This window comes from Barbus barbus (assembly GCF_936440315.1).
Source record: "Barbus barbus genome assembly, chromosome: 47".
NCBI lineage: Eukaryota > Metazoa > Chordata > Actinopteri > Cypriniformes > Cyprinidae > Barbus > Barbus barbus.
The window spans coordinates 13,796,522-14,073,047 of NC_136725.1; the positions used below are offsets into that span (position 1 = coordinate 13,796,522).

Consider the following 276,526-nt stretch of genomic DNA (forward strand, 5'->3'; position numbering starts at 1 on the left):
AAATAGGAATAACGTGCATAAGATCCATAAAATGCAAGTGATTATGTTGGGTGTTGCTATGTCAGAGCTACATTATCGGGAGAGATAAACTGTTGCTACTCTGAAAGAAATAAGGTACGCATCTAACAAAAATGTGTAAGATTAGTTGTTATAAGCTGCAATCAGCAATATAATACAATGCGAAGGTCTCTGGAAGAGATTTGGAAGTGATATTTATGTTCTCTGTGGTTGAGTGAGCAGTTCAGTGGTGGTTACTTCTTCCACTGGTTGTGCTGGTAACAGTGCAGTAGGGAAAGGAGCAGGAATCCATTTCAACAGCCTTGAACATGAAGCACTGTAGGATGCTGATCTCCTGGAGCACCAAAGGGTCCTAAAATCTGGAGTAGGTGCAGAAAGTCCTTGCCTGGAACATACAAGCAAATGTACCTTGAAGTGAAGGTTTGCCCGCCGGAGCTTAACCTTTTTGCAAATATCTGTGTCTTCTGCCTCTCTGGTTTAGAGATTCAGAACTTTGTCTTTTGGGAAGGTACATTTATCTCTTTCTGATGAAGAGGAGATTGCAATTTGGCACTGCTCCATGTCCAGGCTGTGATTGGCTGTTTCCATCAGAGTGGGGGGACACAGCGTGGCCCACCCTTCCTCCTGTGGAACTTATTTGCATAGTCCAAACCCACATTTAGAAAAGTGTCACTAAAGCTTTGCCAATGCATTATTCCCTTACCAAACCACAATCAGAATACCTTCAGCAATGTTACTAACACATTAAGTCCAAACATAATGGAAGAAGATTAAACTGTCATGCATGCACTCATTTGTCTAATATGTTTTAATATAGGTTTTGATATATGTTTTTAATATATGTGACATATATAAAATTGGCCGTTTTCCTATAATATATGCACATATATGTACATATATGCACATATATGTACACATATATGCGTACATATATGTACACATATACGTGCATAGGTACATATATGCATGTGTATATATATGTGTGCATATATGCACCTATATGTTTACCTATATATTAGTAAAATTATTAAAATCCATAGCTGCTAGACAACATAAATAAAAGCCCAAAATGTCGAAATTTACATTTACATGTACATATAGGGCTTATATGTGGATATAAAGAAGCAATACAGGAGACCTATATGGCCTTTATATGCACATATATGCACCTCAATTTTGCCTATATGTGGCATATATACGCATATATGCAGCATATATGTTATCATATATGTGCATATATACTGAATATAGGTTTCATATATGCGCATATATCCTCATATAGGTTCTTTCCATGTGGGTTCTTTCCTCCTGTGGAACTTATTTGCATAGTCCAAACCCACATTTAGAAAAGTGTCACTAAAGCTTTGCCAATGCATTATTCCCTTACCAAACCACAATCAGAATACCTTCAGCAATGTTACTAACACATTAAGTCCAAACATAATGGAAGAAGATTAAACTGTCATGCATGCACTCATTTGTCTATTGACAAATGCACAACTGAGTTTGTGTAAGATGTTACACTACACATCACTGTCACTGAGAATACTTATTTCTCTGAATAAGTATGAGAGGTGTGTTGTAGTTTGCATCAGTTTAAGGTTTGAGAACATAGTTATGAGTGGATTTGGATGGAACTCTGTGATCTCTCTTTTTGTTTCACACACTGCTGCTGCATCCAGAGGTCCTAAGGAATTTTTATGGTGGTCACAGTCCAAAACCTGAGGAATCAGTCTGTTGGTGGGTGAAGGGCAGAAACTGCATTTTTTTCGCATTTGAATAGGAAGTCCTGTCCTTCCAGGGCTTTGTACCAAAGGTGGTCTTCTTGCCCTCTAAGAGGTGTCTGGCTGTTATCAGGTGTCTGATTTACTTGATGTCCACTATAGTAGTGATGTGCACTTAATGTACAAATCATTAATCAAAATGGTCTGAATGGTTCATGAATCAAGCCGATACAGTTCTCGACTTCCTCTGTTGAAAATAAAAACAGCATATGCTGGTTAGGTATGTTTTGAAGCATGACTGCTGGTTTGAGCTGGTTTAAGCTGGTCATGTGCTGGTCCTAAGCAACTAGCTCCTGATTAAGACCAGCTTAGGACCAGCACATGACCATCTTAAACCAGCTCAAACCAGCAGTCATGCTTCAAAACATACCTAACCAGTATGTCCTGTTTTTTTCAACAGGGTCAGCTTGATCCATATACAGTATGATATAGCTACAAAAAAAACAAAAGCCTATTAAAGCAAATGAAAAAAAGTAGTCAAAAGTTTTGGAATGGATAGGTTTCCAAACAAGAGCTTGCATTCATTTGAATGGAAAGTTTATCAGTAGTTAATCTTTCAGTGTCCTAACCACGTCTCTTCTGCATGCGACACTTTCAAAACAGCCAATAATCAATTAGAGAAAAAAATGTAAACGTCAATCTGAGATAAAACTTTAATTTTACCTTCATTTACACCTCAGTGTCAAAATGTCAAAAAGCAAATGACTGAGAGATGATGAGAACCATGTAACAGGCCAAAACGTCCGCAGCTAATACTGTTTCTCTTCACTTTGTTAGCCTTTGTTAATTGTCTGCATTCAGAGATAGGGGTTAGATACAGGGTGTGCGACTGCATGGATCCACGTGACCGTCTCAGAACTCAACACCACCTCCATGTTTAATGAGCAATTATCAAACCAAAAGCCCACTCTGTGTCTAAGCTGTCAACAACCTTCCAGCCTCTCTAATGCGAGCAGTGTAAACTTTATAATTGCTTTCAACACAGAATAATGAATCAATTTTCTGTCTGATTTCCATATGCAGGGAAAATTAACGCAGTGTAATGCGCTTTACTTGTCTAATTGACTCCTTCATTTTATGCTGTTTCTGAAGCAGGAACAAACAGCCGTAGAAGTAAGCAAGGGATCTGCATTTCCTTCTGTATCTGGAACAATAAATTATATATATCTTTTTCTCATTTCTATGAAAATACTATTGACATTCACAGAAACCAGTTTCCACCTTTGCCTTCTATTTGCATCCAAGCGGTAACCATATATCAACATCACAGAAACACATCATGAGAATAATATGAGCTATGTGAATATGAATATAAATATGTGACAGCTTCACAGAGCAGGAAATGGTCTTTTTGAAAGCGAACATTCTTGCCATAAATGTATTTATAGATTTGTGCATTTTTCTTTCTGCAGTACTCACGGCCCTGTCCGCCCGACGAGCCTCACGGGATCTTCCACCCCCTCCAAGTCTCTAAGCACTGGCAGAGGGGCACACTTAGGAAATGTGTGCATGAGAAACAATTAAAAGACCTCCTTCTGCCTGAATAAGAATCATGGGGACAGTAGCTGGAAATGGAAAGTATGTGGAATTGAGTTGATGGCCTGTGGAGGAGGACTACTATATGTTGGTCAGGCCTGCGTTCTTTGTAGGGCAAATGCCTCCATAAAACCCTAGTAAAAATCACCTACATTGTGCAATAACTGCATAGCAACACCCTGGGCTACCAATCATAGCTGCTGAGCATCGTGCAGGGGACTTGCAGGGGTGAGCATTTACATTTTATTTTATCTTTTGACTAACATCATATATATAACAAATGTGAGCAGCATTCACATGACCACTCACATTTACTTCAGAAAATGTAAAAGTCACCAATGCTAGATGAGGAGGAGTTTTTTTGTTTTTTAATTATTCATCATTATTTTAAAATTTTATTTGGTGGTGCTAATGGTGCAGGAAAATGTGATGGTGTGGTGATAGAAAAAAATTAGATGGAAAGAAAAATTATACTTCAGTGCTTAAATTAAATTCACTTGTGTTATCTTTCAAAACACTTGCAATTCTTGTGTTTGGCATTCTCCCAATAAACTTTGTGTTCACTTGCAAATGTTTTGCATTTCCTCAATAAATTTTGTGTTCATCTGTAAATCTTTTGCGTTCTCTTGAAAAACTTTTTATTCACTCACAAAATGTTGGTGTTCGCTGGCAAACATTTGCTCGCAAATCTTTTATGCACTTCCAAGAATATTTGACTTTATTTCCTGAAATTAACAAAATGCTCAATATCCAGAGGTGTATTTACGTCAAAATATGTATAAATTGAATTTTTAGTGCATTTTTTAGTAAATGAATGGAGCCAGACTGAAATCAAATGTTCTGTTACATAATATACTGCCAGAAATTTTGACAAAATGTATTTCAACAGACTGCCAGTGATCAGCATATTGTTCAGGCTGAGATATCTTTGTGAGCTCAGTATGCTGCAATGTGGTGATTATGTTAACTATATGACACTGTTTGAAACTGTGGATTTTCACTTGCAAAAAGACCTTCTTCACACACTCGAGCTCTCTGTTGTGTGTGTGCGCGTGTGTGTGTGTGTGTGTGTGCAAGTAGCAGTGTGAGGTTGTGGAAAATTGTGTATACGGATGCCTCTTTCACAAAGACCTCAGCAACTCCTTTACACTATCATCACATTTAGTATTGTCCTATCAGCTATGTCAACATATTCTCAATGTTTCTCCACATACAGCACTTCGCAGCTCTTGATGGTTACTCTCACAGGTATCTTCTGTTTTCACAGTCTCTTGTCAGCACTTAAAGTGAACTTCACAGCTGCACATACTTAGAAATGTAGTCTCGACACAAAAAAGAGCCTCCATTCACCTGTCAGTCTTGTTATTTACGTCTCTCTCCTCAACCGTAGCTGAATCGAACCCTTTCTTTTTGTTCTCTCTGTCTGACCTTCTAGTCCCATCCTTCCCTCTCTCTCTCATCTCTGTCCCGCCCTTCGCTTTGCTGTCTTTGCCTGTGACGTCTCACATCAAACCCTTTTGCACCCTCCTCTTTGTTCCTCTCTTCAATGCCAGAGCACCATTATCCCTGCAGTCTTTTTCCCACAAGACGCTCAAGGCGCTGATTCCTTTCTGTGCAGCTTTTTATGAAGAAAACATTTAAAATGTGTATGTGCTTTACTTTCTCGTGCTGTGTTTTTGATATTTTCATGCAGCACTTTGTGTCCATAAACAGTCTATAGCTTTCTATTTTGCTTTCGATTTTACACTGAACATCATGTGATGTCACAATATTAAAATAACAATTTGGCTTAATTTTTAAGTGTTTATTAATTAATTATTTATTAATTCAGGAACTTTTAAAAAAACATTTGGTAACGCTTTAGATTACAACCCGCAAAGAACATCTCGGTTACGTACGTAACCCTCGTTCCCTGATGGAGGGATGTTGTGACGACATTAGGGAATTCACCTTGGAGCCCTACTCACCTCTGATAAGAGAAAACGCCAATGAAATTGGCTAGTGGATTTTGCATACTGAGCCACTCCCCGTGCATACAGGTATAAAAGGGCGACAGGTGCATCCAATCATCAGGTTTTCCGCTGAGGAGCCGAGAACGTATCCCTGGCAACCAGCGGTGATTCAAGATTGTGGCATGGGGACATAACGTCTCCATTCCCTCCATCAGGGAACGAGGGTTACGTACGTAACCGAGACGTTCCCTATCTTTCGGACACTACGAGTTATATCGTGACGACATTAGGGGTCTATGGAAAGCGGCATAACCTGAACCCCGTCACAACCTTGTGGCATGCAGATGTTGACAAGCTAGCACGTGCCAGACAAATGCCATTCAAAAGGTCGCAACCTTCCCATCACCCCAGCGCAAATTCACTGACCACAGGTAAGTATATCGCTGCTGGAGATAGCCAAGCTGCTTTTCCTTTCCCCAAGAATTATGAAGAGATTTCGACCTTCAAGAAAGAATGCGTCAAGTCTTTCCTATTTGTTGTTACAGCTTGGCAGTAACGAAAGGGAAGTGAGCCTTCCGGAAAAGGGCGCAATGGAGGCCACATCCTGCCCGAAGGGAGGTAACATGTGGAGACACTGATATGGACTGACCCAGCTTGAGGCAGTACTACATACGAACATCCATACTACATACGAGGGAAACCTTACGTCCATGCTACATACGAGGGAAACCTTACCGTGGAAGAATACACATATGGGATTACCCGAAGGGAATCAAACCATATGGACACCTAGCCCAGTACAAGGGCTGACTGCTCCGCCCAGTCTGACTGCCGAGGGTGCTGGAGGAACTCCACCAGGGTTCGCCATCCAGGGAACTTACTGGAGGAGGAAAAAGGCACTCGCATCCCCGGGTGAGGGGAAATGGCACAGCAAGCATGACACCGGCCAGCTCTTCCCGCCACTTACCTGTTACCCAACACACGGGAAGAAACTGACTCAACGCAGAGACTGTAAAATCTTGCGAAGGTGTTCGGTGTCGCCCAGCCCGCCACTCTACAGATGTCTGCCAAAGAGTGGCAATGCATAGGAGGAGGCAACACTCCGTGTGGAGTGAGCCCTCACACTGAGGGGGCACGGCTCGCCTTGGGATTGGTACGCCAAGGTGATGGCATCCACTATCCAGTGGGCCAACCTCTGCTTGGAGATAGCCTTCCCTTTCTGCTGCCCTACATGGCAGACAAAGATCTGCTCAGAGCTTCTGAAGCTCCGGGTGCGGTCTACATATATGCGCAGCGCTCTTATGGGACACAGCAACACCAAGGCTGGGTCTGCCTCCTCCGAGGGCAGTGCTTGCAGGTTCACCACCTGATCGTGGAAGGGCGTGGTGGGAACCTTAGGCACATATCCAGGCCGGGGTCTCAGGACAACATGAGAGTAGGCCAGCCCGAACACAAGGTGCTTTTCGCTTACCGAAAATGCTTGGAGGTCCCTGACCCTCTTGATGGAAGTGAGCGCGGTCAGGAGCGCTGTCTTAGCAGACAGGAACTTTAGCTCGACTGAGTCCAGCAGCTCAAAGGGACCCCTCTGAAGTCCAGCGAGGACGATAGAGAGATCCCAGGAGGGCACCAAGGGTGACCTAGGAGGATTTAACCTCCTGGCACCCCTCAGAAACCTCACGATGAGATCGTGCTTTCCCAGGGACCGGCCGAGCCCCTGAGGAATGCGCCAAAGAGGGGCTGTTGTGAGGAACATGAGCTCCTGAAACCAGGTCCGGGTGGGCCAATACGATGCAACCAATAGGACCTGCTCCTCGTCCTCCCTGACCTTGCACAGTGTCTGTGCGATCAGGCTCACTGGGGGAAACGCATACTTGCATAGAGCCCGAGGCCAGCTGTGAGCCAGTGCATCCGTGCCGAGGGGGGCCTCGGTCAGGGAGTAGTACAGCTGGCAGTGGGAGGACTCGCGGAAAGCGAACAGGTCTACCTGAGCTTCCCCGAATGAACTCCAAATCAGCTGGATCATCTTGGGATGGAGTCGCCACTCTCCGGGGAATGTGAGCTGTCGTGAGAGCGTGTCGGCTGCACGATTGAGCTCCCCCAGAATGTGGATGGCACGCAGCGACTTGAGCTGTGTCTGACTCCAGAGGAGGAGATGGCGGGTGAGCTGTGACATGCGGCGTGATCGTAGACCTCCCTGCCGGTTGATGTACGAAACAGCCGCAGTGTTGTCCGTACGGACCAAGACGTGCTTGCCTAACAGCAGTGGCCCAAGAGCCTCTGAAACTGTTTCAGCAGAACCACCGTTTGTACTCACCGAGTCTAACTCCACACTGAGAAAAGAGATTCTCTGCACAGGGGAGAGCTTGCTCTTTTCCTAGTTAACCCAAAGCCCCAACCGGCTGAGGTGCTGGAGCACCAGGTCCCTGTGACCGCACAACTGTTCTGGAGACTGGGCCAGAATGAGCCAGTTGTCGAGATAGTTGAGGATCCTGACGCCCACTTCCCGTAGCGGAGTAAGGGCGCCCTCCACGATCTTCATGAAGACACGGGGGACAGGGAGAGCCCGAAGGGGAGGACCCTGTACTGCCATGCGACGCGAACCCGGAGGATAAGGAAATTGCTCTTTCTTTGGAAAGGTGGGACAGAAACAAAAACACTTTCTGGTGGAACAGAAACAAAAAGAAACTCAGGATTCGCCACCCGGCCCTCCTCCGGGGGAAGGAACGACGCTGTCCTCGCCGTCTCCTGGGAAAGAGCAAAATTCCACATCTCCGGGTTGCCCGCGTCAGGGCCGCCTCGTCATCTTCCTGGAGGACTTGGGGGCTGGCTGAGGCGCGGGGGACGCCGCACTCCTATGAGAGGCTCGACGCCCCGGCCTAGGTGTCGATTCAGCACGGGGCAGAACGGCTCTGGAGGACACAGGAGGGTGCCCACGGCAACGAGCAGACTGAGGCCTGGCCCTCGGGGCAGCGGTGGCTGACGGTGCATCACGCCGGGGCAGGATGTGCTGGATCACCTCAGTCTGCTTCTGCACTGCCGAGAACTGCTGGGCAAAGCCCTCGATAGTGTCGCCGAACAGCCCCGCCTGGGAGATGGGAGCATTGAGAAAGCGTGCTTTGTCGACGTCCTTCATCTCTGCCAGGTTGAGCCAGAGATGGCACTCTTGGACCACAATGGTGGACATCACCAGGTCTACTTCTGGGTTAAATGAACCCAAAATGGGTTTTTAAATTAAAATCACACACAATATGACAACAGTAACAGGCAACAGTTTATAAAAGATGAAAATTTATTGCAACCTGAAATCCGTAAATGTTGGAATGTTGTTGCTTTTTTTATTATTAAATGAAAACTATAAGACTTTCAAATCACATGAGCCAATATTTTATTCACAATAGAACATAGAGAACATAACAAATGTTTAAACAGAGAAATTGTACACTTTTATCCACTAAATTAGCTGATTTCAAATTTGATGCCTGCTACAGGTCTCAAAAAAGTTGGCACGGGGGCAAAGAGGATTTCACTGAGGGAGTTTTAAAAACAAATTGGTGTTTTTCAGTGTTGTATGAGCCAAAGACAGCATTGTGTGCTACAACACCAGTGGTTGAAATTGCTGCACACATGGTGATGTTGCCTCCTCATTGTCCAGAGACATTGACTGTGGCTCGATGGCCAATCACCTTCCTTCCTTGTCTCCTCTTTTTTGTTGAAATTAAAGCCAGCTCCATCAACATAGAGGTACTCATAATGAATTCCATTGCTATCCAACTCAAAATAGAAAAAAGAAAACAGATGTTGCTGAACACTGAGTTCTCCCACTTTGACACAGCATCCATAGTGATGACTGAATTTTTCCAGAGTGTAATAGTACAGTATATGGATATATAATATCCAGGAAATACATATCTTTGTTTTGTTTTTGTTTTGTTTGTTTTTTACAATAAAAATGCAGTAATTGTGTGGCTTTCACATACCTGAAGAAACTGGATTTGCAACTCCTTCACTCTTTCGGAGTTCCTCTCAAAGGGAACTTTGTATACCGACCTCATCCAGATGGCATTTCTTAGAACATGATCAATTGTGGCAAGACTGCATTGGTGAAATATTATGAACTAGTTGATTGTCCTCTATTATTCTTTGCTGAATTTCTTTGAGGCGAATGGTGTTGTTCTGTACCACCATGTCAATAATGGCATGTTCTTGTTCATTTGAAAATAGTCTTGTTCATTCACCTAAATGTTCTTGAAATTAAATTCTGGAGGGAAAAAATGAAAAAGTAGAAACATTTACAGTAGAGAATTAGAACTGGAAATAGACAAGACTCTAGACCAGACTAATAGAACCAGAATGGAGTTCCTTAACGGATTTCCCTCTGAAATTTGCAGATAACTGAAGCCTGTGGATGGTATGTTTGGATGAAATCGCTGGCCAGCTTCTCTCAAGGAGAGACCATGATTTATAACATGGTCATCAGGGTGGCTCTGATTTCATTTAAAACCTGTCTGAACCCTTTACCTCTCCTCGCTCCCCTTCCACACTGCAGAACCTTACACTTTGTATAACGAACTCAGCAGTTATCAATTTGAGGCTAATTGAGAACATACCAAGAGCAACTGAACATTTAACAAATGAAAGTTTTGTTTGTTGTGTTTGGAAAAATGGTACATACATTCTTGTGATTTGTTTAAAACCAATAACTAAAGTTGCAATTGTCTTTTCCTAATACATTAAAGCTTTGGTTGGCTGTATGAACCATTTTGAAAATTGTGGATGTGATTTGTAATTTATATAAAATTAGGGCTGTCAAAGTTAACGCGTTAACGTATGCGATTAATCTAAAAATGTTAATGCGTTAATATTTTTTTTTGCGCAAATTAATTGTTTGAAAAGGTTTGACCACAACTTCTTGCCGTCATCGCAGCGCGGAAGGTAATCAGTGGCTGGGTCCCAATGTGCACCCTATCCATCCTAAATTCCATGTGATTTTTGTAATTTTCAATACTATTTAGGGCAGATAGGGATGCAGGGATTGCGTGATTATGAGGCGCCGGGCTAGACGAAAGTGAAGCGAACGCGGAGAGAGAGAGAGAAAGAGCAGCATTAAAATGTTAATTCTTGATATCAACAATTCAATTTTCACTAGTAAAAATGTCTATTCTTGATATCAACAATTAAATTCACACAGGTGAACTAACTAAGGCAATAATGACTTCATGTGAAGACACAATATTAAAATTACAGATTGTATTTTTATGGGGTTTTTATGTTGTGGACGTTTTAAAATGTATTTACTAAAAAAATAAAGGCTTTTTTTTCACTGTACATCAAGTGATAACATTAACAAAATTAACATGCTTGCTTTGTTTTATCAAGTGATGACACAGTTCCAAAATTAAAAAAAAAAATTGTTTTGTTTTGTCAAGTGATGACACAGTACCAAAATGGTCATTTTTGTTTTGTTTTGTTCTGTCAAGTGATGACACAGTATCAATATACAGTATATGTGTGTGTGTGTGTGTGTGTGTGTGTGTGCGTGTGTGTATACACAGTATTTTTTTTTTCATTTCTCTGAATTTAACAAAAGTCTTGAATCTGAAGTGTTACCAAAATCTTATTTAAACTATTTAAATGTTTTAATACTAACTTCACAATTAATGTGCATATTATTAACATTGTATTTGTAATACAGTTTATATAGGGTTAGTTTATATTAAAATACTAATTTTACTGTATGTAAAACATGCTGTGTTTGATGTGGTTATCATGGTATTTTTTTAGGGCTGCCATTCTACCTTTATCTCCTTTAATATTTACCTTTCTCTCACTGGTCAGTTGAAGCCTCTTTTGTAACACAAGCAATTTATACCTCATCCTTTTGTTGATCTGCCACACTTTTGACACTCTCAAAACCATTTCATTGGTGGCTGTTTTGTTTTATTGATTTGAAGTGTGCTTTCAACATTATGAGAGTGAAGAAACTCAATGCAAAGCTCGTATGTCTTGAGTCCTCTATATGCACTTGATTATAGCCTTTCATTCAGGCCTTCATCAGCAGCGCTATTATGTGTGACCAAGTCAACACGCCACTGTATAAGGCCACGCTCTTGCTATCATTGAACATTGTTGTCAGGGCATGATGTCATATTTCTGTGTATTGTGAGATGATTGCATGTGCCGTCTGACCTAGTTTCTATTATTGCCAAGAAGTATCTACTTACTGTATGTACAATTGGAATAGCTTCTATCTGTCAAACCTAGGCAAAGCTAGATTGCCTCCCATCACCAAGAAAACTTTATTCTAAATTATAAATTTGCATGGGGCATACTTTATGCAACAAAATTTTGTGTTTTATCGGCTGAGGGGTTTGATTTGTCTAAATGTAAGACCTTTTAAATGGCTTTTTTTCCCTATCAGCAGCATAAGAAATTGCTCAACAGTGACAAAGGTTTTTGATGTATTTTTTCAAGTGTTGCTCTCTGTCCTTTGGACGTTTCCTTTCAATTTGTGAGTTTTGTTTTGTTTGTTTGTGTGTGTGTCTTGAGAATGAAGTCTGGGAAATCATAGGGCTTAAAAACACAAAATGTGTGACAATTTCAAATCTAGGCACATTTGCATTCTGCATCTTGCATCTGTGTTTCCTGCACGCAAGAACAAGCACAGCAAGTGATGTCCGATTTGTGAACAAATGCAATTGTTTTTAACAAGTCAGTCAAAAAGATTGACAAAACACCTCTAACTCACTGGGGAGTGAGCAGTTTGAATCAGACTCACTGAGTGAATCATTCAGAGCTGTCATTTTGGTGCAAAAAAATATTTGAGTGCAGTGTTTGCTTTAGTTAGAATTTAGCATTTTGTGTTTGTGGTTTTATATTTGGTATTTAGGACAATGGGCTACAGATTAGGCAAATGTGTATAAATAATTGGGAAAAACTGTAATACATTTATTTCTATAGAAATTAGGGATGCACAGATACCAATACTGGTATCAGTATCGGGCCCAATACTGAACTCCTGTACTCGCACTCGTACTCATTAAAATGCCCCGATACCAAACAGTATGTGATAAGTGCCACATTCAGACAAAGAAACACCGGCAGACAACAGAACAACAGGCCGCAGAATGGAGTTATTTGAGATTAAGGATGTCTACAAAGTATATGTATGTGACAGCCCGGTTGAAGAATACATGATTAAACTCGTGCAGTGATGTTGTACTGTCTTATTTACTGTGTTTATTGTCCTTATTGACTTCACAACACTGTAAGAGCTAGAACAGATGAATAAATAATATTGACATTTGTAATGAATTCACATTCATAAAATAAAACAAACAATCGACCTTACAGCAACAAAATTACGAAATTAATACTAACATTCATCCTAAACAACATCAAATTACTTGTAAATAAAACAAACACATAAAACAGGTGTGGAGGCATGATACGCTATATATATGCATGTATATAAGTGTGTAAATGTTCTTGACTACCTTGTTCTCCTTTCCAACCAGGTGCCAACCAACAAAGTCAAAAACAAAATACTTAAAAATAAAACAACAAACAGTGACTAAATGCCTAAGTTCACTTGAAAGTGTCCTTAATCCTTTCGTTTAACTCCGTGATCCATCTCCGTCTTCTGTGTGCTCTCTCCGGCTTTGTCCAAATACCCACACTTGCAGTCTTTGCACTTGACTACTTAAATGACGCATTTCCTGTATTTGGCCGAAGTCTTCAAGTGGGTGTGAAGATACCAAGTGTGTATGTAGAATTTCATACCTGATGGGACACACTTATAGTGTTGTAAAAATGCAAGTGTTTACATAGCTTTATTTTATTTTGATTTTAAATACTTTTGCATTTTAAAAATCAATTTCTAAATGTCTGTTCATATAACATGACATAATTTTAATTTGTGGTGCTTCTAATTAAATGATAAAAAGCAGTTACAAATGTTAAATAAAAAAAATTAAAAATAAAGAAATATCACCACTACTCATCTTTGCACCAATAAAACGTAAAAACACAGTTTTTCTACCAAATTATTTGTAATATCTAATTATTATATTAATATTTAACTTACATTGGAAAGGCTTCCGTGACCTCTCGCGAGATCTTGGGGAAAAAGTTTCACGATTTATATCCAGAACATGATGCATGATGGGATACACTTAGCCTCAAATAGCGATCTGGAGCGGTGGGTTAGCGGTGTGTTCCAAATGGGATATATCGCCCTCTGAAGGGCACTTCGGAGTGAAAACAATCATGGCCGCCATATTGAAGGGTCGTTCCAAACCGAAGTGCTCAAAACTGGCAACTTCAAAGGGCCCTTCGGAATGAAGGATTTCAAAGGGTACAACTGATGGTCACTTCGGGCCCCCATGATCCTTTGCACTGATTCTTTCCATGATGACAGCGCCTCAGTGTGGGCACGGGAGGATGAAGCAGAAGGGCTCTTCAAGAAACAGTTGTTTGGTCCTCTACACCCTTCAACCCTTTGAAGCTCTCACTGTGTGGATATTTGGACAAAGCCTAAGGCTGTGTTTGAAATTCCATACTAGCTTACTGCTTACTGCCCAGTACACAGTGCATACTGCCTACTATTTTTAAAGGAATAGTGTGTGAAACAGTATACAATAAGCAACAAATGTTTCTGAGTAGTATGCTTAACTGTCACATGACAAACACAAACATGAATTCAGCACAGCTGTCAAGGTTGTTACCTTTAGAAACAAATGTGCTAACCATTCTTTTTTACAAAGGCTTGTTAATAAGGCTTCATATTAGTAAACAATGCTATATTGCCAAATTGATCTCATTTCATAATTGAAGAACTTTACATAGGCTATTGGACAGAACTGAATCAACACTGAGCTGTCTTTAACTGAACAATGATATTTTTGGCAGTTACACTAATAGTATATGTCTTCAGATGCATACATCAAATTTCAGCAAATGTAGCAGGTAATCTGGGCATTCTATGCATACAGAAAATTCACATTATTCACACAGTATGCTGCAATATAGTAGGAGTTGTATGATAGTATGCCATTCGGAACACATCTTCTATACTGATTTCAGTGTACTTGAGTTATATTTAGCAGATTATAGCAAATATAGTAGGTCATCCAGGTATTCCATGCATACAGAAAATTTGCATACTATGCGCAGCATACATACTGGATGCTGCAGAAATAATTTTTGGTTGATTGTAATCCTACATACCTTTCTATATTCAAGCTGAATTTGTTCTGACACAGTTTAACTCGGAGTTCTTGTCATATTTTATTTCCATAAACTATTGCGAATAAACTGTGATAAATGCTGAAGGTGTCTGAATAAATTTTGGTTTGACTGTATCTATTTGATAAGTGAAGTTAACCAATTAACATTATACATACTCTTTTGGTTTCTGTTCCCAATATTTAAAAAATTACAAATTAAATGAAAATATGGATATCGGTAGTCGGTATCGATAAGTACCAAAAATATCGTATCGGGCGAGTACTGGAAAAAGTGGTATCAGTGCATCCCTAATAGAAATATAGCATCTTGTGTGCAACAGTGTTTCCTGCACGCAAAAACAAACGCAGCATCTGATGTCTGATTCGTACACAAACTGCACTCTAAAAAATATACTGTTAAATAACAAGCATGATATAAAAGGCAGTAAAATTGAAAACCACATGAGTTATGAGTTCATTATAAGTGGCATGTCCATAAAATGTGACCAAAACTGATATATAGATGGAGCACACAGGGTCATGCAATAATAGTTGATGTGTCATGCAGGGACTTCTGGGAATGTCTTTTTATTGTCTTTCACCATAAATTCTACAGCAATTTGTAGTTATTTTGTCAAGTTAAACTAAATTAAAATGAGAAATGTTGCCTGGACAACTAGCTGAAATCATTTTTAGATTTGATTTTATTTCAGTTAATGTTTATTTTATTTCAAGTAATATCTATGTTTATAATTTTTGTTTAAATTTGAATGTTGCCGCAACTAGTTATAACAGCATAAATTTTGTTGAGATAACTTCAATATCCAATTTAACTAAACTAAATTAAAACTAAATTTATTCAACTTAGAACTTTGTTAAGCACAAACACTTTAAGTTGAAACAAAATATTATTACTTAAGTTGTGATGTCTAATCACAGCAAAAATTTGTTACAGTGAACCCTGTTTATATGTAATATTATGTAAATGTTTTTCTCTGTACATGGAATAGTAACAGTTAACAATTAACAGTTTTTTATATATTAAAAAACATTCTTTACAGGTGTAAGACTGAGTTGACTTTAAGGCAACATTTTCGAATGAAAAAAACTTTTTTGGACTTCTGAAAACCATCTTTATGGAGTGATTCTATAATTTAATATTTCATTTCTCTCATCACTTTTTTTCGTCTTCATCCCTGAGTCCTTGTATGTCCTTCTCTGTGGTCCTGTCTCTCAGCACGCTTCTCAAATGGGCCGTTCAACTTCCTACTGTTTACTCTGTGTTTGGCTTTAATCTCACACATCCCATTCCTGTCTAAAGTGCCCTGAAACTCTGTAAGTTTCTTGCTTCTGAAATGACCATGGCCTTCTTTGCTGTAATTGCTGAAAATGCTAATTGGACTGCGAGCGCAATCCCCAGTGATGCATCTGGGATTTCCCAGAGTCTGGAGACCAAAATAACAAGCCAAAAAAAGCTTTTAAATTCCAATTGCCACTAGACATCTGGATGGCCTTGCCCTGAATGCATTTTCATAATTAATACAAAGTCTAGAGGAAGGTGCCTTTCCTTGATTGAAAGGTCCTTATGCATTCCCCTGGCTAAATATGCAATGGAAAGTGTAAACTTGGCATGCAAGGAAGATGACATTTGAAAAAGAGCATGCAATATTCATTTAAATTCAAAGTAAGGCCCTAACACAATTTCTCCGCAAAGCTTCCAGCTGAATATGAAGGACCCGGTGCCCTTTGGAGGCTGCGCACTTCTTGTTTGCCCGTAGGTTGCAGCGGCACCACAAATGTATGTGATATTTAGCTTTATTTTGCACGCTCAAAAATAATTTACCCTGAATTAAGCCTCCTACCTTTCAGGAATTTCAAACAAACAAATTCCTCAACAATGCTAACTACTGCATGAACAAAGCCCCATAATCCTGCCTTAGACCTTCAGGAGTCTTGGCAATAGTGGCACATGAGAGAATAAATGCAGGTCCTGACTGGAGAGAGCACAACAGATGTCTCTACGGTTAAGGCAGAGCGTGTTGGCTGTCATAAGGGGCGGTGGCGTAACAAAGTGGGACTAGAGGTAGCAGTCGGCGACACTGTCTCAGCCGTCAGAGCGCCGGTGCTGATGGAGAGCGTATCGGTCCGCTTATACGCCATCTGTCTCTTTGCACGCAGCCACTGGCAGTCTCATCTGCTGGATGGAGACCTGAGGCCCGGACGGACAGGTTCCATAGTGCCGCCCACGTACACTTCTGATTGAACTATTTAGAGCAGGAACAGGCACAGAGCCTGATGCGCAAAGCCAGATTCGGCGTGTGTTTGAGGCCCGGGCAGATCCTGGGGGAGTGCGTGCGATTTTTAGCAGGAGAGACTAAGCAGAGGTGGATGGTTTGGTGCTTTTTTTGCTTCATGGAAGAGTAGGTTTTACAGACAGTGCTTTGATTCAAGGAAGCTAGGATGTTCTTTGAAGGTTTTGAACCAGAAGTTGCACAATTGTGACTCTACAAATAGGAAACAGGGTCAATGAAATGATGCTAAATGAAATTATGTTTGTTTTGTTTTTTTTGTCCTGTCTAAAAATACTTTAAAATGCAATTCACACATACAATGGAGCAGTTGGGGGTTCGGTGCCAGATAATTTGACTTTTTAAGTCGATGTTAGTGCAAGTCAGGTTATAAATATAATGTGGTGCGGCTGAATTCATCCCTAAAATTTCTAAATATAAAAATACAAATTAATCCTTTTAATTCCAAAATTTCCAAATGATGTATTCAATTTTTATGTAAAAGTGTTTTATGGTAATGTGTATACTGCAATTAAATTATTTTGGCAGTCATCAATTTTTGTCACGGTTACAATACGTAACTGTTTGTATGTTTTAAACATTGAAATACGTCTAAATTGTACATTTTAGCATCAATAAAAACGTACAAAAATGTACGTTTTGTGCTTGTGCATCACTCAGGAGATGACCGCTTAAATGACTGGTAATATTTGAGCATACAGCACTGGCACTGAACAAAGAGTGAATGATTCAAAGACTACAGAAATGCAAAGACTCCTATACTTATGAATGGGAGAAACTTCAACGCGAAATAATGGCAAAATAGTCCCGCCTTCTAAATGAAAGTGCCAATCGCTGATTGGTAAAGCCATGGCGTCACTGCAGCTGCTGTTAGAAGTTCCGGTTCCCATAGAAACCTGAGGCTGACCTGCCTACACGCATGCGCAGTCATAAGTGCGACATAACTGCGCATGCGGATTGGCTGGTCTAACCTGAAAAATAAGCTTTTTTAACGATATTTGAGCATAAGAAACAACATTCATGGGGTAGTTCATTTCAGATTTTGTTGCTGACGTGAAATAGGCAATTTAATTGTGACTTCCACAAGCAGTTTTTGAGATTTCAGGATTCCCCCATTCATTTAGATAGACTTGGTCTTGTTTGAGCTGCCCGGAGGCATTGCAAATATGGCCATCATGATGCATTAACATTGCATCAACGACACATCAACGAAATCGGACCATGACTGCTGCTGAGGTGTGTGCTTTTGTAGCGTGGCTGATGAGTGAAACTGATGACGTGCAGGTGTGCTCAATGATTGGCTAGGTGGTGACAGGTGCATGAGTGCAACGTGACAGACAGATAGGTGACACATAGTTGATTGAGACCCTTTAATTTGGGGGGGGGGGGGGGTTACATATTTGCAGGAAATACACCAGTCAGTAACATAAATTAAAACCTTCTTTATGGTCACTATTGTGACTGATGCGGTAAATATATATTTTATATGGGTAAATATATATTTTACATAAATTTAAATGTAATTTACTGAATTAATTAATAATATTTTAATATACTACTTTAATATATATTTTTATGTATTGTTCAGTGTTCATATATTGTCATTCATTGTCATTGCTGTCATTTGAGCTTAGGTATGCTATGTTTAGGTCCATAAATCAATTCCTTTAATGTATAGTGTCATTTACCATACCTACACTCTGCGTTCATAAATAATCAGAGGTCATTTATAATGCATTATTCAGGTAAGATCAATGTGGCAGTTAATGGTCAGAGGTATAAATTATTTATTTTTGTCATGGTTCATTAGCAGGCAGTGTTCTTTTTTTTTTTTGACAGTTAATTATCGTATTCTTAAAAAATTGGAACACCAAGATCAGGATCATTATCAACATTAGTATTGCGAGCTGTTATAGTGCTAATTAACAATTTCAGCTCAGGCAAGTAAATTTGATTGTTAGAACCACTTTTGTAATGAGCCATATTAAAGGTGAAAGTGTAATTTATTTGTTAAATGTTATATAATTCTTCCTCCCATTTCAGATTTAATATGCAGAGACAAACCGTAAGTAAGCCATTGCAGGTTGATTCCCCTGGAAACTGGACATGGTGGCTTTGTGGCACTAGCAAAACTTTGCTGTGTTTTAACATCTCAACACAGCAACAATGGTTCAACCAATGGGAAACAGGCAGAATGTTCAGGAAACATGTTTATAAACAGTCAGTTCTTCTTGATAGATTTGCATGTGAGTTCCGTACAGTGGAAACATAAGCATATATAAAGTTTGGTGAGAGAAGTTTGAGATAAATAGAATTTTAAATCTTGAATCTTGAGGTAAATTGATCTTCACATATCGGATTGACCTCGTAGAGAATACAAACTTCAAGGACACATGATTGTCATTGTTGCAGGTAAGTTGAGGAGATATAGTGAAAGAAATTCCGTCGTCATTTTTATGCACCCTCATGTTGCTCCAAACCTGCATGGCTTTCTTTTTTCTGCAGAACATGAAAGAAGATGTTTTAAACAATCCCTCAGTGTTTTTGTCCAGACAATGAAAGTCAACGGAATCCAGTGTTTTGGACCCCATTGACTTGCATTGTATGAACAAAAACCTTTTAAAATAAATGACTTTATGTTCAAAAGAGGAAAGAAAGTCATACAGATTTGGAACGACAAGAGGGTGCGTAAACGATGATGGAATGTTTTTTGTTGAACTACCCCTTTTATATTTGATTTTTTTTTTTTTTATCAATGGTTATGATTATTTATTAAAAAGAGAAACCAAAACATCTTGTTATGGTGCTATAGTCATTTCGCATGTGCAAATCCAAATTTAACTTCACATGGCAGGCAGAATTAAAAAGATAAGAAAAAGGTTTTGTTGAAATTAAATACATTTGGGAGGTGACATATTTCTTGGTTTTGATTAAACCTTCATTTAAGTAGTTTTTTCATCTACTTGGAAACACTGAGTGCTTTAATTTCATGGCGTCAATATTTGCTTTTATCTTGTATTCTAATTTTGCAGACATGTACTTCAAGCACATTTCGTGTACAAATATGAGCCAGTTTCACATCCAATTTGCCCAAATGCATAATCGCTCTTTTTACTGTGTGTGAAAATTTCTACAGTCTATTTGAGATTTTTAGACACCACATTTACATGCAATGAATTTCACAGTGGGGGAAAACGCAACACAGAGACGTCTGATCATAATGTGTTGATTTTTCGACACTAGTCCCCTTCCAAACACAGTAACTCCATGAAACATTGATGTTCCCTAATTCCTTGGCAGAAAGCTTTGAGTGGTAATAACGTGTTTCTTTCTGCTCTGCCGTGCCTGACCAGTGACAGGAAGACTGCAGGCCATAATTATCCTGTTTGTTCACAGGCCGACGGTTTTTATTATTTAAATCTCTTTGGGCGAGAAAGGGAGCTGGGAGGCGTGAGTCTCTACCATTTTCTTGTCATGTTGTGTTCGTCAGCGTTAATGTCCCTCTCTGTAATTTGTTGCCGTTTTGTCCTCTTTATGCTTTTGAATGAAGGAATGCAGGCATTTCCCTGAGTGAGGGAAGCGACGCTGTGGTGTAAAAAGTTGAAATTTGAGCAAATTATTGGATCTGAGAGCCGTAGAAGACCAACAGTCAGGCTGGGGAATAAAATCTAGCATGCTTCTGAAACTAACAGGATGTTTTGCGGCACATGTCTGAACCAGAAGCTCCCATGGGGAGTAATTGTGGGAAGTCCGGCCCAATGCTCATCTATGTCTTCTGTTTCATTTCACCATGGCGTACTGATCTCACACAGTCCGTGCTTTATATATTCTGTGTGTCATTACTTTGCTCTTGAAATGAATGAAATGCTTCATATATTGAACCGTTTCATCATTTCTACACACCTCATGAACCGGTCAATAACCTCAGTGGACTAACATATCCTGCTCAATGTAGTGATGCTGTGCCGTTTTGATCATTCTTACGCCCTGCTGTGGTTGTAAATGTACTGTATATTTATGTTGACACCTATTAATATTTTTCTTGGTATATGAAACTTATCTGTATGTGTATAATATGCATACAATATGTGCCCAAAAGCAAGTGAGCAACTTACAGAGGCAGCATTTTAGACATTGTAGCCACGTTTCAGGTTGCACAAAAGGTTAATTATGCTGCCTTATTAGGTATGCAAGATTTTCAGATTCAAATTATGCTTCAAATGTATTTAAATATTTTAATATGTGTGGCCGCACAGTATGAGACCTTCTAATTGAATGGTGTAGGGTATTTACAATATATTGGCCCATATTAGAGTTTTTTTTTTTTTCTTTTTTTTTTATTTATGAAGCAGCTGGGAGATTTTTATTTTTTTTTTACTTTATTTTTTGAAGGAACTTTATTTTATTCACCAAAAAATGAGTGAATAATTATTCACCATTCATTTGACCAAAGGGGCAGTAAAGACATAATATTATAATTTTAACAAATTATAATATATTATAACATAATTATTTTTAATTTCAAACAGAAATAGGCTGAACTTTCTATTCAAAAAATGCTGAAAAAAAACAAATGTATCAGAGTTACCGCAAAAATATTAAGGAGCACAAATGTTTTCAACACTGATAATAATAAGAAATGTTTCTTTTGCAGAAAATCACATGATTTAATAATTTTTGAAAGATCATGTGACACTGAAGACTGGATTAATAATCCTGAAAATTTATTTACCATCAAAGGAATAAATTACTTTTTAAAATATATTTGTCACACTAAAGTGAGATTAAACCGACGAAGACGATGAAGAATTTTCAATAACACTTTAATAATCCAGAAGGGTAATTCACAACAGGCAGGCTGGTCACACACGTTGGGAACATTCACAATACCAGACACAGGAGTATGAACAGACTAGACTAAATAGGGGTGCTAATGTAATGAGGGTCAGACAGGTGAAGAGGATGAACTAATGGCGCTTTTCCACTGTGTGGTACGACTCGGCTCAGAACGGCACGGCACGGCTCAGTTCGGCTCGGTTTGTGTTTCCACTGTAATTTAGTACTGCTTTAGAGTGGGCGGGATTATTCACGTTTCGTTATGGTTGCGCCGCCTCTACTGCTGTGACTCCTGAAAAACGTTTTCATTTCGCGTCGCTCCATTAAGCTCTCGCTGGATCCGCTCCTCGACTATCAACGAGAGGTTCGTCTGTACTTCCTCAACAGACAACGAAACAGACATTTTTTGGTTGTTTAAAAAGGGTGCGCTCATTCAAAACCGTTGCGTTCGATCCTTCGCTGGCTGTGGCGATGTAAATCTAGCGGGTCTATTGTGTCTTGTGCCGAAAGTTCAATGACGCAGGCAGTAACGATTTTCTCTGGCCAATCAGTGATCAGCAGAGTTTACACGTCATGTTTTGGTAATGGTACGGCTCGCTTGGAACCTCGGCCGAGGTAGTACTAAAAAAAGTACCAGGTACCAGTTACTATACCCAGTGGAAAATATGCAGTATGGAAAAGCGCCATAATAATTACAAAACGTGAACAGGACCAAATATGGGCTCACGAGGGAGAACAACAGAACATCGATAACTGTGACAGTACACCCCCACTCCTGGAAGGCGCAACCTCACACCCTGGATACAAAAGGGCCCTCCGGAGGTGGACTTAGGAGGAGGACACGAGGAGTGGAGAAGGGATGGTGACAGGGGATGGCAAAGGGCTGGCAGGCAGGCAGGTGGAGGCTCTGGCAGAGGACGATCAACAGAGTCCAGGGTAGAGACAGAAGGTGCCAAGTGGATCAGACGGAGGGAGGAGCCAGGAAGGAGACAGGAGGGCCTAGGAGTATGAGGAGCCAGGCGGGACCCAGGCCACAGCCATGATGGCGACTCACGGTGGAGCCGACGGAGGGAGGAGCCTTGGTGGAGGAAAAGCTAACAACTCCAGGGAGCCGTTTAGAGCGGCCAAGAGCATCAAAAAGGTTGGTCATTCCTCGACTCTATGCAAATATCGAGCGAAAAACGCCGGGCGACAATCAATCGCTGTGAAAAGAAGATGAAATGCAAACAGGGAGTAAACATTGTTTTTAGAGGCATACTCTTCCCTAAATTTGACACGGCCCAAAGCAGTGGCGTTGTAGCGTTTCCAGCAGTACTGAGCGCAGATTTGTCGCTGTAGTGGAAACGCACCATTAGGCTTGCATTATAAAATGAGCAGAGCGTGTCGTCCGGATAGTAGTGAGCTATTTCCAGGGACAATCTTGTATGGTCCTCGAGAGATCGTTACTCCTGCTCAAGCAGGAGGAGGAATTCCAGGCGGTCCATGAATGACCTCTCTCTTTCGAGCCGCTCTCTGAAGGACTGTTGACTTTAGCCGCATTCATCATGAAACTTGCTAATTAGCACATTATAAAGAAAGGCGATTTGCAAAGATTCATTAAAAACCCTTATACTCACTTCTTCTGTAGGTGAAGCTGGATCACGAATTTAGGTAGATCAGGGGGTGCATTCCCTTCAAAAACAAACGTAATCCACTGCGTCTTCAGCGGCTCAGATGTCGGGAGTAAATGACGACTGCTTTATTCATTATTAAATCCAACAACAGAACGCCTCAATCGCTTAATATGAGACATCTTGTCTTCCCCTGCACCAGAGTCGACACAATGGTGGACAGCTCTCACAGCTCCATAGATATGTATACGTCTATGTCTCAGGTCACTCAGGACAGGTCTAAGGTTAGACGGCCTTGTCAATCAACTATCGTGGGAGCAGCCTGTACAGAACTACGTCATTCTGACAGGGCTCTCAGAACAGCCTGATTTGAGAAAGGGGATTTTAAAATAGGGAATTTAAAAAAAAAAACACTGGGTGGATTTTTATCATTATAGGATGGATTTGTACACACACTTCCGTTCAATCAACTTGTAATGTGAATTTAGCATCCGATGACCCCTTTAAATGCACGAAGAAGACTTTCCAATAACACTTTAATAATCCACAGAAGGGTAATTCACAACAGGCAGGCTGGTCACACATGTAGGGAACATTCACAATATCAGATACAGGAGGATAAACAGACTAGACTATAAGTATAGTGGTCCTAATGAGGGACAGACAGGTGAACTAATAATGACAAAATGAGAACAGGAACAACCAAATATTGGCACAAGTGGGAGGAAACACAACAGAACGTCCATAATTATGACAATATTACATTAAAAATTATTTTATATGGTAATAATATTGCATAATATTATTGTTTTACTGTGTATGTGATTAAATTAATTTAGGCTTTATAAACAGACTTATTTAAAAAATAATTATAAATGGAATTTTTGGATAGAATTTTAAAATCACAATTCCAAGATTACAGATCTATAGAGCAAAGTCAATAAACAAACATGTAAATAAATATATGTTGGAATATACCAAAATATCTTTTTACACAACATTTGTGTGTTATGTATTTTGAGGCTTGTTAGAGTATCATTAGCATGCTAATGTGAAACTCTTTTCAGATCAATGGCAATATGACTCTGCTGTGCAGCCCTCCATTTAAAATGTTCCAGATCAGCCACTTATAAAGAATGATGGTGAGGATGCCGCCTTAGAAGTCAGCTGCCTATGTAGACTAGGAAGCTCACTAAGTTTAGAGGGTTATAATATTTATATAATGAGTTGAATACGGCACAAGTTAAAACCATAAAATGTGCCATCCTTAAAAAACCTCAGTCTCTGTATATTGTTTACAGCTAAACAGTATGAAATTGCCTCTCTTATTTGTATTCAGAATAGCAACATGAAAGTGAGTGTCTTTTAGGCAAAGAGAAAGGGAAAATATACTCAAATATTTACTGCACTGCGGTTGCCATCAGCGCTTGTTGCTAGGGAACTATATGAGTGTATTTTATAAAAGAAACCGCTTTAACCAAAGCTGGTAGTATGACACCTCCAATAAATAAACACACTATATTTTGTCACACCCACACACACAAGCTCAACTTAAAAATATGATAAATTATTTTGTAAAACAAACTTCTACAAGACACTTCCCAATTTCCTCTCTAATATGGTGTTATTAATCTTTAATATTCTCATTCCTATGGTCTGCCAGAGTTCATATGGCTGTAATTCCCACTTTACCTTGTTTTCAGATGCGAAGATCACTGTTAAATAAGATTAAATGTTTGTATTAAATAAATGTTCCCCCACAGTGCACTACTACTATATGCTATAGGCTGCATCCACTGCAGATTTGTGAAGTCGGTGACCAATAGTAATTTATCTAATGCCGATAGTCGTGTAAATCTTTAAGTTGATAGATGCACCTGATGCAGTCAAAATGCTCAATGCATATGAAGATGCAACAGGGCTTCAGTTTTCACACAGTTACCCTGATTATACTGCCATCAAGTGTTTAGTAAAGGAACTGCAGGTACCTTTATAAACGTAAAATGCTGTTGATTTGTTTTTGTTGTATCTCAAAATACTCCTCAAAACAGTCGAAAATATTTAGTTTTGCTCCAAAATGCATTTTAAGTAGCTAAGTTGAAAGTATTCTTCAAAAGTCCCAGTGTCTAAGTCCCAGCCCTGGGCATGCAGATGGAGCACGGCTTTATGACAGACATGGATTTAATTAGGGAGGTCATGGCAGTGTATTAAAACCTTTAATGGTCCCTGTCCTCATATTCATCTGTCAAAGATCAAGGCGTTCTCATTCTCTGTCTAAATATCACAAAGGCCTCTATTGGAATAAGACAGCATGCACGCCTCCATCCTCTCGAACACTGGAAATGTCAGAATGGCGATGCTCCGGGGTATTAGAGAAAGGGGGAAAGGTCAGCTACTGTAGTCTGCAGCTGGCATATGATATTTGGAGATGAGCAAATGCAGTTGCAGCTCCTGACAGCAGACTGGCGATGCTGAAAGGCCTAATGAGGCTTTAGTCCTGCCTTATTCTTATTAGAATAATCTCAAGATGATCACAAGATAATTTTCTGCTGTTTGGAAAGCAGCAGTGATCGCTAATTGGAAGAATCCTGTGTTGTGTTTGATATATTGGGTCTTGTATTTAATAATATTTTGAATATTTAGCTTTTTATATATTCCCAGTTTTTATTTTAAGTTGAAGTTTTAATTGATGTGCTTTTGTCAGTTTTATTAGATTCTGTTGTTTTATTTTTTACTTCAGTTGTAGATTTAGTCCAAAATAAAAGTTGTTTACATTGTGTGTATACTGCGTATATTATTTATATAAATAAATATATCATATAAAATACTATATAAATATGTAAATGTATATAAATTTAAATATTTCTCCAAGTATTTATACACATAAGAAATATACACAAGTACACATACATATATTACGTAAACAAACTTTTATTTTGGATGTGATTAATCGTTTGACAACACTAATAAAACATGGTAACACTTTATTTTTTGTTACAGAAGAGGAACGCTTCACTGCGTGACGTATAGAAAACAGGCATTTATTGGCAGACTTTGAGCAATATGGAGTATAACAAGTGGTGATTCTTGGATTCTTCGGAGATCTGGAGGAACATTAACTTGGATATCTTTTCTTGACAAGAGACAAGGAACAGGAGCTGGACACACACCTCACCAATACGGCAGACGAGGACGGAACTCGGGAGCTAGGAATCGCTAGACAGACTAGGAATCGCTGGAAGACATACCCGGGATAAAACACAGCAGGTAAGTAGACAAGACGGTAAGGATCAGGCATAGAGATTGTGATCGCAATGGTAGTCCTCTTCGTATGACTGATACACGTAGTAAGGTAGTAACGAGACCGGACACTGGAGTGCTGTGAGGTGTGTGTATTTGTAGCCGTGTTGATGAGTGAACGGATGACGTGCAGGTGTGCTCAATCAGTGGCTAGGTGAAAACAGGTGCGTGCGTCGTGACTGGTGGAGAAAAGACAGATCCGTGACCATTTTTAGGTGTCCTTGTTACATGCACTTACTTTTATAATAACATTAAATTATGCATAATTGCATGCAAGTAACCCTAAACCAAACCCTAATCCTGACCCTAACCATACAGTATAATAAGTACATGTAGTTCATTAATAGTACTTAATTGTAATTACACTGTAGGCAGACAGACAGACAGACAGACAGATAGATAGATTTCAGAATTCATCATATAATCATACAATCATTTATAATTCTTAGCCATTTATGTAATTTTTCATTTGATTATTTACATTTAATGATTTAGTAGATTTTTTTATCTCATTAATTTATTGATTTATCCATTAATATATTTCTTATTATTTCTTCTTTATAATGATTTACTATTGTTGTTTAATCCTATGATTGAGTTTAATGAAAGGTATATGTCTTCACAAATAAGAGATGAGAGGGAATATCGCAAATTCTGGTTTTGGATCCCAGACAAGTCTTGCTGTTAACAGGTTTTGGGTACTAGACAACCCTGCTGACGGGGCTGGATCTTGCACATCTGGAGGCTCAATCTAACTCCCACATTGTTTTCAGAAAACTAGAATTCTTTTTTTAGCACCATCACATCAATACATACCAAATTCACACCTTAGTCGAGTGTGATTCTGGCCCAATATTCTGTCAAGATTTGCTCAAGGTTGTTCAGGTTAGTCAGACAACGATTGTGCAGCACACTTTCAAACAGTGCCTTGAATTCTCAATTGGGTTGAGATCAGAGCTTTGATTGGGCTTTTTGTTCTTCAGTGTTTATTCCACCTTTTGTTTAAGATCCGTGCCCTGCTGAAAGATGACCTTCCTCCCCATGTTAAACTGTTTAAGCCAACCGTTTTCATATGCGGTGCTTCCCTACAGTATATTCTGGCACATCCATACTTCATTTTGTAACTACAGAGGCATCTTCTGATGAATAGCAGATGTAAAACATGATGCTGCCACTGTATTACAATTATTATTTCACATAATTTGACATTCCTTATCTGCGATCATTACAATTTCTCCATCAACATGTCTCTCAAAATGTGTCTCAAAACATAATTTACAATTAGAAGGGCAGTTATATCTGTACAAGCAGCTGTATTGTGTTCTTTGAAAGCAGAAGTTAAATAAGTAACATCCTACATTACACTTGTGTGTGATGCATGTGAACAAGCTTAATTATGGCAAAAACTTTGCTGAGTTGCTGCTTGTAATTTGCAAATGGGTACAAGAATTGCTTCAGCCCCCTCATCCTGCTAATTGAACAAACACTGGGATGTTCAAGCACTTCAATATTGCTTTGAACCTTTTTTCTTATTCACACGTTTACTGTGCCTCAGCTTCTTTAGTCTTCATTTTCACAGCTCTCCTTAATTCTCAACGTGATTAATGAACCCATAACTGTGGGATGTTTATCCAGAAAATGCGCTAGTTATTGTTGTGATTAACAACTAAAGCCCAATTGTAAGGCTATTGTGTACTTGTTAGGGTGATTGTTTTTCATCCTTAGTTTTATAACTGAATAGCTATGCAGAACTTTGGTTTTCATGTATTTATGTACATTAGATGTGTTTAATGCAGAGAACAACTAAAATCGTGTCTTTGTTGTCAGTGTTGGTGATAGTTACGAGCAATGTTAGGTGTAAAGCATTACTAAGCAATTAACTAAATTAAGACGTGGCAACGTCTCCAAGATGCTTCAAGAGACCTCCCTGCAAAGCCTGAAAAACTATGCACAAGTGCACCTAGGGCAAAAGCTGCTTTAATCGCAAAGGATGTCACCAAATGTTGATTTAATTTAGTTAACTGAAGTTAATTGATCAGGAATATCTATTAATGACATTATTTTTGACAGCATCCTCATTTACACACGTGCCTTAAACCTTTGACAGTACTGAAGCTTTGCAGGTAGGTTTCTTGAAGCATCCAGTTCTTCTGGATTTAGTCTGTCTCAGTTTGTTTCTTCATGTCATTCCAGACAGACTGGATGACGATCAGATCAGATCTCTGTGTGGAGCACTGGCTGTTGTCAGACTCAATTATTACAATTAATGGCAAAATGAACATTTGGAAATGTAAACCAATATTTCCTACTGAAACACTACAGCAAAAGATAGAAATAACTGACTTAAAACCATTTTTAGCTGCTGAAAATACTGTTGTTCTATTAATTTTGGACTGTTAGGTCAACACAGCAGTTGGGTTTCTCTGAATAGGCAGAACTACTGATGTTTTGCACATGAACGATCAGAATGATAACAGTTATAGCATAAAATGTAAAGTTGTATATCCTAAAATACCCTGTTTTATATTGTCATAAACAATATACTGAAGTGACCTATTGAAACTAATGTAAAAATTTAACCAAGCTGCACTCAATAAACCAAAATGCTTTTGAATAGCCACCTTCAATGATTGATTCTGTAATTTGCCATGTAAAAAGTCTTCTAGCTCCTAAATGTTTATTTTAGTAACCAATTGCTTCTTAGTCATTGTATTGTCTGGAGTTTCGAAACAGTACTGCAACAAAAGAATCCCAGTCCTTACAAATGAAAATATCACAGGGAATAAAATTACACTGTATGATTTGTAATTGAGCAGAATGAGAGAAATGGTATGTATATATCTGCAAGGCACTGAAAATATAAATATATGTATCTCTTAGATATAAAACTGTCGAAAATATGCTTACACAAGGCCTTCATAATCTACTGAATCAGTGCTCGCATTGTAATTGTAAATTGCTTCGTTAATCTAATAGTAACTCATAGTCTCGGTCTCAAGAAAGACTCGTCCAGCCATATTGTTGGTCTGTTGTCATCTTGGCTAAATCATTGTGGGATGTGGTTTTGTTACTGACAGCAGGTCAGTGACCCTGACTGGATCCATAAGAGATGAGCACGGCGAGTGTGGCTGTTGCCTCAGTGGTGCTGTGCATCTCTGCATGACATTTCCTACCATTTGTTTCATCGTCACCCTGTGGGTGGGACGTCTTCTCCCTGACCCAGCCGCTTCAGGGCTCAAACAAATGTCACTGGGCTTGATTCCAGCCTCGAGCCAAGACAGTTTCAGAGGCACGGTACAGCCGGCGTCATGCTTGGGCTTCACATCAGATTCATATAGATCCTTCTAGCCAATCAAATCAAGGAGTTGTGGGTCAGGAGCCAATCATACAGTAGATGGAGTGGTGCCCGCAGCTGAAGATGATAAATGGCAATCATGTTAATGTTCTCAAGCTACTGTTACTCATGATCACTTCAGCTCCTGAAATAGAAGCTAGACTTAATTACAGCTTAATGAGCAACTGTTTAATAATATTGCAAGTGATTCTCACAACATTTAAACATTAACCTCAGTGATTATATCAGGGTGAGACCTTTTTACCTCAGATTCACCTTTTATAATGAGTTTTCACAACAAATTATAGTCTGTGAGCGAAGGTTTCATAAAAATGCAGTTTGTTTTTCCAAATGAGTAATGTGTCTGCTAATTTTATATTAATGAAATACATTACTTTTACAGCCAACAAAGTTGTTATTGCTATAGCTGTCAAATGGCAATTCCAATTATTCATCTTACTACTTATTTTAAATATTAAACTGTTTTTTAAAACCGTGACTCAGTCATGTTGCTCATTTTCTTACCAACTGTTTTTTTTTTTTTTATCTGAATTGATAAACTGCTAAGTTGAAATAAGTTATACATTAATGATATTCAGCACAATGCATTTATTACAATTTGTGTTCATTTTTAGTATACTCTCAGTGCAATCATCCTTTTGAAATCATTAGCTCTTGACGATTTATCGCGGGAGTCCAGCAGAGGGCACTGCTGCACAGATCATTATGAATTCTGAAATAAAGTCGCTTATACTTAGTTTAAAATAGAAGTGTACTTCAGCAATAAAATTTAGAAACAGACAGACAGACAGACAGACAGACAGACAGATAGATAGATAGATAGATAGATAGATAGATAGATAATCATTAAATTATATAATAAATAAAAAGAAAACAGATAGAATAGAAAAAGGATAGAGCAAGCGAGTGTAAGCGGCCTTTTTGTTTTTTATAATGATAATAATAATAATAATAAACAATTTATGGTTTTCTTATGAACCTCCATATTTGCCCAGGTCTAAAAAATGCATGTATTATTTAAATATATTAAATATGATATAAACACACTTGTTTGTGATTATTATTATTATTTAGTGAAATAAAAACAATAAAAAAAATAAAAGGACCAAATTAAACAAATAAAAAGGATTAATTTTGATAACGTAAAATTTTTTTATTGAATTAATCAGATATTTATAAATGTCCGCAGGGAAACCTTTGTCGTGGACGGATTAATTAAGTTCCAGATATTTTAATTAAAGGTTAGCATAGTGGCTTTATCATTAAAGCTTCTGGAAAATGCAGTGCTCTATATCTGCAGCTGAGGCAAAGTCTTAGCATTTGATTTTCACCCTAAAATGAGCACAGCCACACAGTGAAACAAGAGCGTTATTAGTTAACTATTTTAAGAACTTCAGTTGATAATTGTTCTAGTTTTATATCCCTTTATATATTCTCCATTTGTTGTGAAAGAGAAATTCTGGACAGTCAACAGTCATGCTCAACTACTGACTTGTTTAAACGGGTTTGAATTCTTTTTCCAAGCAGGTGGCAGGTGTTCCATTTTGACTGAATTGGAAGGTCTCCAATAAATTGGCCAAACCTTTGTACTTCACAACCATTTATTACTGACAGCACATTATGTTATGGTCTGGGATGAACAATAATTAAATAAACAACAGAGCCAAACAAAATATTATGTCTGTTTTAAGCTAAACTGAATGAAAGCACAGTGGATGTTTGGAAAGGAAGGTCTGCAGTAAATTTGATCACGTGTGTACTTCAGTGTTTGTAAGTATAAAGAGGTAATTGTGTTCTAAATAAAAATAAGCAAAAGCAGTATTGCAGCCTATGTATATATTTGTTATCTCTACAGTACATGTTTTTTGTTGTTGTTGTTGTTAACTAGTACCTCATTAACCTCTCACCACTAATTATTGAAATATGAAAATCATGATTAAAATAGATAGATAGTATATGCACAAGATTTTAATCACTACATAAATACACTCAGTTAATCTAGACCTAAGTCATTATCATTTATTCAGTCATGTTCAGTTTTTATTTAGCAGGTTGTCACAGACTGTAATTTTGTCACTGTTCTAAACAGATGTGAAATATGAGTCCCGAACATAGCTCATATTTATCAGGCTAAGTGCTGCATGAAAAATATTCTGCTTCCTGGTTGCATCTTTCTTTCACCTTTCATTCTGTCACCTTCATCATATATTTATGGATATAATCTATCTATTTGGATATTTACTTAAACTTGTATTTACAAATGACTGTAAACAGCCACAGTAACATGATAAAGCAATAAGCCACAACAAACTGTGGTTTACAGTGGTATTAGAAGAGCTAAGGGCTGTTGTTAGGCACGGAACAGAGCGAATAGAAAACAGCTACTGCATATACCTGGCAACGTTTCATAAAATAAACATGCAGCTACAAAAAATGTAGTAATTTATTGATAACAAATTATAATTCTTCCGCCAAGCAATTGAGTTCTTCAGCAGTGTTTAGCAGAATGGTTGCCAAGCAAAACACGGACACATGAAAATAGGTTGTGCAGTCCGATAGGTTGTAACATATTCTGATTTAATTACATCATTATTCACATGGTGAAGCTGATTGGTTTCTTTTCGCATCAGTTGGCAGTCAGTTTGCTGCTTAGCATTCAAATACTTGGCTAGTGCTTGCTGTAGCAGTTGCAGTGAGCTTCAGAAACCCTCCACTTCCCCAGCTCCACCTGCTACTGGGTGATTACATGTTTATTATACTCAATTATCTCATATTTCATCTCAAGCTCTTCACTGAACTTTTGAAATAAAAAAAGATAATATAAGAAAAAAGGTTGAGGTGGAAATGACTCATTAACCAAGAAACACTAATCATTTGTCAAAACTGATATCTTTTTTTTTTTTCACACAATAAATTATTATTATTTATTTATTTGTAACTATTTATTACAGATTTATTGTTTTCATTATTATTATTTTAGAATCTTTCTTTGTTCAAATGATAAGCATTTTAAAATATTACATACTGGATTGTCATAGTTTAAGACTGATGGTCTGAGTCTGAAACAAAGGAATGTAAATGGAAGGAATTTATGTATTTATTGCCTTACCCTTGTTCCAGACCCATTAAGTCAAATATAAATTATAGTACCATGTGCATTATATGGAAGCAAGTATAAATCAGTTCGTTTTAAATCAACATCCATTACTAAAAGGTTATTAACCTAATCTGATGTATTTTATGTGATGCATTCAGGTGTCAACCCTTGCTCCTCACATTTTTCTTTACAGGCCTAAATTTGCGTATCTAATATCGCTTCACCTTCCTCTAAAGATAGTGACGGGCTAGAAAGGCGCTTGGGTCCAGTTAAGCCGTACATCGATCAGACTTCAAGTAGAATTCCATCTAATGGCTTGAAACATGATCATACATAGAAAATACCAACATAAGATCTGTGACACATTGCCAAAAGCAGTTTTAGAGAATGAAAAGAGAGGACCAAGATTTCAGCTGAAGGTGAAAAATGATGATGCTAATGGTGCCGATCTGAGGGCACGCAAGTCTTCAACCCCATTATATTACCAGTACAAGGCTAATTCACCCTACCAGGCATACAAATTGAATGAGTAATTTTGTCCATAGAAGGAATTCACCTTCAAGCAAAACAAAAATAAACTAAAAAACCTAATTTATCTTCTAACTCGTACTATGGTTGTGCCGAGACTTAAGAAGGTTGCTTCTGCAGTTATGTTAAAGAACAGGGTGGTGAACTCATCTGGAAATGATTAATTAAACTTGCAAAGCACTGGGGGAATAGCATAGATAAAAGCTCTTTTGTACAATCAGGAACAGAATGAGTTTAATGAGGAGCCTTACAAAGATTGGACCTTTCTCCTCCATTGAGTTAATTATCCAATCAAATGAAGACGCCATCTACCACTTTCTTATACTCTTTTTCACCTTTTTTTTTTTACATGCATGAAAATTACTGAGCACCTGCTTACCACTAATTTAATAGACTTAATTACTATCTGTGTTTCTACTTAAAGCCAAAGCACAAGTGAAAAGGAATAAATTCAGTGGCATCAGGTGAATTTTGGGCATGGCATAAATTATCCAGAGCCCTCAAGCATTGTTTCCCAGTCCTGCTCCTGGAGTTCACCCAACTCTGCAGATTTTCCATGCCTCCCTAATCAAACACACCTGCTTCAACTCATTGACTCGTTAGCAGAGACACAAAGAGCTGAAATGGACTGGAAAACTGTCTCCGAGCAACACAGTAGAAGTGGTGTTTGTACATGAATTAGTGTGCTTGAACAAATCGGCTGAGTGAATGATTCAGTGACTCACTCGCATGTTTTAGTTATTTAAATTAATATTGTGTTAAACAAATCTATAGCAATGGGAGAAGTGAATCTTCTTGAAGCTCTGAATCAATTTAAATAATTGCTTTGTAAAATGATTCACTGTTTCAAAATATTCAGAACAGCTTTTTGCGCCTGCTGGCAAAAAAAAAAAAAAAACTGTGAGTGCAATGAAACCCAGCCCAAACATGTATAATGCCACCTTTTTCAAAACAACCGCAAATGTCTCCATGAAAGTGTAATCTATTAAATGTAATTTACAATTAAATACTAATATGAAGGTTCTGTTCAAATGTATTTTATTAATATGTAGTGTATGCTTTGTGTTTTATTAGGAACAGCATTCGGAAGCAATTAAGTATCATTATCCTTTTTGTATTATACATGCAGGACAATTCACTAAATTTATTCAATTATGAAAAATGAACCTACATTGAAAAACTGAAAAAGACTCATTCATGGATCAGACCAACGCCATCTACCGGCGAGCCCTTCGGAGCCTTACCGAGTAACGTAACAATTTTTTTGCTCATTTGCTGAAATCGCATTACTTGAACAGACTATATAACAAAGTAATGATTAAAGATTTTAATATATATTTATAAATCATTCACTATATCAAAATGCACAGTATTCTCTCCAACTGAATAACTTATTATTTTAAATAATGATAAAACTATAACACCATATGAGTCGTCATTTAAATGTGTGAATACTGAATTTCCCTAATGAGTATTCCACTACGCGCTCTCTCTCTCTCTCTCTCTGAATTTCCCTAATGAGTATTCCACTACGCGCTCTCTCTCTCTCTCTCTCTCTCTCTCTCTCTCGCTCGCGCGCGCGTCCCATCCTCTGTCACTAAAATTATCGAGCGGGATATTCTTCTGTTTTCACATCTGTATGCACAACCATCAAAGCAGACAGTAAATGAGAGCGCGCATGCACAAGGATCCCTCGACATTCATTTATTTGATCATACAGACAACCTGAACATCATGCAGGTAAGATAGCTGAGATGAATGCAAAGAAAATATTTTAATCTAGGCTATGTTAATAATCCATTATATGATCTCCAACTAAAATATGTAGTTGTTTTAGGGCTTATAAACAGAAATAACGCGTTCTGGTAAATGATTTTGAAACGCAGAGAACCTGATCTACTATCTATTTATCTTTCTGTGCCTTTCACTTAGAAATGTTTAGAAACTTGAATCCAGTCTGCGTTTTCTCAGATATAGGCAATTCTGTACGTTCGGGAATGGTTACAGAATTAGTAGCCTACCATGAATGAATTAATTATGAATTAAATATGCACAATATATAAAGTTTAACACACGTGCTTTAAATATGCATTGTGCATATTTAATTCTTCCTCTGCTTAAAATAACTTTTCTACACGCAAATGTTGGTTATCTGATAAACAGATAAGATTAGGCTGATCCCTGTTTTTAACTTTCTATTAACCTGCTTTCTAACATGGTCTTCAATCACACTTTCTAAGAATTTCTGAAGGCTGGTTATTCATACTACAAAGTGGAATCTAATGTGTGTGTGAGAGAGAGAGAGAGAGAGAGAGAGATTTAAAGTGTATTAAATTGTCTTGAGAGGAGCCCTAAGGCATTTTCATCTACAAAGTTTGTTGGATAGTGACTTTTATAACCAGTAATCTGATTATTATGTAACACTGTGCCTTCTTTAGACTACTTTAGAACAGCCTGTGTCAGGAATTTGAGATCATGCCCTTCATGTCCTTTGGCTAACGTAATATAAGATGTTTTGGAGGAAATAGGGTAAAGGGCCAGAAATAAATATTTCAATATCTGTACCAGATTACTAATGGTATTTCAGTTTGTTTCTTAGGCCAGTCAACATCAAAATGTAATGGAATTTTGGGAAATGTTATCCACGTTTTCTTTTAATATTTTACATTGTAACATTGCATATCTCCACCACACTGGTGATAGTAATAGTTGCATACACAAATACTCTCTTATCCACTTAAACACAGATGTGCCAGACATGAAAACAACATAGACACAGATGGCCTCTGACAACAGCAGTGATGGCTTATATAATCATCGGGGAAGGAACAATGTGTTCATATGTCTGTTTCTTGAGTCTGTCATTTTCGATTGACACTTTGATAGTTTAAAGCAGGGCTATTCAGTTCCATTCCTGGAGGGTCACAACTCAGAGAGTGTAGTTCCAACCCTAATTTAACACATCAGAACCATCCAATCAAGATTTTCAGAGTTACTTGACTATTGCATGGAGTTGTGTTTGATTAGGGTATCAAGGTTAGAATTAAATTCTGTGAGTTGTTGCCATCCAGGAATGGAAATGAATAGCCCTGATTTAAAGCATGCCCTCCTTTGAAGAATTTGAGTTAGCAGGGATATTTTTTTTTCTCTTGGTGTGGAATGTTGTGTAAAAATGAGAAACCCATGGATTGTTTACAGTTTGAAATAATTTTGTACTGTGTTATTTTTAAAAATCCAGGTGTACTGCACAAAAACATATTTTCGAAAATGAGTCAGATTTGTGTTTCCCATGTTTCTATTTTCACCTTTAGCCACTTATTATGAACATAACGGGGACGTCGTGGCCTAATGGTTAGAGAGTCGGACTCGTAATCGAAAGGTTGCGAGTTCGAGCCCCCGGCCTGCAGGAATTGTAGGTGGGGGGAGGGAACGTCCAGCGCTCTCTCCACCCTCAATACCACGACTGAGGTGCCCTTGAGCAAGGCACCGAACCCCCAACTGCTCCCCGGGCGCCGCAGCATGGCTGCCCACTGCTCCGGGTGTGTGTGTGGATTTGTTCACTACTCACTGCTGTGTGTGTGCACTTGGATGGGTTAAAGGCAGAGCACCAATTTCGAGTATGGGTCACCATACTTGACAATACGTCACGACGACTTTTTTTTTATTTAAAGCAAGTATTCTATTGCTGGAATTTCAAATATGACACTTGCATGACATAAGAAGTATACCATTGGCTCATCTTGGGAAACTCCATGGTATCCGTGTGTATTTGATCATTACACTTAACAGACAAAGAAAGATGAGGAAGGAAATTAGGTTCTTCTTTGGTTCCTGAAAAAATGAGATGCAGCTGGGGGGCTCTGTTTCTGAATTGATGCAATGTTGCCTCTCCATGCTGGCAGACTGATTTAAAATTCAAACACAACATAACTCAAAGTAGTATTTAATAATTCAGTGAACATTCTGTTAAATTTTAAATAGAAAAAAATCTTACTCTCTGGTCTCTGAGAATCTGTCACAAGAAACACCCAAAGTACAGCCCAAAGGCAACATCATTGGGCGGGCAGAGAACAAGAAGACTGATTGTCTGTCGGTGTTGGGATTTAGATTGTGAACATATGTGCCCTCATGGAATCATGGCATATGAGCCATGATTCCAAACTTGCAAATATGAATAAATTTTTTGGACTAATGTGCTATGTGTTTATTTGTTAAAACAGAAGCCTTGGTTTAATGAAGATGTTCGCTCCCTCCTCAAAACATGAGATGCTGCTTTCAGGGGTAACAAATTGAGGGTAAAGCATTGAGGGAAGCCAGGAAACAACCATGCTGCTGGGGTAAAATAAGCCAAGGTCACATATACCCAAAGATCCAGGAACACCTGGAGAACCACCACCTGATGACCAGATGCTTTCTGTCACAGCAGCTGAAGTATTAAAATGACTCTGTAGATAGTCCCCTGCCGGATGCTGAAAGGATGCTTGACCCGGCCAACTGTTGTCCTTACAGACATCTTTAACATCTTACTAGCACAATCTGTGGTGCCGGTGTGCTTCAAAACTGCCACATTATCCCTATGCCAAAGAAACCATAAATAACCTGCCTTAATGTCTGTCACTCTGTAGCACTCATACCCATCGCCATGAAATTGGACATTGGACCCCTTACAGTTTGCTTACAGACACAGCCACTTCATGTCATCCTGGCCCTCTCACACTTGCAGTACAAAGGCACTTGTCAAAATGGAGATCACTGACTTGAGCTCAGCTTTCAACACCATTATACAAACACACTCTGCAACTGGACCATGGATGTCTTGACTGACAGATCTAAGGCAGTAGGAGTCTATAAGAATAGATTGCACTCTTTCACTCTAAATGCTGGTGCCCCTTAGGGCTGTGTTCTCAGACACTTACTGTTTGTGTTACTTACTTATGGCTGTGTTGCCCAGCATCAGAACAACCACATCGTAAAGTTTGCTGGTGACACAACAGTTGTGGGCATACAAAACAACATGACAGTTTATAGAGAGAATGTGATAGACCTTAAAGTGTTGATGCCGTGACACAATCTCTTAACTCACAATAATCCATCTCCACCTACACATCAATGAGTACGTTTACATGGACAGCAATATTCTGATTTTAACACAATTAAGACAATACTCTGATTAAGAATCTACCATGTAAACAGATTTTTGAATACCTTAATCTGGCTAAAGTCATACTCAAAGTAAACATAAATCGAATTAAGACACGTGGAGTATTCCTATTTTAGTTGCATTATTGAAGTGCAGTATAGACGTGGAGACACCTTAATCACACTATTACGGTCGTGTAGGACTTTTTTGCTGAATCATTTCAGATAGTGTTGCTCTGAAGTCTACTCAGCTAGTGTCACTCTATATACAGTAATCTGCTCAGATAGTGCTGCTCTAGAATAATTTCAGATAGTGTTGCTCTGAAGTCTGCTCAGTGTCACTCTATAATACAGTGGCTGAGAGAGCTCAATGCAATGCAACTTCAGAAAACACATGCAAATAGAAAATGCACCAGGAAAATCAAGAAAACATCTTCATCAATTTGACAGCAGGTGCTGCAAATGCTCACAACACAACCAAATAAAGAAACGCACTGCAAATCCTCACAACACAACCAAATAAAGAATTATATTTTGTTTCTTTGTTTGGTTGTGTTGTGAGGATTTGCAGTGCGTTTCTTTATTTGGTTGTGTTGTGAGCATTTGCAGCGCATGTGTTGTCAAACTGATGAAGTTGTTTTCTTAATTTGCAGCTGTTTTTTATTTGCAGTGCGTTTCTTTGTTTGGTTGTGTTGTGAGCATTTGCAGCGCGTGCGTTGTAAAATTGACAAAGTTGTTTTCTTAATTTGCAGGTGTTTTTTCTATTTGCAGCGCGTTGAGCTCTCTATCGACCACCATACTATAAACTGTTCAGATAGTGCAGCTCTGGAATAATTTCAGATAGTGCTGCTCTGAAGTTGGCTCAGCTAGTGTTATTCTATAATCTGTTTGGTTAATGCTGCTCTAGAATAAACTAGGATAACACTGCTCGGGAGTTTTATCAGCCAGTGTTGCTTTAAATTCTTTTTTCTATAGTGCTGCACTAGAATAATTTCAGATAGCACAGTTCTGAAGTCTGCTCAGTGTTGCTCTATAATCTTTTCAGATGCTCTTAAATGACCAGAGCTGTTAAGCTTTTACTCAACTTGTGTTGGTTCTCAAGCCTACTCAATTTGTACTGCACTTGTTTCAACTCAGGTACCATTTTGACCACTTTGTATGAAATGTGCTATATAAATAAACTTGTCTTGCCTTGGTCAGGTGCTCTAGTGGGATTTTTTGTTTAGTCACATTGCTGTGTATTCACTCAACCCAAAAGCAGTTGATGTATAGAAAATTCACTCTGGTAGGGGTCAAGACAAAGGGACTGATCTGATTAAAGGTTATGAAGTTGTGGCAAGAAAGTCAGCAATAAATCTGCAGCCTTTATAAGCTAGAAAAAAACCCACCAAAATCACTTGTATATCATGCTGCTCTGTTTTCACCTGTACCAGTGCAGTGCCACTGACGCAGCTACCCTGTTATTCCTGTGGGGATATCAAGTTGAAGGTGCCATATGTGGTTGTTTGGGACAGGTTGAGCAGTCACAGTGGTCAAGCCAGAGATTAATTGGAGCCTGCTATGTTGACATTGCTTACCGTACATGATACACTCCGCTGACTCACTTTAGTCATGTCAATAATGCAGCAGGTGTCAAGGTCTGCAGGTGACAACATGACAGTCCAGCACAAATACACACATGCCCACATGACACTGAGCATTGTTATTAACCAAATCAGAGTAAAACACAAAAATACAGTGAGAAAAGAAACAGTCTTGCCCTCTGCAATGAATTTGCTAGCGTGATTATGTAATACTCCCCACTGCCTGTCAGGGCAGATGTGTAGTAAAGCAAATTAGTGCTTGTAGGTATTTACAACTCTTAAGTGCTTAAATTCTTTGCATTTTTGGAGAATTAAAAATGTACTTTGTAGTTCTTTCAATGAGTAATACAAATTCTCTTTCATGGCAATATTTAACACATACCAGCCCTGAAAAAATGGCACTGGCCCCTGATGTTTTATTGATGCTGTTTTTAAGGAGGTTGAATAATTTAGCAATGCTCTGAATGTTCAGAGCAAAGCTTACTGTCTTTTCATATTCAAATAAGAACAAGAAAAAAAGTGAGGGCCCTCACAGGATTCCTCACACCATTCAAGGTGAACAATACATTGCACACGAAAGCGAATTCTCACACGTGTGCATTTCCATGAGGACAAGTGCATTTTTGAAGGAACGTTTAATATTTTTCTTTAAAGCTGCAATTCCTTAGACACCTTCCTCCCTCTTACTTTTATAGTTTTTCTCTGTATCACTTTTAGCATGTCTCTCACCTAACTCATCTTTGATGTGTTTGTCATTTCTGTTGCTGATGGTGGAACCGTCTGTGGGTGACTGGGGAGTGTTGTAATGTGGCGAGTTGCACTGCCATCAGTTTACCAATTAAAAATGAACTACAGGGGTAAAATCCCCACAACCATCCTGATGCGATAATGGGGAATTGTTGTAGGAATCTGTGTAAAATATCAGGATTAAGTTGATGCTGTTTCAGGTAAGAAAGAAAAATGTTACAACTGGTTCATAATTTGATTCATGATCATGGTAAATTATAGGTTTTATCAGAAACATCAGCTTCTCCTTGATTTGATATGTATCTATGTTTTAATAAACTAAAAATAACATTTTTATAATAGACAGTGATGGTTGTAATAGCAGCACATTCAAAGAGATGGTTTTCTGTGCGACCACCTTGACTTGCTTTTGAGATCTGGGCTCTTTTAATGTGTTTTCTCATTGTCTTTGTCCTCCAGGCAGATGGACAGAAGGGTGTCGATGGAGGTCTGCTGCATGATGCCAACGGTCGGGACGGGGACCCCAGTGGGCAGATGGAGAGTGACGGGAAGTGGCAGAAGCCGTGCATCTCCCGCAAGTCCCTCATGAAATGCTGTCTGGTCAAATGGATCATCGCCAGTGCAGCGCCCCAGGGCTCAAGTAAAAACCTAGAAAATGTTTTGAACGCTATGTGCCAGCCTTGATCCAGATGGAGGAGGGGAGGCAACAAATTAGAGAGGAGAGGTTTAAAATAGCATTCATAAAACTGTATATAGGCCTTTTAGAAATATATGGTAGGCCTATAGTACTTGCTTCTGCTATCATATTTTAACTGACATGACCACAGGTAAAATGGCTTTGTGGTTCCATTTATGTGCACTGAGCTCATATGTAACATTATTCAAATCAAGACATGGCTTGAAAGTAGCATATGCTTTATGCTACTTTATGCTTCTATTCAGTGGTGAACAAAATGCCACTCCGAGCAACCCTGAAATGAGAAAAAAACAGACTCCTTGATCCATTCAAAATCACACAATTCCACGCTAGCTTCTGGTTGTGCTATTAACACAAGCAAGTGATACAAACCGTGAAATGTCCCCCAGCTGTTTTATTCTATATCATCCCTCTTGGACCAGTCGTATTACTTTGAATATACAGTATACTGTATATGAATTTTATTGGTCGAGCAGCATTCCAAGAGCGCTGATATAAGAGTCTAATACGGTTTTGCATTTGTCCTTTTTTATTTATTTATTTATTATCTTATTTTTTATTTACTGTCATTAATGGTGGGGGGTTTTTTTGTCATGCAATGATTCATTTAAAAATGTTTTGAATTGATTTAAACCAAATAAATTCTGCTATGATTGTCATTGACAAAATGTTATAAAACTTGCACACATTACAGGTTATTTAGTTTTCTTTTCTGAAAAAAAAAAATTACATTAATCACAAGTAATTTCATTTATTTCAGTATTCAATTTATAGGTTTAATAAGTTCAATGGAAAAACTTCTTTATTTTAATATATTTAAAAAATGTAGTTTATTACTGTGATGGCGAAGCAGAATTTTCAGCATATTCTGGTCTTCAGTGTCACATGATCCTTCAGAAATCATTCTAATATACTGATTTGCTACTTAAGAAACATTTACTATTATTATCAATGTTTAAAAACTGAGTAATATTTTTGTGGAAACCATGATGCATTTTTATAAGATGAACAGTTCTTGAAATTAGAAATCATTATAAACATCTATATTGTCATTTTTAGTTATTTAATGCATGCTTGCTGAATAAAAGCGTTGATTTAGACACTCAACCGGATGTCATGTTTTCTTCTTCTTACAGCATCGCTCTCTCCCTCCTCATCTATTTTTGCTTTCATCCTCTTTCACTGATCCTCCCCCTTCTGCCCCTCTCCCAGTTTCAATATTGTAGTTAATTATCTTTCTGTAATATCAACATACATTTTAGTCCCTGGTATATGCAGGGTTTGTGCTGTATTTAATATGTAACCTGTGTCAAACCGCTCAGGGAGCGTGTGAGGCGGGAGCGTGTGTATGAGCTGCAACATCCATGGTAAATAATTGACAAAGCACCTCTGTGTGTGCAGACAGTGAGTAATGTAGCATGTATGAGTGCCTACATCTGCAGGGCTGAGACCCCAGTTCACTTTCATCCCTCCATCCCATCAGCATTTCTTGTAGCCTGTTACAGTGTCATCTAGTTTCTTTTTCTCTATTCAGACAAGCCATTGGCCCCTGCTTGGACTCTTTATCAAAAAAATCAACAGATGTCATTTCTACAGTCTGTTTAAGTGCATTTAACATAGGCAATATGTTTTGTAAATTGATATTAAGAGCAAATTACATTTCTTGTTCATTTTTTAGAGGCTCCCTGGACCAGTGACCAAAATAACATATTGCTGAATCAGATGCAAAATATGATACTGCTTCACCTCTTGAAACAAACCATCTGGGACTCCAGACAGCCTCAAAAAGTTGTACTATGTGCAAGTGAAATGAACTGTGACTGGAGGTTGTTAAAATCAGGTTGTTTTCAAATTACATTGTCATTACTTAAGCCTCTAAATGCTTTTTTAAATGCTTTTTATGAGGACAGCATTTAGGAAGGCACAGGATTACGCGCAGTGAGGAGCTCTACTTCTCATTTGATGTAATCCACTAAATCCAATAAATTAAACAAGCACAATTATTTTCCATTTAAATGCTATGACATGGATAATAAAAAAAAAATTTAATTAGCGGTTGAACCTAGAGGCTACCCGTTTAGGTTACACTAATATTACATCATTTGAAATATTCATTCTGATTGGTTAGTTTTTACTCAAGAAAGTCCATATTATATACTTCTAAGAAGAACACTACCTGATTTTCTAGAAAAAAATAAGAGAGTTTGTTTGAAGAATGCACAAACATGAAGTTGCGATTGCAGAGGTGGCAAAAATTCAGAATAGATCAGAGAAAGAAACCAGGACAGAATCCCAAGTAGTCAAAGTCCAGCTGAACTCCTTCTGTACTTTGTAGTGTGAGCCCAACAGATGGCAGTGTGCCTTTGAAGATGGCAAAGATGGAGAGACTTCACGAATACAATTACCTTCGGCTGTGGGTGTAGTGAAATGCCATATAATCTAGTGTAACGTTTTTTTTTTTGTTCCTAGTGAAAATTCAACTTCTTTACATGATCATGTCAGGAGTTGAACAAAATTAAGTGTCATATACCTTACCAGGTTTGTCTTCAGAATAATAAGAAAATTGATCGTTTTATTCAGTGAGGATTTATTAAATTGATCAAACGTGACAGTAAAGACATATATAATGAAAAGATTTGTGTTTCTAATAAATGCTGTTCTTTTGAACTTTCTATTCATCAGTTAATCCTGAAAAAAAAAATGTATCATGGTTTTCACAAAAATATTAACATTGATAACAATAAGAAATGTTTCTGAAGCATCAAATCATAATCTTAGATAGAAAAATGTATTATGAAAGATAAACTGTGTAGTTTTGAATTTCATCAGGTTAATGTTGTGCAGGTGGAAATGTTGCTGAGATCTTTGATTGTTAGTGGGTCTGTTGGTACAGACAACTTGGATAGTAGGCTGTTGAAATTATCAGCTGGACTTATTTCTAAACCAATCTGTCACATTTTCAACAGATGTTTGATTAATGGTGTGTGTCCTATGCTTTGGAAGGAGGGCGAGATAATTCCTTTACCCAAAGACACAAAATCAACATTCTGTGGTCCAAATAGTAGGCCTATTAGCATTTTGCCTATTTTAAGTAAATTGTTGGAAAGGATTGTATTTGAGCAAGTGCAAGATTACTTTTCTAACAATGATTTGATTACGAAGTTTCAGCATGCTTATAGGTCTGGCCATTCCACCTGCACTGCAATGACACAAATGTCGGACAGCTGGCTAACATCAATTGATAATTCAATGCTAGTGGGTACACTATTACTGGACTTCAGTGCTGCTTTCGATGTGATCGACCATGAAATTTTGATTTCTAAACTTATTAGTTATGGTTTTACTTCCTCTGTAATCAAGTGGTTTAAGAGCTATTTGTCGGAGAGGTCGCAAAGAGTTTATTTTAATGGTGCATTATCTTGTAGCAAGTCCCTGGATTGTGGTGTCCCCCAAGGAAGCTGCCTTGGACCTTTGTTATTTTCAATTTTTACAAATGATATGCCATATACACTCAGTAAGGCTACATTGACTATGTTTGCCGATGATTCTACTCTTTATTATGCAGCCCCTACATGTTCAGAGCTTAATCAGGTTCTGTCTTGTGAGATCAGCAAATTGTATAACTGGATTAAAACAAATAAACTTGTTCTAAATATATCAAAAACAACGAGTATAATATTTGGGTCTAAGTATAGATTATCTGATAATCCTAAAATTAATATACAAGTAAATGGTCAAAATATACAACAAGTGAAAAAGGTGAAGCTTCTTGGACTTTGGCTTGATTGCACATTGTCATGGTCTGATGGATAGAATGGGTAGAGCTGTTGCAGTAACCCGTAAATGTGCACGGTTTCTAAATTCACAGTTGTTTTGTCGTGTTGTTTGTACATTGGTTTTATGTCATTTGGATTACTGTTCTGTTGTATGGTCTGCTGCATCAAACAGTCTTTTGAAAAAATTACAGGTGGCTCAAAACAAGGCCGCAAGACTGGTTCTTGGTTGTTCTTCTAGGACTAGTGTTGCAGAGATGCATGAACGTCTTGCGTGGCTGATGGTCAAGCATAGACTATCTGCTAATATGTTAGTATATTTTCATAGAATTATTAACACTCAGACTCCTAAATTTTTTTATGATAAAATAATTTACTGCTCAAATATGCATTCACATTACACAAGAGGGGCGAATAGTCAACAGATTTCTTTACCCCTACCTAAGTCTGACTCTATGAAAAGGACTGTGTTTTATAGGTCAATTGTGTTTTGGAACAATCTTCCAGTTGTTTTTCGTGAAATCAAGGGAAAAACTGCTTTTAAAAAGAGACTAAAATTGTATTTGTTCTCAACATCATAATATCATTTGGATTGGTTGAGTGAGGTTGTGTCGTGTGCTATGTTGCTTTTCCTTATTATATTATTATTTTAATAGGTATTTTCAGTATTGTTACTCTTTATTGTACTTTTATGTGAATAAATATGTGATATATTTGGGAGTAATTGTGAATGTAACTATTGTGTTTTGTATGTATTGTCTGGACCCCAGGAAGACTAGCTGTCGTCTTGGCGTCAGCTAATGGGGATCCTTTTTAATAAAATAAAAAATAAAAATAAATCTTAGAGTGATTTCTGAAGGATCGTGTGACACTGAAAACTGGAGTAATGATGCTGAAAATTCAGCTGTGCATGACACATATTACATTTCAAAATGGCTTAAAATAGAAAACAGTTATTTTACATTGTAATAATATTTCACAAAAATACTTTATATTTTACAATATCACAATATTGTTGTTTTACTATACTTATTGTTTTTGATCAAATAAATTCAAACTTAGTGAGACTCAAAAACAAAGAAACATTCTTACTGAACCTACATTTTTTAATTGTGTGTGTGTGTACTGTTATTAGAAATATTACATTTCTAATATTTCTAGTTTCCTATTTATCCCTCGGCAGTGAGACTTGTGTAGGTGCAACAGTCCAATATGATGTAATATGCAGGCATTTCTTAATCAATGTAGGAAATGTGATTTATTAATGCAATATTACTTGAAAACCACAGAGAAATGCTGAGAATAATTATCGGATAACTGTAGAATTCATGAAGTAATCTCGATGTTCCCATTGAGATGTTTTTCCTTAATAACAATCTGTTTCTGTATGGCTTTGGTTTTATTCGAGTCAAATTAATATGTAAATACTTCTCATATACCATAATGCTCATATACTCATAATGTTTGATGTATCATACTCGTAGACTGTAATGCTGTTTCAGCAACAAGGCCATTAAATTAAGAGCTGCGCTGAGTTTTAATCACTTATATGGAGACACTCTCCTGAGATAATAGTCACCCTCATGCATACTATAAATCTATAATGCATCGCCTATGAAAAACATGCACAGCAGTTTCCAAATTACATAAAATGCTTCATGGTTGCATGTTATATTATATATCACCTTTCAAACTTTTGGGGTGTCAGTATTTATTTCTTTGTATCAGAATTTCCACAAAGATATTAAGCAGCACAACTATAATAAAAAATATGCCCTGAGTACCAAATCAGCATATTAGAATGATTTCTGAAAGATCATGTGACACTGAAGACTGGAGTAATGATGCTGAAAATGTACCTTTGCAATGAATAAATTACATCTTAAAATGTATTAAAATAGAAAACCTTTATTTTATAGCATAATAATATTTCACAATGTTGCTGTTTTTGTTTCGAATAAATGCAGGTTTGAGCATAAGAGACTTTCAAATGCTTTTAGTGTCACACAAATGATTTTTTTCCTGATGTTTTATGGCAGTCCTTGTGCTTTTCTTGCATAAATGTCAAAGAATTCTTGTTTGTTTTGTAACTTCATGCAGATGGAGATTTAAGAGGAAGTTGAGAAAGTTTTGAAGTTAATTTCTGGCAGGCCCCAAGGCCCATGTCCTCTCCTCGTATTGATTTTCCCCAGACTCTCTGATGCCTTTGCCCAGTTTAAACTCATGCATTAATAAGTGCAAACTCATCAGCAGTCATCTTTCCTCTCCCGCACTCAGGCCTTTGATGGGTAAAGTTTTTCATGTTATCAGTGATTATTAGTATATCTTCCTTCAAAATTCTGATGCACTATTCTCTTATGAATATAAACTAGGGCTTCCAGTTGATTCAAATGAATTGCATTATACAGTGATTAATTCATTGAATTAATAAAAATTCAATATTTGCTGAAAAAAACTACCAAATTATCACTCAAAAAAATATGAGTAGGCAAAATATCGGCTTTAGAGATCAAACCATTGTTTGTTTGTTTTTCCCCTGTATAGTTAAATTAAAATATATCGCTGGCTTACATACCTCAGCAGTGCATTTCACAATCAGTCTGTCTGAGGTGGGCTTTTGCATCTCACTGCATATGTCACATTTTTTAAGAAGTTGCATCAGCTTCACAACATTCAAAGTTCCCTCTGCTCCTCAGTATGAACAGGCACGAGCTAGGCTTCGTGGATCTAGACAGCTGATGAGAAAAGAGAGCAGAAAAGTATTGATAAGATTTTCACATTATTTTTACATACGGAAGAGCCCCATAAAATAGTCATAATGTTCTTCCTCTAATGCATAAACACTTAAAAGCATGTTTGTGAGTGAAGTAGACTGAAGAGTGAAGTAGAAGTAGAGCATGTTTGTAGAGTGAGTAGAGGCACTAATGTCATGATTCGTTATGGATGTTTTAATATTTATTGTACAGTAGATGCTGAGGATAGACATTATTAGGCAAGTTTAATTTTAGATGGTCTAGCCAGTTCACCAATAGTCTGATGATTGTGACGTACTGTCATATTAAATAATTGAAATATATATATATATATATATATTTTATTAACTTACCACATTTCATTTAGCCTATCTTTTTAATTTTTTTAAATGATTTATTTTTATATACAAGTTATTTATTTTTTACATTTTACTGTATACCTATTTGCATTTTTATATTATATATTTTTATTAGCTTTTATTTATTAACATACCGCATTTTATGTACTTTTATTTTTTACTGTCTATTTATTTTTAATAAATTAATTTTTATTTTTTGTCTTTAAATTATTCACATTTGAAATATTTTCTAGATTTTTATTTGCTTTATATTTCACTAGACGTCTCCACTTTAGATAAACCATTACAACTTCATAAGAACTTTAATTAAGCCTTTAACAAATAATTTTAGATGGAGCTTTTGAGGCACTTGATTCTGTGGTCAGATATTATTTTGTAATGACAGCTAAACACTTGGTTTCTTACTAAATTGCTTCATGCAAGGTTTCCTATATATCTGTACTAGCATCATGTATCTCATATTACTGCATGGTCTTTTTCTTCTCACATAATAAAATAAGTTGAACTGAAATCAATATTTCATATCGCTTTATCACATTTCATTTATTTATTTGGCAAGTAGCCATGTAATAAGTGGGATAATGTAGAGTCAGCCTGTCATTATCACAAAAGAAACCCCTTTTACAGAGATACAAGACCCCTCTTGTATGTCCAGCTATATTAATAAAGTCTGTAGTTTTGTATCATGCAAGTAAATGAATGACGCACCAGTTCAACTGCATCTAAACATACATTATGGCTGGCTCATCATTGTGCATTATTGCTAAAGAGATGAAGAGGGAAGAGGGAGTGTCTGAGTCTAGAGATCAGACTCTTTCAGTGCTCCATAAGGAATATATAGGCTGAGGAGGACCATGACGCACTAGTCTGTGGAGACCAAAGCTGAAGGAGGTTTCCGTATGCTTGATGTTGTTATAGAGATACATGGATGAGGATGTGAAGGAATTTCTAACTTAGTGACTTTATTTTATTTTTTTATTTATTTGAAAGGATCCGTAGTGCCGGCGTTACTCTATGGTTTACATTTGTGGTTTGTTTATAGCTTAATGCATCAGGAATTCAGAATTGTTACGGGAATGGAATTTATCAAACATGTTGCTCCAGAAACATTGATGAGATGAGTTGCTTTTCCTAAAATTGTACATTTGAAATCTAGCATGACCTCTTGACCTTTTCAAATTTTCTTAAAGGAATAGCTTATCGCAGTTAGCACTCGTTGCAATGGCTATTCAGGGCATGGAGCTGTTTGCAGTTGCTGTAGTGATTCTTCTGTTTGCAATGGTGCTCAAACAGTTTGGCATCACGGAGCCACTGTCGCTGGACGGTAAGAATAAACGTATGGTTTTGATGTTGGCCCTAGTTTACTGTAAAACGGGTACTGTAAAAGCTGGTTATACCTTATCTCAAAGGCTGCATCAAAATACAGTAATATTGGAGGATATTATTACAATTTTAAATAAGTGAATGATATTTGAATATATCTTTTAAAATGTAATTTATTTCTGTGATGGCGAAGCTGAATTTTCAGCATCATTCCTCTAGTCCTCAGTGCCACATGATCTTTCAGAAATTATTCTAATATGCTGATTTCCTGCTCAAATAACGTTTTTTATAACCTTAGTATTTTTAGGATTCTTTGATAAATATAAAGTTCAAAGCAATAGCATTTTTTGAAATAGAAATCTTTTTGAGATTTAGACTAAATGTGTCTATTTGCACTATATGAACAGTTGTGCACTGGTCAGGTAACTTAAAATGTGCTGCATGTGGAAGCCAATCTAAATGAACTGAAAAATCCAAAAAGAACAAGGTGGTAACAACTGCATGTTCATAATATGAGGAAATACATTCATTTAATGTTATGCAGTTGTAGTACGGTCCAACTAATGTGTTGTTTTTCCATTGCTTCCTCTTTATTCCCCTCTTATTTCTATATTCTCTAAATCTCTTCCCTTCCCTTTTTATGTTCTCGTATGCCTCATAGATGGTGAGTAAATGTCAACTAGATCAGCACTTCTCAACTGGTTGCAAGGCATTATTAAGGTTGTTGAAAGTAAAACAATGCTAAATGCAAACAAACAAACTTATTTCAGCAAATTAATTTGTCATTTGATAGAAGCCAAATTAGGCAGATTCCAACATTACATATAAGATTCTATTACATGGCCCAATTCTCAGGAACCATGACCAAAACTACTCAAATAAAAGAAAATACTACATTAAATAAAATTAATGTAGTTAAGCAAATCACACAACTGCTGTTTGTGTTCGATTGAAAATATTTTCTTATTCAGCTTATGTCATGTTAATAATATTTTATATTGTTTGGGCCTGTCCAGTTTAAATTGGCTTTGTCATATAGTTGTGTGGTTAATTGTACTGAATGTGCACTTGTAGTGTACTTCAAATCTTAAAATAGACTTTCAAAAATACTGCTTGCACTTAATATAATATTAATGAAATAAAAGGCCTCTTCTGTAATTTAATTTAATTTCAAATAAGTTAATATATCATTATATCATTACAAATTTGTAATTACAAATATATTTAATGTTTCTATAGAATTACATTAAAGTATAATTTAGTTTACTACAAATGCTTGTCGGTACAGTACACATTAACCATTTCAAAGACAATAGAAGTAATTATAAAATTACTTATAAATATTTAAGTCCTACTCAGTTGTGTCAAAAAGCATTTTAAATTGCATTTGCATTAACATCTAATATGCAATTAAATGTCCAAAAACATTACATTCAGTAAGTTTAGGTCTTTTTTTACAAGGGTGACAGATTTCAATGGTTCATTTAAGGACATTTTTGTATGTTAACCAATTTTGGTGCTTGCTGTTGGGTCACCACTTGACGTCCAATTAAAATTCTGGGCCCTGAAGCAAAACCAGTGGAGAATCACTGATATCGATCTGTCCTGGTCTCCCGTTCCACCCCGTCTGTCTCCCCAACAGCTCCTCTTCTGTGGTTTATTCAGTGTCTATTTTTGTCTTCCTCTTTTCACCCCAAATATGTGGCTGTCCTTTCACCTGCACTCCATGCTTTATCTGTTTCCTTCTTTACTGTCCTGTCCTTAGTGCAGCCCAACTGATATCAGTCACTCCCCTCCCCTCTCCTGTCCTCCTCATCCTCATGCTCTCTCTCTGACAGACAGTGCTGACAGTGATCTGGAGTTAGCTATGGTGCGGCATCAGCCGGAGGGCCTGGAGCAACTCCAGGCTCAGACCAAGTTCACTAGGAAGGAGCTGCAGTCGCTCTACAGAGGCTTCAAAAACGTAAGACTTCATAAGAATGTGAAATTGTCACAAGTTTAAGTTTCCTTCTTATGTTAGATTAGGTTCTTAGGTCCATATTATGTTTCTCAATAGGAGTGTCCCAGCGGATTGGTGGATGAGGAGACGTTTAAATCAATCTATTCCCAGTTCTTCCCTCAAGGAGGTAGAGTGATTATCACATTTACAACTCTAATTTGGTGGCGCTTGATTAGTGTGGATATAATCTTGGTTCAAGCACATTATAGTAGTGAGACGTGCCAGGCATCTACAGGAGAATTTATGTAATATTGCTTTAAGGGAATAGCAATCATTAAAATTTGCTCAATAAGTATTTTTCAAACATTCTTATTAATGCATATATAATTTTTATATTTTTTTATGATTTTTTATAATAAAAACAAATTAAAACTAAAATTGTTTTACATGGTTTAAATAGTTTTAGATGAGTCAGTGGAGATGAATTTATATATATAAATATATATATATATGTATTACTCAGCATTTTTGTTTATTTTAGTTTTTTAAATACATTTTATATATATATATATATATATATATATATATATTCATTTAAATTAATATTAAAATTAAAAATTCATTTAAATATTAATAAAATATATATATATTTTTTTACATTATGATATATACACACACACACATACATACACATATATGCATATATATATATATATATATATATATATATATATATATATATATATATATTCAAATCCATCAAAATGTAAGTACATATATATGATTCCTTATATTATATATTACTTATTACTATTTTATAATTACTTTTATTTAACTTATTTATTTAGTTAGTTTTTTTATGACTTCACCTTTATTATAAAATCTGTAAAAGTCATAGTAAAGAAAAAGTGTGTCCAATTTTTTGTCTGGTAGGTAGGTTATAAAATCCTAATATTGAGAATCTTAAAAAAAAGTTAAGAATCAGTAAGAATAATTTCTTTTTTCCAGATGCAACCACATACGCACATTTCCTTTTCAATGCTTTTGACATGGACCGAAATGGTTCTATACGTTTTGAGGTAAGGAACATTATTCAAAAATGTAACAAACCACTTGCAAAAATTGTTATTTGAAAGATTGCAGCTCAATATTATATTACTATATTCAACTCATGTCTATATTCATGTAAATCAGAAGATTAACAATAATATCTGCCTACTAGATTTGAATTACATCAGAGGAACAAAAAAGAGGTTAATTACTACTGTTATTTTTACACCTCCATCACTGGGTTCATTATCAACAGAACATAAGTGTTAGTCCAACTGACAATCCCAAGTGAGAATATTACATTTAGTTTTGTTTTCTAATCAACTGTAATATGTGTGTTTTGGCAGGACTTTGTAATTGGCCTGTCTATTCTGCTTCGAGGTTCTGTGACAGAGAAACTGAGGTGGGCCTTTAACCTGTATGATATTAATAAAGACGGCTACATCACCAAAGAGGTACAAAACACCAGTGTCAACAAACTGACATCGTCTCATTAGTACACATATTTGGCATTGTTACCACAATTAACATTCACTTTCTTCAGGAAATGCTGGCTATCATGAAGTCCATCTATGACATGATGGGCAGGTATACCTTTCCTTGTGTAAACGACGATGCTGCATTTGAACACGTGGAGAAATTCTTCCAGGTAACAAACTTTTAACAGTCCCATGGAAATTATTATTTCAGCCTGCCATGATCATCTCTGATCTCTGTACACACCTTTGTTTCAGAAAATGGACCGAAACAGAGATGGTGTTGTGACCATAGATGAATTCATAGAGACCTGTCAGAAGGTAGGCCAGATTAAAAGAGCTCATGTCATAAGAAATCAAACTTTTCTGTATGTTTTGACATGAAAAATTCATTTTTCAGCTAATATGAAAATATACTGTAACTCAAAACTTCCTCTGGGAAGTTTATCAAAAATGAAGCTACAAAAACAACTAATTCGGAAATACTTTAGAAATAGTTAACACAGGACCAGCAAAAATTTCAATTTTATTTTATAACAGGATGGAAAATGGGCGTGAAATATTACATTCTGAATAGTTTTGGCACAAAAATCTGAACTAGCATCATACATAAGTGGATATATATGATTTGACACCTTAATCTTGTTTTCATGTTCCTCTCTATGCATAATAATAACAACAACAATAATAATTATTATTATTATTAATATTATTATTATATAAAACCATGCCACTTGGTTTGATAGTTGAATATTATTATTATTATTATCAGGGTACAAAAAACCTTGGTTTTGAAATAACAACAAAAACAATAACAATTATAATTTATTATTATTATTATTATTATTGTTGTTGTTGTTGTTGTTGTTATATAAAAGCATGCCACTTGGTTTGATAATGGAATACTACTATTATTATTATTATTATCAGGATACAAAAATCTTAACAACGACAACAATTATTATTATTATTATTATTATTATTATTATTATTATTATTATTATACAAAAGCATGCAACATGGTTTGGTAGTTATTATATCTTTGAATAATTGTTTGATAGTTTGATATTTAATTAAATTTATTAAAAATCAAGCTACAAAAAAACTTGGGTTTGAAATATCAACAATAATTATAAAAATAGCTATTATTATTATTATTGTTGTTATTATGAAAAAGCATGCCACATGGTTTGGTAGTTAAATATTGTTATAACTTTGAATAATAGTTTAGAATAATGTAGAATAATAGCTACAAATAACGGGTTTAAAATAACAACACAATTAATTATAATAATAGCTGTTGTTATTATTATTATTATTATCCAAAAGCATGCCACTTGGTTTGACAGTTAAATATAATTAGATCTTTGAATAATATTTTGATATTATTTAATGAAATTTAAAATCAAGCTGTTAACCTATAATTGTATATCAACAATGCCAGTTTGGAACTATATGAAAAGTAGGTGTGAACACATTATAAATCAGCTTGACTCATGAATATTAATTAGTGACATTTGCCAGTAGAAAATAAACAGAAATAAACAGCCTGGTTGATAAGACAATGTGAAATGGTCATGAAAAAAAGTTGTTTTGGCACAAAAATCTTGACTCACAATATACAGACAGTGCAAAAAATGACCCCTTTAAATCCTCTTGTTTTGATGTCATGTCTAGAAGTATCTGGGGTTGTTCGCCATGCATAGACAGAAGCATCAGAGTTAAATGTCAACACTGGACTGATTTATGTTGATATGAAGGCCCTCACTTGTCAGCATGTGACAGCCAGACATTTTCTAAACTCTGTCTAACGTGAAGCTGTCAGCAACAATCTGCATCTGACGCTTTTCCTGCCTCTGCTGTTTTATTAGGACGAGAACATTATGAGCTCCATGCAGCTGTTTGAGAATGTCATCTAGAGCGCAGCATGAAGTGCAGAATGATCCTGGCTATTTTTCCACATCGACTCTCTGCATCATTCCATTAGTCCTCAAGCGCTCCACAGGGACTCCCTAGAAACACTTGAGTTTTGTACGTAGGCCTTGCACATCATTTGTAGCATGTGAATGAATATTTTGATTGATTGCATTGAATGCTTTAACAAAAGGATGTGGGTCGTCTGCGAGCGTCTCAATTTAATCTTCAGCATTCAAGACAGGTTGTAAATGCTCATTTGTATATATGTAGATATATCTGTGCTCTTAAACTAATTTCTGTCTAGATAAATGAATTTTTGCATGTTTGCCTGATATTTGTCATCATCTTTTTTTTTTACAAAGAAATAAAGGCATCTGTGAATGACTCCATAATGTGCATTTGTCGGTATATATGGGATTCTGTAAAAAAAAAAATATTTATTATTTCACATATTTTAATAAGTTATGCAAAATTCAAACAAAAAGTTAAGTTTAAAAGTTCAACAGAGTGACTGTTTTTCTATGTTGAATCAGTATTAAGTAAGAGAGAGAAGCAACTTAGCATGAATCCAGTAGCAATCTATTTTACCTACTAATAGCCAACTATTTTTAGTAAATAATAAAATATTTATTAATGATATTATTCATCTCTATTATTTATTAATTTGGAAGAATAGCTTAAATTCCTCCATATATTTTCCATGACAAAAAAGGGAACAGATAAAAAAGTAATTAAATTTGCATTTTAACATAGAGTGGCATAAACATTACATGTTTGTATTAGATAGACTGATATTATTCATCTTACAAAATTAAATGTGGATTATTGTTAATTGCTATGTAACCAAGAGATCATGAATCAATTTATAATTATATTAGCATCCACAAGGTGGCGATGCTGTGCTCAAACCTGCTCATTACCAGAGAAACAGATGAAAGTTTAAGCACTGCAGGCTCAAGTGAAAGCAGTGTTTGCATCAGTTCCTTCATTCCTTCTCTCTTTTTATCTCTTTGATTGAGCTTCACTCTGGTTTATGAGTCGAAACATACAGTGTTCATACAGTACAACTGGTGCCATTCACATCACAGCCTATAAAGCTTCCTCTTTTTCTTGGTCACCTTGCTTCCTCAAACACAGAGAAACAATACGGCTCTCTATATTAAACAAGTGCCTCCTCAGAATAAAAGTATTGTGTTTTGAGAAAGAAATACACTTGGTTGAGATATCAGAAAAACAGTGCAGGAATTAGGCCTTATGACACGCCCAACACTTTCACAGTAGTGCGATTTTAAAGATACTAATATACAAAGATGTTTACATGATGCATATTTCTGTTCATTACATTTATTTGGTAAGCCCACACTTCCTTTAAATAAAGGATATTATGTGTTCACTAGGCTTGCATTCATGGGACGGTGTGTTAACATCAATCCACGGGCCTGTTTATGTGCTCACCCAAGTGTACTTCCTGTCTGGCCCAGCAAACTATCTGAACGTTGGCTATCTGTGCAAGTAATTATCTTGGCGTGCATGTTGAATTGTGGTTGGGGGCAGAGTGTGCATATCTGCAGCGAATGGGAGGAAGTCTGACCCGAGTGAAAATAGCTGCGACTTCCTGACTGAACGTTTGCAATGAGGAAGAGTCTTACAGGGAGGGGCAAAGACTCCTTTAGCTTGTCAACGGCACGCTTTCATCCACGACACAGCTGTTTTCATGCTGACCAGATGACTTCCAAGACTTCCATGTTTGCTGACTGGTACAGTCACATAATCTGATGCATGTGCCAGAGTCTGAGTTGCTTTCCCTGACTTTGCTGGATTCTCCCACGTGCTGCTTGAACAGTAAGTCACCTGCTTTGTCATCTTGACCTTTTTTCACAGTGATGCCAATGAAGAACCAATAACCAGTTCTGTGTTAGAAGAACATTTTAAATGTCTAAAGAACCTTGTATGCAATTGAATTGTTCCATGGATGTAAAGGGATATCACCCAAAAAATAAAATTCTGTCATTATTTACTCACCCTCATGATGTTCCAAACTTGTATGTAGAACATGAATGAAGATATTTTGAAGAATGAACAATGTGTAGACAAAAATACAATGGAAGTCAATGGTAACCATAACTGTTTGGTCACCAACATTCTTTAGAATATATTCTTTTATATTCCACAGAAGAAAGAACGTCATATAGGTTTGGAACAACATGAGATGATGACCGAGTTTTCATTTTTGGGTGAACTATTACTGTAAAGGAACCATATGTGACCCGGCCTGGACCAAAAAAACAGTCATTAGGGTCAATTTTTTGAAATTGAGATTTACACATCGTCTGAAAGCTGAATATGTAAGATCTTATAAATATGATCTATGGTTTGTTAGGATCGGACAATATTTGGCCAAGATACAACTATTTGAAAATCTGAGGGTGCAAAAAAATCCAAATATTTTGAAAATCACATTTAAAGTTGTCCAAATGAAGTTCTGAGCAATGCATATTACTAATCAAAAATTAAGTTTTGATATATTTACGATAGGATATTTACAAAATATCTTCATGGAACATGATCTTTACTCAATATCCTAAAGATTTTTGGATTAAAAGGAAAAATCAATCATTTTGACCCATACAATGTATTGTTGCCTATTGCTACAAAAATGCGACTTATGACTGGTTTTGTGTTTCAGGGTCACACATGCCAATGAAGAACCTACATTTTTAAGTGTGTATGAGCAAATTCTGTGATGTTATTGCTTGGTTGTGATGTACTAGTCATTTCTTTCTCATTACTTTCGCATTAGCAGTAAAAAAGGATGAACAATGTCACTCTAAATAATGGTAAAATATAAATATTAGACCTAAATGTGTGTTACAGCCTTTAATCATTTAGTAATGTGGTGTAAGACCGTTCTGTGTGTGTGTGTGTGTGTGTGTGTGTGTGCATGTGGTTTATGAGGACACAAATTTGTATAATGACATGGGTATGACAGAGGTATTACAATATGAAGGTGGTTTATGAGGACACTGCCTATGTCCCCGTAATTCAAAAGGCTTAAAAAACATACTAAATGGTGTTTTTTTGAAAATCTAAAAATGCACAAAGTCTAAGGGCTAAGTTTAGGTGTAGGGTTGGTGTAGGGCAATAGCACACACAGTTTGTTCAGTATAAAAACCATTACGCCTATGGAGAGTCCCCATAAACCACAAAAACCAACATGTGTGTGTGTGTGTGTGCGTTTCAGTGTGTGCGAATCTTGCCTGGAGTCCTTTTGCGATTATGAGGCGAAAAGTCATGAGATTCTCGTCTACTTTTCTTCTCAGAGGAGCTGTTTTAAAACATCCTTTTTCAATTCATCCTTTCATACTTTACAGGCCTTCCCAGTGTTTTTCCACTCACTCAACATGGACAGTGAGGATTCAGACAAGGTCCAGATTGGCGAAAAGAAATTTGTAAGCAAGTAAGTGTATTTTGCTTTGTTACTGCAAGGTTTCTTGTTCTTATGGTTCTCGTAAACCTGACTTTCTGTTCTTTTCTCCTTTTTGGTTGCAGGAGCACTCTTCTCTCACAGCTTAACACATACAACCTTTATTACAAAGGAGAAGCCCTCCAGTTGAGACACAGAGAGGTTAGTTGGTAAATTACACCCTGTTGTATGGATGCCATATATCCAATGACATAAATGTTATGTGATTCTCACAGGAGGAAGGAGAGTTGATCATAGAGGGCTTGCTCAATGTTTTTTGGGGCGTAAACCGGCCAATCAGACTGCAGATGCAGGATGAGAAGGAGGCAGGCAGGCCACGCTCCTCATTAACATCTCTGAGCGCCGAAACGGACATCAACACACTCAAGTCAGCTATTTATATTTAATGCAAAGAAGGATTTTTATTTTAATATTATGAATTATTTTATTATTTATATAATTTGTATTATTGTATGGGTGCTTTTGTGTTATACATGTAAATAAGTTCATATCAACAACATCTGTAAATTACCACAGAAATTAATTTCATACCTGTTTGTAAAAACAATCAAAAATGTGCTTTTTGTTTTGCCTTCACAGTGGAACTAGAATAAAAATGCACATTTATGTTTCTAGTTTAGAAAGTAAGGCCAAAATACTTTGACCTGAGACTAAATTAATAGAAATGTATATTTGATCTTGTCTGTGCAAAATTCTACACATCTTTTTTGTACACTACTTTAAGGTCAGTGAGATGTATTATGTTTTTGAAAGAAGTCTCTTTGATGCTCACAAAGGCTGCATTTATTTGATCAAAAAGGCAGTGAAAATATTGTGAAATATATTTACAATCAAATAAGTTTTAAAATATATTTCAATAAATTTTTTATTTATTACTGAGATAGCAAAGCAGCCATTGCTCTGGTCTTCAATGTTACATGATCCTTCAGAAATCATTGTAATATGATGATTTGCTGCTCAGAAGACATTCATTATCAATATTGACAACATTTGTACTGCTTGTTATATTTCCACAATAAAGGAAAATGTGGGCAATTTTACAGATAAACAACAATTCATCTAAGCAAACACTTTAGTAAAAAATATGAGCACTTGCCCTATAGGCCTACACTTCTTACAGTAGCCTATGTAAATTTGTCAAATGCAATTTTTTGTTTGTCTTTACAAACTGATGGAAGAGTTAAAATTGTTTTCTCCGGAACGTTTGTTTATAAAAGTTCTGTTTTTTTTTTAATAATGAAATAAAATATCTTTCCAGTGAGTTTGCTACAGCAGACGACCAATCAAAAGACTTCAGTGAAGATAAGGAAGAGGCAGGTAAATACTACATTCTTGACTTTTTTCTAAAAAACTTACCAGTGTTCACTGTCTACGCATAATATCTGAATGACTGTGTCTGCCTCGTTGGATTTGTTAAATCTCATCTGACAGATGAGGAGCAGCAGGAGTCGAAACACTCCGATCGTATCGCCAGGGCCAAGAGTGATGTCGGCGGAAGGAGAATTAGTGGACGACGTCTTGGAATCAGGAGAGTTAAAAGAAACCGATGCTCCTTCAACGGCCATTTTTATAACCACAAGGCAGGCGTTGTGTTTCGTGAACTGTAAGCGCGTTAGTAAACCCTTTTGCTTTTGCTAACAGTTGTTTCTGTCAAACAGACGGCAGTTTTTACTCCTAAGTTCGGCTCTGTGACCAATGTCCGCATCAACAGCTGTATGACGACAGCACAGGTCATGCGTGTGCTGCTTAACAAGTTCAAGATCGAGAACAGTCCGGATGAATTCAGCCTTTATATCGTCCACACCAGTGGAGGTACGTCTGAGCTGAAATTAAATGTGTCATAGTATTATTTTTTTGTCCCTGAGTTCATATTCCTCTCCCTGCACTCAGAGAGACATCAGCTGAAGCCTAATGACCATCCTTTGGCGCTCAGAGTTTTGCAAGGCCCTTGTGAACAGGTCAGCAAAATGTTCCTAATGGAGACCGACCAGGTGGAAGAGGTCACCCATGATGTAAGAGACCAAATATCACATCTATTTATCTAGCTGTATTTAACCTACCTACCCAAACTGCTTGTCTTATGTTGGGCCAAATCAATGAATGTTTATATATTTCGATAAATCAGTAAACACATAACTAAATTGTTAGTAATCTCCAAACAAATTAGTACATGTCAATTTTATTTAATTTTAGTATCATGTTGTGTTTATTTTAATCATTAGGCTATCTTTGAATTGATGGTTACTTTTTCTCACAATTCTTTCTCTGAACAGCAGCATTTATTTATTTATTTATTTGTTTGGTTGGAAAAGTCACAAATGCATTCAATTCAAAGATAAAACTAATTAAAAATGACTTAAAAAATAACATACAACATTTATTATTTGTTTGGCGATATAATCATATAAAAAATTTTGTGTTCATTAACTGTAACAGGTTAATTCTATATTTAATTATTGAAATATTTATAAAATTCTGTCATTTTTGAGTAATTTCGCCTCCTTAGAGGATGCTAGGATCTATCTATCTATCTATCTATCTATCTATCTATCTATCTATCTATCTATCTATCTATCTATCTATCTATCTTCCAAATTTAAAAAATATTTAGTTAGATTAATTTATATAAATTAGATTTTTGTGCAAAAAAAAACAATGTCTCTAAAATCGAATACATTTAAAATCTATAAAATATCAATTAATATTTTTATTCCAATTTTTCATTTTGTAATGGAAAATCATGCACATCGCATTTTGGGATTAAATATTCTAATCTATATAATGTCCCTGGTTGTGTATACTGCACATTTTGTCTAAAGTAGAAGGTCAGGAAAATCGCATACGGAATTCTTACCATTTATTATAGAAATAGTAAGAGTAGTATGTTAGGGCACTGAATTCAGCCAATGTGACAAGTACACAGTGCAAGTTTGTAGGTATATATTTTTGTGATACTTTGTTTTGTCCTCAAGGTGGCACAATACATCAAGTTTGAGCTTCCTGTTTTACAAAGCTTCATTGCTAAGCTGCAAGAGGAAGAAGAAAGAGAGATGCAGAAACTAAAGAAGAGGTACAGACTGAGTCACACATAATACAGTCATTTGAAATCATTATGTGCACTCATTTTTTTATTTTTTCTGTGCCCTTATTTCAGGTATGCAGATATGCGCCGTATCATCAAGAAATACATGCGGTCTTTAGCTGATTGAACTACATGATGAAGATGTGCAGGCATGTATCACTCGTGGACACCATCCTTAAAGCACCAACAGTGACAAAACAGTGCTGTCTCAGGAACAGGAATATTTTTTTAGTTAAAACTGGCTTTTATTATCTTCACGTAATATATAATACAGCAGTATCCAAAGGTACCAAGACTTTCTATAAATAATCTTCATTGGATAAACAGCAGACTGTTACTTAGCCTTCTTTTTTACAAAGGAAAGCAAATGGGTCAAAAAATATAACATTGTTTGACTTTCACTCATGCACAGTGATAATAATAATATTAATAATAATAATAAGCCGTAAGAATTGTCATTCAAAATTTAATATAATGTAGAGCCCATATTGTGAATAAACAGACAATGTGAAGAAAAATCAAATCTAATGTATTTGCTTTATTTAATTGCAGAATATTTGTAATAATGATTATTGGTATTAAAAGTATTTAATATCTTTTGTTTGTTATGTATATTACAGTGTATGTGCACATTTTTGCCCTTGATAATAAAAACACTTGAGACAATTACTGAATTTATTTTCTGTGAATTGCATGCACATTTACCTCAGTAAAAGCTCTCATAACATTGTATTGATCCCTTTAGTTGTTCCTAGTATAATGCATTTATTATTTCTGATATTTTTTAACATTTGAATGGGTCTGTATAAGCAGTAGAGATAAAAAAAAATAACAGTCCATTCAGCAAGGATACATCTTATGCCACATTACATTAACCCATTGCTCCACATTGTTAAAAAATATATATTAATTTTCCATGTGGAATAAAGACTTGTAATCTCTCCTTATGTATTTTATTAATTCCACTGATCACTGATCTGCTACTATTACAACAGAGATATGCAAACGTAATGGCCAGGGATAATAGACACTAGGGTGAAATAGAGTGTAGGTGGAATGGGATGTAAATCTTAATAGAAACTGCTTTAAAATGAGTAAAAGTCAGACTAGTACCAGGCTGTAATTCGTTCTCTGTTGTGCCTTTGTTCTTGAGTGGGCGGGGCTGTTCAGCATCCCTGACTGGTCATTCGCTGCTGTCGAGTGAGTGACGGTTCCATAAGGTGGTTGTTTACAACATAGAGCAGCTTTTCACAGTAAGGTTGAGCAGTTCAAGCGGTGAATAGAAGCCAGTGATCAGCACTATCACCAGGTAAGATGCTTGTGTTTGTAGCAACAGATGGGGCTTTGATGAGATTTGCAAAATATGGAAGAGGATAAATGTTTTTAGAACTAAATACTGAGATTTTTAGAATCGAAAATCAAATATAATATATAATGATGCATTTAGAGATAAAGTAAATGATATCCTAAAGATTTTCATTGGTTTATTTCATTTTTAAATATTAGAATATGTGAAACAAGCATTACGTGATCAACATAGATGTCTTTGTTATTCAATTCATTTATGATAATGAATATATACTTATGGCACAACAAGTGGGTCATTGTGTGTCAGAAAATGCAGATCGCAGCACTATCACATTCTAGGTGAGTCTGTCAATTGTTACATCATTCAGGACGTTTGCTTGTTGTCAGTGGTCAGCACTCGTCTTTTGATGTGCAATGGAGCGTATAATTAGATTCAGATGATTTGTGCCGCTCGCCGCACTGTGATTGTCTGAATAATTATGTTGAATAAAATAATAATAACTGTGCTGAAACAAACATTTCATTTTGATGAATAAAAGGGTATAATATTTAATATAATTAATCCAAAGTAAAATATAAAAGCATAAAACTTTCAATAAATATTACATATTAATAAAATAGATAAAGATAGATTCATAAAAATATTTTACATTTTTAGATTCATTTTGAGAAAAAGACATTTATTATTTGAGAAGGAAGCTTCTACACTGGCTGAATGTTGAATCCAAATTGTGTGAATAAATAGACTATATGAAATTAAGATAAATAATTTGTGATTCTAATGTGCCATATTTTTTGCAGATTATTTGTAATAATCCTTATTGATAATAAAAATATATATATATTTCATTTATAAAGTATCTTATCTTAAATCCTATTAAAGAAGTACTGAAATAAATAGAATAACAGGTAACAATTTCATTGTAGAACGTCCAGCGGACTTAGTAGTCCACTGAATTAGTTATAAAAATAAATACTCTAACATTTACATTGATTTAATATTATTATAGTAAACTAATTAGCAACAAAACCATTTTTGGTAAATTTCTTTAATTTCCTACACTGTAAAATCATTTTTCTAAATAAATATATGTTTTACAAGAAAAGACTGTTTCAATCTTTCCACTTCAAAATTTCACATTGAATTCAATGTGTTGCTTGCTGTATGTTTTTTTTCTAATTAGTTGTAAAATCTACTAGTTATTTCAGACCGAAAATCCTTTCTTCACCAATTTTTTGTTTGTTTTTTGAAAGGACCCCCGTCATGATGGGTAATCAGAAGGTCCTGATCATTTGGGTGTGGATGTTGCTGTTGGCGTCATTGTATCCTTGGGCACACTGCAAGCGTGGAGGAGGTTTTGGTGGCAGGGGTAAGGGAGTGGGTCTGCCAGCCAGAGCGCCTCCTTCTCAGAGCAAAGGCAAGCAGGGCCTGAAGCTGGCGGGTGCTGCAGCCGCGGGGGCTCTTGGTGGAGCGGCCATCGGCTATGGGCTGGGCTCTCTGGGCAGACCGAGGTATGGCTACGGCTATGATGGCACCTCAGAGGAGGACAGGCGCTATTACCCTGATGGACCGGGATACTACAATCGCTCGGATGGGCGGTATTACAGGAACATAGGCAGCTCAGAGCATGTGACCAGCGTCCTCATAATACTCGGAACAGTCACACACGTCTTTATGTGGGGATGAGTTACAGGGTTTGAGGCAATTCTTGTCACAGAGAGACAAGATGCAGAAAGGATTTTTTTTTAAATGCAATCATTTTCATTGATAGAGTGTTTGAAGAAGAGGAAACTAACGTATACCAGCAATATAGGCTACTTGGAGAAATATGACATTAGACCACACATACACACACTACAGGTCAAAAGTTAAAAGTAATCTTAAAAAGCAATTATTATATATATTTATTTATTATATATTATAATTAAATTAAATAATTAATTATAATAATTGCCCCTTTCCTTTAATGGTAAATTACCGGTAAATTACCGTTAAGAGATTATGTGTGAACAGGACCTTTCCAAAAATACTGGTAAATTTGTGCCAGCAATTTACCAGGAAGCGAAGTTGTAACAGGAAATTACCGGAATGATGCTGCGTGTGAATGCAGAATGAAGATTACCGGTATGCACATACGAGTTCAGAATGCACTGACATAAGATGTCTACTGGGTCAATCATAACATTCTGATGCAGATGACGCATTTACTCCATGCTGTGTAGTTCAGGGTTAAGGCTAGAAGGGAGACAGCTGTGGTTACTGGGCATGTGCACATCAATATAGCGTATTTTTTATCATACTGTACAACAATATTTTTTACATTATTGTAAGGGGTAGCTTTAGGGTTGGGGTAGGTGTAGGGGTTAATAAAACACAATCTAATAGGTAGAAAATTACATTTCATTGTTAGTTTCCGGTCGGAGCTGTATCCCTTATAGCCACAACCGTAGTTCGGTTTTTCTCTGGGCCAAAAGCGCTGCATGAATGTGAAAGTTTGACAGAAAAATGAAAATATCAACAAAAACACTGACCATGTTTACTCATCCATGTTTACAAACACAACACTGGTAGGGGCAGCTGTTTAGAACTCATTTCTGGTCTCACATAATTTACCGGTATTTTGCAAATGGTCCTTTACCGGTAAAAAGAACAGCGCATTTTTACGGTAAAGTCGTTCCGGTTTTTATAGCAATTTACTGGTATTACTGTGTGAAAGGGGCTAATTATTTATGTAATTATTTATTTTAGTCAAATGTCATTCAATACAACTGAAACAGCTTTAATTTAAGGGCTAGTATTTGCATTCTCTCATACGCCTAAAATTATTTGATGCAAACTCTTTTAACTGAAATGTCATGGGATGGACAAAATGAAAAATAACAGAAGTCCTTTTGCTGTTCCTTTCATCCCAGTGATGTCATTTAATACTCTTCTGTTGGTTTCAGGGTTTGATGTGTATTTTGGCAGGCATTTTAAAACCTGTCACTGTGTTCTCATTGTACTGTTTTCAGAGTGTAAATGAATAAATAATTGACTGCATATTCTTGTCCACTTTGTTTGCTGAACCTCCAATTGCTTCCTCCTAATCATGACGTTCTGTTTCTGAATGGCCTGGTCTCGTAGCAACGCGCTGCATGTATCATGTGAAGGCCTCAGTGTTCTCTGTGGTGTTACCATAGCAATGGTCTTCATTTTGCTAAGGGGATTTTAAACAGTCCAGCAATTGTTTGATCTATAAAATATTGAAAACATAAGTTTTCATTGTTTAAACATTGCTTTCCTACTGTAGAATTCAATGTACACCACACATTCACAAGGGAAGAACATTTAGAGAGAACTACTGAAAGATATAAAGATATGAATAAATAATACAAAATAAATAATCAATACAAATTTATCAGCTAATAAAAATTAAAAATTTATAATTTTTGTTGTTGTTGTTTTGATGTTTTTGTAAAAAAAATATATTTAAATGATAACTATAATTAAATGGGTCCATAATATTACATTTCTATATTTTTTTGTATGTTATACAAATATTTATAACAAAATGCATTCATTAAATGCAAATAGCAGTATATATTATTTGCTTTATACTGTACGTTTAAACAGCCAGTGAGAAAAAAGACTTGTGGTATTTTGAGAAGATAAGCAAAACTTGACAGATAATATACTCAACTTTTAAAATGTAACTTTACCTTTGGATTCCTAGATTGAGCGAGTGGAAAGGAAGGGCAATTGACCCTTCACAGGGAGTTTGACAGTCAATTTGACCAATCATAATGCCGAATCTGCCATTTTTGTCTGACAAACAAAGCAGACATGAGAGTAGATTAAAGTTTGTGGACTTCAACTTGAAAAATTGTGCATATTGACATCTTTCCACGGTTGAAACAAGATAACTTTTGATGTTCATTCATGTTTGTTTCAAGCTATAACTAATATAATGTAAGATATGATCGCTTCACCTGCCGCTTGAACTGAGGCGCTAAAGTGATCTGTCACAAAACATTAAAGAGCCAAAAAAAATTATTTATTGTTTGAATTTCTTACAAAATTTGAAGCTGAGACTTTGTTTCGTAACCTTCTGTGTCTTGTCTGTCAGCACTTGTCAGTTTTCTCATTGCTCTGCCATGTATTTCTCATTGCGTGAGAACATGATATTTGGTGTGAGAGTGCCATGGCTTGTTGGACATAGCTACAGTAACGAAGGGGGGTGGGTCTTTGTGAAGGATCAAATGCATTCATATATATATATATATATAGTAGTCTTTCAGAAGACTACGGAGGGTAGTCCGGACTGCTGAGCGAATCATTGGTACAACCCTCCCCACTCTCCAAGAACTGTACTTATCCAGAGTGAGCAAAAGGGCTGGCAAAATCACCCTGGACCCCTCACATCCAGCACTCTCCCTCTTTGAACTGTTACCGTCTGGTCGACGCTACAGAGCTCTGTGCACCAGAACGACCAGACACAGGAACAGTTTCTTCCCTCAGTCAATACATCTCATGAACACTCAATAATAACTAATACATTATCCATTCACCACACTCACTTATTTTATTTTTATTTTTCTCATTTCTAATTTGCACATACTTGACCTGTACATACATAGTTGTCTATATTATACATTATATATTGTGTTTGTTTGTTTTGTTTTGTTTTTTGCTGCTTTGTACATTGGTTATTGGCTATTTCTTGTTATTTTGTTTTTATTACCTGTGTCCTGTCCTGTTACTGTCTTTCTGTTGCACTGTGGAGCTTCTGTCACTGCAACAAATTCCTTGTATGTGTAAACATACTTGGCCAATAAAGCTCATTCTGATTCTGATATATTATATTGTTGACAGCACTACTAAGTGGCATTAAGAAGCATACAGAAAGTAGTGAGCAACAGAAGCACTCCAGAGACACGGTGTCCATTGTAGTTATTGGAAGGTTTGGACATTTTTTTTCCCTTTTTGTCCTTGTTATCGACTTTCTGGTTCTCCGTGAAGCTCTCAGAGTAAACCAAGTACAGCTCAACACACTTCCGAGATTTCATCTGCTCAATGAGAGCTGGGTAACCAGTCTGCATGATACTCACTGTATCATCATCATCATCATCCTCCTCACGATTTGCAGCAGCCTTTGGATAATCATTGACAGTCATAGGGTATGTGGTGTCGTTCACAGCTGCAATGTCAGTCAGTGGCTCATCTCTTTTAATGTTCTTGCGATCTGCAGAAACTGTCATATCCTGCTCTTTTAGAAGATCTTTTCTCTTCATGCATGTGTTCATGTATTGCTCATATGACTGAGCCTGGGATGGTTGCTTTGATGTATAGTTGGGTCCTCCTAGGTTATTTCTGTCTTTAGAATGAGTGCCTTGACGTGCATACATATATTGGTTGTACTGACGTTCCTCCTGAGGGCTCCTGAATTGGAAGTTGGGGCGTGGAAAGTTTCCGATTCCATAGCCAACAGCCATTCCTGCCACTGCCCCAATGCCTGCAGCTAGCATTGCCTTTTTTGCGAAACCTTTGGATTTAGTAGAGGGGCCATAGCCCATGCTTTTCACTGTATTGGAGAAAGGGGAGCCACCTGTTCCAAACCCCCCACCTCCAAAGGATCCTCCATAGCGTGGACTGAGGATCTTATTTTGGGGGTACCCACTTCTACCTGGATACTGGTTAGAGAAACCCCCTCCTGCAGGATTCTGGTTGGGATATCCTCCTGGGTTAACACCGCCTCTTCCCGGATTGGGGTAGCCACCAGCTGGATAGGTACCTGCTCCAGTATTTTGATTGGGATATCCTCCTGGGCTAGATCCCCCTCTTCCTGGATAGTGATTGGTGTTCCCACCAGCTGAAGGATAGCTACCGCCAGCAGGATAGCTACCTGCTCCAGGATTTTGATTGGGATATCCTCCTGGGCTGGATCCCCCTCTTCCTGGATAGTGATTGGTGTTCCCACCAGCTGAAGGATAGCTACCGCCAGCGGGATAGCTACCTGCTCCAGGATTTTGGTTGGGATATCCTCCTGGACTGGATCCCCCTCTTCCCGGATTCTGATTGGGGTTCCCACCAGCCGAAGGATAGCTACCGCCAGCAGGATAGCTACCTGCTCCAGGATTTTGGTTGGGATATCCTCCTGGACTGGATCCCCCTCTTCCCGGATTCTGATTGGGGTTCCCACCAGCCGAAGGATAGCTACCGCCAGCAGGATAGCTACCTGCTCCAGGATTTTGGTTGGGATATCCTCCTGGACTGGATCCCCCTCTTCCCGGATTCTGATTGGGGTTCCCACCAGCCGAAGGATAGCTACCGCCAGCAGGATAGCTACCTGCTCCAGGATTTTGGTTGGGATATCCTCCTGGACTGGATCCCCCTCTTCCCGGATTCTGAATGGGGTTCCCACCAGCCGAAGGATAGCTACCGCCAGCAGGATAGCTACCTGCTCCAGGATTTTGGTTGGGATATCCTCCTGGACTGGATCCCCCTCTTCCCGGATTCTGATTGGGGTTCCCACCAGCCGAAGGATAGCTACCGCCAGCAGGATAGCTACCTGCTCCAGGATTTTGTTTGGGATATCCTCCTGGGCTGGATCCCCCTCTTCCTGGATACCAGTTGGTGTTGCCACCAGCTGAAGGATAGCCAGTGTCTCTACCAGGATGCTGCTGGTTAGGGTAGCTTGGGTTACTTCCTGCACCAGGATTGGAAGGTTTCCTGGGATAGTTAGATTGGACCTTGGTCCCCTGTGACGGCGTATTTGATGGCTTCTTGGAAGGGGTGCTCTTGCCCCCTGTCTGTCCTCCTGATGAATTGTGTATCACTGCCATCAGAACCAAAACAAACAGTGCAAGTTTGCATAACTGCCCCATTTTGGTCCTAACAAATTGAGACACACTGAGTTAGCTTAAACATGATATGCACACAATTCAGAGAAATAAGCTTACTGAAATGCAAAGGCAATTTTACATATTACAAGACAAGAGTGTAATGGACACTGTATACAAGACAGAAAGAATGAACATTATACTTTTGAAAGTGATTGCTGGAAAACAGATGCACTTTAGGCATTTTAGCTGCATTTATTGGAGATCTAAAAGATCCATCATATTGTTTGGAAAAGAAAGTCATTAAATAAGTCATTACACAATCATGGAGGACCCTTTAGCACTCAGGAATTGCACAGAGATGAAACACAAGAGAGTAATGGACGGGAAAGCACTCCTATCAAATAATATGGCCCTACAGCACTTTCAACTTATCCATTTGGTGTCCATAACACAATTTAGGAGATTGTAAGCCCCCTAGCCCCCCCCCCAAAAAAAAGATCTTCAAATGAAAGATATTGTAAATGCCTAAAGTAAGCATACGCATCATTATATTATCTAAAATGTTGTGGTACTATACTTCAAACATAAGCACTGAGAACAAAATCAACAAGAGTTACTGTACATAAAACATCTTGAACGAATAATCATTGCTGCTATTACATATTTACAACATTTAAATATGTAATATCAATGTTGCATGTAATATCAGAAATGTCATGTTTGGAGGTTAGACCTTCTGTTAACATAGACCTTAAGCATTTTTTCTTTGGGCAGAAAGAAAACCATGTATATATCATTTTAACATTAAGACATAAGGTTAAGATTTACGTGATTTTTTAATAAAATTAAAGGTAATTTAAATGGTCCTGCAGTATGACAACATTTATCTACATTTCAAGTAGGATCTGATTTTTAAAAAGGCAGTAGATCAGTATTCAGAATTATACGAGCTTCAAGTTACATGAAAAATTACAATTTTTACCAAACTATTTCATTGTTGAGTTGTTTTTAAGTCCTTTTTGAAGTATAGTAGGGTTTACCAGTATAACATTTTAATGCATTAAACTAAAAGTATTTTCAGTATAAATGACCTTTAATATTATGCTCCTGTTTGTTTAATTCAATTCAAATGTCACATTACAAGTTTTCATACATCCAGATGTTTAGTAATATGAAAGGATTTACATTACCATAAAGAGGTTGCTATAGAAGAACACGTCTCTTCAGCAGCTCAATAGAAAACATCTTGAAAACATGGTCTGGGTGTGGCTTTATGTAATTCTTTTCTCCGCTGTCTTACAGACAGCCCAGGCTTGTGTGCTGTTTTTGTGTGCATGATCGTGACTATTCAAAAGCTTCTCACACATCTACCAGAAGAAATATAATCTGAATAGACTCTTTGTCTAAAATAGATTACATTTTTATTTACACATGAACTTTCATCTTCAGGCAACAAAATACACTTACAGAGGAATTATAACTAAGCAGATTTTAAACGTATTTACAAAAATACATAAACTCCAGACAAAACTATTCTGCAATTTAACCCAAATGTCCATATATTCTGTATATATAATGTGCATATATAAATATTTTCTGAGGCTACTTGTCTTTTTTTTTTCTTAGGGTGAATTAACTTTAAAAACTACCAAAACACTACCTTTGCAACTATATTATATAACTTGTCATGATGGGACAATTTTTGAAAAGAAAAAAAAAATCTAAACTATTTTTGAAAAATAAAAGAATCTAAAATAAATCAAATAATTGTAACTTACCAATGTGACAACTAGCCCCATACAAACATACACACACATACATACATACACTACTGCTCAAAAGTTTGGGGTCTGTAATAATGTAATAGTCATTTCTTAAAGAAAAAAAAAGCATAGTGACCCGAAACTTTCAAAAAGTAGTGTACATATACTGTTTATAAAGACATTGGGGATTAGAGTATTTCTCAACTTTGTCAGGAAAAGCTTAGATTATGGAAGAACTTTGGACGGCGAGCTGCATGCCGGTTTTCCGGCTCGCTGCCTCGTCTCCTGTTTCCGTCTTTTTCTCTACGTCTGCGAGCGAGGTCTTCCTCTAACACCTGAACATAAACATACAACAGTCGTCATGTATTTTCCCAATTAAAAAGCTTTAAACCTCTCATTTTTACTATTCCCTCCAATACCTCTTTTCTACAAGCAAGCTTATCTCTCCATTCGTTGAGCTCCAGAGTGTGTTCATCCTCCAGAGCTTTGATCTTTTTCTTCTCCATGTCCACAAGAATTTGAAGCTTCTCATTCTAAAATCCAAACACACACACACTGAGAACCACATTCCCTCAACATGAAAGCACTGCAAGGCTGTTCCCAAGTTGACGGTGATACCTGAAGCTGCTGTAGTTCAGCTGCACTGGCATCACATTGTTCCTGCACCACTTTCAATTGGTTTTCATGACTCTCTTGAAGACTCTGTCTCTCTTGCTTCTGTCTTGCCTCCTCCTCTGACAAAAACTGAGAGGGCAAACCAATTTTATTAAGTATAGGTTTAATTTACTACATGTTGTTTTGTTTCTTCTGAATCCAAACCTGTGTGAGATGTTGTCGCCGCTCAGGACCGTTCAGATCTAGCTTTCTGAGCTCCATCTTGAACTGATTCAAATGTGTCTTTGCTTCAGCTTTTTGGGTCTTCTGGAAGGACACTCTCTCCTGGGCCTGCAATGACTTCTGCTCCTCCAGTAGAGCTTGCTGGAACCGAGACGCTCTCTCCTTGTCCTACCATATAAGAGAACAGAACCACAGAAGACTGTCAGGATAACATGCAGAAAAACAAAGAAGATAATGCTTTTGGATGTTTCTGGATAATTTACCTTGTTGTGTCTCTTGGTCAGCTGCTGTCTTTGTAGGGAGTACTGCTCCTTCACCTGCTGTTTGAATAGATGGTACTTCTCCTGTAGATGGCGCTGTTCTAACTCCCAAATCACTGCCTCACGAGCTTGAGAAGGAAGGAAACAGTATGTTTAGAATCACATACTACCAAATCTTCTTCTGTATACTGTATGTGTCCAATTCACTCAATTTATTTACTATTACAGTGCACAGTACATGCAAATTTACTGTACGCATAAAATACCTGAATGACCTATGGAGGACTTGAAGTACCATATTAAAAATAAAATAATGAATCAATTATGAATTTACTCATTAAAATGTTATCCTTAAAATAATTTCTCAAACTGAGAAAAAGCAAACAGAATTAAATATTTTAATTATTTTAATTAATTCTTTTTTTATTGGTAAAAAACCCACCAACATTTCAATTCTCAAAAAAAACTTAATGTTTAAAATGTCATTAAATGTAACATCACAATAATAAATACATCGCTTTTTAAATCGACAAATCAGTGCATTTAAAAATGATTTATCAATTTGTTATTTGTTGTTACATTTTTATATTGGAATTCCAAATTTGATTACTGATTCCTTCATTTTAACAAATTAATGCAATTTCAAATTTGTATTTAAAAAATATATATCAATTTATTATTTAGTGTTACATTTAACTATATTTTTAGACATGGCTTTGTCATACATCTAAGAACATTTATTTTTAAGTTTAAGAAGCTATTTACGTTTTTATTTCTAATTTAATTAACTGATCATTTATTTCATTTTATGTGGCACTCTTGGTTCTTTATAGTGGAATAATGTTCTTCAGATTATTAAAATGTTCTTTACACTAAGAAAGAATGGTTCTTTTCATGAAAAGGTTCTTGTTTGGCAACCCAGTTTTTGCAACCTTTATTTTTAAGAGCGTATTTTAGAGAATGACCAAATGCAGCTATAAATAGTGATTTTTGTACAAATTACATAATAAATAAGTGTATTAGCAGTGGCATTACCTCGCTTCAGCTGCTGAGATTTGACTGTAATCTCCCACTCCATGGATGCCACCTTCCTCTTATGTTCCTGAACGCCCTTCTGCAGAGCTTCATTCAGCTCCTGCTGCTGCTTTTGCAGGAACCGCTGCTCCTAAAGCAGAAACAGACACACATGAGTGACTGGCCTCATGTGTTTGAGCCTAATGCAGTAAGTGTGAGTAAATGCAGCAGTCTGTACCTCTTTAGGATCTGCTTTTAGTGCGCTGCTCTTGCGGCTCAGCTCTTTCTCCTGCTGGGCCTTGAGTCTGCGTGCATCCTCCCTGAGCCGGGATGTGTGCTCAGCCTCCATCTGGCTGCTTTGCTGCTGGTACTGTTTCTCAAGCCTCTCAAGCTCACCGTCATAGTACTGCTTCTTGCTCTGCAACAGGATGGTTATGGTTATGAATATGGTTAAGAATAATCACATCATGCAGCTTATTGAGGAGACTGTGCTAATACATTGATCATACTTATAATTCAGTATTATTCCTATGCTATTATAGTCTTTTGAATTAGCTTTAATTTTTATATTTTGTTTTCATTTTAGTTTGTTTTAGTAATTTTATTATATGCTTTTGTAATTTTTATTCTTTGTTATACTTCAATACAATAATAAAAATGTATTCAAAATACACTTATTTTAGGTTTACTTTTAGTCATTTTTGTACTTCAATTTAAACCTATGTTATTACAGTAAATTGCCAAGGCAAGTTTATATATATATATATATATATATATATATATATATATATATATATATATATATCTTCAACCTAATATTTAGAATTTATTTTATTTTAGCTTTATTTAATTTTTAATAGTTTGTTTTCCCCAGTAAACAATAAAAAGGCAAAAATCCTTTTTTGAGTTGACATTTTTCCACTTGTGTTATGCTGACAATATTACATAATAACTAATTAATTGAATTATATTAAATATCATTATAATAATCAATAAAATAATTGAAAAATGTTAAAAAAATAAGAGTTCATTAAGAGTTCAACAGATAACTCTGTTTAAAACATATATATATATATTTTTGTCCTGCATTCCATTTAATATCAATCAAACTGCAGTTAGGTTGTTCTGATTAAATAATAATAACAAAAAAACAACTAATTAACAGTAAAACAATATATGATAACACAGTAAAAAATATGATTTAAGAAAATGAATAAAAACAGAGTTATCTGTTTTTGCAAATAAACTCTTCAAATAATAAAACAAATACTTTGTGTGTTACAAGTGAATTTAGGGATTATACATGTACAGTATGAAAAATTGATAAATATTCCTTTTGAATTGTGCTTTAGAAGCTGCTTTGTAAAAAAAAGTTCTTGCATTGCAAGGTCTTGTATAAAGGTCATGTTGTGTACTTCAGACAAGAACCTGAATGGAAAAATTTCTGTTTAATAGCATGTCTTAAGTTGTTAACTAAGGTCAAAGGGCTTTGGTGCTTGTGGCTTACAGTCATCTCTTGTTCTATGTGGCGGAACATCTGCTCTCGCTGCTGCTGTAGTTTCTGCTCAAGTTGGGCATGTTCTCTCTGCTCTTCTCTCTGCAAGAGTTTCAACGCATGCAGTTCTTGCCGTCTGCAAACACCCAAGAAGTTATGAATGTGACAATTCCATTTATCCATGTCCACTATAAAGCATAATGACTCATTACCTGTTGCAGCGCATTTGTTGCTCCATCTTGTCCCCCTCACTAACCACTTTGGAAGTGGTGACACTGATCTCACGACCGTCCACCATAAATTTACGCGTCCTTTTAACGGTTCTCCTGCTTGGGTGCAATTCCTGAGTTAATACAAAAAGAGAACAGTTTGTACATGTCGAATTAGCTTGGTAGTTTTTAGCTAGTCATTTGTTTCAGACTTACCCCTTCAATTCCAGGAGACAGTGGAGGCTCAGTAGGGGAAAGAGGTGCAATTATGTCTTCATTAGATTCCTTATGTGTGGATCCATTAGATTCATGAAGTGGTATTAATTCTAAAATTTTTAGGCCATTTGCAAGTGGCCTTTCTTGCTCATTTTTGTCCTCTTGACCTGCAAACATCACTTGCTTTTTCAACTCTGGTCCAGAAACATCTGTTGTATCTTCACCAAGAGATTTTGATTGCTCTTCTGTAACGTTCTGTACACTATTAGTATTCGTTTGAAGCTTTTGTTCAGGTTCCTCTGAATCTGTCTCATCTTCTTTCTTTTCAGAACAGACTTCTGTTGGACTTGCTCTGTCGTGATCACCAGCAGCATCTCTTTCATTACCAATGATGATCTTTTCTCCTTCAGAACTGGTGTCTTCTTTATTTTGACATGGTATCTCTGCCATCTGTGAATCAGTGGTCATCTCATCTTGGGTTGGTATTTCTACTTCCTCATCAGATTTTCTTGTGTTCTCGCTGTTTTCGTTTCTTGAGTCTAAATCTTCATGTTCAACCTCCACGGTAACATCTTCCTTGTTGAATGAATGCTCCTCTTCCTCTGTTTCTATACAAAGATCTTGGTCTTTTTCACAGCTTTCCTCTTCCTCAGGTTTTTCATTGCTTGAGTTGACTTCTTCATGGCCTATCTCAGTAGTAACATGCTCTTCCTCGATGGCTTCATTGACATCCTCACACTCTACCTTCATGGTAATGTCATCTTCATTGGCAGTTATATGTTCTTCTGTCACTACATTAACATCCTTGCCATTTTCACTGCTTTCCTCTTTTGGTGTATCCACCATTCCTCCATCTGTCTCCAATTCTCCTGGTTCTTCTACATCTTCCTCAGTTCTTCCTTCAACAGCATCATTTTCAGATGGTTCCGTTATCTGTTGTGCTTTTCTGAGGTCAGGAACTTCTTCAGGAACATTATTAGGAGTCATCCCTACAGTTAAGATTTTGTTTATATCTAAAAAAGGGGGAGAATTGCAAGCTTTCAAAGGGCAGGCCAAATCGAGGTACTCGTATTTATAATTTCCCTCATTCTTTTCAGTTCTTTTAGCTAATGGTGTTTCCAAACACAAAGCTATAACCGGTGTGCTCTGTGGATGTGCTGTGTCTTTGTCGATAATAGCAGGTATTTGGAGGGATTTCCAAAATGTTTGGTCATTGTTTCCTGAATCATCAGACTTCACATTTTCCTCATCAGCGTCAGTGTCCTCCTTGGTATGATCTAGTGTTTCCTTTTCAGTGGAATCTGTTGGTAACTCTGTTTGTTCTGATGTGCTTGAGTGGTTTGAGTTCTGGGCTACCTCCTTGTCAGTTTCTTCCTTAGCTTCCTTGTCTTTGATGTCAGCAGCCTCATTACTTGGAGCATCAACTAAGTCAGATGTTTGCTCCTTCAGTTTGTCAGTGCTTTCACTTTCTTTGCAATCTGAAGGGCAAGTTCCCACAGTTCCCAGAGCTGCACTTAAAATTTCGGAGTCCTTACTTCCTTGAAGAGGTGAATTGTCACCCCAGAATGCAGATTTGCGACGGGAGCCTCCAGTCAAAAACGAGAGCAGATTTCCTGGAACCGAGAGGCGTCTTGCCCTCTTCTGAGCTTTGTTTGTGGCCTGGGAAGCCCTGCGGGTTACTTTAACCTCAGCTATTGGCTCTAAGTTGGTGGGAGACTGAGGAACAGCATCTGGAACAGAGGTTTTCTGTGGGGTCTCGGGTTCTAGTGGTCCATGATCTTCAACTGCTTGTCCTGGTTGTGGCACTGTTTGCTCTGACTCTGTAGCGATCATCTCCTTGGCAGAACATTCAAGATTTAACAAAGACTGTAAATAAAAAGATGCAGAAAAAGAGGCATTACTGCTACACAAGTGGATTATGTTGGTTTGACAGGTCCAGCAAAAGGTGATAGCGACTTTTAAATGTCATGTGGTGTAACCAAAAAGTAAAAATCATGTTTTATTATTATTATTATTTTTGAATTACACCACCACTCAATGTTTGGGGTCAGTGAGAGTTTTCTGATGTTTAAGATGTTTCTGAAATAAGTCTAACCTATGCCGTATTTACTTAATAACTACATAGTAAAAACAGTAATACTGTTAAATATTATTAAAACTTAATATAACTGTTTTCTATTTTAATATATTTTAAAATGTAATTTATTCCTGTGACGCAAAGCTAAATTTTCAGCATCATTAGTCCAGTCTAAAGTGTAATCCTTCAGAAAGCATTCTAATATGCTGATTTGGTGCTCAATAAACATCTCTTACTATTAGCAATTTTGATAACAGTTGTGCTGCTTAAATAATTTTTGTGGAAAATGCAATGCATTTTTTCAGGATTCTTTGATGAATAGAAAGTTCAAAATAACAGCATGTTCTTGTCATTGACCTATGTATTTACCTCAGCCTCTATGACCTCAGTGACCTCTGCTTTGGCCTCAGCGATGAGTTCTTTAAGGGCTCGTCCAGCTCGTCCTGCATAAGAGAAAGGGTGGGCCATGAGCTGTTGGGCTCCCCAACGAGACTCTGGGTTCTTCTGCAAGGACCTCCGTAGAAAATCTTGGAAATGCGATGACCTGATGGCAAAAATCAAGATATAGTGTTAATAATGTATAATGTTAAGCCTCAACCCCAGCAGATCTAGAGAAGGGATGAAGAAGCCCTCACCATTGGCGAGGATTGGAGAGTGTGGGTGGTGGAGATTTGGTGATCTTCAGCAAGACCCTCATGGGGTTGAGAGAATGATGAGGAGGCTCCATCTCGGCGGCCTCAATTAAAGTGATGCCCAATGACCAGATGTCAGCTTTAGTCGTGTAGGGATTGTCCTTCGATGTTTCACACATTATCACCTCAGGTGCCATCCTTTAAAGACAAAATATTATGATCTAATGTTCTTTGGCAGGGGGGTTGTATTAAATAAAGGAATCGCTATAAACGTAATTTAAGTGTGTCTTTTTATGAGGTTCAATAGTTAGACTTTCCTTTAAAGGTATAGTTTACCCAAAATCAGCCTCATGTTCATTTGTACAAGTTTTTTCTTGTATGAAATAACATGAGTAAATGATGACAGCGAGAGCATTTGATCAAGCGTAAGAGAGTCTCACCAGTATGGAGTTCCAATGAAAGTTGATCGTTTTTGGAGGGTATAGTCATTTTTTGCCGACACACCAAAGTCAGCTGTATGAAAGAGAATAATAGATAAAGCACAGACTGCATTTAGACTCAAAAATGTGAGAGAACAGTATATCTGTACCTAGTTTGACTTGTCCATCCATGGTGAGCAGAATGTTGCCCGCCTTCAGGTCTCGGTGTATAATGTGATGCTGGTGCAGGTAAGACAGAGCCTGCAGAGTCTGACAGCACACCTCACTGATCTGCTGCTCTGTAAGGCCACGCTCCAGTTCTGAAACACACACAGTATGGAGAAATTATGATAATGCCATACAGATACTACCATAAATGATTGAAAAGTGCCAAGTCACCCACCCAACATGATATCATCCAGAGCGCCCCCAGGACAGTACTCAATCAGGATCTAAAAAGACAAAGCATAGATTCACAAAAAAAAAAATTAAACACTATAATAGTCAAACTATAAACGAATGTGCCTTTATTTATGCAGAAAGTAAAAAATAGTGTTGTGGGTAGCGCATATTACACAATTACATAATCAGATTACTTTTTTCAAGTAACTAGTAACTTTTGCATTTACAAGAAGTTACTTTTTCAAATAAGTACTTCAAGTTACTTTGTTATTATTTAAAAAAACGAAAAAGAAACCCCAGCCAGGTTACAAACATGATGTAAAAGTAACATAATGCTACTTTCCATGAAAATGTCATTTTTTATGGAATAACGCAATTCTGTGATGCATTAATTTTAAAAGTTACTTTCCCCAACGCTGGAAAAACAACAACAACAAAAAAAAACCTCCCAAACTTGTTAAAAATGTTGTCTTTAGAAAAGATGTCATGATGATATAAATACAAAACTGTATTGGAAGCTTAAGACATCTTTTGGGGTTTGGGGCTATGAATGTCTTCATAGACCATATAAATAAATGGGGGGGGGACTTCTGGTAAATTTTTAATAAGCATTAACTCTCAACACGTGTAGCTGTAGCTGGTGGGAAAAACACCTAGGCTATAAACAGATGTACCTTACCCACAGCCAGCCCTCAAAGAAGATGGCGTCCAGCAATGAGATGATGTTTGTATGGCGACAGGATGCTAGGATGTCTATCTCAGTGATGTAATCGTCCAGCTGCTCTTCACTGCACACTTCAATCACTTTAACAGCTCCCAGGACCCCCGTAATCTGATTCTGTGCCTGTGATCAACAGCATTTACTGTAACACTTGCCTTTGTCATTTCTGATAAAAGTGCAAGAAAGTAAGAAAAGTTATAAAAGCTAGGAAGTAGAACTTAACAGCTGTACAGATGCAGGCCATGATGCAAAAAGATATACACACTGCAAAGATGCTGAAAGTTGTACAGCAGCAAGGTGCAATTCATTTTCAGAAAGCTATGAAGAAAGATAGGTTTATATGAGCTTGAAATCGCTAACAGGAAGCCATCTTTGATCTTTCACATTTTGGTTTGACAGGAAGTTGCCTAACCACAGTGTAGCCCTGAACCCCCATTTTCTGTCACCTTAGAAACCTATAAATAAGCAATGTGCATGAATATGTTTTTCATAAAGGCTACACTGTCTTGTCAATTTTACAGGTAACTTTTTGCAAGAATTGTTACATTTCTACTTACATGTTTATTTAAAATAAAGTTTAATGAATTGTTCAAATAAAGTGTTTTCTAGATCTATACTGTAAATGGGTAGACTGTGTTAAAATAGATTATCTAAACTGCTCCATTTGTTTACACATTGTGTATAAGCTATACATGTGTTCATTGTGTAATGACATCACAACAATGATCATTTTGACAACCTAAACCACAAATTATGTATCTCATCATCCACAAACATCCGGTCCTCCCTTGCCGTTCCCTTGTGGTTACTTTTGAGAACCAAATAATAACATTCTAGGAATGTTCTCTTTAGATTCTTTTTGTAACCAAAGACTTTCAAGAATTTTCTGGGAGCCAAAAAAACAAAACCTTCAGAATTGCAGGCTACATCATTACACCAATAGTTAGTGTCAAATGACGGTACTTATGAGTTGTTAGCGTCATTTGACACTAACTATTGGTGTAATGATGTAGCCTGCAATTTTAGGCCTTTTCTTTAGGCTGCACCGCCGCAGAAGCATGGAAGTGGGTTTCCTTTTGCTACGCACTTCATTCCACACGGACCTTTATTTCTTCTTCTTGTTTATTTTATTGATAATTGACCTATATATATATATATATATATATATATATATATATATATATATATATATAGTCTACATATTAAAATAAAAATGCAAATTTTACACGCCCCTTATGAAGTTTACAATTTTCTTTCTTAATTAACAGATTGAACTCAAACAAAACACAAATGAATATTTAAACATAATAATATAAAATAAATAAACATTAATTTTCTTAAATGGTTTAAGAACCCCAAAGATTAGATCAGGCTACGCCACTTTAAAGGCCCAGACTAGTTTTATTATTTGAATTAATCTAAACCCTTAAAAATAGTTGGAATTAAATGGCCGGAGAGAAATATATTACAAGTGTGTTTTGTTATTTTTGCATTTAACAGAAAACTGAACCTCATGATTTGAACCCCTTACCTTATAGACCTTCCCAAAAGCTCCATCTCCCAGTTCTCCCATAGTCTCCCACGTCTGGTGTGGATCCACATCCCTCTTCAGGTTTTCATAGTGCCGAACTCGCTTTTTCTCCACACCCAACCGAAAGATTCGCATCAGGAGGGAGGCCATGGCTCCCTCCCTTTAAATTCACCCCAACTTCTTAAGAAATCCCAGTCCTTTTCTGTCAGTCGGTGGTCCTCAATGTCTTATTCTACTACCAGAACCCCTGCCCAAACTAAAAACAACACAAAAGACAACCGTCTGAATATCTCCAAAGCAAAGATGTTTTTGACTGTCACGTCGCTCCTCATGCGCACCTCAGAGCACGACAGGAAGCTGCAAGTAGCAACCACATCCTTTAAAAATATGGGCCACAATAATGTGTAGGACGCGTCTGTAGAGATGTACTTAGTTTGTGTCATCTATTGTAGTGTGTTTTCAGCAGCCATAGTGTCATTACTTGTGTAAGAAAGCATAATGATATAGATAAACAGATATGAATGATTTCAGGATGCATGTGTTGTGTTCTGTTTCAGAAAGGCAGATTGTTCTGTGTGAGATGTACTGTGTTCACATGGCCCCATTCTTACTAATGGTTTCAAAAACAAACTTAGTAACAGCGTTTTAACAATGTGTTAGGGGATCTCCAAATTGTACATACTGTACACCTACTGGCTTAAAATCACTCTGTCAAATTATTTGAAAAAATGAATGAAAAAAAATCCACCACGGGTCTTGAAACAGGTCATCAATAAGATTTTCCACTTTTCCACTTTAACCACTAGATGGTTCCACTTTCACATATTTAGCCTCGTAAAGTCTGACATAATATATAATAATAGTCAGATTAATTTTATTTCATTTATTTATTTATTAATGGAACACTTATTGAATCTTTTTAGAATCTCTAAAAATAAAAGTTTTTTTTTTTTTTTTGGAGTGTCATTTTTGATACATCAGGCTTTTATCAGGCATATGGTGTGAGAAAAAGGAGCTCTATTCAAGGAGGGGAAAAAAGTATAATGAAATTGTGATGGCTTGTAATGTAAATCAGATCTTTATAACATAAAAACAGACTACTTAAATTGGTTATAAATATCAATTGTCACTCTTATTATGTCTTGTGTCTTAGTAAGATGACATTTAAATGCTTAGTTTTATGATCAAAGTTCTGTAGTTTTTTTTTCTTTTTCTCAATCCAATGATTCAGATATAAAAAATATTTTTTTCTCAAAAGCCTAACACATCATATTTGATACTTATGCTTTAACATTATTTTTTTCAAAAACAATTATAATAATTATATATGGGCGTAAAACTTACATACCATTATAAGTCTTACTAGTTTGAACTAGTTATTACTAGTCTAAATTATGAACTAGTCTGGCCAATCAGTTTTTATGTAACCTATGTAACTTTATGTAAAAAAAAATTCTACAGTTATGTCATTGATTTATTTGTCACATCCTCAGTATAGAAGCACTAGGAATGGTTGTGAGAAATGATCTTAAGCATGTACACCCTCAGAATGATCAAAGCCGTCAGGTTTAAGAGTTAAGGAGTCTTGTGACCAGCCTCATGTAACTGTACCAGCACGAGCAGTGCAAGTCCTGGCCTAATGCTCCACTGAACTAATCTGAGGAATGAGAACTTGGATGACATTCCTGCTAATCAGCTTGTTTAAATAGTCAAACTAAAAAACACAGAGAAGACATCTCCAATCAACCACTGAACAGCATTCCAGAGGATCACAGGCTGTGTGTACAAAGTGCATGGTGGAGAACCGTGGCGAGGCTTGCACCTCAAATGCAAAATTTATAAAAGCACAAAATGAGAAGTAAAATAAAAGATTTTCAAACTCTTTGATGCCAAGGACCCCTGAATATCATGATTTCTTTGCATATATAAAAAACAACTAAGACAAATTTGTTGAAAATATTAAGTGTAATTTGCTTTTTTTTTTAATACAAAACTAAACGGAGACCGTAAAGGGACACAGAGATGGAAAGAAAAATTATATTCAAATGCTGTTGCTCTTCCAAAAGTTCTCTTTTCCTTGAGAAATGCTTCAGGTCAGGGGAAAAAAAGAGAGTGAATATCTTGAGGGAACGCAAAAGTTTTGCGAGTGACGTGAAGTTGCTTAAATGAAAAAGTGTTTTGAGTAAATGCAATAATTTTGCAAGCTAATGCAATGTTTCTCGGGGAAAAGCCAAAGTTTTGATATTTGTTCAGTATATTTGTTCACAATACACTTAATAAACAGGGGTAATAATTGGGATGTGTAACACATTTAAAAGAGGTATGGCCATTGAGCACCTTTACTTTTTGACTGTACAGTGGTACAAGATGGTACATTGTTTAATGCAATGAGAGGCAGTTTCAATTTTACACAGTTGATCAACAAAAAAAAGTGCACCAGGACAGATTGGGACAGGGCAGTTCAAAGATGCAACAAATTCAATGAAGTTTACAGTTGACTTAAAGGCAGGCTACGGGATAAACAAAGCAAATATCTGAGGGATTCAATGCTTTTAAACTTAAAACTTTACAGTATTGCCATACTATATTGTTTTCCCTCCCAGTGGTTTATTCAGTGTAACATGAAACGCAATAACAATCCAAACGGTATGTGAATCAAAAATAAACATTTGTCTTTAGGGGAATTTTCAATATTTTTTAACCATAAGTGAAACGTAAACTTTACGACTCCGATAGTCATTTAGATGTTGCACCAAAGAAAAATTTCAACACATGATTGAAAGGTGGAAACAGCATATTATGAACAAATTAAACACATAGTTTATTTGTGCCAAACTGCAATGTCTGCCATAGGCAGACCTAGCGTAATCGCTACACTGCTAATCGCATCTCCTGAGGGAGTGAATGTAATATTCCCTTAGAAAAGGGAATTTGAAATTTTCAAATAAAAAAAAAAATACCCACATACTTGGCCATTTACAATTCATCTGCCAACCTAAATCCAGAATGCAAGAATATCCATTCCTCATATTAAAATATGACTTCTTTCACCTTCTAGCCCACACATATGGCACAGCTGACTGTATAAAGCAGTAGCACTTATATAATATGCAGGTATTGTACAATTTATTTACACATTTACAAAATGAAGTTTAGCAAAGAGTGGCAAGTTTTGTGAGTTTCTTATTCATTTCTTGGCTGGATTGAGTTGATGGGGGGGGGGGGGGGGGGGGTTCCATTTCAAATTTACATTATGTGTCAAATATTCAGGGGATGGGAGATGTAAACATGTCAGATGTCAAGCTGGAGTGATGTATAAATTCTAAAAACAATTTCCCTCCTTTTTGAGGACCAGATTCGATGAAGGATGTGATGCAATTAGTCCATCAAGTCCGTATGAGAGGTGTGAGACGGCAAGGCCCCTGAAATCCTAGACTGTGAGAGAGACGCTCCCTCAGCAGAAGCAGCAGCAGTGGAGAGGCCAAACTCGAACCTCCACCCTCTTCTCCAACAGAATACGGTGACTGAGGAAATATGGAGCCCCTCTCACATCCCATTGGCGCTCATCTTGGACTTCTGTGACAACTCTGCCTCTTTAGCCTGATGGGACAGAACAGGTGGGTGTGACATACACACACAAAATATACTATATAATGGCGCTTTTCCACTGCATGGAACGGCACGGTACAGTTCACTTTTGAGGGGTTTTCCACTGGGTACAGTACCTGGTACTTTTTTTAATACCACATCGGTTGAGGTTCCAAGCGAACCGTACTGTTACCAAAATGTGACGTGTAAACTATCCTGATCACTGATTGGCCGGAGAAAATCGTCACTGCCTACATCATTGAACTTGCGGCACGAGACACAACAGACCCGGTAGATTTAAATCAGCTCAACAAGCGAAGGAATCGAACGCAACTGTTTTGAATGAACGCACCTTTCTTTTAACAACCAAAAAATGGCTGTTTCGTTGTCTGTTGAAGAAGTACAGACGTCCCTCTCGTTGATAGCCAAGGAGTGAATCCAGTGAGAGCGTGATGGAGCGACGTGGAATGAAAAAGTTTTTCAGGAGTCAACATGTAAATAATCCTGCCCACTCTAAAGCAGTACTAAACTGCAGTGGAAACGCAAACTGAGGCGAACCGAGCCGTACCACGCAGTGGAAAAGCACCATAAAATCTTTCAATTTAATTTGATAGAAATTCTAAATTCATGCAAAAAATAAAAAAAAATACAATATAAAATGAAACCTCTTGAATATTACAACTACTATGCAAAATCTTTCATTTTAATATTTAATAGAAATTCTACATCCATACTAAAAAATAGAAGATGTTTTCTGAATAAAAAACATTGCCAACAACATTAAAAGCAGGACAGTCCTGTAAAATGTGTGCAATGGTCAAAGTAATCCTTCCAAAACCACATACTGTTGAGTTTATCTTTCAATAAATACACATATTGAGTGACCAGGGGAAGTCGTGGCCTAATGGTTAGAGAGTCGGACTCGTAATCCAAAGGTTGCGGGTTCGAGTCTCCGGCCGGCAGGGATTGTAGGTGGGGGGAGTGAATGTCCAGCGCTCTCTCCACCCTCAATACCACGACTGAGGTGCCCTTGAGCAAGGCACCGAACCCCCAACTGCTCCCCGGGCGCCGCAGCATAAATGGCTGCCCACTGCTCCGGGTGTGTGTTCACGGTGTGTGTGTGTTCACTGCTGTGTGTGTGCACTTTGGATGGGTTAAATGCAGAGTACGAATTCCGAGTATGGGCCACCATACCTGGCTGAATGTCACTTCACTTCACAATAGAATATCTTTTTTGGCACACTTACATGTATTAACTGAGCTTCGGGTGATGGCATGTCCAACCCTCTGGGTTTCTCCAACAATTCTTCAGACTAAAATACATAATCAAAGTGTTAGCAATATCTTGAATTTAAACTATTTCTAACCATTACTTATTATACAATGACTGGCATCCTGGAGAGCCCTTGAAGACTGAGAAATTGATTGATTGATTGATTGATTGATTGATTGGTGATGTAATAACATTCCTACCTGTCTGTCTTTAATGACCGGAGCAGAGTCCACCAGCACCTCCACTGAGGAGGACAGTGGATTCCCTTTGGCTGTGGTTTCGACCTCCACAGGAGGAGGAGTGGCTTTCTGTGACACGGACATACAGAATATGAAACCATAACAACCATTAACAGAACAGTGATAACATATCAGTGGTCTCTGCGGCAGTGACGTGCCAGTCTGCATTTCTGCCACATCTAGACATCAATTGGTTAAGGTTTCAAAGGTAATCTGTTGCCAAGCACTGGGGTAAGAGTAAACAGAGCTGATAAACTTTGGTTTAATTTAAGTCTAGGTGCCTATTAGGTAAATACATTGGTATTTACAACCTGTTGCTCTTTGGCTATTTACAGAATGTGTACTGAATATATTTACATATGTAATTATGCTGTTGAAACCAATGAAATCTATTTGGTATATTTTGGATTGTCTGAGGGGATGGGCGCGATACATTGGTAACATTGGTTACTGGATGATAATAAAGTATAATTTGTTAGTATCTACTCACTTAAAGCTAAAAAAAAAAAAACTATTGATTTAAAAACACTGTTAAATGTAACCCTTAGCAAATCTCAAAATGAACATCCATTTTTCATACTGTACATTATAATGTTGTGATGCCAAATTCACTCCTAACATTTAGAGAACTGTATTTTAAAGTTTAGTATTTTTATACATTTATTTAGACAAACTAGTATAAAATTTTATTTTCACCTCCAGTTTGGGCACCGGTGGGATGACTGGAGTTTTGGGAGTGAGGTCCGTCAGGTACATTGCACGAGAGAGCAGCAACAGGGACGGTGGGACATTTTCTTTCAAGTGCAGGTCCAGCCACTGAGAGAGAAAGAACACAAATAACAATTAACAGTTCATCAATGACTCAAAGCATACAGTCACACTTAATGTCAAAACAATCAGAAATATATCTGTAACACCACAGACGCAGCATTACAGTGCCAACACCACCCTGTGACAAAAGGAAAACAATACTCAGTGGGCACAAGCTGGTAAATATAAGAGGACTGTTTAAAGTCTGTTGTATGTGTCACTTTTAATTTGTCTACAGTCTTTGGATGGAAAACAGTCATAAATATCCTCCAGTAGGCAGTTTTACAACCTAGTCAGGCTGGTCTGTGCGCACACGCACCTGCTGCAGCTGCTGTCGGAGCTGATCTGTGGTCAGACCCAAAGATCTCATGCCGCGACTCCTGCTGGCAGCCTGGAGCTCAGCTACAGTCATTGCGGCCACACCCTCCTTGGCGATCATCTAGATATGAAAAACGAAAATCATGATTATCTAACATCTGAGATCATCTCCTTAACATATCAAACCCAGAATATTACTTTAAGGTCTAAGGCCCCAATCAGACAGAACACGTTTTTTGCAGTGAGAAACACCTTTTCTTTTTTTCATTTTTTCTATTGACAGTGAGCTTTTTGCGCACTGTTTATGCACCTCGAGCGCCTTGTGTTTTAGCCGCCTGCTGCACCTCGCGCTTTTGTAGGAGCGCTCTGATTTTTTAAATTGTTTTACTTCAGCTGCTCAATTGAAAAGCACCCGAAATCATTCACGTTTTTTTCCATTGTCCAATCGAATGAATGGAGAGGCGGGCCTTCTGTTGTGGCGACGAAAGTTTACTGTTGCTTAGAAAGTCCTGAGACTTCAGTGATGGAGGAGAAACTTTTGATGTCTGTTGCAGGTTACCCGGAGCTGTATTTTTTAAGGTTTTTGCTAATATGACAGTTTACGTAAAAACCAAAAGATTTCGGCAAAAATCTAAGATTTTTAAAGCATTCGTGCTACAATCCTTTGATCAGACTGACAGGACAGATGATTTGGTGGTTGCCTAGCAACATAAAAAAACCACAGCCCAGTGCACTTCACATTTTCAGACCTAAAAAAAACGTGTTCTGTCTGATAAGGCAGCATTTACTCAGAATGAATTTGTGTGTTAAAAAAAAAAAAAAAAAAAAAAAAAAAGTACGAAGTGAGATGTGAGCACTAGAAAAAAAAAAGTTGAACTTACTTTAACTTAAAGGATTAGTTCACTTCCAGAATAAAAATTTACGGGACAATTTACTCACCCCCATATCATCTAAGATGTTCATCTTTCTTTATTCGAAAAGAAATTAAGGTTTTTGAGGAAAACATTCCAGGATTTTTCTCCATATAGTGGAATTCAATGGCGGCCAACGGGTTGAAGGTCCTAATTGCAGTTTCAAATGCAGCTTCAAAGGGCTCCACACGATCCCAGCCGAGGAATAAGGGTCTTATCTAGTGAAACGATCTGTCATTTTCTTAAAACAATAAAAAAAAATGTTTAACTACAAATGCTCACCACCCTGATGTTTACAAAGCCAACATCCAAAGAAAGTCAAACGCCCTTAACGAAGACCTAACCATGCGTGACCTTTCCAACGTGATTACGTAGTGCGTGAAGTTGCAGACGTGCATTGCAGAGCTAGTGCAACATGAGCATTTGTGGTTAAATAGTGTATACATTCTTTTTTTTTTTTTTTAGAAAACGCCTGATCATTTCGCTAAGTAACACTCTTATTCCTCAGCTGGGATTGCGTAGAGCCCTTTGAAGCTGCACTGAAACTGCTATTTGGACCTTCAACCCGTTGGCCGCCTTTGGAGTCCACTATATGGAGAAAAATACCTGGAATGTTTTCCTCAAAAAAAAAAAAAACAACAGAATTTTTTTGCAACTGAAGAAAGACAGACAAACATGAACATCTTGGATGACATGGGGGCGAGTAAATTATCAGGAAATTTTCATTCTGGAGTGAACTAATCCTTTAAGAGCTGTGTTCTTAGAACGAGTTTCATAAAAAAAGATGAAAAAGCAACAGTCCTAGATGTTTATTTAATGCATGTTTACATAGAAAAATAATAGAAAACTAACATAGTAGAATGCAAAAATGCATTCTTTGTGATCATTCCCTAATTTTAAGACGTATGGTTTAGTCACCCACAAACCTAGAGGTCACAGCAACATGTCAAGTCATAAATCCAGCTGTAAAACTACTTTAGAGGGTCAGTGGCAGTTGTCTGGTTTTGTCTCACCTCATCATCAGTCTTGATGGTGCGCAGCTGCATCATCAGCTGGAACCGCAGCAGGTTATTGGTGCCTATGGGCTGCAGCTCCAGCAGTTTGCACAAGGCCACCAGCTGTGGCCGCTCCAGATGCTCCAGCGTCAGCTCATCCTCAAAGAGCTTGGAGAACTTCACGATGTCTTTAGTGCTGGGCTGTTCACCGGTGTGCCTCACCTATAGCGAAAAATTTAGAAGCATCAGTCACAACTAGGGGTGTGCGATATGACGATTTTTGATCGTGGACGATAAAAATGTCTCCACGATCTGCTTTTGAAGAAATATCGTTGTATCGAGCTACAGCACACATTGTCAAATACAGTTCTGGCGCCGCCGTCTCTATATACTGTACAACACGACATACAGCAGTAGAGTTACTCAGACAGGACACTGCACTTATTCGCGATCGCAAAAGTACATTATTTGCACACAAGCCTTGCTGGTTAAATGTTTAATTCGCGCGCTGGTCTGACGTGCGCTTGTTCTGAGCGCATACACCTGAAGCACGCGCACTAAAAAGCCTGTCTAACAGCGCCTGATTACTCAACTAAGTTATATTTTGCGCTAATACTGTCAAAACACACAAGGTTTACATACAGACTGAGTTGGTTATCTCTAAAATGAAAGTAAATAGTTAAGAGAGAAACGGATGCGTGCCTGTACTGTATATTAGATGCGTGCAGCTCTTAAAGGGACAGGACACTAAACGTGCTGTCGACTGTCATTAAAGGGATAGTTCACCCTAAAATTTAATTTCTGTCATTATTTACTCAGTGGAAAACCAAACAGTTGCTGGTCTACATTGACTTTGATAGTAGGAAAGAAAAATCCTATGGAAGTCACTGAGGACCAGCAACTGTTTGGTTTTCCACCTTCTTCAAAATAGCATTTATGTTCAGCAGAAGAAAGAAACTCATTCAGGTTTAAAACAACTTTTGAGTAAATGATGGTATAAAAATAAAACAGTATGACAGAATTGACAGACAGATGACAGAATATTAATTTGTGGGGGAACTATTCATTTAACGTTAACAAAACAACAAAGCGCAAAGAGAAAAATCACTCACTATTCTTGACTGAAAATCTTTAATACAGTTGCTTTAGGAATCAGTCTATGTAGTGTTTTATTTTTATATTTGTTCATTCAATTTCATTGAATGCTCTGCTAAATACACCTATTGTACCTGGAAATAAAGCACTGTTTGTTTTATTTGTATATTATGTGTATTTGTAATGTGTATCTTTGTTCTTATTTTTTAATAAGAAAAATAAAATAATGACAAAGATTTTTTATCTTCACCCACTTTGGCCTAAATATCTGCCATGCATCTTTGTCTTTCTAGTTTGGCTGTAATGCTCAGACAACTTGTAAAACCAAAATAGTAAAACTAACAAAGAATCGGGATAAAAATCGTGAATCGTGATATTTCTATAAAAAATCGTGATATGATATTTTTCCCATATCGCCCACCCCTAGTCACAACAAGAACAATTTTAACTATATGTGATGTTGCAAAATGGATTTGATTATTGAACTTACCTGTTGCACGTAAGTCGAGAACTTCTGAGTCTCGTCTCCAACAGCTGCTTTGTTCCTCCTGGCCATCTCAGCAATGGTCTCCTGTAAGAACTTGGCCAGCTCTAGTTTAGCAGCAAGTCCCTTCCTCTGTTTTTCCGCCTGAGTAAAACAAACAAATTCAGATGTTACAACTTCATGAAAATTACTACTCAGATTCATTGAGAAACAGTTTTACGAATCCTTTACACAGATTTCTTATGCTTGCATTTCGTAATTTAGGCTGAACTTTTGCTGTGGTTTAAAAATGTAAGCTTATAATACCTTCTTGGACTCTGTCTCAAATGTAGAAGGCAGCATTTCTGGAAAGAGTTTGAGGAATACGGGGAGCAGAAACTCCATGAAGGGAACGATGACAAAGATTATGAAGGGCACAAGCCGGAACAAGTCGGCACATGTCCGCATCAGCTGTGGAGACAACGGGACAGGTCTTATTCATTCGTAGTCAAACACAAAAGCAATTTGGGTAGGTGAGAGTAGCATTTCTGGCCTAATCCAGCTGTACTTACTCTGAGGTGTTAAGCTTTTTGGTTATGCAATCCTGTTTGTGTCACATTACATTATAAATCCTTGACCAAGCAATGGTTTGTTCTAACAGGATTATCAAACATAATTACCTTTTTATAAAACTCAAATCCTGTACATATATTCATAACTTATGACACATTTTCCTTTGTCAAACGAATTACATCTTATATAAAGGTGTTTTTAGACTATGAATTACAATAATGCCATGGTATTACCATTATTTTGGACACTGCACCTTGGTACTATTTGGAATACTATGTGAATGAATATTGTAAACAAACAACTACATTACCCAGTTTATAAGGTTGGATAAAGGAAATACATAATCTTACCATGTTTTTTGTGTGTCGTAATACCATAATGAAATACTTTGGTAATATAACAATTTTGTATATGTACTATAGTAGTTCAAATGGCATTGTAAGAGACATAAGTTATGATTTTAAAATAGATGTGGATTTAATAATTGTGCATTTTAATTCATTGTAAAAGTGGAATATAATATTGAAATATTTCTGAAATACTAGAAATTCCATTAATAGCACTTAAACGATGATATTTTGACTTTGACATTTTTTGTTTCCAGATAATTTTGTTAATACAAATTTTTAAATATTTACTAGAATATCAAATATAACAGAATGTATAACTCGAGCTCCCATATCATGGAGATGCAAAGAAATAACAAATCAGACGTATAGCTACCACAGGTATTATTTAAATTAACCTGAAGTACCCTGTAAATACATATGCTAATGATATTTCACCATATCAAACTACCATGGAATTAATATCCAATACAACCACTCTACCGTGGTAAACCCAAAGTAACACAAAGCTCCTCGTCAAATAGATTTCCAAATCTTTCTCGACCCAAACATACCCTCCTCCTCTCCCTCCGGGTGAGCTGCTGCCCGTGCAGTAACCTCCAGGCCATCCTGGCTGCGATTTTGGTGTCGATGCCCAGAAGGCGGAAGCCATGATAGTAATGCTTGAGCTCATCCAGGACTCTCTGTCCCAGGGATTTTCTTGGCACTGCTGGTGGTGGTTGAGTGCCAGAGGCGGCAGGGACGGGCTCACCCTTGACAGGTTCAGGGGTGTCCTTCACCTCTTGAAGCCAAGCACAAGAACTGTGGAGGGGACGTGCAGCTATGCAACCAGGGCGGATGAAGCTGGATGTGTAACAGGGGTACAGTGGCCAGGGACACCTGGCTGTGACGGCAACCCGGCCGAGGAACTCTGAATGGTAGCGTGTGCATGCGGTCGACGGGAGAGAAGCACAACTGTGTCTTTTAGAAAGCAAGTAGGATCCCCTAGAAGAAAACCAGAACTTTGAGTTTTGATAAAAATACTATTTACAATGTTAAAGCACAAGGTAAAATATTCAGGTATATTCAAGTTTCTGTGCTCTAGATTACTACAGAAAATTATTTCAACTTGTTCTTCAGTTTGTAAAAAAAAAGTGATAAAATCGCTTACTATCCTTTTCTTAAAGCTAATCTTTCAATCCTATCCTGATCATGTAAAGCCTGTAAAGCCAGTGACTTATAATAATGTGCAAAGCAACATGAAAGCAACTATTTACATCAGGAATTACATTAATTAGCCTAGAAAAGTATTTCCATCACTAATAGGGCAATTTAGCCAGCTACAGCTCACATATATTTAGAATGCAAGAAGGAATTAATGTGCTTTAACAAAGATGCAAGCTTCGCGTTTCTGTTTTTGAAACCTCCATGAAGCATTGCAATTGGGGAACATTGAAAAATATTATGAAGAAATAATAATATTTTAAAATAATAGTACACTTGGAACAGGACAAAAATGTTCATTTTTGCACCAGTAACTTGGATGAGCTCACCTTGATCTTGTTACAGCAAGAAGCACCTGTGAGCTAAAAACGGCCATTTTGTTACTTTAAATCAGGTGTCCTGTAAAGAGAAATAGATGTAATGTTATGTAACTCTAATGCAATTAGATTTACACATATTAGAGACTTATAAAATCTGATTAAATGGAGCATTTTTGAGGAATAATCCTCTTTATCACTGTCCCAATATTCATGAATAAATAATGTACAATGATTTACAAACAGACGCAGATACACAAGTAACTATGGAATCAGTCCTGTTATTTTAGGGCATATCCGTTATGTTATGTACGTATGACTATAAGTAGATTTTTTGATGAATACAGCAACAATAATAACATGTGCAGAAAAGCACGCTCGTCACGGATGCGGCGGTCGCGAGCACTGCACACAAATACTGGCACGTGTTTATCTTCGCCGCTTGCGTTGCTAAAACAGAACACAAACACCTGTCAAAGTCATAGGCCATATTTAACAACAATACAAGGAACGTTTACTTTCACCCGAAAGTATGCCTCAAATTACAACAGGTAAAGTGTTTAACCGTTATATAATATTTATGACATTTATTTCAGACCCCGCAATTATTAAAGTGCTTTATTTTATGCGTACGTCAACATAAACTACAGTATCCACTTTCTATAATAACTAATCGAAGTAAATTTTTAAAAGTCTAAATTGTTGTCTAAAAGCGGTGCGAGTAAGTCAAAACAGTGAAGTTTAATGACAGGCGCAGAAGGCCACAGTAGACGCCGCAGATACACACCATCTCAAAACACACCGCATTCAGTACCAGCACAACTTTACATCTATTACAGATGCTTTTCTACGGATATAAGTTAGTTGATACGATATCGATCAAGTTTAGAGAAAAGCGATCGGACAGTTCTTTTGTTTTACTTTCGTTAATGTAGCTACAACTAATAGCGAGCGGTGGCTTAACGGTTACGAGACAATAAACTAGATGGTCTAATAAACATATCGAGCATTTAACAACTCTATTAAACATCTACCAACCTGTCGAAAAGGCCCGTGTCGTTCGGTGTGACGGATGTTAAACTGTAGTCATTGGATATGGTGTCAGATCGGATGACGGAGGAGAAAAATGTCCGGCTCGACAGCGCTCCTCCTGCAGCTGAGGGTCAAATTTCCTCGGAGGCGATGGTACGGGTGAAAACGGACCTTTTGCGGGATGAGATACTCCATTCACGATGGTATGTCGCTCCTTGAGTTTAAATCTATATGGACATATAAATTAATACATCCGTGCTGTTGTATTGTTGCGATCGGATTTAAAACGGGCTGTCAGGTTGCCTCCGGTGGCCCAGTCAAACCGACCGTCCTACCGAGGAGGATCATCAGATGAGGGGTGAGGCGTGATTGACAGCCACATAAACCAATGAGCGAGCTCTACGCACTAGTGACGCTGGCCAATCCGCTGGACGGGGCGGACAGTGGAACTTCCCATGACCTCATCCGTGACAGCTGCTGATCTCAGTTCAGTTGTAACTCATAATTGTCATGGCAACAGTCAACGTTACAGTTCTGAGAACAGTGGCTGGGTAGCAAGGCGTTTCACTTGGCTGTTATTAGGTATATGTGCAGACGATGGCGCTATTATTCAGTTTAATATCACTTGAGATCCGCAGGGAAGGAACAGTGCTAACGTTATAATGTGTATGAAATGTTGCATTTTTGCAAAACAATTGTTGTAATGTTATACTGGTAATTATTGTTTCTTTAGGCCTCGAATAAAACACATGTTAAGAGAGTATACTAAAATCATCTAGCTTTATCCATATAAAATATTGCTTTTATTTTCAATTTTACAAACATTTTACTTTTATATATGCACATACACACTTATTTATATTGTTTTTACGATATCAAGTTAAATGCATATTGTTTACTGTTGTTATTATTACGTGGCCAAAGTAGAATTTGGCTATTTTTCGAAAACACAATTTTTATTATGTTTAACAATTATTTGTTACATACGTGCATAGTTTTTTATTGTGTGTGTATGTATGTATATATATATATATATATATATATATATATATATATATATATATATATATATATATATATATATATATATAATTATTCTCTGTAATAAGTTTATCACACCTTATACTTTAATGTCAAGCAATAATATTGTAGTAATTATGTAAGAAGTAATTTTAAGAAGAAAAAAAACCTACTCGTCCCAACATGCCCCTCACATCGTGCAGCACAGCCAATAGGGGAGATTTTATTTTGGCGCTGAGACACAGGCCTTAAGATGAGGGGCTTTTGTTACAGCTAGAGGGAGGGAGACGGCTATAATAAAATATATGGGAGCCAAATTTCCCTGGGTCTGCAGGAGCATCCCGCAAAAAAAAAAAAAAAAAACGGGGCCTCTCCCGATTCCACAGCCACACATTCTATCATGGGGATCGACATACGACTGATCTAGCCCCTTTTTTTCTCCATACACCGGATTAGGTCTAAGAAACGTGGAGTCATAGGTCTTTGTGTTGATATATTTATGTTAACTGCAGCGGGAATCCAGTTTATTTGGTGTATTTGTTTAGAATGGAACACGCTGAAGGTACAGACGCTTTTATTCTACCGTTGTTTCGATGCTTCGTTTCATAATATCGCGTTGAATCCAAACAAGCGCTGCATGTATTTCTGTTTTTGATAACAATAAAGCATTTATTTTCAGCACACCTTTTCCTGATGGAAATGTAATCTGGCCAATTTGATTTAAAGGGGCACGGGCAGCCATGTTGGCATGTTCGCATTCACTTGTTCAGTTTTTATGGTTCTCCGCATGATACAGTCTACCAAGAAACATACCATTTTGAAACAAAATATGTGTTTGGACATTACGTTGCGTTGGTGTTTTCCCCATGTAAGTTACACACATGAGCACATCCGCTAACGCTGCCTTTCATATAACGTTAATGCAGCGACATTACACGGGTCCGCTTTACAAGGCTGTTGGGAAAACAGGATTTGTTTTTAACTACACGAGCTTAATTTTGTTTATTCGCGACCAATATAGCATTTTTTTAAGTTGTATGTGTTTATACATAATATGATTATATCGGATATGTTTTGTTATCCAGAAAAGGCTAGCAGGCTAATGTTAGCTAGCTGCTGGTCACTGCAGGTTTGTTTCTTTGACATGTTTTTGATTAAGTTAGTTGGTTTAGAAACGGTCGTTTGTTGTTCTGTGGCATTGAGTGATGCGGTTCATGTGCTAAATGAGAGTCTTTAACGGCTTGTTTTACATCTCTTACTGGACAGACGAAACGAGCAAAATAGACTAAATAAACACTGCTTTGATGGCAAATATTTCTTTTATTGACCAGCTGGCTTAGCCATACTTGCAATTAAAGGGAGAGAAGCTCAAAATTCATAACATTATTTAGTGAAATAGAAACTGAGATAAAGCACGCATTGTTGTCATATAAGAAGGAGAGAGGGGATGTTATATGAGGAACATGGCATTTAACAAGCTTAATTCTGACTAAATATCTTATCCAGCAAGACTGTGTAATTTAAGTCTAAATTTTGCATGAAGTTTCCTTTTAAGAATTAAGGAAAGTTGTCTTAACTTGGAGTGGAGTAAACTTAATTTATCCCCTGGGAGGGAGATTTGCAGTGTTGCAGACATACTGCAAGCCTCACAAACTCATTTGTGCATAGTATTAATCACATTTTTTACCCATTTTTTAGTACACATAAAGCTTTTGTGCACAGAGCAGTTTCTCACAAATGTGATAAAATGTGGTGATGTTTTTTGTCATAAACGCATTCTATCTCTTTTTCCTCAAAATCTCAGCAGGCCCTGTAAGAAAAAGGGAAACTTAAGGATGCTGGAGCAGAACAATGGATTTCTCCTTCTCTTTCATGCAAGGGATCATGGGAAACACAATTCAGCAACCCCCTCAGCTTATTGACTCCGCTAACATCAGACAGGAGGATGTTTATGAAGCCATCAGTGACCCAGGAGATGATGGAGGACAGCAAAACTTTGAGTCTCCTTTGGAGTCAGGCTTTCCTTACCCTGCTGAAGACCTCCCAGTCATTACAAATGGCTACCCGACAGGCGTAGGTACCTATGAGCAACAGGCCAAGTTTGCCTTGTACTCTCAGTTCCCTAACGGCTCAGCTAATGGCTACGGCGCCATACGAAACTATGGGGATCACGGTTTGCTGCTTGGTGAAGGCACTGTATTGAGACCACCAGTGGTCCAGGAGAAGCCTCCAAGCCACATCTCACCTCCACCTCATCACCACCAGCCTCATCATCCTCTTCACCATCATCATCACCACCACCACCATCAGCAGCAGCAGCAGCAACACCATCCACAAAACACACCACTGTTACCTCACCACCATCATCCACCTCCTGCTTCTCATCTAATGCCTCAAGTTTTGCCACCCCCTCCTCCATTGCTTTTGCCCTCTTCACCACCCCTCCTTTCACCTCAAGAAAGCACCGACTCCAACCCCACTGCACAATCCACCAACACTCCCAAAAAGACCAGCTCCCCAGAGATCAAAATAAAGATCATTAAGACCTACCAGAATGGCAGGGAGCTGTTCGAGTCCTCACTCTGCGGGGATCTGCTGCAAGAGTTTCAGGCCGGCGAGGCTTCCAGAAGAAGACATGAGCAGAAGAAGGAAAAGAGGAAAAAGAGAAGCAGCAGACATGGTGCTGGTCAAGAAGAGGAGAGCCAGCAGACATGCAAAGTGGATGAGCGTTTAGGGGTGGTTCAAAACTCCTCACAGCCCAACGAAGGTCATGTCGCATTCAGAGAAGAGCAACCTTCTACGACCCTCAAAAGCCCCAAAGCAGAACTGAAGGAACAGAAAGTGAGTTTTATGTTCTTCATATGTTTATAGTCCTTTTCACTTCAGAAGATGTGGGAAAGTGTTGGGAATTTCTGGTTGATGAGATCTGATCAGTTCCTGTTCATCCAAGACCATCTTGTGTTCTTGTTTAGGTTGAAAAGCATTATCCTTCGGTCATCACTAGCACCGGCTCTTGTCAAGAGTATGAGATTGGTGACTTGGTGTGGGCTAAGGTTGGGACGTATCCTTGGTGGCCGTGCATGGTGTCATCAGACCCTCAGTCAAATGTTCATATACGACTTAATAAAAGAGGTAATTCTTCTACTACAAGTGCATATTTTTATGACTGGAATACTCACCTGTTGGCTTTGAAAACATTTACAGAGGAAAAACTAGAAATCATTCACTAATGGCGCTTTTCCACTGCGTGGTACGACTCGGCACGGTTCAGAACGGCATGGCTCGGTTCGCGTTTCCACTGCAGTTAGTACCGCTTTAGAGTGGGTGGGATTATTCGCGTGTCATTATCGTTGCGCCGCCTCTACTGCCGTGACTCCTGAAAAACTTTTTCATTCCATGTCGCTCCATCACGCTCTCACTGGATTCACTCCTTGGCTATCAACGAGAGGGACGTCTGTACTTCCTCAACAGACAACGAAACAGCCATTTTTTGGTTGTTAAAAGAAAGGTGCGCTCATTCAAAACAGTTGCGTTCGATCCTTCGCTTGTTGAGCTGATTTAAATCTACCGGGTCTGTTGTGTCTCGTGCCGCAAGTTCAATGATGCAGGCAGTGACGATTTTTGTACATTTTGGTAACCGTACGGTTCGCTTGGAACCTCGGCCGAGGTGGTATTAAAAAAAAGTACCAGATACTGTACCCAGTGGAAAACCCCTCAAAAATGAGCCATACTGGACTGTACCGCACCGTACCATGCAGAGGAAAAGTCCCATAAATTACTGAGGATCAGAAAGTAACAGACTTTCTAATTGTTCCAAACACAACAAATTCATGCAGAAACACATTGCTAGTAGTCTGCCTTTCTTGTGCACAAATGAAAATGTGTTCTAAAATATTTAGAAAAATATCAGGAGTCTGATGTGCATCATCAACTTTTAATGTCTAAAATCTGTAGAATGGCTCTGATTTTCTCAATTGCTGCAATCTCTGAACTCATTCAAGTTGCAAGTCAGGCAACAATTTGGGAAAATTTGTGTATTTCAACTTTTAGCTGGTATCTCTGCTCTCTTGCTTCAAATTTATGTTTCTAATAACTTGCTACCATGATTCCTGGTAGGTGTTAAGGAATACCACGTGCAGTTCTTCGGGAGTGTCCCTGAGAGGGCTTGGATCCATGAGAAGAGAACTGTGGTGTACAAGAGTGAGAGCCAGTTTGAGGAGTTGCAAGCAGAAACACTCCGGAAAGCAACCAACCCAACTGAGAAACAAAAGGTATCCTGCTGTACTTCAAATGTGGTGACCATCTTTCTGTGTACATTTCGGGTTACTTATTCTGTGGTTTATTCATTTTAAAGTTGCTGAAGCCTCAGTCCCAGAAGGAGCGTGCCCAATGGGAAGTGGGTGTGGGTCACGCGGAAGCCGCTCTGCAGATGACACGAGAAGAACGCAACGAGAACTACACCTTCATCTACATTGACAAAGAGCCCGGTGCTGCTGCTCCTGCTCCTTCTCCTGCTCCTCCTGCCGACACTGTGATCTCACCTAGGGCGACCAGTAAAAACCGCCCCGAACGCAAGCAGAGACGCTCTAAAGGCAGTGCTGGAGCGAAAGAAGAGCACATACCTCGTCGGCAGCAGCCACGGAGGCAGTGCAGCATCAATAGTAGTGGAGAAACATCATCTCCTAATCAGGGAGAGGATGATATGGATCAAGACCAACCCCACAGCCCCGCAAAACCTGACCCCTACCCCAAGGAACCCTCCCCACCTCCAGTCAGGAAAACCTGGAAGACCGCTGCAGCCCGCAAGCTCCTCCCATACTCCATTACTATGAAGAAACTAAACGTGGAGATCATCAAATGCGACTGGCAGCTCCCAAAGCAAAAGTTGGACTTACCTAAGAAGACTGAGAGTGAGGAGAGGCCCAGCGATCAGGTTCAGTCACCTGAGGTAGAAATTAAAAAATGCTAGTGAACATAAGGAAATGTGTATATGTTTAAAGGGTTACTCCACCCCAAAAATGAAAATTTTGTCAATCACTTACCCCCATTTCGTTCTAAACCCGGTAAAAGCTTTGTTTGTCTTCGGAACACAGTTTAAGATATTATGCATGAAAACCAGATATGCTGTTTTCGTTCAAATCAAAGAGTAAATAAACGTAGAAAACACATCCGTGTGGCGCAGCTGACACAGAACAGCGTGCGCAGTTTGCGTCCAGCTGGTACTCTCCAAAATGGCGCTACGGTGATGCAGAGGAGACGAATTGTTGTATGAAGTCGTTATTTTTGTTTGATGGACTATTCTGACGATGTGTTTCATACTTTTCTGGCCCTTGACAGTGTTAATTGTTTGGCAGTCAATGGGACAGTCACAAGCCTCCCGGTTTTCATCCAAAATATCTTAAATTGTGTTCCGAAAACGAACAAAGCTTTTACGGGTTTGGAACCACATGGGGGTAAGTGATTTAATGACAAAATTTTAATTTTGGGGTGGAGTAACCCTTTAATGTAAATAATGTAATTTCAGCATCGATCACTGTCATTAGAGTTTTGAAAAGAAAAGCTTAATCAAAGAAACTCTGATACAACATCATTGAAAAAAAATGTTTTAATGGGTACAATTTCTCAGATCAAAAATGTAGTTGCCCACTAGTGACTCTCTATGCAACGTAAAATGTTTAATGAAATTGATCAAATGGAGTTTGCTTAGATTTACTACTGCTTAAATTTATATCTCATTTTTATAACAGCATATGTGTTGTTTGTGGTAACGTTCATTTTTGTTAATTAAAATAAAGCTAAAAAATAACAAAGATTAGATGAAAAACTTAAACTTGGGAAAGCTAGAAATGTACTAACTGAAATAAAACAAGTTGAATTGCATAATTGCATAAATTATTAAACTTAAACTGAAGTATAAAGAAAAACAAATGATAATGACAGATTGCTATTTGCATCCTAGTGTAAATAGTATACTAATTGTATATGAGTGTATTTACTGTTATGTTGTAAATCTAAATATGTATACTTTTACTCCCACATTTCCCATTATTATTAAGCTTTCCTGTCTGACTCATTTACACCATGGTATGCTAAACAGATAATAACTATGCTGCATAACATCTTGCAGGTTAGGTAGAATTATATGGAAGCATATGTGTAGCTAAATTCAGTTTGCAATGTAATATGCAAGATGGCAATGTATTTCTGTATTTAAATTTACATTTTCACATTCATATGTGCAACATTTAGTGCAAAATGAAAATTCAGTTATATCATTTAAATTTTCCATTTTCTACACTAGTTTTAATATGCACATTAAAAACATACTTTAAAGCTTTATAAGTTGCATAATTAAAATGAAAATGTATTACCCAAATTGATTAGATATGTTTAACATGTCCAAGCAAAAACTGTGGCAAAATTATCATTTAAATGCTGTTTTTCAAAATGCAATGAGAGTTTCAAAATGCATTCTGAGCCAAAGGTGCAGCAAAAGGGTAGCAAAACGGTGATTTTAAATGTCTTTTATTTTCTTAAATGCACTGACACTTACATATGACGTTTCAATTGCATTTTCATTAAATACCCTGCGTTGAATAAAGTTTAAGTCATTGTGGATTTGAAAATGCATTCCGAGCCGAGCACGCCCCCCCCCCCCCCCCCCCCTAGCTGTCAATCATTACATCAAGGCAGGGCTCGGCAGCAGGATGCAGGATAGGTCAATATTCACCATTAACCAAACGCTTTTCACCTGCTTGAACATCTCTCACCGTTTACACTCGGATTGATGCACATAAGCAAACAGACAGGGCTACTCTACACTTATTTACTACCTTACCTTATAGTTTATTACTCTTTTATTTTTAAACCGTAAAATAGCGCATGTTCCGTGGCACCTGAACAGGGATGTGCAGAGAGGTCCTCAGGGGCAGGGGCTCAAATGTAAAAAAAAAAAAAAAAATTATAGGTCAAAAGTTCGGATACATTACTATTTTATATTTTGCAATAAGTCACAATTTTAATATACTTTAAAATACATTTTATGCAATGCTGATTTATTAGCAATGTTGGAAACCAGCCTTTTTTCAGGATTATTTGATGAATAAAAAAATTAAATAAGAACAGCATTCATTTAAAATATAACTTTTGTAACAATATACACTACCATTCAAAAGCTTGCGGTCAGTATGTGTGTTTTTTTTTTTTTAAGAAATTAGTTTTTATTCAGCAAGGATTTGTTCAATTGATAGAAACAGTGATAATAAAGATCAATATTAGAAAACATCTCTATTTTGAATAAATCCTGTTCTTTTTAAATTTGATCAGTGAACCCCAAAAAAGTATGACAGGTTTCAAAATAAATGAAATAAAAAGCAAAAAATTAAGCAGCACAACTGTTTCCAACATTGATAATAAATCATTGAAGACTGGAGTAATGATGCTGAAAATTCAGCTTTGAATCAAAGAAATAAATGATATTTTAAAGTATATTCAAATAGAAAAACATTACTTTAAATTGTAATATTTCACATTATAGTTTTTCTGTATTTTTGTTCAAATAAATGCAGGCTTGATGAGCATAAGACACTTTCATAATGCTGCATAATTATCAAAAATGGTAATAAAATAAAGTCACCATTTCGCCAGCCTACACTTCACATAAAAGGCCTGTACACTTGGGCTTCATTAACTATGAGAGTTTCATCAAATAGTAAACGGTGTAGGATATCTTACATAAACATGAGTGAATTGAATAGCCTACCGATTACCATTACTGCGACTTTTGTTTTGTGCAGTGCTTTTGTAGTCATTCAGCATCTATTTTCTCAGCGATGTAATTTGATTTATAAAATGAGACAAACCGCAGATCCAGATCGCTCCACAAATATGCTCGTCTGTCCCATGTCACTTTCTACCGATTTATGAATAAGAACAGAAAATAACCGCTCCACGTCACATTATTGTCCAATAAAATCTGAACTTGAGCCAGATCATGATTGGTTGGTGTATTATAGGCTACATGACAAACGGGCATTGATGAATTATGTAGCCTAATATTCTAAAATATATAATATATACATGTTTAATTAAATCGACACACTAGCTTTGATTATTGATGGGAAAAAAAGTTAAAAATATTGTTTGGTTTATTTTTTTCCTTCCGTCGACCCACTCACTGAAAGAACTATATATGGCTTGAGAGCCTATGGTTTCCGAAAAGACTGGAATATCAGTCAGTCGACGCAACCCATAGCAACGCCTCAGATTGACAGATATGTTTCGACAGGACTTTTTCGACTTTTGAGCGATTAGTTACCGTTTTGTACACATTGTCATGTTAATTAGAATTCAAATGCATTTAGTTTTATTGACCACAATTTCATTGATATTTGTTTGAGAGGGGCACTTTTGAATAATTTTGAAAAAAGGAGGAATTCTGCACATCCCTGTTCAGGTGCCACAGAACATGTGCTATTTTACGGTTTAAAAATAGAGTAATAAAATATAAGGTAAGGTAGTAAATAAGTGTAGAATAGCACTGTCTGTTTGCTTATGTGCATCAATCCGAGTGTAAGCGGTGAGAGATGTTCAAGCAGGTGAAAAGCGTTTGGTTAATGGTGAATATTGACCTATCGTGCGTCCTGTTGCCGAGCCCCACCTTGATGTAATGATTGACAGCTAGGGGGGAATGAAAAGATACCATGAAAAGGAATGCCTTTTCAAATCCACAATGACTTAAACTATATTCATCACGGGGTATTTAATGAAAATGCAATTGAAACATCACAAATGTAAGTGTCAATGCATTTAAGAAAAATAGCATTTAAATGATAATTTTGCCACAGTTTTTGCTTGGACATGTTAAACATATCTAATCAATTTGGGTAATACATTTTCATTTTAATCTTATAAAGTGTTAAAATATGTTTTTAATTTGCATATTAAAACTAGTGTAGAAAATGGCAAATTTAAATGATATAAATGAATTTTCATTTTCATTTTGCACCAAATGTTGCACATATGAATGTGAAAATGTAAATTTAAATACAGAAATACATTGCCATTTTACATATTGCATTGCCATTTTGCATATTATGTTGCAAATCGAATTTAGCTACACATATGCTTCCATAGAATTAATTTCATCAAAAATGCTGTGAAACGTTATTTATTCTCTATAATGCATTTAGTTAGGTTGAGATGCTGTTAATGTACATGTTAAGCTATTATAGCTTACTGCCTGAAGTTAATTACTAAGATCAGCTGCAGCTAGCTAACCTAAAATTAGGGCTATGCTCTCTCTCTTCATGCATGCTGCTTGAGAAGAAATTGCACCTTTTCTGCCAGGCAGCTGCTGGTATGTGTTTTTTTTTTTTTTATGTTTCTCAATCTATCCCACAAAGGGCTCCAGTGATAAGGCAGAGCCAGAGACGTGTTCCAGTGAAGAAGAGCGAGCTGCATCTCCCTTAGCCTGGAGTGACCAGGAGAGTGCTGAGCAATCCACAGGTATATATAAGCACACAAACACAGAGTTAGTCACCAGAGTTAAACTCCCTTTTGCAATGGTATTCAGATGTCCTTTGCGATATAAATCTAATCTGTGAAAACCTCCTCTGTGTCTGTGTGCTATCAGAGAGAAAGCAGCAGCGCCGGTCTGTGCGAAGCCGTTCCGAGTCGGAGAAGAGTGTGGAACCAGTGCCAAAAAAGAAAGTGAAGAAAGAACAGGTAGAGCACATAAACAAAATATTAAATCATTTAACAGTGATGAATTCAACAAACCACAGAGTAGATTTCACTAAGCATTAATTGAACCCACTGCATTTTTTTGCATTCACTACCTGCATAATTTTAGCACCTGATTTGCTAAAGGAATTATCCACATCTTATTACTGTGCAAACCTGCTGTTATATATTTGTGCAAAACGTTATTTGCACAGCACAGTTTCTCATCTTAGGGGCCAGTTCTGAATGCTTACTTGGGAAGAATACAGCAGACTCGTAAGTCTGATATAATGTTCAGCATCACCACGACTGCCAACCAGGCAATAACTGGTTTTGTAGTATATTAATACTGATGCCATGATGGAAAGAAACTTTCACTTTTAAACAAATTTCGGTATGTAGGTGGTTTTGTGAATAAAACACCATTTCTGTTTTTGCACAGAAAAACCAGCAGAAAAGTGACATAGTGATTTAGTGAATTTTCCCATGTTTTTTTTTTTTTCATAATGCATCAGAGTTATTATAATTAACTAAAACCATAAAAGACATTTTCATTACTTGAAATAAAATAAAATTTAACTTTGACTTTAATTAATTAAATAATATAAAAACATCTTATAGTTACCAAAGCAACATTTGTCTCTTTTTTTTGTTTGTTTAACTTGCACTAAAATAACAAAAATCGAAATAAAAATGATCATGTATAGATACATTTGTAAATAAAAATGACACAAACAACAAAATTATCACAATATCAACTACATTTTAAATGAAAACAAAATATAAAAATCAAACCTAATCTAAAATATTAAACACTATGAGAGTATCTCAATTATACTAAAATAACACCGTAATACATCTAGTCTGTATTTAAAGTGAGTCACATAAGAAACATTATAAAATTGACACTTTTTTTTCACAGGCTGAAGCAGCACCTCAAATGGATTTCAAAACAGGATCGCAAAAAGGTGCTTGACACTGCACAATGAATTTTACATTTATTTAAATGTAAATTTTCTTATATCTAATTTTTGGTTTGTTTTAAATTAATAATAAGCCCATAAATTAATTTATAGATCAGTATCTCCCTGTTAATGCTACTCTAATCCTGTAGGTGCCAGTGAGATCTCAGATTCGTGTAAACCACTGAAGAAACGCAGCAGAGCATCTACTGATGTGGAGATGGCCAGCTCACTGTACAGAGACACTTCTGACTCTGACTCCAGAGGCCTCAATGATCCACAGGTCAGACTACACTCAAAAATATTGTTATGACAGATTTGTTTATTTTAAATATCAATCAGGTTTTGTTTTCAAATGGACTCACATTTTTGCATTAATTTGCATCCCTTGCAGACTGGATTTGGGAAGCGCTCGGACAGTCCTGCTACAGTAGATGCTGACGGATCTGATGCGCAGTCCGTGGACTCAAGCCTGTCCCGTCAAGGAGGAAGTTCCTCAAAAAAGGACACAGTCTGCCATGTAAGCTCTATAAACGCTGGGATTATGTAATATTATATATATAATGACATTAGATACACTGCTCTTCAAAGGTTTTGATAAACACGCAGTAAAATCGGTAATATTGCAAAATAACTTTGAATATATTTCAAAATGTAATTGATTCCTCTGCTGGCAAAGCTGAATTTTGTCTGCTTAAGTCTGCTTATTTGATGCTTAAATAGCATTCCTCATAATTATCAGTGTTGAAAACTTGATTAAACCAAGAATTTTCCACAAACAGAAAGTTCAAAATAACAGCATTTATTTGAAATGGAATTATATTTGACACAATGTACAGGTCTATACCGTGTCTGAGAAATGCTATGTATCTATTTAAAAGTAAATGTGTCTATTTAAAAGTGTTAATTTTGAGCTTGCGGCAGATCAGTGTTCACAGAAATGTAAAACAGTAGTTCTGATTTTGTCTGGCTCTTTCTGATATAATAGAAATCTGTTGTTGTGGTTCTTCTGTAAATCTCTTAGGTCTGTGAAACATTCGGGGATTCTTTGGTGAGCTGTGAGGGAGACTGTAACGGGCTGTTTCATCCAGAGTGTATAGGATCTAATAGTGGAACCGATGGAGAGCAACTGTGTCAGGAGTGTAAGACAGGTGAGCATTATTACATCCTATTGCTCCTAAATTGTTTGGCATAATTTGTCAATAAACTGAATTAAAAAGGTGTTCCTCTCTAATGAAGGAATTATTTTTTTACTAGCATTACATCTGATTTTTGGTAACTTTTCAAAAGTTATTACCAGTTATATAGCCCACCAGTAACACTTAAAAATGCCTATAACTTCTGTGGAAAAAAGTTTGATGGCAACACTACATTTTAGACCTAATTTGGACAGGTTGAAAGAAATAGGTTGTTTTGTTTTTTGCATTTGTTTTGTGCTAAGAATTTGAGTGGTGCATTGATAATTGTGTTTTTGAAGGATTTTTATTTCTGTTTTCAGTTCCTGTTTAATCTAATCTGTTTGTCACCATAACTTTCTCCAGGTTCCCACCCTTGTTTCTCCTGCAAGGTCGCGGAGGGTGACGTGAAGCGGTGCTCCGTGAACGCTTGTGGCCGCTATTACCACGAAACATGTGTCCGCAATCACACTGGCACCACCACCGATATTAGAGGCGTCCGCTGCCCTCAGCACAGCTGTGCAACATGCTGTCTCGACAGAGACCTTCACAAAGCTGGCAAAGGTAGATACATAGAAGATTGACTTTTGCATTGTATTTTACAGAAGCAATTTCAGAGCAGTTTCCTTTTTTTTTCCTCCCTATTTAGGGCGTATGATGCGTTGTATCCGCTGTCCGGTGGCGTATCACACAGGAGATGGCTGTGTAGCGGCTGGCAGTGTGTTGATAACGCCCCACATCATCATATGTAGCAACCACTCCAGTTCCAGGAAGAACGGACACCTTTCCTCACCTGTAAACGTAGGCTGGTGTTTCATCTGCGCTCGAGGTACGTTTGGCCTTCATGCATAGTATTCTAGCTAAAGCCATAATTACTGAGATGATAAGATTTGTATGTTCAGTGTATCGCTTTTTTTAAAAGGCATTTAAATGGATTCTTGTCAAAATTGCAAGCTGTCACTAGTGCAGTTAGTGAATGTAACACTTTCTAACAATCTTCTCACCACATCAGTATTTTAATGTTCTATGGTGTCGTCCTTTGTAATGTTTGATGTTCCTTCTCTTTAAGAGTTGGACACTTTTTAGTGCGAGCTTCTTTCTTGTCACCTAATCCTTTACTTTACGATGTACTGTGTGTTCGTGATCCATCAGATCATGTTTGTTTCCTACTAATTAGTAACATTTTAATTGTCTGTGATTCTTCTGGGGAAGGACTGACATTGAATTTAATTTCAGTTGAACTTTTAAAATGGCAAAACTTTTAAGACATTTTAACATTTAAGACATTCCAAAGAGCAATTAGATAGATAGATAGATAGATAGATAGATAGATAGATAGATAGATAGATAGATAGATAGATAGAAAGAAAGAAAGATATGGCCTTCATAATTAATTAATCTTGTTATATTGTTCAAAATTAAATTGATTTAATTACAAATAAATTTTAAAGGGGTGGTTGATTGCGATTTCACTTTTTTAACGTGTAATTTTGCTGTTTGAACATAAACAATATCTGCAAAGTTGCAGCGCTGAAAGTTCAGTGCAAATGGAGATATTGTTTTTAAAATTCTGGCAGTTTAATGCCTACAAAAACAGCTTGTACGGACTGCAACGAGTTACTTTCTGGGTCCGTTACATCACAAACCCAGATAAACCCCGCCCCAGGGAACACGCAGCAAAGGGGAAAAGGCCATGTTGTGCTGCTTTAGAGAAGAGGAAGAGAAAACTAGGGGTGCACGTAAAAATCAATTCATATATGAATCGCGATTCTGTCTTCTAACGATTCTAATGGATTCACGAGTTTCAAAATCATATGTTCTAAAGCAGCGGTTCTTAATACTGTTCCTCGCATCCACCTGCTCTGCACACGCTCTGCATCTCTCTCTCTCTCTCTCATTCAGATCGTCAGATCAGCTCCAACAAACTGTTCCAATTATACACTTATTTTCAGATAGCAATGAGAACCGTTATACATGGACGCGCGTGAACCAACAACAAACAAAAAAAACCCATACCATTAAGAGCCGTGATTGCACAGGTTCTGCGAGATCCTCTTCACTAATATTCTCTGGGTCTCAATCGGGATCAAATTGATAAGCAATATTGACGACGTCATTGTTTACAATACAACCGGACCACATGCCGCTGAGCTGAGGGGTGGGACGTTTAAACACGCACTAGAGGCGGTTTAGCCAATCACAACACACTGGACCAACTAACCAATCTGAGCCCACGCGTATTTCTGAGGGAGGGGTTTCATAAAACCAGGAAATAATCGGGGTGTTTATCAGAGAAGGGACAGAGCGGTGTAAATGATGTGAAAAATAATGAATTTTTTAAAAAACGAAGCATGAACAAATGTTTGACTGCACCCCATAAACACAGTCGAGCCTAGAAAAAAACAATCAACCACCCCTTTAAATGAATTGTTAATATTGGTTGATACCATTCTGGTCACAATATATTGTGCTCTGAATTAATGTCAATAAGTGTGTTTAGATGCAGTTGATTAATAGGCTTGTAATATGCCAAGACTTAAACCTAATAATTTTCAAGTTTCATTCACAAATGGGCACTGATTTTTGATAGCATTTTGTTGCACATGTAAACTCACTTAGTGTTAGTTTCTTACTGCCAAATGTTTTGTTCAGAATGCAAACCTTAATCAGTATTATTGATTTCATCTTTAAGTTTTGGAACAAACGCCTTCCCACTTTTGTAGAAAAACTTTTCACCTTCTGATTTCTCAAGGAACTAACTGATAATGATAAACTGAATTTAGGTAATTTCTTTAACCATCTTTGTTGTCTGCAGTAATTTGGAAAGTCTGTGTTGGCGTGGGAGCAGTTGAATAAGCTTTATAACCAATATTTGTCCTTACAGCCTTCGTCACTGACAAAGTAAAATCTTTCATTTACTCACATCATAATTGTTCCAAACTTCTATGACTGCATTTCTTCCCTGAAACACAAAATGCAAAATTTGGAAGAAAATTCTAGTTTTGACTTTTCATCCCCCATGCAGTCGCAAATACTCAGGGCTGAGGTTTCAAAGTTCAAATAAGGATGTAAAAGCGCCATAAACATATCATAAAAATGATCCATATGACTAGTGCCCAATACTTCAAATCTGGTAAAGCCATGTGATAGATTTGTCTGCGAAACAGACTAAAATTGAAGTCTTTATTCACTGAAAGACAAGTTTGGAGCAACATGAGGGTGAATAAATAACTTGATTTACATTTTTGAATGAACTATATATTTAACATTTGGCAACTATTAAAAGCAGAAAACGGTTAGAGAAGCAAATGACACAATTACTGCATATTTTACATTTTATCCAGTGATTCCCTAAAGCTCCCACTCCAACACTGCAGTATTCCTCTTAAGACTCTCGTTTTTTGTGTTCTCTTTTCAGGACTACTTTTTTAATCACGTGTCATATTTTTCCTGATGTGTGTTTTCTGGAATCATGGGTAGTTTCATTACTCATGACTTTTCCTGTTTGTCTCGTGTAGGGCTTTTAGTGCACGACCATACTGACACCATATTAAGTTCATATACCTTTAAGTCGCACTACCTTCTGACTGAGTCAAATCGTGCTGAGTTGATGAAATTACCTATGATTCCTTCTTCTTCGTCAGCTACCAAAAAGAATATTGGGAAAGGTAAAATCATGTTTTCTTGGTTTATGTAGTTTGCCATCTGTATGCTTTCACAGCTGTCTTACTGCTACTTTTTGTTTATTTGTTTATTTTTGGGGTCATTTTATTGCTTGTAATTTTACACCCTCACGCTGCTTCTAATGCACATAGTGGGCTTGAAATAACACGCAGCAACACCGCTTAAATTTTAGTTTTTTAGTTTAAATCAAATCAGCATTTTAAATTAGTTTGGGAAATTGTGTAGAGAAATAAAATAGAAGTTGGCATAATATTCAAATCTTTGTGTGCCTGTATCCGATTCCTGGGAATTTTACTAGGTTATGATAGGTCACGTAACTTGTTATTCTGAGTCCGTAACACGCTTTGGCTTAGCATTAATTGCTTGGATTGTTTCTAAATGACTTTGTCCCGTTTCTCTGTTTGCTTGAGCACAATTATACCCTACCACCCTCCAAGCATAAACATATTTTGGATGGCAATTTTAATAGCGCCAACAGCAGGGTCCTGGAAGTCAAAATCCCATTCATTTTGTCCATAGAGAATTGTTTAAAGATAACTTTTACAGCTCTGATGTATGGAAGCCCTTTTCTGTCATAAACTATAAATTCAAAATGGTAGTTGTGACTTCTCACAATTCTGACTTTTTTCCTTGCATTTCTGAGGAAAAAAAAGTCAATATTGTAAGGTATAAACACAGAATTCTGAGTTCTGAATGTATGTGAGTTTCTCACAATTTTTTTTTAAACTTCCACCATGGAATAAAAATTAAAAAGGTAATTGCAACATTTTTAATCTCACAATTTTGACTTTTTTTCTCTTGCAGTTGCAAGCTTATCTCTCACAATTTGGACTTTTCTTCTCAGAATTGCAAGTTTATATCTCTCAATTCTGAGTTTATACAATTGTTAGAAGTTGAAATTACCTTTTTTTTTTTTTTTTTTTTTTTACTCTGTAGAAAAATGGTCTTCAATACAGATGGTTAGCATTGATATGTTTGTTGAGGTTTCAGATTTAATTTTGACCTCTCAAAAATATATATATATAATTTTTGTACTTTAAATTTATTTAATTTTTATATTGTACCTTTTTTTTATATTTTATTTACGTAATTTTTAATGATTCTTGCAGTGAGTAGTTCACTGATGTGAATAATTGAATTGGTTCAGGACTAGATTTCTTTAAGAATTTTTTTTTTTAATCCTTTGGAAAAAATGAATCGGAAAAATGATTTCAGAACCAAAGTGGATAGAAAAGTGGGCACTAACTGCTGTGCTCCATCTTTTATTGTCCATCAGTGCTTATTTGCCATATTTTTCTTGTCAGTCAAACAAAGCGTTTTAAGTGACACCATCCAAAATACTTGCTCCGTGTCTGCTAGTGTACTGCAGGTGATGTTAATGCGGACAATCAGTCAGTGTGCATCACTGCATGTTTCCCATAGTGCCCCCCTCTGATCATTCAATATTGGCTGCTTATTAAATCACCCGGCACAAAAAAACACATTAACATAATGCTGAAAGGTGTTAGTCATCAAACCAGGTCTTTGAGCAAGTCAAACAGAACTTCAGATTGGCATTCAGAATCTAGACGTACATGTTAAAGCATTTCAGTGACCTATATCGATCTCAGAGGACACATAACTGTCTGATTCTGACATGCTCATGGATGAGGTTTGTGGAATACCGCCTTATTGGGAATGGAAAAGCATGTGGTGATACTGTGAGCCTGTGTATTCGATTGTGTGTTTATGTGCGTGTGTGTGCTTGTCAAAAAGGAGGAAGACTGTTGTGTTGTGAGGCCTGTCCCGCCTCGTTCCACCCTGAATGCTTGAACATGGAGATGCCAGAAGGGACATGGCTGTGTGGGGAATGCCGAGCTGGCAAGAAGCCCCACTATAAGCAGATAGTCTGGGTCAAGCTGGGCAACTACAGGTACGTCCGTTGAACTGTTAAAAGTCTCTTAGCGTCCTAATATATATTTTGCTAAACTAAAGGCATGTTCATGTCAAGTCCAATGTTAATGTATTTCTTTATGTAATGGGTCATCCTTTCTATTAAAGTGGTCATCAGATGCCCATTTTCCACAAATTGATATGATTATTTAGGGTCTTAATGAAAAGTCTATAACATACTTTGGTTAAAATTTTTCAGTGGTAGTGTAATAAACACCTTTTTTATCCTGTCAAAATCAGCTCTGTTCATGGCAAGCCGTTTCCTTGCACATTGCTTTAAATGCTAATGAGCTCTGCTCACCCTGCCCCTCTCTTCTGTGGGGTGACGAGCAGACGGTAAATTTTAGCCACGAAACTTGCTAACTAACACATTATTAGGAAATGCAGTTAGCAAAGATTCATTAAAAAAAGCCTTATACTCTCTTCTTCTGTTGGTGAGGCTGGATCACAAATTATTCTCGTGAACTTAAACGCATTTAGGTATATCGGGGACGCATTACCTTTAAAAAAAACGAAAGTAATGTTTAGGGGTGTCCTCGACTTAAGGATTTTCATAGTCGAATCAGAAGTTTCGAATCTTGCCGATATTCGACTGACAGTCGAATCATATGTTTTGGGGGCGGGGTAAAATACATTACCAAGAGTCAAGTCAGTCATAATTACCGACTTAAATGCTCAGGGAAGATGTGTATCGGAAGCCTCGCAGATACAAACGGGGTAAATAATGTTTTTAATGTTTTATCTTTTAATCAAAACATAAAACATTAATTAACATTAAACGTCAGCGAAACCCTAAGAATTCACCTTTTTTTTTTACAATAGTGCTCTCATTATAACATTATTTATATGACAGTTGTTAATAATGTTCTGCATTTCTGTTTTGAGCTGCACACGCTGAAGATGACCAGAATTAAGCTTTTGATAGCAGGTTTTTAATCAATGGGATTTAACTAGGGCTGCAACTAACGATTATTTTGATAATCGATTAGTTGGCCGATTATTCTTTCGATTAATCGATTAATCGGATTAAAAAATATTTACCAAAAAAAACACTATTCCACATTCTGCCCAATGTTCTACAAACAAACGTGACAACTGAATGCTATGAAAACATACAGTGCTTAATTTATTAGACCACTTATCATAATAAAGAGAAAACATATTTTAGAAATTTGTCAAAAATTTGTTTAAATTTAAAAATGTTATTGTCATTTATTGGACATAATAATAAAAAATGGCCTCATAACAGCTTGCATTCTTGCTGGTATTGTTTATGTACTTTTTGACTGCAATTGGGTATCACGAAAAAAAAATACTCAAATAAAAAATACAAAAAAAAAATAAGTGCTCTGGTTTTCTTTCATAGATAACAGCAATAATGATATTATAGCATTAAAAATAGCCTACTACTGTTACTAAAGAGCTTACACATATTGGAGTACTAACCAGTACAGAAAGACGAAAAATGATTTTGGTTATCACCAATACTGTTACTTTAGAGCAGCAGTGGCACAAACCTTACATAAACACATTGTTAAACTTACATACATTTGTTAAGCATTGTAAAAATTGAATATTACTTTACTTTACTTACTTTTGTCATTTAGCAGACGCTTTTGTCCAAAGCGACTTACAAATAAGAAAAAGTAACTAAAACTAAAAAGTTACAACTCTATAAATACTATCTACCCACATATTTAAGAAAATAAAGAAATTAAATAAAATTAACACATGCATATAACAACAACATTTCAATAATAAACATATCAATGAAAAAATTAAATAAAAAGCTACTACTATCCCTTGCCGGTGTCCCTGCCCGGTGGAGTCGCACGGTAGAGTCGATGGTCTTTACACTCTTTGGTCTTCACACTAAGAGGGCTTCACACGACGACTGCCGCGACCGCTGCCGCGGTATAATAACCTTTATTATACCAAACCAACAAATGATCATTTCAATTCAGCTGGACCCACTTTCCTGTTTATCAACTACAAATGGCCAAGCAAGTGCACACACTGACAAGATACACGATACAGTGAATATAGTTTAAACCTCTATTAAAAATTAAAATAATAAAGATAATAATAAAGACGAATAAAAACACAAACTCAGTGTTAACCAACAGGTAAGAGTAATGTTCTGCAGGAACTACTTTGATCACAGTCACCTCGTCATTTCTTTATCCTGTAAAAGGCCGTTATGGAGCGTCTCATGTTTATATTCAGACAGACAATTACACGCTGTTATCCCTTTAAAGTTCCTACTCTCATAAAATATTCGCACTGCATGTTGACTTTTAAACCTTAAATTAACTTTCAACAACAGATAATTCAGCACAATGGATATGTTTGCGCTGAAAAGCCTATTAATTGTCTCCCTCTCTACTGTGTTCTGTCCGTCTGACGCGCGTGCGCGCGCCCGCCGCGCCGGCGCTCATTCGGTATTTTAAACTTAACACAGACTGTCAGGACGGACCTTTATTCAAAAATGGAAATGCTCGCGTGAATTTGTGGCATTTATAGATAAGGATATGACCGTAAACTGAACGTTTTTGCGCTGAGGACGCACACGCATCTGTCAAAGCGCCTGACAGGGCAAGCCATTACTCTTATGCATTAACTTAAAGCTTAAAATAAAGAATTATCATGTTTTGGGCAGCTTGGATCACGTGCTTCTCCGGCAGAATCTCATTCTGTTTCCTCCACTATTTTTAGATGCATTTTGTCCATAGAAATGCATTATTCAGTGCCGTAATTTGACTAACCAGCTGAAGTTGGACGTGCACTGTGGGCAGACCCGATTAATCGATAATGAGAATCGTTGTCGATGATTTTCATAATCGATAATAATCGATTTTATCGATTAGTTGTTGCAGCCCTAGATTTAACTAATCATTTATGTCATATAGAGTACGCTTCGTTATTTATACAACATAACGTAAATATAACGACTTATAAGCTATCTGCACGAAATGCCCCGAAGGCACATGAATGTGTCTGCGCGGCTCTGAATGAAATCTTGTGGACGTGTTCTTCATGTAACAACGTGCAGAAACACGGCAACTAAACTCTAAAAATTCACAGCGTTTCATTATAATAGTGTTCTCATTATAATTATGTACATGACAGTCCCAGTTATTAATATTCTGTATTGTTGTTTGTCCTGTGGCTAATCACCGTAGTACTACAATGAAGCGTTTTACTGCAGCGTAACTCAACCAAATGCATCTTAAACGAGATAAATAATATATAGGCTACACAATATATATAAACAATATAAATCACTTGTACCCTAACTGATCGTAAAAACCCAGTCTTTCACTCTGTCTGTGTCAGTTTGAGTCTTGTTAAAGATCCCTGCCGTCAAAATCCTCTGTCCAAAACATTTTTATGGAAAGTGTAACTTGCATCTATAGGGGTGGTTGGATATATTCAAGCACGTTAAAATATTTATTTGAAGCTTCTTTCTTTTCAGATTGTTATTTATAGCATTATTTTAATAGGCTGTATAACACCCTGTGAATATTCGACTGTGAGATTGGGAGTTGAATCAGGCTCCTCCTATCGAAGCATCGAATCGTTGACTATTCGCGGGCACCCCTAGTAACGTTAATCTTCTGCGTCTTCAGCGGCTCAGATGTCTGGAGTAAATGACGACTGCTATGTTTATTATTACATCCAACCACAAAACACATTTCACTGCTGGTTATACCCTGTATAATTGTGTATGTGACAAATAAAACTCTTGAATCTTGAGTCTTGAAAACCTTAATCGCTTAGTCGGAGACATTCTTGTCTTCCCCTGCACCGGAGTCGACACAATGGTGGACAGCTCTCAGCACACTCAGGGTGGGTCTAAGGTAAGACAGCCTTGTCAGTCAACTATCGTGGGAGCGGCCTGCGCAGAACTACATCATTCTGTCAGGAATCTCAGAACAGCCTGATTTGAGAAAGATGACTTTAAAATAGGGATTTTATAAAAACCACTGGATGAATTTTTATCATTATAGGGTACCACATTTACACACATGTACACATTTCCAACACACATTTATGTTCAAACAACATGGAAAGTGAATTTTGCATCCGATGACCCCTTTAAAATAACCTTTTGTGTGTGTGTGTGTGTGTGTGTGTGTTGTAGTTGTGATGTTGCTATTGATTTTTGCTATTGGTAGTAAGTAGCAAATAGTACAAGCAGAGGGAAATTCAAATTTTATATAGCATTTGATTACACAAATATTTGGACACCCCCCTGCATCTTAAGTATTTTTGGTTTGTTTTCCTATAAGATGGAAGGCTAAATTTTAACTGACCAATGAATAAGCGATGAACCTAATGTTGATGTTGAACCATGTGTAGGTGGTGGCCAGCTGAGATATGCAACCCTCGCCTGGTTCCCTCCAACATCCAGACATTGAAGCATGACATTGGCGACTTTCCAGTCTTTTTCTTTGGCTCCCATGACTACTACTGGATAAACCAGGGCCGAGTTTTCCCGTATGTTGAGAGCGATAAGAACTTTGCAGAGGGACAAGTTAGCATCAATAAGACGTTTAAAAAAGGTAAGATACCAGACCAATTCAGTGGAGTCATATGTTTAATGTAAGTATCACGTCCCCAATAAAGGTTAAGCTAAATTGACTTCTAAATGTATTTTTGTGCATGTAAAGCACTTGAGGAGGCAGCAAAAAGGTTCCAGGAGTTAAAAGCACAACGAGAAACTAAGGAGGCCCTCGAACAAGAGCGCAACTCTCGCAGACCCCCACCATACAAACTTATCAAGGTACAGGAAGTAGCTTCAATCCTCTGTTCCAAAATATTTTTTTTCTGCTGGTGTGTGGTACCATAATATGACCCTTACCATTCACGTTAATCTCTCTACAATGCAACTTTGCAAAGAAAACTAAAATCATATTGAAACAAACTAAAACTCTATATTTTTGTCCATGTTTCTCACCCCAGTCCAATAAGCCAGTTGGGAAGGTGCAGGTGCATGTCGCTGACCTCTCAGAGATCCCACGCTGCAACTGCAAACCCACAGATGAGCGTCCGTGCAGCCAGGACTCTCAGTGCCTGAACCGCATGCTGCAGTATGAATGCCACCCACAGGTCTGTCCCGCAGGTGACCGCTGCCACAACCAGTGCTTCTCCAAACGCCTCTACCCCGACACTGAGGTCATTAAGACCACCGGCCGAGGATGGGGCCTAAAGACCAAGCAGGACCTCAAAAAGGTGAGCGTTGGATGTCTGAGCATGAAGTCTAATAGCACTAATAGCCTGGAGCTGTAATTGAGAAAAGTTCAAATAGACTTAGAAATGAATTACATTTTAAAGTGTTGTAAATTTCTTTGGTGACTAAATATTTGTAGTTATATTCCAGGGTTACTATTGAGATATTATTGTATCGTGCGATTTTGATATAGTTACATCCCTAATAATCAGTGAAGAACATTTGGTTGAAAAACTGCTTAGTTTAGACCTTTATTCATTATATTGCATAAAATGTTTCTTTTTTACTAATCTTGGGACATTGGTTGCGTTTAGGGTGATTTTGTCATGGAGTATGTTGGCGAATTGATCGACTCTGAAGAGTGCAAGCAAAGAATAAGACATGCCAATGAGAACCATGTGACCAACTTTTACATGCTGACCCTCACAAAGGTATCACTGTTGCATGTTGACTTTGTGTATGTAACATTATAAAGTCATCTCAGCTGTATTATAGTCACTCCTTCTGTGCTTCTCAGGACCGTGTGATTGATGCTGGACCCAAAGGGAACTTGTCACGCTTTATGAACCACAGCTGCAGTCCCAACTGCGAGACTCAGAAGTGGACCATAAATGGAGATGTGCGGATAGGGCTCTTTACCTTGTGTGATATCACTGCTGGTAAGAACAATTAGTATTTTCTTTGAAAAAAGGATAATGTTTGTTTAGAAGCTAATTAAGGTAGTTTTTTTTTTTCAGACACGGAGCTGACCTTTAATTACAACCTGGACTGTCTGGGTAATGGAAGGACATCATGCCACTGTGGATCTGAGAACTGCAGTGGTTTTCTGGGAGTCAAGCCCAAGGTAAAGCCTAATTGAATTAGACAGAAAACATGAAGTGCTGTCTGTTGAACCTTTGACAATTCTCTAGAGCAGGTATACTCAACAGGCGGGCTGCAGGCCACATCCGGCCTGTCTGCATTAATTTTGTGGTCCGCGTCATGCTGAAGATTAATGTATTTTTATTACAATTTGCCGTCCAAATATTAGACAGATTTTTTTTTATTAAATGTATACAATTGCAGTAGTAAAAGCTGCTCGATCTCTGCAAGCTCTATAACTAACCATGCGGCATGCCCCAAACAACTTAATAGGAGAAGCGTTGTCCAACCAAAGTGGACATTTCATAAGATGATTTTACTACACATCATCAGTCGAGTGTGAGTCATTTTGTGAGCTGATGTGCGGTTTTTGTCACTGAACGAGCCAGATAATATATTCTATACAGTAATGAAGGCTATGTCGATTAGCATTGGAATATAAATATACTTTATTATTATGAAAATACCAGAGATGGCTTGAAGAACACAGCGAAGCCATATATTGTCGCTTCATATGTTTATTGTCGTATATTGATGGATATTTAAATAAATAACCAGATCGCAAACAGATTCAATCACTCATGCAATCTTGTTCATAAATGACAGGATTCAGCTATATGTCTATTAAAGCCTTGAATCAAACTGAAACATTCAAATCTGTGTTCGCGCTGCTGCTGATCCAGAGAAAGCCGTTTACGTATATGAAACATCTTTACAAAGTCTTTTGTATCGTTATTTCTGTAACAAACATTCAGATAATCACAGAAGTACTGGAATAAAAGTTTATAGTTCGTATATAAACACTGCTGTCTACAGAAGCAATCAAAATAGAATAAATCACCTTTTTGAAAGTGATCATGCTTCAAATAAAGATTGTGTAAATTACAAGGTAATGCCAGCAGGTAGAGACAAGTGACTTAAAATAAGATTCGTTCAAAAAATGTTATAAGCAATTTATGAATCATTTGTTTAAATTTTTTATCAGTTCGTAGAATATTGTCTTCTATAAATAGATGGCAGCATTTTTTTTAAGAAACTCTAGTAAATTCTAGTAACTTCCAGAAAGCTGGGGTGATGCTCTGACAATCTACCATCCTCAGGAGACTTTGACACAGAATTACAGATGCTACACAGCAAGATGCAAACCTCTGACCAGCACCAAAAATAGAAAGGCAAGATTAGAGTTTGCAAAAAAGCACAAAGGTGAGCCAGAAGAGTTTTGGAACTGTGTTTAGTGACCAAAAGATGAACCTTTATCTAAGTGATGGGAAAGCAAAGATGTGGAGAAAAAAAGGGAACTGCAATGATCCCAAGCATACAGCCTCAAAAAAAGCATGGTGGAGGTGTTGTCATGGCATGGGCATGCATGGCTGCCTCTGGAACAGGCCTTCTCAACTTTACTGATGACTTAATGTATGATGACAGTAGCAGAATGAATTTGGAAGGGTACAAAACCATCTTGCCTACCAATATTCAAGAAAATGCCACCAGATTCATTGGGAAGTGCTTCATATTGCATCAGAACAAGGACCCAAAACACCCTGCCAGTTCAGTCAAGGAATTTATAAGGGCAAAGAAATGGAACGTCTTAGATTACCAAAGTCAGTAAAATCTGATTGAACATGAAGAGTGTCCTATAGCTGAGTGTACTTATGCTTTATTTAACACTAGGTTTTTGTCTTTCTATTTATTCCTTGTACTTTTATTTCATTATATATCATCGTCATATCAGTCTCTTGTCTGACACATTTTTTTCTTTCCTGCAGAGTGCAGTGGTTATGGAGAGAGAAGAGAAGGTGCGCAATGCTAAGCTCAAGCCCAAGAAGCGTAAGCTGAAGACGGAGAGCAAACAGACCCATGAGTATTACTGCTACTGCTGTGGAGAGGGAGGAGAGCTGGTCATGTGTGACAAAAAGGATTGTCCGAAGGCCTACCATCTCCTCTGCCTCAACCTGACCAAACCTCCATACGGTACGTGCTGTCTGTCACTCCTGCTCTTCCTGTCAGCTGTGGTAATTTCATAGTAATGCTTTTTTTGTTTTAATATTTAAAAATGTTTATTTTTGATTAATAAAATGTATTTATTCAGTGTTTCTGCATTTTGACAACCATGGCATGTGGTGCAACCAACACAAAGGGAAAAAAAACATGAAATGATGCAGATCCTCAATTCTGTTAAAAAATACTTATTTTCCACCCATAATTTGCAAATAAATTCTTTAAAAATCCTACAATGTGATTTCCTGGATTCTTTCCACCCATTCTGTCTCTCATAGTTGAAGGGGACCTATGATGAAAATTACAGGCCTCTCATCTTTTAAAGTGGGAGAACTTGCACAATTGGTGGCTGACTAAATACTTTTTTGCCCAACTGTGTGTATATGTGTATATGTATTGTGTGTGTGTGTGTGTGTGGGTATATATATATATATATATATATATATATATATATATATATATATATATATATATATATACCCACACACACACACGTTTTTTTCTGATATGCTGTTGACCCAGTTACCCTACATCCTATAATATGTTAATCCAACTGACAGCATGAAATGTTGCAAATCTTAATCTATTAATTAGAAAAAAATTGCCAATATTATAAGAGCAGCAGAAGTTCTCTCTTGAGCGACTTAAATGTTGTATGATTGATTTGTATTCTCTGTGTCTCAGGACGGTGGGAATGCCCCTGGCATCAGTGCAGTGTGTGCCAGCGCGCCGCTGTCTCATTCTGCCACTTCTGCCCCGCCTCCTTCTGCCGAGAGCATGAGAGAGGACGGCTGGTAGTGTCTGCCCTGGACAACCGGCCCTGCTGCTCAAACCACGACCCCCAGAGACCCTTAGGGCCTCAGGCTAGCCCTAGCCAGGTCGCTGTTAAGAAGGAACCGCTCGAAGCCGGAGAGGAGGGGGACGGCAATGAGGAGGAAGACGACGATGACGAGGGGGGAGAGGGAGAGTGATTGGGCCAAAGCACCGAGGAAGCATTGAAAACCACATCAAAGTACATGAAAGTTCAAGCTACAACAAACCATAAAGTAGATACATGCAGCTAGCTGGTTCACTTTTCAATTAAACCAAGTGGACTTGATAAACTGGTTTGATTCATTCCAAATCTACAGCAGCTGGTATGAATTTTTCGAACATATCACAATTTACGCCCTCATGTCAAATTCATACGGGCTTATATTACAATGTAAGCTACTCATTTCTGGTTTTATAAGCAAAACTTCACCGCTAGTTCTCACTGTTTTTCAGACGTGCTCTGTTTCGGCAAAAAAAAAAACCTTCTCTGTTAAAACGACGCCTTTCAGCGGCAAAGTCAGTTTCCACATCTATGGTACTTAAAAACACTCTATAAACACTTTAAACCAAGAACTTTATTTATGTACCTCATGTAAATAGCAAAGACTGTTGTAATAGGTGTCGGGCGCAACCATTCGCCCCTCGCCAGTAGGATTTCACTACATTTCTGAATATGAACCTGTCGTGGTAACATCTAAAAAAGAAAAAAAAAGAAAACAAGAGTGATTCACAAGACATAAGAAGTTTGTTCAACTGCCGCCCCATTCCAGTGAGTTTGTGATTTGTAAGATATACAACCATTAATATATTTATGTCGATGTTTACATCCATTCACAATGTACAGTATTATTCATCTGTATTAGTCAATTTGATATCACTAATCGTATTGTTGTAAATGTGCCCTTTTTGTCAGAAAAATTGCATTATTGCTTGGCCAGAACTGTATTGCCGTCATCTTTCAGTCCATTGAGTAACGACGCAGCATAATTCAAAGTTATAAGTGTTAGAAATAACTATCGGTCACCCAAGAAGATCAGTTCTGACTTGTACAAACGGTAACGTTTGGTGTAGTGTTAAGCCACATATACTCCAACACTGCCATGTGTCTTAAACGAATATTTACCATTGTGAGTATTGAACAGGTGCCAGTGTGTATATCAACAACGAGGACCCCATATCATTTTTCTGAACAGCGCTAGTTGTGAGACTGTGATTACAATCTTTAATTAATGTGGGGGGGGTTTTCTCTCTATTTTTTTCTGTTTACATATGTTTCCAAAGTGTAAATATAATCAGATTTACTGTTATGTTTTGTTTTCAATAGTTGAGATTCATATTTCACACCTAGTACATTGCTGTACAGTCAAAACTCATTTCAAAGGTATCAAACCTTAACCGCACACTTTCATTTATCTTATCGGTTACGTTCGGTTGTATTAACACGCGCTACTTTGCTAAAACCGAACTGTCATGTAACGTGGGAGGGTTGTACGATTTACGGCAGAGTGTAGCATAATCCTCTCTGTGACTGTACTTGATGTGAATCTACTTAAACTCAATAGCTTTGATGCCTGTGCTGTAAAGTGGAGCTGTTACTCTCTTGTTACTGGTAGCTGTGCAGTCGTGCTGTGCCACAGTTTGCACAGATGAAGAATCGACGAATCTCGACAGCTTCGGCACATGGGCTTTGTATACTTCCTCGTTAGTCATTTCACATGAAGGTTTTGTAGACCACAGTACAAGTATTATTCGTGATGGCACCACCAGTATGTTTGTCACTTTATGGAAAGGAGGGAAAGCGCTGCAAGTTTTCATTTTACTTGAAATGTGTCCATTTTGCCTTTGTTCAAGTCTGTTTTTTTTGTTGTTTTTTTCGTCTCGCAATGGAGTGTTATTTGTGGATATCTGTACTGGATTCTTACATCCGACTGCAAATTTAAGGAATTCTGACGATTTGACTGCCAAACTGAGATTTGTATGTTTATGAAAATACTGTATGCTCTTGCATCTGCGTCTTTGAAACATGGAAGGCATTTAGGGTCTCTTTTGTGTAGAAGCCCATTTCTGCCTTGGAATAAAAAGTAGTGGTGTTTTTTTTTTTTTAATTTTTTTTTTTTTTTTCAGACAGAATTGTGGGATGTGAACTTGGAATTGTGAGTTTATATCTCACAGTTCTCACGTTTTTTCAAATTAAGTCAGAATTATGAAATGAAAGTCACAATTGCCTTTTTTATTTTATTATTCTGTGGCAGAAAAGGGCTTCAATACTTTTGTGTCATGTTCTGATATGTGATATTTTTATAGTTTACATTTATTTTTGTATAGCTTACTTTTATTTTTTTAGAGGTCATAGGCACTTTTGTTCCTGAAACGCCAATATTTGCCCTTAAATTTATAATGAAAATGATCAAGAAAATTGCAGTTGGCATGATGCAAAGCACGTTTTGCCTGATCTGTTGGTACTATTATTTTTTACTAATATTTTCATTTCTATTTTCTTTATTTGACCTTCATTTACATGTTTAATCAGATAGAGATGATCATTAGAAATTGCCAATGACTTTTTCGGAATGACTTGTTTGAAATGTCCTTTTCTTCTGTTTATGCAGTGGTTCGATCACTGATCTGACTGTAATTGATTTGTTGCTATATCGGATTTGCCGCATCAAATGTTAAAAGTGTATTACCTCCATTGATTTCAGTGTTTGGTGTCAGTGCACTGTACTTTGTGTACATTTTTTATGTGTATTTGAAGTTGTCTATCATTTTGTGCTATCCGAGCATGTTCTTTGTTGCTTAACTAAATTTACTAAAGGTGGTGTCCTACCAGCTTACACTTTGATTTCTGTGTACTGATTTCACATTCCTCTTAAATAGACTGTTTACTAATTCTTGCTACTGAGTTACAGAATTTGTGTAAAGATTAATGTGATATTGTAATATTTTTCACCATGCACATTAAATCACATTACACACTCCAACTGAATAAAACTTATCCTAAATGATATGGCTTGGGTAGAATGTATGTCCTCTCCAAGTTTTCTAATGATGTACTACACATGGATAGAAATTTATTTGGCTATGTTATGTAGCCTGTCATTGCATTGTGTAAGAGAATGATGCTTGATCAACTGTACATAGTCAACAGCTAAAAAAAGAAAAAGAGGGAAAAAAACTAAATTGTCCTTATATTGTAGTGTCATACAAATGCTTGTAATATTGCTTCTGAATGTTTGTGAACCTAGAAACATTTTGTACATTTCTTGTATTTTATTTGACCAACTTTTGAGATGCTTTTCTTCAGAATTCACAATTTATTCTGAGAGTACTTTAAGCAACATTCCACAGATTTAAACGTTTTCAGACTTGCCTGGTTTGACTTCAATAAACTGTAATGAATGTTCAAGTGTTTCTTTGAATCCGCATCTGAATTGAGTTTGTCGTAATTGACGCTGCCACATATTTAGTAGTGTATGATAAAGCTTTGCTAAATGTGCATATTTTTGAATGTTTACTTTGAATAGGGTCCAGCTGCTAAGGAAATTTGCATGTGCAAAAACTGTCGAGGGTTGGGGCTGTGTCTCTAGAGGGCGTATGATTCATAATTACGACTGATATGTCCGAATCGATTCTTTTGAAACGTTCTTTATTCAATGATACATTCGAGTCATCTCGTCGTATTCACAAAAGTAACGTTTAGCTAAATATTACTGCCGTTTATCACTAATTTTCCCATTAATTTTCTTAACAGTAAACCCTCAGAAGGATTTGAAATGTATCAAAAATATTTAAAACATTATTTGTAATGGAGTTTTAATACACTTGGAAAGTAAATAGTATAACAGTATGGTCAGTGGACAGCTGGTTTAAGTGAATTAAAAAATAATAATTTTGACAAATTGAACTTACTCTATGTTGCTATTTTAAAAACTAGTTCCAAAGTCTTCAGGGAGGTTCATAAACTCCCTTTAAATTCGCGTGATTCACACAGGCTCTGCGAATCGGCTCAATCGAATCAGTAAAAAGAACCGGTTCAAATGAACGATTCCTTCGCGAATCGGACATCCCCAGACAGGACTGACGTGTTATGTCAGTGTATGGACTGCCTCGTCAGACCCTTCATCGCTGCTCAGCTGCTGCTGGACATGTCAAATATATATGATAGACCTCACGAAATTCTGTTCCGGTGGCTGCTCTCAACAGCCGACAAGGCGGCGGTTTAGACGGAAAAGGAAAGAATCCGAAGGTCGGTATCCAACTCCGAACTGCAGACAAAAGACGGAGGATGCGCGGTGTCGTATTTGCGGAAATGTTCGTAAGCAAATATCACAGATGTGGCGCGGGAGGGTCGCGCGGCTGGTGGCAGCACATCCTACAGATTAACGATCCGTTTGTCTCCCGTGACACACTCTCGTGGTGCCCTAACGTTAGCTGTTTCACCAGGAAATATCGATCCTTTCTTCCGTGCTGGGAAAAAAACAACTGCTAAAATTAGCTGTATTTTGAAACGTGGTAGCTGACTTCTAGCAGGTTTGACCATCTTAGACCAGCAACAAACTGGCATGTTAATACTGGTTTAAACTATAGTGTAGACCAGGGATCCTCAAATCTGGCCCATTCCTGCAGAGTTTAGCGCTAACCCTAATCAAACACACCTGAGCATGCTAATCAGAGTCTTCAAGATCATTAGAAAGTCACAGGTAAGTGAGTTTGATCAGGGTTTGAGCTAAACTGTGGAGCAGATTGGACCTCCAGGTGAAGACCTGAGGAGCCCTGGTGTAGACCATCTTGGACCATCTACCAGCTGTTCATTCTGTCTTAAGATGGTAAAACCAGTTGGAAATGGTTTCTTGCTGGTCCAAGGTGGTCATTGCTTGGTGACCAGCAACATAACAACTACTAGCTGGTTATATATAGTATACTAGGTGGTCAGATTGGGTTTTGGAACATGGTAACTTGCCAACCAGCTTGTAATGACCACCAGCTAGAAACCAGATACCACTTAAACTAGCTTTTCTAACAGAGTTCCATGCTGGGGAAAAAAAACAAAAAACGTGTTCTAAATCTAGCTGTATTTTGGAACATGGTCAGGTTTGGTCGAAGTTGTGTAGACCATCTTAGACCATCTTGTTTATGCTGGTTTTAACTGTAGCATAGAGCATCTTGGACCATCAACTAACTGTTCGTACTGTCTTAAGGGGTTTAAGCTGTTTTAGAACATGGTAGATGGTTTCTTGTTGATCCAAGGTGGTCATTAATTAAGGACCTACAACAAACCAATTACTAGTTTGTCATACTTGGTGGCCAGGTTGGTTTGTGATGCAACTGGTCAACCAGCTTTTAATGACCGTCATAAACAGCTAGAAACCAGATACCATTTTAAACTGGACTTTCTAACAGGGTTCTGTGCTTCAGGCACAATAAATGTAATATTAAATCCCCTTTTAAGTAACACTAGTGGTTTCTTTTCTTCTTATGGGTTTATTATAATACTAACCAGTTCAAGTATCACATTCCCTGTCATATCTTCATTTCATGTTGGTGGAAGGTTGTTGGTGATGCAGTTTATCTTGGATGTTCCTGGTTGAATTCTCAGATCCTTAATTCTGTCTTTTGTATTTAAATTACGATTTCAGTTTAATGCAACAATCATCTTCCACGTTTTCCAGATTTTAGGTGGAGGTGTCGTCGATGACAAACCAGGACCAAAGATGAGGAAGAGTTTTGATAATGGGTTTATTGCTGAAGTTATTATACGGCTGCTGCTTTTAGGTGTTTTTCTGTAAGTACACTTTTTGCTTGATCAAATACTCTACAAATCCAGTTTTATTTGTGGGTTTGACGAATCTAACCAGTAAACTCCTCTTTCATAACCTGTTATGCTAGTTTTTTTGTTCGGTTTTATAGAGCTGTCGCCCAATAAAGCGAGCGACAGGTTCTCTTGCAGCTGTGTGGGAAGATTTTCCCGTCTCTTGAGCTGTGCCTGTGTTTGTCTGTTTTGTGGAGATGAGGATTGTTCTCTCAGGCTGTTATTATGCTCTTGTAGCGTGACGGAGGAGCTTCCTCCATTCAGCCGTGAGATCCAGCCTGAGGAACTCTGGCTCTATAAGTTCCATCCTGTCAAAAAGGACCACGTTCCTACCCGCTTCATGTTTGTAAGTGCTTACAACTCATGTTCCGCCATGGAAATTCAGTTGAATATAAAATGCATGTGTGGTGATGATAATGGGGAATCTCGTTGCTGTTTTTCTCTAATTAACTTTTTGAAACAGTCTATCGCCCTCTTCACTCCATTGCTGGTTATTTTCTTATTTGCCTTATTGAAAAAAGGTGGAAAGGGAGACGTGAAAGAGGCATCTTTGGGTAAGAAATGTGTGAAAATTTACTGCTTACTACATTATTTAACCTTACAGTAAAATATATAATTGTTTATATACTATAGACCAAAGTAAAAAATAATGTTGTTTGAACATATATTATAGAATAGTTGTATGCCTCCCAGTAATGTTTATTTAGAGCAAATCATTGTGAAATATAGTTGTGTTGATGATAGTAGATTATGAGATATATGATATAAGATGATTTCATAATCTTGAGTGTTATTGCCAGTTAACATAAATCTCTGTATATTGTTTGTATGACACAGCTGTGACTTTGACCCTGGTGTTAAATGGAATTTTCACTAATGCAATCAAGCTAGTCGTGGGCAGGTGAGTGAGTAATGTAAACTTATTACAATGTTAACTTTGCACTAGATACTTTTATATTACATCTGAACATCTCCCATTGACTGGCTTTGAGTAGAGAAAAATGAACCACTTATTGAAAGCCTAGTAAAGGAGACTTGATACCCTCAGGCCAAGTTCTTTTTCCCATTAAACTTAATTTCTGCCTCCCTGGCAGGCCACGGCCTGATTTCTTCTACCGTTGTTTCCCGGATGGCCAAATGAACCCAGAGCTTCACTGTAGCGGTGACCCGGATGTAGTAATGGAGGGAAGGAAGAGCTTTCCAAGTGGACACTCTTCCTGTAAGAGCAGCTGCTGGGTTTAGTTTATTTACAAATGAAACACTATTTTCAGAGTTTTGCATCTATAATCTGATATATTTCTGAAACAAGAAAAAGGTAAGATGGGACTTTTGTCTGCCTGAAATTGATTGGATCATAAGAAGTATTTTATACAAAGATTTAGGGGTGTGACGAGACACAAGACTGGATTCACGAGAACGAGATAAGATTTTTAGACTTTAAAACAAAAAATAAAAACAAATCCTCAATGATGAAATATATAGGGAAAAATAGTCTTTTATTCAACTGAAAAACACAAAATGCAAAACATTTAGATGCATTTTGAAATCAACGTGTACTTTATGAAATTATATGCAGTAATAAACATGTAAACTAGAGTAAAAAACTTCACAATTTTTAAAAATAAATTGCGGATCACGATTCTGAAAAAAAAAAAACGATTAGAAAATTAAACACAATACCGTAATTTACTAGTGGTTCTGACAAAATGTTCATCGCTTAAGTCTTTTAGAAAAATACATTCATTTGAACAAAAATAAAATACATCAAGGAGTCGGTGTCTCAGTTCATAAAGACTCGTTTCACTGAAATCTCCTGAATGAATGATTCGATGTCAAATACATTTTTTTAAACTGGTTGTCGCCACCTCCTGGCGGAAGATAAGTGTTACAATACAAGTGTTAAGATACTTTCGTTTTGATCGCTAGACAATAAGTGTTTATCCCAAACTATAAACTTTCTCCCAGTTATTTAATTCTGTTATTTAAATGTCTGTAACACAGAAATAATGATGTGTGGTGTTGCTCTTTCTGGATCAGCAGCAGATTTGAATGTCTTTAAGACGCTCACGATGTGAAACCTGTGTTAGTGGAGTTGTTGGTATGAGCAGCGCGTGTTTTCTCGCCACCCACATCCGTGAAGAACAGCATTCACATCGGAAGCGTGATGATGGCCGACCCTCTGATTCATTAACATGGGCTTCTCATGCTCCACTGACACTCGCGATGTTAAACAGTCGTAATAGACAGCTGAATCGTTGTCATTCAGAAATAAGATCGCGTGGGTGTTTGAATCAAGATCGCAATTTTTTTAACAATTAATGGTGCAGCTCTAATGTAAACGCTGCAAAATGTTTCGCGAGGATATTGTCACGTTCTCGCGAGACACATCTGATCTCGCGAGATCTCGTCACACCCCTACAAAGATTACAATGACTAACGTTTTTATTTATTTTTATTTATTTATTTGAGTAGACTGCACAAATGAGTCAAGCACAATAAAACTTGCAAGATGTATTAAAGAGGTTAATAGGGGTCATTTTGATATTATGTGGACGTTAAACTTATTTTATGCCCTAAATAAAATCAAAATTATTTAGTTGTATAATATTTATTAAAATTGTAATCTGTATTTATTTAAGTAAATTTAATAAATAAATACAATTTAATCAAAATATAATACAGACGTGGTCAGAATTGTTGGCACATATGGCACATATTGTCTTGGTAAATATTATCAAAGAAGGCTGTGAAAATTAATCTGCATTGTTAATCCTGTTTAACTTTTATTTTAAAAATTTACAAATTTAACCTTTCATTGGAGAATAAGAATTTAAAATGGGAGGGAATATCATTATGAAATGTTTTTCTCTAATACACATTGGCCACAAGTAACAGTACCCTTTTATTCAATACTTTTTGAAACCTCTATTTGCCAGTTAACAGCTCTAAATCTTCTCCTATAATGCCTGATGAGGTTAGAGAACATCTGACAAGAGATCAGGGACTCTTCCTTCATCCAGAATCACTCCAGACACTTTAGATTCACAGCTCCATGTTGGTGCTTCTTCTCTTCAGTTCACCTCACTCATTTTCTACAGTGTTCAGGTCAGAGGACTGGAATGGCCATAGCAGAAGCTTGGTTTTGTGCCCAGTGACCCATTTTTGTGTTGTTTTTGAGGTTTGTGTTTGGATTATTGTACGGTTGGAAGATCCAAACATGGCCCATTATAAGATTTCTAATGGAGTCAGTCACTATTGATTTTTTTTATCTGTTGGTACTTGATAGAAACCATGATGTCATGTGGCCAAACAAGATGTCCAGGACCTCCAGCAGAAATGTAGTCCCACAACATCATAAATACAGCAGTATATTTAATTGTACACATGGGGTACTTTTTATCCCTGTGTTCACCAAACCCATCTTGAGTGTTTGCTGCGAAAAAGCTAATTTTTTTTAGTTTCATCTGACCATAGAAGCCAGCCCCATTTGAAGTTCCAGTTGTGTCTGACAACTGAATATGCTGGAGTTTGTTTTTGGATGAGCTAGGAGAATTTTTCTTGAAACCCTCCCAAACAACATGTGATGTTTGACTTTTTTTTCTTTTTTTTTTTTTTAAGGTTTTCTGATTCCAAAACTCAACCTTTCTCTACAGTTCTCCAACTGTGGTCCTTGGAGAGTCTTTAGCCACTCAAACGGAGCATTAGGATGATATAGACACATGTCCTCTTCCAGGCAGATTCATAACATTTTATGTTGATTGGAAATTCTTAATTATTGCCCTGATGGTGGAAATGGGGAATTTTCACTGGTCTAGCTCTTTTCTTAAAGCCACTTCACTAATTTATGAAGTTCAGTTATCTTTTGCTGCACATCAGAAATATATTCTTTGGTTTTTCTTATTGTGATGGATGATTAAGGGAATTTGGGCTTTGTTTTCCCTCCTATTTATATTTCTGTGAAACAGGAAGCCATGGCTGGACAATTTCATGTTCATAATCACCCTGCAGTGCTCAAAATTGTGAATATTAATGGGAATATACTTTAGAGATATTTTACTCATAAGAATTACTAGGGGTACCAATAATTGTGTCTAACGTGTATTTGAGAAACATTTCTTTCATTATGAGATTTCCCCCCATTTTCAATTGTTTTAGTTCAATGAAAGGTTAGATTTTTGTGAATTATTATATATATATTTTTTTTAATAAAAGATCAAAAGGATTAACAATGCAGGTTTATTTTCAGAGCCTTCTTTGATCATATTTACCAAGGGTGCCAACAATTCTGACCACGTCTGTATAATTAAATTATTAAATGTAAAAGTTTCTTATTCTTACCAAGGCTGCATTTGTGATTTTAAAAGTGCATTAAAACAATTTTTTTTTTTTATAAATGCACCGTTTCCTATTTGAATATATTTTAAAATGTCATTTATTCCTGTGATAAAAGCTGAATTTTCAGCATCATTACATCAGTCATCAGAAATCTAATATTTGAAAGTTCAGAAAGATCAAAGGAACACAAAATAGAATATCTTTAAGAATCTTTACTTTCACTTTGAGCTAATAATTTACCAATTTATAAATAAGGTGTCCTTTTATTAAAAATGTTTTAAAAATATTTCCAACCTGAAACGTTTGAATAGTAAAAATACAACAGAATAAAAATGTATATTGTCAGCATATTCAGCTACCTGCGACTCTAAAATCATTTTATGTTGTCATAGTTGCGTTTGCTGGTCTGGGCTTCACTGCCCTGTACTTGGCTGGGAAGCTGCACTGTTTCAGCCCAGTTGGCCGTGGTAAAGCCTGGAGGTTGTGTGCCTTTCTCACCCCCCTCCTCTTCGCCGTCATGATCGCCCTCTCCAGAACTTGTGACTACAAACATCACTGGCAAGGTGAGATTTTCATATCCTCATCTCAGCTGTACCTTCATGTTGAGTTTCAAAGCAGTGACATGATCTCCCATTCATTCCCAGATGTGTTGGTGGGATCCCTGCTCGGTTTGGCCTTTGCGTACTTATGTTATAGACAGCATTACCCAGCTCTCAACGACTCGGACTGTCACAGACCCCTCCGAATGAAAGAGGTCACGGTTTCTGCACAGGAACGCAAGCAGACCAACCCAGGCTACCTCTTACCTTTGTAGAAACTTAACCGGACCAACAACCATATACTGTGTGAAAGTTTACCAAGCCGTTTGTTGCGATTATGTCTATTTTTTGTATGTGTGATGCCTGTCAATCAACAAGCACTTCTTGTTTTTGCCTTCCTACACCGTTTTAGACATTCACAGTGAATGTTTTGTGTATTGTAGAGGACAATTTGTATCTTATCAAGCTCTTTGACATTTATATGTGAACTATCCTGGCGAAGAAATATGTGAAAACAGCTTCTATGTAAATTTTAAAACTTTGCAGATGTATTTATGGAGAGCTCCAGTCCAGACAGGAAATTCTCTGATAAATTTGACAAAGTTTCTGACTATTTCTAATGTGTCGACTGGTTTGTGATCAGATTATTTGACGTTTTAGTGTCCGTCAACACTGTAGAAGATTGCTTGCTATGAGGAGACCTTTGCTCTGCGTGTTATCGGTCTATAGATTAGCAAGTGCCATGTGGAACATCACTGTGGGGGAATCTCCTGGAAGTGAGTCAATTAAGTTTTTCCTCTGTAAAAACTATTAGAAATGTTTGATTCATTATTATCTGACATAAAATTAGCTTATAATGAACTAGAGGTCTTGCACTTTAACCAGCAATTAAACCCATAAAAGGAATGTCATATTTTTGATATGTACTTTAATATTCATTTTAGCAAGAAATATTTTAATGAGCTAATTTTATAGCAAGAACATTCCACATTTTGCATGCAACCGCAACAATTTTCTACATTATAGAAATGTAACATCCAAGAAAAAGCACCATTTGGATCCTCGATACAACATGGAAGTTTTATTTTATTTTCTCAGTTTTTATACAAACTGAAGATTTGTCTGTTACACAAATTATTGAAGAAATATCTATGAGATATTAAGTTCGTCAATAACTACAAAACATTTTTCCCAATTTTTTAGAGGGAACCAAATAATATTATAAAAATATTCTACAGAGAACTTTTTTTTTTTTTTGGAAGGGAACCTATACAGAATTTTCCTTAAACGAATGTTCTCAGAATTTCCTGGGAACTAAGAATTGTTAACTGAGAGTCTCATAAAACCCTGAAATTCTTAAGAAAAGAAATGTATAAGTAGTTAGGCATAGTTTGTAATAATTTTTAAAATTAGCGAACCACTATTGAGTAAAAGCTTAATTTGGGCTAAATTTGCAACCTGTTTATTGCAAGTCTCTGGCGTAGATTTTATTTGATAAAACGTATAAATGACCAAAATAATAATTCAAACTGTATTTAGTCATGTTGCAATAAAGTGGTGTTAAATTGCAAACTTGAATAGAAAATAAAACCATGTGTGTGTGATCATATATATATATATATATATGTGTGTGTGTGTGTGTGTATGTGCATGCGTGTGTATGTACAGTATGTATATGTATGTATGTAGCCTATATGTGTGTGTTTGTGTGTATAAACGTGTGTGTGTGTGTGTGTGTCTGTCTGTTCTGTTTATTGAATGCAATTTCAGTTATTCATATAATTATTTACAGGCAAAAGAATATGACATTTGAATGAGTTTTGCTTGAAAATGCACTACATTTATAAAAATGCATTTTTCAAATTTTTTTGTCTAAAATGTATTTCTGATAAAAACCTATGTGCATTCAAGTGGTGATAAAACATGAACACATGAAGACAGAATAAAATAGTTTTTTTTTTTTTCAATTAAAAGCAGAGGCTTGGTTCTTTATTTTCATATATAATATGTTCATATATTCATAGCAGAAAATATTCTGAGGGCTGTCAAATTTAGGTGAAAATCATCCAAAATGCTGGCGGTGGCTGGCAATTTTTTTTTTAAATGCTGGCGGGGAAAGAGTTAAACAGAATGACCATTTAGCTCATATATAAGTTAGGATTTTGACTGGTTTGCATTTTTGGTCACTACATAAACTGCATTCTTATATGTGACCCTGGACCACAAAACCAGTCATAAGTAGCACAGGTATATATATACATTTTTTTTTTCAATATTTAGATTTTTTTGCACCCTCAGATTCCAGATTTTCAAATAGTTGTATCTCGGCCAAATATTATCATATCCTAACAAACCATACAATGGAAAGCTTATTTATTCAGCTTTCAGATGTGTTTAAAAAAAAAAAAGACCCTTATGCCTGGTTTTGTGGTCGAGGGTCACATATTTATGTGATTTAAGATCATGATTCTAAAATGTGGAAAATAGTAATAATGAACAAGTGTGTGCCCAGTGTGTTGAATTGTCTTGTCTAACAACTGTTTAAATATTTAAAGTTACATTCAAATGGAAATTCATTCACCACTGTGGATTTTCTACATATAAACACTAAAGAAAACGTATTGTGCAATATTGAAAAGTGAGTCATTTATTATTCTGAGTCCACTGCGCATGTGATTATGAGCATCATAATTTCAGATCTATTGACTCATAATGACCCATCACGCCACAGTGAAATGCCGTTGGTGTTGTTGATTGGTGGTCATTTAACAATCCCCCTTTTAGTCGACCTTTAGACACAAAGACCACTTATAAGATTTCAGCTCCTGGTAGATTTACCTCAGACTTGACCACCACCGTGAACAACAGTGTGAGGTTCGCTCTCTCTGTCAGAAGTCAATTTTGTCCTAAGCGTGTATCCGTACAAAGAGCCGGTGAGTAGATGGCGTTACATTATTATTATGCTTTTCTCTGTAATTGTTACATTTGTCTCAGGCTCGTAATACAATCAGTATGTCTTCACATCGTGTTTTAAAGATTTCCAGACAAGCTTATTAGGTCAACTGAGTTAGTCAGATAATTTATATTTTTCCATGTATCGAATTGCTATTTATATTCTAAACAGAAGTCGATTCTCCATGTGGTATTGTTAATTTCGCACGATTACATAAAATGCATTTATTTGCGTTTCATAAAAAGAAAAGCCCTGCAATTCCATAATGGGTCCCATTTGGTTTCTTTCCTTCTTTTTTTTTAACCAAAACCTAACCTTCCCAGAACATTGCAGGGATGTTTTTGTGACAACTAAAAAGGAACCTTTACGGAATGTTTAGGTTTTATTTTTATAACCAGCAGCAACGAATGTTACCAGAACATTCACAAATTGTTAGCTGGGAGGTTCATAAAACCTTGAAATTGTTCTGAAATTCTTGGCATTTAAAAAAAATAATAATAATTCTTTAAATAATTTGAAATATAGTCAAATATAGAAAAATGGTGTAATGTTATATTTGCAGTCCGTTGGTCTTGGCGTGGTATCCTTCATGTTCTCATCATGAATGCTGTTGAGCTGTATGAACCCGTCCAGCACCACTGGTTCTACAACCAGCCGGTGGACTCCAAAGACTTCTGGCAGCCCTTCAGCAGAGAAGACTCACAGCGGCTGGAGGATGCTTACAAACGAGGTCCTCCATTGACTTCTTTGGTTACTTTTGATGAAAGTATAGTTTATTGTATCATGACACAAGTCCATACGTTTGAACGTTTAACCATTATGTCTGATTTGTCTGCAGTGGGGAAAAATGAAAAGGATGAAGTAGTAGTGGCTACAGATGGAAAGAGGTATGACATCAGGCTACGTGAAAGAAAGCGTTACTCTGTGTATTGGGAACAGAAGCCTGTCGAGGTCAGACGCTGCTCCTGGTTCCACAAAGGCAGCAAAGACATGACCTACACTCCCTACAATGAAGAACTCAGTGACTTCCTAGAGGTGAGACTAGATTTTCTAGAACAAATCAAAATGTTCCAGTTTTTAATGCTTAAGCCTTTTTCTTTATTCTAAAACAGGATGCCTATATGATTGCAATGACCCTGGATGAATGGAAGACTAATTTGGAGCTCCCAACGGGGGAAACTGTGATCCTTCACAATCCCAAGGTATTGTCTGAATATAAAACTAATGGTAAACAGACACTTCTCTGTTCACAATTTACATTTTGTCTTTCTCGTTGCATTATCTCAGCTCATGATGCAGTATCACGGCAGCTGCAAAGAATTTCCCCCTTCCCCGACTGAACGGACTCAACCCAGGACACTAAAGAGAGGAATTGAGAATATTCCAGTAGAGATACCAGAGGGTGAGTGTAGTGTTATCAAACTGTATTTAAAATCCCAGTGACTTACCAGTTATCATAGCCATGACACAAATGCGGTTCCAAAAGATGTAATAACGTAATTTTGGCCAGTATTTCTGAGGCACTCAGATAGCACAGATATGTCTGCAAAATGTCTGTTAATGATTGCTTCATCTGGAAAGCCTCTGCTGTGTACAAACATCTGATAGACGTCTTTAAGATTTAAGTTTTACATACATTCTAAATCATAAATATCTTAAAGACATTTTCTAAACATTTGACATCTAATGAGAAACATCCTATAGATGAGCGCAAACACTCAAAAAAAAAGTATTGTATGTAAATGCAGTCTCTGTGATGTACGTGTGCAATCAGGGCATATTCTTCATATAAGCAGTCCCAAAATGCATTGTGACATGCTCATCCATGATGGCTTGTGTTGAAGTTTAGAGAAATGTTGATAACAAATATACCATATATCATTCGATATAAATAATGATTTCAATTATAAAAAACAATGTAAATTAAAAATATTGCAGTATAACTAAAATGGACTTTTGTGCCAAATATTTTTGTTTAAAGTATCATACGGTTAGCTTAGCAAAATGCTAAACCCTCTTGGGCTATGTTTAAATGCTGTGTATTGTTATGCTTATTGAAGTATCAAATTGTTAGCTTAGCAACATGCTAAAATCAAACCCTCTTGGATTGTTTTCCCCATTATTTGTTGCTTTGTATTTTTATGCTCATTGAAGTATCATGTTAGCTTAACAACATGCTAACTATTTCACCCAATATTTGTGTGTACTGTGAGTTTTATGCTTATTAAAGTATCATTCTCATTATGAAAGTTATCTATGTTTTACTGAAAATAAAACCAAACCATGGTAACTGCAAATTAACCATGGCTTTGCTACTCTAACCATAGTTTTACCAAATCGTAATCAATATGCTAAAAAAAAAACCATGGTTACTATACCTTTACTATAATAAAACCATGGTTAATCAGTTAGGGACAGTTAGCTTAGCAACATGCTAGCATCAAACTCTATTACAATAGTTGAGTTTCTCCTCATGAGAAGCAATAGGATGCTGCCTTAAAAGGTAGCTGTCTATGTAGGCAGTAGACAGCAAGGAAGCTCACTGCATTTTTGTGGATTAGGCCTATAGTGTGTGTTGCTAACAATATCTGTCTTTTGTTATAATTTTCTTGTTGTGTTTTTGTAGGAGAACCAGAGATAGTAGACCACCTAGTGTTCATGGTTCATGGTATCGGTCCGGCCTGTGACATACGTCTCCGTGGCATTGTCCAGTGTGGTGAGCTTTTATCATCTAAAACTGAATACATGCACTTCTTCAGTATGGTGGATTGTTTTGCAACTGTTTAGCTGTAACACTTTACTGTACCATTCTGACATTGATTTTTCTTCATTCTCTGCTACAGTTAATGAATTTCGAAATGCCTCTGACAGCCTCATAAAGAGCCACTTCAGGCAGAGTGAGGACTCATGCATTATTGGAAGGGTTGAGTACCTTCCTGTCAACTGGCACAAAGTCTTGCATGGAGAAAGTACAGGAGTTGACAAGTAAGACACTTTACTCTTATTGTATTCTGGCCATTCCATTTCAACTCAACCAGAGGTCCCCGACTCAAATTTTGGATTTACAAAAAAAAAAAAAATATAGAAATGATCTCTGGAAACTGGAAAAAAAAAACAATAATAATAATATATATATATATATAGCACTCAGACAGGGATGTTCTATGCAATTGTTTTGATAGAATGAAAAAAGGTACATTTCTAGTTTTAACATAATTTGTTCTTCAGACATTTCTCTTTACAAGAAAAAGTTTCATCCGTATGCAAAGTGACCCACATTTGGTTTTTGACCACTGGAAATGTGTACAATTTAACAAATTGTAACTTGGAGCCATATTGAGATTCCAAATTTTCATTCCAAAAAAAAATGAAGATGCCAAAATGAAAGTTTAAGACCCAAGATCTAAAAGGTCATATCTAAATATATCTTTAATATTTCTTGAGTTACAGGAATAGAGAATAAACTTGAAAATGGCTTTTTCTCATTTTTGAACTGTCACCATTGGTATGTAATGCAACAAAGATTGCTAAAGTCAACAGATTTTACTAACAAGCCTACCAGTCTCTGTGTAAACATAACATTATGATGCTCCGATTCTCAGGTGAAAATTTACATTTTGAGTCCTCTCTACAAAATAGTGTTTTACTCAGTAAATATACATCCATGACATTTAATATTTTGGTTTTCATCACTATACATGTTTATCTTTCTTCAGAAAAAAATATTGACAAAATAAAATATTTGAGCAAGGGAAGTTAATTAAATTTGATTGATTTGACATGGAATGACCCATTAATAAATGCAGTTTATGTGTACAATACACGCACATAATAATTTTACTGTTTTATTTCTACTTTTAATAGAGACATTGAGAGAATCACTCTGCCTAGCATTAGCCGCCTACGTCAGTTCAGCAACGACACAGTGCTGGACCTTTTCTTCTACAACAGTGCTAAGTACTGCCAGACTATTGTGGATACAGTGGCTTCTGAGATCAACTGTTTGCACAGCCTCTTCCTCCAGAGACATCCACACTTCACAGGACACGTTTCCCTGGTTGGACACAGCCTTGGTACAAAGTGTTAACTGTGCTTTTCAAAACAGAATGTTTTGGTTTGGTAAAATAAGAACCTGTACTTGGGGACGGTGTAGATATTTTATGTCAATTATAACAATGTTATAATAATGTGTCATGTTTTACACAGGCTCATTGATCCTGTTTGATCTCCTGACCAATCAAGAGACTGATGCAGATGGCACAACTCATGAGGTTTGTACCAGTTTTTTTATTGATTTCGGTAGATGAAATAAAATAAAATATAAATATAATATGGTAATATATTACATATTACAAGTTGAAGTGCAATGTTTACAACCCTAATTCCAGAGAAGTTGGGACATTTTGTAAAATGCAATAAAATCAAGTATCTGTGATTTGTTCATTCTCTTTAACTTTTATTTAATTGACAAAAGTACAAAGAAAAGATTTCCAAAGTTTTCACTGACCAACGTAAATGTATTTTGTAAATATGAACAAATGTAGATTTTGATGACTGCAACACACTCCAAAAAAGTTGGGACAGGGCAGAGGCAGACAAAGTACACAATTCCATTACTTGAGTGAAAGTACAGATAGGGCAGGGTAAGGTGTAGGTCATTCGTACAAATTCATACGAATTGGCAACTCGTAAAATATGTATGATTTGGCAAAAATCATATGAATTTGTACGAGTGAGGTCGTACAAATTAGCCACCTCATAAAATATGTACGAATTGCCATGAGATCGAACATCTGTGCAGTGCTGCTTCAAGTCAAACACCTATTGTGTTTTGTTAGGAGATGCACAACAGTTGTTCTTTGGCTTTATAAGTAATATTTTCATTTACACAATTTTGCAAAATCAGACAATGTTGCGTCTAATATATACCACAATATAAACTTCTTAATATTGAATCGTTGCAAAAACATATCACATTTGCAACTGGTCAGTGTTAAAAAAAAATGCTGGGAAAATCACTTTACGTAACCCGACAAGAGTGATTACTGATATGCTGTCAAAAAAAATCACATTTTCGAAAAAAAAAAAAAAAATCACTCACTGATTTTCAAAGCTGCTGCATAACGACTTTCTACTTCGAGGACCTTGATGGAAATGTAGTGGAGTGAAATTTGTCTTTCAAATGTAGTGAAGTTAAAGTCGCAAGTTTCCAGAAAAACAAATACTCAAGCGGATACTCAAAAAGTGTACTTAAGTACAATACTCAAGTAAATGTACTCCACTACTGTCCGCCTCTGGGACAGAGGCAAAATAAAAGGGAAAAGGTTATAGAATATCCACGTTAAACTGTTTTGAAACAGTTCACAGTAAGCAGGCGAATTGGTAATAATTAAAAGGTTAATTAAATTAAAGTGAAAACTGAAAATATAAAAATAAGCTAATTCACACTATTAATAAATGCTATATTAGTATATAAACAATACTCAAATAACATTGGTTTGCACAGAAACTATCTTTGTCATAATATATAATTATATAATCAAATAATTATTTAGTAATAAACATGAATGATCACTTTAAATGGTTATTTTCTAAAATACTACAGTACTCTTTGAGAATAATAACATTCAAGTGTCTCAACATTAATTGAATTTTAATGGCACTAATAAATAGTAACTATTTATTAACTTTAAATAAATGCAGCATCATTAAAATGTCTCTTCGTGACATTTTGACTTGTCTAATAACTAATAAAAAAGATGAATGTCCTATTATTATTATTAACGATTTTTAGATTAAAGATTTTTATTTTTTAATATTAAAAAAAAAAATGTAATAAATCAATTTTGCTTTCAAACATGTATAGTAATTTTCATCTTATCGTGCTGTTACTTTTATAGATTTTAAAGATCATAATTTATGAATGTATTTTTGTGGTCTGCACAGCTCCGTGAGGACGCTCCTGTAAACACAGGCTGCGGTTCCTATGAGAGTCTGGAGGAGGCGTTGAAGGGCCATGGGTTGGAGGAACACCTCAATATACTGCACAGAGAGCAAATGGATATGGAGTCATTGGTTAGTTGTTTTTTTTTCGTCTTGAATCACAAATAACACGCATGAAAAACACAACACTCCAATTCTTCATTTTCACCCTTCTTATTCCAATTAAACTGTTTCAGATGCTTTGCTCAGAGAAGGAACTAAAAGATATTGGAATACCTCTGGGTCCTTGCAAGAAAATTATGAACTGTGTGAAGAAATGGAAGGTAATTCCTGAGATTCTTTATAGCCCTGTGTTTATCTCAATGGCTCATGGCAGAAATGGAAAGGTTTGCAGTGTAGCTTTAATTGTGTGCAGTTTCCTCTCCACACCCAAAAATGGAAGGGAAGACAGATAAGAGTCCATTGTTTTAGATTGAAATGTCTGTTTAGCACTTTCTAGTAACTACTTCTTGAATATCCAACAGCACTCTAGATCTGGAAGTGGACATGCAGCCCAAAATGAGACACACTCCCCAAGTCTAGGGATGAGAAATGAACATCACACCCCCACCACTAGTGCGGTTGATTATCAGCATTTTGATGTGGGCATTGGACAAGTAAGTTATTTATATAAGTATATATATTTAAGCAGCACAACTGTTTCCAACATAGATAATAAATCAGCATTTTAGAATGATTTCTGAAGGATCGTGTGACACTCAAGACTGGTGGAATGGCTGATGAAAATTCAGCTTTGCATCACAGGACTATAATATATTTTAAAGTGTATTAAAGTATAAAACTGTTATTTTAAATTGCAATAATATTTCACAATAGTTCTGTATTTTAAATATTTAAAAATCTTACCAATTCCAAATTGGAATGATTGGAATACACAGTAAATAAAAATACAGAAAAAAACTGATAATAAATAAATATGGAGTAAAACGTATTTATTTATGCTTCGTTGTATTTTTAATACATTAACTATATCTCATATATCATTTAATCTCATATATAAAAGTATTTGTTTTATATATTTTGTCTGTATGTTCTTCCAAGTTTGGGCTGCTATTGTCTGTTGAATCTCCATTGATATGAAAAATTGTTCATAAAAATTCAAAGTTCAAATGACAGTTGCCAATTAACAGCTTCTTTATTCTGCAGGTATCCATTGATTATCCTCAGTTAGCCTTTCATCCGCAGGCGTTCTTTGCCATGGGTTCACCCATAGGAATGTTTTTAACTGTCAGAGGTCTGAAGAGGATAGATCCTAATTACAGCTTCCCAACCTGCAAGAGTTTCTACAACATCTTCCATCCAGTAAGACACTCTCCAAAACACTGAGAACCATACAACTTCCTTAGAACTCTGTTCTTACACCTCGAATGTGATCTGTGCAGTTTGACCCAGTGGCGTATCGAATCGAGCCCATGATTTTGTCCCAAGACGTGGACTTGCCGCCCATGTTGATACCCCATCATAAAGGCAGAAAGAGGATGCACCTCGGTATGCCAAATCACTTTATAAACCAAGAGTTTTGATATTCTAAAATTACTAAAAATAACTGAATGAAATGTCTTGATGCTTACAGAACTCAAAGAGGGTTTGACTCGAGTCAGTTCTGATTTACTGGGATCCCTACGAATGGTTTGGCAGAGCATTTCTCAGGTCCCAACGCCAGCGCTCACAGAGGGTGGAATCAGTTCCATGACCCCTACAGATCAATCAGAAGGTATCTAATGAAACTTTTCTTGATTCTTGATAAAATCCACCTTATATTTCCAATGTCCCTCCTTAAATTTGAATATTTGTGGTGCAGTGTCACCAATGGAGCAGGAGGAAAGAAACTTAACCAAGGTGGGGACGTTGAATCGTGGACGACGTATTGACTTTGTCCTTCAGGAGACACCAATTGAAAGTTTCAATGAGTACCTGTTTGCCATACAGAGCCATTTGTGCTACTGGTAAGAGAAAATCTTTCACTTTTACGGTGTATTGTTTATATGCTCTGAAATCTATAATTATTTCTGATTTGTTTGCAGGGAGTCTGAAGATACTGCTCTGTTGGTTCTGAGAGAGATTTATGGAAACATCCCACTGAGAAACACTCATTTATGAATGTTACAACTACCTTTAAAGCCAGTCCAGTCCACAGTGAGTTGATTCGCTCCACACATTTTAACCAGCCAGGCAATAAACTACCTAAAAAATGAAGAATTTGAAATTGGAATCCCAACTGAACTATTGTTCTTGGGATATTGTTGCAGTATTCTAATGGCAGGATTATGGACATTTGATACGCACAATAACCTTTTGTGCAATAATGTGCACTGTAATAGAAACCTGCATTTAATGTGTAACCTACTTATGTAACTTCGGTTTTCAAATTTTCCAATGAATTAATTAATATTATGTATTTATTATGTTTGGATATTTGTGATATTTTTTAATTATATTATTAAACACCTAATCCCAAATGATTTTTTGTGATGCCTGTATCTATAGTCGACTTTGTTGTTAGACATTCTTTAGATACCAACACTGTGTCTTTAAGGCAGAATTCAGAGCATAGCCACCGGGAAGTTCGTTCATTTCCCATTTATCCGTCTGGAATAGTGCGCCACACATTACAAAACATCCCCTTTCCATACAGAGTCATGAACTGCCCTCCTTCCTCCGCCAAGAATTCCACACAGCCAATGAAGAACACAATACCATTACGCCGTCAGGATTTACGAGACTTTCATTCCGTCTCTTTAAACGTAGACGTGCCGCTACCTGAGGATATTCAAACTATTTATTAAGACTTGGGGAAAAAAGAAGTTTGCATGTAGATGCCCAGCCTTTGAAAAAAAAAAGGTGAGGAAACACTCTTATCCAACAAGAATGTTACAGAAATGTTTCCTTTTTTATCTGCTTGGAGAGAATTAAAACTTGAAGCCGGTGATGTTATGTTTCATGCTCACGAGGCAGAATAGTTCGCCTGTCAGAACTTTAATATTTGCTCTCAGTTGAACAAACATTCGTTTCTTATTAATAGTCCGTTCAATCAAATGGAATTTTAATTCGTTCATCTTAGAATGTGAGATTTTCACTCGTTCTTTCTAGTATAATTTTTCAATGAGTCAGTTAACGCTTTTTAACAAATCGATTTCTTTACGAATCGGACCGAACGGTTCTCGAGTCAATAAGTCTGTTTATGAACTGTCAAACGATGTTTCTGTCAGATATGTCCGATTTCGTAAAAATAATCAAGAAAATTTGAAGCGAATTACGTGCATGGCGTAAAAACCAGTGTTTTTTTTCTTTTAAGTGGTTAATGAAAGCAACTGTTCTAAAGAAAACGTATAAAACTTCCCATAAGCGGATCATTTATACGCGCTCCATTTACGCTATTTTAAAGTGATAGTTCACCAAAAATATTAAAGTTGTCATTTTTTTACTCAGCCTTCAGTTGTTACAACCCTCTATGGCTGATTTTAATCAGTGGAACACAAACGGAGAGATTTAGACAAATGTTAGAGACTGATTTGGTCCCCTCAACAAAATATAAAAAGCTATTTAGTGGGACTTAACATGCATCAGTGCACAATTTTTATAATCCTGCTGTATCTGAAGTCTTGCGTTCCTTTCATAGTCACATGGTTTACCAGTTCATAGAAATGTAAATACCCGCATCATCTTTAATCCTCAGAGAAAGAAACTTTATCTGGGATATGCTGAAGAAAATGAAGAGCTGAATGGACTCATTACTTGATCAGTCACGTGTTAACCACTTGAAAAAATGACCTCTGCATTGAAGTCAGTACTGTAATTGTGTCTCTGCTTTATCCACCAACGCAAATGTCAGTTCACCCTCTAAACTCATACAAAGAAAGTCATACAAGTCCCCAAACTGCCCACATTCAGAAAGCTTAAATAAGAGATCCTCCCATTTGTATGAAGACTCACTGTTTTTCGCAGTGCTGAGCCATCGAATCAAGGATGTGAAAATCCAAATTTAACAAAAATATATAATATTAAATGCATGGCGTATGATTCTGTCAGATTTGAATAAATTTAGCATTACATCACTTACTCACCAATGGGTCCTCTACAGTGAATGGGTGCCGTCAGAATAAAAGGTGATTTAAAAAAAATCACAGTAATAAGGATTTATTTATTACAAACACAGCTTTTCACTTCATAAGATGTCAATTGATGGACTGGAGTGGTGTAGATTACTTGTGGATTGTTGTGATGTTTTTATCAGCTGTTTGGACTCTCATTCTGACGGCACCCATTCATTGGTGAACAAGTGATGTAATGATAAATTTCTCCAGATCTGTTGAAAGGAGGAAACAAACTCATCTACATCTGGGATGGCCTGTGGATGAGAATTTTCATAAAATTAGGTGAACTATTCCTTTAAGTGACCATCTGGCTCAAACGAGCTTTACATGTGGATTGCGTCATCTTGGCTAGGTTTTCTCTCTTTTTTTCCCTAGTATTTCCAAGTTTCTTGAGGCTGAAGGGTGAGATCACACCTAAAAACACTCATTGCTTGGAAATGTAGAGTCTTGTGTCCATCAATTGTTGAGTTCCAGTGCTACAGGGTGAAATTTTAGTTCTAGTCTTGTGAATCTGAAGCGATATCTTTCATGCTCACACACTTGGATCTCGACCCCTACAGTGTGCAGCAGAGTATGTAATCGTCCCTTGTGGAAGGAGGATGTGGAAAGATGTTGAGTCAACAAAGAGAAGTTTCCCAGCCTCAGATTGCTCATGGTTCCGTGCCTCCGAAAAGAGCGTAGATACATCTGAGATCCAACCGAAGAGAATTGGTCATGTTCCTGACCTCTAGTTCTGCTTGTTGCATGGCAACTACGTAAACACACATAAGCACATGCCGAGTCTCATATTTGGATTCTTTTTAGGGTTGTTTGGTTATTAATTTCAGAATAACTTTATTAAGCTGTTGTGTTTATGTGGTTATTTGGGGTCCACTCAGCGACGCAAAATACATTGACTTTTCTTTCCAAGTATGTTCCATGTCTACCAGCCTTCATGTGCTTTGAAGGACTCTCTGCAATGAGCTTTTCTTCATGAGTTGTTTTCTGGTTTCATACTTGCAACTATTTGAGATGGTCCTCACTGCAGAAGGGGGTGTGATTGGATCTAGATCCAACTCCTCCCACCTTACATATACCTAAACCTACCCATTTCCACCCCCTGATCCCTAAACCCACCCATCCCCACCCCTAAACCTACCCATCCCCACCCCTAAACCTACCCATCTCCACCCCCTAGATGTAGATCCAACCCCGCCCCCTGGATCTTTGTTCTGCAGTGAGGGGCTACTGAACTATTTGCCTATTTGTTTGCCCACACCACAAGAGGGCAGACTTTATCAGATTTAGTTATCACCCCATTTCTATAGGTTTCACTGGAAATACTGTGTGCGCACACCCTAATTCAGACAGATTTGGTCTTTATTATTAAATCTAATCTAAATCTAAGTAATTATGATATGAGAGCAAATCAAGAACCAAAAAATATTTTGGTAATATAATCATTTAAATGTAATTAATTTTCATGACATTTGTCAACAAAATTCACTATTATTTATTTATTTATTTTTACAGAATTCACTTTTTTTATTTACCTTGCAAGTTCTTCCTTATTTTACTGATAATTGATAACATCCATATATTGTACTATAGATATTATAAAGTTTAATGATAGCTACACAGTGTATCATGTTTGTACAACAGTGTTTAAGCGTTTATTTTTTTGCAAAAAAAGTTTTTTTTTAGTTTGGTGATGTTGACATGGCAAAACGAGGCAATTCATCTTAGAGCTGACAATATTCATAGTGTACAATGCCAGGTATATTAGAAATCTAGAATAAGAAACAAGCTAGAGCAGAGGTAAAATGTAAAGGATAAGACTTTGTGTGTGTGGAGTTGTTAAATGGTTGTGGATGAAGTGTGTCTTTGGCTGCTTTTTGAATATTGAGACATTCTGTTGCTTTGACAAACCAACAAACCAACCTAATCCATCTCAGAGCAACATCAGTTCAGAAATTTTCAGTGCTAGCACTCAGCGGCAATGTGAGATCTGCAAATTTAGGCAAAAATGTGTCAGGTATGTGTGAGGGGAACCTTCAGCTGAAGCTTTTTCCTGTAGCTTTACTTGTTTTGTGTACTATAATGACTTTTAAAGGTACTTGAAGGTATAAAAAAGGTTATGTAGGTTTATTCATTTGTATCCTGCTAATGTTCAGTTAAGCTTCTGAAATATCACTGTAGCTTTTGATGTGAAGATCTTATCAAGAATTTGCATAAAGGAAACAAAGTTGTTGGTCCATCAACTGTTTGATTACTAGCATTAGTAAATGATGACTACATTTTCATTTTGGAGAGGTGAACTATCCGTTTAAATTTCAGTCTGCTCCTCACACAAAGCTTTCATATGGCTTTAGAATCCAATGCATAAGTCATATAGACTATGTTTATGATACTCTTATTGTACTTTTTTGAGCTTGACAGGCCCAGTCCCCATCCACTTCTATTGTGTGGAAAAGAGCAGCAAGAACATTCTTCAAAATATCTTTTATGTTCCTCAGCAGAAATAAAGTCAAAGAGGATTGGAATGACGTGAGAGCGAATAAATGCTAACAATTTCAATTAAATAACAAGCCTATCACCACAAGTTGTGCTGTTCTTACCCTTATTTGCACTCAGTCTTTCCACATAAAAGCCTTTTTAGAACATATTATCACATCGTTTTTACCTTGATATGGTCTAAAAAAAGATCAGCTAATCAGATTTGACCCACATATGAGATTGAACCTTAATTAGCCTGTCTCAAGAGTTCCCAGCAACATTTTTTTAGTTTGTCTATAAGAAAGAGTTGTTAACAGAGCTGAACTTTGTTCACATGTCAGTGCTTGTTCAGAAAAAACATGATCACTTAGATCATCAATGCAGGGCCATTCACAACACGATGAGATAAACCTGTCGGGATGGATGCCTGATGCGTATCCCTCCCTTGTGTGTGTGTGTGTGTGTGTGTGTGTTTAGAGGTCATGTGCTACTGTAACTACTGTAGGAGTGTGTGTGTGTGTGCTGAGATGGGAGGGGCATACATCGTAGAAACAAGCAGTGTTTCAGCATTTCTGACACACTTTGCAACGTCACTGCTGAAGCACCAGGCTGTATGACTCCAACTGTGGGACAGGAGCCAGAATGAACCGACTACACCTGCTAGGACCATCTTGAAAATATACCTGAAGTTACGCGTACACGCTCTAAACAGACACACATCATGGGGGGATCCCAAAGCAAGAAGGGCAATGGGACAAACTCCATGAAACAGCAGAGCATTAGCATGTAAGTTTGACTTAACTTCATACGATAGATGTCATGCTATTTTGATATGCTGTAAGGACCTAACGTCTATGACATCTATTATTATGCATAATCATGTATATGTGCAGTAAAACTGTGTTAATATTGTACCTGTTCATACTAGAGACATGTCAGTGTTATTGTGTCATATGGGTTGTGTTTGCTAACACTTCCCGGTGTGTGGTGTGACTGCAAAGGTGTGGTAATCATGCCAGTGAAGTTTCTCATGGATTCAAATCAAGTTTGGGAACTGAAAGGGTTAAAAGGTATCTTTTCTATGGTGGTTTAGCATAAAACAGAGTCAGGCTTCAATCACAGACTTTTTAGAAATGTTTAGATGAATCGTCTTTATGTAATGCAACGCTTTGCTAAAATCAAACCCCAGTTCTTGTGTAAATAACCCCACGCCTTTTAGGTACACTGACAAGTTTCAGGCCTTTGCAGTCTAGCCTATTTGAACATCTTTTATTTAGCGAGGCATTACTGTAAATGCGATAATATGGCATGACAGAGTGCTTTTGGAAAGTATATATTTAGTGGTATCATGCTCACCGAATTTGTTTATATCTTAAAGAGCATCCATAAACCTTATAACTGATTGCATCACCATCTGTAGTGGGTTGTAAAGGTGTACAAATGACACGTCAGCTAGTCTTGAGGGTTAAATTAGGTCCTTAGCTCATACTGAACGTCAATTTCCTTACATTGGTAAGCTCGAGTTGACGTGTGCCATAATTTGAGTATCTTATTTTCATATTCAAATGTACCGATGGTCCATAACCTCTTCAGGTTCAAGTTGTAGCGCACTAAACTGCATAATGTGTAGCATTCGTGGGAAATTCTCCTTAGTTCATTGAGTTTGTGTTTAATAAATTGCATTTGAATCAGAAAATCTGACACATGACGCATCTGATTAGGTCCAATTTGCGGGAAATTTTATGGCAGATCATGACTGAAAGTTTTTTCACTTGTCAGGTTTCGTTCTGTGCAGTGCTGCTTGTACAAACACAGCCCCTAAAAATAGCTCTTCCATGCTGGTAGCACTTCTTAGAAGGACACTTCAATCAATGTTTCCATTTTCCCAGAGCGCAGGTCAAAAATGTCAGTCGTTGTTTATAACTGGGTTATTTTGAAGCTTAAGTTTTAGAAAGACAGAATTGGCTGTTCAAACAAATGAGGAGGTCGTCTGATGAATGTTTGTTTCTGTTGTGAGAGGGCCGAGGGGTGGTGGAATTGCTTGGGGTTATGGGTCAGGGGGTCAGCGCTGAAATGATATTCTGCATTCATGCATGTGATTAAGGCTGTTCATCTATGGCTAATCGCATACTTTTGTTGAATTTCTCTTTTGTGATGTATTACGTCAAGTGTGCTAGAGCGTGATTACACATACAGTGGGAGTAATAGTGACATGCTTTAGAAAAACGTTTATGGAATTAAAAAGTACTAAATAAAGATGATTAAGCCTACCAATATATATAACCTACTGTTCAAAAGTTTGGGGTTAGTAAGGTGTTTAAATCTCTTATGCTCACCAAAGCTCCAATTATTTGTTTAAAAATACAGTAAAAACAATAATATTGTGACATATTATTGAAATTTTAAATAACAGTTTTCTGTTTGAATATATTTTAAATTGTCATTTATACCTGTGATATAAAGATGAATTTTCAGCATCATTACTCGAGGCTTCAGTGTCACATTATCCTTTAAAAATCATTCAGATATACCGATTTGCTGCTCAAGAGAAAACAGTTGTGCTGCACCATAAACTTTTAAACTCAGATACATACATGCATGCTATGATATTATATTATAATATTTAAAAGCATGACCCTTAAATAAAAATCTGCTTGCATGTTCCTCCATTTGACCAGCAGATGAGGCCAGTGTGCTGTATTTTCAGCAGCTCAAAATATTTTCATAAATGATTGGTTCAAAACATTTTGGTTAGATACTTTAACTTTTAAATAAGTAAATAATTATGCCTAGTTTAGCTTTTTTTGTGTAATTTCTATGCTCCTAGCTATATGTCTTAAAATGTAAGAATAATTATTGTTATTATTATTTTAAAATACACACACACACACACACACAATTCCCTAAACGATAGCTGCTTTTCCACTGTCAGGCAAGTGTGAGCCAGTGCTTTCAACAGGCCGGGCAGGGCTAATAGGCTTGGACTTGTAGCACTGGGCCCAAAATCTTGATTAAAATTTGACCTAATTTTGGGTTATTTTCAAAATGGAAGTGATTGAAAACCAATGTGTGGTAAGACATATTTTGTCCCATTTTTCAAGAATCATTTTTGCTAAACTTACATACATTCATTCAAGTTTGAAGTTGATAGTTGATATATGATTGAAGATTGATATAGTTCCCCTTTAAATGCACTCATTGTAGTTTTAGAAGTGGTTCAGTTTTTCTCCACAAGATGGCTCTGTGACTTTAGACTAACTCCTCATGAGGGAAGAGGTTGGTTTTAACTGCTATGCAGTGTTTATAATTCTTTTATCTAGCAAACTCACTCCAAAATTATATAGAATATTTAAGTCTATTAAAATTTAAGAACTTTGTAATATTTTTCAACTTTGCATCTACTTTGAATATTAGCACCCAACAGTTTAGCTAAATCATTTCAACAATTCAAATTGTTCAAAAAAATATTGCTAACTTTTCTCTTATGCTCGTTTATATCGTAGTAAACTGATAATGTTTGATCACAATCTAAGCAAAATCTCCAACCATTAATCTCCTGTATTAAACCAGGAATAAACATTGAACTGGACTCGTGTTGAGATGCACCCTTACTCTGAAGGGAGTGTTTTTTCTCATGCGAGTTTGTTTTTGGACAGCTGTTCTCCCTGTCTTGTGACTCCAGTAAAAATAACAATGATTATTGCTCGGCTACAAATAGACTGGATCTCTATATGGCTTTATATAGATTAAGTAACACATAAAGCCTATCAGTATCAGAGAGATGACTATTTATTGGCCATCATGTTCCAGTCTTTTCTGGAAATGTGAAGTGTTGTTTAGCTGACTGTGCTATTTTTGGCTCCAGTTAGCACACAATGAAGTGCAGCCATGTGAAGATGTGGTGTTCTGGAGGCATGAGCTCCGTTCTGACACAAATGACCACAATACTACTATTTCACACATCAGTGAGGGTTTGTTATATAAGATGGCTCTGCTCCCTTATACATGTGCTTTTGCTTCAGTCTAGTTATGGCTGCCTGTTATTATCACATTTCTCTTTTACAGATCTAATAATTCCTTCAAGGCTAAATAACTAGGCGGGAATTGCTTCTTGAAGGCATTCTTCCATATATGATGCTTTTTTCAAATGTTCTCGAAACATAGCCTATTTCAAATCCAGCATCTTTTATGTTGTGTTTTCATTTTGTGATGATCCAAAAAAGACAACTAAGAGAATGTAGTCTTGTAGTATGTAGTAGGAGTCTCCCTAGTAGCAGATGTCATCATTCATACTCAACCAATATTGGATGCTGAGAGCTTATGAGATATCGTGCTGAGCCTGGCACTGAACACAGGAATATGATGCTCTGACGGTTGTCGGAGAGTGTCATTGTTATGATGTGTTAAGCTGGCCTGACATCACAAGTTCATAGGCCGTAGCAGTTGTGTCCAGGAAATAAAGTAGCCTGAACAAAAAATAGCAAGTGTTGATTGGTCAAATTCCCCTTAAAAGTAATTACATATCATATCACATAGTTTAAAAGAAAGCCTTTTTGGGTCGCTTTTGATATCCGTATCATAGATAGAGGGGAAGTCGTGGCCTAATGGTTAGAGAGTCAGACTTGTAATCCGAAGGTTGTGGGTTCGAGTCTCCGGCCGGCAGGAATTGTAGGTGGGGGGAGTGAATGTCCAGCGCTCTCTCCACCCTCAATACCACGACTGAGGTGCCCTTGAGCAAGGCACCGAACCCCCAACTGCTCCCCGAGCGCCGCAGCATAAATGGCTGCCCACTGCTCCGGGTGTATGCACACACACTGCTGTGTGTGTGCACGTTGGATGGGTTAAATGCAGAGCACAAATTCCGAGTATGGGTCACCATACTTGGCTGAATGTCACTTCACTTCACATATAGATAGTTCAACAAAGCAACACTTTAAAGGATGTGTTTGAATCTTGGCTCAGTTCCTTTCAAATATGTTATCAAAATTTCAAAATGGTACTTTTGGTGGAAGTGGCTTTCAAAAAGCAGAGCTTCTCTAGACAAACAAATATACAACTCACTATACCTTCATTCTCTAAATTAGTGCTGAGTGCCAAGTTACACCCAGAACCCAGAACAAACTGACTGAAATTCTTCACATTTTACACTTTCTCCTTTGTGACAAACAGGGGAGTTTTGTCTTTCTTTAAGTCCCAATCGTGGTGGTTCAGTCACTGGCTGTTGGATGGATCTAAACACAGAGTTTCAATGGCTTCAATCTGTTCAATTCTCCAAATGTGGAATCTGTAATTAGAAGCACACATGCAACCTCCCTTAAGACTTTTCCCTTGAACCAAAATTATCTGAGAAACCATCACATTTAGGGCTGTTTTGGTTGCTCAGCGTCTGGTAATGGGAAATGTTCTCAGACGTGTGCCCAGTGTCATTGTTTTGGGGAAAGAGAGCAACGTTTCTTTTTGAGAAGCACTCTCTTTAGTGGCCTGTTTTGTCTTTTATGTTGTGTTTTCTTTTATTCCAGCTTCTGTTGTGTCTCTTGCCAAGTTTTCCACGTGTGTTTGAAATGTGAGACCTCCTCGTGCAGCCCTCCTCAACTTGCATAATGGAATCTTAGCCTCATATCCTGAGCATGTGGTATTAAAACCTCACAAAACGCTCCATAACGTATATGGGTGGTCTTTTATAAGGAAAAATCTCCATCTAATTCCTAATTTCTTCACCAAAACATCATACACACAAATTTAAATAGCATGGCTCTAAGAAAACCCAAGCCTTGAAAGATGTTAATTTTACAATTAGCATTAGCAAGCAGTTATGCTAATATTATACAGGCACATTTAACTGTCTCACAGAAGGAATTCTGCCTGAAATATCTGCAGACCTCTGATGTGGAATGACCCATCTTCTCCATGGAGATGAGTTATATAAATTACCCCGGGACATATGCTTTACATGGTCTAACAGAGGTTTCATAACGATTTGAGTTCAGTGTCTTTGCACTCACACCAACATTGCTCAGGACATTTTGTCAAAGCTCAGACATGCTATGGACTTGAGAACTGTTGCTCTGGTTGTGTGGGTAGACTTTGTGATGGCAACGACCAGCAACACAGCCTTGCTGGGGTTGTATTTTTAGACTGTTGACAGTGATCAAAGGATGTGGTTATGGTGCAGAATTGAGATACTTGGTGCAGTATCCATCAACTATATCCTTAAGCACTGCATGATCCTGATTAAGATTATGCAATGTGCACACCGAAAGTACATAGGTCATGTTATAAGTGTTTTATTTTTCAAGGCAAGCTCATGACTTATTTTTGTACAGATACTGTAGAGGTCTTGTGGTCGTTTTGCCCATTGGAAAAGGATGTTGGTTTGAGTACAAATTAGCCATGGGAACACTGACATCCCCGGGCTATCTGCTGAGGCATTCCAAACAGGTAACAATGTGAAAGGACAAGTGAGAGAACAGGTTTTCCTGGTTGTGAGCTGGAGCTCAAGGCTAGAGATGGTTAATGGAAAAAAAAACAGAGGAGGAGCTCAGCCCTGCATTCCACAGTCTCCCTACTGAAACCACGGAGCCCCCCTCTCCCTTCTCTTCAGCCTCGGTTTGTGTTCCCTTCTTCTGCTTTTCATGAGAGAGGCAGTTCTGCTAGGGAAGGAAGCTACCATTCCTACACCACGGGGGATGCCGAATCAGCTGGACCAGAGATACAGGCACTCTCTTTTCTCCTCCCCCCATTAGTTTCTTCTCAATAGACTGATCCCGAAAAGGAGGGGTGGACGGGGGAGTTATCTGGCAACCAGCTGATATTTGCTGTGGTATTCTGCGAGGGAAAGAAGGAGACTACAAACTCTTCGTTACTCAGCTGTACCGAGATAGAGGAAGCTGCGAGAGAACATCAACAGTCGCGTGAGAGGAAGGAAGCAGCTAGACTTTTGAGAAGAAAACATGAAGCTCGACTTCAAGACCACGTGAAGCGTTGCCTGCCACTGAGAAAAACATCTGCAAGACAGGAGGAGAGAAAAAGAAGCAAGGGGAGACTGACTCACTTGTTTGTATTCGCCCACAAGGTGTTCCTGTAGACGCTTGGCGAGTCACCAGCAAGAGGTCGAAGATGTCTTGGCTGTCACCAGTGCAGTGGGCCAAATGGACCTGGTCGGCCGTTAGAGGAGGAGGGGAGGAAGAAGGTGAGACTGATTTGGGGATGGACGACGAAGCCCTCACGGAAGAGATGAGAGAGGCTATGCCAAGAGATCAAGAGGACGACGAAAGGTCTCATGGCTGCAGGCAAGTTTAGAATCTTGTGAACTCCATAGCGTGAACAAGGAAATGAGGATGTGAAGTTGGGGTTTCAGGTTGCTTTTGAGAAAGGAAGTGTTGGATATCTGTTTTTTATGATGCTCTTTACTTATTTTTTTAAATCAAGTCCTTACCTTGAAAGATCAAGTAGTAGAGGCCAACCTTAGAAAAACTACCTCCAGAGCCACCTGTTTGAGTCAGATGATGGTGTTAACTGTTCTGAATGTTGTGCAGACAGCCATGGCTTAGCAGTCAGCCACATGGATCAAAGCAGTCAGAGATCAGAGGCTCTGATTGTCGATGTCTGTTGGTGCTCTAGTCACAGTTGGGGAAAGTGGCGTGTACACGTTTGTTCATCTATATGTGTGTTCTTGGTGTGTTTGTGGGTGTTTTCATCTTCATTGGGGGATTTCCTTAGGAAATGTGCATGGCTCACGGTCTAGCTTTTGGTCTAATGTGTCCCTGTGCTCAGATAAAGATCAGAATTCAACCGTTCTCCTCTCCCAACCCCCCTATTGTGACACGGCTAATTTCCTTGCCTATAGATAACACTGTCTTTCCCAGCACTGTTTTCTTTTGTTAAAAAGAAGACACTTATTTTTCTATTACTCAGCTTCATTATTAGTTAATGCTATGAATAGCATTAATAGTGCTATTGCTTATAGTTAGGGTTGAAGATTTGAAGAAATGCTTGTCCCCCACACCTTTGTGCAAAAGACATGCTTTTTGAGGAGAGATGTTAAGCTTAACCCTAATCTTATTTTTATAGACTTGAATGCAAAAATTTATCTCTGTTTTTGTTTATGTAATAATAGTTCATATGTGTCATCTAGGCAAAAAGTTTTTGCTTTGTTTTCCCTAAGCCGTGTTGTTGACATCCTGTCTATGTACTGTTGTTGAGCTGTCTGCTAACATTCCTTTCCTGGAAGAATCCTTTCTTTTCTAACGCCTCACAGCCTGAGAGACCACCACAAATTAATCACACAGACCTGAACAATGGCCCAAAAGAGTGGCAGGATCATGAAAGTTGTAAATATACTTGGAAAAACACATTAAGCCAATCACACATTCTGTAGAGAGCTACTCATTTCTATGGAAGCTAAGTGTGAGTCAGTACAAGCAGCGTGAGCTGTGCAGGCAGGGATTTTATGACAAACACAGTGATTTAGTAGAGGGGTTCGAGTTGGGTTTGGGCTCTCCCAGTTAGAAATAAGTGGTTGTTGATATTGATATTTTTGCAAAACTTGTTCTAATAACACTTTATAGCAGAAGTTCCTCTATGTTCTTGTCTGTTGTGTTTGTTTGCTGGACTAGTAATGATTACTTCCCTAACAGTATTATGGGGCTGCAGGTGGCCTAGTGCAACAAGACTGGGCAGTTCTCCCAGACATGGGGACTGATTTTGCACACTCTCACACACACAATTCTTCCCTTTCAGCTCAGGCTCATGACTATTATGCTCTGTTGTGAGTGTAAAAAAGGATAGTTTACCTAAAAATGTAAATGTTGTCTACATGTCTATAAAAGAAGAAATTTTAGGGAACTGTAGTGGTTGCCTTTTTCCATTCAGTTACAATGAATGGGTCCTAAATTGAAATTTAAGTAATTATTCCCTTAACTTAAAAAGCACATGGGTCATCTGGTCTGCTTTTGTGACACTTGTATATCCTTTCTGAAACTGAAGCCTAATTGCATAATGCTTCTTTTGTTTTCCATGGAAGAAATAAGGTCATATGGGTTGGAACAACATGAGGAGGAGTAAGTAATTTTCCAGGAGAATTTTTGGGTAAACTATTCCTTTAATCTAGAAAGCTCTTCAGTGTTACCTCACACACACCATCAAAGCAGACCTGATAAACCACAATATGCATGAAGTATTGGCATCAAAGCTGGGATACATTGTTATTATTTAATGAGGACATGATGTGCTCAATTCAGTTTTGTTTCACCCAAGGCTAAACCTTTAAGCCACATGCGCAAAATGTTTTATTAAATATTGATGTCATTTGATGATCTGATGAGTTTGTATATTTTATACTGATCACCTCTGATCCAAGATCAGCATTATCCTTCTGATTTAAATCAAGCTGTGCCAAATAACCATGGCAGTGTCCTGTTGTCGAAGTACTAACCACAGAGTTCTCTTCATTTTCCATCAGTTCGGACTCAGAGGGCCAATTTGAGACACCTGAAGCTGAGACGCCTGTCCATCAGCTATATAAAGACCCACCAGCACTGGATCAACCAATCACAGAGAGCACAGGTAAAATAAGACCTCCTATACCACATGCTAACTAAGAGCCATAGATACAGACAGTAGATGCCACAGAGCACCCATCGTTGCATGTGCTTCTATTCTTCTCATGCAATTTGATGTTGCCATGGCAACAAGAAGAAAGTATGTCTCTATGTGATTATGTGTGCACATGTATATGTGTCATCTTTTAGTGTCACTTGTAAGCAATATATTGTAGGTAGCATTTCTTGTAATTTCTTAGTAGTATTGGGAAGATAGGCATAGTGGAGCAGGCACATTATAAATTATACTTTATCTAATAAATCAGCTTGGCTCATGAATATTAATTAGATAGCAATGTTAGTGCACCTGATTTGCTGGAAGGCAGGTAAATGGGCAAAGATTTATTTTGTTTGATTTATCATTTCATTTAAACCATCTATCAAAACAAAGAAAGTTCTCCGTTATGATTGAGTGCAAACATTACAAACATTTTTTAGCACTGGTTTGACTGAATCATTAAAATTAATGTTTTAAAAGAACAATTGCAAATGCAAATTGGATACCATTAATATAAGGCCTTACTAGGCGCGTTTCCATTACCCTTCAAATTGCATAAATTAAAATTGTGAATTGAAAATACACCTAATGGAAATGCGTCAGTTTCGCAAAAACTCCCCCATATATTGCAAAAAAGTTTTTACGCTCACATGAGGTGGTTTTTCGGGCAATTTGAAAAAGGAATATTTCGCAAAACTGCAATGGAAACGTTTTTATTTTTTTCGCATTTACAGGTCAAATGGCGTATGTAAAAAGTCATATGATCACTCTTCAATGTACTATAACCTCCAATAAACACTTCATACGTTGCATCTCTCGAGTATAAGGGTCTTTCCCTGCCATTAATGCTTAGACAATTTACACTGCACACGTCTGCGATGCAGTGTGGCTCTGATATGGCCACTGAAGCTGACCGCGGCCACTCTAGTCAATGCTTGTTTATACCAACCATGCCACACGTTTCTGAAGCGGCGGCTCTCCTTGCCACTTCTCTAAAGATATATGCATATGCCTCCTTTGAATAAATATAGCCAAAATCCGTTGCCATAACTTATCGCGAGATGCAAAAGGTTACGTTTTAGTTGCATAACATTGGTTAATAAAAACACCGTCATTTCGCAATACGTTTTTATCGACATTTATAAAATATGACCAAAGTTCAAATTTATTGTACAAAGGTCTTATACAATAAATTTGATGATTTTGACAAGCACATAGATTGACATTCCAGTTCCTTATCCAGAACAGTTTCTTTTACTTAAAAGCTTGCATTGTTTTCTTAAAATGTTCCTCTCTGCCATCAGACACGTGTCCAAATTCAGGGGAGTGTACCATATTACTAACTCAAAACAGCTGCACTTCCCCAGACTTTTTGGAGGAATTTATCTGCCCATTAAAATCTCATAAATGCTCTAAAATTTGACTTGTCACTACCGTTAAGTGAATGCATGAAAACACATGCATCTTGTTATTGTTTTTCATCTAAAATCTTATTTTAGTCTCTGGGAGAAGCTCTAAAGAGTGGTTTTATAGGTGAGGATGAAAAGTTTATGTGTCTGCGCTGCAAAGACTCAAAGGCATCAATGCATTTTGACCTCAGCCTGATTTTAACCAGTGCAGACAGTATTAGTTATGTTTTTGTAATTGAGTGGAGGAGGTTTTGAGGTTGGAAAATAGGGGTTTGGGTAAAGAGAGGCCCCTGACCCAGTGTGGGAAAAGTGCACAGCTTGGAATTCAGGAGTTTGGAATTGAACAAAAGCGCCTGCTCCTCTCAGAGCACGTTTATCAATGGACAAGGTCAAAGGCTCACAGCAAAGAACATGTGATTTAGTTATTTGCTCTAAATGCCACACACAGACACACATTTGCACTCACTGAAACTGAGCTATAGGCTTGCTAACTTATTCACAATTATTTTTTTCTTGTGGTTCCCTTCCTAACCCTAATCTCTGGAAGCTTGATTGTTATACCTCACAGCAATAAATGCTTTAAAAAATTGTAGCTTTTTCAGTGAGTTTTGTGAGAATGTTTTCCTCAGCTTGCTTTAGGCGAATAGAGGAAGCTTTTCCAAGCCTACGTGTCATGGTTTGGATTGCTTAAGCAGACAGACAGTAAAAGTCTGGCTCCAGCAGAGCACAATCCAGTTTCCACCACATCCTCATCCTCACAGCTGTACAGATATGCGCCAGTGCTGTGCCTTCTGGAACACACATTTTCATGGCTAGCAGTGCTTTAGCCAGAATTTGTGGTTATGTAAACACAAGCCTTATTGTGTTGTCTCCACCCCAGGCACTAAATCCTGCAGCACCTTCAATGTAAAGTCAGTTATAAACTCTTGCTGACATCCGTTGCAACTTGACGTCAGAGTGTATTACTAAAAAATTAACACTCATTATTTACTGTATAATTGCCCTTTCTACTCTAGAACAAGCTTGGTCATGTACAGTCTCATTTTTATGGATGTTGTTTGCTGTATCTTTAAGACGGAACTGACTAATATGTTGTGACCGCATTATGCATTTTCCTGGGATGAGTGTTCTTATTACTTTAGTGATGTTATATAATCAAAATCGCTCTGAAATGTTTCTCAACAGGGTGGAGATGAAGCATTTGTGTTTTGAATTTATTAGCTCATGCTGTCCATACCAAGGTTTTACTGTTTTGATGAAATAAACATTGTTGAGGCCTCACACTCCCACCACAAAGAGAAAGCTCAAGTCACAGCCACTAGCGCTGGTTCACATTGTGCCTGATGATTTTCTTTCACTGGCATTGTATGTTCAAATGGCAACTGTTGCTTTCGTAGCCTGAATTTTAGCAATCTTTCATTTATAATAATAATTAGTTACATTTATATAGCGCTTTTCTAGGCACTCAAAGTGCTTTACATACAAGGGGGGTGGGGGGTATGTAAAGTCTCCTCATCCACCACCAGTGTGCAGAATCCAGCTGGATGATGCGACGGCAGCCATAACATCCACCAGCTTACTGGTGGAGAGGAGACAGAGTGATGAACTCAATCAGTGTATGGGGATGACTAGGAGGCCATGATGGTCAGAGGCCAATGGGCAAATTTGAACAGGATGCCGGGGTACACCCCTACTCACTTTCGAAGGACATCCTGGGATTTTTTAATGACCACAGAGAGTCAGGACCTCGGTTTAACATCTTATCCGAAGGACGGTGCTTTTTACAGTATAGTGTCCCCGTCACTATCCTGGGGCGTTAGGACCCACACAGACTGCAGGGTGAGCATCCCCTGCTGGCTTCACTAACACCTCTTCCAGCAGCAACCTAGTTTTCTCAGGAGGTCTCCCATCCAGGTACTGACCAGGCTCAACCCTGCTTAGCTTCAGTGGGCAACCGGTCTTGGGCTACAGGGTGATATGCCTGCATTTAGCAGACGAAAATGAGTACAATCTTTCAACATTTCAGTTACCAACCCAATATGAATGAATTACAAGGCCCTAAATTGACAGATAGTAAATGAAACCTGTAGAGCTTCCTGTTCTTAAAAGAGGACATCAAATGTATAGGGACATGGCTTATATCTGTCAAAAGGTTTATCCATTGCAGAAATTAGCTTACAGTATGAGTTTTAAGGAGGAGCTTTGACCTCTGGAAGTGATGACAAGAGCAGTCACACTTTAAAAGTGCTGATCAGAGTGTTTTTACATCCTCGATGACAAGGGCTGTCTGCCATCTCATTTAACACTGAAGGACAGTGTATTACCAGATGTGTACAAAAAGACACAAAGAGGAAGAGAATGCTAGAACTTGGCAAAATTAGAAGGAAGACTGGGTGTGGGCATTGGAGAGGACTTATGGAATGTCTGTGAGTGAAATATTATCATTACAATGTTGAAGGCTGAAGTTGTTTTAATTTCATACACGTAATGCTAGTTCCCTAAAATGATGGTTGGTCAAGTTCCTATTTTTGGACGTCCAGTAGAAACCATTGTGTTACAGTTAAAACATTTGGTTACTACCTAAAAGTTGTAATTGATTGTGATTTTCACGTTATGTTACCTTAGAACAGTGCTAATAACTTTTTACAGGTCAATCCCCTGGAGAAATCTTTGGTTAAGTGCCTTACTAAAGAGTACAATAGTTAAGACTCATGGCTTAGTCCTTGTGGAGATCAAACCTGCAACCTTCCGGTTCCCACACCTGAGCCTTAACCACTACAGAATATATGCTTCAAACAAACTCATATGCATTTCGTGTTGGAGCACTAACTGAATTCACAAATTCAACTGTGAGAAAGGTCTCCTCATCACTGGACATGTTCTTTCTTGCATGTAAATATTTTGAACAGATAACAGCTAGTATTTCTTAAAGCTGTCTCAATCGGAGGTCAGAGCGAAGTCATACATCTCATTTATAAATAGACTGTCTCTTCCTGTCTCTTAGCAACAGGCTATTGCATCAAAACTCAGTGATGACTGCCAGCAGGACTGTTTGTCAATGGAAAGTGTTTCAAAATGGCTACTTTAAGTGTACTGACATAATTTCACATGTAGATGTCCAGTGTTTCAATCTAGAGCATCTAGAATTGCTACAGTTGTTCTTTGTTTCATGGCAGAAAATGTTAGTACTATTTCCAGTACATCTTAAATGGGCTAGCCCACATTTATGTTTGATTGTTGCTTGAAGTTCTGCTATTTTGTTTCTTTATGCCAGTTGGAGACAGGGAAGAGAAGACTATTGTTCAGGTCTTAGCATCCTGAGCGAAGCATTTCCTGCCTTTTCAGTCGTAAGGAAGTCTGTTCTTCAAATGTCCTCCATAGGCTGAACAATAGAGCATACTGTATGTGCTCTAAGAACAAATGAAAGGAAAAGTAAAAACACCCTGAAATAACAAGAAAAATTGTATTTGATGAATATACTGCAATATTCTGTAACATACTATTGCATACATGTATTGCAATAGGATAATTCTATACATCTTGTAGATCATAGACAAATAATTGCCTCTTCTACTCTTGACAGGTTTCCCAGAAGTAAATCAGTTGACCTCCATCACAACCAAAACCCAGAACCTGACCCTGGACGAGAGCTTTCCTGAGGATGCACCTGCCCCGGTGGTGTGGCAGAGCAGTGTGGACCCAAGCCCAACCCTGAAACTCAGGAACCAGCCTTCCTCTGCTGACATGGATGTGGACCAACCCGGAACAACAGATGAGACCAACACATGCAATGGTCACATTGAAGAGCCAACCTCCAAATCACAGACCAAGTCCCTCAAGCCTAGACCTCCTTCCCTCAAAGTAAAGGCCCCACTGAATGGTGTAGATCCCAACGAGGTGGATGACGATCCTCCAATACTTCCAAAGGGGAGCTACAACTTTGACCCTGATCAGTTTAAAGATGCCATAAATCCATTCGCGACTGTAGGGTCCAAATTGCAGAACTCTCCGCCTGCCAATGCCAGCATTCCTAAATCAGAGTTGACGGACGAAATGCCTGCTCAGCCAGTAATGTTGGAGTTTGGACTTGATGATGCCGAAGCAAAGAGACCTCCACCCAAGAAGTCTGGAAAGAAGACAAGCAGCAAGCTGACTACTCCAAAGATACAGAGACCAAAAGCTGCAGAAACAGCAGCTCCACCACCGGAGACGTCATCAGAACAAGACCAACCGCCATCTGAGGACGTTGCTCGCATAAACGTTGATGATATTCCCATTCCTAAAAAATCCTACAACTTTGACCCAAGTCAATGGGATGATCCCAACTTTAATCCTTTTGGTGAAAACAGTAAACTTAATAACTCGCCAACACTTACTAAAGGATCATATAATTTTGACCCTGGTAACTTTGATGACTCTATTGATCCTTTTAAGCCTTCAAAGACCTTAGGTGGAAGTGACATGATTAAGCCAACGACAGAGAAGCTTACAGATAAACACAAATCAGAGGGAACTGTGGAGCAGCGGAAGAAAGGAGGACAGTCTCCAAAGAAAAACAAAGACAGGATCATCACGTGAGTGGCAGATAATGCTAGACAGGGAGACAAAAAGTATGTTGTGTGTTGCATCTGTGGCTTTCTTTTGCTTCTCTATCTAGATGTCATGCATAAAATAAGCAAAAAGAAGCGATTTTCACCTACTAAACACTATCAGTCACACCTTTTGTGTTGTTTACTGTTGGTATGCTACCCTTTCTTTTCAGTATCTCAGTTGTTGTCTAATCATGCATCTTTCATGTGGCACAATCATTTTTCATATGTAGTTTACAGTCATAAAGTTTACGGTAGTCTTGTTTACACTGTCCCAGTGTATACAATTCCCACTTTCCGCTAAACTATGGCATCCCCTCTACAAACTAACTCCTATTTGTTTGTGAAATTCAGGAAGCTTAAAATCACTCCTACATGTTTTCTTCATGCTTCAATCTTGCCCTCTAATGTCTTACGGCACGTCCCCTCTCCACATCCCTTCCTCTCTGTGTGTACTTCCTCCCTCCCCTGTCCCTTCCTCTGTCAAACTGTCCTCAGGACCACAGAGCAAGTGCGGTTTCTCTGTTTTCTATTGTAAGTATCCTCTCCTGCCCTCCTTTCCTGTATTTTGGCGGTTATCTCTTCTGTCCCATTGCATGTCATGAGCTCTGTGGAAGACTGAACTGCCCTCTGGATCCAAATCATGTAAAGAATCAGTCCTCTAAACAAACTAGGGCAGAAGGTCTACTTATTTATAGTACTGTATTCTAACTGTCTGGCAGACAGAATTGATTTACTCCATGGGCATTTTGTAGTGATTTTCACATCTGACTCTCTCATGGTGGCCAATATACAGATGGTCTCTTTACTAAACAGTGTTTTAAAGCACACATCAGTCTTTGGATTGTAGTATTCTCAGTGTTTATTCTTATTCTTGTATTCTGTATTTGTAGAATACAATGACTATTGTTATTTCTGAGTTTTTCAATAAATGCCAATACCTAGAAAACAGACTATTTCGCCAAGGTAATTCTGCATAGCTTGTATAGATTACATAGAATATAAGGCAATTTAAATGTTTTGAGGCTAATACAACAATGGTCTTGTTTTGGACACCTGTTAGCGTGGATGCAGCATCTCGTTAAAAGCTAAAGTTTTTTGTTACCGATACCATTGTATAACTATTATTTATAACTACCATATTTGCAGACATATTTAAAACCCATTATTTATTTTTATTGCAAACTAAAAAAAAATATGATATTAATAAATAATGGGTTTATCGAGATCTGTATTGAGTATTATTTGGTAATGTGATCCCAACACGGTGACTACGGTGACAATACGGTTATCTGATATTAGTGTACATAATTATATTTTTATCTGATATTAGTGCATATAATTTTTTGGTAATGAAAAACAAAATATGTGCACTTTCAATGATACATACAGAAACAGAAAATACATATGCTGAAATATTTTTTTTCTTTATATGTTTTTAAAAGTTTTCTTGAAAATGGTTCAAAAATAAAATGTGCATTGACAATATATTCTAAACGAGAACAAAACATAACCTAATGTCCAATCAGCCACACCGATATATCTGTCTCTCTGATACTATCGGTATTACTGCTATCAATACAATAAAAGTTGTTTCAATGATTATTGGTTGCATATTCTGATTCTGTCAATATTCTTTTCTCCAGGAACTCATGTAAAGTAAAGAAGTATGAGAATCAGTCCTTAGTCCTGGATGTCTGCAATCAGGTATCATTTCTACGTTGTCCAATTGCAAATTGTATGCATCTTGTTCTGTGTGGGCATTTGTTGGTATGTACATGACTGTGAAAGCATAACATAAGTATATATTATAAACAAAGCCACTAGATTTGCTGTATTGTCGTGGACTTTGTGATTACTGCAGTGACTCAGCAAACATCCTCCTCCTTGTTCCCTCACTCCTTCCCTCGTTCTTGTCTCTCTCTCTCTCTCTCTCTCCCTCCCAGTATCCCTCTCTGAACAAACCCTCCTCTTCAAATACAGTATCTCTATATTATTGCCCCCTCTGAACTAGGACACTAGTGTGCATCATTGTTGTGTGTGTGTCCGTGTGTATGTGCACAACACAAACTGAAACAGAATACAGTTCCCAAAGCAGGTCACCACATCCGCCTGTTCTTTTGTCCCAGAGAATCTAAGACTCTATGAGAAGAACAGAGTCTGAGGGGCTATGACAAATTTTTTAGAGTATGCAAATATTTGGCTTGTTCACTGCTGAGCTGCAGTGTTATTTTGTACGCAGAAAGAAAAAAAATCTGTTTAACATCAGTGCAAAATCTGTGAAGTATAAACATTATAAATCAAGTCTATAACATTATCTACAGGAGAAAAACGAGCAGGAAGATCCAGCGTCAAAACTGCCCCACCGCGTCCATCACGCCACAGATGAGGAGAAGTTAGCCTCCACTGTCATGGGCCAGAAGGACGGGCCGGACGAGTTTTCAGACTGCACCAAAACAACCACATCTACCAAGACTGCAGACGGTGAGGGGGAAGTTGTGGGGTTGTTACTGCTCTGTCTACTCTATTGTAGCAGTGCTTATTCTCAGATAATAAATCAATAATCATTAGAGACTGGGGCAATATGTCCCTAATGAGGTTTAACAAGCACTGCTCTGTTAGATCGGACAGTTTGGGGGCATTGTGCAGACACTGAACTCTTATGAATGGGAAACAGACTTACTTGTTCTGCTTGCTTCTCTCTCTCCTTCAGGAAAAAAAGCACAGCCCTGATTTACTGGCATATTCATTTGACCAGTAAGCAAAAACAGTTGCTGTTATGCCCATTACATTTTAAATAGGATCTTTTGAGCTACCAGAGAGCAATTAGGTTAGGCAAGATTGTGTTCTTTGTCACATGTAGTTGATGAATTTGATGAGCAGTTATTATGTGTCACGGATGTTAAATAAAGAGGTCCTGATTACCTTGTTTAAAGACGACGTGAAATCAAAAACACATATTATTCTAAAGAAAAAAGATGTTTGTTTTAATAGTCTTTTCTAAAAATGTAAAGTTACCAGCTTCATAAACTAGTACTTTTTATATTTTGCTGCTGATGTCGTGTAGGCTGCGCGAGAGGGAAGCAAATAATATTAACCAATAAGATCATTGCATAGCCTTCACACGATCCAATCAAATCACAGTGGATACAATGAAGTCCCGCCCTTCGTGGGATGCCGCTGAATATTGTTTTTAGAAATACATGATTTGATTTTACAAACGATACATTCGTTGCGAATGCCGTTTTGTGTTGTCTGTAGATGCCTAAATGAGGACTTTTAATACCTGCATAAAGACATAAATATGTTTTTGTTGTAATTTATTTTCTTCAGACGTGTAATTATGTGTATATAAATGCAGAAGAACTGAACGCAGCATAGCGTGTTTGATCTGAATTCAAGTGTCCATTACTAGAGCCTGTGCTGCCCTCTATTGGCTACTTTATGAATTAGTTTTATATCATGTTATTTTTTAAGCCACAGAGAGATTGTCATAAACTGTTTAAATACTTTATACAGTTTAATCTTTTCAGAAATCTTTATCCACTTATGAAAACTATGTATAAAATCATAGGAAATGGTTCAAGCCAGTAATAATCTGCCTTTCTTTTCAATCAGATCTGCCAGTGGGCATAACAGACCAGTTTGATGAGAAGGACCTTTCCTCTCCTGTAAGTTCTGATTTGTTATTGTCTATTAGTTATGGCGTATGATATTCAAGCCATTCCTATATAGACCTCCAACACATGAATTCCTATCAGAGGTGCCTTTTATCTGCCTGACAGGGATTCATAATTATAAACCTATTAAGAAGATTATGATGTCCACATGCCTTAATCGGCCCAAGGGCAAGCTAATAATTGGGTCAGAGGAAAGAGTGTAGCCATTGTTTCGTCTTATTGAAAAATGTGGTATTATATGTTACCATATAGAACTGTTATTATTGTTAAGAACATAAAGAATGAAAAAGCGTCTTTCAAAATGAAATGCTTTGTAAATCTTTTCTCTGATTGTGTTTATTCTGCAGAGTGAGAGTCAGTCTCTGAGCTCTTCAGACAGTGAGACCATAGTGAAGATGAGTCCAGGGCTGGACTCAATTCCTCTCAGTGAGATAGATAAAGCAGCGGTGCTCACACTGATCAGAGAAGAGGTAACACCAACATCTGCCCTGTGTCCAAACTGTTTTGAGAATGCAGTCCCATTACAATGTATAGTACATATAAACACATATTAAACCATTAAATAACAAATAAATATAATCAAAATTACAATAAATGTTTAATTTTTTTTTACCATTTTATATAAATTTTATATTTATTCTTAAATTAAATTTACATTTTTAAATGTTTTTTTTATATATAAAATTTAAATGTAGTTGTAAATTAAATTAAAAAGCGTGTCAGCTTGTAATGGACTGTTTATAAAATTGCATTTTGTTTTGTACCTGTAGATAATTGCCAAAGAGATCGAAGCCAATGAGTGGAAGAAGAAATATGAAGATAGTAGACTGGAGGTTATTGAAATGAGGTTAGAACCCTTCCTAGAATGCACCGGGAATGGTTTTATGCACACACAAGTTTAATGCCTGCACAGTACAGTCCCAACAATGAAACATTCTAACATTAGTTACTGATTTTACCATAGGAAAATAGTGGATGAGTATGAGAAGACGGTAGCTCAAATGATAGGTGAGTGATCTACCTCTCAGAGCTGTTTTAATAAAATTCTGAATATAAATTTTAAGTTTAAATGTTTTATGTCTGGCTTTTTTTCCCAATACAGAAGATGAGCAGCGAAAGAACATAGGATCTCAGGAAAGCGTCCACCAGATAACTACGGAGAGAGATCAGGCCCTGGCTGACCTCAACTCAGTGGAGCGCTCGCTTTCCGACCTGTTCAGACGCTATGAAAACATGAAGACCGTTCTTGAGGGCTTTAAGAAGGTAAGATATCCTCTTTAATGTCTGAAATGCTGACTATATAAATGATTCCTCAGGACATGCACAGAAGTTTCTGCTGGTCTCTTGTCAGAATGAGGAAGTGCTAAAAAAGTGTGCTCAGGACTACCTCACACGCGTGAGGCAGGAGGAACAGCGTTATCAGACCCTCAAAATCCACGCAGAGGAGAAACTTGACAAGTAAGAGCGATATACAGCAGTTCTAATTGTAACCTAATGTAATAATATAACGTATTTTACTCTTATTGACTAATCTCTGACCTGCATATGTTTTTCTAGAGCGAATGAGGAAATAGCTCAAGTGCGATCTAAGGCCAACTCAGAGAGCGTGGCGCTGAACGCCAGCCTGAGAAAAGAGCAGATGAAGGCAGAGTCCCTGGAGCGGGCGCTCGAACAGAAGGTAAACTCTCATACATTCAATGCAATTCAAGATTTTTTGCCCAAGAAAACATTATTTAAAATCCGCATTATTATTCCAGAATCAAGAGATTGAAGAGCTTACTAAGATTTGTGATGAGCTCATTGCAAAATTGGGCACCACGGACTAAGAAGAAGGAGAATCTGCTTATATTGCCCTGTGTGACCCAAACCCACCCTGACCAAGAACGCCTCTGGATCTTTTTTTTCCCCTTTTTGGAAAGGAGTCACTTTTCCATGGGTCTGGCTCAGGCACTGGAAGAAACAAGATATGTGCTGAAGAATCAAATAAAAGTCCCAAATGTTTTTACAGATTCACAAAATGCTGATGTTGGACTTGCGCCTATATTTGGTGGTATCAGGTTTCTTGAAGTGGGTGGGAAAAACCACCCACATATCTGATTCTGATCTGATTTCTGCTGGCTGTTATGGCAGCTGTGTGTATGAGCGTTTGGGAGAGCCTCTGGGTGTGTGTTCAGGTGTAAAGAAACAGACATGGGATGAGGGTCATTGGCCTTGTTCGTAGTTTACATGATCGCACTGCTGCTATTTGAGGGAGCAAATCATATTATTTACAACTTTTTAGTTACATTACTTGCCTTGCAAAGTACTGTAACCTGTGTAATTATTTGGTTATATATATTAGAGGTTCTGATATAAATTTAAGGAATGTTCTGAGTTCAGTACAAGGTGACAGCATTGGTGGTTTAAAGTTGATTACCATGAAAATGTGGTTGTAAAAAAAACCCCACAAATATCAGGGTTACAGAACTTGTAGCAGAGGTACCATTTACACAGTGGAAGTGAACGTGAATTTACACATTACAATATTCACTATTTAAACAGTATAGCCACAAGATGTACACAATATGCATGATTTTAGTGTGAAGAATTGTTTGCTAACCTTTTTTGTGTAAAGTTAAATAAAATTACTAAATACAATACTACTTTGTTGCCATTAAAACGTTAAGCCTTAAACACTAAAATGAATTAATATAAGTGCTTTTATAAAATTAGAAGCTGCATATTTCTTTTAAATCCAATTCAATTTCATTGTAAGGGCCTCACCATTGCCTCAATGTTTGCTTTTTTCTAAAGAAAAGAAGCGATGAGTCAAAAAGACGTTTTTTGGTAGTCAACATTCTGCCACAAATGCTGTCGAGTTTAACTCGTACTGAACCTGGAATATTATTTCACTCAGTAGCTTTTAGCATATTCAAAGCTGTTGTTGAAGAGAGTTCGTAGACGGTTGTAGTTCCATCCATTGTTTTCTTACTCTCTGTGTGTTTAGGTGCCAAATGATCCTAATTTATCATATTAAGTGAGCTCTGGTGTTACTAGATGTTCTGATGGGTGACTTATTTCTAGCCATGAGATCATAATCATCCAATCAAATGCTTGCTTGCAAAATGTTACAGCACAAAAGCAAACCTAACTGAAAGCACTTAAACTTTCTTTTATTATTGAATTACTTTGTTTTCAAAGTCTGCATGAAGTACAGAGTTTATCACAAATTTACACTCCGTTTAACTGTGCTGCGTCGAACGGACCGAATCATTTGCAAAACATTCAGTGAAGTCATTTCAAGAATTGACAATCTTTTGACATGCTAAAGAATGTGCCTAACGCTGAAGTGATGCTTTCTATTGGCTGTTGCTTCTTTTTTACCCACAATTCCTTTGTGCTATCTTATGCAATATTTCAGCTCAGAATAACCAACTGCCAAATGAAGCCGCTATCCATGTGCCAAACATAAACGGGTCGTGTGGAGAAGTCAAGCATGTAAATTGTCATGTAGTTGTTTCAAGAGCGTGTTGGTATCTTTACAGTACTCACTGACCTGTGTATATTTTTATGACAAGATGTTCTTTTATTGTGTTATTAATGTTTGTAAAGAGGAAGAGAAAGTGAGAGTTTCACAGAAATCCCATTGACTAATATATATTTTGTGCATAAATGCATTCCCTGAATAAAATTAAAAAAATCGCTTGACACTGGTTTTGAATTTCATATAAATATTGCTTAACAACACTTTACAGTAAGATTCCGCTTGTTAATATTAGTCAACTATATGAACTGACAATAAAAGAGTTCTAAAGCATTTATTAATTCAAGTTAATATTAATTTGAATAATTGCTATGTATTAAAATTAAAAGTTGTTTCTCTTAATATTATTTAATGGACCTGAGATGAACATGAACTAAAAATGTATTATTTTTAGTGTTGTCATCCAAAATAAATGTTTGTTTTTACATAATATATGTGTGTGTACTGTGTATATTTATATATATACATAATGTATATATTTTATGTTCACATACATGTATATATTTAAGATATATATATATATGTGTGTGTGTGATTTATATTATACATAAATATATATTATATATATTTCTTAAATATATCATGCATGTGCATTTGTACATATACACATATACATGTACATATACACAGTACATATATGTTATGTATAGACCAACTTTTTTGATGCGATTAATCACGATTAATCGATTTGACAGCACTAGTATTTTTATTAACTACATTAACAAAGATGAATACATACTCTAACAAATGTATTACTTGCTGTTAGGTAATGTATTAAATGATGCAACTAATGGGACCTGTAAACTGTCACATATGCATGTGGTAGTACTAGTATCAGTTTACAGAAATGATTCTCACACTGTGAGTGTGTTGCACAGCTAATCTCCTCTTAAGAGGGATATCTGGTGACATGGTAGACTGGATATTAATATGTGCACTCAGACAGATTGTCCTTATGCTGAGGACAGATATGTTGCAGTGAATTCAATCAAAACAGTGCTGTGCTGTAAATACACAAAATATGAAAATATACTGTACACAGATAAAAACGATTGGTGAAAGTAGCCATTCTGTGGCCTTCTGGTAAGTATAATTGATTTGCATAAGTCTTGCACTAAATTTAAAAAGGAAATCGGCATTAAAACTATATTGAAATATCCAGATCATAAATAATTTCCCCTTTTTACTGCTGCATCCCCCTTCATCCTGCATCTCCCCTGGTTTGCTGTTGCTTGCGCAGATGCGTAGTGTGTGTTAAGTCTGTGTAAGGCTCATGTGGTGGATACTCACTGTAGGATTATGGAGAGGTGCTGAGGTGTTTTGTAGTTAAGACTTCCACACTGTCCCAGCACTTTTCTAATACAACCTCCTCAACATGAAGATGCTCCTCGCCTCGCTGGTCCTGTTCGCCGCTGTGCTACACAGTGAGTACCTCTATAAATCCAAATACACATGATCAAAATAGTTTCATATCACTTTATGGTTATTAATTTAAGAGTTAATACTCCTATAATTGAGATTTTACAAAAAATACTTACAGTAATAGGTTATACTTTATTTGGTAACACTTTATTTGAAGGTGTCCTTGTTACACGTTACATGTACGTACTATTATCATAACAATTAATTATGCATAATTACATGCAAGTAGCCAAACCCTAATCCTAACCATATAGTAATGTTGTTAATTAATATTACTCAGAACTTAAAAGTATAATGATACTTTAACAAGGACCCCTTGAAATAAAGTGTAACCCTTGTTACAGTGTAATTATACAGTCAAGTACCTTTTTGGGTTATTGGATGCAACTGCGCATAATTTACAGTTAATACTATAATAAGTACATGTAACACTGTAAAATAAAGTGTTATCCAAAAATGGTATCGTATTAATCAAATATTCCATTTTTGTGACACATGAGAAATCTGTGTAGGCTGCACGTTTACAAAAAAGATTTTTATTATTATTATAACGTCTGTTGTTTATAATGTTACGCCCCGTCTAGGGGTAAAGGCGCAACATGAAAGGAGTACGAGAACACAGTAGTTTTGAAAAGCAAAATGATCAGTATTTTAATGAGAACAATGGTTTCAACTGTACAATGGGGTAATTTAGCTTCAGGAGCCGACAAGGCCAAAATAACTAACAAAAGCCAACTAATTTTATCCCTCTAAATTAGTAAATATGTAATAAGGATGTAACCTACAATAATTAAAATCTCATTTTATATACATGTTGCAATGCAGCAATTCCTATATAGTAACAGCAGATAGCAAAACATAATTTTATTTTCTCACTGTCCTTGTGAAATGATTAATAGCATCTGTTTCAAGTTTGAAGTGGTTTAATCTCAGATCAGCTGTGTTGTCTTGTCCGATGTGTGAAGGTGAGGGGTTGAAGTGTTACACCTGTGTAGCGAATAACCTGGACGAGTGTTTCCGGCAGGGCTCGACTGTGTGTCCTGCTCATTCAGATGCCTGCTCTACCATCACAGGACCCAGTGAGTACACACACACACACACACACACACACACACACACACACACACACACACACACACACACGCATTCGGTGATTCATACTGCAGTTTGCATGTTGAACACTTGGGGGTGACATCACTCCTGACCAGGGGCCAGTTGCATAAACTTAGCCACCATGTTAAGACTGTGCCTTAAGAACTAGTTTTACCAACTAGCAGTTGCCAAGGGGTAATCAGTCTTACTTTTGTCCAATACAAATAAGACCAATCTACCTTTCAATAACTGAATTTAAAAAGTTATGACCAGTCTTGAAGAAAAAAAATTAGATGACTAACTTTTTAAGACTAGTTTTGCAACCGGCCCTATGTCTGTGTTGTTTCAGTTTAATATAGTAAAGGAGATTGTCACATGTTTGACTCCAGTTTATTCCAGTGTGTTTATTTTATTTGTTATATTTAGAAAGACAGTTTCTGTATAGACACACACCTTAAAGTTGCAAATAAAGTTAACCGTTATTGTAGAATATTGCTTGTGACGCAAATCCGCGACACAAAGTAAGTTAGGCTAATTGTCAAAATGGAACCTGTCATTAAACAGAAACGATTAAAGGCAGGTTTAGTAAAACTTAAGCATTAAAGAAACAGGTTATAAAAAGATAAATCCTGCTTGTTAAAGATAAACTATAGCTGCTAGGAATCAGTAATTAAACAAAGAATTCACCGATGTGTAATAAAACAGATTATCAATACAGATTATCAAAAAGTAGGCCTATAGGGTTGACTAATAAACATAAAAGTAAATTTTATACGGCATAGATACATCTTTGTTTTGTACGTAATAATATATTTCTATCATGTAAAACACATAACTACTTGCATAAACCTGGTATTCCATTATAAAAAATTAACAATGGTTTTACTAGCCACCAAAAGCACAAAAAAAAAAATCAAATACAAAAAAACCCTTGGTTATATAGTTTAACCATGGTAGCCACAAATTAATCATGGTTTTCATAGTTTAACCATGGTATTTGTAGTAAAACTGGTTATACAAATGATAGTCAATACGTAAAAAGAAGTCACTTTTACTATAATAAAACCATGGTTAATTTTCATAAGGGTTTATGAATAGTATATGAAAATTTCATTTGGGCGACTGAATTTATTAAAATGATGCTGATTTAAGACTGTGTTTGAAACCCTTAAACAACACCACTGCTCAGAAAACAAGCATTTAAGCATTTTGTCTTCTGACTCACCTGCAGTTAATGAGACACAACTCTTGTGACAACTAGCCCCGCTCATCACTATTGCGTAATACTGCTTCCGGGGCCGGATTTACCTCTTATCGTGACTATTTTTGGGCCCCCCTTCCTTATTAATAGGCCTATAAAATATTACCACCCCAGCAAACTGAAGTCATTTGTAATCAGTGGAAACTGTTACAGTTTTCTATCGCAATAAGCGTTTGCGTTCAGTCACTAAAAAGGACCGTTCCATTAATAAGCAGCGTCGTGGCCACATTACCACTTCGGGAATGCATTATTTCTCTAATAATTTGAATGGCCTGAAGTCACATCCACATCTCTATACATTGCTCAGATGAATTATTTTAAAACATTTGTCATGTTTCTGTCCTGAAATCTCTTGTGTGTGTTGTATTGTTTGTTATATTTATTTACTCAATGTCTTTTTTTACAATGTTTTTCTTTACTCTTGTAGATAGATAGTATAACAAAAAAACATTATATATCTTCATTGTGTTTGGCCCCCCCCCTGGACGAGCGTGCATAGGCATGTGCCTAGAATGCCTACGTGTAAATCCGGCCCTTACTGCTTCTGCTGGGTTGCTCACACGCTCAACCAAATGTGCAAACCAAACGTGGATTATTTGACGCATCCTTCAGCAATGTTTTGGCCTGAGCAGATGTTTTTGTAAATGTTGATTTGTAGTGCCCCTCTAAATCCACCATGTGTTTTCCTCACCACAGACACAGTGATGAAGTCATGCGCTTACAAGTCCTTCTGTGACAAGTCTCACATGAGCAATGGGGAGATGAAGCTGGAATGCTGCTTCAATGACGACTGTAATGGCCCTCACCGGTCCCACAGCCATGGGGAGCACCACAACACCGCCATGAGCCTGAGCTCCAGCCCCGTCCTGCTGCTGGGGGTCCTGCTGCTTAAACTGACTCTCAGTTCCCTGTAAACCTGAACACAGAGACCTTTAGTCATGCATGTAACATAAATACATGAGTAAATGATGGAGTAAAGGTGTTAATGTAACTGATAGATGAGCTTTTGTCTGTTGGGCGGCAGAATAATCTGTGTTTTTGCTGTTACACATACACATAAGTTAAATAAACACTGCTTAGATTTGGTGTTCATCTCTTGTTGTATATGAGCTCAAATGAGCATCTGCTAAACTAATGAATAAATTAATAAATGACCAGTTAAAATGTTGATGGTCTGTCTGATTCGACTTAATGTCTGTTCAGCTGTCTGTAACGTTACCTCTGTCTGTTTCCAATAACCATGGAAAAGTGCATGTGAATCCGCACGCGGGCAACAGGGCATCCCTAGCATGACGTCAGTCATGTGCAGCAGGCACATGGGGCGTCTGTAACTTTCATAATGTGGTAGTGATGGCTGGTTTCAGATTGCAGTGCTGGTGGGAGGCGGTGAAACTCGTGTAAAAGTGTTGCACGATATATAGAGAGAATCAGCGCTGCTGCATCCAGCTGCGGGTGTAACTTGGAAGACACTGATACTTCACAGGAACAACGATTTCTGAGGTAAGTTACGTTTATGGCGCCAATCAGAATTACAGGCTATGTAGTAGCCTATATAATCATTTATTTTTTAGTCGATTTTTTTAAAAACGCTTGTATAGCCTACTGAATATGTGTGTCTTTAATATTTGACATAACTTTAGCCGATATAAACCGCTGTAATTATATAGGCGACATAATGAAAAAAATATATATATTTAAAAAATATACTGTCATGTCCGCACAATGCACTCTTTGTATTTATAATGGTTTTGAAATACTTTGTAGAAATTAAAAAAAGGTATTTATTGATTGAGGTAATGTCAAGTGGTGTAACCACTTACTAATGTATTATAATACTATTAACAATCACACAATTTATTGTGACTGTGCAAAACATAACTTGTGTACACATACATATTGAAGAATACATGTTGTAATTACAATTATGCTGTATTAACTAGCCTACTTATTCCAAAATTTAATTTGCAGACAGTTATACCACCTACATTTTAGACATCAATGACGTTTGTTATCAATGTTTACTATTATGAATATGCCTGTGAAAACCCAGCTAAAGTCGTTTTTGTGATTTACCGCATGTTTTTCTACATAAAATCATCCTTCATAAGGTAAAAAACTTTCTGTGAAAATGTAACCTTGAGTAAGACCATGTCAAAGATTGAAATCATAGTGAAATTAATGGTTGAAATCAAATTTTGATGCTTGTTATCTCTCAATTTGATTTTGAGACTTGAGGGTCACATATGCAAACATATTTGTCTCTGAATAGCATAATTGCATCAAATATGAACATTAATCTGTAACGAATGAATGAGGAATCAATCATACACACAGAGGAAGTTTTCAAACTACCAAATTAGTTGGAGCTTGCAGTTTTAGGACAGTGATTATGACATCATGTTAAAGTCTCGTTAAATTAATGCAGTGACTCACTGACAAGGAAGTTTTAGTGATTTGTTTGGGAACAGAATCCCTCAGGGAAAGGGATTTTCTCAGTCAGAAAATGGGATATTCTGTTACCTATGAGTACCTGGAGGAGTGTCCTGAACATTAATTCAGTAACTAATCTTAACATCATGATATGCAGATAACATCTTAGTTACCTCACATGAGTATGCATGGGAATAAAACATGCATCTTAACTGTTTGTGAAAATGTCCACTTTGTGGTTTTGGCAGTAAGATGTGTATGAATAGCGGGGGTTGTTATGTCTTATGTGCTGGAGTTTCTATAAACTCCAACATCCTGGAAACCATTTGGCTGCCATTCATTGATAGTTCTTGGGTAAATGCTGAGCTTTGTTTACTTTCAGTACTTTCAGTACTTTCAGTACTTTCAACCAAAAGAAGGCGATTCAAGTCGAGCTTTATGTACAATTTGCAATGCCAATTTGTCTCGTGGTGGCAAGGACCCTAAGCAGTACACAACATCGCCGATGTTAAAACTAAGGATGCGAGTAGGATTCGGTATTCGGTTTCGGATTCGGCCGAATCTTAAACAGTGGATTCGGTATTCGGCCGAACCCCAAAAATCTGGATTCGGTGCATCCCTAGTTTTTTTCTGATGCAGGATTAATAGATAGATGTTTTAATGCAGTAGACATACTAGACATGTCAGTATCATCAGTGTCAATAATTGTAAGTCTTGTTCCTACAAAACCCCTCTAATTGACAGGTTGGAATGAGTGATGGAAAAGTAAACACCTCTGTCATCTGTCTGCTATAGCCTCAGGATTTGAGAAATGGTGAGGGCAGGACTGACATGGACAGACAGAGTTCAGAATAGTCAAACACATGCTCTTTATTAGTGAAGGAAAGCCCTTGACCTTATTCTTAAAGATTTAATTAGTTGGTTTCGTGAAGGTTCTTTCATGTTACATTGTTAATCTTGTGTTTGTGTTGTTTAATGCTCTCGCAGGTGAAAATTTAGCCATGGCGGTCTCTTCTGCATTGTGCATCATCAGTCTCTTGGCTTTGGTTCAGGCTCAATCTGAATCCCTGCATCCTAAGATTCAGCTCCGCCTAGCGGGTGATAAACGCAAGCATTACGAGGGTCGTCTGGAGGTCTTCTACAACAATGAATGGGGAACTATCTGTGATGATGACTTCTCAATCGTAGCTGCTCATGTTGCATGCAGGGAGCTTGGCTTCCTGGGTGCTGTGGCTTGGTCCCCATCTGCAAAGTTTGGACAAGGAGAAGGTAGGCCAGAATTCTGATGGTGTATTATAAGCTTCTGTTCCATTGAAAGATTCACTATGTGCATATATTCTTGGATTGTATTGCTAATCCATCATGTTTTAGTCATTAGCGGTAATGGATACCAAACAGACAGTCGAAAAAGTATGGAAACAAGATTCAAAGTCAAGAGCAGACGTAATCTCATCTCTATGTCTCTTTACTATAGAAACATGATGATTTGTCTCAATAAATCTGTCCAAAGATTGTAAATCAGTGGGTGGTTATGATTGAGCCCTATGGGAAGAGTAACCACTGGTCTCCCACTCTTATTCCACTTTCCACCGAGTAAGCAAAATCATTCGCAGCATGAAATACATAGTGAAGGGAAATTCTGGAAGGGTTCATATTTGATCACTTTATATTGAATCAAAGGAAGTTAACAAAATCTAGCCAGACTAGAGTGGTTTAAGATGGTTTACCAAGGCATTTTGCTGGAAGCAGGAATAATTCACCCAAATGAGAAACTTCTGTCTTCAGTCACTTCAAAGGTCCATGACATCTTTGAATTTAAAGACCGAATAGAGACTGACACTTTAAGCTTTACAATGCATCATAAGTGTCTTTTTAAGTCAGTGAGTTGATCTTGAGAACCTAATCAGTCCATTTCATCAGAACATTCACTGAAAAGATTAAGAGAACAATTAATTTGTGAGAGGCAGATGTCAAGATTTTAAGTGAACTTTTGAAATATTTTAGTTTGACATTCAGTCTGACATTCAGAACACTTGAAACATAGCATTTTTATGGTGCTTATTAAAAATATTCTTCAAAACCTCACCTTCTTACAGGTTTTGCAATAGATAAGGTAGAGTAACAGAGTAAATCTTGTGAGTTGAACTGTTCCTTTAAGTGAATTAAGTAGCCTGGTAGTCATACCAACCCGGCATCCAAAACACAACATCTGCTGGTGATTGACAAAACCAACAATTGTTCTTTGTTCCACAGGACGCATTTGGCTGGACAACGTCCATTGCACTGGAAGAGAGAAATCTTTAGCTGAATGCCCCTCAAATGGCTTTGGGGTGTCAGACTGCCGACACAGTGAGGATGTTGGGGTGATTTGCAATCAGAAGCGCATCCCTGGCCACAGGTTCATCAATACCATGAACAACAACGTTGAGGTACGTCAACTCTAGGTTCACATAATCATGTTAGTTTATTAACCTAACTGAGGTTGACAGTGCTTAGTCACTTTACTGAAATGCAGTGCAGATGTGAGTTCAGAACTGGTAAACCAAGCCTAAGGCTCTGCTGGTGGTAATTGGGTTTAAGAAAGACCTGATATGCCTTTGAAAAGCATTTTTAGAAGTTGCAGAGTTCATAGAATGACAATGCGCTCCAAAAACCACACTGTATCATCAAAACCAGTGTTTCCCATTAGAAGAGCCAAGAATCCTACCCAGAAAAGCCTTATGTCTTAGACAAATGACCACAAATCTTTGTCATATCGGGAAATTCAGTTCTGAGTGGAGGTTCTGGTTTCTTTCTTTCTTCTTGGTGAACATTCCCAGTCACATTATCTCTTGGATGAAAGGAAGTGAAGGTCTGCTACCACAGGTCACACATTCCTCTCCAAAGTTTGCTGCTCTAGAATTTTTTCTAGAATAGTTTATTAGCATTTGATTCTCATTTTATGATGTGCCAGCTGTCCACACACCGTTTGTGCTTTGATGCAAAGGTCTGTGCCAGAATTAACCGATATTTGTATATTTGCTATGTTACTATGGCAACCAAGGTAAGCTGGTTTAAAGACGGACCTTTGAGAGCGATCAGAGAGCCCATGGTGTGCTTTTACATTTCCACAAACCCACGATTTAATGACTTTACCACATTGTGCGTCTCTCCCCCGAGACGTACCCCCGCTCCTCTGATGCTTTCTTTCGGAACTGCTGACTAATGGAAGGAATGATTTCAAATTGGAATCCCACCCGTTAAGCGTGAATTCTTTAATAGTGAGAAGCAAAAAGACTGTTGGTTAATAGATTTGAATGAGGGACAGTGTTTTTCTGGCCTGGTATGAAAAAGACCAGTCGTCAGCTTCAACTTCCTATGATGTCACCGGTCAGGCGACAGTCTGTGAATGAATGTGAGAAGTTGTTAGCTATTGGTAGGTGTAATCGTGACTTTTCCTTGCGTCACATACCAGAAGTCTGAGACACAGACGCGCCTCTGTGAAGCTCAGATGAGTGAATTCTCAAACATCAGGGTGAACTAAACTGAGACAGACACCCAGATTCCTCAGGCTTCGTTCCAGCGCCAATGTTTTTATAAGCAAGAGTCCATCTTTTTGTGTATTTTTTCCTCATCAATGGACAATTTGATGTCATAAATAACAAAGGGTAGCAGAAACTGGCAGCCAAACAGTGCTAAATTCTTAGCGCATCACGAGCGGTGGATTACAAAATTCATCCACAAATATTATCCTTTGCCAAAACTGGAAAACATTTTTTTATGTCATATAAACTACAGTTTTAATATCTGTTTGCCTGCTTTTATTTACCTTTCCTGGGTGTCAGCACAGCTAGCCAGTGTGTGCTCCACCCAGCAAACATTACCTCTTAAAGACCTTTAAAGTTGTAGGAGAAAATGACAGATGGTTTTACTGCAGTTTTGTTGCTTTGACCATATTAGCTTATTATTGACATAAAGAAACACATTTCCTTGAAAACGTGTAGTGTTTAGCATTAACATTAGCATTAGCGCTATTTCAGAGCCCATAAATGCAGTGCAGCTACTTGATTAGCTGGGTTTAATGGCTTGTGAAACAGTTTAGAAGTCATTCAAAGACTGTAGTTGGATGACCTCCAGCAAAAGCACAAAATGCTTGTTTTAATGAACATCCATTTCCAAGATAGCTTTTGACTGCATTTAGGTGCAGATAGATTCGTGATTTTTCACAGAAGCAGAGATATTTTCACATTCACATTTTTGTGTTAATGAAGACATTGGCTAAAATACTTCTCTAAACAACCTAGCAACCAAACAGAACAGTGTAGAAAACGCCAAGCAACATGCTAACAATAACAGTAGCATTGTAACATCACCACCACTTTTTTACCAAAAACTCCTAGTGCTATCATTTCTGTTTGAATGATAAATTAATTTTTTTACTGTTTATATTGCTTTCCTTTTCACAGTTTTCCCACTATATTATCTGCCGCTGAAACATAAAACAGTTTTTATACCTACACCTTACCACACACAGCTGGACACAAATTTATTGTCTAAACTAATAAGATAACTAAAAGACAGGCTCTCAGAACAGACATCAGAGGTAAATGAATGAGTGAATTGTTTGTTCTGTATTCTTGTAAATATTCAGTGAAACAGAAGAACAGCTTATTGTAATCAAATGAATCACCACCACACACAATCTGCCACCACACATGGAAACAATTGGAGGTCCATAGAGTAGTTACCAAAGGTTCAGAACATCAGAAAATCTTTGCTTGTTTTGAGTTCAAGAAAGTGCAGCAATTAATCAGCTAACTTATTTACATATTTGTTTACAGCAGATGTTTCTTACCAACACAACTTCATATTCTTGGTATATACAGGACGTGCAGATAAGAATATACAACTTGCTAAGACAGTGCGACCTGACATGAAATTCAGCAGATGTTTAGCAGTCCTCGGGACTTAACTTTAGAGCAGTGTAAGGTCATGTTCATGAGGCAAAAAGACAGGACCTGATGAAGATGAAATGCTTATAATGATTTGCACTCTGCTTGTCATGGTGATTGATTGGAATATGTATTAACCTCCAGCCAAAGCATAGCCTACTCTAAAGTCAACAAGCCAGTGTCAGACTCAATAGAATGTACCAGTGGTGAACTTAGACGCTAAATGTAGCTTGAAGAGGTCAAAGGTCAGGACTTTCCACCAAGAGTAAAGGTGTTGGCTTTCGCTCACATTCCAACAAGAGTAGAAAACGCAAGATACTTTGTAATCTCTAGACAAAGAAAGCTGTTAGATTCAAAACCAGGAAACCAAGAAGTAAAGGGGGTGGGGGTGGGGGGTTTCAAATGTGAGGATAGGATGCCTTTAAAAGTTTTTTTTTGGAATAGTACACATGATACTTGATAGCTATTAATGAAATAAGTACCTTGAGAACTAGTGCTAGAATCTGAGTGTTTATGAGCCAGTCAGAAAATTTGGACACTCATCTTGAAAGCATTCTGCCAGTTTGTGTGAGTTTGGCACCAGACTACCTGTTTTTCCAAATAATGATTTTTTTGGAAAAAGTTGTTATTTTGGCAAAGAAAGTCCATAACTTAATCGAGTCCAAAGAATTTAAAGTCAAAACAACCAGTGTAAGTGATTGGTTGTCAGCGACAACGGTCAAATATATAATTTAGGGGTTATTATTATACAAAATCATTTGACCACAGAATATTATCAAATCAGACTTAAGTACTCTATTTAGTTACTCTACAAGATTTCTTGCTGCATTGACTTTTAAGTACATTTAGATATGTTGCTTTTATATCTATACTGAGTTATAACGTGAAGACTCATATGTTCTCCCAAAACCCAAGACTTGTTCTGACTAGTGTCTTTGTCTGCAAGGTGTTTAGAACTGCTCTTGAATTATGGAAGACCAGCCTTTTGGGAGGAATCCGCAGGGTTGTACATAAATATGCCCAGAGATGCTCTGTGGAATGAGAGTTCAGGGGTCATGTTAAGCTTAAAGGGTTATTCCACCCCAAAATGAAAATTTTGTCATTAATCACTTACCCCCATGTCGTTCCAAACCCGTAGAAGCTTAGTTCATCTTTGGAACACGATGGACTATTCTGACAATGTTTATTATACTTTTCTGTGCCTTGACAGTGTTAATTGTTCGGTAGTCAATGGGACAGTCACAAGCCTACTGGTTTTCATCCAAAATATCTTAAATTGTGTTCTGGAGACGAATGAAGCTTTTACGGGTTTGGAAAGACATGGGGGTAAGTGATTAATGACAAAATTTTCATTTTGGGGTGGAATAACCCTTTAAGTGTTTCCTTGGAACTGACTTGTTCATGGGACACTTGTGACCCTTTACTACTGCTGAGTTCCCCAATAATTCTGTCATGCTTTGTTTCTTGTCCTCCCTCTTTATTTCCTTCATGTACACAGAGTTGTAAGTGGTGCCCTGACACCAAGATGACCCTGAAGACAAAAGCATGTCTAAAAATGGCATTCCTCTCAGACAGTTGTAGACAGGTTGGCTTTGGCATGGTGATGTGAATAGGAGTTGTGTTTGAGAGTGATGACACACGGAGCTGAAGAAACTTCCTGCTTTTTGGGGGGTGGGAATGATAGTTTGTGCATATGTTCGGCTTTGTAACAGTGGAGACAATCCAGATGTTTTCCTTGTAGCCTCTTTCTTGGAGATTACTTCAGCAAGAATCAATATACCAGCTGGATCCATCCACCCCTCACATTCTCCCCCTTTATCATTTACTTCCTAAAAAAGTGCCTAAAATTCCCTCGAACATTCCTCAAAACCACAAACCTGCACAATCAACAAGTGTTTTCACTCTGAGTCCCAGGAACAGGCACGTGGAGGACCAACGTGAAACACGAGGCAGGAAGTGAATAAGAGAGGAGATTTTGACTACTCGACTTTACCAGACACCGTCACCTCTCCCTCGCCCACATCGAGAAGCCTGAAGGAGGAACATTAACGGCATGTAAATATTTTGATATCTGGATTCCATGAACGGGAAAAGAAGGTGGTTCTGTCCCAGCTGGCACTTCAGCAACTGAGGAATGTCTGGACTACGAGGGGCTTCCAGTCTCACTGCTAACATTACACATCACTTACACATGAACCCCTCGCTTTTAAATGCAGTCAGATGTGGGAATGGTTTCTCACTTATATAAATGACTGCAAGTGCATATGTCTCAGACATACTAGTCTATATGAGCTGACAGACAGCATTTACAGTCTCAAAGACCTCTTTGTAAGGTCTCATTCCTAATAAAAGCCCACACGTCATGAAGTAAAGGTAATTTGATTGAATGAAAGATGACGTCTGTTTGGTTGTACACATACACATTTACACATTTAGATTATTAACTGTGATTTAATCCAATAAATATCTTTAAAATCATTTGCGCATGAAGGTACCTCACGAAAAACATATTTTGTACATACCAGAGCTTTGGTGATAGCTAAACGAATATTCGATTCCAATACTACAATATTAATTTTGTGCTACAAATGACATTTAAAGTGGAAAACATTCCCCTCCAAGGATTGTGGTGACAAACATGTGTTAACAGCTAATATGCTGCTTTTTAAAGATGGAGATTCGCTTTGACCTAAAATGCAATCTTGATGGCTTATGGGTTTCTGGCACTATTCAGAATTTTATTTGTCCAGAAATGTCAGAAATCTTTTTAACTTCTTGTATAAGGTGAAGAGCCCTGTTACCTGCAGTTGCTTGCTTAATTTAATTGATTTCATTGTGTGTTCTCTGTGAATTAGAAACAACACCTGGCCATTGTTAGTACTTTGCTCTGCCATTGAGCTATATGAACGCAAAAATACCTTTCATGTGAATTTGTAGTATTTTCTGGTTAAGAGACCTCAATAGGGTCAGTTTTCTTTTGCGTCTTTAGGAATTCCCCCAGAACAAAACCTTGGATTTGAAGTCTTGTTGGCTCCTGTCGAACTTGTCATCCTATCAGTCAGGAAGATTGCCTACAACATTGCCTTCATTGTTGGTCGCTGCATGTCGAGTCTTGGACCAGCCATTCTTCAAGCGTAACAAGGCACAAATTGTTGGTTCAAGTATTATGTATAGAGAACTTTCCTTGTTAGACTGATGGTTTGTTTATAGCAGTAACCAAGTAAACGCTGTATGGCTGCTGTTCCATAAGAGCCACCTGCTGGCAGAGAGTGAATTTGCATTTCTCATTCAGCCCATTTGCCGTTTCAGTATAAAGTATAAATATGAGGATTTATGAACATTCCAAATGTATTTTCCATCAGCAAACTCAAATGTACCTGTGCCATCATAGTAGATCAACCTCTGAATTTCTTATGTGGGGAAAACCTGAGAATGATCAAACAGGGCGTCTCTTTGGTTTAAAAATATGCAGAGGAAGGTGTCTGGTCTGGTTTCTTTAGGCGGAGGTCACACTATCAGCCAACAGGCGTAGGCTCTTCCTTACATATGGCTGGATGACCCCGACTCACACCCTCAGCTTCAACACTCAACTCTTTGGTTTCCTCCAGACTTCCATTGCTTAAGCAAACAGTGATATGTCTGACTCGAGAGCCCACTTCAACAGGACCCAACCCATCGGCCTGGCCTTTATATAGTAATATTTACACTAAACTCAGTTCTGCTCACTCTGCGTCTAGAGCATTTAGATCCATGTGAGGCCACCACATTCCATTGGCTTCATCCCGTTGGCCAGATTTCTTTCTCTCTTTTCTTTCATGCACACACATGCACATTAACACATGCCGAAATTAAACTAGAAGCCGCAGTCTTCGTCTTATGTTTACCGTGGTCAGTTGAAACATGTCCGGTAACCACCTCCCTGTTAATAGTACAACATTGCTGGGTTTACACATCTAAAACATTCCTTTTAGTTTATATCATGGCAAACAGTCCTCGTGAGGGCACATGTGAGGGTATTTTTTGGAGCTAACAAAGATGCTTTTGAATATTATAACAGTTAATATTCCTTCAAGCTATAAGATTCCTATAACTTAATGGACTGGATGACAAATTCATGTGTTACTGTAATGAAAGTTCATGAGCTCCTCAAAATCTAGGATGACCACCCCAAGACTAGTTAATAATGTTTTGAGAGATATTAAAGTGAGGTTTTTGGTCAAATTCCAACTTTGGCCTTGTCTTATAAACTGTATCTGGCCAACCTTGTCAAATGTGAGTCATGAATTATCTGGCTCCTCGGTTTGGCCCTCAGATTCCATCCTGAAGGAGTAGAAGACACTCTTCTGACTAAAACAGAAGAGTATATAACATATCCAGAACTTTTTCCAAGTAATTTACTGCTACTTGAAGAAGTGAACTGAATAAACCATCCACTCTGGGAATATTGTGGGAATTCTGATAATGACTGATAGCATGCTCTTTTGTTTTTTCTTCCCTAGACTCTCGAAGAACGGGTGGAAGAAATCCGTATAAGACCCATTTCATCCCACCTCAAGCGCATACCCATCACGGAAGGCTATGTGGAGATTAAGGAACGGGGCAAATGGAGGCAGATCTGTGATGAGGAGTGGACCCTCCTGAACAGCCGAGTAATCTGTGGAATGTACGGCTTCCCCGGAGAGAAGAACTACAACAACAAAGTCTACAAGTATGGAAAAGTCCCTGCTGTTTTGCTTTGTATGACAAACGGCCATGAGTCAAACATGAATTTGATCCCTTTGAAAAAAATATAAATTTTCAGGCCTTTGTGATTAGGACGCAAGAAAAACCAAGAAAAAACAGACAAGAAAGAAAACAGACACACATAGAAATTTTAGGGTTTCCCCAAAAGTAACATTAACTTTGTGAAGTTTAAAGTTACCATGCAAACAGGCAACAAGAGTTATTTAATCCTCAGATGTGTGTGAACGCCTCCCCAAGTGAATCATGGCCAGATTGTTTCCCAACATAATTCTTGGCCGTTTCCCATCTAGCAGAGAACATTGTGTTTCCACTGTAACTCTGTTAAGGACATTTTATAGCATAACTGCCTATAAATGATCATTTTAGGGTGTTTTAACCACATTTGTACACTAAAACACACTATACACAAAAGTTCATAGCCAGCATCTATATTTTTGTATAAGTTTATAAAAATAAAACATTCCAGGAAATGTTCAGAAAATGTTTGGTTTTTTAGATGTATTCAGGGGTTTATTTCTAAACTAAGCTAAATACTAAAGAAAGTAATGTCTGGTGATATTTAAAGATGAGGTTAGTCTATGTTTGTTTGTTTGTTGGAACATTTCATAATGGTCCACTTTTTAAGCCACTGGCCACGTGACCTGACTTTTGCTCAGTCCATTTATGTTAAGTCTTGGCCTTTAATATTATTCATGCCATTTAGAAACACAATTTTGCAATGAGTAGGATGTCAATGTGTAGTACCAAAAATGCTATTGCGATATCAAAAAATGTTCACAAATTTTAACGGACTTGAAATGAACTCAGAACATGCTGTACTCATTAAACGAGTGTTTAAAGATAATCTAATCTGAAGGAAACGAAACTTGCAGGCTTCACAGATTGTTTGATTTAAGGTTTGGTGACCCTTGCTAAACTAGGATTTTCTCTGGACAGTGGAATCATGGGAAATGTCACGTTTTCTTGGGTTAGCACAGCAGTACTGCCACAGGCAATGTCTGGTCCCTATAGTAATCATAACACGTCCCTCTGAATAATGGTTGTGATATCCTCCTAAACAAGAATTAAGTATCGGAAAAGTATTTAATTCCATGATTAAGTATTTTGTAACTCAACTGATCTTTATCTGTGGCTCTGTTTTACAGATCACTGTCCATGCGCAAGAAAAAGAACTACTGGGGTTTCTCAGTGAACTGCACAGGAAATGAAGCCCACCTGTCTAGCTGTAGGCTGGGCAAACCCTTGGAGCCCAAGCGGAATGGCACATGTGGACGTGGCCTGCCTGTGGTGGTCAGCTGTGTGCCTGGAAGAGCTTTTGCCCCCTCTTCCTCCACTGGCTTCCGCAAGGCTTACAGACCAGAGGTTGGTAGCGTGGAATTAGCATTAGTAGCCTTACAATTTAAGTAGCTGTAATCACTAGCACTGCTTAGCATCAAAATAAGGACAGACTCTGGAATAAAGGTAGTTTTCCTAGGAATCAGTGTCATCAGCAAAAAAAAAGTCATTCATGATTGTTTTTCCTAAGGTGTTCTGGTTAGGATTGGGCTCACAAACAGACAGTAGATAAACAAGCCATTTTATACAGTACTATTTAAAAGTATATTATGGCCTTAGACTTTGAAATGGTAATAGAAAATAGTAATTCATGGCATGTACAATTAACAGAGCATTAAGTTAGCATTAGCGGTCTCATGATTTGAATGTAGTAACTACTAGCGCTTCTCAGCAGCGAAAAAAGAATGACGATAGAGTAAAAATAGTATTCCTAAGAATCTACAGTACCAGCAGCAACAGAAAATGTACTTCTAGTCATCTTTTTTCATCTGGTTTTCCAGCTGGCATTAGGTTCACCCAACTACTTGATTGAAAATTAACCATAGTTTTACTACAAATAAAACAAAAAAAAAAACATGGTTACTATAGTTAACCCATGGTAACCACAAATTAACCATGGTTTTACTGCACTAACCATAGTTTAACCATGATATTTGTAGTAAAATTGTTGTTATACAAATGGTAGTCAATATGCCAGAATACCACATGCTATAATAAAACAATGGTTAATTTTCAAAAGGGTTGCACTGTTTTATCATGTCCTTAAACTTAGTGGAACATATCAAACATGGACAATAATGAGTCACTGCATGAACAACATGCAGAAAATAAAGTTTGTGTTAGTGGGCCCATGCTACAAGCGCTGCTTTGCAGCAAGGAGCGATGCTGGAATAAAAAATCTACCCTGTCATCTGCAATGATATAATGAAGGAAAATTCATTTTGGACTGACTTCCATCAGCTGTTCCCGGTTAGCACTGGATTCACAGACTACTTGTTTGTTCTAATGCGCACGTGCAAATTAGTTTTCCATTTTTTCATCTTAAAAGTCTGTAGAGGGCTGAATGGAACGTTAAGGATACAGAGATGATTTGTGGATGTGGAATGTTTGGCGAGTCTGTTTTCCCTCATCTATCAGCCTCTTACATTTCTGGAAAGAATCGCTTCCTCTTCTATTGTTTTCCTGTGGATCATCATGTTCGTTCAGCTTGGATGTCATAATGACATTTTAGTCATGTAGTACTTTAAATCATATTTCCTTTTCGAATAAAACGAGATTACATAATATTCAAACATGGCCCCAGAGATCTGAAGTGAATGTGTATAAACAAGGGATGGGAAAAATTAATCCGAAAGGCTGAATCACCTGAATCAGATCCATATACAGAGATTGAACAAACACAGGTCACTGAGGGTGTGTGGACTGATCTTATTTCTTCAGTTAAACAAGGAGAAAACTGAAGTCATTGCATTTGGAAACAAAGATGAAGTTCTCAAGGTGAATGCATACCTTGACTCTAGGGGTCAAACAACTAAAAATCAAGTCTGAAATCTTGGTGTGATTCTGGAGACAGACCTTAGTTTCAGTAGTCATGTCAAAGCAGTAACTAAATCAACATACTATCATCTCAAAAACATTGCAAGAATTAGATGTTTTGTTTCCAGTCAAGACTTTCCAGGAGAAACTTGTTCATGCCTTTATCAGAAGCTGGGTGGATTACTGTAATGGTCTCCTCATCGGCCTTCCCAAGAAGAAAATTAGACAACTACAGCTCATCCAGAATGCTGCTGCCAGGATTCTGACTTGAACCAGAAAATCTGAGCCTAACACACCAGTCCTCAGGTTCTTACACTGGCTTCCAGTTACATTTAGGATTGATTTTAAAGTACTTTTACTTGTTTATAAATCGCTCAATGGCATAGGACCTAAATACATTGCAGATATGCTCACTAACAGATCACTCAGATCATTAGGATAGAGTCAGTTAGAAATACCAAGGGTTCACACAAAACAATGGGAGTTCGTTTTTAGATATTATGCCGCCCGCAGTTGGAACCAGCTTCCAGAAGAGATCAGATGTTAAATCCAGACTCAAAACTAATCTGTTTAGCTGTGCATATGTTGAATGAGCACTGTGCTACGTCCGAACTAACTGCACTGTATTTTATGTATAATCATTTTTTTTTCTAACTGTTCTAAATTCATTTTAAGTCAATTTTTAAATAATTTTATACATTTTAAAATTTCTGGTTTTATTGTTGTGATTATTTTTTTAATGATTATTTTGCTTCCTTTTATGTAAAGCACTTTGAATTACCATTGTGTATGAAATGTGCTATATAAATAGCCTTGCCTTGCCTTCTTGCTAATTTCTTCCATGTCTGATTTCGCAGCAACCCCTGGTTCGTCTGCGGGGAGGTTCAAATATCGGTGAAGGGAGAGTGGAGGTGCTGAAGAATGGAGTTTGGGGAACCGTCTGCGATGATAACTGGAACCTGAGGGCTGCTACCGTCGTGTGTCGAGAACTGGGCTTTGGGAGCGCCAAAGAGGCTCTCACTGGAGCCAAGTTAGGACAAGGTTAGTTAATACATTATCAGTGATTCTAAACAGATGAATTAAAGGGAGGGTTGGGAGTCAATCCTATAAGAATCAGTTCTTTGATCCTGAGACATTGAGGTTATCTCCATTATCTTGATTTCCAAAATACTACATGTCTTAAAAGAACCTTAAAGGTATGGTTTACCCAAAAAAGAAAATTCTGTCATTAATTTATTACAAACCTTCATGTCGTTCTAAATCTATAAGACCTTCGTTCATCTTCAGAACACAAATTAAGATATTTTTGATGAAGTCTGAGAGCTTTCTGACCCTCCATAGACAGCAACGCAACTGACAGGTTCAAGGCCCAGAAAGGTAGTTAGGACATTGTGAAAATAGTCCATGTGAAATCAGTGGTTCAACCGTAATGTTATGAAGCTTCGAGAATACTTCTGTGTGCAAAGAAAACAAAAATAACAACTTTATTCAACAAACTTTATTTCTTCTCTTCTATGTTCCTTCTTCACTATGTGCATGCCTCTGCTTGCAGCTAACCATATAATAATGCATAGCTTATATTTCACAACTGACACTCAGAAATCTTTAATATCTACATTTTGGAAAGAAAGTGATGTGTACCTATTAAGCAGGAATCAAAAATCAGACTCACATTTTTCTAAAACAGCAACATCTACGGCAGCCTCTGTCTCTGGCATTCATCAGACCTTCATGGATCACTGCTCTTTACAAAAGAGTCTTTGATCAGGCGCATGAGAGGCATAATTTATGAACATTCTTTGGCAATGAGACGCATGCATAACGAAACATCTGTGCTGCAACCGTTTGTTCAGATAGATGCTCCTCAGCTGAGGTTTGGACAGGTTCTTACAGTAATGGATGTTTAAAATCCATTTTCAAAGAACTTGCCGAGAGATGATGCGCACATCTAGAAATATTTCAAACTTGCTCACTTGTCTTTTATTCCATATGCATAAGGTTTCACTGCAAATTAGGATGGTAATTTTGATAGTTTATTGAATATAGGAAACGCTATAGGAAAATATTTAGTCATTTATGGCAAAAAAAAAATATTTAGAACTAAATTTCAAGATGAGAACAATGCTTTCTTCTTTCTCCAAAAGGTTTTTTTCAAGACTGAATACAAATTAGCTGTCAATCTTCAAATTTACTTCAGCCTTTAGTAGGGATGCGCGGTATACCGATACTGGAAAAATACCGGTATATATTATATTTCAAACGGTACGATATCATAATTTTGCTCAATTCGGTATTTCATCCGCTGCTGTTGCAAAATGCACCTGTAGGTGGCAGTGCTTCCCAAATTGCTGCGCAACCGGTAAATGTGACAACAGAACAACGCGATGGATCAAACAGATGAAACTCAGCGCACCCAAAATTAATAAATAAAGAGAACAGTAGAAGTGAAATATGGCATTACTTTGGATAAAAAACAGATGACAAAGGTGAAGGAACTGGCCTTACTGCACCTGTATGCAAGCGTTGCTATAGGCCTAAATCAAGTTGCCACAGGAACACATCAAATCTTTTTAAGCATTTGTCGCTTGCTCATCCTGATCTTTTCAAAGAATTAAGAGATCGACAGGTGAGTGCATCATTCATAAATTCAGATTTGATTTGACCTTTTATTTACATCTGATCAACGCACATTCAGATGTAATACAGTAAGCGCAAATGTGCGTGAGACACGCTAGAATCATTGAAGTTTTGGTCACGTAATGCATGCACTTGCATTTCATACAATCAAATTTTAATTGGATATGAATTGAGCAAGAGTTTTGCTATATTAATTTTATTATCAATGATATGAAGGGAATGTTTCTGATGCGCTGCCGACGACCGCTAATATGAAGCAAGTGAGAGAGTGAGATTTATATTTAATGCTTTTTCTTTGGTTGAGTCTGAAATCTGAAAACAATCTGAGAGAGAGAAATAATAACATGATTTTGAATATTACTTTGACTGTTAGAATAACACTTTACAATAAAGCAACATTTGTTGCATCAATTGCGCAACTTCAGTGCTATTTTTTTTTCTTCAAACTTCTTCAAAATGAAACCTATGTTTCCGGTAGGTTTTTTTTTTAGGAGACATTTAGTTTGCACTGTGTGTTTGCACTGAAAAGATAAGATTTGAATATATTTTCATCTTATTACTTCAGTTAGCCTATTTTTTTTTTTCTCCAACATCAAAATGTAACCTATGTATCCTTTAGGTTTTTTGTTACAGTTTGATACAAAGGTATTAACATATGAATCTGTTTTTATTATTATTATTATTAATTATTATTTTTTAATTCACTTATCTTTTGAGGCTGGTTATTTGTCACCTATGGTATCGATTTAGTATCGATACTGAGGTACTACATTCTGGTATCGTACCGAAGCCAAAATTATGGTATCGAGCCATCCCTAGCCTTTAGCTATGAAAACTACTTTAAATCAGTCTCCAAGCTGTTTTGAGTCACATTAAAATGCATTCTTACCAAACAGAGATTCTTTTGTGGTATTTTAAGGCTTTATTTTCTCATGTTTTTATAAGTTGAGAGTGAAATAAACAGCACTTTGCTTGTTCTAGTCTAAACAAATACTTCTTCAGTTCTCCTAAAACCCATGCAGTGTCATCTGATGTGATTGTCATAGAACTTCAAATAAACAAACCTTTTTGCTGCATCAAATTTTTCATGTGACTCCAGTAAATAATATCAGAGTATGACAACTGTTTGATGTTTATTAGCTGAATTCCTTTCTTTAGGTCCAAAATGTGCCTTTGAGCAAGTCATTTCACCCAAGGTTACTTCAAAAATTGACCCTGAATATTCAAGCGTATAAAAATATATCAAGAATATTATATGTAATATAAAATATGCTGATCGTTTTCTGTGTTGTTTCTGTACGTTTTTTAACAGAAACTACATATAAGACATAAAAACGTCATTTTAACTCAAATCAATATTTCCTCGCCAATATTCACACCCTGTTTTTTGTCATAATGCCCCATTGTATATCATCATCAACTTATTATCAATGTGTGTTTTCTCAGGAATGGGTCCGGTCCACATGAATGAGGTGGAGTGCTCTGGATTTGAGAAATCTCTCACTGACTGTTACTTTAATAATGATGCTCTGGGCTGCAGTCATGAGGAGGACGCTGCTGTACGCTGTAATATACCTGCCATGGGTTTCCAGAAGAGGGTGAGGACCCTTAAACCCTCCTTACATATTCTGTTAATGTTCGAACACTAGTTAGAAATTCACAAATCGGTACTTTTGACTACAACAGATACGTCTAAGCGGAGGAAGGAACCCATATGAGGGACGTGTGGAGGTTCTGACTGAGAAGAACGATTCCCTGGTTTGGGGAACCGTTTGTAGTGAAAACTGGGGGATGATCGAGGCCATGGTAGTCTGCAGACAGCTGGGATTAGGCTTCGCCAGCCATGCGTTTCAGGTAAATCTACCCATTAAAGTGCTCATTAGTCTTTTCTTGCAGCAAAATTACCAGAAATTCACCAAAAAAGGTCTATTGTTTATTGTCAGTAGTGTAGAGATATAGATCTGGAGATTTCAAGCCGGGCAGATTTCTGTTGGTCAGCATGGAAAATTCGCCTGACTAAAGGTCCTCGCACACTGAGTCCGAAATTTTTTTTTCTACATATTTGTCATTCTTTCCTGTCAAAATGTTTGCTGCGGATGCAAAAACGCTGAAAATCGAACCTGATCTGATTTTTTTATGATGGACGAAAGTTTTGGAGGTGGTGTGTAAACGTGATTGACACAACATGAGGACATAATTATTTTTTAACATAAACAATTTGATTTTTTTTTTTTTAGCGCCACCATTCTCACACTTCTGTGCAACATTGATCTTAGCTGAAATCTAATTGGACGGCCCGTTTCATTATGGAGCGACGGGAAACAAATCGACACACAGGACAAAAAACAAAAAGTGCTTGCATTTCTCGCCGTAAATGATTGTGCCTTGTGTGAATAGCCCCATACGGATCTGATGTTTTGATTCAAAAACGCCATCGGGCTGAATTATCTCATTCAGTGTGAAAAGGCCTTAACTCTAACCCGTTGAAAAATCTGTTTGAGGAAACCTTTTGCCCCAAAAACAAAATTCCTGATTATGTGGATTCCTATTAAAATGACTAGATTTCTCCTAAGATTTGTCAGAGAACAATAAAAGTTGGTTTCAACACTCAATCCAGCATATTTGAGCATCTAATGAAGGACCACCTTCAGTAGTGCTAAACTTTCAATAGCCACATCATAGTGTTAGCATCACGCATTTGTGTGAGACTATTTTGGGGTACTTGGTGTAGATGAAGGACTTTAATGGGGCACATACCATGTAGTCAGTGTGGTGTCCCCATTTAATCCACCACAAATTTCCTGGATCCCATAACTCTATTAAATCCCATTCATTTCAATAATTAATATTTGAATGTGCGTGTAAGATCACACAGACTGTCTAGGGCTGAGATGGCTGGACTGTATTTAACAGCCCAGTGTCAAACTCATGGTGATACAGGCCTGGAAACTATTAATGCATTAGAAACGGTATGTGGGGAATAGCCTGACGGGTGGTTTTATGAGTGGAAATTGGAAAACCCTAAAGTGCTTCTGCAGAGTAATGCCATGATTAAGTGTTATTATGATGATTGACTGAAATTTGCCACTAGCTGGGGCACATGGCTGCATGTCAAGACATTATGGCCGTAACGACTTCATCTTTGGGACACAAAGCAGTTAGATCTCATGCCACTCATGGTCATTATAAGTCCCTCTTGAAAATCATCCAGGTTTAAGCTAGTGTGGTGTTGGTTTAATTGGAGGCCTGCTTAAAAAAACAGCCCAAACTGATTTGTTGGTCTTCTTTGGTCTCCCAGGCTGGTCTTTTTAGCTGGTTTTAGAGTTCAGTTTAAACTAGCTAAGCCAGAAAACCAGCGTATCGGTAGATTTACCGTAATCTGTTTTTCAGCATTGCAGACCAGCGCATTGTAATTAAAGCTGCACAACTATGATGATCTTCCTGGTGAAATAGTTGACCCAGCTTGACCAACTAGTCAATTTGAAGTCCAATCTCCAAATTCATTTTTTAAAATAAATAAAACAAAGAGCTCACTGTTCCATGTGTTCTAAAATTTAAAAGATGGGGTTTACTAATATTTGTTTATTTCTTATATACCTTATTTATTTGTATTTTTTAATCAAGGACACATGACTGATCAAAAGTGACGGTAAAGACATTTATAATGTTGCAAAATATTTCTATTTCAAATAAATTTTGTTCTTTTGAGCTTTTTAGTCATCAAAGAATCTTGAAAAAACATTATCACGGTTTGCACAAAAATATTAATCCGCACTTTTTTTTGAGCAGCAAATCAGCATATTAGAATGATTTCTGAAGGATCATGTGACACTGAAGACTGAAGTAACGATGCTAAAATTCAGCTTTGCATCACAGGAATAAATTACATTTTAAAATACATTCAAATAGAAAACAGCTATTTTGAATTGTAATAATATTTCACAATATTACTGCTCTTACTTTTTGTATAATCAAATAAATACTGCCTTAGTGAGCATAAGAGGCTTATGGGAGACAATTTAAATGATGCATTACTAGGGAAGTTTGTTCACCGACATGCTGTTGGTCACGTTTTCTGTTACCGAACTTGAAAAGTGCAAGATACAACTTCCAGATGTCTGAGTGCCCATTAAACATTTGTCTGACAGTCTGGACTGGTGGGTCTTTCTTTCCAGACTGCATGTGTGGAGGGTTTTACAATGGGGAGAGTTGAAGGAAGCACATGGAAAGTCTGACAGAATGTGCCCACATTCCGTCTGCCCACGGTGGGAGTCCAGTCGGCTTATCTGTCAGAGAAGGCTGTGACTCAGCGCAGAGCAGTCTAAGACAAAACACATGGAAAACACACCATAATGCTAAATGATTATTACTCATCATGAACATATGTTTGTGCAGTCAAGAACACTGACAGAGACTTTCCCATCTTGTGGGGTACACCATGTCTTATGTGTCAGACCTCTATGCAACAGCTGTAATGAAAAGCAATCTTGGGAGCAGATGCTCAAATCACGTTCAGGAACATTCGGTCAATCTGGAAAACATGATTAAACAGCTCTCGTTTGGTGAGAAGGTGTAATGACACCCAGATATCCATTGTCAAAAATTTGCTTCAGGCTTATATGTTAAATAAATCTGAAACGTGATCAAATTAGAAATAGACCAAATAAAAAAGAAAACATTTCTGATTTTCATTTAGTTTAACAAATCTTTTTTTTTTTTCCAATAATCTCAGCAGCTCATTTGTAATGTGTGTTTGTATAGGAGACGTGGTACTGGGCTGGAGATGCGAGTGCAGATAATGTTGTGATGAGTGGGGTCAGATGCTCAGGAACTGAGATGAGTCTTCTTCAGTGTCTTCATCACGGCAAACACATCAACTGCCCCAAAGGAGGAGCACGCTTCGCCGCTGGGGTCTCCTGCTCTGATAGTGAGACAATCACCTCTTATTGATTATCATGCTCTTAAGAATAGTAATTGAATTCCCTTAATGTAATAGTAGACTAAAAAGTAGTTTCAAACATACACTTCCACTGTGACATAATTATTTTTTTTTTAAGAATTTAAGATAGATCATCAGACCCATGTCTTCTAACCTGGTTGTCTAAACTGATATGCATGGATGAATTTGCTCTGTCTGACCTCTGACCTCTGATCTCAGCGGCTCCTGACCTGGTGCTGAACGCTCAGCTGGTGGAGCAGACCACCTATCTGGAGGACCGGCCCATGTACGCTCTACAGTGCGCCCTCGAGGAGAACTGCCTGTCCAGCACTGCGAAAAAGAACGACCATAGCTCCTACCGCCGCCTGCTCCGCTTCTCCTCCCAGATCCACAATGTTGGCCAATCGGATTTCAGACCCAAAATGGGTTCCCACGCCTGGACCTGGCACGAGTGTCACAGGCAAGACCTTAGACCCCTCAGTAAACACCATAAAAACAAACACATATATGAAGATGTGATGTTACAAAATCATTTGTGCCAATGTGACAATGTTTAAAGTCTCATACTGGTGTTTTGTTGTGTCTCTGTGCAGGCATTACCACAGCATAGAGGTTTTTACCCATTATGATCTGATTAGTCTGAACGGCACCAAGGTGGCAGAGGGTCACAAGGCCAGTTTCTGTCTAGAGGACACTCAGTGTGACGAGGGTGAGAACTGCTAATGTGATGGTCCGATAACATTCAAATCCATATGGCAAAAAAAATACATTTTTACATAAATCTAGTAGGCTGTTCACATTTGCAATTAGTCTAAATATAGGCAATTGTAACATTGGAAATGTATTTTCTTGCCCATTTTGAAATATATTTTGGTATATGAAGGTTAAAACGTTATATTTTCAAGTTAAAAAATATATTTCATTGAGCGTCACATCATATTTACCCAGAAAAATACACATTTGCCATATAGGAGATGACAAGAAAAATCCATCAGTTTTTAATGATACTGTTGTTTTCTTTGATCCAGGTATTCAGAAACGGTATGTTTGTGCCAACTTTGGTGAACAAGGCATCACCGTTGGCTGCTGGGACACCTATAGACATGACATCGATTGTCAGTGGATCGATATCACAGATGTGAAACCAGGAGACTACATTTTCCAGGTAACTGAAGTGGGGAAAAAAAATGAGTATTACCAGAAAATACTATTTCAGTCTTTCTGCTTCAAAAATTTAGTCTTTAATTCATTGGTTCTTGCTGTTTTTGCGAAATTTTCTAACAGTTTCTGAGTGAAAATGGTTTCTACACCAATAATTTTTTTCAGTATAGAAATCGGGAATTGTAATTTTTCTGACATGATTCCATCACACAGGTTGTAATCAATCCTAACTATGACGTAGCTGAATCAGATTATACCAACAATGTTATGAAGTGCAAGTGCCGCTATGATGGATACAGGATATGGACGTACCACTGTTTTACAGGTGAGTTGGAGAAAAAACTGTATTGAAGTTCTATCACGACTGTTTAAAAGTCATTAGAAGTGAATACCCCCTCTACCAATTTCCAGGTGGCTCGCGGAGTTCAGACATGGATGAATACCCTGGAATGAGCAACCAGCTGCACTTCAGATAGGACACTGAGGAAGGACAAATGCTCTCGGTGGAGGATGCTGCAGGCTGTCAGACTCTTCAAACATGATTGACCACTAGAGAGACTCCAGCACTTCGAAGGCAGAGACCGCTGCTCTTTTCGTTTGAAGTGCAGCATGTTCTTTCACGGTCCTCGCTTTATCAAACTTGCTTTGAACAGAAACTATTTAAATTCCTGAAATGTACTGTACTCGCTGCATTCATTTTTGGTGCTTGAAATGCTTGTTGGTTGTAGTGGTTACAAACCCGTGCTGTAATGTCTAAATTGGGATCTTAAGTTTTCAATTCTTTCTGCTTTATAACTTAAATTCACAAAGCCTGCAGTTTCATGAACTCGGCTGCACTAGCTCTCAAACTCTTGTGGTTTAGTCATCAAGCATGTCAAGTAATTTATTGTGTTCAGTCAGGGATTGTTTTGTCAGGTTTTGTGATTGCAATGTGAAACTGCAATAATTTGTTGCAATTTTGTGAAGCATCTACCCTCTGTTTTATGAGGGTATCTATGACCAGTTCAATGGTTTCCATATATACAGTGTTTATGACTGAACAACACATTTGGTCAAACCATTGCATTGTTTTCTATAATAAAAGCAATTCATGCGTGTTATTTGGAGGATGGTGTTTATGTGAACCTGACAACCCACGTTAAACCCAATTAAAGACGTGACACCAAAACAACAAACAACACATTTAATTAAAACATGAAAAATGGGTTGAGGTATCAAACAATTTTAAAGCATCATAGTGCAGAAATAAGTCATTTTTTTAACAAATCAACTCAGGCAAACAAGTCAAATATATAATTACAGAAGCAAACAAAACAAACAGAATTATATACATATAGTTGTACATTTATTCGACATCCTGTGCAGCTAAATAACGCTTTACAGCGTCTCCTTTCCCAGTCTTGAGTGGTGTAGTAGTAGGTGTAAATACTATTGCATCTCAGAAAACAATTGAGAAACAACAAAGCTAAACACAGTCTATATTAATATAATCATTAGATTAAGTATGATGGTCCTGGATGACCCATTTTCAGGAAATCCAATGAGTAGAAGAGCTTATTTGTATTGAATAAGATTTAAGTTAATAAAATGGTCTATTTACAATGGCTGGACCAGGTGGGCTTGTAAGCATGAAGAAACAGAGCATGGCAAAACAAACAAGGCTGTTTCCTGCTAAAGAAGAAAGAACCAAAGTCCTGTGAATGCTTACCAAAACTCACTCAGGAAATAATCAAATGCTCACTTAACATACTACTGTCTTGTTTCCTAAAATAGTGCTGAACTCAACCTATTAAAACTTGGGAGACCACATATATTTCATGTTTTTCAGAATTTCGACATCCTGTGCAGCTAAATAACGCTTTACAGCCTCTCCTTTCCCAGTAGTAGTGTAGATGTAGTAGTTAATGTCAAAGACATTTGTCCTTTTCCCAGTCTAGTTTTAACTGAAGGACAGTCTTGACTGTGATGTGGAACGATTTATTCAGTTGAAGTTGTTACTCATTTCACAGCGTCTCCCCCTCAGGCCCAGCGCTCTGGTCACCATCCTGCGAGCCACCACTGTGTCCGTCCGCGGCCTTTCCTTCACCGGCTGAATGAACTCTGTTTGGCCGGCATCAACATACAGAGCTCAAAATTAGTATATTACTGACATTAGTAACATGACATTTGAGTGAATCTATTTATTTATTAAAAAATACATAAAATACAAATACAATGACCTAAAACTTTTCCAAACCTGTAAGACCTTTGCTCATCTTCGGAACACAAACTGTGATATTTTTGATGAAATCCGAGAGCTTTCTAACCCTGCATAGACAGCAACGCAATGGAAATGTTCCCAGACCCAGAAACGTAGTAAGGACTTCGGTAAAATAGTCCATGTGTCCACTATTTTATTAAACAATTTTCTCCTTTGCGTCGCCCGAGTACCGTGACGCATGCGTTGTTTACGTGCAGAGGTACTCTTGATAATAGCAGAAGACGTGATTTGGAGAAGAATTGTTGAATAAAGTCATTATTTTTGTTTTCTTTGTGCACTAAAAGTATTCTCGCAGCTGTGAAAAATTAGGGTTGAACCACTGATGGACTATTTTACCGAAGTCCTTACTACATTTCTGGGTCTGGGAACATTTCAGTTGCGTTGTTGTCAGAAAGCTCTTGGATTGAATAAAAAAAAATAAAAATCTCAAAATATTTCCAAATTTCTAGAATCTTTATTGTTCTGAAGATAAACGAAGGTTTGGAACGACACAACGGTGAGATATTAATGACAGAATTTTTATTTTTGTGCGAACTATCCCTTGAAACTAATTATTCCATGGTCTGTCTGAATACTTGATTCTGATTGGCTGGCAGGTGTTGATTAAATTCATTTAACTGCACAGGTAGTTCCAGGTCAGTTTAATCACCGTTCCATATTAATGTGCTGCTTTAATTGATGCACACACACATAAACTTGTTGTCAATGCTTCCCCACGATTTTTGCTGCTAAAATAAAAGATAGATACTAGATCGCTACGTTATATTCCCCAGGTGATAAAATCGCTGTTTTTGAAGTAATTGTTTGTAGAGAGATGCTCAGACGCAGCAATCAGGTACACACAACTGTCATGTCTCTCGACAATCGACAATTAATTGAAATACATGCTATAATTCATTCAAATAAATTTGGTCTTACGGCACTATTTCATCTCTGTGTCTGATTTGAAGCAGGCAGAATGCTAGGAAAATAACCATGATTTTTACCCATTCGGGCAAATATGGCGCTGCAAAGAGCAATACAAGTTTTAACTTGTCTATAACTTGGCAAATGACCAATTGACCATGGAATAAGTGGGATAATCAAAGGCTAGCCATGCATTAAAGGACCTAAATGCACTTCTAAATGGTTCTTTGCCTCCACGTCGTGCATTAAATTTAAAACCCTCACAGAAATAAGTTGAATTTTAAAATATTTTTAAATATAAATGTTATTTCAAATTGTAATATTCAAATTCAAATATTTCACAATATTACTGTTTTACTGTATTCTTTTGATCAAATAAATGCAGCCTTGAGCATAAAAGGCTTTCGAATGCATTCAAAAAAATGATCGACCTCAAACATTTGAATAATATGCATGTTATTACTTTTCACTTGATTGTTACACCACTTCACAGTTTAGAGTCCTTACATTTAATATTATCATTAAAAGGGTTAAAAAGAAAAATTGAAAAAAGATTTTTTTCATTGTGGACACACTAAGTCTTTACTTTTCTGTACCTGCACGTCTGGTTGCTTTCCATTTTGCCTTCTCGCTCCCCTCTAGCAGCGTGCGGGTCTTCAGTATGGGATGTTTGAGGGACAGTGCCTGTGTAGCTGAACCGAGCCAAAGATGCGTTTGTCAAACATAAGAAAATAAAGAATGATAATCCTGATACATGCATGAAAAAAATATTGCCTTATGAAACAATACCTGCTGACTGACTTGAAAATACACCGAGAGCATGAGTGTTATCCACCCACTTGATCTTCATCCCCCCTTCACTGGAAACAGAAGCAGATCAGTGTCACTTTATAGATCTGTATCACTATTTTTTGTCAGAATATAGAGGTGACATATCACCTATAGTCAGCAAAGGCATCAAGCAGGTCATCTGTTTTAAACATGGCAGGAAAGTCGTAGATCTCAATGACGTGGCCGAACTCCTGAGGGTCCAGCCAGATGTTTGCATAGGCAGGGAAATCAATGCAGGTGTTGAGTATGGTGATGTCCCCATGTTTGAGCTTGGCTTTGATCTAATAACCAAGAAGAATGAATGACTGTGTGAGAACAGACAGAATAAAGTTGACTGTAATAATGGTAAGAGATGCATTAGATCTCATTCTCTAACTGTGCGAACAAAAGTTTTCACAAGTGATAAATATGTCTTGTACTAATATTTTTTCATACATGGATATTTAATCTCTATACTACCGTATTTTCCAGAATATAAATCCTGTTATATTATCATCTGAATGCGTGGCAACTTCTATAAAACAATATTAAGCAAGCAAAACAACTTTTGGATTTGTGCTGAATAAGAGGTTGCCAAGTGAGCCAAAGTTTAGGTTTGGCATTTACAGTAAATATAAATATAATATATAATGTCTGATAAAGCAGCATTTGTGAGCAGAGCTCTGTTTTGTATACAGCGTTACCGGGGAAACCTCGTTCTCTCCTGCTCCAACAGCGCCTCCTGCTGGCAGAGAATTAATTTGCATATATATGCGATCACAAATAGTGTAATTCAACTGTATAACAGTTTCAGTGCAATTCATGTTAGAATCAAACAATAAACAATACATATTACCGTTGCACTTATCTGTACATAGTAAATGCAGTTCATTTTAAGCTGTTGTTGACATCCTATCTAAAAAGGGATTTAGCCAAAAAAAAAAAAATACTAACATTACCACTTTAATATGTCTTGCAATATCCGTGCGTGCAAAGGTTCTGCGCCATCATCTTGTTCAATATTCTTAAGGTCTGAATTGATATGGCAATATTGATGAACTTGCTGTTCTGGCAAGGGGCGGGGCAATACTGAAACGCCGTCTAAGCCAATCACAACGCACTGGGACAGCTAACCAATCACAACACTTTTAGTTTTTCGGAAGGCGGGCCTTCATCAAACCTGGAACTAATCGAGTCGTTTGTGTCAAGGCTGGGGAGAAAGGTATTGTAATAATGTAAATTATGATAAAATAATGCGACTTTCGAACCACCAAGCATAAGAGCATGTTCTAGTAAACCCCTAAACAAAATCAAGACTTTGTAAAAGAGCATAATAGGACCCCTTTAATGCCACTATAATTTGTTTGATTTATACATCTATTTTTCTTAAAGTTCTGAATTTCATTAAATTTAAAGGTTTTATTGTGGAGTGAACAGAACTAAAATAAATGTTTATAGTGTTTATAATGTTTTTGTCAGTTTCATTTACTGTTATTTTACATTATTTCTTAATTTAGTAACGCAATGTGAATTACACACTGAAGCAACTTTGTTTTTTATGCGATTTTGACCCGTTTTACTTCAGTATTGTGATACATAATTTGTAAAAAATAATATTCAGAATTTGTTTTTAATTTTATATAATTGTTTTTTAGTTAAAGTTTTAGTAATTTTGTTGTGAAGTATACCAAACGTGGTATTGTTTGGTAGTATTCATTTTTATTTATTTTTGTACAATTAAGTTAAAATAAATTACAATTTTAATATTTCATATTATTTCTGCTATTTATTTAACTAATTTTCAAAGTCTAATCTGTGATTATTTGAATAAATTCAAATAATCCATGCAATTATTAGTGAATGAGACCCATTAAGTTACAATACCTCAGAGAGCAAACTTTCAACGTCCTCCTGCTGGAGTGTGGCATCAGTGGGAAGGTCTGTGTTGTTGGCACAGGTTTCATCTGTTTCGTCATCTAATGTCAAAGATGTGAAGACAGACACAGTCTGGTCCAAGGCTGGAGGCCACGGTGACGGACCCGACCTTGAAAGCTGCACAAACTCCTCATCACCCAGTGATTGACCAGTACTGTCAACCTCTGGCTTCTGATTGGCTACAAGCGATTTCTTAGCAACATCAGAGGAGGATCCCACAGATGATTCGTTGAGATTCGGTTGTTCCAGATCTATCTTATGTCTCATAACACGCGGAATGTAAATAGCCTTGTCTGGCCGTCTGGCTCTCCGTCTGTTGTTGCTGTTGGTCTCCATGTCTCTGTCCCGACTGCAAGCTCGCTCATTGAATCTGCCCTCCGTATCTATCTGGTCTTCTTCTGGCAACCTGTCAGATGCACCAAAAAAAAAAAATTCGCACAGACTGTTAAATCACACATTTTACGTAATACAATTTTAAGATAACAATCAAAATGAAACAATTTTACTAAAAATATGATAGATTTTATTTGCTCGCTTGTCATGCAACTAATGCAGAGAACAGTGAAAAAGCAAATACGTTACTTAATTATCAACTCTTATTACGTTAAAATCTCAGGTAATACTTCAAGTAAATGTATTTTTGGCTGACAAAAAAGTTTGGGAATCCCTGCATCAAATGTAAATAAGTAAATAAAATCACTTACATTAATTTTTTTTAATTCTAGTGTGTTTGAAAGACAAATGCCTTAAAAAAAACATTGTAATACATGTCTAAACAACCCACTGAGTGATAAAAACAACAATAATAATAATAATGTGCTCATCAGTAATTGATGCAATGTTGAAATGCTGAGAAAACACTTCTTAAAATTGAAATTATTTTTGTAAATCCAGTGGTCAGATGCTGTGTGGACTCTCAAATTTCAGTGTAATAAATAGTGACTGGTCTTTGTGCGAATGTCTACAAAACTGGAAGATTTTCTTAAATTATATAAGCGGTAGACTATTTAAAGCTGCAGTCCGTAACTTTTTTTGGTTAAAAATGATCCGAAATCAATATTTGAGCAAGCCCATAACCAGCCAGTGTTCAAAACTATCGCCTTACTTTAGCCCGATTATCTTATAATAATGTTTTCTAATTTGAGCTGTACGGGTAGGTTTTCGCAGGAAATTCGAGCATGGCACTGCGTCATTATATCATGTCTGTAAACAAAGAAGTTTTGATTTGAATTCTAAAGAAAACCATTTCGAAGGGAGCATAGTTTGCTTTTGGGGTTAAAAGAATTTCTTATTATGAAATTCGAATGGCATGACAATTAGATTAGACGGTACAGAAATTGAAATCTACACGTTAATACATTTAACATTAATAATTTGAGAATAAATTATAACAATAATAATAATTTGCACGGTTTGATGTGATATGAGCTAACTGATCGTTAGATTAAATCACCATTGGTAGCACGATTTACTGTAATGCCTTTATCCTCAGTTGGGCAGAAAAAATGTGGCAGACTCGTTACTTACTTGTTCAGATAACAATATACGGTGAAAATTCTGATTTGGGTCATATATTCCAAGACGTAGGCTAGAATCTGTGATTATTAAGTGTTTGATTCACACTGGTGTGGTGACTGACATCTACACATTCACCTCAAAACATTAGATTCATCCGTGCTGGAGCCGTGCCAGAGTACAGCCCACGTAATAAAGATAATTCCACACCTGGCTGCAATACCAGGTTTTCAACAGAGATGGCATCAAAGAGGCAAAACTTACGGACTGCAGCTTTAAGAAAGGAAATTTTAAAAGATGAAAAAGAATTCAGGTGAATCAATATATTAGGAATAATTTATTGCTATTGTGTGAATAATATGTAATCGATATAAAAGTGTAGTCTGATTACAAATATTTTTCAAATTGAATTACAATTTCTTGATTTTTGGAATCTGCTTACATAATCTAGGATTACATGTAATCAGTTACTATTCAGCACTGGCACCACAATGATGAGCCACTAAACTCCATGAGTGTGTCATGTGACATGAGCTCTGGCAGCTTTACCTGAGGTCTGAATAACACACTACGACTCTGCGAGCGCAGCCCTCGCCCACAGAGAAGGTGCTGAGGTTGGGATGACTTGCACTGGTTTGGTGAATCAAGAAGCGAAGTCGGCTCGGGACAGGAGGGAAGAGCAGAACGCTGCAGTTCAGAACATTTCATTTAGACAACATGACAGGAGGCCCTAAATACACATACATATGAGTGTGATATGTCAAATTCATTGCCACTGTCTTAGGGTGGTTGTCAAGTCACTGCATTTGCTTGGATGTTTGAGTGTTTTTAATGTGTTGATATAGGGCATTGTAAGGTAAGGGGTTTTGAATGTTTTTCTGCCATGCAGCTGCTTGAGTATTCAGAGTGCTTTTTGATCCGTTTCTATATGGCTTTGAGTGACGTTCCGTCATGTTGCAATGTAATTTATAAGGTTTCAATTGTTTTTGATGTGCTAATTCATAGTTCTTCAATGATTTTAGCATGCTGCTATGCAGTGGGGTGTTCTGGGTGACTGTTTATCAGCCCATGTGGTCCTCGTGTCCCTGTACGACATGAAAACATTTCTAAAAATGTTGATGAGCGTTTCTATTGAGAGCTGCAAGTGTCTCTTCTTCAGAGGTGTGATGAAATTACCCTTTTTGCTCATTTCTCTGTTGAAAAACATCCAGCTCCTCAAGGACTGTATGGATGAATTCAGTCTCTTGTTTGGGGAGGTAACAGCCATTGACACGAGGAAGAGCCAGGGTGTCAGAGGACGACAATCTTTATCCACAGAGACTTACAGGAAACGCTTTAGTCTCTACACACGTTAAAAAAAAAATGAAAGAGCAAATCAGTAACTTACAGGCCAAACATCACAGAACAACAGCTTGTGTTCACAGAGGCAAACTAAATGCAGATTTTAATTCACATACAACTGTCCAAAATAAAACCTAAAAGCCATTATTTTATTATCACCGGCTCAAGTAATGTTATGAGTCAAATACAAATACGTGAAGTATTATCAGGGGACTTGCACCACATTAAATATCTAAACTCACTTGAACATTAGCTCGCCACTCCCACTCAACAACATTAAACTGGTTTAGACAAATAAACTCACATCACTCGAAAGAGCCCGCTAAACGCGACTAAATCCCAGTCAAAACGACAACTCTTGACATCCGCAACACGGTAACAACACTAAATTTAACCGGCATCAGATTTCCAGTGTGAAGGCTTTTGGTTCCCTCTAGCGGTCAGGGGTGCAATTACAGTCATGGCTTCTTCCTCTTTGTTTCAGATTGTATTTGTAGGACTACAATTTTTAAGTAATCTTCCCAGCACTGTTTTTTTTTCAAGAAAACACTATTTATTGTACGATACATAGTTTAAATAAGTTTCAAAAGATTTTCAAAAAAGACATTATGATACAACACTGATAAAAAGATTTACGCAAGAAACTGAACAGCAGTCTGAAATACAAGCTGGAGATGCAATATTATATGCAAACCATGCCTTTTAAGGATTTATGGCATATGTCTGTAATAAGGATTATACTGCAGACCCCAATAAAAGTACAGTAGGTCAATGGTAAACAGAGTCAAATGTAGAGTTAAAACAGCATGGGTGAAAACAAACTGTTTTTGCTAGAGGGGAATGGAATATAACAGTGACTTGAAGTAACTAATCTGATTACATAAAATCATTAAATACAACAAACTGTAACTATCAGTCTCAGATTTCCACTTACACAAAACTGAAGCTTCTTCATGAATGTGATGACCGTTCTAACAAGAACATATTGGAGCAGATTTCTCAAAAAATAATTTTTACTATGAGAACGGTCACAAAAGATTTGAACAATCAAGATGCAACTGTATTATGACAGAACATTGTGCACTTAATCTATACTTCCCATTCAAGACAAGTATATACAGAAAACAAAAGAAGGGAACGCACTGGAGCTGCAATATAAAATTACATGGCACAACATAGATTTAAATCAACTCAGTTTAAGTAAGACGATGGAAAGCTGTTAGATGAGGGAAAGCTGGTTTGGAGAGTTTCACTAAGATACATAATATAACCACTCTCTCCCTCTGTCAAAAAAAACAACAAATACATTAATGGATCAATGGTCTGAAATTAAAGGTATGCTATCTACATTTAAAGCAATAGGGTTGTGATATCATGAGATGGAGAAGCAGGTTCTGAGTCCAGCAGGCCAATAATCACATTCCAAACATGATCCTGCAGGAAGATATCAAACAAAATGATTATCCAATGCACTTAATATTCAAGATACCATCATATTTAGGTTGAAAAGTATTTACCTTTGGTGTGTTTTATCTTGAACCAATACTTCTATCCTCGAAAATAGTGATCTCCACCTTTGAAAACTCAAGTTAAGGAATTTAAGTGCTGTAAGACTTATTACGGTCCAAACGTTTGGGGTATATATAAGATTTTAGAAACTATTTTGAAAAGTCTCTTATGCAGTAAAGGTCACAAAATACAGTATAAACAGCAACATTGTGAAATTTTATTACAATTAAATAAGATGTTTAATGCATTTTATTTTTTATGTTTAATGTAATTCAAATGTAAATTATTCCTGTGATGGCAAAGCTGAATTATCAGCATTCGTCATTACTCCAGTCTTAAGCGTCACATAATCCTTCAGAAATCATTATAATATGCTGATTTGCTGCTCAAAAAGCCATGCGTGTGTGTCCTGTGTAAACTACGGCACGCAAAGTTTTTTTTTTCCGATATCATGAGCTGGTGAAGTGGAAGAGAACAAAGCAGCCTGAAGTAACTGCTCACTTAAACGATCTAGCTCACCTCAGTCTGCTCAATCTTGGCGATGTAAGTGTCCTAAACGATGTTATAATGGACTATTTCACATCCAGAGATGAAGGATCAGATGTTGAAGTTCTAAAGAGGAGTCTGAAGACAGTCTGGTATATGCACAGGTGCGCAAACAGTTGCGCTGCACTCGCTTTTCTAAATGTAAACTACAAGGTACACTATTCGTGCTATCTAAACATACAAGGGGTGATCAAAAGTTCAGAGACTATGCCCATGATGAACAACGGAAAACTGTCCTCTTCAGGGTAACGTTAGTCTGTTTGTGTAATGATGCAATATAGCACTCCCATACACACCCCACCCCCGATTAATCGTTTAATCGTTTTTTAAACCGATCAATGATCAAAATAAATTGCCAAAACTGCCCATCCATAACCTAAAAAGGGTAAAATTTCACCATGTATTGGGTTTTCCTAGATCACGTCACATATATGCACCTATATATATGCACATATATAAAAATGAAGCAATTCAGTCAGGTCAGAAAACTGTAGGAAGGATACAACCCTGAGGCCCCTCTCTATGGGGTCAGTCAGGAGAAGCCCAAGAGGAGCGAAGATCTTCTCATTCTGCTCCTGGATGTACTTGGCAATCTTTTTCAGCACCTGAATGAATTCAACAATTTTGAAATCCATACGCATAATATGATATTGATGACAACTAGGGCCAATCGCTCTATCAACTGACTTTCTCATAGTGGGTCTCCATGCAGAGGAAGATTGTGTACGCAGTGATACAGGCCAGACAGCCCTCCAGATATGACCTGCCACCCAACTTTTCCGCCTCTGCATAGAGGTTATTCAGGGTCTGTACGGTCTCCTCAAACTGCTGCTTGTCAATCTGTAACAACAAAACAATTATCAGTATTGAGAATCGTTTGCCAAACCTTTGGATATATTTGACATCTGTAAATACAGATTAGTGGTAAATAGTTTCTTTGTGTTTGCTATGGATCTCCACACACCCTGCTCTCCAGCTCGGATGGGAACTTGGTCTGGAACTTGCAGATGGTTCCAGAGGTGTAGTCTCTCTGAACGAAAACCTTGGAGGCGACGGCTGCTTGCCGCAGGTCCTGCAAGCTGTGCGTCTGGTGGGAAAAAAAACAGATTACGGATTATTAACAAAAACAATACATCTATCCTCAAAAATAGTGATCTCCACCTTTTAACTACTTTAAGGGGAGACACTGCAGGCAAAAACACTTTTTTCATGCACCTGTCAAGATTGAGATTTTGGGCTTTTTGGTTTTCATAAAGTGTTTTTTCAGACTAGTGGAAAGAAAACATCCAAAAGACACTTAAGTTAATCTTTTATAGAACTTTATCGATTTGTGTCAATAAAATCAATTACAACATATTTAAAGGACGTTTTCTCAAGGCGAGCTTTTTTCTTCTACACTGAGCCATAAATCTCCACTTCAGTAGCAGCTACACACACCAAACTTTACATTTTTATTCCTGTCTATATTCTGAAGGTTTTCACAGAGGGATTTGTTCATATATAATTTGCTTGATTATATACAACATTTTAGGAAATCATACCTATATCCACCGAAACTACACACAACGCCCTTATAGCATCATCACCATCAACAAATACAGTAAGTTACATTTAAATAATGAGTTAAAGACTGAAATCTAATGACAACACGAACCTCGTTTTAAACATCATACCTGGTTTAAGACTTATATGAATAATTGTCAGTAAAACCGAGGATTTAAATTTTACTAACGTTAATCATCGACGACGATATTTATATTTGACGACCACTGGAGAAACGCTAACGTGACAAATAATGTGAATTAATCAAATAGCGGGTGAGCGAAGCATTTATTATAACACATTATTTCAGACGTCTACATTTGTCAGTGAACAAGAAGAAAAGTGTAATTAAATGTAGTTTTTATTCACGCACCTCCGCCATAGTGGCTGCTGCTCCTCTTCCTGTTTTTCGACCTCCTGTCCTCCACAAAACACAGTCCGGGAGGAACCTTTGACTTTATTCATCAGTTCCGCTGCCACACCAAATCTGTTCTTAGATGAATACGTATTTTTTTTTATTTTCGTTACCTAACGGATGAAGTATTGTGAATTAACTTATTTGGTGAAAATCAAATTTACTTAAAAATAAACACCATTGCCAGCTTAAAGTGACACGAGAAGGTTATTAGTTCACAATCTGATGCTTTTGCACCCAATATATTTAATATTAAAAAAAATAACAGTTTCAGAAGTTGCTAAATTGAAGTGGTAATCTCATAACTCATGTAAAATGTAGTTTATAATCTTCCTTTTGACTAAAAATAATTCACTTGCCGTTCCCAAAGGGATTTTGGTTGTAATTTAAATGCAAAACAGATATTTATCATAGATGTATTTGTTTTCAAGCATTAAGACAATAGCGTCACAACATTTGAAGGGCATTGTGTTCATATGTGAGAAAAGGAAAGCCCAGTCCATCTTACTAACGGTGTTTATTCACATTTACTACAGAATAATTTGTGATATAGAGCGAAACCTAAAGTAGAAAAGGTTAATGCCTAAAACAGTTCTCTCTTGTTGTCTCCATCTGTGTTTTTGGAATCCTACTTGGATGATTTATACAACAGAGAAAAGTCTTCATGATTGAGAACCCAAGGAATCACAGTCAGCCTTACATGATGAATAAAACATCGGTGAGACTATTTATTCCTAAAGGTTCCCGTGGGACACCTGGGCCATTTTTCACAACACACAAAGTTTTCACCATCACTCAATTCCTTTTACACAGCACTGGATGAACTCAGTATGGACATAAAATAAGCTTGTGGTGCACCTTGACAGTCTGTGAGATCTCTAAAAACCATTTGTCAGATCATATATCAGACAATATTTTATAAAAATAGCTTGTTGTGCAGTAATATTTTATTTGATATTTTCTCAGTGGATCAAGTTTGCTGTAAGTGCACTTCATCTGCAGCTTTTGTTGCCATGTTCGAATCACATGAGCTTTTTTTCATTAATTTCAAATGAGGAAACTCCAGTACTGTAATTAAGACCAGAAATGAAAAGCATTTGTAAACATTTGGCTGTGAAACATTTTGTTTTGAATCATTCAGCTCTGACTTTTGTTTCAATAATAGTTGGCTATTATTACAGTTTAATAATCAGCTCTTAAATATATCATATTATTCATTTATTTATTTATTTATTTATTTCACACACACACACACACACACACACACACACACACACACACACACACTTCATTTTAATTTTAAGTTAAGTTTAATTTTGATGTTAATTTGTTTGACAATTTTATAGATTTTTTCAAAATAGTTTTTTAAAGTTTAAATTATTTTAGCACTTCAATGAAAATGAGAAATGTTCAAATAAGCTTGCTAAAATATTTTTTATATTTTATTTCAGTTAATGTTTATCAAGTAGTGTTTAATATTTTCATTAATGTTTAATATTTATATGTAATACTAATAATATTTAATATTTATATATATTTTAATATTTAAGCAATGAAAATGTTATAATGTTATAATTTTAGTTTTAGTTAATGAAAACATTGATCTGGGTAAAATCATTTTAATTAATGTTTACCCCTTAATAAAAACTATTAAGAATTTATTAAGGATGTTGTTTAAAACATTATTTCAGCAAAATTAAAATAATAATATGCATTTTATTTTTTAAGTCTTGATTTTTTTTTCTACAAAAATAATCAAATGTTGGTGCTGTGAAGTGATATAATGAGCAGGTGTTTGGCATGTTTTACTATATTATAACAGGGAACTGTCAGTTTAAATTAATTTATTGACTGCAATTCTATGAACAAAGTGACCAAAACTATATCAAATACCCCCAAACACAACTCAGTCCTCAATCAAGTCTTCTTTAGTGTTCTGACACTATTCAAATTTCACCAATGCAACACAATATCAGGGGAACAGAAAATCTGTTTTACTAGTATGACTGCTGTATAAAATATCAGGAAAATATCTGATTCCAGCCAAGTCATGAGTGGAGACATTCATAAATCTCTGAATGACCCTCATTTATACATGCAGTAGACGCTTACAACAGGTGATCTCACTGGAGGGATACGTGGTCTGCTACCACCAAAGATCATCTTGTGTGGAGAAATCACGGGTAAACACATCATGATGACAGATATACTTTGGTGTAATTAAAACATCTTATGTGATGACGAGTTTGGCATCCCATGATAGCATGTCTGTTTTCATTCAACTGCCACTTCATTATGAACATTGTGAAATATTCGTGTGGTTATGAAAGCCAGAACACAGCTGCAGTAATGTGAGAAAGGAAATGCCCACATTAGCTTTTGTAATGGTTGAAGCTAGAATTTGGGTAGAGGCTGCTCTCAGTGTGAAAAGCATATGAGACACAGCGCAGGGCATCTCACAAGCATCTGCATCCCAGTCCTAGAAACCCAGCCAAAAGTCACAGATGCTTCATTATAAATTCTAAATAATGTGTCTTTGTAGCAGAGGAGCCATCCGGCTTGCATTGACCGACTTGACAAACACTGTTATAAATCAGGCTGTGGAACTTTTATAGAATTAGATCAGACATTTTACAGATGCACCACTGATCCATGTACAGCCATTTTCACGTACATTTTATTAGCCTGTTACACAAGAGCCTTTCAACCTGGAGCCTCATTTAGCAAATGCAGCTGTTCGGATGCTAGTTTTTCCCAAAATGGTTTAAAGGAATAGTTCACACAAAAATGAAAATGTAGTTAACCTCAGGACATCCAAGATATAGGCTAGATCAGTTTGTTTCTTCATCAGAACAGATTTGGAGAAATTTAGCATTATGTCACTGTCTCACCAATGGATCCTCTGCAGTGAATGGGTGCCGTCAGAATGAGAGTCCAAACAGCTGATAAAAACATCACAATAATCCACAAGTTATGCACACGACTCCAATCCATACATTAATGTCTAATGAAGTAAAAGGATTCATGTATGTAATTCATCATAAAAATATTAAAACTATTAAAACTGTTGCTTCCATCCCCTGTTGTCTTCTCACATCAAAATCCACTGGACTTTGGACTTCTATTGCTTGTAAACAGTGCTTGTTCTGTGCATATTTCACTCCCGATTCAGACAAGATAACTTATCTTTCTTTACTGACAGATGTCAACTTAAATGTCTCAAGATACTAAAATAAATGCATGCAATTTACGTTTTTCCTGCTTCATATTTATTAGCAAAAACATTAAATATTATGAACAAATATGAAATATATAAAATGAAGGTTTGTGTATGCTGTACTCACACAACAAGGGCCTACTTTATGAATCAACAAAAAAAGTAATAAAAATCTATATATAGTGTGTTTTGAGTGTGACGTGACACTTCCTTTTTTTTTCAAAAAGTGGGGATCATTATATTCTTTATGCGAGGATATATATATTATTTATCCGATACTTATAAGAGAGGGATGCATCCCCAATTATAATGTATCACCTATAATATATATTGCATTAAAATGTTAATTGTAAAATTTTGTTAAATATTTTTACACGCGCGCACACATTTTTATATTACTTAAAGATTCGGTCAATTAGTAGGCATAAGGTGTTAATGAATTATTTTAATCCCCTTGCATGAATAAAAAAAAATACACATATATATTTGTCAAGCACGTTGAGCAATCTTCGCGTTATGCCAAGTCGGTTGCATTACTATTGGTTGTTTCACCTTTCAAGCGCGTTCATTACTCTGGCGCTCCGCAACGGAACGGCAGCGCGCGACACTCTCATATCGAGACTGTGGAGAACGTGGACGTCACAGAAAACTAGTTAGAGCAGTACTAATGCAAAAACATACTTTTGAAGTCTCAACAGTGCAACGCAGTTGGATATAACTGTTATTTTTTTCCCTCTTGTGCCATGAAGAACCTTCTCCCCAAGCTGTGGATCTTCATCGCTCCAGCTGTCTTACTCCCTTTGCTCAACGCTGTCGAGTATGAGTACCAGGACACCTGGAAACCGGAGACGTGGGTGCAAAGTTACGGCAAAAGCCCACAGTGCATGGACATTCCCGAGGACCTGCGGTTGTGTTTTAATGTGGGCTACCACCAGATGCTGCTTCCCAATTTGCTGGAGCATGACACCATAGCGGAGGTGAAGCAGCAAGCGGGCAGCTGGGTTCCTCTGGTGCACAAAGCCTGTCACCCCGGCACGCAAGTATTCCTCTGCTCGCTCTTCGCCCCTGTGTGCCTCGATAGACCCATATATCCGTGCCGCTGGCTGTGCGAGGCTGTCCGGGACAGTTGTACCCCTATTATGCAGGCATTTGGGTTCCCTTGGCCTGAAATGCTCAACTGTGACAAGTTTCCCCAGGGCGACGTGTGCATTTCTATGAACACCACCAGCAGCAATGATACGGACACATCCCCAGGTGTGTATCATAGCTGTATTTGACTGAATTTCACATTAGCTTTTTTTTTTTTTAAATCTTCCTTTTTATTCTTAAAAAATATGTTGCAGACAAATAAACTGAGCCCGTCTCTAGCTTATCAAAAATGTAATATAGTTTTTATGCTGTCACTTCACTGTTATGTTTCTTTTTACTATATAATTTACTGTTTTGGTTACATATTGTTACTGTTAGGTTATTTAAAAATGTAAAAAAATATATAAAAGTAAGAATCAGTAGATGTGTCTTAAGCTTAGACTTTTTGTGAATTATGGTTTTATAAGCCTGATTGTTTGTTTAGATATGTTTATGATGCATGGGTTATTGACATGTATTCAGTTTTTACTTAACATTACAGTTTTTAAGTGGTCAAAGTCATAACCTGCAGTAATAAAGTTGTTGCATATTTGCATCATTTTGAATTTGACACTAAAAAATCAAGTTAAAAAACAGTATACAACTATTGTGATGCTGTTTGATGAACATAAAAACTAAACACACATATAAATACAAAGTCAAATTAATACACTGATGATGATTATGATGATGACTATTATTGAATGTTCTAACATTTTTGGTTTTAAAGTAATTAAACATTTAGATCAATTTATAATCTCACAATTGCTTACATCTCAAGTCGATAAGCAAACATTACTGAATACATACGGAAGGACATTTGGATTAAATCATTTTTTTCTTCTTTTTTTCTTTAGGTGTCCCTTCTGTTTGTCCGCCATGTGACAATGAGATGAACACAGATGCAATTCTGGAACACATGTGTGCCAGTGAATTTGGTAATGAATTTTTTATGCAATATTGTTGTATTAGTATTTAAAGCATATTTATTTTAAAAGATTAAACCCAAGATAAATAAAGAAAACATAAATGATAACTTTGATTAGGTAGATTTTACAGTTAAGTTGCTAATTGAGATATTAATTTATTGTGTCTGACTATTAAAAAAAAAAGTGTCTTTACCAACAAGAGAGAAATGATAAACTGGCTTTTTTTGTCCTGACTAATATCAACACGCCGATCTTTTGAAACACACTACAAAGTCAAACCCTATACTGACTTCAGACAATTTTGAAAATGATCTCTTATAAATACTATTATGGAAATCTGTCTAAAACATATTGCAACGCACCTCAGATGTGAAGGGTTTTGGCATAGTCCTTTTATGAACATAACAAGCACTGAAAAGCAAAACTTATTCCAAACACTTTTCGGCATGCTGCTACTAACGTAAGTGATTTCAGAATGCTTCATTTATTGGCCAGCGCTTAATGACTTCAAGAGAACAAAATCAGATAATCTGATTCCCATCATTGAGATTCCTCTCAGGCCCAGGTTTTTAGCTCACACATTTGTTTCCAATAATATAGTTGCCTGAAAAAAATATTTCTAATATTACTTTCCAGATTTGCAATCTATTTCTCTCTTGAGACAGTAAGAATCGTCTAGTGCTGCTTAAACATAACAACATGTGTGCCCAATATTGTTTAACTCTGAATAGATCTTTATTGTTGTTCTGCTTCCATTGTTTTGTTTTTAAATGCAACTTAGCATGGTAAAACTTTTTTTCTCTCTGTATATATTTATATATATATATATATTTGTAGAACAACATACTCATAACAGTTGATTATTAGATTTCTACTGCAAATGGAGATATTTGGATTTATAAAAAATAGAGCTACTTCTTCCATTGCAAATGCTGTTTCTAAGAACCAGTGATGTGGTTAGAATCCAGAAGGTCTTTTTTTTCAGGGTTTGAGATGTTGTCAGAGACAGGAAGCTTGCCGCTGGCAAGAATTTCATGGAACCTTTTATTTTATGGCAAGCTATCAAGCACCAATCCAGCAAAGGCTTTTTCAAGTCATTATAGGATGTTTGTCTAAAACTATGTGTAACACTGTTGAATGTGAAACTGGAAATATGCAGTCGTTACCTTAAACAGGTAGATATTTCTACCTAATCTGAGTTTAATAATAATTTTTGATTAACATATATACTTTTTATACATGTAATTGTAACCACATGAAGCACATTTTAGGATACTTGAAATTTTCCACAGTGTATTTATATTAATTCTTTAAGCAAAATTCTTATAATTAAAATTATTGTTTTAAGCTCAATGTATAAATGCAGTACATGAATAACTTATCAATATAAAAAAAATATCAATATGAGAAAATATATCAATGTAAAACCTGATGTAGTTTGTGTTTCTTGGCTTCCTTTTTTGAGCATTTTACTTCCATTGCACTAGTGCAAATACATCATATGATAGATGTTTTGTCAAAATAAAGCTCCAGGGAATAAGATAATTTTGCAGCTGAGGATGATTTTAAAGCTAGCGCTTTAAAAGGACACTGTAATGTATTTGATTATGTGTAGTACTTGTTCTGTTTTGTTGGTAATGCTAAACATTGTTATCCACAATACACCCATTTAATAATAACCCATTTAAAATGCTTAAATTCTTTCATAATGCAATGCTTGAATAATCAATTATTTAAGGCGTGCCTCAGGGATCGGTAATAAGACTTTTTTGTTTTAGCATCACTAATAGAGCAAGTTTAGGGGAAATTGTGAAGTCTCTTTATTGATCTTGGTTAGAATTAGAATTTGATGCGTACCCAAGAATCATATCCTCACACACCCTGGACGATATTGCGATACAACACATTGCACCATGCAGCTTTGCACAATTAGCGCAGAATAGCATCTGAAAGACATAAACTAGTATGAGTTCTTGGCTAAAATGTGACAACAGATGATGAAAAACAGCCAAGTGTTCACCATCTCCATAGCAAAGAAATACAACAATGACCTTAAGCAAAAATACTTCAAATATTTTAATTTTCTGTCTGTACTTGGATGATTTTTTTTAAATGAAGGTTTTACATAACACTTTTGGATATTTATTTAATACTTTATAGGTGGGCAAAGAAACTTTCTCATTGAAACTTTCATGAACATTAATGACTTCTTAAACCTACATTTTTATTTTTGTAGCAATCAAGACGAAGATTAAGGAAGTCAAAACAGACAACTTAGACCGAAAAGTCATTCTGCAAAAAAGGAGGAAGGCGGTGAAGCCTGGAAATCTGAAAAAGCAGGACCTAAAGAAGCTTGTACTTTACCTGAGAAATGGAGCAGACTGTCCATGCCAACAACTGGAAAACCTAGGGAGCGACTACTTAATCATGGGCCGCAGTGTGGGGAAACAGTATCTATTGACAGGCATTCATAAGTGGGACAAATCTAGCAAAGAATTTAAGAAGGCCCTTAAAAAACTTAAAAGCCATAAATGTCCAACTCATACAGTGTTCAAGTGATGTTTGATCAGTTGGCTACTAATCTTTGTGAACTTTCCATTATAGCATTATATTACATTTTGCTTTACAGTACAGTATAGAAAGGAACCAGATGCTACAATCCAACTTAGTTTGTTTGCCCAATAAATGTCTGAATACATACATACAAGCAAGTGCCATTTAGTTCACTTTTTAAAATGTTCTTGAACATTTCTAACCAATCCAAGTACAAAACAGTTATTCACAGTTATGTACATTCCATTATGCTACAAGTCAGTTGAGTGAGTTCTGCTTTTGCAAACACTGCCTTTTGATATATCTTTTTCATGGTGGAATAATATCTATATCCATGCAGTCTGTTAATAATGTTTATGTTTTATTACGTTCATCACATCTATCAGGTATTCAGTAAAATGCATGAGACATGCACCTTAAACAATAAAGTTTTTTTTGACAGTTTGTTGTTGTATAGGATGCAAATCACAGTTAATCATGCAGTGAAAGGTGTATAGCATGCCTGAGGACTTGCACAGTGCACTGTAATCATTTAACATTAAAAGAGAAAATATTTTTAATATATTTGACTGCACTCTTTATTTATTACATTTGTGAGTGCTTTAAGGAAAAAAGACAAGTAGCAGTGGTGACCTGCCAAGCAGTCCAGCTATAACAATCACATGTTGTGAAATCACTGCAAAATAATCACTTCGAATCAGAACAGATTAGAGAAATTTCAGACTCTGCATGTGCCCTGTGTAAGCAAACAGCCAGACAAAGTGTTTATCTTGTATAGACAGATCAGAGATGTTTGTTTTGGATTGAGGGAGAGATTTGGACATATTTCTCTCCCAGCTTTCCTGATGAAAGGCGGTTTGAGTTTTTTTTTTTGAGGAGAGTTAACATATTTTGTGTTGAAAGCAAAAGATTTTATGATATTATATGATAAATAAATAAATACATTTCTTGGGTGGTGCAGATAATGTACTTAAAATTAACAAAAAAAAAAAAAAAAAACTGACCAAAACTGAAAAACTGACCAAAATATTGATGACTCATCCTGTACTACACCGATTTTTGTCCATTCAAATGCCTTTGAGGGTGAGAATGTCCATAATGACTAGCATGCCTCCAACTAGCAAGTAGCAAATCATGGATAATGGCTGTGATGCAACCACGGTTATTCAAACAAGCTTGTGAAATACGTCACCTCAAGAAAAGCAAACTGCAAGGTTTTGGACTGAGGGCATTTTCCTGAGAAAACATCTGTGTTGTAATGCCCACCAATCAGTAATCTCCTTGATACGCTTTAAGTGCCTTTATTTGTGGCTGATGAGCTGTGAAGCAGTAAGATCTGTTATCGACTCTCATGCTCCAGCAGGACAGGCCTTTAAATTACCTGGCTTTGCAGTACTGATGCATACTGCTCCCGAAAAGTATCAAAACGCTCGCTTTCATTCATATGATTTAGGTGGAACGAATTTCACTAAAGCACTACATGTTATCAGAGTCATTCAGGAGTCTGAGAGATTTAACATCAGCACATCAGAACAGTTGAAAGATGTTGAGCAGATAGCTCTGCATGACTTGCACTGATGCAATAGTGTGTGAATGTGTGTGTCTCATATTGCCGTTGGCACTACACCTGTTTACATTCCCAGTGTCATAAAGTGTGCAACAGTGATAGCATCAGATTCAGATAGTGCGGGTGTTGACAACATGCCTTTACGATTGAATCTGCCATGAAATCATTCTAGCCTGAACACACAGGTGCTGCTTTTAAAGAGCATATAGCATGGTCATGTTTACGTGTGGAAAAATAAAAGCTGACCATGTAAAGCTGGCAAACATTGCACATTTCACAATGTACAATGATTTCAATCTTAAACTATAAAAAACATCATAATAAATATACTATTATATGTTTAAAATTATGATTATGAAAGCCTAGTTCTACTACATCAGAAAGAAGAATGCTTTTGTAAATCATAATTATGGCATAAAAAGCCATAATTAGGAAATAAAAATAATATGGTATGAAGTTATAATTATGAGATAATAGGTTGAATGTATGAGATACTGAGTAACAATTATGATTGAAATTCAATTTGAATTTCAGTTGATTGAATTTCAACTGTCATAATTATTTTTTTTTATCTCAAAATAGATACTTTTTATGTTTATAATTTAATGTTGACTGTCATAATTTTTATTTTTCTTATATTAAAATGTCATAATGATTGTGACTCTCAATTTGAACCTTTTTAATCTCATAGTTGTGATTTAGTAGCCTATGTAATATGTTTTTTTTACTTTTTTAGCTCATAGTTATGACTTTTTGTCATAATTTTACATTTACCAAATGATTATTGATTATAAAATTTGTTAATATTTAAAACATATTTTTCTTGTGTGGCAGAAATAGGCCTACCAAAGAATTCAATATTTTAATATTTATTGCATCCAAAATAAATAAATAAAAAAGTAATGTCCAATCAAGCTGTTTTTGAGAAAAACAAAATACGCAAAAAAGGCACATTTATGAGTTTCGAAATTAACCTTTGCAAAAAAAAAAAAAGTTAACATATAATTTCTGCCAGAATAATTTGCCACAAAGAATGCTTCTAACACAATACATCATATGAAATGAGGTGAAAAGTTACATGACATTCAGAAAAAACACAAATTCACCTGTGACATATGTATATGCACTGTGAATATTGTTAATAGGCAAATTAATATGAGCTTTTAAACCCTCTGGAATGTCGTGTCCCATAGACTTCTAAGCACATTTTTGTGTGTTTTTACAAACTGAGGGACGAGTTGAAACTGTCTGTGGTAATTGCCCACATGCCACAGATGTTGTCCATAGAGCTTAACTCGTAGTGAACCCGGAGCATTCCTTTAAAATTGTTTAGTTACTTTTGAAGACCCCCCAACCTTTTGTTTTGACGTCCTTCTGGGGTGATTCAAGCCGAAATTAAACCATCTGCAGTGAACACGTTTCGAAAGAAATCCATACATGGCAAATGGCAAAAACCCTGAGTGCGTGTAACCCCCAGGAGAAGCCGAGCGATCCCAGCTCGTGCAAAAGCGCAGTGATGGTTTATCCAGGTTAAGCAAATAGCTGTGTTTTGTGCTCTGGGATGACATTGACTGCCAGACTCTATGGGATGATCATTAGAAGCAGCTGTTGGCTTTGCTGCTGCATATTTCTCAGCTTCATTGAATGAAAAAGACTTGCTTTTTTGTCTCCAGCCTTGAGGGGAAGAAAGCCTATTAAAAGCCATAAATAATATGATGCTCTCACAGGATAGCATCTGAGGTAAGATGGGCTCTGTGGTAAACATACTTCCACATGGGGTTTGGACTGAAGTTCTCACACATGCCAACTGCGAATCCTGCCAGATGGGATGCGAGACCCTGAAAATGGTGCCGTCACTGTTCCCAATTCGATTTAGCCCGCCGGTCTTATTAGGAGTGAATTTTATGTGTTTATTTTTAAGCTAGCATATTAGCACAAAATCATCCCAACTGAGGTCTGTTTGCACAGTCCTTCTGATCTAGATAATGCCTAAATAAATCTGACACAGTTTGTTCAACATCTCACAGCTTTATCAAACAAATGGCCTTCTTGACTCTTGCGGGTGGGAGTGAAGGAATGCTGTCTGGTAAAGTACTTCTCAAAACTTTGGGTCCAAGGAATGTCCTTTGTAATCGAAGTGAACGACACAGGAATGGTTTATTTAGACAAATGCGAGAACACGATGTATCGATATCTGGTACCTTAAAGGGGTAGTTCACCCTGAAAATAAAAATTCTGTCATTAATTACTCAACCCTCAAGTTATTCTGAATCTATGTGACGTACGTACTCTCTGCTGGGAAAAACAAAAGGAGAAGTCCAGCAGAATGAGTGTTTTCCATACAGTGACTAAAGCACCCTAAAAGTGGTCAATGATGTGACTCTACTATAGTTTGCCAAAGTATGCTGAAGTCATACAACATCTTTGTGTGATGAACAACCAAAATTTAAACTGAAACATATGTCTCAAAATCTCATTTGCATTTATGCATTTTCAAATATGGCTTAATTTTTTTCCAAATAAAATTTGATTTTATTCTGTTCCTCAAACAAAGCTAGTATATGACTTAAGAAATATAAAGAATTGACTCATGAAATAGAGAATGTGATGTTTTTATCCATATAAGCACATATGGATTAAAAATAAATATCCCATTTTTGATGTGACTGTAAAATTGCAAAGGTAAGCATTTGATTGTTAATTGGTTAATGGTAAGTTCATTTTCTATATACTGTAAAAAAAAAACCTGTAATAGATCTAATGGGGCTTTTCATGTAATTTTACAGTGAAAAAAAACTGTTAAATGTTCAGTTTGAAGTGGAAGTGAAAAAGAACAAGTCAGGTAGTCTTATCATTTTAAGCATTTTAAACATAAATCGATGTGAAATTGGTGCACTCTAAAAAATGCTGGGTTAAAATAATATTTATGGGTAAAATATGGACGAACCCAGCGAATGGGTTGTTCAGACCCAGTGGTTGGGTTACTGCCTAGAAGGTTGGGTTAAACATTTAACCCAACTGTTGGTAGAAAACAACCCAATCGCTGGGTTTGTCCATATTTTACCCAGCGCTGGGTTGTATTTAACCCAGCATTTTTAGAGTGTAAAAACAGATTTGATTAATTTGGCATACTAACATTTTTTTTCAGTTAATTGATTATTATTATTATTTAATTATTTTTTTGTTTTCACTGTAAGTTCAAGTTCAATGTGTAAAACTTCAAATGTTGCTCCTGTTTTTTTACTGTAAAATTCTGGCAACTACACCTTTTTTATGATACTTTTACAGAACTTAACAGTCATGGTTACCATTTATTTTTATTTTATGGAAAAGAGCATCTTGAACATTTTGTAAAACATCTCCCTCATGTACTTTTGAGAGAACAGAGTAAAGAAGAACACATTTTTTGTGCGTGTGTGAACTGATCCTTAAAGCAGGCCACTTGGCACTCTTTTCTGGGATAAATTCAATGCTGAATCATATGCATTTAAAGGGATAGTTCACCCCAACTATTAATTACTCACCCTCATATCGTTCCAAACCTGTAAGACCTTCGTTCATCTTTGGAACAAAAATTTAGATATTTTTGATGCACTCAAAATGTGTCATTCATGCAAGATCTCACCTTGTGGAGTTTCAGTGATCATGAGAACGGTGAGGAATCAGCCCAGAACTACACGGGACGATCTTGTCCATGATCTCAAGGCAGCTGGGACCATAGTCACCAAGAAAACAATTGGTAACACAGCACGCAATGAAGGACTGAAATCCTGCAGCACCTGCAAGGTACCCCTGCTCAAGAAAGCACATGTGCAGGCCCGTCTGAAGTTTGCCAGTGAACATCTGAATGATTCAGAGGAGAAATGGGTGAAAGTGTTGTGGTCAGATGAGAACAAATTTGAGCTCTTTGGCATCAACTCAACTCGCCGTGTTTGGAGGAGGAGGAACGTTGCCTAAGAACACCATCCCCACCATCAAGCATGGAGGTGGAAACATTATGCTTTGGGGCACTGAAGCCAACCAGGACATTGAAAATGGGTCGTGAATGGGTATTCCAGCATGACAATGACCCAAAATACACGGCCAAGGCAACAAAGGAGTGGCTCAAGAAGAAGCACATTAAGGTCCTGGAGTGACCTAGCCAGTCTCCAGACCTTAATCCCATAGAAAATCTATGGAGGGAGCTGAAGGTTTGAGTTGCCAAATGTCAGCCTTGAAACCTTAATGACTTGGAGAGAATCTGCAAAGATGAGTGGGACAAAATCCCTCCTGAGATGTGTGCAAACCTGGTGGCCAACTACAAGAAACATCTGACCTCTGTGATTGCCAACAAGGGTTTAGCCACCAAGTACTAAGCCATGTTTTGCGACGGGGTCAAATACTTATTTCACTCATTAAAATGCAAATCAATTTATAACTTTTTTTGAAATGTGACATTTTGTTTTCTTTGCGCACAAAAAGTATTCTCATAGCTTCTTAAAATTATGGTTGAACCACTGATTTATTATTTAAAATAGACTATTTTAATGATGTCCTAAACATCTTTCTTGCCTTGAACATGTCAGTTATGCTGCTGTCTATACAGCATCAGAGAATTCCACTCGGAATTCATCAAAAATATCTTAATTTGTATTCCGAAGATGAACGAAAGTCTTACAAGTTTGGAACTACATGAGGGTGAGTGATTAATGACAGAATTTTTGGGTGAACTATCCCTTTAAATCCAGACAGCATGCAATTCAGTTTAAACATAACCAGGGCACATAATAACCGGCTTGGGTGTCGTGGATCATGGATTTGGCTGGGATGAGATTTGTAGACACACTGGACTTGATTTGCTCTTGCAAAGTCTTGAGATACAGACCTGACCCCTACTGCGAGGTGAGAGCAGATTTTGGCAGGAGGGTTGGATTTCATAAATCAGCTGATGGCCTCTCATACCTCTGGGATATAAACACATATTTTTAATATGTTTCGTTTATGACATTGACAAATAGAAAATTGGGTAAAGCTCTGGAGTTGTATTACATTTACCCACTAACAAGAGAAGTAAATATTTTCAGCTGAATAATCTACTTCATCTATTATTGTATTTTTTTTTATATTATTACATTTGGTTTGGAGACTGTTTGAGTGTTTGAGAAAAAACTTTCTTCCAGGAATTTATTTTCTCTCTCAATCTACCCATACTACAGTTTTGGCACTGCAAACTCCCTGATGATTGAGAGAAAAAATCCGGCTCTAAATCTCAAGTCCACTCTTTCACCAAGAGAAAAATATGTAAAATAAAAACTGTTTGTCCAAATTTATGACTGCTCTGTTTTTTTCTGTCATTCTATAAACCGATATATTGGCTCAAGGGATAGTCAGTCTCTTATTTCTATAATCAGGGCCTGACCTTTATACTGACATAGTTACTGTGATGCCTGTAGAAAGCGTTATCAATGACCCAAATTCATCATATGATGCATGTCAGTGACATGTTTATATATCCAATGAGCGGTATATGTAAAGCAAATATTGGTTCATGAAATACTCCACAGCAGGATGCATCATCTCATCCATGCAATTACACCAAATGCCCAATAGAGGGAAGCACCTACTTTACCTGTTGGTCATTCTTGCAGTGGTGGAAAGAGTACTGAAAAAATATACTCGAGTAAAAGTACCATTACCTTCCAAAAAATAGTTAAAATGTAGTTTGAGTATAGTAAAAGTACTTGTCCAAAAAACTACTTGAGTAAGAGTAAAAGAGTAGCCTATTTAAAAATACTCATGAGTATTCTACCCCTTCATAATAACCGCTCTACACTGCAATTTATACATTTGTGACCCTGGACCACAAAACTTAAGTCGCTGGGGTATATTTGTAGCAATAGCCAAACATATACATTGTATGGGTCAAAATTATTGATTTTTCTTTTATGCCAAAAATCATTAGGACATTAAGTAAAGATCGTGTTCCATGAAGATATTTTGTAAATTTCCTACTGTAAATATATCAAAACTTAATTTTTGATTAGTAACATGCATTGCTAAGAACTTCATTTGGACAACTTTATAGACGATTTTCTCAATATTTCGATTTTTTTGCACCCTCAGATTCCAGATTTTCAAATAGTTGTTTCTCGGCCTAATATTGTCCTATCATAACAAATACAGCAATGGAAAGCTCATTTACTCAGCTTTCAGAGGATGTATAGATCTCAATTTTGAAAAATTGACACTTATGACTGGTTTTGTGGTCCATGGTCACATTTAAAAAACATGTAGATTCTGTAATTCACATTATCTTGTTTGTCATAAAGAATGAACAATATCGATCATCCAACAGTTTTAATTTTGACTGCCAACTCTTTAAAATGCATCAAAACAGCACGGAAACAGTATTCAGTTGAAGAAAAGATGAAAGTTATTCTCAGTAAAATTATCACCATTTAAATCATAAAGTTTGAAAAATAGATTTCAAATCATGTGTAAGGCCACTGAGACAGCATGCTGTTGTTGCACATAAAATATTAATGTTTATAACAGTGCAAATACAAACACCATTAGAAACTCATAGATTTCTGGGGAAACATTTTGCAAAGAAAACACAAACGCTCTCGGTGAATCAGCAGCATCCACAACTGAATGGAACAAAAAGTTCTTGACAATTGTTTATGCGCGAGTGCACTTGCTAAATGAAGGCGGATTGTATAAAATGGATAAAAATAAATAAATAATAAAAAAAAGTTTATTAATGAACTGCAGTTACATCACGGGCTGACACAGATGCAGTGTATTAACACCACGATGCTTGAAGAATGCACTTCCAGCAGCCATGATAAACAGCAGTTAGCGGTTAAAGTTTTCTATACACAATTTGATTTGACGAAATTGACGAGACCGTTTACTATCTCTCTATCCAATCACATTAATGGATAAAAATACAATTAAAATAAGCATGTAACGACCACAAACGGAGGAAAATAGAGGAGTAAAAGTACCGATACATCACTTAAAATGTACTCAAGTAAAAGTACACAATTTTTAAACTACTCAAAAAAGTACAATTACTGATAAAAACTACTTAATTACTGTAACGTGAGTATTTGTAATTCATTACTTCACACCCCTGCATTCTTGTTATGCAGTACCTGTTGACTTATGTTACTTTAAAAAAGTATATATTTTTATGAAAGGATGTGTTAGACATTTGGAAATATGCTCTGGTCAGGCTTATACACTTTAACTTTATAATTTATGAAATCTGAATATTGTAACCTAAACAGCATGAAAATAAAGAGGTACAATTTAAGTGAGTTTAATCCAATATACAGTTGAAGTCAAAAGTTTACATGCACCTTGCAGAAACAGCAAAATGTTGATTATTTTACCAAAATAAGAGGGATCATACGAAATGCTGTTGTTTATTTAGTACTGTCCTGAATGATTGATATTTCACATAAAAGATGTTTACATATAGTCCACAAGAGAAATATAATAGTTGAATTTATAAAAATTACCCTGTTCAAAAGTTTACATACGCTTGATTCTTAATACTGTGTTGTTACCTGAATGATCCACAGCTGTGATTTTTTGTTTAGTGATAGTTGTTCATGAGTCCCTTGTTTGTACAGTAACACTACCTGCTGTTCTTCAGAAAAATCCTTAAGGTCCCACAAATTCTTTGGTTTTTCAGCATTTTTGTGTATTTGAACCCTTTCCAACAATGACTGTATAATTTTGAGATCCATCCTTTCACACTGAGGACAACTGAGGGACTCATATGCAACTATCACGGAAGGTTCAAACGCTCACTGATGCTTCAGAAGAAAAAAACGATGCATTAAGAGCTGGGGGGGGGGGGTGAAAATTTTGAACAGAATTTTTCTTATTTTGCCTAAGTATCATATTTTTTCTTCATTTAGTACAGCTCTTCAGAAGCTACAGAAGACATTTAAATGTTTCCCAGAAGACAAAATAAGTTCAATTTACCCTGATCTTCAAATTCAAAAAGTTTTCACCCCCTGGCTCTTAATGCATGGCTTTTCCTTCTGGAGCATCAGTGAGCACTTGAGCCGTCTGTGATAGTTGCATATGAGTCCTTCAGTCATCCTCAATGTGAAAAGATGGATCTCAAAATCATACAGTCATTGTTGGAAATGCTGGAAAACCAAACAATTTGTGGGACCTGAAGGATTTTTCTGAAGAACAGCAGAAAGTTTAACTGTTGAGGACAAACAAAGGACTCATGAACAACTATCACTAAACAAAAAAATCATTCAGGTATTAAGAATTAAGTGTATGTAAACTTTTGAACGGGGTCATTTTTATAAATTCAACTATTATTTTCTCTTGTGGACTATATGTAAACATCTTTTATGTGCAATATCTTATTCAGGTCAGTACTAAATAAACAACAGCATTTTGTATGATCCCTCTTATTATGGTAAAATTTTGCTGATTCTGCAAGGTGTATGTAAACTTTTGACTTCAACTGTATATGCCATGGGGAGTTAAAGATGTACTGAATAGTACGCTATTTAACACTCCCAATCAGTTAATAGTCAAGAGCTTTGGCCTACAACACAAATTAAGAAAACACGGGCTGCGTCCTAAAGCTCTAAAATGCTGCCTTCGGAGGCAGCATTCCAAGGCAGGACGGCAAGGCACGTCTGAATCCAAATTCTGCTTCATTTCCTGTCTCCAGAGGTACCTTCTTCTGATTGAATTTTGAAGGCAGCATAGATGTATCCTATGCTTCCTTTGGTATCCCACAATCCTGTGCATTCCATTCCGTGATAAAGATGGTGTCTAAAAGTTCTGTTTGGTGGTCAGTTTGTGTGTAAACTTTTTGCACTTTTGATGTTATTTCTAGCGAGAAATCAGTCTTATAGTAATTAAATATTTGTTTAGTTATCACCAAAACTTGTTCTATTTTGTTGTAGAGCATTAAACCGTTATGCTCTCTCAGAAGCCTGTCCGAAATTAGTTTCATGAGGTACTTTCGAGGAAAAAACACTGCCTGCAAAGTCATTGCCTAAGGCTGCGAGGCAGCAAGTCAGCAGCCATCTATCTAATGAATCATCACTTAAATAATAATAAAAAAAGAATTGTAAATTCGCGGTTTTTGATTTTATACTGACACCTGTTGGCCTGGATAAAAGGTTTGTTTGCTATCTACTGTCGCCTCACAAAGTAGTTATTTTCGTTATTATAGGCTTTTTTGTTGTTGCTAGTTTGTCCTTAATTTCACTACACTAACACATCCGTTTAAAGAACATTTTTGGGTTCAATGTAAAAATATTTTTGTGTTCTATTTGTGACACCGTTAATTACTCACAGTGTAGTGAACCGTTCACAAAGGCCGCTTTCCTTTCTTGCGTTCAGAAGCTGCGCATACTGGAGTGTAGAGACGGTTTTTAAATAATTCGAATGGACGCAAAACAAGAACGCGTTGTCCCCCTTCCAAGAATTTTTTTTTAAAGTTTTTCTGTAGAAGTTCTAAGAACATTTAATATCGCATACGTTTGGTAGACATCACCAAAATGAGAAACAAGCCAACACTGACCTCAGAAAGAGGCTGCTGTTCACAGTCAAACAAATATAAAATTGAATTGATTTTCATTTTTAATTTTTTTTAATCACTCATGCGTTTTTAAATACTTCAACAGCTCACAGATTAGTTAAATGAGAATTAATTTTCTTTAATTTAATTATTTCTTGATGTGTGGCTGTAGCAGCCAATGAGCGCGGAGCGGGGCGGAGATCAGCCTCTGAACATGGAGCTGAGGAACTGATGCAGACACACAGCACGCTCAGCATCACTTACTCTGTGGACTGTACGATCAACAATCATCTGCCTGTTTGTCCCGAACACCTGCGCCAGGGATACAGTTTGAAATTACAAGTAAGCTTTTGTTTTCACTTTTACGCGAAAGTCCAGCGTTTCTTATTCTTCATAATGCATGAACTTGAACATGCATGAACTTTCGAGTTTGAGTTTATTATTACTACTACTATTATTACTCTGTGAAACTATTAAATATTCTTTATTTGGTGCTCATGTAAATCTCATCTCAGTACCCCTATAAAAGCTGAGCGTTTGTTCGTGACTTTCATTGAAAACACCTTAAAAGGATAGTTCACTCAAAAAATGAAAATTCAGTTAGAATTTACCCAACCTAAAGCTGTTCCTAAACTGTATGAGTTTCTGTCGTTCTGTTGAAAATAAAAAAATATATAATTTGAATAACGTGGGTAACCAAACCAGCTGCTGGTTCCCATTGAATTACATAGAATGAAAAAAACAAACGAACAAAAAAAGTCAAAATGCTATTTAAATAAGTCAGTGAGAACCAGAAATGCCACATTCTTCAAAGTATCTTATTTTGTGTTCAGCGGAAGAAGAAGAAGAAGAAGAAAAGGTTTGGAACAGACTTTACAGTGAGTAAATTATGATATTTTTCAGTCAAGATATTAATGATTGATCTTAATCCGATGAGCCTTAAGTGTAAAATTGTTATATTAAACACATATGGATACATACAGATTTTGGGTATACAGTATCATATTGCAGAGTGATTCATACATCTTTAAGTCGATATTTCTAAGACTTTTGCATGACTAAAAATTCTGAAGAGCAGAGGCACGTGTATCCTGTTGAGACTTCTAGAAACTAGAATATTGGTTTATTCTGGTTATGAAAATCAGGTATTTATGGCACATAGATAATCAGAATATGACCATATATATTTTTTTTTATTAATAAAATCTTCTTGTGCCTATGAGTTGTCATTGTCTTCAATGATTGTGTAGGTGCTGCTAACTTTGTAGGCACATCAGCTGTGCAGTTTTCTCCTCATCTCAGAATCGGTGGGTTTTGTAGGAATCAAAAGAAATCACCTGCTCTCCTGTGCCTCCTTTCACTGACTTATTTTTTTTCTCTGATTTATCAATATTTTTCTCCATTGTAACATTCACTGAAATAATTGAAATTGCATTTTTTTTTTTTTACTTAGGGGAAATCAATATGTGGATGTAGGGCTTACGCCAGGCAAAGCAATCACTTTTCCACACATGAAAGAGCGTTATGCTCATCTGCTCAGGCCTTTGTTAGCCAGAGCTTGTATTGACGTGTTTAACTTTGACAGGAGAGACTCTGATAAGATCCATCTCTTTAGAAAACCATTTCTGCTCAGTTATTTCGTTCCTTTTTTCCTCTCTGGTCTTTTTATTAGAGTTATTTCAGGGTAATTTGTAAGAGATCTTTCATGTTGGATTTCAGATTTGGATTGCTAAATTGTCTTTGGAGTTACAAGTGACATCTGATGGAAATCATAAGTATTGAGCAAGTCATTCACAGTTCAGTCATGGTGTAATTCCTAATTGGTTTCTCAAGATGGTGTAATCCTGCAGGTCTAGATTAAAATTACATAAATTGTCAGGGCCAGTTGCAATTCTGATCCCATTTGACTTATTGATTATCATTAAGAAGGGCTTTTGGAGTGGCAGTTGTTTCAATTCAACCCATAATTCAGTTATTTACTTTTGAGGAGGCTGTACATAAACCTTTACCACAAAAGTTCAGTGCAGAAGTGAGAATGCATTTGTTTGCTTTTGAGAGAGGATAGATATTTTTTTGCAAGTAATGGTTTTGGATTATTGGGTGTAAGAATGCTGCAGGGTGTTTAGTTTTAGGGGGCATCAGAGGATCACAGACATTCAGAAATATAATTTTTGCCTGCAAACAACTTGTCTGGAATAGTTATTGGATATATAGATGGTTTGAACGTACCCCCAGGGTGAGAAGAATGGGTTTGAAAACAACCTTAATTTTATTATATAAAACTCTTTTATCATTATTCAAATTTCAGTTGGCAATGCCCTTGAATCACATATGAGCCCTTAGCAGTTGTTTCCTCAGATAGGGTCCTCCGAAGTAGAATCTAGAGCACCATAATATCTCCCATGATAATTGCAAAATGACTAAATTTCCAATGACTAAAGCTTCATCAAAGCATGCAAAAACAGGACAATTGCAGATTATATATATTTTAAAGAAAACATGCTGATTTTAAAGTAGCACATTTTGTAGACTATTTAACAGCTTCATTGTGTGTTCACACATTTCAATTTTATTGTAGGTTACTTTCTGATTTGATTATGCTTACTGAATTAATGAGTTCATCCCAAAAATGGAAAATTTGATAACTTGCTCGCCCTCCAAACCCAAATGACATTCTTTCATCTACTGAACATAAAAGAAAGTGTGCAATGGGGTCCAGCATTATACTGTTTTTGATCCCATTGACTGTAATTTTATGCACAAAACCTGTAGCAACATTCTTCTAAATATTTTGTGTGTGTGTGTGTTTCACAGAAGAAAGAAGTCATACAAGTTTGGAATGAAATGTAAATGATGTATGAATGTGAATTTAAAAATGAAAATTAGCTGAAAATGTACTCACCTTTAGGCCATCCATGATATTTTCGTCATTGGAACAGATTTGGAGAAATTCAGCATTACATCACTTGCTCACCAATGGATCCTCTGCAGTGAATGGGTGCCGTCAGAATGAGAGTCCAAACAGCTGATAAAAACATCACAATAATCCACAAGTAGTCCAAATAACTCCAGTCCATCAATTAATGTCTCGTGAAGTGATAAGCCGTGTGTTTGTAAAAAAAACAAATCCATCATTAAGATGTTTAATCAAACCATTGATTCCGGCTAAAATATGAGTACTTTATTCATAAGCGAAATGTACACATATTACGTAAAGTTAAAATGCCCTAATAATGGATGTGTTTCTTACAAACTTGAAGCTTTTCACTTCACAAGATAAATTGATTGAGATTGGAGTTGTGTGGATTATTGTTATGTTTTTATCAGCTGTTTGGACTCTCATTCTGACGGCACCCATTCACTGCAGAGGATCCATTGGTGAGACAGTGATGTAATGCTATACAAGCTACATGTCTCCAAATCTGTGTTGATGAAAAAAAACAATTTATCTACATTTTGGATGGCATGAAATGAAGTAAAATTTCAGCATATTTTCATTTTTGGGTGAACTATTCCTTTAAGATCCCTGTGGGGTGCCAGGAGATTTCCAAATGAGTGTATTCTGCCATTAGAAATCCCTCATTACGACCTACAATCTTTTAAAAAGTATGCACTGCTTTCTCCTCCAGGCACAGCAGCAAGTTGGTGCCTCTTTTGACACAGAGCGATGCCAGATTTATCTCCCTTCTTGTCTGTCTTATTATACTGCCTCCTCTCCAACATCCCTCTCCTTTTGCAAAATCCAAATGTCACAGATTTCATCAGTTTGCGCAAAGAATGTCACTGTATGATAAACTCAAAATGTCACATTGATGAAATCTTACATGATTGATGTTGAGGTTATGACATAACAAATACACCGACAATGGTTTGATTAGCCAATCAAGCTGTGTTTGGATTATTTTCTCACTGTTATACTGTTGAGAATTTTGTAATAATGAGTGTATGATATTTGAGACGGTCTCGCTAGACCTCAGAACTCTTCTAGTTTGAGGCATTGCTAATGAATGTGTGACCAATCATGTTATGTGCTTAAAAATGTGTAATTGTCATAAAATTCCTCTTTAGATGAAATCTACAGAAGTGGATCCGGGGTTATTCACTGACAGCTACTGCAAAGTGTGCAGCGCTCAGCTTATCTCTGAGTCACAGAGAGTCGCCCACTATGAGGTGAGTAACTCACGCACACACACACGTTTACATAAAGCATAAACATTTACTGATACCAGTTAATTTGATCCGCTGTCAATAATGTTCTACGGTCTGCTGCACACTTTCTTAAATGAGGGCAGATAAGTAGGTTAATTAGGTTTTTGCTGCTAATATTCATATTCCATTAAAAAAGGGAGATGAATTTCACCCACCATCAATCACGGTGTGTAAATACATTTATTTCTGATGATATCAGGCTAGATATGCGAGTAGGTTGATATACAACCTACATAGATATCCCACAATCTTACCCATAGGAAAGAAAAACCATCGGGGAAACCAGAAATGAATCAGAAATGGAAATTAAATGAGAATAATATCTCAGTTCTTTCTTCAAGACAACAATGAGATTAAATGGACACATTGGAGAGTGAAGAGCTGGTGAGTTTGGTGCATGTCTTCTGTTGATTTTTCTCTTGAGAAATCTCTGACTCTGGTGATCTCAATATCTCAATTAAAAGGCTGAGATTTCAATATCAACTCATACATTTCTTAGTAATTCTTCCAAGTTTAATCTATCAGAGTGTCCACATTTATATCTCTGTACTGTTTCTGTATATCAACAGTTGTCTCACTTGTCTAGCCTATTTTTTGTTAGTACAAAGTTTTAAGAGAAATATCTTAGAAAGAGCAATCTCTGAAAAATAAACTTTCCCATTCTGGTGTGTATGATTTAGTGGTTGGTTGGAAGAACCTTTACTGATCTTCGGAACACAAATTTAAATATTTTTGATGAAATCTGAGAGCTTTCTGACCCTGCATAGACAGCAAAGCAACTACATTTAAGGTCCAGAAACGTAGGAAAGAGGAAGAGAAGAACTGTTCTATAAAGTCATTATTTTTGCTTTCATTTTGCACAAAAAGTATTCTCGTAGCTTCATAAAATTGAGGTTGAACCACTGATGTCACATGGACTATTTTAAAGATGTCCTTAATATCTTTCTGGGCCTTGAACATGTAAGTTATGTTGCTGTCTATATACAGGTTCAGAAAGCTCTCAGATTTCATGAAAAATGTCTTAATCGATGAACGAAGGTCTTACAGGTTTGGAACGATATGAGGGTGAGTAATTAATGACAGAATTTAGATTTTTAGGTGAACTATCCCTTTAAATGTTTGGGGTCTAAAACATGTTTGTTGTGAAACATAAATAAAAATAAAATAAATTAATAAATATAATAAATAATTTATAAATAATAAAAATCTACATATTTTCAAATGCAATTGATTCCTGTGAAACAAAGCTGAATTTTCAGCAAATAAATGTTTGGTTATATTATAAATGTCTTTACTATCAGTTTTGTTCAATTTATTGTATCCTTGCAGAATAAAAATATTAATTTCTTTCAAAAAATCTCACTGACCTCAACGTCGTCAACAGTAGTATGTACTCTCTGAGCAATAAGTATTGTGGTCATTATATATTTGCTTGGTTATACAATGCCCTCCATAAGTATTGGAACAGTAAAGACAAAATTGCTCTGTTGCCTGTGGAATCAAGACATTTGCAAATATGATTAAAAGATGAATATGAGACAAAACTACAGAATGTCACATTTTATTATTAGCTGTCTCAACACATACCATGTTTTAACAAATAAAAAGAACAGCACTTTTAGAATTCATCCCACTATTTGATGTGAGCATAAGTATTGGGACAGTTGAACATAAGGCAGATATAAAAGATTAAAAATATATTATTTAGCTGCACAATCACAGCAGTGAGTCTGTGACCCATAGACATCACCAGACTCTTGGTCTCATCCTTTGAAAGACTTTTCCCAGCCTTTAATGCAGCCAATTCCAATTGTTGCTTGTTATGGAGAGTTTCTGCCTTTTACTCTCCTCTCCAGCTGGTGAAATTCATGTTCAATCAGATTTAAATCTGGAGATTGACTTGAGCAATCTAAGACGTTCCATTTCTTTGCCCTTATAAATTCCTTGACTGAACTGGCAGAGTGTTTTGGGTCATTGTCCTGATGCAATATGAAGGACTTCCCAATGAATCTGGTGGCATTTTCTTGAATATTGGTAGGCAAGATGGTTTTGTACCCTTCCAAATTCATTCTGCTACTGTCATCATACATTAAGTCATCAGTAAAGTTGAGAAGGCCTGTTCCAGAGGCAGACATGCATGCCCATGCCACGACACCACCTCCACCATGCTTTACAGATGAGGCTGTATGCTTGGGATCATTTGCAGTTCCCTTTTTTTCTCCACATCTTTGCTTTCCCATCACTTAGATAAAGGTTCATCTTTGTCTCATCGGTCCATAAACACAGTTCCAAAACTCTTCTGGCTCACCTTTGTGCTTTTTTGCAAACTCTAATCTTGCCTTTCTATTTTTGGTGCTGGTCAGAGGTTTGCATCTTGCTGTGTAGCATCTGTAATTCTGTGTCAAAGTCTCCTGAGGACAGTAGATTGTCAGAGCATCACCACAGCTTTCTGGAAGTTGTTAATAATTTTACAGACACGTCTTTTAGGGTTCATTTTCACAGCTTTTATGATTTGTCTGTCATCAATTACTGTTGTTTTCTCAGCCGATCAGGTAGTTGTTGGTTGCTGGTGGTTTCCAAACTCTTGATTTCTCCATGCCCTTTATTTTTGCTATAGCACTTCCTCTTTTCTTTTATCATCCAAATTCCTTGCTTTTCTCTCAAAGTCAGCTCCCTCATCTTCATCCTGGTTTGTGTCGTCATCGAATGCGAGATTCAGAATACAGAAGTAGTGGATATAACTGATACGACACATTCCCTGCTTTTAATATCTGAAGAATTAATGCAACAGGACACAGCTGATCACTTAGAAAGACCTGTGAGGCAACTGTTCCAATACTTATGCTCACATCAGATAGGGGGATGAAACTCTAAAAGTGCTGAACTTCTTAGCTGGTAAAACATCTATGTGTAGAATCACCCAATAATAAAATGTGACAATCTGTAGTTTTGTCTCATATTCATCTTTTAATCATATTAGTAAATGTCTCGACTCCACAGCCAACAGAGCAAATTTGTCTTTACCGTTCCAATACTTTTGGAGGGCACTGTATCTATAGCACATTTACATTTGTTCTAAAACAACATTGCCTTGGGAGCCCAAATAAACCCACTTGAACCATCACAGATGGAAGTCACATTACTAATTTCAATTAATACACTAACAGAGCATGAGGGGGTACACAAATTAGCCTCTTTGTGTGAGCATTTTAGTACATTTAAAAAAAGTAATTGCTTTTGTTTATTTGCATCAGTTAACGGTTCGCCAATGCATAAACCCCAGTGGGATACACCATTATCTAGATGCATATGGATCACTAGCAGCGCATTGTCAGCGTTCTGTCTTTTTAAAACTCTCCCAATTTTTTGCAGCAGCTTGCTATAGGAGCCACATTATTCCTGGCAATTTCAGAGCTGTTTGTGAAGGCAGGATCCAAGTCAGATAATTACATAGCATTGGATATTTGTGTTTGTGATTTGTCGGGCCAAGTTCAAAATCTCAGCAAGTCTACAGTTCTCAGAAATAGCCAGCTGTTCTTCATTCGCTCCTTTCAGCCTACACTATTTTGCCAAAAAATCTGAGGAATTAGATGTGCTGGTCTTTACATTGCACACCAATCATCCAGGCCACAAGACCAGCTGGGGCTCATGTTATCAGATATGATATGGCTGTTTGTCCAAAATTGAGACTTTTTGGCTTGAGTAGCCCTGTAGTTTTTGCATGCTTGGTATTTGTCTTTGCGGTTCTATCTTATGCATCCTCTGAGACAGTGGTTGATGACAGCTTCTTGCATCATAAGTCAATACCTCAGCCATGAATGGAGATGTCTTAATTATCGCCTCTTAAATTTGCCTGCCGCTGTCATTATCCTGAGGGAACGGAGCCATGTGGTCGACACTTGTGCTGACTGAGAACCAGCTGTTAGCTTGTTAACCCAATCTAGAGTCTGGTCTCGTCTGCAATATCACGTCTCTCATGTTTAAATGATGAGGCTTTCAACATGAGAAGTTCAGATTTTATCTGACCTTCTTGTTGCTTGGCATGATCATGCAGGATAGCTGTTGATACATGGATTGGCTGCATTCTTGACAGTGTTTCTAAATTAAAGATCGTATTTAGAGATTGTTAGTGCAGTAGGTCAATGTCGGGTTAAATATATTTCTCCAAACAAAGAGTTTGGGATTATTACTTATCCTCAGCATATTTAACAGTAGTGACAACAGTGATGCTCATTTTTAGGCGGTTCTGGAAAGATTTTTCCCATTTATTTTCTCTATAGGCATTTCAATAGAGAGTTTGAAGCCTCGAACCAAACCAACCAACTTTAAGATGAATCATTTAAACATCTGAATCAAAGAAATACTGCAAAGAAAACAACAAGGTACCAAACCATGTATATAACATCTTGAGAAAATGAACTACTCATTGCAATAAGTATTGCAAATGACGTCATTCAGTCAGAAATTATTTGAAAACTTCTGATGCACGACCTTGGACACATCATCAGTATTGTTTCCAGGAGTCACTGGGTGTTTCGGGTCTTACAACAGACACCCTCGTCCTGGCGACCCGACCGAGGCTGATCAGACCCCAGCCTGTTTCCAAGTGGCATTCTACTGCCCCCACTGCTCTCCCCTCTTCAACCAGAGCCATCTGGAAGCTTTTTCTGCTGCCTCAACATTGTTGCCTATGGCTCTTCTTCAGTTAGCACCTGTTATGCCTAGCGTACCGTAGGCCTTGCTCAGGGAGTGGCTGGCAAATCCCTTGCTGCCCACCTCTACTGGCATACACCTCCACGGGAGGAGGACAATGCAATCCTCCTCCAGTTCTTGGTATTTCTCCCTCTTTCTCTCTTGAGCCTCCTCCATCCTCTCCTCCCAGGGCACTGTCAGCTCCACCAAGATCAGTTGTTTTGTGGCCTCAGAGACCAAGATGATGCCAGGTCTCAAATTGGACTGGGGGATGTATGTTGGAATTTTCAGTTGCCTTTCCAGGTCAACTGTCATTGCCCAGTCCCGGGCTGTGGAGAGCAAACCTATAGACCAGTTTTTCGATGCTCTCTCTGGCTTTTGTCCTTCCCTGATAAAGTGAATGCCCTTGGCTGTATCTTGGGTGTATCGGCTGTCCTTGATCCCCTTGCTGATTGCCTCAGCGATGGATTTGAGAACCTGGTCATGCCTCCATTGATATCTGCCCTCAGCCAGCGCCTTGGAGCAGCCGCTCAGGATGTGTTCTAATGTCCCTATTTTGGAACAAAGGGGGCATGCAGGTGTTTCTATTTTGCCCCATATGCACAGGTTGGATGGACTTGAGAGGACATCATAGACCCCCTGTATCAAGAACTTGATCCTCTGGGGTTTCACTTCCAGATGTCCTTCCAAGTGACCCTCCGCTCCATCACCTGCTCCCACTTCATCCAGGCGCCTTGCTGTCGCATGGCCACTGCTCTGCTGGTTCGCTCTTCCTCGACTGAAGTTCGCACCTCCTCTTGTACCAGCCTCTGCCTCTTCTTTCCGCTGGCGGAGTCATATCGGGTCGCTCTTAGGCTCCCAAGTCTGGCTCTGCATTGCGCCACTGTTCCAAGGATGGCCTTATGCTTCAGCCGAGTCTCTGCTTGCTGAACTGCCTCGGCCGCCCTCCACTTCCTCCCTGTCCTCACAACGATCCCTGCACCGGACACTTTGGCATCTGTGGATCCAGAGTACTGCAGGTATTCCCGTGCCCGTGCAACGATGAACTCCTCCCTGACTGAGCTAAAAGGGAGCTTGAGCTTGTTGGTGTTCCCATATAGCCCGATACTGCTTAGGCTAAGTGGTAGACCCAGCCATCAACGTAAATAGCTGCTCACCTTTTGCTCAAAACCTTCCACCACAGTCATGGGGACCTCATAGATAAGCAGAGGCCAGAGGATTCTTGGGAGGATTCCATGTTGGTAGACCCAGGCCTTGAATATTTCAGGGAGCCCAGACTTATCCACTGTTCTCAACCATCCCTCCAGGTCAGCACCGGTTGCTTTGATGGAATCTCTGTCATTCAGTCTGCAGTTGAAGACCTTCCCAAGGCTCTTCACTGGTCTTTCAGTGACTGATGGGACCTGGTGTTCTCCCAGCCTGAAGCGGAATCTGTCTGTAACCTTCCCCTTCTTTAGAACCAAAGACCTGGACTTTGCAGGTTTGAAGCTCATGCGTGCCCATGACATGAGTCTCTCCAACCCCTGATCGATCCACCTGGCTCCTGGTAACGCCGTTGTTGTCACTGTGAGGTCATCCATGAAGGCTCTTATGGGAGGTTGCCTTACTCCAGACTTGCTAAGGGGACCTCTGCACTCTGTCTCAGCTGCCTTGACCAGCATGTTCATTGCCAGCACAAAGAGGGTCACTGAGATGGTACAGCCAGTGATTATCCCCACCTTTAGCTGGTGCCAGTCAGATGTTAGCTGGCCAGTAGAAACTCTCAAGCTGAACTTGCTGTAATAGTCCAGGTTGAGATCTTTCACCTTCTGTGGTACATGGTGTTTCTCCAATGCGACCTCCACCAGCATGTGGGGTATTGAGCCATAGGCGTTGGTGAGATCCAGCCACAGTACAGCCAGGTCCCCTCTACCTTCTCTTGCTTCCCTGATGAGCTGGGTTACCACACCCGTGTATTCCAAACAACTGGGAACTCCTGGTATACCTCCCTTTTGCACAGAGGTGTCTATGTACTTATTGCTCAACAGGAAGTTGGAGATGCTAAAGAACATTTTACTCTCCACACTGAGCAAGGAGATGACCCGAAACTGGTCGATATTCTCAGACTTCTCCTCTTTTGGTATGCACACTCCCTCAGCATACCTCTATGGATGGGAGATCTTCCCTCTCCTCCAGATCACCTTCAGGACCCTCCAGAGCCAATGTAGTAGCTTTGGGCAGTTCTTATACACCTTATAGGGCACTCCGCTTGGGCCTGGTGCTGAGCTCGATCTTGCTCTCCTCACCACTTCCTCCACTTCCCTTAGGCGGGGCTCCTTCAGGTTAAAGTCTGATGAAGGCTCTGGTGGTGTTCTCAGCGCATCGCATGGACCCAGCGGTTGTTCTCTGATGAAGTCGTGGGGAAGTCGTGGCCTAATGGTTAGAGAGTCGGACTTGTAATCCGAAGGTTGCGGGTTCGAGTCTCCGGCCGGCAGGAATTGTAGGTGGGGGGAGTGAATGTCCAGCGCTCTCTCCACCCTCAATACCACGACTGAGGTGCCCTTGAGCAAGGCACCGAACCCCCAACTGCTCCCATATGCAGCATAAAATGGCTGCCCACTGCTCCGGGTGTATGTTCACAGTGTGTGTGTGTTCACTGCTGTGTGTGTGCACGTTGGATGGGTTAAATGCAGAGCACGAATTCCGAGTATGGGTCACCATACTTGGCTGAATGTCACTTCACATTCTTCACATTCACATTCACAAGTCACTATAGGTGGCCTTGAGGTGGTCGTTTATGGCCTCCTTGGAGAAGGTGAGGCGGCCAGCCCTCTTTTGGCCAAGGAGCTACTTGGTCAACTTGAATGGATTGGCCATCTCCTTCCGCCTCCTTCTGTGGAACTCTGCCCTCCGTAAGGTCAAGAGTTGTTTCCTTAGGATTGCTCTCAGGTCAACTAGGCCGGCTCTCTCAACTTCCCCCGCTGACTTGAATTGCCTCTTTAGCAGCCTGAGTTCTTCCTTGAGGCACTGGATTTTCCTTGCTCTGTGGCTTGGAGCATATGCAGATGGAGCAGGCTTGGATGCCTCAGTTCCAAATCGCTCAGCTCCGATGTTCACTATGAGGGTGGTCATCGTTTTCAGTCGGTGGTCCACATCCTCCTTAGCTGTAACTTCCAGGACCTGGCTTGCATCCTCGTCAAATTGTTGCCACTCAACTCTCTTGAAGGATTTGGGCCACCGAATCCTTGGCTGGACCGAAGGGGCACAGCCAGTTGTTATGACTGCAGCTTGCTGGCTTTGGAGGCCCTGTGGGTTGCCGAGAGATGCTGTTTCTTGGGTTATGGTAGTAGGTGAGCTGCTGGCAGCAGGTGTTGTCGACAATAGGAGGCTCTGGGCACTGTGGGTTGCCTCCGGGCCTGGCTCCTCCTGCGTCTTACCAGAAGTCGCTTCTGTGCGTTGTGTCGTCGTTTCCGCTGTCAAGTATCTCATTCTGCCTTGATGGATTTTTAAACCCCTTTCATTCTTGCAGATCCTGCCACAGATGCACTGTATTGTCGTTGTCATTATTCCTTTATCCTGTGTCGTTGTCCTTAAGTACGCCCTGTTTGGGTGATCATCCTCCCCCCCTCTCGGGCACCCTTGGTGGTATCTTTCTTTTGTGGGTTCTGTAGCTTGCTTTGGGTTCTTCCTTACGAAGTACATGGTTTGGGCTGCCAACCCTCTTCACCCCAGGTTGCCGTCTCTCCAGCCGTCATCTGTCTCTCCGGATGTCACCACCCTCTTCGTGGTTGTCACCCAGTCTATTCCTGGTTATCACTGGTGCTCCCAGAGTATTTCAGTATACAGAAAACATCTTCTGATGCACAACCTTGGACACATCATCAGTGTTGTTTCCAGGAGTCACTGGGTGTTTCGGGTCTTACAACAGACACCCTCATCCTGGCGACCCAACCGAGGCTGATCAGACCCTGGCCTGTGTCCAAGTGGCATTCTACTGCCCCCACTGCTCTCCCCTCTTCAACCAGAGCCATCTGGAAGCTTTTTCTGCTGCCTCCACATTGTTGCCTATGGCTCTTCTTCGGTTAGCACCTGTTATGCCCAGCGTACCGTAGGCCTTGCTCAGGGAGTGGCTGGCAAATCCCCTGCTGCCCACCTCTACTGGCATACACCTGGTCCTCCATCCGTTCCTCCGACAATCCTCCACCAGTTCTTGGTATTTCTCCCTCTTTCTCTCTTGAGCCTCCTCCATCCTCTCCTCCTAGGGCACTGTCAGCTCCACCAAGATCAGTTGTTTTGTGGCCTCAGAGACCAAGATGATGTCAGGTCTCAAATTGGACTGGGTGATGTATGTTGAAATTATGAGTATAAAATGCCATATATTTGAAATTTATTGCAGAGTACTCGTACCACCACACACTGTAAAAAAAATTAAAGGAGAAAGAAATTATATTAAATTATATGTATATCATTTTAACTGTTAGCACTTAAAGTAACAGTAAAACATCAAATATTTAGGAAGTTAGGCTATATTACTATTTTGAATATGTATAATGTAAAACAAATGTAACAGTAAAAAAGGAGCAGTAAAATGTATCAATTATTTATGGAAAAAATATATTAAAGAAAATGATATGCATACTTTTTGTGAAATACTATTAAAATGATTACATTAAGGAGTTTTTGTAGGGAAAAGTATGAATAAATGATAGGGTATTGGTTTAAAAAATAGGCAAGATTTTAGCTCAAATAAGGTTGATATAAAGGATAATATGCAGTATTACTGGTATATTAAATTAAAGAATTGAATGTAATAAACAAGTAGGTACTGTACAGTCACCAAAATCTAAAATCTGTAACATGTTAAATGTACAGTTTTACACTGTCATTTTAGGATGTAAGGAGACTCAGTTATGTGGTTACTAATGTTTTTATGTAAGTGCACATGCACAGTCACTGCAGGGATTTTTTAAATCTGATTCCTTGGTAACAACGACCTTTCTGATTGGTGGATCTTTCTTCATGCTTATAGTGTAGGGCAGTTTTTCATTTAAACACTTTCTACAAAAGCCGTGACAACCTCGGAGCTCATGTTAGGTCTGTATTGAAAGGTTTACATTGTTATTGCTAAAAATAATGAAAATGAACGAGAGTTGCACATACAGAACCCTACAGTTGTGCTCTATAGCCATGCATCGTAAAACATTCTGCAGTTTCCCCATTACAACACAGTTACACATCTGCTTTTGGTTTTCTTTCTTTTTTCCTCGCAGAATTCAGAAAACAAAGCCCTGAGGTGCAAGCTTGTTATTGTCAGTTGGTTGGTGCTATAATGAGGACGGTAGAAGTTTGCTAGAGAGAGAGCAATGAGGCTGTGTGGTCATGCATTTAATGAGACCGATCCGTGTGCCACCACCCCGCTGAGGAGAGTCGAGCTTACTAGAACAAACAAAGAAAAAGCCAGCCCTAGATGCTTCGCTTATTACACCAAACAGACAGTTAGGATCAATGCCAAACATTTATCAGAACCGCCTAACTGGGATGTTGTGGTGTCACTGGGTAAATGCATTCAGATATCTTAAAGTAGAGGCTTGATATTGTGTCAGTGGGTTGAAATGATCAGATCAACAAGAGAGGAAATGCCTCATGGCTGACTGAACACGACCTGATGTTATCGAGAGTGTCCTGGGTCAATTAGCACCTCGCTTCTCTATTTCCAAGCTCCTCACAGAGGTGAAAATTTACTCTAGTGAATGAGAACACACAGGTGCAAGTGGAATATCAATGGTTCAGATGGGCGACACAAGGTCTGCTTGACTAAATACATACAGCTTTAGTAATAGTGTTTGCAAAATTATTTTAACAGTTACTCTCGGCTGTAAAAGGAGCAGTGCAGTGTAAATATTCATCATTTACTATACATTTAAGTTTTGAAATAAATGATTAATAACAAAATATATGATTTAACACATTTACTGAATTTGATATTAACACAGTTTAATTCTGCTTTTTTAAGATTAGTGAGAAATGAGATTAATTACAATTTTAATTGTACAGCCCTAAACAGTAAGAAATAATAACCAAATCAGTTTTATCCAGTAACATTACTGAGATTGTGGGTAGAAGATACACTGTCAAGTTAATGCAAAGTAAATTTTCTCAGATAATATTTTACTTTATTTTGAGATTGAGTACTGCGGCAATATAAAAGACAATTATTTATTTTTTACAAATATTTTTAATTTTTATGCATGAAAGTGCAGAGCACACCTGTCATTTTTATTTTATAAAGTGGAAGATTATTGAATAAACATTTAAATTGAAAGCTTTCACATCAACTTCAGAAGATATAGTGTATGAGTCAACCAAACCACTTTTATGATCCTTTTTTGTCATTTACATTATTTTTTGTCATTACATTATGAAAAGAGAACATTCTGCAAAATCATGGTCATCATGTTTGGGATGACCAGAGTTGTCATTATTTTGTAAACTATTCCTTTAATGTCTGATGATTCATCTTTCTGCCTTTTAGATTCCCAAAATCTTGTTTTACAGGCATCTACAAATCATTTTAGTTTAAGGTGGCTTAAAGGGAGAAATAACTCCACATCACTTTTATGCAGATTTCCTGTTTTGGGGCAGATATCTCTCTGGTTGCTTGATAATGGATTGAATGACCCCCTGTGAGAATTTTTCTTCTGGTGCCTTTTCACTGTTCATATGGCTGGCCATTCATCTGCTGCACAACAATCAATATGGACCTTTATCCACCCACCAGAGCGATCACTCGCCTTTCAGCGGGGCATATCAAGCTCTGAGAAATGAAAGCAGTGGCCCATAATCTTGTTCCTGTAGCTCTGATGAGAGTTGTTTGGGTCCTGACATTGCTAGTTTTATAATCAATAACGGGTTGTTTTTCTGTCAACACTTGAATATAACTGGCTGCTTGTGAAAGCACCTCTCATATACTGTCCCATCTCTCATTTTCTTGCAGAGTCGAAAGCATGCAAACAAAGTTCGTCTGTATTACATGTTACACCCAGTGGATGGTGGCTGTCCTGCAAAGAAGCTTCGAACAGACAATGTAAGTGAAGAATCACACCTGGGCATTTAATGTACATGCATTCGCTAGCACTGATTTCCTTCTTAACAATTGAAGCTGGCAGTTTCATTACTCCGTCGAGGAACCCAGATGTAGCTTCCACAGGAAAACCATTTTATGTCCACAACATATTGATTGACATGGATGACCTGCTCGTCTGAGTTTATTACTTCTGCCCAGTCCTACGTCTCTCACATTTCAGGCTATCATTGGGATGTAGTGATGGAAGTAGATCTTTTAGGAGTACAAAGAATGACCCAGTACCTTTTGTTACATCTATCACGTGACAAGCTGTCAGTTCATGTCACACATGGCTTGTGAATGTCTGTAGTTTGGACTGCTGAAAGTGTAGAGGTAATACAAAATGGGTTTGAATGGATACATTTGTAATATTCTTGCAAACTATGCCTACAGTTTTGTTCTTAGGCAATTTTTTCCTACCAAAGCAACTTGCATAAAAACATAATCAAATATTGTTCAGTATTTAATACTAATATGTTGAAAGGAACATTTGGACTGGCTTTTTGCTCTGTTCCAGGTTGCAGTTTATTCCGGCCACTTTGACAGGAAGAAGCTGTGTGATTGACTTCACTCTAAAAAAAATGCTGGGTTAAATATGGACAAACCCAGCGATTGGATTGTTTTCAACCAACAGATGGGTTAAATGTTTAACCCAACCTTCTGGACAGTAACCCAACTGCTGTGTCAAAAACAACCCAATCGCTGGGTTTGTCCATATTTTAAATGATAATAGAACTTAATAGAATAGAATAGAATAATGCAAGTATTTCAGTTTTTAATTTATAGATATAAGTTTATTTTTATATATTATTTTTTTACATTTTATCACACACTGTTAAAATTTAGAATAGATTAGAATATTGGCATCATTATTATAATGATATTCAGGGGTGCCGCTATGGTTTCTGGGCCCCCTGAACTGCAGTCAATATTCCGCAGCCCATTTCTACCGAGAGGGTCCCTACCTACTCCCTAAATTTTTATAATATTTTTAGAGACTGTATATAAAAATAAATCAGTTGAATTAAATTTAAGTAATATTTGCATCATACAATATATGTCATTTATAATATGTGACCCTGGACCACAAAACCAGTCATAAGTCGCACAGGTATTTTTGTAGCAATAGCCAAAAATACATTGTATGTGTCAAAATTATTGATTTTTCTTTTGTGTCAAAAATCATTAGGATATTAAGTAAAGATCATGTTCCATGAAGATATTTTGTACATTTTTCTACCGTAAATATATCAAAGCTTAATTTTTGATTAGTAATATGCACTGCTAAGGACTTCATTTGGACAACTTCTTTTTCTCAAGATTTAGATTTTTTTGCATCCTAGATTTTCAAATAGTTGTATCTCAGCCAAATATTGGCCTATCCCAACAAACCATACAATCAATGGAAAGCTGTCAGCTGTCAGATTTCAATTAAAAAAAAATTAGCCTTATGACTGGTTTGTGGTCCAGGGTCACATATAATTAATATAATGAAGCAAATTTTTTAAATGTAAATGATTTATTTTTATACATTATTTTGTAATTATTTATCAATTTATGACTGAATATTCTCATATGATTGTCATACAGTCAGTCATGATGGGAATGATTGGAGGACCACCATTATCAAAGCACTTTTATGGTCTGGTCATGTAGTTGAGGGTTATATATGCCAGCAACACAGACATGGTTGCCAGTTCACAAAATTTTAGACCTGATCCATGTAATAATTCAAGCTTTTGAGGGAATGTCAGAACTGTTCCACCGGGAACAAGGGGTGTTGTGGGTTGCAGATGGCAATACAGACTGCAGTTTTTTATTCAGTTAAATATAATCATTGCTTGCACCTGTGTTTTACCCTAGTTTTTCCCCTCTTTCATGAACTTTGTTCAGTCCTGTGAGGACATCCGCTATGTGTGTTGTCTCAAGCCCAACTGCAGACCTCTTGAAAACCTTTTCCTCTGATATAAACTAAGTTTTCTTGATAACACTAAATCAGCCGTAGCTAACACTTGACTATTTTAATTCACATAACAGACCAGTGAACTAACCCGCACAGAAACACATATAAAGCAGTCTCTGCTCCTCGTGTATTTCTACGGTTTTTCTCACAATGTAAACTTGTGTCAGTTGAAGATGTCATGTTTGTTGTGTGTTGACGCAGTTGGCAATAAAAAAAAATTCCCCTGAAATTAAAAGGGTTGCTGTGATGTGTTGATTGTTTCCAGCAAAGGTCAATGTCTAAACGGGCCTTTTCGGTTTAGCTGAATATTGGTGAGGTCTTTCCCCTTGGGAGAGCAAATAAAGACAGTATGGGGTGTCAGGAGAGGAATAACAAGAAGCAGAATGAGTGGGCACAGATTTGTCCACTCATTCTGCTGCAGTCAACACCTGCAGCAGAAGAGACAGACCTCAGCTCAAGCGCAAGACTTACAAAACAATTAAAGCTCAGAAAGTCAATCAGGGTCTCATTATTTAACGTTTAATGAAACATCTCATGCAAAAAAAACATGAAAATGCTGTCTATTTTTCAGCGAAGAAAGGATACATTTAGATTTCTTGCCATAAAATGAGTTCATAGATTGTATTATAACACTTTTTGATGTTTTTTGAGTCATATTCCATAGCCTCATCTATAAAGACAACTAACCTGCTCTAGCTCTGCATGTTTATTGCATGACATTGACCTTGCAATGCCACTTTCCTAGCACTTAGGATATTGACCATTGATTTATATATCGAACTGATGTACCTATAAAGAGTAAATGAAGCAATAGCTCAGCGGTAATGCTGGAGAGTAGCTAATGGAACTTACAGTAGCGTGATATTATTCACACTTAGTAACAAGCTACTTTAGCCAACAAATAGCAATTGCAAAATGGCAATAATCAAATGTTGTTCACCTAAATCATCCTCTTTTGCATTAGAAAGTCTGATTCACTCTAGTGAAATGGTTCGTTCAGATGGTTGCATTAATAAATACAAATACTTATAAATACTTGATTCACAGAATCAAGTCATTGCAATTAAATGGCATTTTAAATGTATTTTTAACAATATTTATCTGCTGATCATTGCTGTTAAATGATAAACATACAAACAAATAAATAAATATTAGTTATATATAATTGCTTGTATTCTGGTTTAGTTGTGTATCTGATCACATATATGCCAATATGCAAAAAACTAATTATATATATTTTACATACTTTAAATATATATCAATGTATTAAAAATGACAAAAATATGTTGCTAATGTACACATTGAAATATATTTACATAAATATATTTTTTGTTTTAATTACTTGTATTTCATCAACTATATTTTGGGGAATTTGTAATATATTTTCAATCTAAATATATTTATATTGCCCACTCAAAAAGCTTCAGTGTAGCTCAACATGCAATGTATCTAACGACTTTTTCAATGAGTAGATTGATTGCAGTTTAAATAACGATTAGCTTTTAGCTTGGCGAGCTAAAGTTTCGAAAGTAACTTCCCCAACAGCACTCAGAGCCAATATCAGTCAATATGAGAAACTCCGAGCGGTTGCATCAGAGCAGGAAGCAGAATATACGCTACACCATTTTTAGAAGTTTGTAAATTACTTCTCCACAGCGCGACCCACATCTGCCAATTTGACAGCCAAATTTCATATCTTCCTCTTAAAGTTATAATAACACATTTGCTTCATAAATCATTCTGTTCCCCTGTATTATTAGCTGAAGGTGATAAATGGTCCCGGTTAAAGAATATCAGAGTATGTGTCTGCCTCTGTGTCGTCCCAGGGCAGTGCAGAGGGAGACGTGGACAAGAACAAGTGCTGCACGCTGTGCAATATGTCGTTCACTTCGGTGGTGGTGGCCCAGTCGCACTACCAGGGCAAGATCCACGCCAAGAGACTCAGGCTACTGCTGGGGGAGCCACCTGCCATCACATCTAAAGGTAGGAGGTGCTGATCTAAGACCAGGTTCACAATGTCTGAATCACCATATTTAAAGGCCAGGCCGTTCCTGGGTCAGTATTCATACTTAAATGAGTTTTACGTGTATATGACGTCCGAAGCAGCCAGCGGGGAAGTGACCTGTTCAACAATGGATGGCCTCTGAATATGAGATAATGAGGCAATTATTCTTGAGAATGAGTTCATTATTATTAATGCTCAAGTTATTATGTATTACAGATGTTTGATGAGGTGTGGTGTGAGATATCATATGACTACTGTTCACAGTTGAGAGTATGGGGATTTTTTTTAAATCCTTAAACCTACATTTTAAATGACTTGTTAATGCAAATGTGTAATCAACCAATTGCATGACATATCCAGACCAGTGTTGGGAGGGTTATTTTGGAATAGGTTACAGATTACAAGTTACCCTATTTAACATGTGCTAAGTAGTCTAACTATTACTTTTTGTTTACTAAATTTCTAACAAATATTTTCAACTGTTAATTATTTTGAAACCAGGCAGGGTTTACCTTACAGTGGGACACTGATTACTGCCAGACTTTCAAAATCCTTTATCACTTTAAGATTATAATAATTGAAATTTAAAGCACAGCCACCACAAAATCAGACGTTAGCACCACTTTTTACTTTGAAATCATTCTGAGGTTAAATACAGATTTAAAATCCAAACAAGAAATAGTTTAATAGCTATGGTACTGTTTTTGAAATCAAATCTTCGCACATGACAGGAAACACAGTTAATTAAAAAAAATAAATAAAGCATATACATCAACTCAAATATAAAATAAAACAGTTATCGAATAAGTCCTATTCTGTGTTTAATATTCTTAGACACTTGTCCATATCGTGCTTTGATACAAGTCTACTAACCTACTTTTGATTTATTCATCCAAAATTTGGCATATTCTGTGACATTCCGTGTTATAGAGTAAATCGACTGGATTTCACGAATCCGTCTGCGTTTTCTGCATCGCGGGAATCATAGGGCCCTATATGTCTCATATTTTAGAACAGTCAGTGCACTTTGGAAATCTGGTCTAAGTAACTCATTTAAGTACACTTTTTTTCTCAGTAACTGTAACTTATTACAGTTACATTTATTTTGTAACTAAATTATGTAACGCTGTTACATGTAACAAGATACTCCGCAACACTGATCAAGATGATGTGCTGAATTTCAAACTGAGCATCAGAATGGGAAAGAAAGGTGAATCAAGTGACTTTGAATGTGAGCTGGTTGTTGGTAGCAGACGGCTGGTCTAAGTATTTCAGAAAAAGCTGATCTACTGGGATTTTCACACACAACAATGGAGAAAAGAGAAAATATCCAGTAAGCGGCAGTTCTTTGGACAAAAATACGTTGTTGATGCTAGAGGTGAGAGGAGAAGGGCCAGACTGGTTCAAGCTGATAGAAAGGCAACAGTAACTCAAATAACCACTCGTTTACTATCAAGGTTTGCAGAAGAGCATCTCTGAACACACAACACATAAAACTTTGAAGCAGATGCGCTACGGCAGCAGAAGAGCAAACTGGGTGACATTCCTGTCAGCTAAGAACGGGAAACTAAGAATACAATTCGCACAGGCTCTGATGAGTCTTGATTTCTGCTGCAACATTTGGATAGTAGGGTCAGACTTTGGTGTAAACAACATGAAAGCATGGATCCATCCTGCTTTGTATCAATGATTCAGGCTTGTGGTGGTGGGATATTTTTCATCTTGGCACACTTTGGCCCCCTTAGTACTAGTTAAGGGTTGTTTAAACGCCACAGCTTGAGTAATGTTGCTTACCATGTCCATCCCTTTATGACTCCAGTGTAACTATCTAGTGATGGCAACTTCCAGCAGGATAATGTGCCATCTCACAAAGCTCAAATCAACTGAAACCGATTTCATGAACACAATGAATTCACTGGACTCAAATGGCCTCCACAGTTGCCAGATCTCGCTCTGGAGATCAATTTCTATGTGTTTTTGCAGCATTCAGTAATGTAGCCAATCACAGACATATCTGTTGATTTCTTGAATCAGAGGCGTTGGGATAGTGCACCTTTGGGATGTGTGGGAGATTTGCATCATGGATGTGCAGCCGACAAATCTGCAGCAACATGATGGTATCATGTCAATGTGGACCAAAATCTCTGAGGAATATTTCTAGCACCTTGTTGAATGCCAGGCATGCAGTGAAGAATTAAGACAGTTCTGAAGGCAAAAGGTGGTCCAACTACTAGCAAGGTGATTTGATGCCCTGGCAACTACCCATAACACCCTAGTGTAACGGCGGGAACTTTTGCATCGGTACGCACCACTTACATTTTCAGAAAATGTAAAAAAAACTTGGACTCGGACAACTGCAGCTGGCTGTCCTGTTTTTTATTCATTCAGGTGTGAGTGCATTAGCCATAATGGCATTAGGCATATGCTAAAACAGATCAAATAAACGAGAACCGACATTTCTGAGTTTGTTAATCTGGAGTGTGTTTTCCAGTACAACAATGTAACTCACTGCGTAACCACCAACTATAACTAGCTAGTCACGACTGTTTCCTGAACATGGTCGCACCTTCGTTGTTTGAAGTGCGTTGGATCAACAATACAGGGCCGGTGGAGTAGTAACTTCTACTAATTCATCGATTCGAGATCTCTGAGATGCTGGTGTAACAAACATGGCAGCCATAACTGCTATTATTTTTTGTTCCTTGTCGTTTTGCTTTATTTGTTTGATTAATCACTTGTTCCTCTTTTGTCATGCTGTTTGCAAATGATCGTTTGAACATTCGTCGCACTATGTTGGTAATGACGGAACGTGCGAAGAAGTTAATTACTTGATGCAAAATGCATGAGGTGAAATCCATTCACAACACTAGATTTGTACATTTTCTGCAAAACAGTTAGTTTAGCCTGTTTTATCATCCACCAGGCGGCAATCGTATATGCAGTCGCTTAGAAAGTAATAGCGCAGCTCTCATCAACAAGCCGTATGATTTAATGTGCCTTTATGTCCACGGCACAAATGGCGCGAGACAAGTTACATGCTGACTTTTTAAAGTGTTTGTCCAAATAGCAAGCTTCACTAAGCAACACCACTAAAAACTATTAGTAACCATAATAGGGTTCAAGAAACTGTCGTTTTGTTGTTTGTTCAGCAGTCATTATAGTAGCTCAGCATTATTTTGTTAGAGTCGGATGGTTTCTATGTGGCTGTTTCCGCCATCATAAAGATCTTGATGGTGATTTTTCATGTTATACATGAACTGGTGTTATTGAGGACGAGCTAAAAAGGTTCTTTCTAGTGAGACCTTATATAACGCTTTAATATTTATGATAATAATGATAAGGTGTAAAAGACCTAGATGAAATGGTCTGAGAGGCTGGAATACAGATGAGGATATAATTTGATTAAATTATCCTTGAGTGTCATTGCTATTATCAAGTAATTGACCAAACCCCTGCACTGCAGATCTACACAATTACTATAAAGCTAGACATTATGAAAGCTTCAAATGATAACGCATGGAGTTATGGATTTATGTTGATCTGTAGCACCTTCACCCTTTTACAGTAAACAAAGCACTCTATTGTTTAAAAGTTGGTAAGATTTTTTCATATTTTTGCAAGAAAGAAGTCAAAAAGTCAAATCAAGATTTTATTGAAATATAGTGAAAACTGAAATACTGTGAAATATATTACAATATAAAATAACTGTTTTCTATTTAAATATATTTTAAACTGTAATTCATTACTGTTATTTCAAAGCTGAATTTTCAGCACCCTTACTCCAGTCTTCAGTGGGGGTGGGCTATATGACCAAAATCTTATATCACGATATGAGAAAATTTATTTCAAGGTAATGATATATCACAATATAGTTATTTTTATCAAATGTTTTGATACCATAGAAATGTCATAATTCTTGTCAGTGTCAATATCACAAAAAACTAATACTATAGCCTCAAGCTCAAACACTCAAGCTCAAGACAAGTAAACAGCTAGCGATTAAAAAAAAAAAAAACTAATTACAAGTAATAGGACCAAAAAAAGTACAGTAGAACAAATAAATAAGAATTGCTACATTCATTGTGTAAACTAATCAAATGTATAAAAACACTGCATATTCTTCAGTGTAAATGAAATACTGTGTAAAGTGATTTAGTCGAGCAGTGAGAGATTTTCTCTCTTTTGTTGTTTGATTAACATTAATGACAGACACCAGGAATATTAAACTGCTATCACTTTAAGAGCTGTTTTGCTTTTACTTAAGACCTAAATTACTGTGTTTACGGGCATTTAGACACATCCAAGTGTGTGTATAACCGTTCAAGGCCAATAAAGTGGGAGAAATAACTCAGTACAATACTCCTTTTCTCTATGAGCACCGTCTTCACAAGCGTGTCTCTCTCTGACAGGACTCAGAAAGACAGCACGCACATATAGCGAAATGAGTTCTCTTTTGCTGCTTATCACAGTACATCCAGAGAGCATTTTTGAAAATGGCAGAGAAATGTTCAAATAGATGAAATACCAAGAAATTCAAAAGCTCTCAATTCTCATTTGCAGTGAAAACATTTGTATATCAAATTGGGGAAAAAATGCAAAACATTTTCACTTGTAGTCTCAGACTTTGAGCCCGCTGTATTTGTCACGGTAGTGTTTAATATCACACTCTGATTATGTGTTATATTGAAAACAACCCTCCATTCAAACACCTCAGGGAATTGGATGGGAAAAAAAGGAAAAAGAATACTTCATATTATCTAGTTATTTTGATACCTTCTATAAATACACATGTAGAACTGCCAGTGTCATCTATCCTCCACTTGAAAAACTGCGGAAGAGCCAAGAGACGCCCCATTTGTGCCATCCACCATTCCTATTTCTATGTTATGACGTGGGATTGCTGTCAGTGTAGTCTCTTGTTTGTCGTTTACCATGACTGAGTATAATTAGACGGGTGAAAACATCCCTTGTTCTCGACTTTGTATTAAAAATTCACTTCTCAAAAACATATGAGGAAAATACAAGCTTATACCTGTTAGTGCGAGAAAAATGACCTCTCGTCTGTTTATGAACCATATTCATCATATTAATGTCATGAGATTCAGAATGCATCTTATTAAGCTGCAGCCACAGGGGACATACCGTGTTCCTAATTTGCGCCCTTTAGCCTTGAAATACTTCAATCTGACATGAGCCTGTGCCCCGTACTTTGACAGGTGAGACAGACTGCAAGCAAAATATGTCAAATGAATCACATACACGTCTTTCTAATATGTGTTATTAATGCTGTCACACACCTGCTGTTGAGGACTTGATATTGGTAAATAAAATGAGAAATGGATATGCCATTTTAACTGTATGGCTGGCTGTTAACTTGTGTTGGTATGTTGCACAATATTTAATCTAAAAATATTTCTCTTTTTAAATTTCTTTTGCTTGTTTTCTTTCCTTTTGGTGATTTTTTTTGTCTTCAGAATGTAGAAAAATAATGGGTGGGAATGGAGGGCAAGATCATATATCATTCTCCGGTTTTTTCACATTAATAGATTTTACCTGTAGTCTGTTTGGTAATTAATGTATGTTACAGTAAGTATACTAAGTCTCTTACGCTCTCTTTACAGAGATGACAGCCAGTTCAGGGCATATGGTGACTGAAGACTCGCCGGGAAGTCCTTCCATACATGGCAGACTCTCACACCGCTACTGCCAAATGTGTAAGGCCTGGTTCAACAACCCCGGCATGGCCAGACAGCACTACAACGGCAAGAAGCACAAAAAAAATGCAGCCCAAGCTAACCTCCTCGCACAGCTGGGTAAAAGTCTGGAGGACGGAGATGATCTAAACGGTGTGTTCTGAGAGGAACAGACAAAACATAGATAGGGATAGTTCACCCAAACATGAATTAAAAGTGATTCTGTCATCACTCAGGCTTTAGTTGTTCCAAACACATACAATGTTTGACTTTTTCCTTCTGTGGAACACAATGGTTTTAAGATAAAATTATTTTAAAAAGTGACCCATTTGCACTTTTTCCCCAAGATTTCTGAAGCCATAACTTTGTGTGATGAAAATCAAATTAAAGTAATACAAATTAAATTAATTCAAAGTCATTATTAAAAATAAAAAGATTAGTGAACAGATTGTTTTTTCAATCAGATCTTTTGAGTGAATCATTCGATTTGGTACACAGAACCAATATAAATTATTCTTTTATTGGCTAGGACCTGATTACCCCAATTAATGCAATCAGAATTTTCAGTTGAATTTTCTAAATTTCATTCATTCTAATAAAATGTGACATTCTGTAGTTTTGTCTCATTTTCATCTTTTAATAATATTTGTAAATGTCTTGACTCCACAGCCAACAGAGCAATTTGGTCTTTACTGTTCCAATACTTTTGGAGGGCACTGTATGTAAACAACTTATGCTGTTGTGTGTCAGCAGCACCATATGCGTATACACTGTTTTTGTTGTTTACGCTTTGATCTGAATGTAAGCAATGTATCCACATACATACCTTGCATACATTGTTGACATATGTGATACTCTCCAACATGGCGCTATAGGGTGACGTGGAGGAGACAAATTGTTGAATAAAGTCATTATTTTAGTTTTCTTCGCACAGAAAAAGGATCCTCATAGCTTTATAACATTACAGTTGAACCACTGATGTCACATGGACTATTTTAGCGATCTCCTTGCTATGTGTCTGAGCCATAATAGTGTTAGGATACTTGCTGTCTATGGGAGGGTCAGAGAGCTCTCGGAATGCATCAAAAATATCTTAATTTGTGTTCCAAAGGTCTTACGGGTTTGGAACGACATGAGGGTGAGTAATTAATGACAGAATTTTCATTTTTGGGTGAACTATCCCTTTAAAAGCTTGTATCTCACATACAAGGGTGACTTATTTTGTGTTCAGTAGAAAAAAATAAAGAAACTTTTACAGGTATTGAACAACATGAGTGTGAGCAAATGATGACAGAGCTTTAATTTCTGGCTGTACAGTCCCTTTAAAACAACACATTCAATTGTAACAATGTTTTTTTTCATCAGTTTGTGGTAATGGCTCATGAATAACCTCACTGTAAATGTCACCGTTTAAGCACAGGTATCATTTTAGCATTGACTATCCTGTTTTACAGGCCTCAGTAGAGGCATTTTAATGGTCTTGAGTCTTTTCGCAAGCAGGCATTTCATTTAAGTTTTGCATTATTCAGCAGTTAGCTAAAGAGGTTTCGTTCGAGGCAGCTATCAATAGGTAATTAATGGCGCGACAAAGAGCCTCCCTGAGCACAAGATCTTCGCTCACCAAACAAACTGACAATAGCGGAGGTTGCACACAACAAAGCCACTTCGTTGGTGAGATTTGACGCATAGAGGGACTAGAAACCACTTCGTGGGAGGTGCGTACCTGCTACCATTTGGACAAATGTTGGATTTAGATTCAGATTGAAAAGTGTACTGTCCCTCACGTCACGCTTGTGACTCATAAGCATGAGTCATTACTGCAGTTTTCATTAAGGCTTCGCAGTACTTCACTCACCAATAACAGTACAAGCACTCTCTGGATTGAATCTGCTCTATTTTTGTGGTGTGTAATATCAATCTATGACTACAAATGTAGAATAGGATTTGACATGCTATTTCTGCTCATTAGCAATTGTCTGTGATAATGTTGTTCTGTGGTTAACTAAAAAAGTTTGCGGCGCCGATGTTCAGCAGTAATCGAAGCGTTTTCATCAGACTTCCCACCTCACAGGAAGCCAGCGACTGATATTCCGAGCTTCACACAAACTTAAAATGTACTGGTCTGTCCTAGTTAGAGGCGGAGAACAGATTTGGTGTAGGAAGACAGAGCTGTGGGAGGATACGGCTTATCAGCGTGTTTCACGGCCCCTTCTGTTATGTGTTTTTAATCATTGAATGTACACAATGCCAAAGAAAATCTGAGGCGCTGTGGTTGCAATGACGAGGCCAGCGTAATCTGTGGCTTTGATTGAATATAGATTTGTGGTAAATGTTATTAATGAGGCATCTAGATGAGCCTCCATTCATTATCTGGCCTGATTGCCTTGATCCTGGGATAACAAAGGATTCTCCTTGTTTAAACAGAGGAGGTGCTTGCTTTGTGGCATATGTAAGGGTCATTTAACACCACCCAGCTTCCAATAGTAAATCACATCATGCGCTAGATGGTTACACAAACAGACATGCTGTTTGAATATATGAGTCATATCTGGACATAAGCTTATGTATGAAGGAGGACTATATAAAGTTGGTTTACTGGAGCAGGGATGTCTGCGTTTCAGGGCACTATGCTCCAAAAATGTAAAAAAAAAAGCATTTTGTATTTTAGTATTGCTTTAATATTATATTTAGCATAAAGAAAATTACACTTGTTTGTAGGACTATTAGGATTTTTTATTTATTTATTTAACACTATTTTTTGATAATTATGCATATTTTATTTTTGGCAGTTTTCATTAGCCTCAGTGGTTATTCTCATTAGTATGTACACATTTTAAGAATCATTTTAGACAAAAAAAAAAATAGTAAAATTTATATTAATATAATAAAAAACTTGTAATCTCAGCGGTGATTCTCATTGCAATGTAAGGATCATTTTAGGCAAAAAATTCTATAAAAGGTTTATAAATTTATATATAATAAATAAATAAATGATACACACACACACATATACATATACATATATATATATATATATATATATATATACACACTCACCTAAAGGATTATTAGGAACACCATACTAATACTGTGTTTGACCCCCTTTCGCCTTCAGAACTGACTTAATTCTACGTGGCATTGATTCAACAAGGTGCTGAAAGCATTCTTTAGAAATGTTGGCCCATATTGATAGGATAGCATCTTGCAGTTGATGGAGATTTGTGGGATGCACATCCAGGGCACGAAGCTCCCGTTCCACCACATCCCAAAGATGCTCTATTGGGTTGAGATCTGGTGACTGTGGGGGCCATTTTAGTACAGTGAACTCATTGTCATGTTCAAGAAACCAATTTGAAATGATTCGAGCTTTGTGACATGGTGCATTATCCTGCTGGAAGTAGCCATCAGAGGATGGGTACATGGTGGTCATAAAGGGATGGACATGGTCAGAAACAATGCTCAGGTAGGCCGTGGCATTTAAACGATGCCCAATTGGCACTAAGGGGCCTAAAGTGTGCCAAGAAAACATCCCCCACACCATTACACCACCACCACCAGCCTGCACAGTGGTAACAAGGCATACGCCAAATTCTGACTCTACCATCTGAATGTCTCAACAGAAATCGAGACTCATCAGACCAGGCAACATTTTTCCAGTCTTCAACAGTCCAATTTTGGTGAGCTCGTGCAAATTGTAGCCTCTTTTTCCTATTTGTAGCCCATCCGCCTCAAGGTTGTGCGTGTTGTGGCTTCACAAATGCTTTGCTGCATACCTCAGTTGTAACGAGTGGTTATTTCAGTCAAAGTTGCTCTTCTATCAGCTTGAATCAGTCGGCCCATTCTCCTCTGACCTCTAGCATCAACAAGGCATTTTCGCCCACAGGACTGCCGCATACTGGAGGTTTTCCCTTTTCACACCATTCTTTGTAAACCCTAGAAATGGTTGTGCGTGAAAATCCCAGTAACTGAGCAGATTGTGAAATACTCAGACCGGCCCGTCTGGCACCAACAGCCATGCCACGCTCAAAATTGCTTAAATCACCTTTCTTTCCCATTCTGACATTCAGTTTGGAGTTCAGGAGATTGTCTTGACCAGGACCACACCCCTAAATGCATTGAAGCAACTGCCATGTGATTGGTTGATTAGATAATTGCATTAATGAGAAATTGAACAGGTGTTCCTAATAATCCTTTAGGTGAGTGTATATATATATATATATATATATATATATATATATATATATAAATATGTTTTTAATATATTAAAAACCTGTTTCTCTCTCTCTCTCTCTCTATATATATATATATATATATATATATGTATATACTGTATCGATAAGGCAACACAACAACTACTGAAGTTTAAGTTTGCATATCTTGCATATGTATTTTAAATATACATGTAAATATACAAAATTATCAGACAGCTATGTGACTTTTTTTATTTTTGCTTTTTTTTGGTCCTTAAAGTGGCCTTTTATTTTTCTTTAAGCAAAATCTAATTGAATTTCTTCTTTTGATTTTAGAATGAAAAGACATGTTCACCATTTTACCATTATGTTATTTATTTTGCTTGAGAAAGAATAGCAATGTGCTGTGCTCAGGCTATTTGCTAATTTATCTATGTAATTCATGCACGGTGAAAATATGGTCAAATGCTCAGGGTTCTAGCTGTCTGTAGGTGTTTGTCAAAATAAGGCATTATATTTACCCTACAAGATTTGAGGGCATTTGCTGTTGGAAACAACATAGTTCTAGTCTAATAGATGTGTTTATATTTATGTATGCTCTTAGGCCTGAAGCGGAGTCACACATGTGAGGTCTGCAGTGTTACACTTAACTCCGTGGCACAATACCACGCACATCTGCAGGGCTCCAAACACCAGAATAAGTGAGTATCAGCCACCGCATCTCATTCAGAGACAAGAAAAAAAAACAGAATCAAAGGGAAACCAGCAGTGAATCACATAATGATAATGTGGGAGAAAGTACATCTCTACACAAAATGCTCATTTTTAGTAAAGCATAATAAGAGTCATTGAATCATTCACCAAACAAGGCAATCAGGAATGTAACCACTCATAACAGACACTCACTGGTAGCCACATACTGGAAAACTGTCAAACTGTGCAAAATCAGTACTCATATCAGCAGGCACGAGGTGTTAACTTGCATCATGTTCATGAGAGTGAAGTTATTGTATATGCGATCAATATCTGCTCTGAATCAATATTCCGCCTGACTGGACCTCGTCCTCATAGTACCGTATGGGCCACAGTTTCCATGCGGAGGCTGCAGCGGAGCAGGCAAGGTCACAGCATAGCATGTTGGGCTGCATGGAATGTTAATTAGGTAGAAATGAAGGAGAAGGAACGTGAGAAGCATGATGGAACCGCCAGGCGTGTCCAAGCTGTCACAGAGTGGCATGCAGTGGCATTATTCCACCCTCTCATCATGAGATGTGTTCATATGCATGCACAAGAAGCAGCACACACAAGGGCGACCCTCAATGGATGGGACCCTGAGGCTGATATTATTACCGGAGCTGTTTTATGTTTTAAAGGAATAGTTCACCCAAAAATGAAAATTTGATATAAACATACTGACCCTCAGGCCATCTAAGATATGGATATGTTTATTTCATCATCCTAACAAATTTGGAAAAATGTACCATTCCATCACTCACTAATGGATCCTCTGTAGTGAATGGGTGCCGTCAGAATGAAAGTGCAGACAGCTGATAAAAAACATCACAATAATCCACATGACTACAGTCCATCACTTAATGTAACATCTTGTGAAGTGAAAAGCTGCATGTTAATAAGAAACAAATCCATCAAGGTGTTAATTCATTCATCCTCTCGCATCAAAATCCAGTGACTTATTTGTTTTGAACTGTTTTCTCTTTGAAATGGTGCTTGACCTGTGCATATTTCTCTCCGGATTCAGACAAAATAACTTTTTTTTTCAACATTGAGGACTCTTTATTTTAGCTTGTATAAACTTTTTTCACTTCACAAGATGTTATTGAAGGACTGGAGACATGTGGATTACTTATGGATTATTGTGATGCTTTTATCAGATGTTTGGACTCTCATTCTGATGGCACCCATTCACTGCAGAGGATCCATTATTGATATGCACACATGGATAATTCTTCCTTAGCTTATTTTACCTGGTTTTGAACAACTCACATGCTAAACTGAACAAATATGCCTAATTCAGTCCATCAACTGATCCCCGTTCAAAAACTAGTTTACTCATCATTTTGTGTCAAAGATCATTCAGAGAGTCCAAACAATGATCCTTCACAGAAAGTTTGGTTCACAAACACAATACCTCTAACGTCAATTGTTACAATATTTTATAAAGGGTTGCACTATGCATTATGATTGAGGTTACATATATTAAGCATGACATTTATCTCTTAAACTCATGTGAGTAAGGCTATAGGAAAGTGAGCACTTAAAGCGCTTTAATGCACTCAGGGTACGAAACAAGAGCTTTAACATACTTTCAGTAAGTCTGTTTAGTCATGGGTGCTTAGACACTCACTTTGAACTCCTCACCTCTGCAAACGCTGCCAACCAGCGCAAAGGATTTGGTCTTTAGCCACCTACATTTCATGCTTTTTATGTTGTTCCAGTTTGTTCGTCTTTGAGTCCCCACGCCATTAACCTCAAAAACACATTTGAACTAATCATTTGACAGAGTGCAAAGAGTCACAAATCTGTCTGGATGCCAGTGTCCGAATCTCTGGGACTTGGCTCAATTGAACGTTTTGTGCCGAACACCGGAATTGGAAAGTCAATGATTGATCAATAAGAGAGCAATGAGTGTCACTGCTGGAGTTATGTTCGGGTCACACACTCAGTGTTAATGAAATTACTAATGAAAATGCTCAGTGATTAAGTTATTTATTTGGGGGGGGGGGGGGGGGGGGGGGGGGGTAAACAACAAAACGCATAAAACAAATTAGCAAGATATTAACAATGCACAAACAATCTTTTTAAGGAGAAAAATCCAACCCCATTTCATGCGAAAACGTAAATATTTTAAAAGGCGGCAATATCATTTGACTTCGTTCAATGTGATTCGTATGGAAATAAAGTAAACATGAAGCTAAATATAACCATAAATGGGACACATGTAGATAATACGACAATGTATGACTGAGGTTGTACAAAATGGTACGAATTAGCCACAATTTGCCAAAATGTGAAATAGTTCAGAATGCCATCAGGGTGTGTTGCATAAATTAAAGCACTTTAGCAGCGGGTTAATTATTTCAACACATCCTACACAGATTAATCAGATATATACACAACATAAATGGAGTTTACAACTTGTAACTTCACAAAACAGGTTATGTCAGAATGTCACATTGTGAATGTGGTCCTTAACAATGCACTAAAACACATCAACTGAATAATTAAAGTGTAAGGTTTCACAATATACTACAACAAAGTACTATTTCTTGTACAATAAAATAAAATTTTTGTTTGCTAAAATTAGATGCCATTTTAGCCAGAGTAAAATGGACAAAGTAATGATGTAACATGATAAATAAATAGACATTTATATGCTATTTTCATAACACAAAAACTGTGGTTAACTTTTTAACTTTTTATTTTAGACATTTTATGACACATAACACTGTTTTGATTCTTTCTCAGTTTGAAGAACAAATGAAGTTTGTTGGAGCTCTATTTCATCTCTACTCTTGAAACTTTTTGAGGATCTGTCTGTGGAAGTCAAGAAAACTTTAAGACACAACATGCCAGCGATATCAGTTCATATTCTCTTGATCCACTGTGTTTATGACAGCGATATGGAGACTACCAATGCAGACAGGGACCTGGACAGTGAAAATAGATAATGGACAAGTGCATTTTGCTAAATTTGTACATAAAAGAAAAATTCACATTCACATCCTGAACACTTTAATGTATATATTTAATGCATGTACAGCCTTTATTTTAATTTGGTGTAATTAAAAATATTTTGATTGTAATTGTATTCATATTTTAATTTAAATGTATTTTAATTTATGTGTATAAGAACTGAAAATGTAGTATTAGAGTGAAAATGGCATTCAAATGTTGTAGCTCTCTGTAGTCCATTAAAGAGTCTTGTTTGATTTTGTATACAGTACAGTCTGGGAGAATTGCTCTCGGATGATATTAAAATGAGACTTTGTCATCATTTTGAAGTTGAATTCAATCAACATACTAGTAAAAGTAATGAACTGAAGGACATTTATTGTTTTTCATTACTTTAACAAGACTTTCCAGTGACTTGTATCGTTCGAAATGTTCAGCAAACGCTTTTTCAACATTAGCTGCGGTATGAATAGATTAAAAAATTAATAAAAAATTAACTATTTACTATCTCTTGCAATGACTGTAGAAGAAAAAAACCCAAGAGATTACTATAAGGAAGCATTACTGAGATTAAAGAGTTAATAGTCTGCTATCATGCTGTACTTTGCTGAGATGGGGTCATTTTAGTGCTTTTCACAAAGCACTGAATGCTGCTGATGTCCATTTGTGCACGGTTCCATTTAAAAAAGCCAAAATAATCGAATTATCCCCAAAACGATAATGACTTTTAAAAATGACATCCTAGAGAATAAAACAATTCTGACACAAATGCAATTAGTTCTGTTTTCTTTATGTTACAGTATCATGAAGCTTCAAACACTATCAATATGAATGCTCTACTTACAGTGTTATGATGCTAATTCACACTTATGTAGCAAGTGGCACTGTTGTTTTTGAACCGGAATGAGAAGCAAACAACAGAAACAAAGCTATCCCCATAAGTCACGTCTCTGTGTTTCCCAAAGGCCTTTTTCAGACAGTGTTTTTCATACTGCTGGAATGATGTGCATGACAAGAGGACCCATAGGGCTTTAAAGATAAAAGGAACGACGTAAGACAGTCTTTAAAAATGAAATGGATTGCAAGTGATTCCCAACAGACAGTGGCTGGATCTCTGAAGGGCCTAGAGGGGTTTCTTTTGTACAACTGATCTGATGACTGTTCCCTGATGTACTGAAAAAGTTTCTCAAAATCTCTATTTTAGCAGGTTTCATCATGCTATGAGAAAGTCATACAGTTCCTGAAATCTTAAAACATAGAATTAAGGTGGCACAATATTGATGAAGTTGTTCCGAGTCCGTATATCTGAGGGTTCAGCTCATTATGCATCTCTGCAATCATGATTGATTATTCAAATATATGTAAATAGCACAGCAAGGGCCATTGATAATGTATTCAGCACATTTACCTTTAAATAATAGCATATAGAGTGGGTTTTGGATGAGAAAATTACATGTGCGAGAAACCAACATTGTTCTGTCATATGAATTGAATTTATGGAGCAGACATTTTCATAAACTGCAATCTACAATAAAGTAATTTGGCTAGTTTCAGCCATGACGGTGATGTAAACTGTCCATTTTAATGGCCCTAACTAAATTAACCATGGTTTTACTACAAATAATAAAAAAAATAAACATGGTTATAATTAAACCATGGTAACCAAAAATTAACCGTTTTCTACGCTAACCGTAGTTGTAGTAAAACTGTGGTATTTGTAGTAAAACACTGTTAAGTTGGACATCATTAAGCAATACACCACATTTTCGTTATATCTAGCAGATAAATCCAAGGATTCGTGTTGTATGTTGTTCTAATAGCTGCTTTTGCAAGCCTGTCAGGCTTTTATTTCTTGAGATGAACTGGCTGCCTCCTTCAATTTGACCATTGCAAATTGCACTGGTAAAAACAAGCCACTAAATAGACCGTGATAGTCATCCAGTGTCATTTGTTACAGAGATCCGCTTGTAAACTTGTTTGTTTTTACTCATTCCCAGAGAATCCTAGAGTTCTTTGAGGCTAAAATTCTTCCATATGTTGGAAGCTGCAAATTGGAGCATTTCATCGGTTTTAGGGCTGTGGTTACTTTGTATTTATTGGCTCAGAGTCGATTCAAAAGCTGAAGGACTGGACTGAAACAATTTGCTCATTACGACTGATGGACAGGCGGACGGATAAATCAATGATTTTTCCACATAGTTAAAGGGATAGTTCATCCAAAAATGATTTACTCTCAAGTCGTTCCAAATGTGTACCGCTTTCTTTCTTCTGTGGAACATAAAACAAATTCATTTTATTCTCAGCGACTTTTCATCCATGCAGTTTGTCAATGTATTTTCTTTTGTATTCCGTAATCGATACGTTTTTTCCATAATATTTTTCAACAACTATATTTAGCAATAAAGTGTTGTTCTCACTAAAAACAGTGGAGGTAAAAAAAAAAAAACTACACTGAAAAACTACACTACATACAAAAGATGCAAATCCTTTACTGTCCAGAAGGTGGAGGCATGTGCATAATTTTGTACAACCCTGGATGAACCAATCTATTTTACTAGACTATACCAATCATCATTGACTGTACTAAACTAATCATTTACAAAAGCCAGGCATATTGAAATTTATCAAGACAACCAAACATAATCCAACCTCTTCTTATAGTCTTGGGCAACTGGAAAGCTTTTACAGACAACATAAAACCAAGATGTTTAATATGGGTTTGCCTCATTTTCTGACTTTAAAACACTGCTTTTTCTTTGTTTTTTCCCAAGGACCAATTTTATATTGCCTCTAGAATGTTATTGTTACTTACTGTTGCCAGTAAATTACTGTAATTAAGATGTACAGTAGCAAACTGTATTTGATTTACAGTTGCAAACTGTAATGTTTTACAGTAAATTGCTGTAAAAAATCTAATTAATCAGTATACTACTGTAATTCATTCATTTTAATATAGATTTCATTAGATTATAATTTTTATATAGAATTAATTTTATTTTACTCTACATAGGTATTACTGGCATTCAATTAAAACAGACAATAATTATAAAATATCAAATGCTTTATTTAAAACACTGCATAACACTTAAAAATACAGTCTTCTAGTGCTGGAACAGTGCATCTTCACCATTTCTCCTGTCTTAGGACATTTTGCATTGCTCTTCCACTCTTGCAGGTTCATCCCCAGACAAAACCCGCAGCGCTGCCCCGCTGGATCCATGTCTTCATCGGACGAAAGTGCGACACGTCAAAAGGCAATATAGAACCCATTATACATTACTGTCCGCATCCACTGTAGATAGTTACTATCTACAGTGGATGCAGACAGTAAAGTGATGCCCCGGTATATTTCTGACGACGTACAGATGTCCTCCAAGCCCTGGCGCTGTTTCTGACATGAAGGACAAACAGATTTTTCCAATCATTAAAAGCGATGTAACACATCCAGTGTATCAGTCCCAAGCTGTTGTGGCGTTGTAGACACAGTGTAAGGCAAATCGTGTCAATCCAAATGTAAGAAATGAGGAAAATAAAACAACCTCAATAGAATGGCACCAAAGAGGCTGTTACAGAAAATACAGTAGCATACAGTAATTTTAAAAAATACAGTAAGTCTCTGTATGTGGGGTCTGTCGTCACAGAAATTCCCATGATACAAAGGGTATTAGTTATTTACTGTAAAGGGAATTTGCAGTATTATACTGGGTGATATACAGTAAATAACTGTAGAAATTACAGAAATGTCTAACAGCGTTGTTTTTTATACAGAATAACTAGATAAAAATGGCACAGAATAGCCTCAAGAGGACAGCACTCCAGCTACCAGTTAAACGAACTTGCTGGAAATATCTTAAGACTGAACTTTAATCAGCAGGGTGCATGAAACAGTTTTCACCGTTTATCACGGCCTATGGAGATCCACTCTGAGAGTAAACACAAGGGAGGGACACTTTTACCACAAGACGCCTGGTTTAAGAAGCTCTAAATCTATTGCAATTTAAAAAGCACTGCAAATACAACAGTTTTAATAAAGAGGTTGTGATTCTTTTTTTTTTTTTTTCAAGAATACCAGAATACCAAGTTATAATGGAGAAGTCCTCTAGACCGGTATCATGAATAGCCAAAAAATATATTTTCTGCCGTCAGAACTCAGTCACCCAGACAGGAATATTAGGCTATATGAATAGCCTAATATTCCTACAAAGTCTATCTTTGGGACATTTTTCTATCTTACTGCAATACTGACAGACGTTAACACAATGGGCTGACATTTGATTTCCAAGGAAGAATTTACGGAGCTTCTTGTCTTCCCTGCCACTCCGACTCCACAGCATGACTTCACGATTCAGTTAGGCTCATCAATGATTACCCCATCAACTTCGGTCAGAAATCTTGGTGTAATCTTTGATGACCAGCTGACCTTCAAAGAGCACATTGCAAAGACTGCTCGATCCTGCAGGTTTGCACTACACAACATCAGAAAGATCAGGCCCTTTCTGACAAAACATGCTGCACAACTTCTTGTCCAGGCCCTTGTCGTTTCTAGGCTGGACTACTGCAATGCTCTTCTGGCTGGTCTGCCATCAAACACAATCAAACCTCTACAAATGATTCAGAATGCAGCGGCACGACTGATCTTCCAAAAGAGCCCAAAAGAGTGCATGTTACACCTCTCTTCATCTCCTTGCATTGGCTACCAGTGGCAGCTTGCATCAAGTTCAAGACACTGATGCTTGCATACAGAACTACCACAGGCTCAGCACCCTCCTACTTCCACTCACTATTACGAACCTACATCCCCTCCAGAAGTCTGGGATCTGCTAGTGAGCGACGCCTTGTGGTACCATCACAGAGAGGCTCAAAATCACTCTCCAGAACATTCTCGTTCACCATTCCTGGCTGGTGGAATAATCTTCCTACCCCTATCCGGAATGCTGGATCCCTGTCAATCTTCAAGCAACAACTGAAAACTCATCTCTTTCGGCAGTACTTGACTTCATCCTAAACTAAAAAAAAAACTAAAAAATAAAGAAATAAAACTTAATCTTTCCCTCTATCCTTCTCTCCCTCCCTTACTAGCTTGTACTTATTTGAACAATGACTGAGACTTGGTGTGTAATAACAACAACAACAGATGTTGTTATTAAATATATGTAATTTACTTAATACATTATTATTATTAAATATACAGTTGAAGTCAAAAGTTTACATACACCTTGCAGAATCTGCAAAATGTAAATAATTGTTACCAAAATAAGAGGGATCATACAAAATGCATGTTATTGTTTATTTAGTACTGACCTGAATAAGATATTTACATTAAACATTTTTACGTAGGCCTAGTCCACAAGACAAATTCTTTGGTTTTCTAGCATTTTTGTGTTTTTGAACCCTTTCCAAAAATGACTGGATGATTTAGATTTTTACACAAAAATGCTAGAAAACCAAAGCATTTGTGGGGCCTGAAGGATTTTTCTGAAGAACAGCAGGCAGTTTAACTGTTCAGGACAAACAAGGGACTCATGAACAACTATCACTAAACAAAAAAAATCACAGCTGTGGATCATTCAGGTCACAACACAGTATTAAGAATCAAGGGGATGTAAACTTTTGAACGGGGTAATTTTCATAAATTCAACTATTATTTTCTCTTGTGGACTATATGTGAACATCTTTTATGTGAAATAACTTATTCGGGTCAGTACTAAATAAACAATAACATCCATTTTGTATGAGCCCTCTTATTTTGGTAAAATAATAATAACTTTTGACTTCAGCCGTAAATACATTAAATGTACACATTTAAATACAATAATATTATTAAGTTATAAACAAGGATATTAAGACTACTAATAATAATAATTTGCACTTTATAACACATTTATAAATATTATTATTGCACTAGACCTTGCTGCCTTACTTCTGCCTACTGGTGTTTTTGAGAATATATGCCTGAAAACTACTCTCAGCTTTCTCAGCTTCAAATCACTTTAATGTGGTTGGGTCTGTAAAAACAAAAAGTAATCTGAGAGTATTTTAAATCAGACTAAACGAGTGTAGACAGATGGATTAGACTGTGGATTAAATGTGATCCTCTGTAAATAAACTGTCTTTGTAGTAATAATACCTCTAGAGACAAAGCAAATCGGAGCTTTTACCTTCATTATAGAGTCAATCCAACAGTAAACAATAGTTTTGGTCCTTAAACATAATCCATTCGACTATAAAGAGATCAAGCTTTTAAAGGGGCAGACAAACAAAAAGGTTTGTTCTGGGTGTGAACTGCAGTGTGAACTAACTATACCGTATGCTTGAGGTTGGAGAGATTATTCAAATAGTCTCTTTTTTAAATCAAAATAAAGAAATCACATGTAGCCTAAATGCGATGTCACATTAGCGAAATTTCACCGGCAAAAAGGTAGGCCTATTTTATTGTCAACAGTGTAGCTAAATAAAGCCCACAGCTCACTTTCATGGCAAGCAGCATTCTATTGGTCAAAGGGGCAAATTCGTGTGCTAACTAAATAAATAAATAAACAAACTCAACGGGTATTCTGCTTGGGGAAATGTTTCACGCTCGTGCGGCATTCCCAATCGCGTGGATTTTTTGCTGGAATGACTAGATTTTGCCTGCGAAATTTCGTCGAGCATCGGTAAATGTGAGAGTACCTTAAAGTTAAAATCATAAGTTACTTCATTTAGATTGGAATATATAGGCAATTTATTCACACATTTAAAAATTGAGCGAGTCCCCATCCTGAAGATAATTATTACAACTATTATTATTTTGTAAGCAATTATGTCTATATTTTCTATCACTGAATTTGAATTTTTGCATAACTTTTCTTATTTTATGTTGGTACATCAAAAACACCATACAAAACAAACATTTAGGCCTAAAACATGTAGGCCTACCCATAAAAAAATATGGCTGTTTTGTCAACTCTGAATTTAACAGATGGAGCTGAAAACTATTTAGAAACCACCCTGCATACCTTCATTCACTAAATGCTAGATTCAGCAATATTTATAAATATTTGGCACATTTTATTATCTGACAGTGTTGACTCATATTGAGTGACTGGCAAGGAAAACACGTTAAGAAAAAGGAACATTATCAAAACAATTTTATTAAAAATATATATATTTTTTTCAAGCAGACTGTAACACGGCAATACCTAAACCTCTTCATAAGCAAATTTCACCCGTGGCATCGCATCAGTCCATATTTCAAATGTTCTCCTTGGTGTCAAGAAGCATCAATGCTCAGGTGTTTAAGCTCATCTTTCTCGCTCCGGATCAGTTCAGTCTCCTCTCTCTGTATTTTCACAGCACGCCAGCATGACTCTGTAAGGACACCATCACAAGTTCAGCACAAAGCCTTGAGGGACACCAGGCTCCAGCATAAGTGATCACGGTTCCTTTCTCTGTGCACGCATCTGCACAGCTTGCCAACGAAAACTTCCCTCAACAAAACTTCAGCGACTGGCGCGTCAGTCCGGTAATCAGCATCAATTTGTCTTTCTTGTCCTGCTGAAGAGCCATGAGCGCTTTGGAGATGCCCTCAGGATCCTGGTGCAGCGCGATGATAATCCTGGCTCTCTCCACCGCCTTCAGGTCTCCGGCTTTCTCGAAGAGTTTCACCAGGACGTCTTGGTTGACGTTCTCGAAGATGTTTGGCGACGCTTTCTTGCGGTGCGCCGTATCAAACTTGACGCCGCTCACGGAGGGACTGACGCGAGAGTCTGAAGACGCGTATGAAGACATTGCGGTAGAAACAGACCGTTTTCGAGAGTCCCTTGATTGATAGCAGCAACTGTGCTTTCAGTGACTCCAGCATTGGAGATAACCGCCGGTTTTATAGGGAACTGACCGAGTGCGATACTTCCCTTCGAGATGATGTCATGCGGTCGGAAGTGAACGCCCAACTTTACGCGCTGCGCTCTGCAGGAAGCGCCGAGGGACACCGTTCTTACGAATTCATTAATGAGTAACTAGTTCACTATAAGCGACCTCAAACAATGAAATCTTTCGGTTCATTTTAGTTCCGCGTTGTCTAACAGACTTTCTACGAGAAATTGCCATATGACATTACTCTAACGCTCCGACATAGACCAATTCTGTATTTCCGCAATGAGAAGAGTGCCATCAATTACATTATGCTTATGCTGTTATTTATTTGCAAGAATTTATAGTAATATAACTGTATATTATTATAGGCAATTAAAATTGTAGCCTATGCAAATAGGCTAGCGTATCAATGAATCTATATTTTTAAGAATAACATTAATATTTTTCATATAAATTGCACATTTGTCATAAAAATTTCATACCTCTATTGATTATTAATTTTAAAAAAAATCTATTGAGAAAAAGATTAAACTACCCTGTACCCCAGAGGATTAAAATAGGCTATTAGTTAAAACTTTTTACATTTACAGCTTTCATACCACTGATAAACAATATTTTTTAGCTTAATATTTTTTTTCCTTTGCCAATTCAATAAAAAAAATGCATAAAAAGTCTAAATTATAAAGGAGTTTTATTATAGGCTATTCATTATTATTATACATCATTATTGACGTGATTTGACTGTAACTCAGGTTTTGGAGATATTTTTGCTACAGAAGTGGTAAATGAGTTTCTCCTGTGTATTTTGTCATACTGTCTGTTTTATTGATGATGAGGGGGACGCACAGGGTGAGATTGCTAAATGGCTTAATTCAGATGATTTCATCTCTACAAGCTCAACCTTTAAATGTTTTATGACACCTGGGATTTACCTGCATGATGTTCACCTTCAAACTTTATGAAAATGAAAAATAACTTTAAATATTTCAGCACTTGCTTTCAGGCTTGTCTTGCTCCTGCAGGGCATTACATAGTAAAGGAGCTGTTTCATTGGCAGACTGCTATAGATCTCATCAGTGATGCTGGTTTGGGAATGAGGAACAACATGCAACTCTCTCATTTTATGAGATAATGTTTAGAAATAAGCACTGTTCGTTCTTTCCGCATGACAGTACTTAGCCCATGCATTCATTATAGTGCATGCGCCATGAGAAGAATATAATTTTTTCATGGCATTAAAAGCCTGGCTTGTATGAATTTATACTATAAAAATGCTAATCATTTTAGTGCAATGTAAAATGCTACAATAAAAACACTATTATTTGGTTAACTATATAAAATGCTACTATATTTTAAGAGACAATAACACTTTAAGAAATATACTATTTTAATTAATTTTACTGTAAACTACTGTAAACATATTTTAGAATTGTAAAGCATGAAAGTATTTTTATTTAAAAAAGATGTGGAAATATATTGCTAAAATAATATTTTTAATAATTTTCTTAAAAAGAAAAATATGATTTCCTTATTTTTTGGCATTTGTTATTAACAACAAAAGTGATTCATTGCACAAGATTATTCCAGTTATGAATTTCTCTCTCTCTCTCTCTCTCTCTCTCTCTCACACACACACACACACACACGCACGCACGCACACACGCGCACGCACACAAGCCTATCCCTTCTGAACAGACTGTTTAGTTCCCACAAGCCATTCCAGTCCTTGAAATGATGGCAAAGGTCTACTATAAATATGTATTTCACTAGTAATTAAGGGCTCTTACGCTGATACTCAACATTTTTGAGGAAACAGTACACATGAAGCTATTTTTATTAAAGTTGTGTGGGGCTTCCTTCAAGGGGAACAGCTATGAATATTCCCTGGGCTCTAGGAAAGCCTGCTAAGGTCTTTAATGGGTTAGCACTCATTGGGCTTCAGTACAGCAGCAGTAGTGTAACATCCGTCACTGGAATACTGTGAGAACCCTCCCAGTGATTTACTACATTAAACCAATCTAAGTTGTACTGCTCATTCATTCAATAGAAGGAAGTATCACGTCACACTGACTTCTCATTTGCACATACTGTATTGACTGTATTCTTTCTTAGAATACTTATGTTGAATACAGTCCCAGTTATCCACTGATTATAATGTGGCTGAAAACCATCAACAGGAGGGCACTGTTATGAAGTCATGACAACAGTAACTAACAGTGACTCTTATTTCTCCAGAATCATCTATTCATCTCAAATCTATTTCCTTCACATGCCCTTCCACTAGTCACCCATAAAGAAGTCCTGGAAAAAGAGCAGTTCCACAGTAGGCCTAATGCCACGCGACTAGTTCCACAGTAGCATCTGCTAATGTCTTTTCATTATTGTAATTTATTTGAACTTTTTTCTTAATACTTTTTTGTGTCTGCCTCACTTAGGCTCGTATTTAATCACTTGGACGCATATTGTCTGACGCAGGCTAAATGAATATGAACCTCGACAAAGTGTAGTTAGTGACTTGAGAACAGCGCTCTCGAGGCTGAAAAGATAGAGTCAAGTCTAATGGAAGTTGATCAACCAAATCGACTGAAGCGTCGAAGGGATTAGGCATATATTGATTTTGAAAGTTAAGCAATGCAGGAATTATGCAATGACGACCACTTTTTAAAAAGCAATTTCAGGGAACTATTTAAATACTTAGCCTAGATGTTGGATGCGACACATTTTCATCGAATTCACGATTCAGACTATTTTGTTTAGGGAAAAAAAACTGAAAACTAATGCAGCCCTTGTTAGTGAACGACTTTTTATGTTTTCACTGACTAGCGACATTTTTGGTTTAAACTGTGGGAAGAATACATTCTGCCTCAGGTCTGCATTTACTCGATAAGAAGAAACTGCTATTCGGTTATAAGTAAGCAATGATGCTTGTGACCTGTTTTTTAGGATTATGTTGTCAGTACCGCACTGGCTGAGGCGGTTTCAGCCCACGAGTAGAGCCGCGTGTCGCATCACAAGCTCCCGCAGCGCCCCTGTCCCCCAGCCCTGCCCCACTCTCTGGCTATCCACCGTGGAAGAAAGCCAGTCACACGACACGAGAGTGAGTAAATGATGACAGAATTTACATCCACAACTGCAGAGTACAGCGTCAAACAGAAACAACGCAAATGCGGAGTTTGCGAAGTGAATTATTGCTGTAGTACCGTCAGTGGCGTAACTTTGCTTTGAAAAGTGGTGGGGACACCGCACAAAACGTTTTGCTATTTGTTTATTTAATAACCGAATTTACTTGGGGACTGATTTCAGAGTTGGAAATGCACTTAATTTCCACACATGCATCACATTCACAAATATGTCTATAAACATCCAAATAAGCAAAACATAACATTCACAATGTGGAACAACTTGCTAAAAGGACAACTTGCTAAAAGTAGGTGTGATCAATGCACGCGCTGAACGAAGAATCAACATTACGTCAAGAGTCAAGACAAGCCCACAAAATGTTTCCTCATCCAATCAAATAATTTAACCAATCCTGAACTACGCAAAACCTTGTGTAAAACATGAATGAGAGTTCATTTGTGTTTGAAATAGTTAAACTACCTTTATTAATTAAATAATTAAATAAATTAAATTGTTTTGACGAATCTTTTTTTTATGACGTTTTTATAAAAGCTCTATTTTTTCCTCCCCCACCCCACATGTAAAGGCTAGTTAACGGTAAATGTTGCTACCTATAGCATAAATGTTAAAACATCAACAAAATGTCCAAAAGAAAGTGTGGAAGTGATATAAGAAGCTTTTTAGTGAAGCAGCCACGCACAGTTAAGGCCATTGCACACTGAGTCCGAATTTTTCGTCCGAAATTTTCGCACGTTGAAAAATAAATACGACCTCACGTTGTCAATCACGTTTGCACACTGCCTCCGAAATTGTCGTCCGTCAAAAAAAAATCGGATCGGGTTCGATTTTTTGCGTTTTTCGCATCCGTATAAAGCATTTTGAGATGCTTTGAGAAGGTGTTTTGACCATTCAGAGCCACCGTACAAGCGAAAGCCAAAATCCAAAATGGTGTCAGACAAATTAATACACTTCGTCTTGCAGCACAGAGCACTTTATGACAAACAAATTGCGGAATACAAAGATACAGAATATAAAGAACTGCTGTTGCCTATTTTTTTTATGCCTGGCGCGCACCTTTCCGATGCCGCAGTTCTGTGTGTGTGTGTGTGTGTGTGTGTGTGTGTGTGTGTATCCATACCTCAGACAGTCTCTGTTCAGGATAAATTGGTTCACGGAAATTGGTGGTCTTCTTTTTAATATGTGGATTCAGTATCGCTAGCAAATGATCAAACTGAGGCACTGACATCCTGAAATAAACTTTGAATCTCTCGGGATAATCCCGCAGCTCTTTAGGTGGAACTCTCCTTCCTCTCTGCACAATCTAAGGATTGGATGGACCCAATATTTCCTTTTTCTTTTTCTTTTTTTAAAAAGAGAGAGGCCAACAAAATCATCCTCACTGCTTGAAGACATTTTGTATAGTTTTGCGAATTCTTTCGCAACGGATTAATTAAAACGCATTGGACTCAGTGTGCAAGGTCTCTGTGCGTGACGAATTTTTAAGATTGCGAAAAAACGCATGCGAAAATTTCGGACTCAGTGTGCAGAGACCTTAAGACTAAAATACAGTATTAACATTGTAGACTACAAATAAATTTTAAAAGAGGTACAGGATCTGTAGACTAATTAATTATAGGGAAAGGAAAC

General features: G+C 37.2%; 16 protein-coding genes across 29 annotated transcripts; 10 read left to right on the forward strand and 6 right to left on the reverse strand.

The window, feature by feature from the left end:
- The first annotated feature begins 35,180 nt into the window (after positions 1–35,180).
- Positions 35,181–55,693, forward strand: kcnip3b (Kv channel interacting protein 3b, calsenilin). The gene is made up of 9 exons (XM_079410413.1): positions 35,181–35,289; positions 41,478–41,658; positions 51,762–51,886; positions 51,980–52,049; positions 52,871–52,941; positions 53,260–53,367; positions 53,457–53,561; positions 53,647–53,709; positions 55,260–55,693. The coding sequence occupies exons 1-9, from the start codon at positions 35,284–35,286 to the stop codon at positions 55,305–55,307; spliced, it is 777 nt and encodes a 258-aa protein (XP_079266539.1). The 5' UTR covers positions 35,181–35,283; the 3' UTR covers positions 55,308–55,693.
- Positions 55,694–56,930: 1,237 nt separating this feature from the next.
- LOC306866222 (ras association domain-containing protein 2-like) lies at positions 56,931–62,536 on the forward strand. 2 transcript variants are annotated; one of them, XM_079411325.1, is made up of 11 exons: positions 56,932–57,147; positions 57,992–58,026; positions 58,677–58,762; positions 58,855–58,930; positions 59,005–59,156; positions 60,048–60,106; positions 60,221–60,369; positions 60,448–60,601; positions 60,680–60,801; positions 61,762–61,859; positions 61,944–62,536. In XM_079411325.1, the coding sequence occupies exons 3-11, from the start codon at positions 58,707–58,709 to the stop codon at positions 61,996–61,998; spliced, it is 921 nt and encodes a 306-aa protein (XP_079267451.1). In that variant the 5' UTR covers positions 56,932–57,147; positions 57,992–58,026; positions 58,677–58,706; the 3' UTR covers positions 61,999–62,536. The 2 variants fall into 2 exon arrangements, with proteins under 2 accessions (XP_079267450.1, XP_079267451.1); XM_079411324.1 differs by lacking the exon at positions 57,992–58,026 and having other exon boundaries at positions 56,931–57,147.
- Positions 62,537–67,848: 5,312 nt separating this feature from the next.
- Positions 67,849–71,249, reverse strand: prnpb (prion protein b). Its single transcript, XM_079411101.1, has 2 exons — positions 71,192–71,249; positions 67,849–70,050 (listed from the first exon to the last, which is right to left on the reverse strand). The coding sequence occupies exon 2, from the start codon at positions 70,041–70,043 to the stop codon at positions 68,037–68,039; it is 2,007 nt and encodes a 668-aa protein (XP_079267227.1). The 5' UTR covers positions 70,044–70,050; positions 71,192–71,249; the 3' UTR covers positions 67,849–68,036.
- On the reverse strand, positions 70,770–81,928 carry LOC306866091 (STE20-like serine/threonine-protein kinase). Of its 2 annotated transcripts, none has more exons than XM_079411099.1 (17): positions 81,578–81,928; positions 80,005–80,169; positions 79,327–79,375; positions 79,094–79,243; positions 78,945–79,017; positions 78,508–78,702; positions 78,242–78,416; positions 75,796–77,661; positions 75,583–75,713; positions 75,383–75,506; positions 74,114–74,293; positions 73,897–74,026; positions 72,865–72,989; positions 72,584–72,769; positions 72,383–72,508; positions 72,184–72,297; positions 70,770–72,099 (listed from the first exon to the last, which is right to left on the reverse strand). In XM_079411099.1, exons 1-17 carry the CDS (start codon positions 81,725–81,727, stop codon positions 71,974–71,976), a joined length of 4,065 nt encoding a protein of 1,354 aa, XP_079267225.1. In that variant the 5' UTR covers positions 81,728–81,928; the 3' UTR covers positions 70,770–71,973. The 2 variants fall into 2 exon arrangements, with proteins under 2 accessions (XP_079267225.1, XP_079267226.1); XM_079411100.1 differs by having other exon boundaries at positions 80,000–80,169; positions 81,578–81,923.
- Positions 81,929–83,528: 1,600 nt separating this feature from the next.
- letm2 (leucine zipper-EF-hand containing transmembrane protein 2) lies at positions 83,529–95,101 on the reverse strand. The gene is made up of 11 exons (XM_079410721.1): positions 94,748–95,101; positions 93,722–93,791; positions 92,744–93,173; positions 91,597–91,740; positions 91,297–91,434; positions 89,730–89,933; positions 87,807–87,926; positions 87,374–87,493; positions 86,639–86,746; positions 86,413–86,478; positions 83,529–85,177 (listed from the first exon to the last, which is right to left on the reverse strand). Exons 2-11 carry the CDS (start codon positions 93,766–93,768, stop codon positions 85,124–85,126), a joined length of 1,431 nt encoding a protein of 476 aa, XP_079266847.1. The 5' UTR covers positions 93,769–93,791; positions 94,748–95,101; the 3' UTR covers positions 83,529–85,123.
- A 1,499-nt stretch (positions 95,102–96,600) lies between these two features.
- On the forward strand, positions 96,601–125,286 carry nsd3 (nuclear receptor binding SET domain protein 3). Of its 2 annotated transcripts, XM_079410717.1 has the most exons (23): positions 96,601–96,629; positions 97,566–98,602; positions 98,734–98,893; positions 99,878–100,032; positions 100,116–100,709; positions 105,166–105,268; positions 105,396–105,487; positions 106,407–106,452; positions 106,599–106,729; positions 106,841–106,966; positions 107,471–107,597; positions 107,988–108,185; positions 108,271–108,450; positions 111,140–111,289; positions 113,061–113,217; positions 117,600–117,802; positions 117,911–118,023; positions 118,203–118,472; positions 118,785–118,901; positions 118,988–119,129; positions 119,208–119,314; positions 121,098–121,302; positions 122,014–125,286. In XM_079410717.1, the coding sequence occupies exons 2-23, from the start codon at positions 97,613–97,615 to the stop codon at positions 122,298–122,300; spliced, it is 4,653 nt and encodes a 1,550-aa protein (XP_079266843.1). In that variant the 5' UTR covers positions 96,601–96,629; positions 97,566–97,612; the 3' UTR covers positions 122,301–125,286. The 2 variants fall into 2 exon arrangements, with proteins under 2 accessions (XP_079266843.1, XP_079266844.1); XM_079410718.1 differs by lacking the exon at positions 111,140–111,289.
- A 943-nt stretch (positions 125,287–126,229) lies between these two features.
- Positions 126,230–133,440, forward strand: LOC306865453 (phospholipid phosphatase 5-like; the record flags this gene model as incomplete). The annotated part of the gene is given in 9 exon segments (XM_079410053.1): positions 126,230–126,257; positions 126,260–126,453; positions 127,812–127,924; positions 128,189–128,297; positions 128,415–128,505; positions 128,789–128,852; positions 129,046–129,170; positions 132,679–132,849; positions 132,931–133,440. Coding segments are annotated over 9 exon segments (1,065 nt in total). The 3' UTR covers positions 133,101–133,440.
- A 2,938-nt stretch (positions 133,441–136,378) lies between these two features.
- On the forward strand, positions 136,379–144,242 carry LOC306865628 (triacylglycerol hydrolase DDHD2-like; the record flags this gene model as incomplete). The annotated part of the gene is made up of 16 exons (XM_079410349.1): positions 136,379–136,508; positions 136,617–136,813; positions 136,891–136,980; positions 137,066–137,180; positions 138,405–138,494; positions 138,622–138,763; positions 139,643–139,851; positions 139,985–140,049; positions 141,725–141,853; positions 141,958–142,044; positions 142,246–142,377; positions 142,928–143,083; positions 143,164–143,269; positions 143,355–143,495; positions 143,583–143,727; positions 143,806–144,242. The coding sequence occupies 16 exons, from the start codon at positions 136,379–136,381 to the stop codon at positions 143,879–143,881; spliced, it is 2,010 nt and encodes a 669-aa protein (XP_079266475.1). The 3' UTR covers positions 143,882–144,242.
- A 111-nt stretch (positions 144,243–144,353) lies between these two features.
- LOC306866180 (transforming acidic coiled-coil-containing protein 1-like) lies at positions 144,354–171,581 on the forward strand. Of its 3 annotated transcripts, none has more exons than XM_079411261.1 (13): positions 144,354–144,622; positions 157,811–157,914; positions 162,940–163,930; positions 165,592–165,652; positions 166,270–166,429; positions 167,564–167,616; positions 167,973–168,095; positions 168,396–168,472; positions 168,590–168,633; positions 168,728–168,888; positions 168,977–169,083; positions 169,183–169,303; positions 169,383–171,581. In XM_079411261.1, the coding sequence occupies exons 3-13, from the start codon at positions 163,101–163,103 to the stop codon at positions 169,449–169,451; spliced, it is 1,806 nt and encodes a 601-aa protein (XP_079267387.1). In that variant the 5' UTR covers positions 144,354–144,622; positions 157,811–157,914; positions 162,940–163,100; the 3' UTR covers positions 169,452–171,581. The 3 variants fall into 3 exon arrangements, with proteins under 3 accessions (XP_079267387.1, XP_079267386.1, XP_079267385.1); XM_079411260.1 differs by lacking the exon at positions 144,354–144,622 and adding an exon at positions 148,889–149,136; XM_079411259.1 differs by lacking the exon at positions 144,354–144,622 and adding an exon at positions 154,950–155,639.
- A 472-nt stretch (positions 171,582–172,053) lies between these two features.
- Positions 172,054–176,423, forward strand: LOC306865408 (uncharacterized protein). Of its 6 annotated transcripts, none has more exons than XM_079409990.1 (4): positions 172,054–172,231; positions 172,444–172,572; positions 173,536–173,649; positions 175,620–176,423. In XM_079409990.1, exons 2-4 carry the CDS (start codon positions 172,524–172,526, stop codon positions 175,835–175,837), a joined length of 381 nt encoding a protein of 126 aa, XP_079266116.1. In that variant the 5' UTR covers positions 172,054–172,231; positions 172,444–172,523; the 3' UTR covers positions 175,838–176,423. The 6 variants fall into 6 exon arrangements, with proteins under 6 accessions (XP_079266116.1, XP_079266113.1, XP_079266114.1 ...); XM_079409987.1 differs by having other exon boundaries at positions 172,087–172,231; positions 172,389–172,572; positions 173,509–173,649; XM_079409988.1 differs by having other exon boundaries at positions 172,089–172,231; positions 173,509–173,649.
- Positions 176,234–199,740, forward strand: LOC306865407 (lysyl oxidase homolog 2A-like). Its single transcript, XM_079409986.1, has 14 exons — positions 176,234–176,423; positions 178,341–178,622; positions 179,607–179,782; positions 186,784–186,992; positions 188,173–188,389; positions 190,756–190,939; positions 193,982–194,133; positions 194,222–194,389; positions 197,297–197,462; positions 197,694–197,934; positions 198,068–198,183; positions 198,503–198,639; positions 198,849–198,960; positions 199,047–199,740. The coding sequence occupies exons 2-14, from the start codon at positions 178,355–178,357 to the stop codon at positions 199,109–199,111; spliced, it is 2,211 nt and encodes a 736-aa protein (XP_079266112.1). The 5' UTR covers positions 176,234–176,423; positions 178,341–178,354; the 3' UTR covers positions 199,112–199,740.
- Positions 199,741–199,803: 63 nt separating this feature from the next.
- LOC306865898 (R3H and coiled-coil domain-containing protein 1-like) lies at positions 199,804–207,817 on the reverse strand. Of its 3 annotated transcripts, none has more exons than XM_079410724.1 (8): positions 207,707–207,817; positions 207,238–207,403; positions 206,611–206,748; positions 204,496–204,952; positions 202,741–202,913; positions 202,591–202,661; positions 202,398–202,493; positions 199,804–200,735 (listed from the first exon to the last, which is right to left on the reverse strand). In XM_079410724.1, the coding sequence occupies exons 4-8, from the start codon at positions 204,880–204,882 to the stop codon at positions 200,617–200,619; spliced, it is 846 nt and encodes a 281-aa protein (XP_079266850.1). In that variant the 5' UTR covers positions 204,883–204,952; positions 206,611–206,748; positions 207,238–207,403; positions 207,707–207,817; the 3' UTR covers positions 199,804–200,616. The 3 variants fall into 3 exon arrangements, with proteins under 3 accessions (XP_079266850.1, XP_079266851.1, XP_079266852.1); XM_079410725.1 differs by having other exon boundaries at positions 207,645–207,817; XM_079410726.1 differs by lacking the exons at positions 206,611–206,748; positions 207,238–207,403; positions 207,707–207,817 and adding an exon at positions 206,200–206,334.
- On the reverse strand, positions 207,645–211,527 carry LOC306865900 (golgin subfamily A member 7-like). Its single transcript, XM_079410729.1, has 6 exons — positions 211,373–211,527; positions 210,422–210,544; positions 210,145–210,297; positions 209,961–210,062; positions 208,920–208,976; positions 207,645–208,836 (listed from the first exon to the last, which is right to left on the reverse strand). The coding sequence occupies exons 1-5, from the start codon at positions 211,379–211,381 to the stop codon at positions 208,932–208,934; spliced, it is 432 nt and encodes a 143-aa protein (XP_079266855.1). The 5' UTR covers positions 211,382–211,527; the 3' UTR covers positions 207,645–208,836; positions 208,920–208,931.
- A 3,328-nt stretch (positions 211,528–214,855) lies between these two features.
- Positions 214,856–220,219, forward strand: LOC306865897 (secreted frizzled-related protein 1-like). The gene is made up of 3 exons (XM_079410723.1): positions 214,856–215,885; positions 216,617–216,697; positions 218,925–220,219. Exons 1-3 carry the CDS (start codon positions 215,375–215,377, stop codon positions 219,245–219,247), a joined length of 915 nt encoding a protein of 304 aa, XP_079266849.1. The 5' UTR covers positions 214,856–215,374; the 3' UTR covers positions 219,248–220,219.
- Positions 220,220–230,577: 10,358 nt separating this feature from the next.
- On the forward strand, positions 230,578–264,674 carry LOC306865899 (zinc finger matrin-type protein 4-like). 2 transcript variants are annotated; one of them, XM_079410728.1, is made up of 8 exons: positions 230,626–230,703; positions 231,195–231,239; positions 234,430–234,531; positions 246,236–246,325; positions 250,154–250,310; positions 255,954–256,178; positions 260,820–260,916; positions 263,702–264,674. In XM_079410728.1, the coding sequence occupies exons 3-8, from the start codon at positions 234,430–234,432 to the stop codon at positions 263,715–263,717; spliced, it is 687 nt and encodes a 228-aa protein (XP_079266854.1). In that variant the 5' UTR covers positions 230,626–230,703; positions 231,195–231,239; the 3' UTR covers positions 263,718–264,674. The 2 variants fall into 2 exon arrangements, with proteins under 2 accessions (XP_079266853.1, XP_079266854.1); XM_079410727.1 differs by lacking the exon at positions 231,195–231,239 and having other exon boundaries at positions 230,578–230,703.
- A 6,350-nt stretch (positions 264,675–271,024) lies between these two features.
- Positions 271,025–271,736, reverse strand: LOC306865700 (transcriptional and immune response regulator-like). Its single transcript, XM_079410452.1, has one exon. The coding sequence runs from the start codon at positions 271,673–271,675 to the stop codon at positions 271,376–271,378; it is 300 nt and encodes a 99-aa protein (XP_079266578.1). The 5' UTR covers positions 271,676–271,736; the 3' UTR covers positions 271,025–271,375.
- Between the last annotated feature and the right edge of the window lie 4,790 nt (positions 271,737–276,526).

Coding starts and splice junctions, on each gene's coding strand:
- prnpb (XM_079411101.1), bottom strand. CDS start 70,043: ATGGGGCAGTTATGCAAACTTGCACTGTTTGTTTTGGTTCTGATGGCA.
- LOC306866180 (XM_079411259.1), top strand. CDS start 155,467: ATGTCTTGGCTGTCACCAGTGCAGTGGGCCAAATGGACCTGGTCGGCC. Junction 157,915..162,939: donor ACCAATCACAGAGAGCACAG/GTAAAATAAGAC, acceptor TACTCTTGACAG/GTTTCCCAGAAGTAAATCAG. Junction 168,473..168,589: donor CTGGAGGTTATTGAAATGAG/GTTAGAACCCTT, acceptor ATTTTACCATAG/GAAAATAGTGGATGAGTATG.
- LOC306865897 (XM_079410723.1), top strand. CDS start 215,375: ATGAAGAACCTTCTCCCCAAGCTGTGGATCTTCATCGCTCCAGCTGTC. Junction 215,886..216,616: donor TGATACGGACACATCCCCAG/GTGTGTATCATA, acceptor TTTTTTCTTTAG/GTGTCCCTTCTGTTTGTCCG. Junction 216,698..218,924: donor CATGTGTGCCAGTGAATTTG/GTAATGAATTTT, acceptor TTATTTTTGTAG/CAATCAAGACGAAGATTAAG.
- LOC306865900 (XM_079410729.1), bottom strand. Junction 210,298..210,421: donor CATCCGAGCTGGAGAGCAGG/GTGTGTGGAGAT, acceptor TTGTTGTTACAG/ATTGACAAGCAGCAGTTTGA. Junction 208,977..209,960: donor TAGAGAGGGGCCTCAGGGTT/GTATCCTTCCTA, acceptor GAGTTTTCAAAG/GTGGAGATCACTATTTTCGA.
- nsd3 (XM_079410717.1), top strand. CDS start 97,613: ATGGATTTCTCCTTCTCTTTCATGCAAGGGATCATGGGAAACACAATT. Junction 118,024..118,202: donor CACCATACAAACTTATCAAG/GTACAGGAAGTA, acceptor TTCTCACCCCAG/TCCAATAAGCCAGTTGGGAA. Junction 118,902..118,987: donor ACATGCTGACCCTCACAAAG/GTATCACTGTTG, acceptor TGTGCTTCTCAG/GACCGTGTGATTGATGCTGG.
- LOC306866222 (XM_079411324.1), top strand. CDS start 58,707: ATGGACAGTGAGGATTCAGACAAGGTCCAGATTGGCGAAAAGAAATTT. Junction 58,931..59,004: donor TCCAGTTGAGACACAGAGAG/GTTAGTTGGTAA, acceptor TGATTCTCACAG/GAGGAAGGAGAGTTGATCAT. Junction 60,107..60,220: donor TGAAGATAAGGAAGAGGCAG/GTAAATACTACA, acceptor CTCATCTGACAG/ATGAGGAGCAGCAGGAGTCG.
- kcnip3b (XM_079410413.1), top strand. Junction 52,942..53,259: donor ATGGTTCTATACGTTTTGAG/GTAAGGAACATT, acceptor GTGTTTTGGCAG/GACTTTGTAATTGGCCTGTC. Junction 53,710..55,259: donor TCATAGAGACCTGTCAGAAG/GTAGGCCAGATT, acceptor CTGTTTTATTAG/GACGAGAACATTATGAGCTC.
- LOC306865700 (XM_079410452.1), bottom strand. CDS start 271,675: ATGTCTTCATACGCGTCTTCAGACTCTCGCGTCAGTCCCTCCGTGAGC.
- LOC306866091 (XM_079411099.1), bottom strand. CDS start 81,727: ATGGCCTCCCTCCTGATGCGAATCTTTCGGTTGGGTGTGGAGAAAAAG. Junction 79,018..79,093: donor GGATGGACAAGTCAAACTAG/GTACAGATATAC, acceptor TCTTTCATACAG/CTGACTTTGGTGTGTCGGCA. Junction 72,298..72,382: donor CTGAACTACAGCAGCTTCAG/GTATCACCGTCA, acceptor TTTGGATTTTAG/AATGAGAAGCTTCAAATTCT.
- LOC306865407 (XM_079409986.1), top strand. CDS start 178,355: ATGGCGGTCTCTTCTGCATTGTGCATCATCAGTCTCTTGGCTTTGGTT. Junction 186,993..188,172: donor TACAACAACAAAGTCTACAA/GTATGGAAAAGT, acceptor TCTGTTTTACAG/ATCACTGTCCATGCGCAAGA. Junction 190,940..193,981: donor TGGAGCCAAGTTAGGACAAG/GTTAGTTAATAC, acceptor GTGTTTTCTCAG/GAATGGGTCCGGTCCACATG.
- LOC306865408 (XM_079409987.1), top strand. CDS start 172,524: ATGAAGATGCTCCTCGCCTCGCTGGTCCTGTTCGCCGCTGTGCTACAC. Junction 172,573..173,508: donor GTTCGCCGCTGTGCTACACA/GTGAGTACCTCT, acceptor ATCTCAGATCAG/CTGTGTTGTCTTGTCCGATG. Junction 173,650..175,619: donor CTCTACCATCACAGGACCCA/GTGAGTACACAC, acceptor TCCTCACCACAG/ACACAGTGATGAAGTCATGC.
- letm2 (XM_079410721.1), bottom strand. CDS start 93,768: ATGGCCGTTTTTAGCTCACAGGTGCTTCTTGCTGTAACAAGATCAAG. Junction 89,934..91,296: donor TCTCGACTTACGTGCAACAG/GTAAGTTCAATA, acceptor TTTTCGCTATAG/GTGAGGCACACCGGTGAACA. Junction 86,479..86,638: donor CGGTCATTAAAGACAGACAG/GTAGGAATGTTA, acceptor TATGTATTTTAG/TCTGAAGAATTGTTGGAGAA.
- LOC306865899 (XM_079410727.1), top strand. CDS start 230,593: ATGCAGACACACAGCACGCTCAGCATCACTTACTCTGTGGACTGTACG. Junction 234,532..246,235: donor AGAGAGTCGCCCACTATGAG/GTGAGTAACTCA, acceptor ATTTTCTTGCAG/AGTCGAAAGCATGCAAACAA. Junction 256,179..260,819: donor GGACGGAGATGATCTAAACG/GTGTGTTCTGAG, acceptor GTATGCTCTTAG/GCCTGAAGCGGAGTCACACA.
- LOC306865898 (XM_079410724.1), bottom strand. CDS start 204,882: ATGGAGACCAACAGCAACAACAGACGGAGAGCCAGACGGCCAGACAAG. Junction 202,662..202,740: donor GATGCCTTTGCTGACTATAG/GTGATATGTCAC, acceptor TTCTGTTTCCAG/TGAAGGGGGGATGAAGATCA. Junction 200,736..202,397: donor GAAAGCAACCAGACGTGCAG/GTACAGAAAAGT, acceptor CCGGCCAAACAG/AGTTCATTCAGCCGGTGAAG.